Here is a 288,358-nt window from a genome sequence, read left to right on the forward strand (position 1 = left end):
GGAATAGGCCCAAATTCTGACTAACTATTGTGAGAAGCTTGTGGAAGGAGATCCCAAACATTTGGCCCAAGTCACTCAGTTTTAGGGCAATGGTACCAAATACTAATGAATAGAGTTGAGCGACTTTGGTCGGATCGGGTTTCATGAAACAAAATTTGTTTCAGATGAAACTGGTCCGACTAGGGCAAAAAAAGTCGGAGTTTCGTCCGAAACCCGACCCCAATGCAAGTCAATGGGAAATAAAAGTCGGCAATGAGTGGATATAGTATAATGAAAACCTGGCACTCAACTTAAATGCTTAAATGGAACAGTTTATTTGTAGTACCAAACAAAACCTTTCTGTCAGTGCAGACCGTCATCAGTTACGTGCTCAAAGATTGTCTGTACTTAGATTGGAGGGCGCTTTTTGTATGTCCCTGTAAAGCCAAATGTCAGTGTGCTGCTGGAGCGCAGTTAAGTCTTATCTGTGTTTCAGCATCCAGGAGGACCAGGCTTGCGCTTTCCCTGCCAGACAGATAAGACTTAACTGCGCTCCAGCAGCACACTGACATTTGGCTTTACAGGGACATACAAAAAGCGCCCTCCAATCTAAGTACAGACAATCTTTGAGCACATAACTGATAAAGGTCTGCACTGACCGAAACGTTTTGTTTGGTACTACAAATAAACTGTTCCATTTAAGCATTTAAGTTGAGTGCCAGGTTTTCATTATACTATATATGGTTTGGGAACCTACCTTGGCACCACCACAGTTGTGCACACGGTGCTTTTTCCTAGGCATTGAGCGGATGACATTCATCCACTCAATGCCGACTTTTAATCCCCATTGACTTGCATTGGGGTCGGGTTTCGGACGAAACTCCGACTTTTTTTTGCCCTAGTCGGACCAGTTTCATCTGAAACAAATTTTGTTTCATGAAACCCGATCCAACCAAAGTCACTCAACTCTACTAATGAAATATATGTAAACTTTTGACTTTGCAGTAAGTAATAATGCCTTAAAACATCTCTCTCTCATTATTCTGGCATTTGGCAAATATTAATCATTATGGAAATACTAATTAGCCTAAAACTGGAAAGGTTTATTCTAATTTCATGTCAGATATTGAGAAAAACATGCATATGTGTCTTTTTATATAGTGTATGTAAACTTCTGGTTTCAACTGTATTTCAGAGGCTGAACAATCCGCCCATTGCAGCAAACATTTCAAGCACTCTTGTGCATCAGAGTCTGTTCCACTTAGCTATTTAAATCCATCTCTGAAACCATTAAGTCATTAATTATAAGAAGTGGAATTTAGCTTTTGCTGTTAGATGTGCGGAAAAAGAGTCATCGATGTATAACTGTTATAAAGATCAGAGCTAAATGAGAGGAAGCATGAAGAGTGCCTTTTAACTTCATGCCTTCTGTAGTAAAATAACACTCTTTAGATCTAATTGTTTTAAACTTGAGCTTGCATCATCTAATAAAAGTACAGTTATGTACATGAAATAATAATGTGTCTAAGTGTCATGTCTTAGACAGGAAGTGTTAGAATTATGTTTTTTTTTATTCCACCTACAATATATAACACATTGGGGAACCTAACAGTTGAAAGATAAGCATAGCTCTCTTGTAAAATATGTTTAACCCTATACTAATATTAAAGGCTCCATATTCACTAGGGAAATCCATCAACATTCAGTATATGTTTTGAAGAAGGGGTCGGTCCCACTCTGAAATGCATTGTTGTACCTGTACTTAGAATCATAGAATCGTAGAGTTGGAAGGGACCTCCTGGGCCATCTGGTCCAACCCCCTGCTCAAAGCAGGATTTGCTAAATCATCCCAGTCAGATGTCTGTCCAGCCTCTGTTTGAAGACTTCCATTGAAGGAGAACTCACCACTTCTCGTGGCAGCCTGTTCCACTCATTGATCACTCTAACTGTCAAAAAGTTTTTTCTAATATCTAATCTGTGTCTCCTCCCATTCAGTTTCATCCCATTGCTTCTAGTCTTTCCTTGTGCAAATGAGAATAAAGTTGAGCCTTCTACAATGTGACAGCCCTTTAGATATTTGTAGACAGCAATTAAGTCTCCTCTCAGTCTTCTCTTTTGCAAACTAAACATTCCCAAATCCTGCAACCTTTCCTCATAAGACAGGGTTTGCAGACCGGTCACCATTCTGGTCGCTCTTTTCTGAACTTGCTCCAGTTTGTTGATGTCTTTTTTAAAATGTGGTGCCCAAAACTGGACACAATATTCCAGATGAGGTCTGACCAAAGAGGAGTAGAGGGAAATAATGACTTCACGTGATCTAGACTGTATGCTTCTGTTAATACATCCTAGAACTGCATTTGCCTTTTTTGCTGCTGCATCACACTGTTGACTCATATTCATACTTCTATACTTCATACTTCATACTTCTATAGTAATACTAAAAAGCTGTCTGACAAAAAAAAGGTTATGTACTCCTTCGTGTTTGATGAATACAGTGTTATACTGTACATGCAGCCATGTGACAAAAAGTACTCTTAAACATTTACTGTAAATGCGAAACGGATACTTTTTCGATATGTATATATATATATATATATATATATATATAATGTGTTGCAAGAGCTCTGTGACTGCGCATGGTAACCTGGCAGTTCACAAAAGGGCCTTCACAACAGGTTAATGGTCAGAGGAACAGGCTGAAAAGGGATGGTCAGGAAGCTTTGTTAATGCATAGAGGTCATGTACAGGTACAGAACTGTAAGGCTGAAGGCTTGTTAAAATACTGGCTGGAGTCAAATAATGGAAATCAAACAGGCTTAGGAAGATGAAAAACTGGGACTGAACTGGGACTGAACCAAAGAATAAACTGTGACTGGCAACTCCCAGCAGTAAGCTGGATATTTTAATATGTTGTGTTGCTGTCCCATTGGCCAGACCAGGAAACTAATAACTCCTGCTGTGGAGCACAAACCCTCATAAAAACCAAACTAGATTGCAGTATAGATCGCACCTTGTAACTGGATAGAGCTTGTGCTGACCAGAGCTTCTGATCCTGACATTTCCATCACCAGTGCTTACCACAGAGGATATAAGGTGGTGGCTGATCTCAGGAGCAGGTCCATGACCATGTGACATTCCCTGGTGAAAACCTCTTCATGACCTCATGCCACCTCTCATAGGCTATCATTGGGCAGAGCAAGATGGCAATGGAGGCTTTAATAGAGGTCTGTCCTCCCTCAGTGGTGAGTCCCACTTTTGTTTTTGATGCAATGATAGCTGGCGAGTGGTCTGGAGACCGAGTAAACAACACCAGGAAGAGGCCTTCACAAGGGAATGTCATTCCAATCCTACTCTCAGGATTGTGTTTAGCATAATGCTTGGTAGCTGGACCTCTTTAGTTTTTATTCAAGGTACACTAACAGCTCGCATTATATTGACTTGGTGGTGGAATCAGTGGTATGGCCCTATCTTCAAAGTATTTTTCAACAAAACAATGCTATGCTGTTGTTCGTGCTATTCTAAGCAGCCTGTGTAGCCTAAACATGCTCCTATGGCCTGCATTATTTCCCATTAAGCACTTGACACTCATTGAGCACCTCTGGGACATCATTGTTCAGCAATTGCAAAGGGAGCTGCCATCAGCAGATCTTGATGATTTACATGCCGAAGTGCATTCAGCATGGCATAACATTCCTTAGGCATTCATAACCTCAGTGACAGCATGTGTAAGTGCAAGTATTTAAGTGTGAAGCTCCTACTCAATATTGAATAGAGTAACATTTTTCATAATTTGCATATGATTAACATATCTATCGATCCTGTGATTTCCATAATTTCACAACTGTTCTTTTTTGATGTTGAAATTTCAATGTTGAGGAATTTACCGTAGTTAATGAAAAAAATGATTTTATAAAAGGTCTAAATATATCCAAAGACTGGCAGGTATGTTGTTAGCAATTTTCTTTCCATGGTGTTTACCAAATTGTCCAAGTGTACAATGCTTATTTATATATATTTATATAAAAAAGAAAAAAATATATATATACTGCTCAAAGAAATAAAGGGAACACAAACAGCCTGTTGCAAATGGAAGTGTTCCCTTTATTTTTTTGAGCATTATATCTATCTATATACAGTGCCCTGCGAAAGTATTCAGCCCCCTGGAACTTTTCAACCTTTTCCCACATATCATGCTTCAAACCATAAAGATAACAAATGTAAATTTTTGGTGAAGAATCAACAAGTGGGACACAATTGTAAAGTTGAACGAAATTTATTGGTTATTTTTAATTTTTGTTGAAATTCTAAAACTGAAAAGTGGGGCGTGCAATATTATTTGGCCCCTTTAACTTAATACTTTGTTGCGCCACCTTCTGCTGCGATTACAGCTGCAAGGCGCTTGGGGTATGTCTCTATCAGTTTTGTACATCAAGAGACTGAAATTCTTGCCCATTCCTCATTGGCAAACAGCTCGAGCTCAGTGAGGTTTGATGGAGATCGTTTGTGAACAGCAGTTTTCAGCTCTTTCCACAGATTCTCGATTGGATTCAGGTCTTGACTTTGACTTGGCCATTCTAACACCTGGATACGTTTATTTGTGAACTATTTCATTATAAATTTTGCTTTATGTTTGGGATCATTGTCTTGTTGGAAGACAAATCTCCGTCCCAGTCTCAGGTCTTTTGCAGACTCCAACAGGTTTTCCTCAAGAATGGTCCTGTATTTGGCTCCATCCATCTTCCCATCAATTTTAACCATCTTCTCTGTCCCTGCTGAAGAAAAGCATGCCCAAACCATAATGTTGCCACCACGTTTGACAGTGGGGATGGTGTGTTCAGGGTGATGAGCTGTGTTGCCTTTACCACAAACATATCATTTGGCATTGTTGCCAAAACATTCGATTTTGGCTTAATCTGACCAGAGCACCTTCTTCCACATGCTTGGTGTGTCTCCCAGGTGGCTTGTTGCAAACTTTAAATGACAGTTTTTATGGATATCTTTGAGAAATAGCTTTCTTCTTGCCACTCTTCCATAAAGGCCAGATTTGTGCAGTGTACAACTGATTGTTGTCCTATGGACAGACTGTCCCACCTCAGCTGTAGATCTCTGCAGTTCATCTAGATTGATCATGGGCCTCTTGGCTGCATTTCTGATCAGTCTTCTTGTTTGAGATGAAAGTTTAGAGGGACGGCTGGGTCTTGGTAGATTTGCAGTGGTATGATACTCCTTCCATTTCAATATGATCGCTTGCACAGTGCTCCTTGGGATGTTTAAAGTTTTGGAAATCATTTTATATCCAAATCCGGCTTTAAACTTCTCCACAACAGTATCACGGACCTGCCTGTTGTGTTCCTTGGTCTTCATGATGCTCTGTGCATCAAACAGAACCCTGAGACTATCACAGAGCAGGTGCATTTATACGGAAACTTGATTACACACATGTGGATTATATTTATCATCATTAGTCATTTAGGACATTGGATCATTCAGAAATCCACAATGAACTTCTGGAGTGAGTTTGTTGCACTGAAAATAAAGGGTAAGAATAATATTGCACGTCCCACTTTTCAGTTTTTGCATTTCCACAAAAATTTAAAATAACCAATAAATTTTGTTCAGCTTTATAATTGTATTCCACTTGTTGATTCTTCACCAAAAATTTACATTCGGTATCTTTATGTTTGAAGCATGATATGTGGGAAAAGGTTGAAAAGTTCCAGAGGGCCGAATATGCAAAATATATATATATATATATATATATATATATATATGTATATAAAGTGTCTGAAACCTTGGTCAAAGTTACCTGAGCACACAAATCTCCAAAGGTGTCCAAACTTTTGGATCAACCTATTTTCTTTTTAAAATGTAAAGAATGAAAAAAAAAAATATATATATAATGCCTAAATTGCAAAAAAAAATGTCCTCTTTAACTTTAGATGAAGACAATGTGAAGGAGGTGCCACTCATGCACTGCCAATGATTTATCCACAGTATATCCAATGGGAAATATTGGATGATTTATTGAATAGGTTTGCAGAGTCGATGTGTTTCAAGGCAATGCAGGACCTCTTCATCAGGAAAGAAAGCTAAGATTACTTTTGTAGGATGCCTGTAGTAAAATCTTTCCAACACTGTTTTGACTGACATGTAAAATAGGTATACCAAGGCCCACTCTTCTTCCAGGAGCATGTAAAATTCTAAGTTTAGTCCTTTAAAGGTGTTGTTTGGGATTAATTTATATTTCTGCATAGGCTTGCAGAAGTACAAAATAACAAACTAAACTAAGCTTAGCCTCCCATGGATCCCTTCTGCCCCGGCCTTTGTTAACGTTTGCATCAATGATGTATCAAGTACAGCACACATGACTGTTACAGTCACTGGGCTCATAGGTGATCCTGATGCAGATCATGCTAAAACATCTATGTTTTACTCTGAAACCTTTCAGAGAAAAACATAGTGTAAGGCTATGTGCACACGTCCGGAATTTCCACAGAAATTTCCGTGGCAATTCTGCTGCGGGAAATACGCAAGAAATCCGCATGCGCAATTCCCGCAAAAAACAGCGTTTTGCAAGCGTAATTAGCTTGCAGAATACTAGCGTTTTCCAAGAGATCTGTAGCATCGCTTGGAAAACTGATAGACAGGTTAGTCACACTTGTCAAAGTGTTTGACTAGTGTGACCCACTTTTTACTATTGAGGCTGCCTATGCGGCATCAGTAGTAAAAGATATAAAGTTAAAAATAAAAAATCGTGATATTCTCACCTTCCAGCGTCCCACGCAGCGTCCCCAGGCCTCAGCGATGCTCCCGGCAAGTCCCGTTCCCAGCGATGCCTTGCGACAATGACCTTTGATGATGTAGTGGTTTCGCAAGACCGCTATGTCATCACAGGTCATTGTCGCAAGGCATCGCTGGGATGGTAGTTGGCGGGAAAATCGCTGAGGCCTGGGGACGCTGCGTGGGATGCCGGAAGGTGAGAATATCACGATTTTTTATTTTCTTTTTTTTACAGGGATATGTCTCCAGTGCCTGGAGGACAGTCTCCTCTCCTCCAGATCCTGGGTACCATCCGCACATTTTCCGCTTACTTTGCGCATGGTGGGCATAGCCACATGCGGAAAGTAAGCGGAACAATGCATTCCTATGTGTGCGGAATTCCCATGATTCCGCAAAAATGAGCCTTCTGCGTATTTTTCCGCGGTGCGATTCCGCCATGGAAAAATACGCATTAGCACAGCATGTGTGGAATGCCATTGACTACAATGGGTTGCTTATTATATGCATTTTTGCAGCGTTTTCACAGTGAAAAAACGCAGCAAAACGCATAAAATCCGCAGGAATTCCGGACGTGTGCACAAAGCCTAAAGCCCACCCTTGGGTGACGTGACTAGTCCAAGGGACAGATCCCTGCCAATTTCTTCCTGCCTGCTTAGCTAGACTGAGAGGTAAGTGATAAAGTAGATAGATCTCTACAAATTATCTTTTAGACGGTGTTGAGTTTTAAAGTGAACCTTTTGTTTCAGGTGACATGCTGTCATGTATTTTAAAATGAGGAAAACAATATCTGGCCATTATATGGCTTGTATTCTGCATTAGTATCCTGTTTCTAACATAGTGGGTGGGACTAGCTGTTGCAATATTTACCATACACAGCAATGAGAGACACAAAGGATTCCTGCCCTCTGTTATCTGCAGTTCATGTTTAAAGGGAATCCATCAGCAGGTTTTTGCTACCTCATCTGAGAACAGCCTGATGTAGGCAAAGAGGATTTGAAGCCAACAATATATCACTTAGATTACTGAGTGGAGCCCTTCAGACACAATGAGAGCTTTTAGATTTAGACTGCAGCAGAGCTGAAAAAGTTAGCCCCACCCACATCAGGCTCTCCATGTACAAAGTCCATAGACAGTAAAGTGCTTATCACAGGAGGTGGCTGCTAGACTAGTCCGGCAATGTTAATCTCTTAGTTACAAATCCTTCACACTTTGTAAGCAACAGCATGCACTTTGTCGAGTGACACATCACCAAATTCTGTATTTTAGCCTCTATCTGCTGCTGTCGGCAGATTACATAGCAAAAACCCTTTAAGGGCCGCAGCAGCAAGACAGATATTGTACAGAAGTATACAGAGAGCTGGTGCTTTTTTTCGTGAGATAGAATTTATCATTTTTTCAAAGTGAATGATTAATTTTAGAGGATGGGGGAAAAGAAGTCAAGAAAGAAGCATATTTCTCTGATATATTTAGAAATGATCAAATCTCCCTAAATTTATTTTGAACCGATTCGAAAGGCAGTTTCTTTTCAGCCTAAATAAAATCGTGCACATCAAAAATACCCAAATTGCTGTGAAAAGACGTTTATTATGCTAAGGTCTTTCCAAACCACAAAGCATAGTAAACGGAGTGGAAGGCTTAAAAATAAAACACATTTGTGTGTCACCTGTCCTTATGCTGCCTGAGGCTTCCGCAAACTGGACGTCCAGTGATCGAGGGATGCTACACGCTTTGAACAGGCAGGGGTTTATGCGTCTGTTGACTTGTCCAAGGCAGATCTCTGGTGACTCCACCTTGTTCCCAATAACTGACAGGTTCCTCCCTACGTGTATTAGGTTTCACATGGCGGAGATGCACTTCATTGATGTCATTGACATGTGTGACCCCCGTGTGACCAATAACAGGCCTTATAGTCAGAACAAAGATCTGTTTGGAGGAACATAGAGCTCTGTTGGAAGGACACAAGAGCACTTAGGACAGGTGAGCATAAAGTATTTTATTATTTTAACCTTTTCCTGGTCCTCATAAAAAATACGACCATAAAAATGGAAGACCACCTTTTTGCTGACATTTTTTGGGTGCTGGGAAGAGAAAAACATACATGGCTGCAGTAACACAGTAAGCTTCTGATTCATGCTGGCTATGATGAATCAGATGACAGGTTCCCTTTAAGCACATTTTAAAGGTATGTAAAAATACCCTCTATAAAAGTCCTCTCTATAATGTAAAGTGCTGCGGAATATGTTGGCGTAATAGAAATAAAATTGTTATTTATTATTTAATAAAGCTATGCGATAAAGTGCAAATACTGAATCAAATAGTATGCAGCAAGACCGACCTGAAGATGTATAGCCAACCGATCCCGCTCCACTCCTTGGGTATATCTCTATATTGAGGGATCTCCTTGGATTCGCTACCAGTGGATTGTTCCCTTTTGTCTTTAATTAAATCCAAAGGGGCAAGCTCACAGAGTCCCGTTACAGAATAACTTCAGGTAGGGGAAGGTTCTAAGACTGGAAGTCAGTGGATAGCCGTAGTGTTCACTACACTATGCTTGATGAAGATTTAAAGCTCAACCAGTCAGGCTGAATTAAGCTTACAAAAAACAACGCCCTATGCTGTAGTGACGTCTCCAGTTACGGATTCCTAGACTGGTAAAAAATAAGTGTCTATAATCCTATGCTTTTCGGAGGATAACGTCCTCCTTCCTCAGAATTCCTGACAAACTGGCACACTGATTAATCATACCAACATGGATTTCAGCTTTAAATCTTCATCAAGCATAGTGTGATGAAAACTACAGCTATCCACTGTCTTCCAATCTAAGGACGTTCCCCTATCTGGAGTCATCATACTCTCAGACTGTAGCAGGAGTCTGTGAACTTGCACCTTCGCATTTAATCACAGACAAATGGGAACGATTCATTGGTAGCGTATCCAAGGACGTCTCTCAGTATGGAGAGGGACCGGTTGGCTATACATCTCCAGGTCGGTCTTGCTGCTCACTATTTGATTCTGTATTGGCACTTTAGCGCATAGCTGTATTTTTACATACTTCATTTTTATGTGGGCAGGTTGTGTTTCTAGCATATGCTGCTTTTGTCCACCAATCAGTTTTATGTATCCAAGTCGGAGCGCTGGTGTTTATTCATATTTTACCTTTTAAAGGTACATTTCAAATAGGGGTATTGGAATTTGCAGAAATAGTAAAAGATGAGGCACTCTAGACCACAGAGACTTAAGGGAAAGTTTAAAACATTTCATATTTACACATTTTTTAAAGTTGAATAGTGCAAATATCAAACTCTGGTTGTCATCTCCATACAGGAAAAATGTAAACAAGAAAAACTCCTGCACCAAAATAATTTATTAAACTTTGCAATATTTTACATCCCCATACAAAGAGAAGACCTTGAAGTAGGACAGTGCAGATGCAAAATGTCGTCTTTTCTTCTTATCTTGTAGCCACCTCATAATGAAGCATCTGTCAAAGGGGATTTTGGTGCTGGTCTTGGTTTCATGTTATATAAAATAGAAATTCATTGTCTTCAACATTCCTTATGCATTTTGTCCTTAAGAGGTTCTGCAGTGGGGTGAATGACTTAAAGAGCATCCGTGCTATATATATATAAAGTTTGAGGTGAATCGACAAGAGATAGTAAAAGGAACCTATTGCTTAGAAATGTAATATATTCATATATCTTATTGACTCGATTATAATCCGATGACAGTTGGTTTCTATGCTATGAAATACTTAAAGAGGGTGTATAAGATTCGGAAAAACATGGAAGCCCTTGCCAAGAAGTGGTGGCGTTCTTGTCCACAGCTGTCCCTTTTATAGCCACACACGGCCCATGAACACGTTTTATAGATGAATGTATAACAACCATGTTTTTCCAATCTCATTCAATCCCTTGAAGAAAGTATGTGGTCACTGTGCAAAAAGTGAGTGGTCATTTTTTTTCAGGACAACTTCACCTCCGTCTTGCTAATATTTACAAAAATATTGTGGCAGACAGAATTGGATTTCTATACGCTATGGCACAATTTTGATGCATTTTCCTGTACAGCTCTTTAAGGGAATATACAGTTTGTAGTCTAATGCAAAGAACATTATCTATAACAACCATTGAATGTTTTTTTAAAAAAAGCTCCAGATACAGTGGGAAAAAAGTATTTAGTCAGCCACCAATTGTGCAAGTTCTTTCACTTAAAAAGATGAGAGAGGCCTGTAATTGACATCATAGGTAGACCACAACTATGAGAGTCAAACTGAGAAAACAAATCCAGAATATCACCTTGTCTGATTTGGCAAGATTTATTTTTCAAATTATGGTGGAGAATAAGTATTTGGTCACCTAAAACATGTAAGATTTCTGACTCTCACAGACCTGTAATTTCTTCTTTAAGAGGCTCCTCTGTCCTCCACTCATTACCTGTAGTAATGGCATCTGTTTGAATTTGTTATCAGTATAAAAGACACCTGTCCACAACCTCAAACAGTCACACTCCAAACTTCACTATGGTGAAGACCAAAGAGCTGTCGAAGGACACCAGAAACAGAATTGTAGCCCTGCATCAGGCTGGGAACACTCAATCTGCAATAGGCAAGCAGCTTGGTGTGACAAAATCAACTGTGTGAGCAATAATAACAAAATGGAAGACATACAAGACCACTGATAATTTCCCTCGATCTGGGGCTCCATGCAAGATCTCACCCTGTGGGGTCAAAATGATCACTAGAACGGTGAGCAAAAACCCCAGAACCACACGAGGGGACCTAGTGAATGACCTGCATAGAACTGGGAGCACTGTAACAAAGGCTACGATCAGTAACACACTACACCGCCAGGGACTCAGATCATGCAGTGCCAGAAGTGTCCCCCTGCTTAAGCCAGTACATGTCCCTGCCCATCTGGTTTGCTAGAGAGCATTTTGATTATCCAGAAAAGTATTGGGAGAATGTCATATGGTCTGATGAAACCAAAGTAGAACTGTTTGGTAGAAACAAAACTCATTGTGTTTTATAGGAGACAGAATGCTGAGTTGCATCCAAAGAACACCATACCTACTGTGAAGCATGGGGGTGGCAACATCATGCATTGGGGCTGTTTCTCTACAAAGGGACCAGGACGACTGATCCGTGTACATGAAAGAATGAATGGGGCCATGTATCGTGAGATTTTGATTGCAAACGTCCTTTCATCAGCAAAGGCATTGAAGATGAAATGTGGATGGGTCTTTCAGCATGATAATGATCCCAAGCACACTACCTGGGCAACGAAGGAGTGGCTTTGTAAAAAGCATATGAAGGTCCTGGAGTGGCCTAGCCAGTCTCCAGATCTCAACCCCATAGAAAACTTTTGGAGGGATTTAAAAATCTATGATGCCCAGCGACAGGCCCAAAACATCATTGCTCTAGAGGAGATCTTAATGGCGGAATGGGCCAACATACCACCAACAGTGTGTGGCAATCTTTTGAAGACTTACAGAAAATGTTTGCCAACGTCTGTCATTGCCAACAATGGATATATAACAAAATATTGAGATGAACTTTTGTTAATGACCACATATTTATTTTCCACCATAATTTGAAAAATTTTGCCAAATCAGACAAGGGGATTTTCTAGATTTGTTTTCTCATTTTGACTCTCATAGTTGTGGTCTACCTATGATGTCAATTACAGGCCTCTCTCATTTTTTTAAGTGGGAGAACTTGCACAATTGGTGGCTGACTAAATACTTTTTCCCCACTGTATCTGCTGACTACAATCTGATCAGAAAAAATAAATGTGCTGATTTTCTTTGCATTAGTTTTTTTATATATTCAACGGAACCACATTATTTGTCCTATAATTTATAAGGACTGTTCACACTCAAATTGTTTCACCTTTACATTTTTAAGTGCATTTTTGAATAAGTTTTGCCAATCTGAACAAGACTGAAACAAATCGAAACTGTCTCTCTCAAAAACATGGGATTTTCCTTGAATTGGAAGTGCATGGAGTGTGGTTTGGACAACAATACATACTCTGAAAAGATGCTAGTGTGAACTCGCCCTATTGATGCGGTCCATAGGGCTTGCTGTACCTTTAACAGAAGCATTACATACTTTATGCTTTGTTTAAGAGGCTACTTTAATTTGAGGACATTACAAAAACAAAAATACAAAAAAACACAAATATGTCATCCAAAAGTAAATTTTCTTTAAAAAACAATAAAATATAGGTATAAGTAAAAATTTAATGACAGGCCTGCCATTTGCATCCTTACAATTTAAGACCCCACTTGGAGAGAACAGATATGCTATATAAGGATGAGTATGGCGCTGTAACCTACAAGTGTTGGTGAAGAAAATATTTTGCGTGAAAAATGTACATTCTTGATATGACTGCAGTTAATATTTCGGTAGAACTTGTTATGTTTAAAGCAATTTCCATTATTAGCAAACTGATTTTTCTACAAACTATATTTGTCACTGCAGGGGTATTTGGATTGGAACATATTGGTCTAGCATATATCAGAAGTGGTACTTTCTGTATTTTATATAAATGCAGCAGGCTATATTTGGTTAAATGGCTGAAACGACAAAATAAAGACCATGGCTGGTCATGGATCCAGAAACTAATAATAATAATATCAGTATAGGTTAGAGCATAAACTTGTCTAGGTCGCCTTCGTCTTTGAAGACTCGGTAATATAAGCAATATTAAAATACTCTCTTTTAAGTGGATTTTGATGTAGTTCTGCTGAGTAATCAGACCTGCTTCTATGATATAAGAGCAGAAATCAAACATTGTACATTTATTAAAAAATAAAATAAAAATAAAGGCAAGAGTCTTTTCCTGATTACCGATTATAGAATTACAGCGCCTTCTTTCTTAGAAAAGGCTGCCCACATTAAAAATAGCTTACATTCAACTCTTGAAATTCTCTTAAAATACTGCAATCACTAATATTGTCTTTTTTTACAAGAGAGAAAAAAATAACATATTTCTAACACTTAAGTTTACTATTCATGTATAACAGCTGTTCTGTTTTCATATCCATAATTCAGCAACAACATACTTTGTGTGACAAATGTGCAACACAGAAACATGAAGTATTTGGTACAATAGTGCTTGAAATAAACTTTAACTAAATTACATATTAACTGTACAGACTTTACCATGTAGCTCAACAGCCTACCGTAAAAGTAAACATCAAAAATCTGTTTTTTACTTTTTTCCATAGTTTTTTTTTCCCCCGTCTTCAATATTTCTCTTATATGCAACAACTCTTCATAGCTCTTCAGACATAAAATATGCTTTAAACACAATTTTCTTTAATTCTTGTGCTGTAATCCGGTTACAACTCTCTAAATCCAATCAGAAAAATGTATAACACTATAGATAGACCCTGCAGTCAATCTTTTCTTTCCTAGGAATTTTCCCCACTGCCTGCTGTAGTCGGATGATGCAGCGTTGGAAGGCCTGTAATGCATTGCTCTGCAGTGTTTGGCAGGCCTCTCGAGTACTGAACAGGGTCGAAATAAAACTCTTACTACATTTCCAAAAATGGAATATGTTCTATAGATTAGAGTCACCTTTATGTTGTGACTGACTGATATATCTATTTATATATATTTATATATATACTTTTGTACATTCGATTATCTAAGAAAACTCCTCCTCCGATGCCTCGTCAATCTGTAATAACCTGGTACCCAACCTGCTATATTCCTTAACCTTGCACTTGTTGGTAACAGGGAGGTTGGCAGCCGTCGTATACCGTACTTTTTGCGTTTGTTGTACTGTGGTGAAATTTAGGCACTTCTGCAAAGTCTTGGTTAAAAAAAATAAACGCTATATGATCACAACTGAAATAAAGGTGTTCAAGACTTTCTTGTGTATGACAGTCATACTGTGCAAATGATCACTTTTTTGTCCTTTTTGTTTTGAATTCACATCTATCCCAACACAAAAGTGTTTTAGCTTCTCTATCGTACACTGGGTGTGAGGCCGGTTTATATGCTTTGACTTTGTGCTTTAAGATAAGCCTTAGTTTCCACATTTGAGAGAGTGCTTTATCTTCTTGGTCTTCTCTACAAAGGGGAAGTAGTTCCTCAAATCCTATAGTAATGGCTAAAATATTCTCTAATCGATCACTCATATTCACAATCTAATATTATAGTTTAGCCACCGGGACACAAAAATATTGGTAATTTTTTAAATTTTTCGCAGAATTTACAATATACAATAGGACGGGGGTGGGCTAAACCCTTGGGTTTGGATGTGATACAGGATAAGACGGGATTATCAAGTGGGAGCCAGGTATACAAAATATTAAAAAGTAAACTTTACCCACTAACATCACAGCTGGTATCAGGTAGTTAACTATTTATGTTGGAATATATTACGCATACCATATATATTATCAATTTAGAATATAGCAGCACTAGCTTTCTAAGAGTTTGTAGTTTGTCCATAAAGAGAACAAGATCCTTTTGTTTAGCATGCAGTTTGTGGCAACTCTATAGAGGAGGAGACTGGATAGTATGTACAATATGAATGCTTTGCTATCTTCTGGAAATCGTCTTGATGCTCTACCCCGCTCTTGGTTATTATTTCAGTATGATCTGGTAAAAGGAAGATACGTTATAAGTTAGTTCTTAAATTTTGGTTAAAGAAAAAACAAAAAAGTACAATTTGTCTAATCAAGAACCTGTAAGTTTGCAGAAATTAATTGTCTTTGAATTATTCCACGTTGACGTAGAACAATAATTGAAGATACACTTAAGACAAAGTCACAGGTCATGGAAACCTCAGAATTGTTACTGTACAACTAGCCTTCAAGACAGTGACAACAAAAACATGAGGATACTACTGACTAACAGGTCTCAGAGATTCCTCAGATGTATCGCTGATGAATGGATGAGCTGAATTCAATTTATTTAGTTTTGGCTAATAAAACGGTAGCTGAGGATTCTCATAATGCAAGTTCTTTAGGAAATACTATGAAACCCATAAATGGAAAGCATATGAAGATTTCCAATGACGGATTGAAGTTACAGTAGATTGACAGTTTGTCATGAGAATGAACACAAATTAGTATAACTTGATAACATCAATGTAATACAATACTCATATTATAACAATTTACTAGCATACTTCAAAAATCATTTTCAAACGAAGGCTAACTTAAGTAAAATTCTAGACATGTCAGTGTAACCCTCATAAGAATATCAATAAAGGAATCTTTTAAGGGGGCTTTTTAACAGAATGTAAGGACCCAACATGAAAAGGGTCTACAAGAGTGTTTGTAAAATGCTGATTTGTAATAAATTGATCTAAAATGTACAGAAGTTTAGTAGCTCTAACATACGCTTTACGTTGGCCATGCATATTAGAAAATAGTCTGTCCACCCAACATATTTATGGTTCGATTGTCCGATTGTGTCTCTCTACAGCTCATAGCAAATGTCGGGGAAATAAGGATTGGGCGTTTTGGATTTAGAAATGCCTATTCTAATGTTCTCACTGGAGATAAGAACCCTTTGGCAGTTGCGTTTCATTGAAAACAAAAATGCATGTTCAGCCGTGTGTACGGAGCAGTGAGGAACAGCTGTTGGATGAACAAGTGATCTGCAACTATCCTGAGTTTATGAATAATTTTAGATAGTTACCAGTATTTGCTCCTACTTTGTTCCCACTGCTTCCCTTAATATTCCGCTTTGTTTCTTTTTTATTTTTTTTTTAATCACATTGTTCCAGAGATATGTCTTTCCCAAGGGGGTGATGCTCACAGGATTCCCTGGGGGCATTTCTTTAGCCTGCTCTGTATTTTTACCCTGTGAGCCACGCTCCCTTGGTGAAGACTAAAAAAAAGCACTAAATAAAGAGATCCATATCTCTGGAACAGTATGGCAAATTAAAAACAAACAAAAAAGAATTAGAAAATGGATCAAGCAGGAGAGCAGCGGGAATAAAATACGAGCAAAACTGGGTCACTTTTGACTTCGTGACAGGTCCTCTTTAGAAAGGTATACAAATGTCTGATGTTCAGCTCATTACAAAGCCATTGCTCTAGCGGCTTTAGACAGCACGTTCAGTATACAAGTGCCGTAACTCATATACACATGGGGTAGCAGTGAGGTACATGGCAGGGCTAATAAGTGGAGAGGACTTTTCTCATGTAATCCTAGATAATCAAGACGGCAGTCATGACAATGCTATTATTCGTACACCACGAAGTACAATACTAGGAGGCTATAGTGTCTTACAATGTAAAGCAACCATAGACTGAGTATGGGAATCATATTTACATCCTATCTTCGGTCGACCCATAGGAAACAATACATAATAAGATTATTCATACACGATACTTCTCTAATGAGATCTTTCTCACCCAGTAGAGAATGCAAGCACAGAAATTAAACAGCAGAATGCCTTGAAGACAAAGGGGGTTGAAAGCACATATAAAGCAGAGGCTTGTTAGCAAGTATTGAAAATGATTTATGTTTTCATTGAGATGTGTGTGTGTGACATTTATGTGAGGCATGAAGAAAAGTTGTAGTCTTTGTGGCTCGTCATGGACCTAAGTATAGGTTGACAGGTCCCCTTACTGTCTACAACCACTAATATAGCGGTATGCAGGAATTTCTTTAATCTGATGAGGATTTTCAGGGGTATGATTGGCAGCCTGCACACAACACTCATTGTGATAGCATCATTATGCAAGATGTCAATCATACCTAGGGAGGAGGCATGATTAGAAGCTCTGATGAAGGATTAGTCCAGGGGAAGGAGACTAGCCCTGTCTCATTAGCATATAGGACACTACAGGATCAAAGTTCATTTTTTTCAAACGTTGCAGGGTTACTAAGACCCATGAAATACTATCAAATAATAGAAATCCACAAGCATATCTTGGCTGTTGGAAACAGTATGCACACCTGACAGGTTCCCATTAACATCTGAGTCACTGAGTTATACATCACCTCGTGCCATTTTTGCCTGATAATTGTAAATCCAAGTTCGGCTGACTCCCTGTTACATCTCAGACTGAACGTCCATCTTCCTGCAGCCCTGGTTGTGTATATAGAGCATTTTCTGCTATAGTGCACCATGGAAGATGTACTTTACACCAGTTACTAACAGTATTTTAGGAATATTACTTTTTTTATATTGCACTAAAACAAAAGGATTTGAACATAATATTTTAACTAAGTTGTTAGCAAGATCCAGACAATATAATCATGGATTCCAAGAGGGAAACAATGAAATTCCTACTGCCTTGAATGCGACTGTTAAAGAGGGTGCACTATAAAAATCAGCCACGAAATGGAAAGCACAATATTTTATTTAGATTTCACCTAAGAGATGGGTGTTGCAATAAAGGATGAATTCTCAAAGTTTAAATGTAATACAACCTCTCATTTAAAGGCAACCGGTCATGAATATTGAAAAGAACCAGAGCAGAATGATATGTAGATATGTGGGAAAAGATTCAGCATAACTCCAGTGGCATTCCTGATACTTGTATATATACGAGTCCAGTGAGCGGGTCTACTAGTGATTGACAGCTGTCTCTGCATGCACAGTCGTACAAACAAGACAAGCAATCTCTCAATAGGACTATCTATTGGGTTCCTGTACACACAAGCGCCAGAGATTTCAATGAATAAAGTAGAAGCTTTACTGATAATTTTCCCCCAAACATATACGAGTGTGAGAGCTCCTCCTGCTCCAGAACATCCTGCTTGCAGGTCAGATACCATTCTCAACATGATAGACAGGTTCTCCTTAAGTTCTTGCACATGTTGGTAGAATTACAAAAACTATGAGAATGTTATAATTCGATAACTCCAAGTCTCAGACTATGGCCACGTTCAGACGTCTAGCATTTGGTCAGTATTTTACATCAGCATGGTGGGGAAAAATGTTGATTGTGAAAGTCCGTTTTCGGACTATGGATCGCGTTGTTCTACGTTAGATAAGCCACCAGCTGAAGTGTCAGAGAACACGGGAGTGCTTGACCGAAAAAGTCGGCTGAGATGGCTGTTGGATGAATGATCAGCTGAAGCATCGTTTGGCCGACAGCCATCTAGTCTGTATGGTCAGCTTTACTTAGAATAATAAGTCTGCACTATAGAAGCAGTTACTTCTGTTGAAACTTTTGATTCTCCGTGTTGTACAAAACTCAAGCTGTGCCTCTTCTAACTCTATATACAATTAGAGTGTTCCATAATTAACAACTGCTAACCTTAATAGCAGGCCTGTCTAAGGGTCCCGTCACATTTAGCGATGCACCAGCGATCCCGACAATGATACGACCCGGTCAGGATCGCTGGTGCATCGCTAAATGGTCGGTAGCGAGCTGCCAAACAGGCAGATCTCACCAGCGATCGGCGGTCGTTACTTACCTGTCAGACGCGGCGATGAAGACGTCCTCGCGTCGCACGTCGGCGCCAGCAGGAAGCTACCGACGAGAAATGGCCCAGGACGTTCTCGCGCGATCAGCGATAGCCAGCGGGGGGGGGCGGTCAGAGGTAAGTGTCACACATAGCGATATCGCTAGCAATATTGCTGCTGCGTCATAAAATCGGTGACGCTTTAGCGATATTGCTAGCGATATCGCTATGTGTGACGCCCCCTTTAAGGAGAGTACCATCCAGAAGCAACGTGGCAGATTTATAGCTGGTATGGGTGTGAACAGAATTGCTGTCTTCTAAAGGAGGATCAACTAACTGACCATGTCCTGTAGATAAGCTCTGCTTGAGTTTATATAACTCCCTTCTAGTGGTTATCTGCAAGACCATTTAGGTTTTTCAAGTTGCTCCTAAGCAAAAGACTGTCACATTATTAGTAGCTTTTCAAGCTACCGTATATTCAAGTGGCTGTCAGCAAACTAAACTATTAATAATACTCGCTTTGTAAAGTAGACCTCATAGCAAGCTGACTAAGAAAATAATCTCAAGATATTACACCCTAAGATAGACTACATAGACTACTGGCTATTGTGAGGATTTCCAATTATCTTCACCTTTGTAGAGATGTTATTTAGTAAATCTCATAATGCTGTTATCTTATCTGATCATAGTTGTAAATTATTGGAGAAAGTTGACTATAGTAGTGCTACAGGGATCTGTGAAAGTGAAACGCAACATCACAGTAGGCTTCTAATACGGAGTCAGTGCAGAAGTATTAGGCAGGTATGTAAAAATGCCGCAAAGCAATAATGTTTTCAAAATAGAAGAGTTAATAGCTTATTATATTTAAGAATTAAAATGCAAAGTGAGTGAAAAAAAGATAAATCTAATTAAAATCAACATTTGGTGCAACCAGTTTTTGGATTAACTACAGATCTTCTGTGGATGTGTCTTGTGCAAATCCTTCTGTCCCTTCATGTCATCTTATACAGACACGATGATACTGCTATCAGGTCTCTGTGGAGGTCATACTATCACTTCCAGGACTCTTTGTTCTTTACACTGAAGATATTTCTTAATGACATTGGCAGTATGTTTGGGATCGTTGTCCTGCTGCTGAAGAGACAATCAAATGCCTCCTTGATGGTATTGCATGACGGATAAGTACCGTATTTTTCGCTTTATAAGACGCTCCGGATTATAAGACGCACCACAATTTTTGAGGAGAAAAATAAGAAAAAAATATTTTTTAATAAAATGGTGGTGCCTCTTATAATCCTTGCATCTTATTGCTTACCGGGGTTGGTGGCTGCGGTGTAGAGGGGTCCCAGGCTCGCTGCTGGAGGAGGCAGGCGTGGAGTGATGCTGCAGGCCGCATTCAGGGATGAGGGGGGGCTCCGATGTGTGCTGTTGCTGCTGCAGAGTCTTGTGCTGGTGTCAGGTTTCTCCACTTGTCCGGCGGTTGGAAGCCGGTGCTGCGGGTGCTCCGGTGCGGCGTTGTGTGCCCATCGATGCCCGGGGCTCTGCCGACATTGTTCGACAGACCAGAGCCCCAGCATTTCCTCGGTTCCCTGTATATGTGCGCTGAAGTGCCGGTAAAAAAAAAATGGCCGCCGGCGCATGCGCAGATGGGATCTCGGGACCAGTTCTCGAGAGATGAGATCTGAAATCTCATCTCTCGAGAGCTGGATCCCGAGATCCCATCTGCGCACGCGCGGCGGCCATTTTTTTGCAGGCACCACCGCGCGCACACAGGGAACCCAGGGAAAATGGCCGCCGGCGCGTGCGCAGATGGGATCTCGGGACCCACCTCTCGAGAGATGAGATTTCAAATCTCATCTCTCGAGAACTGGGTCCCGAGATCCCATCTGCGCACGCGCCGGCGGCCATCTTTTTACCGGCACACAGGGAACTGAGGAAATGCCGGGGCTCTGGCCTGTCGCTCAATGTTGGCAGAGCCCCGGGCATCGACGGGCACACAACGCAGCACCGGACACACCCGCAGCAGCGGCCAGCAACCGCCGGACGCCCCCGATCACAGCCTAGGTAAGGCATGTCCGCTTTGTAAGACGCACCCCTGTTTTCGCCCAAAATTTTGGGGGAAAAAAAGTGCGTCTTACAAAGCGGAAAATACGGTATCTTTCTGTATTTCTTAGCACTGACACAAAAAAATGGGCAGCATTGAGGACCGTAGATGCAGTGATCAGCCAAGGAAACTTAGGTTATGTGCACATGTAGAGTAAAATTTCTGCATCTCTTGGTAGGAAAAAAGCAGCTGCACAAAAGCGTGTTTTTGGCCTGCTTTTTTTGACTGATTTGAGTTAAGTCAATGGTGAAAAACGCATGGCAAAAACTCACAGAGAATTGACATTCAGCAGATTATTTTCTGCACCAAATCTGCAAGTCAAAAATAAGCAACGTGTGCATGACACTTCAAGATTCTCATTTACTTTGCTGGTATCCGGATTGCTTCAGGTTTTTCTAGAAAACCTGCATGGCAAAAACACACCAAAAACGCATCAAATCTGCAACGTTTGCACAAGCCTTTACTGCAACAGATGAAAGATACATCATACTTACTCTCCTTAAAAATCGGAAGAAATCCAGCAGTGCCATCAGCTCAGAATTGTTAGCAACCAATTGCACCTAGCTGCACCCATATACTGTTTGGAGAAGGGTGTCTAAGGGTATGTTCACATGTTGCAGATTTGCCTGCAGAATTTTCTGCACGGAATCTGCATCTCTTGGTAGAAAACGTATGTAAAAATCCGTGCTTTTTTTTGTGGATTTTGTGCATTTTTTGTGTGGATTCTTTGCGGATTGGCATGCGTTTTTAGCCCTGTGGATTTCATGAATGGAATGGGTGTAAGAACGCATGCGGTTCCGCAAAAAGAATTGACATGCTGCGGAAAATAAACCGCTGCGGATTCCATGGGGAATTTTCCGCAGCATGTGCATAGCATTTTTTTTTCCCCATTGAATTCCTATTGAATTACATTGATTGGTCACACACTTGCGGATCTGCAGCGAATCAGCACGGAAAATCCGCTGCGGATCTGCAGCAAAACTGCAACGTGTGCATATACCCTAAAAGTGATCTTCATGGAAGAGTTGTGGCCAAAAACCATACCTTCGACATGGAAACAAGGCAACATGACTCAACTAGCATTGATAACATATGAACGGGGGAACAGAAAAAAAATGGCACAGCAGGTGTCCTGGGTAGATGAGTCACAATGTGAAATGTTTGGCTGTAACACAAGGCAATTTGTTTTCCTGAAGGGCAGGAGAAAGGTACAATAATCAGTGTCTCCAGGCATGTCCTCAATGCTTAGAAATACAGATTGGCTCCAAATTTATTCTGCAATAGGAAAGTTAGCCCAAACATACAGACATTAAGAACAATCTTCATCGTAAAGGACAAGGAGTCCAGGAAGTGATGATATGGCCTCCACAGAGTCCTGATCTCAACATCATCGAGTGTCTGGGATTAAATGAAGAGACAAGAGGATTTGTGCAGGTGTACATGCACAGAAGATCAGTGGTTAGCTCTCCAGGATGTTTGCAACAACCTACATGCTGCGTTTCTTCAAAAATTGTTTGCAAGTGCATCTAGAAGAATTGTTGCTTTAACTGCTGTTTCAGAATGGTCATACCAAATATTTATTTAACTCAATTTGCATTCTTTTAATTGATAAAACTGCTAAACTATTAAAAAGCATTCTTACTTTTCAGTATTTTTCCACACCTGTTCAAAACCTTTGCACAGTACTGTATGCCCACTATTTCTTAACCCTTTTATCACCATGGGTTTTTCCATTTGAGTTTTTGTTTTTTGTTCCCCTTCTTCCCAGAGCCATAACCTTCTTATTTTTCCATCAATATTGCCATATGAGGGCTTGTTTTTTTGCGGGACGAGTTGTAGTTTTGAATGGCACCATTAGTTTTATCATATAGTGTACTTGAAAACAGGAAAAAAATTCAAAGTGAGGTGAAATTGCAAAAAAAAGTGCAATTCCACAATTGCGTTTTTTTTTTTTTACCATGTTCACTAAATGCTAAAACTGACCTGCCACTATGATTCTCCAGGTCATTACGAGTTCGTAGATACCAAACATGTACAGGTTCTTTTTTTTTTATGTGGTGAAAAAAAAAGACACAAAGTTTGTAAAAAACAAAACAAAAAACAGCGGCATTTGACATGTTAACAGCTGCGGGTGGATCGCAATTCCACTTTTGGCTGTTAGGTCACATGTGAACTAATGAAACCATCTGACATGTACTGAAAATATTGCGGACTCATCGCTGGAGCCCGCATCAGACAGCGGGAGGTGACCTATGACTTCAAAATGGGGGAGGTGACCTAGGACATATCTATACGTCATAGGCAGTAAAGGGGCTAAAGAGAACCTGTCAGCACAATCTGTAATACAAAGTAAAGACCTGGCTGTAATGGTGCTGTAATACTGATTACATGGATACATTTGATGAATAAATCTGCTTGTTCTTTAATCAGCATTTGAAATTTTGCGCTAATTAGATTTTGGTGACTGTGGACTGGATCTCCTCCTCTCTGTCTGTGATACCCGGGCCAACTGGACTGTGATTTATAGATCACTGTTGAGATTTTACACAGAGGAGGCAGGGTATTAACAGACTGGAGGCAGGCAGGGGGGCGGGAATCACAGACAGGGAGGAGAAGACCCCCCTGAACAGTCCAGCCCCTGTGCAGAAAAATACAATTGGCAGAAAACTTCAAATGGTGATTAAAGAACCACAAAGTGGATTTCTTTACAGCCAGGCCTTTAATTTACATGACAAATTTTGCTGACATCTTCTCGTCATGTAAGAAGAGTGAAACAAAAAGTGTCAGCTGCCGTCCACAACACTATATTCAACCCACTGTTTTACTTTGGGTTACAGCTGTGGCTACACCTGTGTCTGGAGCTCATATAAGAAAATACAATCTGTACACAGCAATGCAGAATTTGGTAGGCATAAATAATCTAATGCATCTATGTAAAACATAAAATCCTGGATCATTTGAAATAATTTTTTCATACGAAAAAATGACATGAGTGAGTGGTGGCGTGACATGACTGTTGCCAAGTGGCTTTTCCCCCCACTATGCTTTCAATCCAGCTTTCACATGAATGTCAAAGTCATCAGTTTAAGGCAGAATTGCAAGTAAACTGATGGCAGAGTAGGTGTTAGTTGGCTTAGCAAGAATATTCTTTTTCCCTATCTCTTACTGCCATAATTACAATATGTATCAGAGAAAAATGAAAGTTTTACCATGTCTGTAGATCCTGACTAAAATGTCCAGTAATCACCTGCTACAATGGTTACAGCAGCAATTCGTTGACAAAAAAAAAGTTGTGTAGACACCTGTCTGCTTGCAAAAAAACGGATTTTAAATTTATCCGTTTTTTTTTAGCACTGAAGCCAATGGAAAACAGATCCGTTAAGCAGCCATCCGTTTTCTTCCCATGTGAAAAGGATCCAGTTTTTGCTAACTGGAGGTGGCAAAATAAGTAAGCAAAAAGGGTAATATGAAATGAAGCCTATAGCACTTGTTTTCAATATACGAATGGCTAACCTGTTTTTATGTGAATTAGGGAAAAAGATCATGCCATTATTTAAGCCGTGGCCTTATAGGCGGATAAATGAGCTAAAAGTTTTAGAAGACAAATATTTGCATTTAGGCTGGGGTCACACTTGCAAGTGCAATACGAGAAACTCGCCTCAGTACCCGGCACTGTCGGCGGCGGTTTGGACCGGAGCGTTCAGCTGCATAGAAATACATGCAGCCGCACACTCCGGTCCCGAGTACCGCCGGCAGTGGTGGGTATTGAGGCGCAAGTTTCTCGCATTGTACTTGCAAGTGTGACCCCGGCCTTAAAATGTAACTAGTTAAAGGGAAATAGATGTACACTATCATAAAACTTATAGATACAGGTCAATGCTCAAAGGCAGTCGGGAACCTACGCACCCTGCTTTAGTGAAAATCCATATGAAAGTTACGCATGCTGTATGCATATGTAGGATACTCTTACTAGTATTGCAACATTTATTCTGCCGTAGACTGAAGACTGGAGTAAAGGAATATAAATATGTGACCTATATAATGTATAATCTGAGATGATGCTGGGATCAGAAAATGCTCTTTAAAGACTCCCATACACAACAGATTAGTCAGCCCAATCCGCCGATTTTGGCAGGACTGTCCGACCATCGGATGTGTATGGTAGCCTCCTGACCAAACCGCTGATGTCATGTGAGAGAAAGATAGGGTTGTTAGAATCTTGATGCCTGATCCTTTTGTTTTCACAGAGGTATCAGGCAGCACCTTTCTCCTCTAATCCTTTTGAAAACATGGCTGAGCCACGTGTACGTGGAAGACGGGAGATATCCCATGGAAATGTATGGACAGCTTTAGTGGCACTTACATAGAAGAAAAAAAAAAAAACAACTGGAGCACAAGGTAGCAAAACTTTCGATATGCTGGCCATTTGGCTTTGGAGGTGTTTTTCCGGCTCACCCAATGTCACTGAAACACACTAATGTAGGAAATCCTGGAGCAGGCTCTGTCACTCCGTTGTCTGATCCTAACCCTTAGCATGGTAAGCTTTGTGTTCCTGAGTATTAGGAGTATGTTCATGTGTAAAATGGTATGATATTGTAATGTAGACTTCTCTTTAGTTAATGTACAGAGAGTGTAGCTAGAGAAGGATTAGAATGCCCCTTAAGTAAGTCAATCATTGCAAAACATTCAAGGAAACATAAAACAGAGAGACCAATACTTGCAAAAATGTTAACTCTGAATAAGTGCAAACTGCTCATGAACACATCTGTAAAAAATAAAATATTTAACAAAATAAAAATTTGATGGGTAGACATTTATAAAAAAAATTCTTTTAGAGAATTTTTTTTAACATATTAGCACTCATTTAGAGTTTGGGATTTGTGAAAGAAAGCTTTAAAAGGAGCAAACCTGATTGGCTGTGGCTGTTGCGGCGAAGGGGACACTTGTTGCAGGAGTTGTTGCTGCAGAGACAGTGGCGGACGTAGCGCTGTGCATCATGGGTACTTTCAGGAGGGGAACCATGGAAGCAATGAACAGGAGGGTGTAGCATTATGGTAATAGAAGTGGTTTGGCATGGTGAATATCACATAGCAGCAAGCCATCATGGGTTAAACCAGCAGATGGCATGCAATCACAATGCAAAGCAAGGAAGCGTGGGAGAGAAATAAAAAAGGGAAAATAAGCTTATTACAGGTACAATTAAAGGAAGTTTGTAATAAATATATTATCAGGGATTCCCAGAAAATGAGGAGTAAAGCCGTAGGTAGCCTAGCATTCTTTCTGCTTGTCTAGATTTGAAATGAAAGTCTCGGACAGACACAATCTATATTTTGTGTGTTCTTGTTCTTTCGCTAGCACGTTCGCATTACATAAAAGCTTTAGGTGCATGTACTGACCTCCAATAACAATTACTGTTCTTTCGCTTTAATCCTTGCTAGAAAAACACTGCGGCAATACAGAAGGCCGAACCTATGTGACATGGTAGTGCACCAACGGGGTCGGGACTGTTACCAAAGATGCACAATATCCTCATTCAATTATTACGAGAACGTGTTGCCAGCTTAGATTGAATAGGTCACCCCTCTCCCTCTATTGTGACTCTGCACCCTGCTAGAAGTATGTGAACCCTTTTTATAATATTAGCTATGACGCACAGGTTTCTGGGAAACTCTGATGAAATATTCTACACGTAGCAAAAAGGAGAAAAAAAGCACAACACTATGACACGTTAAGACACAGGTGATACTACTTACACTTCAATTTTCAATAAACAAACATCATAAAATGAAATAAAAAAAAGCACATTTTTTTTTTGTTCTCAATACAATATGCCAGAGGTAAAATTATAAAGCCACAGAGCAATAGACTTATGACATACGGTGATTATCAGACTGAATATTCTAGGCACTGAGTACACATAATATCGGCATATACTCTATAATAGTTTCAAAAACATTGAGAACCACAGAAGGGAAACTTGAGTAGCAAAAAAGTAGATAGAAACCTACCAATACTGGTAGCTGGTGTCATGCACAAAACTGACCCTGCACGGCATGCAACAAGAGGTGGGAAAATGAATAAAGGGAAGAAACAGGTTAGGAACAGAGTTAACATTTGGAGTGAAATTCAGGCATAGCTTCAGATCAGTAGCAGTTAGTGCAAACATCATCGACCGAGGCCATTCATGGTTTCACACCTTGCAGCATGTCAATCTGACTGCAAGAGGGAATTACCATGACCATCCAGTCCGACAGTTTCTACAATGCTTCTACAGCTCGAAACATATTGCTTTACCTTAGGTTGCAGTTCTCATGGGTTTTTTTTCCCTTAAATTTCAACCAAGCTGTCAGCTACATGAAAGCTGTATTTTACGTTCCGTATACTTTTTTTTAGAGAGGCCCACTATAGTCTCCACAATGCATGCAGCTACTGTATACTCATATATATCCATACGGCCTTAAGGCTTTGTTCACACTGCTGTTTTTATCTAAGGTATCTGCTTTAGTGTTTTTACATTTTTTACAGAAACCTTTTTGTGCCGAACAATTTCTATGGCATTCAGTTAGCCATCACTTAGTTGTATGTTCACTGAAGCAACAGATCCTAATAGCTGGGTTTTCGTGTTATTACTTTGCTCTTTAATTAGTATACTAGTTGTAAAAGTAAATAAATGTTTAAATGTGAAGTGAATGATTCTTTTCTAAGGGCAGAGACAGACTGCCGTATTTCTCGTGCGAGAATCGCATGGTAAACCTCTCCGGACCTGAGCTTGACAGCTGCATAGTAATCCATCATGCTGTCATGCTCAGGTCAGGAGAGGTGCCAGCCAGTCCGTGCAGTGCGATACCATTCTCGAACGAGTTATACGGCCGTCTGACTCTGCCCTAATACTAATTTCTGTCTAATATCGGGAGGCTAGGGTTTTTTTTGTGCGTTTTTAAGTAGGACACAGCCTACAGCTCTTTCTTCTGCCTCCCAATAAACATTCCCACTTTGCGTCACCCATGGAAATAAAGGATGGGACATGTTGAAGGCCAACATGCTCAATCAATCCTTCCCCAAAGGATTGGGCAAGAGTCATTAGATAGTCAGCTAATACCACCAAAAACTGTAAGAGTTTGGCTGGCAGTTATCTAATATGTATGGTGGCGTGTTCTGTCATGTACAGCTGTTTAGTGTCCATATGGAACCTTTAAAAAAATCAGAAGTCATGATGCCAATATGAACAGGGTCATAGAAGAAAATCTTGTTTACACATGGCTGAAGTTGTCAAAAAGATTTCAGAATATTTTGACTTACTATGGCAGCATTTATTATTAATTCAGCTGTACTAAGTCTGAAATGACTGTGCTTGCAAGCCACAAACGATTAAGCAAAATCTTCCGGTAGAGATCCCCTTTTATTTTTGCATTTTTAGAAGTAGTTCATACTATATTAATGATGTGTTTTCTAATTATTCACAACTTAAAAATAAACTGTTCTTTACTCACCTTCCCCAGGTCCAACACTGAGTCTCTGATGCTGCTTACAGTTTCTGTTAATGCCGGCAGCACGGACATCATGTTGACAGCGCTGCAGCCAATCAGAGAGCTCAGCGGCTTTGCCTGAGTGGACAGCATGAGCTGCTGAGCTCACTGATTGGCTGCAGCGCTGTTGATGTGACATTAGCACTGCATATAATACCAAACACTTGGACAGGTGGTGGAGACTCATTACTGGACCCCGGGAGGGCGAGTAAAGTAAAGCTTGTTAGTTTTCAAAACAAACAGTGCCTGGGTACAGAGGATTTCGAAAATGGGAACACCCTTTTTACAGCTTAGGCTATCTCCATGTATAAGTATTGTGATATGAAGGAGAGAGTCTGAACATGAACCACATGTCTACCAGTCTAACGTGCATGGCCAAGGCCCTATAGGAACTTTTAGGATAACAGTAGGGTTCAAGTTGTGGAAGAAACTGATGAATGGCCTCACAGTGAAGGGCAGCACACAGAAAATACTGTACACCGTCTTCACACTCTTATATAAACAGCTGCATGGGGAGTAAATTCCAGCACGCTAACACCCCACGGCAGAGCAAATCATCCCCGAATTATGAAGAGATGAAGGGAAGCCCATGTCTACATTTCTATATCCCATGGAGAGAAGAACTGAGGTGTCGGGTTTATTGGTTTGGAAAGATGCAGCCAACTTGATAAAGTAGAAATAATCATCTAGGAAGCCATGAATAAAGCATTTGCCAACCAGAGAGTTGACATCGTTCAGCCTCTACATGATGAAGGCCATTCCAAACCAAATAAAGGGTCCAGACGGCAGTCGGAATTAGTGATATTTTTCTTTTTCACCCATCTGCATTATGAAATCTGTACTAATCTATGTACGGATTCATGCACCAGTTATGTCACATAGATGAGGTCTGGACAGAGGTGGGCACTGTGTGCTGACATATGGTGCCTAGTGAACGCTAGGAACAACACAGTCCTACACAATATGGCTGTCTATAGAACGTGCCGCTGGTTTGGTATATACAGCCATAAGTAGGCTTCTCGGAGGCCACAGAGTTATAGCATAGGCCCTTAGACGTGTATGGTTGTCATATTACAACACAGACCTGTGATACGTCCATGTGCATGAGCACTAAGGAGAGGGCTACATAGCAGGCTTCCATCTCATCTAGTCCATGCAACAAGAATCATTACATGCGACATGCAAAATGTCATATAGGACTCCACTGTTGTGTCTCAGCTTCCACTAAAGCTAAATATGGAAAACAGGTGAACACTCTGCCAAATAGCGTCACCCAACGAAAACCCCATTTGAGAAGCCCGACTTCAACACATTTTGTTGGTACAATATTATACAATGCAGATGGGATAGTTGCTCACTAATTAAAACCTACAATGGTAATTTAATGTGTACGGATATAATGTACCTGAGTGCACTTTTCATCTAGAGTACTGTGGCTATGGTGCTCCATGTAAAATGCATCTGCCATGCAGCGGGCCATACACGTGAGATAACGATTGGCTATGCGTTCATGCGTGTTTGTCCGAGAGTTCATGTGTTTTCAACGAGAAGAAAGAAAAGGAAACTTAGCTCCCCTGAAAACAAGGCTTGGATGGTTAAAGGGAATCTGTCAGTAGAATTAACCCTCCCTAAGCCGTCTATATGGGCATGTAGGTAGGAAGCAGAATAAAATGATACCTTGATATCTGTGATCCGATGTCTTATTCCAGAAATAGCCACTTTTTTCTTTTATGCAAATGAGCTGTTAAAATCTCTGGGCCGGACACTGATCTTCCTGAGAATCTGCCTCCAGAGCTTACCAGTGTGAGTCATGTAATGGCTGACAGTCTGCTCTCCTGATCTACATGTCTCATACTGGTAATTCCCCCTTTCACTTAAAATAATCTCTTGGAGGCAGATTTTCAAGGGGGAGATCAGTGTCCGGCTCAGAGATCTTAACAGCTTATTGACATATTCATAAAAACATGGATTTCTCTGGAATAAGACATTGGATCTCAGATATAAAAGTATCACTTTATTCATCTTCCTATGACCTACATGCCCATATAGACGGCTTAGGAGGGTTATTATTATTGACCTTACTGACAGATTCCCTTTAAATTCCAACTGCCTGACATTTCTCTCGTCCCTAAATATTATCTGTTAGGCAGAGCCAGGAGGCCTATACACACCACAGGGTCATATGGCTCAGTCAAAATCACTTTTCACTTTAAAATATAAACAGGGGCATCACAAGAATATAAAAAAAATGATCGGTTGCAGTGTCCCTGCAATAACACTGAGTACAAGGCTCTAGAATAAGGTAAAAAGGGCTCTAGAATAATGCTGTAATTTTTTGGAAAATTGAGACTGTGTTATTTTAACGCAGTTTACATTTCCTTAGTATGACCTAAATTTGTATGTATTCCGCCACACTAATAATAATAACAACGCAGCAGTGTAATTATAAGAGGCTGCTATAACAAGCAAATGGTAATGTGTACTGGACTTTACTATCCAGACATTAATTCTCCTTTAACAACTATCCATTTAGCTGTAACGGGTTGGCCAGCTACACACGTGAGAAGATTCAGTGTAACAAGTAAATGTGTGCTAGTTTAAGCTATTTTAATATCTTCTAGATTTCAGCCATACATGCGGTAGTGAGAAGTGTAAGCGGTATATATTGTTACATTGGGTGCATGCAAGCAAAATCTTCATGCGTGAAATCCAAAGGATATCCCGGGGCATTCGTCCATTTTATACAACGCCCGGCGATTCTAATACACCAGTTGGTTTTCCTTTAGTGTCTAAAAAGTCATTTCAGTTTAAAGGTGCTTACCACTTTAAGACAAATGGTCCCCCGGAATTGTGATTCTAGTAAACAATGGAAAAACAAATGCAGAAAGTGTTCACCCACGCTGGGTCTGCCACTGCGCTGCTTCCATCTCTATTTTTTTGCCTGCAGTGGTAACATCATGTCGACGGCTTACATTACCGCTGCAACCAATCATTTAGCTCAGTGGTTCTTCAGATGTAGGCAGCACATGCCGCTGAGTACTGTGATTAACTGTAGCGGTGATGAATGCTATTGATGTGATGTCAATGCTGCACCCAGAGATGGGAGCAGCAGTGCTGGACCTGGTGAGGGTGAATACTATTTTTTTTTTTTTACAAGGATCAGATCATCTGGGGACCACTTTTAAAAAGTGGAAAACACCTTTCTTTAACTTCTTTATAAACAATACCCTAAATGTGCTATGGCATGTGTGAGACCTTGTTCAGCCAAGCATACAAGTATAGCCCATGTACCTGTGCCTATACACTGCGTACACTTGCCATTGACTTCTACACTTGAACATTTCTTTCCAAAGTCATAATATAGCAGCGGAGCTTTGACGTTCTATTTCAGAGCAGTAAAACTTTACATAGTCCTAGGGTTAAAAGGATTTTACAAATTCAGTAAAAATGTGGCTTTTATTATTTTATTAGTTTATCCCATTTCCCGTACCTGCCAGCTTTTTGGCAGAACTTTGAAAACCCTTTTTTGGCCATGTTCCCAAGTAGCTTAAATCCTTTTTTTCCACTACATTTTTTGGTACAGAAAATCTACTGCACTTAGAATGGTTGTCTGGGACGTTAACAATGATGGTGCAGCCTTAGAATGGGTCACCGATGTCTGATCAGTGGGGCAGCGACATCCGGCACCCTCGCCGATCAGCTGTTCCCGGTGGCAGTCAGAACTGCTTAGTTGTGGAACTGTACAGCACATGTCCGTAACTATAGGCACATCTGTCCCCTATTCGAATACATAGGATAGGCCATCATTGTTAATGTCCCGCACAACCCCTTCAACAGGTCACAGTGGGTGTGATTTCATGAAAACTTAGGCTTTCTGCATATTTCAAAATCTGTTGAACTTTACGCTTTTTTATATAGATGTCTTTTTGGGAAAAAACGCATGTAAAAGCGCAATGGTCTTTTTGGGCTTGTGCACACGGCCGATTTTCTTCCACGAGTGTGGTTTTTACGGATAGCACTTGTATCTACGATATTCTATGGTTCTGTTCACATATCCGATTTTTTCCTCAGTGATCCGTGGAACAAATTGCAGACATGTCCGATTTTGAACCAAGCAACCGACCAAAATCTATTAGTCCATGAAAAAAGTTAAGACTGCACTCTGAATGCGGCTTGATTATCATGGACTGACAGAATGGAGAAGGTGGAGAAACTACTCTGGTTTTTCTCTTCAGATTCGAGGTAAACTGATGCCAAGCTGATCAAAGTCTGAGCACAATAATCAGAGCCTTTTTCTCGGATGTGGAGAAATCGGCTTTGTGTGAACCTACTCTTAATGTGTGGAATCACTACATCAAATCTGCAGCAAAAAAGAAAAAACACAAAAAAGCAGCAAAAATGCAATAAACGGAGCACATTGTAATTGCATATTTTAGCGTGGACACCTGAGGAAAAAACACAACATTTCAGAACATGGCAACATGGCCTTAGGTGACAAAATTCAGTCTACCTCCCGTCACCACTAGGGGGAGCTTCAGAGCTTACTGAATACTGCTTATTCTGCTAACTCAAATATGGTGTATGCTTCCAAACTAGCCATAGTAGGGAGCGGAGGCAGACAGAATAGTATTTTATTTCTATCCATTAGAAAAATGGAGTTCTGAAAAGATCTATTACAAACTTAGTGTATAACCAGGCAAGTGTAAGCTAAAATGTAGCCTTCCAGATGTATAAACATAGTGTGAACAGAGCCTAAGACATACATATTAACTGAAAGATTTGTATAGCTATTTTATATCTTACAAATTTAGATAATCAATAAATAGTTGATTGATAGATATGATTAGATAGACAGACAGATGATAGATAACAGATACATATATAGATAGATATGGGATACATATAGATGATAAGATAGATAATAGATAGATATGAGATAGATACAGGATAGATAGAGGATAGATAGCTGATAGATAATAGATAGATATGGGATAGATAGATAGATAGATAGATATGGAATAGATAGATATGGGATAGATAGATAGATAGACAGATAGATAGATATGGGATAGATAGATAGACAGATAGATAGATATGGGATCGATAGATAGATAGATAGATAGATAGATAGATAGATAGATAGATAGATAGATTAGAATATTCTACTCACTAAAAACCTGTAAAATGACTTAGGCCAGATAAATAAGAGCCTTATTTCTATAGGGCACATATACTTTGCCTACATGTCAGTGATATAATAGAGTAGCATATACAGTTGCACTTTTACTTAGGATTCATATACATATAGCAAAAAAAAAAAAAGACAAATATTCATTCAGTATTTTCAGTATTAGAAAGGCCATGACACATACCTGCTGGAAAAAATGCCGCAGGCTGCTGCAACTGTGCATTTGCAAGGGCCTGTTGGTAGTGCAAGACACTAGGATTAAAAAGTGCGCTGGCACCATTGCTTTTTTCTAGAGCTGGTCTCTTTGGTAAAGGGTGAAGAACGCCATGTGGAAAAGCCTGTTAATAAAGAATTAGATGACACTTGTAGAGGTCAGAACGTCTGCGCAAACCTGGAAACACACATCAACAACAAATTACGGATTGTGATAAAATTTGAAGTAAAGAAAAAAATTGAACTAAAATAAAGATGCCTTGCCATGCACCTTAACCCAAACTGAGGCAATGCAGAATGAGTGAGATTTGGTTATTGGTAGCAAAAGCATGGTACCAGAAGATTAGGCCTGTAGTCACCAGACTACAGAGGTGACATCATTTACATGAGCATTATCGCATCTGATCACAGTCTAGTCTGGATTTTTACATAGAGTAATAGAGACTAAAATATTGCTACGTTCCATAGAAATTTGTAATTTGGCCAAACGTCTCCACTATTGTAATAAATGGCATAGAGCATAGGTTCAGCTTTATCTTGTATACAAGTACTTCAAAATGAAGCCATGTCAGCAGTGTAACAGCAATCTTTATTTGTAACTTATGAAAAATAAAAAAATGAAGATGGCTAATTACAACTTTGATCATTTCCATACATTAGCTATATGCATTGGTTGTCTCAGATGATGTTAAAAAAGCAATAAAAAAATATTAGTCGCTTCATTGTAAAACAACAACAAAAAAAAGCTACATGCAAAGCAAAAGGTGAAAGGTCAAAGTACCAGATCTACAGTTGCTTCGAGAGGTCGCTTCATTGCTTTGGCAGTCGACTGCGTCTTTTAATAACAGGCAGCGAGCACATGATGGCAGTGGGCCAATGGGATTCAAGCGAATTAACATACAGGTAAACAGCAAGCAGAGGTGCATCATGGGAACGGCATTGCATTGTGGATAGGTGAGAAGGAAAAAAATATTCTGAATGCAATATACAACATATAAAACACTAGGCATGCACAACAACAAAAATGTCTCTTTAAAGAAATGAATATTACACCTTGAATTAGTACTAAAGCAAAATGCATCTACTGTACCTTAGTTAAAGCAGATAAGAGAGTAAAATACAAATGTTTCAGGTAAATCAAATTAATATAGCATCTCTCAAACTCCATTAAGCATTTGCAAATTAAAAGATCAATTCACAGCAAAATTAAATAGCTTCCACCATGGCAGATGAGGAGTTAGTTGCTTTTTTTTTTTTAAATGCGCTGCCACCTGAACAAGTCACTGGCATTGTATTTTACTACTCTTAAAAGTATATTGATGTCTAGTAAATTCAAAGCAAATGAAATCATAGATTATTTTTGTGATCATTTTAAGTTCTTGTATTGCAAGATGGGTTTAACCATTGTCTATTTCACAGCTAATATATCATGTCACACATGTACAGAAATCAGCTACCTTCATGGCTCCCTTATCAAAGTCTTCAGGCTGAACATTAATAATGGGAATATTCACCTAACTATGGGGTGGCGCTGACCGTACATTAAAATAAACTAAATGTATCATAATGCTGGGGAACCTCTGAACTAGAAATGTTTGGGTTGTCGGGGGTCTCTACTCATGCGAATAGAGAGGGGTCCCTAATAGGCCATATGGGATAACCCCTTTACAGTCGGTGGAGAATAATAATTGCCACAAACATGCCACAACTAGCTGTAATTTTATGAGAATAAGGCATGCTCCATAAGTGGCACAAATTTAAAGGGCAACTGTCAGGTCCTTTGTGGCAGCCAGGGCAGTCTTCACGTCTGTGCCCAGGATCACTGGTCCGGTATCCTGGGCATATCTTGCTCTTGACAGTCATGACGTCACAGAGTCTATAAGGCACCAAGAGGCACTCAGGATGGCAAGCGGAGAAGTGAAAACTGCTCTGAACTGGCTGCCACAGAGGACAGAATTGGACACAGGGCCAGGGTATTGTGAATCTCTTTGCTCAACTCACCAGGTTTATGCTGCCCTTCCTGAGGACATCATAAGCAGTGACAGTGACCATGCTTCCCGTGATGTGCAACTTACTTGTCAATATGGTGAAGACAAACTTTGTGAGCTCAGGAGTCGTTAGTATTCATGAGCTGTCAGCCATTATCGCCCACCCACTCTGACCGACAGCTATTATTGCGCATAGAAAGAAAGCCATCGATCAGTAGTGGGTGGGGTGCAGCTCATGAATATGGAGGACTCCTCAGGTCATGTGCACCAGTGACAGGACTCTTGAACAGCAGTCAGCTCTTCCTGCAGTTTGACAAACTGATTGCTAAAAAAAGTCACCATATTGACAAGTAAGTGATAGAATGCTGAAGGGTCACTATTTTATGCTGCTCACAGGTAGAGCAGCACAAACCTGCTCAGAGTAGTTTATGGAAATTGAAGAAGTATGGTCTAAAACTCAAGTAGGGCATCTAATTTAGTAACTACACTCTAGTGGAGTGATGTGGGGTGAACAGTAACTCCTTAGAATTGCTAATAGAATGATAGCCCAGAGACTTTTATAAGTAGCAACTAAACACTGCTAGTTAGGATACAGAAACATTGTAGCAACAGTGAGGCACACAACAGCAGATCTGCTCTAAGAGTATGTGCACACGCTGCGGATTGGGGTGCGGATTTGGCTGCGCGGATTTTGTAAAATCCACAGGTCAAAAGACCTGCGGTTTTACCTGCGGATTACCCCTGCGGTTTTTCATCTCCACAATGGAGGAGATGGCAAACCGCAGCGGAATCCACAGAAAGAATTGACATGTTTTTAATATCCATAGGATATTATTGTACTGTACACGGCAGCAAAAACTGCTGCGGATCCGCAGCAGAATCCGCAGCATGTACACACAGCCTTAGGGGTAAGCAAAAAAGTTACCAAAGTACAGCAGTCGCTGGTCACACACAAAGCTAAATTGCATTCCCATATATTCTCCTCTGAAGAGAACTATTTACAATGGTGATATTGTAAAACGGGTCTTTTGCGTAAAGACATTTAATTTACTTAAAGAATTTTTGACATTGATGGAAAAGTTGTAAAGATATCAGTGGCCAACATCTAACAAAGGAAACATTGCTCTTGTAATGGGAAGATACTGTATGTTATAAAAATAGTACCATGTGTGTCGCTAATTTAGGCATGGAGTTAACATCTATACTAAGGTAACATTATGTTGCCAAAAAACATAAACATGGTACAACAATAAGCAATTTAACAGGTGTACAGCTGCTATAGCACTCCCTTTATATTAGAATCATATTAGTATATTATGATGGAATTTAACAGCTGTACAATTATGGCACTCTCTGTTAGGATAGGATTTAGCAGATGTAAAGTTACTGCACCAGCTCTCTGTTAGGGTGGGATTTAGCATATTTACAGTTATGGCTCTCCCTCTATATTAGGGTGGGACTTAGCAGAAGTACTGCTATGGCACTCCCTCTCTAATAGGATGGCATTTAGAAGATGTACAGTTATGGTACTCCCTTTATATTAGGGTGGGATTTAGCAGATGTACAGTTATGGCACTCCCTCGCTATTAGGGTGGGATTTAGCAAATGTACAGTTATGGCACTCCCTCTCTATTAGGGTGCGATTTAACAAATGTACAGTTATGGCTCTCCCTCTCTATTAGGGTGTGATTTAGGAGATGTACAGTTATGGCACTCCCTCTGTATTAGAGTGGGATTTAGCAGATGTACAGATATGGCACTCCCTCTATATTAGGATGGGATTTAGTAGATATACAGTTATGGCACTCCCTCTCTGTTAGGGTGGGATTTAGCATATTTACAGCTATGGCTTTCCCTCTATATTAGGGTGGGATTTAGCAGAAGTACTGCTATGGCACTCCCTCTATAATAGGATGGCATTTAGAACATGTACAGTTATGGTACTCCCTTTAATTTAGTGTGGGATTTAGCAGATAGACAGTTATGGCACTCCCTCTCTGTTAGGGTGGGATTTAGCATATTTACAGCTATGGCTTTCCCTCTATATTAGGGTGGGATTTAGCAGAAGTACTGCTATGGCACTCCCTCTCTAATAGGATGGCATTTAGAAGATGTACAGTTATGGTACTCCCTTTAAATTAGGGTGGGATTTAGCAGATGAACAATTATGGCAATCCCTCTATATTAGGATGGGATTTAGCAGATGCACCCGTATGGCTCTCCCTCTATATTAGGGTGGGATTTAGAAGATATACAGTTATGGCACTCCCTCTCTATTAGGGTGGGATTTAGCAGATGTACAATTATGGCAATCCCTATTAGGGTGGGATTAGTAGATGAATAATTATGGCACTCCCTCTTTATTAGGGTGGGATTTAGCAGATGTACAGTAATGGAACTTCCTCTGTATTAGGGTGGGATTTAGCAGATGCACAGGTATAGCTCTCCCTCTCTATTAGGGTGGGATTTAGCAGATGCACAGGTATGGATCCCCTTCTATATTAGGGTGGGATTTAACAAATATACAGTTATGGCACTCCCTCTCTATTAGGGTGGGATTTAGCAGATGTACAGTAATGGAACTTCCTCTGTATTAAGGTGGGATTTAGCAGATGCACAAGTATGGCTCTCCCTCTATATTAGGGTGGGATTTAGCAGATGCACAGGTATAGCTCTCCCTCTCTATTAGGGTGGGATTTAGCAGATGCACAGGTATGGATCTCCTTCTACATTAGGGTGGGATTTAGCAGATGCACAAGTATGGCTCTCCCTCTCTATTAGGGTGGGATTTAGCAGATGCACAGGTATGGATCTCCTGCTACATTAGGGTGGGATTTAGCAGATGCACAGGTATGGATCTCCCTCTATATTAGGGTGGGATTTAGCAGATGTACAGTAATGGAACCCCCTCTGTATTAGGGTGGGATTTAGCAGATGTACATTAATGGAACTCCCTCAGTATTGGGGTGGGATTTAGCAGATATACAGTTATGGCACTCCCTCACTATTAAGGTGGGATTTAGCAAATGTACAGTTATGGCACTCCCTCTCTATTAGGGTGGGATTTAGCAAATGTACAGTTATGGCTCTCCCTCTCTATTAGGGTGGGATTTAGCAAATGTACAGTTATGGCTCTCCCTCTGTATTAGGGTGGGATTTACCAGATGTACAGTAATAGGACTCCCACTGTATTAGGGTGGGATTTAGCAAACGCACAGGTATTGCTCTCCCTCTATATTAGGGTGGGATTTAGCAGATGTACAATCATAACTCTCCCTGTTTGGATGGGGAATCTCACTGTCTGCAAGCGTCACTGTTGCTTTAGCATTTACATTCAAGTTTTACACAAACAATAAAGAGATGAGATTCAGAACTAACCAATACATAGAGAGACAATAGATAACATAGAAAAACTAAATTCATATCCTAGATTTTCATGTTACACAACAAATGGCCGTACATTGGGAGATCTTTTAATCCTTTAAATGCCAACTTAAACTAATGTGTTTGAATGAATGTATTTACCTTAGAACTTAAAATCAAAGAAACTAAACTATGTTGTAACGTCTGACCAACACATGTCCATGTATATAATATGCAGCCTCCTGAATATAGTGCAGGTGTTTCTATTATAGCTAGCTTAACATATGCTGTGTGATCATTTCAATACTAACAGACCATCTGCTCAGCAGAACAGGTACCTTCAGCAAAGTTACAGTCCTACATCTATAATATCACCAGTTGTAAAGTAAGAAGCATTTTAATATTTATAATCCATGGCTTCCATGTCTCCCTAATGTATTCTTTGCTCTCCTGGCGTCCTGCTTACAGGGGGTGGTGTGCTGTAGAATGATTGACAGTTCGCACCAGCAGAAACGTCGTGGTGCAAACCCTTAATGGTGTGCTAACCCTTAATGGTGTGCTAACCAATGTCCAATATGAGGCAGGTTGGCCTTTGCAGCAGCGGAAGAACACAACTGTACTAGGCTGGCCGGATTGGGAGCTAACAGTGAGCACCAGCGATCCCACCAGCTTCACAGCAACACTCACAAGCTCTATTAGAAAGAGCTTGTACTCACTGAGCCTGTTCAGCAGTCACTCCTAGGTGGAGGAGAGGTGACCAGTAACCTAGGCCACTTGCTATAAACAATAGAATTAAAAATCCCTAAGTTCTTCAGAAAGGACATCATTTTTAGTAACAAGTAGGTTACAAAGATGCTTGTTTTTAAAAGCACTTTGCAATTTTTCCAATTTAATATAATGAGAGTAACCCTTTGATATTGGAGCGGGTCGGGTTTTTTTGTGGTATCCATCATTTAGATGGGAAGAATAGCACTCTATGCATCACTATTCTTGCCATCAAATCTCACCGAATTTGTGACGGGCCATTAAAAATCCTTACAGATACATAAAAAGGCATAAAGTTGGTAAACAGCTGCAAGAAATTACGGTATATGTCTTATGTGAATAGGGACTTGTTTTGGTAAACTGTACCCACATACCATTTCAATAATCCTCTGGACCGTAAGGCATGTTCCTTTTTAGGATTTGGAGTTCTCCTGCTGTATTTTTTTAATTCTTGTGGGCTTAAAATGTTCCATGTTATCCAGAAAACAAATGTTTTCTTTAGCATGACTCAGAAACTGGCAGTCGCAGCGGTGGAACAGCTTACTCCTTCGTTTGCTATAAGGACATGTGGTGTACTTTAGAGAGCAAATCCTTTTCAAGTGTAGGAAAAGAATAATATGGATGTGCGAGAAAGCAAGAATATACCACTGACTGACTGCACACCTACAGAAAGCTGCATTCAATAGAGAGAAATTATCCCATCGGGGTGCAGGAATATGGAGCACTGCTCTTACCATATTAGGCACAATTAGGGATTGTCAGTTAATTCCACACTATCATAATTGTAATGACATAAGGATCTTAGATTTGTGCACTTTTCAATGAAAATCGACAACCTTTTTACTGTTTATACTTAAAGGTGGTGCCAACTACTGGACAATACCTTTTTATTGACTTCAGTGCACCATGTAAAATACAAACGATTAAAGGAGTTGTCGACTACTCAGACAACCCCTGCTCAATCACTATGTTCCCCTCCCCCACCGTAAAATAATAGTAGCTAACCTCACCTCTGGTGTGGGTGCTGTTCCAGCGGCATTGGCACTGGCTCTCACAGGGCTCGTCTGACATTGTAATGTCATGAGATCCTTGCAGCCAATCAGCGGCCGCTTTACTGTCCCCTACTACAGATGTAATTGGCATTCGAAAGGCAGTGAGGGAGCAGCAGCGACTTCCTCTTGTTGTCAGTTACGTCCAAAGGTGGAGAGAACGAAGCAGATGCTGATTGGCTGCAGAGATTGCATGACATAATGTCATGCAAGAGTCGGGACAGCCAGTGCCATTACCGCTGGAACGGCGCCGGCATCGAAGTTGAATATAGCTGCTATTATTTAACTTTGGGGAAGCATAATGACTGAGAAGGGGTTTCTGAGTAGTGGGCAACCCCTTTAATACTTCCAGCAGTCGCAGGGTTCCTGCAATGTTGATGTTGCTATGTTCAGCGGATCATATAGCATTGTTGTGGATCAGCGGCAGTCCTTCAGTACTTTGTAAGTGTGAAATTTTGCTCTGACGTAATAATAAAGACATTGCAGGAATGGTGTCGGAAGATGAGTATCAATTGTTTTAATTCTATATGGGGCATTAAAATGATTAACGCGGGGTTCTCCTGTAGTGGACAACCCCTTTAAGCAACAAAGGCAATACAATCTAGGCACTAGTTATATAGAAGTTTCTGGATGTAGCTTATTCCCTTGACCAGGGGCCTTCTCATGGGCTTCTACTTAGTGTAGGCCCCTACTTAGTGTGGTGCATATTAAATAATCTCTCATAACTATTGAGACGATCACAAACGAGTATATTACACTGCTATAGAACAGTGGTATAAAAAAGGTAAAGTTGGCACATTTGTAAAATGGATTGTGATACTAGGAAAAACCTTGCGCTTGCACTTCCCTACATTCGGACTGGTGACAATCCAGAAAAACCTCCAAATAGAAGAAAGCACGCTGAAAGAAGAAATGCAGTGCGACTTTTGTTGATATCAGTAACATAAGAGTTAAACTTTGCACTAACTGAGATGACAATGGACTGCATTCATCGGCTGATCACAATATGTGTGAGTATGAGTGGCAGCTTTGTGCTTACTTACCCTGGGGAGAATGCTGCTATTATTCAGATATGACACGTCACACATATATGTAAAACGTGTCATTAGCCATTGTCTGCCACGCTAAGATAGACAACGGCCTTTGTATACTAACAAAAGGCTATCAGAAAGAACAGTACAATGGATTCATTGAAATGTACAATCCTGATGGAGGGGAGAGCCTGGACTAACATGTCCAACCTTGGTAAAGATTATTCTTACAGTTATAAATATGGAAACTCTGGCTGATGATGTGCACTGACAAACAAGAGACCTGCTTACAAGACTGGGTGCCATGGACAGAGGCGGATGATCCCTATGATAGGAGTGCACGCCATATTCACACGGATGCATAAAATAATCAAGATCCAAATGGGGGATCTATTGAGAAATATGTACAGTAGATAACATTTCAGTGCTCATTAGTACTGACTACACATTTAGCTTGTATGAATTGCTACATACTAGTGATATTTTTCCAGAACTAGAGCTGGTCCAGCAGTCCTGGAGCCCTGCAAATTGACTACGTGATGGCTTAGAATAGCGTCATCGCTGCAGCGTGATGTACGTGTAGGCCTGCTAATTAAAAGAGCCACGGATGCTAGCAAGTAGGAGACGGTTCTTACAGCTCCCATTCGGGGCCATAGATTACTGATTTAGCCACTGGTCCTGCAAATTAATTAGCATCATGTATTGCAGCACAGCTTGGCTGCTTTTTTCTATTAGACATCTCTTTTTGAAAGAGCGCTGTAGACTGTGCTATTCCTTATAGAGGGTGTAGAGATTTAGCTCGTTGGCAGCGTCCACACAGGGAGATTTATTTACTCCATAAACTCCCAGCAGAAAGTAATAACAAAGCAAAGAGTCCATGCAGACGTAGGAGAAACAGAGCAGTTCAGCTGCTTCATTTTTAAAGTCCAATACTCGGCCTCTTGCAGAGTCTAAGCAACATGCAGGGTCCTCCACCTACATACCCAGACCCAAATACCAGAAGTGTTTGCACCTCTGCTTCCAGACAAGGAATGAACAGCTCCGCTGCACCTCCAGCATTGGAGGGTGGGAATGACTAGTTCCGTCCATCTCATCTAATCATTCCCAACAAACCTGGACCCATACATTGGTCCTATTAACCCTCTCAGGGCCTCCTATCCAGGATTCTGCCAGCTGCTTGTCTACAAGCTATAATAACATAGTATGGTAAGGTCCAAAAGGACACTCCCTTTAACTCCACTGTAAATGAGCATGGGGATAACTGTAGACAAAGATAACAAATGAGCTGGGAACTTTCCTAGAGCCTATGGCAAGTGGACACCACAAAACACAGTGTGAAAACAACCATAGCTTGTATTTTGTGATCTCCCCCCTGAAGTTTGTGCAACAAGTAAACTTAAAATATTTGAAAATATATTGCAAATAAATGAGTTCTTCCCATGATACGTTTACCTTGTCCATACTGTTAAGTGCTACTAGATATGTTGGCTGTATAGAGAAAAAAATATTGTAATACTATGTAAAGGGAAAAGGTATCTTTCATTCTGAAGTAAGTATACTTATCTGTAGTCTTTGGTTTGGTTCTAACACCTACAGACTTAAGGGGGTTTTACACATAGCGATATCGCTAGCAATATCGCTAAAGCATCACCGATTTGGTGACGCAGCAGCGATATCGCTAGCAATATCGCTATGTGTGATACTTACCTCTGACCGGCTCCCCCGTTGTCTGTCGCTGATCGCGCGAGATCGCGCAGCTCCATTTCTCGTCGAGCGCTTTCTGCTGGGCTTCCTGCTGGCGCCGACGAGCGACGCGTGGACGCGGGAGGACGTCAGGATCGCCTCGTCTGAAAGGTAAGTAACGACCGCTGTATCGCTGCTGCATCGCTGTGAGATCTGCCTTCCTTAAGCTGGGTCAATCATCTACCTATAATATTCTGTTATTCGTAACCTTCTATACTGTTACTCACAAGAAAAGCATCCATTCCTTTCTTAAATTCATTCAGTGAGTTGGCCATCACCACTTCCTCAGGAAGAGAATTCCAGAGCCTCACTGCTCTTACCGTGAATAACCCTCTTCTATGCTGGTGCAGAAATTGTCTTTCCTCCAAACAAAGAGAATGCCCCCTTGTTCTTGTCACAGTCCTTGGTACAAACAGTTCATTGGAGAGATCTCTGTATTGCCCTCTGATATACTTGTACATATACACTCACTGGCCACTTTATTAGGTACACCATGCTAGTAACGGGTTGGACCCCCTTTTGCCTTCAGAACTGCCTCAATTCTTCGTGGCAGAGATTCAACAAGGTGCTGGAAGCATTCCTCAGAGATTTTGGACCATATTGACATGATGGCATCACACAGTTGGCGCAGATTTGTCGGCTGCACATCCCTGATGCGAATCTCCCGTTCCACCACATCCCAAAGATGCTCTATTGGATTGAGATCTGGTGACTGAGGAGGCCATTTGAGTACAGTAAACTCATTGTCATGGTCAAGAAACCAATCTGAGATGAATCGAGCTTTATGACATGGAGCATTATCCTGCTGAAAGTAGCCATCAGATGCCTGTTCTTAGCTGAGAGGAGTGGTACCCAGTGTGGTCTTCTGCTGCTGTAGCCCATCTGCCTCAAAGTTCGACGCACTGTGCGTTCAGAGATGCTCTTCTGCCTACCTTGGTTGTAACGGGTGGCAATTTGAGTCACTGTTGCCTTTCTATCAGCTCGAACCAGTCTGCCCATTCTCCTCTGACCTCTGGCATCAACAAGGCATTTCCGGCCACAGAACTGCCGCTCACTGGATTTTTTTTCTTTTTCGGACCATTCTCTGTAAACCCTAGAGATGGTTGTGCGTGAAAATCCCAGTAGATCAGCAGTTTCTGAAATACTCAGACCAGCCCTTCTGGCACCAACAATCATGCCACGTTCAAAGGCACTCAAATCACCTTTCTTCCCCATACTGATGCTCGGTTTGAACTGCAGGAGATTGTCTTGACCATGTCTACATGCCTAAATGCACTGAGTTGCCGCCATGTGATTGGCTGATTAGAAATTAAGTCTTAACACACAGTTGGACAGGTGTACCTAATAAAGTGGCCAGTGAGTGTATATTAGGTCTCCCCTAAGTCTTCTCTTTTCTAGAGTAAATAGACCTAATTTTGATAACCTTTCTTGGTATTGTAGTGAACCAACTCCATTTATCATTTTAGTAGCCCGCCTTTGAACCCTTTCAAGTTCAGTAATGTCTTTCTTGATCACCGGCGTCCAAAATTGCACATAATACTCCAAGTGTGGTCTGACGAGTGATTTGTATAGAGGGAGAATTATGTTTTCATCTCGTGTCCCCAGACCTCTTCTAATGCATTCCATGACCCTATTTGCTTTGGTGGCAGCTGCCTGACACTGGGCACTCCAATTTAGCTTCTTATTGACTAAGATGCCTAAGTCTTTTTCCATGTCTGATTTCCCCAGCAGTTTCCCATTTAGTAAGTAATTGTAGCATCTGTTTCTCCTTCCCATGTGCATAACCTTACACTTATCTGTGTTAAACCTCATTTGCCATTTTTCAGCCCAATTCTCCAATTTACTCAAATCTGTCTGTAGTTGCAAACTGTCCTCCTTTGTGTTAACTACCTTACATAGTTTTGTATCATCTGCAAATACTGATATTTTACTGTGTAAGCCATCCACTAGATCAGTAATAAATATATTAAATAGTAGGGGGCCCAATACACAACCCTGTGGTACCCCACTAGTAACCCTGGCCCAATCTGAGTATGCACCATTAATAACCACTCTTTGTTTTCTATCACTAAGCCAGCTTCCTACCCATCTACACACATTTTCCCCTAGCCCAAGCTTTCTCATCTTACTTACCAATCTTTTATGTGGGACAGTGTCAAATGCTTTAGAGAAGTCGAGATAAATGACATCCAATGATTCTCCTTGGTCCATTTGAGAGCTTACATTCTCATAGAAGCTGATCAGGTTAGTTTGACAGGAGCGATCCTTCATAAATCCATGTTGATATGGAGTTAAACATTTATTAACATTGAGATATTCCATAATGGTATCCCTCAGAAACCCTTCAAAAATTTTTCCCACAACAGATGTTAAGCTTACCGGCCTATAGTTTCCAGGTTCCCTTTTACACCCCTTTTTGAATATTGGTACCACATTTGCTTGCCGCCAATCAAAAGGAACAGACCTTGTTTCTATAGAGTCTTTAAATATAAGGAATAGAGGCCTGTCTATCACATTACTTAACTCCCTTAATACCCGAGGGTGAATGCCATCAGGGCCTGGTGATTTGTCAATTTTAATCTTACTAAGGCGGTTCTGCAGGTCTTCCTGGGTTAGGCAGGTAATACTTAATGGGGAGTTTACATTATCACTCTGCATTTCCCCTGGCAAATCCTTTTCCTGTGTGAACACTGTTGAGAAAAAAGTATTTAAAACATTTGCTTTTCCCACATCGCTCTCCATGATTTCACCCTCATTGTTCTTTAAAGGGCCAACACCATAAATTTTAACCATTTTACTGTTTATATAATTAAAGAATAGTTTGGGGTTTGTTTTACTTTTCTTAGCAATGAGTCTCTCAGTTTCCACTTTTGCTAAATGTATTTGTTTTTTACACATTTTATTTTTTTCTCTATAACTTTTTAATGCTTCTTCATTGCCTTCTTGTTTTAGCTTCTTAAATGCCTTGTTCTTGTTATTTATTGCCCTTTTTACATCCTTATTTAGCCACATTGGTGTTCTGTTCCTAGCCCTTTTATTTCTGTACGGTATGGCTAGCTCGCAGTGGGTGTGTAAAACTGATTTAAATATTTCCCACTTATTTTCTGTGCTCCTATTTTTGAGGACGTTGTCCCAATCAATTCGGCGAAGGTCCTCTCTAAGCTGATCAAACTTTGCTTTCCTGAAATTCAGCGTTTTCGTAACCCCCTTCCAGGGCACCTTACTGAAGGACAAGTGGAATTGTATTATATTGTGGTCACTGTTCCCTAGGTGCCCATCGACTCGTACTTCTGTTATTCTATCTGGCCTGTTGCTTAAAATTAAGTCCAGAAGGGCTGTCCCTCTAGTTGGTCCCTGCACAAGTTGTGACAGATAATTATCCTTGGTCATTGACAGAAATTGGTTTCCTTTCTGGGATACGCAGGTTTCAGTTTCCCAGTCTATGTCGGGGTAGTTGAAGTCCCCCATAATAATCACCTCATTGTGATTTGCTGCTTTGTCTATTTGCTTCAATAATAGATTTTCAGTGGTTTCTGTTATATTTGGTGGCTTATAACAAACCCCTATGAGGATTTTATTACTTTTCCCTCCTTGTATCTCCACCCATAGAGACTCCACCTCTTCATTTCCCTCTTATATATATTCTCTTAGAGTGGGCTTTAAAGTGGACTTTATATATAGACAGACTCCACGTAGTATATACAGTCGTACATATGTACAGTTGTGGCCAAAAGTATTGACACCCCTGCAATTCTGTCAGATAATGCTCAGTTTCTTCCTGAAAATGATAGCAAACACAAATTCTTTGGTATTATTATCTTCATTTAATTTGTCTTAAATGAAAAAACACAAAAAATTGTCCTAAAGCCAAATTGGATATAATTCCACCCCAAACATAAAAAATAGGGTGGACAAAAGTATTGGCACTGTTCGAAAAATCATGTGATGCTTCTCTAATTTGTGTAATTAACAGCACCTGTAACTTAAATGGGGCACCTAACAGGTGTTGGCAATAACTAAATCACACTTGAAGCCAGTTGACATGGATTAAAGTTGACTCAACCTCTGTCCTGTGTCCTTGTGTGTACCACATTGAGCATGGAGAAAGGAAAGAAGACCAAAGAACTGTCTGAGGACTTGAGAAACCAAATTGTGAGGAAGCATGAGCAATCTCAAGGCTACAAGTCCATCTCCAAAGACCTGAATGTTCCTGTGTCTACCGTGCGCAGTGTCATCAAGAAGTTTAAAGCCCATGGCACTGTGGCTAACCTCCCTAGATGTAGACGGAAAAGAAAAATTGACAAGAGATTTCAACGCAAGATTGTGCGGATGTTAGATAAAGAACCTCGACTAACATCCAAACAAGTTGAAGCTGCCCTGCAGTCCGAGGGTACAACAGTGTCACCCCGTACTATCCGTCGGCGTCTGAATGAAAAGGGACTGTATGGTAGGAGACCCAGGAAGACCCCAGTTCTTACCCCGAGACATAAAAAAGCCATGCTGGAGTTTGCCAAAACTTACCTGAAAAAGCCTAAAACGTTTTGGAAGAATGTTCTCTGGTCAGATGAGACAAAAGTGGAGCTTTTTGGGCAAAGGCATCAACATAGAGTTTACAGGAGAAAAAAAGAGGCATTCAAAGAAAAGAACACGGTCCCTACAGTCAAACATGGCGGAGGTTCCCTGATGTTTTGGGGTTGCTTTGCTGCCTCTGGCACTGGACTGATTGACCGTGTGCATGGCGTTATGAAGTCTGAAGACTACCAACAAATTTTGCAGCATAATGCAGGGCCCAGTGTGAGAAAGCTGGGTCTCCCTCAGAGGTCATGGGTCTTCCAGCAGGACAATGACCCAAAACACACTTCAAAAAGCACTAGAAAATGGTTTGAGAGAAAGCACTAGAGACTTCTAAGGTGGCCAGCAATGAGTCCAGACCTGAATCCCATATAACACCTGTGGAGAGATATAAAAATGGCAGTTTGGAGAAGGCACCCTTCAAATATCAGGGACTTGGAGCAGTTTGCCAAAGAAGAATGGTCTAAAATTCCAGCAGAGCATTGTAAGAAACTCATTGATGGTTACCGGAAGCGGTTGGTCGCAGTTATTTTGGCTAAAGGTTGTGCAACCAAGTATTAGGCTGAGGGTGCCAATACTTTTGTCTGGCCCATTTTTGGAGTTTTGTGTGAAATGATCAATGTTTTGCTTTTTGCTTCATTCTCTTTTGCGTTTTTTCATTTAAGACAAATTAAATGAAGATAATAATACCAAAGAATTTGTGTTTGCAATCATTTTCAGGAAGAAACTGAGTATTATCTGACAGAATTGCAGGGATGTCAATACTTTTGGCCACAACTGTATATACTGTACACACTAATAGTAACGGACAAATAGTGTCATTATTAATATCTCAACAACGAATAAACTAAAATAAATTATTAAAAAAAAAATGTTTTTCCACTCTGCAGCCACTATTATATTGTGTGGCAAGTTCAACATGAAAAATTTGGTGAGATGTCCTCTTTAAAGGGGTATTCTCAACATTATCAATGGTTAAAATTACTATGTAATTTATTTCTTTGATCTAAAAATGGAGGTATTTTTACATTAATGCCTACTGCTCCTTACCTAGGCTACCAGCCACTGTTGCAGTCTATCAGATTTGGATGGTTGCAAGGAGTGCAGTGCTTACAATCTCTTTGCTATGGAGCTTGTAGTTACTGCTCTGAAGCTGGCAGGATTGCTAGATCCATCCCACATTAGTAAGCCTGCACTCCTTCAATGCTACAGCGACAAAGCTGCCTCTGCTTGCAGCATTGAAGAGCAAGCAGTCTGAGCCAGGGTGCAACCATGCCAATGGTCCTAGCTGTTAATCAGATAAGTGCTCACTACTCCATGACAAACAGGAAGCTGGGAGGTTGGAGAGCAGTGTACCTCTGAAGTTAGAAGATGATACAACCCCTATAAGACAAGGCGCCCCCTGTTATGCCACCCACTCAAAAACCAAACCGCTATCCCCGACTCTCGCATATGCCTATTCGCTTGGCATATGACCCCCCTCACAGATTGGTTACCCAAATCCCCTAAAACAGGTAGGTTCAGAAAGAAGGTGGATTTAAGATAAAAAAAAGAGTTAAAAGTTGGTGACATTTTCTGTATATAACAGTAAGAGCTGTAGTGAGCTTATAGTACCTGTTCTGCTGAGTGTTGTACAGTACCTACTTCCCACCCTACAAAAACAGATGTTTGGGTGTATGATGCAATTCCTACATGTGAAATAAACTGAGCTGGCTTGCTTCATACATGTCCATGCTGAAGGCGGGTACGTACTTTACTAGCACTTACCATTACGGTTGCAGCTGCAGCAGCTGCTTGTGCTGCTACTGCAGCCTGGTTGGCTTGATGTTGTGCAGCTTTGATTTTGGCCTGCAAATGTGCAGGAGGGTGAAAATATTTGCATTTCTCCCTCATGCAGCGACCCTTAATGTAATCCATACAAACGGTTACAGTGTTATCATTTGTATCAATCATCGTGCTGTCTGCTGGGTGCGCAAAGCGGCAATCAGTCTCTCCCCGTGCACAGTTTCCTCTCTGAAACTCCCTGCATACCTATATAAGACATACAAGGATACATGAATGCACATTTTATACAGCTGCGGTAATGCATACAATGCTAGTACAACACTGAAATTCATGGTTCATAAGAGTGGTGAAGAAAGCAATATACATTGTTGTAAGCAGTGTATTTATCATATGTGCCCATGGACCCCAAATGTAACCCCAGGATCATCAAGACCTCCCCTAGTCTACAAGCATGGAACAGCTAGAAAGCAAGCAAGCAGTACTTAGAAGGGAAGATGGATTGGAGAAGTCAAAAATACACTAAAATGCATTTTTTTTATTTACAGTGCTCTTAACTAATTTTGGGTGGAAGATCTATGGAAGTAACATGAATGCTCAAAAATATTTCAGGATTATGATATAAACTGTACCTCCAATTTATCTGTCCTGAGAAGTTTCTGAGTAGCAGTAGAACCGGCGACGGATACAGGTGGACTTCCAGGAACAATGACAGGTGTAGGGGGCAGTATTTCAGTTGGGACTAATCCAACACCTTGCGTCATCGGAGTAAGATATGGAGCAAAACTAATAGCTGTATTAGTTCCTAATGCTGGAGCTACAGGAAATGTAGGCTGGAAAAGAAATACATTAGTAAGTGCAAGAGAAAAACATACATTTAGAGAATTATGACATTAAAAGTATGAGTAAGATCCAATAGTCCAAGAAGATGAAATACAGATTTCTGTTATATAGTCATCATTTGAGCCAAAAACTTGTTTCTCTGCAAAGGGACCAGGATGACTGATCCGTGTATATGAAAGTATGAATGGGGCCATGTATCATGAGATTTTGAGTGCAGATGTCCTTCCATCAGCAAGGGCATTGAAGATGAAACGTGGATGGCTCTTTCAGCATGATAATGATCCCAAGCACACTGCCAGGGCAATGAAGGAGTGGAATCGTAAGAAGCATATGAAGGTCCTGGAGTGGCCTAGCCAATCTCCACATCTCAACCCCATAGAAAACCTCTGGAGCGATTTGAAAGTCCATGATGCCCAGCGACAGGACCAAAACATCACTGCTCTAGAGGAGATCTGCATGGAGGAATGGGCCAACATACCACCAACAGTGTGTGCCAACCTTGTGAAGACTTACAGAAAACGTTTGACCTCTGTCATTGCCAACAAAGGATATATGACAAAATATTGAGATGAACTTTTGTTAAAGGGAACCTATCACCTCTTTTTGCCGCTATAAGATGCGGCCACTGCTATAATGCTGTAGATAAGCCCTTGGTCCGACCTGCAAGATAGGAAAAATAAGTTTTATTATATTTACCCGGGGGGCGGTCCGATCCAATGGGTGTCGCAGGTCCGGGTCAGGCTCCTCCCATCTTCATGCAATGTCGTCCTCCTGCTTGCTTCGTGTCACGCTCCTGCGCAGGCGTACTGATCTGCCCTGTTGAGGGCGGAGCAAAGTACTGCAGTGCGCCGGCGCCGAGAAAGGTCAGAGAGGCCCAGCGCCTGCGCACTGCAGGAGCGCGACATGAAGCAAGCAGGAGGACGACAACGCATGAAGGTGGGAGGCGCCGGACCTGGACCTGAAACACTCATTGGACCGGACCACATTGGACCGCCACCCCCGGGTGAGTATAATAAAACTTATTTTTCTTATCTTGCAGGTCGGATCAGGAGCTTATCTACAGCATTATAGAATGCTGTAGATAAGCCTTGAAAGGCAGTGGCCACATCTTAAAGTGTCAAAAAGAGGTGACAGGTTCCCTTTTCACCTTGTCTGATTTGGCAAGATTTATTTTGCAAATTATAGTGGAAAATAAGTATTTGTTCATTAACAAATACTTATTTTCCACTATAATTTGCAAAATAAATCTTGCCAAATCAGACAAGGTGATTTTCTGGATTTGTTTTCTCATTTTGACTCTCATAGTTGTGGTCTACCTATGATATCGATTACAGGCCTCTCTCATCTTTTTAAGTGGGAGAACTTGCACAATTGGTGGCTGACTAATTACTTTTTTTCTCACTGTATTCTGACTGATAAGAGAAGCTTTGCTAATCTTCTTGTAACCTTCACCTTTTTTGTTTCTTTCTCAGGTCTTGTGACATTTCTCTTGCATGTGGTGCCATTGCTGACAGCTTTAAATGAGAAGTTTTCTTTGTTAAGTAATACCCTTTCATAGTCCACTGTTAGCTGGACACCTGTTTAATGAATAATTACACTAATCTGTGGTTGAATTCTTGCTAATTATAATCTTATAATCTAAACTTTTAGCTTTGCTCCTAACCTAAAACTTTGATTGGGATGTACTCATTTTTGCAACATGATCTTGGATTAATTTGTTAATAAAATTACTTTTTTGGGTGTGCAAAATAACAAATCTTGTTTGCAATCAATGGCCCACATTTGTCTGAGTATTTTGTAGTATGGTTACCAACAGAAAATGTTGATTCTGAAAGGACACTAAAAGGTTATCTGACATATCTGTTGGGGTGTACTTATTTGTGCTGAACACTGCATATGTGTAGTGATATACTGTATACTACTCATAAAAATAAAGGTAACACTAAAATACCACATCCTAGATATCACTGAATAAAATATTCTAGTTGCCAATCTTTATTCATTACATAGTGGAATGACTTGAGAACAATAAAACATAAAAATGATCAATGTATATCAAAATTAATATCCAATGGAGGTCTGGATTTGGAAGGATACTCAAAATGGATAATCAAATTACAGGCTAATCCAGCTTCAGTGGAAATGCCTCAAGACGAGGAAATGATGCTCAGTAGTGTGTGTGGCCTCCATGTGCCTGTTTGACATCTCTACAATGCCTGGGTATGATTCTGATGAGGCAGTGCATATTCTACTAAGTAATCTCCTCCCAGACCTGCATTAAAGCATCAATCAACTCCTGGACAGTCTATGGGGCAACAAGGTATTGGTGGATGGAAGGAAACTTGATGTCCCAGATGTGCTCAGTTGGATTCAGGTCTGGGGAATGGGCAGGCCAGTCCATATCATCATTGCCTTCTTCATGCAGGAACTGCTGGCACACCTCAGCCACATGAGGCCTAGCATTGTCATGCATCAGAAGGAACCCAGGGCCCAGTGCACCTGCGTATGGTCTCACAATGTGTCTGAGGATCTCATCCCGGTACCTAATGGCAGTCAGGCTACCTCTGGCTAGTAGATGGAGGACTGTGCGGCCTCCAAAGAAATTCCTACCCACAACATTACTGACCCACTGCCAAACCGGTCATGCTGAAGGAAGTTGCTGGCAGCAGAACGTTCTCCACGGCGCTTCAGACTCTGTCACATGTGCTCAGTATGAACCTGCTCTCATCTGTGAAGAGCACAGGGTGCCATGTTGAATTTGCCACTCTTGGTGTTCTCTGGTAAATGCCAATCTCTCTGCAGGTTGTTGGGATGTAAGCACAACACCCACTGTTTTTGACAGTTTTAGCAGACACTTGAATGTTAGTGGCCTGCTGGAGGTCATTTTGAAGGGCTCTGGCCCTGGCCCTCCCTGCAAAAAGAAGGTAGCGGTCCTGCTGCTGGGTTGTTGCCCTCCTACGGCCCCCTCCATGTATGCAAAAGTGACCAAAACAACAGCCAAAAAGGATGAGAACAGCGAAATGGTCTGTGGTCACATTTATAGAACCACTCGTTTATAGGGGTTGTCTTGCTAATTGCCTATCATTTCTACCTGTTTTCTGTTCCATATGCACAACAGCAGGAGAAATTGATTCACAATCACTGTTGCTTCATAACTGGACAGGTTGATTTCACAGAACTGTGATTGACTTGGAGTTACATTGTGTTGTTTAAGTGTTCCCTTTATTTTTTTTTGAGCAGTGTACTCGTATATTCCCATTATAGTCATAGGGTGCAAAAATACAATGGACTGTGTAAAAAAAATAAGAAAAAGGGATTGATAACAGACTAGTAACTTGGTTGTAAACATGTAAGAGGCCAAGATGGTTCAAGACATGTGTCACTTGATCTGTCTTACCTTATGACTAGAGGCACGGGTCAGTTTTACAAAATTTTCTATCTTTTACATACAAATTGTTTCATGTCTAAAGCATTAAGCTAAAACACCCACTTTGCTAGCATGTGTGATTCATTTACTGTAGTACAATTTTATTTTTTTCCCACACAAACTTACAGCAATAAAGTCATCCATGATTTTTCCCTTGAATTTTACTCTTCAAATGATACAAAGGACTGTTTGGACATTATGATCCACTTTTGTATCTAATGATTTGGCCATATACAGTATGTCTACCCATCTGCCAGCTGTTTTTGTCTCATGTCTTTGACCAGTGTAAATGTGTTCCAGGAATAAACACAGATAGTGTACCCTAAGGTTAGGCCATCAGTGAGTGATCAGTGGGGTCGAACTCTGTGACCTTACTAAGCATCAGAATGAGAATCTCTACATGTGACCCTCTACCCTGGGGCTGAATAATAACTAGATATTTCTTATGTATAGTTAATCTACCTGGTGGCCTCCATTTTCCTCCCGTGGCCTCCATCACTTGGATTGGCATTCCATTCCTCTTACTTCCATTATGATTACCACAGTGGCGCAAAGAGTACAGTATTAAATCTAAACCTTCCATATCTTTCCTAACCCAGAACAGAAAAGGCAAAGGTAGCATGGTTTCGGCTTATCATTGAACATAGTGGCACGGCTATAGCGACCAGCTTGGAAGCAAAAGGAATGGAATGCTGATCTAAGCAAAGCAGGCAATCGGAGGCAAACTGATGGCACAAGATAGGGGAACAAACATGAGAAAAATATAGTTATTTTCTGTGCCATATTGTAGGGTCTCTAAGTTATCCTTTATCCATAGGATAGGGGATAAGGTGCTGGTGGCTAGGAATACCAGCAATACGGAGATCGGGGCACTTGAGTCTGTGGACTAATCTCTCTAGAGCTCCATCTTGAACACAGCAGAGATATGGATACTTGACGTCTGTTCCATTCATTGTCTAGGCAAAATCCCAGCTATTTCAGGCAGGATATAGAGAATGAAGAAAGCAGACGTCGAGCATGTGCACATCCACTCCATTAAAGATGGGGCTCTACAGAGACCAATTCCTGTGATCAAGAGCCTGATCTCATAATAACAGAGAGTCCCAGCAGTCAGACCCACAGTGCGAAGATAGCTGTTGCCTATCCTGTAGATGGGAGTATATTAAAGAGAACCTGTCATGTCCAAAAACTTTATTTACTTGCAGATATCTGGTTTATCTGTAGGTTAATAGTGTTGAAATCCTTACTGGACCAGCAGCTACAGGGAGAAAATTAACTTTCATTCTGCTCGCGTCCAGTCCACCACTCACTACACAATGAGCGTGGCTGTAATCACTCCCTGTCACCTTGACTGACAGCCACACATGCTGCAAAGCAGGCTGTCAATCAAAGTGATGGGGAGTGATTACAGTTGTGCTCAATGTATAGTATAGTTGAATATCAATATTTAATTTATTAATATTAATATTTTGGGAATAAAACTTTAAAAACAAACCATTTTGAAAGAAAGATATGATTTTGATATACAGGATTTATTGCTATAAAAAAGATAATGTTATTAAAGAAGTCTTACTGCTTCAAAGGACACAGAATTCTCACAAGGCCCATACATCAGGTCCATTAGGCGTCTAGAGAACTGAAACTTATTAAAATACCAAGGGAAACACAACGAGAATACACTTACTAATTGAGGTTCATGAAACACAATGCTGGCACCCACCTCTGCCCCTGAAGTGATGGTGACGTTGCATCCACGTGCAGTGTTGTGTACGTCACAAGGCGATGCAAGAGCACAATTGTTATTAACATCAATTTCATTGTGTGCTGTATCATGTAAATCACACATCTATTGTCAGAATATTTGTTAACTTTGTTGATTTAAAAGATCACATTTGACCAAACGTAATCAACAACAGTACAATAAAGCCAGAAATTCTGACCATTCTGTACACAGAATTATTACAAAGAATCATTTTCGTCACTCTTCATATTAGAATATCGGTAACCTCTCGTTAGATGGCCAGTCATCATGTTGTCTCTGTAGAGGACAAAGCTGGGCAGATGTTCCCATATATGTGCAGAATGGAAATGTACTTACCATTGGCTGCAGCTGTGTACCCGGGAACATGAACTGCATTTGCTGGGCAAGCATGGCTGCTGCTGTTTTCTGTTGGATGAGATTGTTCCTGCCATTAATTTCTAGCTGGGTTTTTAGGTGTGTTGGCGGATGAAGATATTTGCAGTTCTCCCTTGAGCAACGTCCCTGAAAAGTGGGGAAATATTATATTTTCAAGCCATATAATGGAAAATAAGAATTTCTAAGCTCTATACGTCAGTTAATCAACTATGTGGAGTTTGTGTAGAATTGCACAATTAGGCCCATGTTAACATGCTATACTGAGATACCATTTTGCTTAGAAAAGAACAGATTAGAAACGGCATACTATAATGTATTTATTATATAAATATATATATCTAATATACAGTATAAAGGTCAATGTGGGTGTGTATGTATGTATGTATGTATGTCCGGGATTGGCATCCGCACCGTCGCAGCTACAGCCACAAAATTTTGCACAGTCACACGTCTGGACCCCTAGAGCGTCATAGGCTATGTTGTGAGGTGAAATTTTAACCCCGCACGTTCCAATTCACCAAACAATTTTGCCCCTATCTACATAATGGGGAAAAAGTGAAAGGAAAAGTGTTGGAGGCAAATTGACAGCTGCCAGATGTGAACAAGGGGGACTTAAAGAATGAGAGCGATGGCGCCAAAGAGTATATACCGTACAGTTGCTAAGGTGGGGCCCTGACATGGGATACTCACCACACACGGGGATATGAACACACACAAAATGCGCCACACACTACCACGTGCTTCAACACATATACCACCCTCAGCACACATTTCACCACACATACACCAACCTTGCCACATAAAAGTCGAAACACAAAAGTCGCCACTCAAAACTCGCCACGCTGTCCCAGAGCTGTTTAAAAGATGAAAAATGAGCTATGATTGGTTGCTATCAGCAACAGTTTTCTTTGTAGACAGTTGTGGTAACTGAGGCTTATTATTCTTATCATTTCTATGGTGTTATCGTCCTTCTGTAAAGCTGGAAATAACACAATTTATTACCGTGCCAACACAGACCACCCTCTGACACAGACTGCAGGGGGAGCCCAGTATCACACAGGATAGGATTAGATACATGGCTCAGCAGTCAGTATCACACAGGATAGGATTAGATACACAGCTCAGCAGTCAGTATCACACAGGATAGGATTAGATACATGGCTCAGCAGTCAGTATCACACAGGATAGGATTAGGTACACGACTGAGCAGTCAGTATCACACAGGATAGGATTAGATACACAGCTCAGCAGTCAGTATCACACAGGATAGGATTAGATACACAGCTCAGCAGTCAGTATCACACAGGATAGGGTTAGATACACAGCTCAGCACACAGTATCACACAGAATAGTATTAGATACACGGCTCAGTAGACAGTATCACACAGAATAGGAATAGATACACGGCTCAGCAGTCAGTATCACACAGGATAGGATTAGATGCACGGTTTTTATGTGCAATATAATCATTATAATTTGTTATAATTAACCACAGTTGGTTACTATGCCCAGGCAACTCCGGGCTCTTCAGCTAGTGTGTGTATATATATATATATATATATATATATATATATATATATATATAGTGAGAGAGCGTTCACTGAATGTATTGGGGACACTCATTTGGCAGCGGGATTAAGACACACAAGAATGGTTTTCCACGTTAAACAGTCTATTCGGTTTATTTAGACAGCATAAATCACATGAAGCATAGTCCATTTCTTTACATCAACGGAACCTATTATGACCACAAGACTGTTCCAATAGCAGATACACCTGTCTGCCTTTCATACAACCCCCTTGTCCGAGGTTACCTTCCAGGAGCTCCGCTCTACACTCTGACTTCTTGTCAGTCCTGGCTTCCAAGTAAGCTGCCTACTGGGATCACTGTCTTGTATAATGACTTGCTCGACAAGCTCAAACCTGACAATTCCAGACCCTCAGAAGGACGGTAGCTTCCCCAACGTAGTAGCCGTCACAGATTCTGCAGATACATGATCTCCACCATATGCTTTTCAGGAAACCTGTCCTCTTTCAGGACCTTCCAACACAGAGACCATGTGACCAAACAACAGTCTCATTATATCCTATGAGGCACACTCATTGATGGGAGGTGTGTGGTTAGCCAGAACTGCCCAGCTCTCCAGTTAACCCTGCAAACCCAGTCCCTTATAAACTAAACAAGGCTCATGGAAGTAAAGGCCCCAGAGAAACATTCCAGGCTTACAGCACAGCGGACCTCCACCTCTGCGACATATACTGACCATTCACAATAATGCCGTTCACTGTCTCACTATATATATATATATATATATATATATATATATATATATATATAGTCATCAGATGTTGTTTCTCATGGTACAAAAACCTCACCTGATCCAATGCTATACATGTAAAATCAAGAAGAAGCTCCTGGGCCCAAGTCAAGATCTATACACATTAGAAACACCAATATTATAAATGGCATATGGTAGCTACAGGGGCTTTTGAGCCAATCAGACACCAGGGTCTGGGTGCAAAGGCTACTTCTGTGCCCACTATAGTTACACATCTACCCAACAAAATAATCAGTAATTTGTGAAACTCTTTTGATTATTCTGAGTGCAGAGTCCACCTGAATGCTGTCTTTGAATGAAGCTCAATGATATGCATTATGGCATAAATGTGGTACTGCTGGACTTCCTGGATCTAAGATAAGAGTCCATTTCCAAAGTGTTGATATAGAAGTAGGAAGCCAAGACCAGTGAGGACCAAGTAAACACTAGAATCAGACACGCAGGGGATCGAGGAAGACGAGTATCACTTCTTTCGTTATTTTACAGCAGTATGAGGTATTTAACAAAAATAAATCCCTGGAAAATCTCTTAAGACACTTCTTCTTAGATCTAGGGATAAATATACAATGCCGTTAAAGGTCTGGAGTGCCAGACGTCTGTAGTGTTAAATTTCCAGTTCCTTCCATTGTACATCATAATGTTTTCTCCATTTTGTTCAGGGTAACATTAGACATGAAGTCACAGACTGGATATGATACCATTAAAGCATTAGCGGTTATCATGTTGGGATAAGAGAATCATTTGATATGAATATGTTTGGTGTGTTTGATTTTCCTTTGTGGAAAGAATAGTAAATGGGGAAACGTACACAAGAACTGTTAATGCTGGTGCCATCCCAGGCATCTTTTTCATGGCAGGTTCTCCAATACTTTTCCATATTGCTGTTGGATGAAAGGCCCTGTCTATATGCCAAAACTAGGTGCTGAACAACACAACATCCTGACAGATGGCAGCCTCGGCTTTATTTCAGTATATTAACAGATCTTCATGTATCAGATAGCTAAGCTTCTCATGGACAGTCTGGTCTACTTTATCCTTCTGAGCAAATATCTTCTGAGTCAGCTTTGTGTCTGATCTGGCTGTAAGGAAGACATCTCATATTTCTCCAAAAGAAAATATATTCATTTCAAGAAAGAAAAAATTAATCTGGATTTGAAACAAATATAATGCAAATGCACTTGCCTATGTTGCCTAACCAGAAATTGTAAAACTCTTGTCATACTTTTTTTTGCAACTCTATTTATAGATTGAACTAGAGAAGAGCCCAAAGAAAGGGTTGGTAAGGACTCTTTCCACAAGCATCCTTGAAGGGTGCTCACAACTCTTCAGTGCTGTTTGTTGTCCTAAGTAAAATACGAGAAACCTGGACAGTTACGCACAGAAATCTGGTCTGTCACGTGAGGATATGGTGGTGATTGAGAGGAACCCTTCGATTAGTCAACTACTGCAAAGAGGACTGCTGAGGTCAGTGCATGGACATCCACTGATTTCATTGCTCCACTTTGCCAGCAGCTTTGGTGCAGTGGAGCTGAAACTCAAACTCAATTTGGTAAGAGACTGCTCGACAAAAATGAGGTTGTTCAAAGTGGGACCACCTCAATAATTTTAATGATGGTTAAATCTCTTCAGATATATAAAAACGTACAATTGTTGTGCTTTATAAATATAATTCACATTTTCCAATCTCCCGACAGTTTCTAATACAGACATCAAGTACACAGATGATCGAGCGATTAAGAAATGACCTTAGATATGTGAAATCTATTTCTGTGCCAGCCAGTCGTTGAAATCATTACATTCCAGAAGGACTGACCTCGGGGTTATTTAAATCTATGACTCACATATACTCAATGTTCACAGTGTAAGGCAAGAATTTGGCAGAATCCCAGAACTAACTGTGAAAAATGTTGGGAAAAAATCACAATATTACTTTGATGTATATTATGTATTTATTAAAAAAAGCAGTAAGATGATGTATTTCAAATAATACAGAGGCTTTATCAGTCATGTGAGATGAAACATCAGTAGACCCACATGGAAGCATAGTTTTGTTTTTTAATTACTGAGGAAATTGCACTAGTTATCGTGAGATTTGGCAGTTAAAAATAAAAGGGCAATATTATATTTAAATTGTTATGCTATAATTTCAGTTTAATAGCACTCTTTAATTCACTGCTGCCCTTTTTACATTTTACTATTTTTTCATTTTATGTTACTTTTAGGGATTTACTTTTTTGTGAGGACTCACTACATTTTATTTTAAAAAAAACATTATAATCCCCTCACTATAGGCCCATTGGGTACCTGGCTTTTAGGATTTGTCCAGCTTTGCTTTGAGCGCAGGCATATAATGGCAAAATAAATGCAATGTTAGCCAAAGTCAGGCCTACATTATGGGCAAGGCACTTGGTGAACATGCTCCTGAACCTCTGCCACCTTGAGGCTATATGATGCACCCAATTTGTAACAGGGGCATAATTATAGCAAGACCAAGGGTTGGTGTCACACCAGGGCCTTGGGAGTCTAAGGCTATATTTACACGTTGCGTTTTTGTTGCGCTTTTTTTTCTTTTTTGCAAAAATCTCACGCACACACCTTGTTTTTTTCTCTGACTAGATTGGAAAACTGCTGCGTTTTTGAAAACTGCAGCATGCCACTTCCAGCGTTTTTTTTCACCCCTAGAAAGCAATGAGTACCGTAAGTGCAAAATATGCAGCAAAAATGCAAATATCAAGTTTTAAGTGAAAAAGCAGGAAAAGCAGGATGTGAAACCCATTTATTTTTGTGATTTTGCCAAGTTTAAACCATAATGTCTTGACCAACTCAAGGGCCGACTAAAGTGTGAAAGTAAACAGTGTCCCACAAACTCAAAGCTCTGCCAATGTCTTAGGTAAACTATTCCTGACCAATTCAACTCCCCTTGCTGTTACATTTGTCGTGTATTTTTCATGAACTAATGTTAACTTTTTTGTTCCAAACAGTCACTATTTTTTCAGACATAGAAAATCTTTTTCCATTAAATAATTTGATCAAATTGCCCTTTTTTTCTAAAAAATGGTTTTATGGTTTTACATATGTCTTGCATTGGTGACCTCTGTTCAAAGCTGAACTTTGGAATCTTCAAAAACGCAGCAAAACCTGCATTTTGTAAATAACTTCTTTACTGCCAAGAGAGAATCTTTTGCCTGCAGAAAAAAGCGCAGCAAACACGCAACGTGTGAACGTAACCTAAGGGGCCAAATTGGTCCCTTTGGCCCATCTGAGAAGACCAAATCTATTACAAACCTGTGACAGTTGGAGGCCCTGCTGAACGTTATGCATTTAGGCACAGGAGTTTAAAGTTTCGACATTGCCTTCTACCCTGCATACTTAGACCTGCTTTTCTAGATCAGTTGTTCAAATTATAACTAAACTGGAAGAAACAATGATCGATCTGGCTAGTGGTAAGGAACCTATACTGGTCACACTATTTAACTTGTAGATGTAGGTTAATTTTAGGAAGAAACATGATCACCAACCCTAATCGGTAGCTGAATTAGAACCACAACAGTAACCATGGTCCTGCCTGCAGCTAAGGAACCTCTCACATACAAGATGTCACTTCCCGCAATAAACTCGTTTTGTGATTTTAAGTCCACTGCATCCTAATCCTAATCAGGGCTGCGAAGTCGGTAAGCAAAACCTCCGACTCCTCAATTTCCAAGACTCACGACTCCACAGCCCTGCCTCACTACTGAGCATGTGCATAAATTGCAGAACAGATTCATCTCATCTAAAAGCCGAGATCCTTCGATAAGGAGCAGAACAGACATGTACAGTGGGGAAAAAAAGTATTTAGTCAGTCAGCAATAGTGCAAGTTCCACCACTTAAAAAGATGAGAGGCGTCTGTAATTTACATCATAGGTAGACCTCAACTATGGGAGACAAACTGAGGAAAAAAAATCCAGAAAATCACATTGTCTGTTTTTTTTTCATTTTATTTGCATATTATGGTGGAAAATAAGTATTTGGTCAGAAACAAGCAATCAAGATTTCTGGCTCTCACAGACCTGTAACTTCTTCTTTAAGAGTCTCCTCTTTCCTCCACTCATTACCTGTAGTAATGGCACCTGTTTAAACTTGTTATCAGTATAAAAAGACACCTGTGCACACCCTCAAACAGTCTGACTCCAAACTCCCCTAATGTGAAGACCAAAGAGCTGTCAAAGGACACCAGAAACAAAATTGTAGCCCTGCACCAGGCTGGGAAGACTGAATCTGCAATAGCCAACCAGCTTGGAGTGAAGAAATCAACTGTGGGAGCAATAATTAGAAAATGGAAGACATATAAGACCACTGATAATCTCCCTCGATCTGGTGCTCCACGCAAAATCCCACCCCGTGGGGTCAGAATGATCACAAGAATGGTGAGCAAAAATCCCAGAACCACGCGGGGGGACCTAGTGAATGAACTGCAGAGAGCTGGGACCAATGTAACAAGGCCTACCATAAGTAACACACTACGCCACCATGGACTCAGATCCTGCAGTGCCAGACGTGTCCCACTGCTTAAGCCTGTACATGTCCGGGCCCGTCTGAAGTTTGCTAGAGAGCATTTGGATGATCCAGAGGAGTTTTGGGAGAATGTCCTATGGTCTGATGAAACCAAACTGGAACTGTTTGGTAGAAACACAACTTGTCGTGTTTGGAGGAAAAAGAATACTGAGTTGCATCCATCAAACACCATACCTACTGTAAAGCATGGTGGTGGAAACATCATGCTTTGGGGCTGTTTCTCTGCAAAGGGGCCAGGACGACTGATCCGGGTACATGAAAGAATGAATGGGGCCATGTATCGTGAGATTTTGAGTGCAAACCTCCTTCCATCAGCAAGGGCATTGAAGATGAAACGTGGCTGGGTCTTTCAACATGACAATGATCCAAAGCACACCGCCAGGGCAACGAAGGAGTGGCTTCGTAAGAAGCATTTCAAGGTCCTGGAGTGGCCTAGCCAGTCTCCAGATCTCAACCCTATCGAAAACCTTTGGAGGGAGTTGAAAGTCCGTGTTGCCAAGCGAAAAGCCAAAAACATCACTGCTCTAGAGGAGATCTGCATGGAGGAATGGGCCAACATACCAACAACAGTGTGTGGCAACCATGTGAAGACTTACAGAAAACGTTTGACCTCTGTCATTGCCAACAAAGGATATATCACAAAGTATTGAGATGAAATTTTGTTTCTGACCAAATACTTATTTTCCACCATAATATGCAAATAAAATGAAAAAAAAAAAAACAGACAATGTGATTTTCTGGATTTTTTTTTCTCAGTTTGTCTCCCATAGTTGAGGTCTACCTATGATGTAAATTACAGACGCCTCTCATCTTTTTAAGTGGTGGAACTTGCACTATTGCTGACTGACTAAATACTTTTTTTCCCCACTGTATAGGACACTTCATAACTTTCCCAAATTATTATGGAAACCTTTACCAAATTATTATGGAAACCTTTACATAACATTCTGCACTGAACTACTGTACCCATTTTATTATATATTTTAGGAGTAGGTCCATTTTATACCGACTCCACCAAAATGGACACCGACTCCATAGCCCTGAACCTAATATTACATTATATCACTTTGCTGTTTTCAACCTCTTTAATATAATTCCAAATCAGTATGTGAAAATAACCGTGAAAAAAAAATGCATATCAAGGAGTATATAAATTATTTTATTATAATTTCATTAAAAAAAAACCACAAAGCGCAAGATGCAAGTAAATTGCCCCCAGAAGCAAACCGTGAAACGCGTTGGGGCCTGCCTTTTCCACATCTTGCAGCAGGTTGGTCACTGGGTTGCCAGCTATTTGCATTTTGCCTTATTGGTTTCCCTAAAAACTATAGGGATCCACATTGGGACTCTCCCTCTATTAGCTGTCATTACTTTATTAATCATGTATTTATACATTTTTTCTACATTTGGAGATAATTAATCATTATTAGGTCTTTTTTTTACCACATTTCATTGGTTGTTATTTACGTACATCTAGCTGTATTTTATATGTATATTTTCTGTGGTTGGCATTTTCCGTTTCTTGGCACTTTACCTTGAATGCTAAATTTACTAGTTCTTTCCTCATTGCACAGGTCTACTTTATATTGCCGCACTGACTCTATGCTTATATACATGTTTATACGTGCCTTCTTTGTATGCTGAATATCTTTTTATGACAGCTTCCCTTTTGTGTGACAAATATATATTTCTGCCCTGTGTTTTTTTCCCCTATTGTTATCTACAGGGTGGCTCATTTATATGGAATGGTTGGTGATATCAACTTCCTGTTTGTGGCACATTAGTATATGGGAGGGGTAAACGTTTTAAGTTGGGTGGTGACCATGACGGCCATTTTGAAGTCGGCCATTTTGGATCCAACTTTATTTTTTTCAATGGGAAGCGGGTCATGTGACACATCAAACTCATTGAGAATTTCACAAGAAAAACAATGGTGTGCTTGATTTTAACGTACCATTATTCTTTCATGAGTTATTTACAAGTTTCTCTTCCATGTTGCAGAGGTTAACACGTGAGGAGCAGATAGAAATTGTGTTGATGTCTGGTGAACGCAGTACCTGGGTCATTGCAGCAGATTTCAATGCAAGACACCCTACGCAACAAAACTGTCACCATTCCCATTTTATTTAGATGTATCCATACAAATGGCCCACCCAAAAAAGTTTGCCTCATCACTGAACATAATGTTCTGTGTAAACTGAGGGTCCTGTTCCAATTTTTGTTTTACCCTTTCTGCAAATTCAGTGCGCCGATCGATCTGAGTCACCAACCATTCCCATTTTATTTAAGTGTATCCATATAAATGGCCCACCCTGTATATACTTACATATCCCATACAAGTGTGACTGCTCGGACGTGGCACTATGGTGTTGCTGCCCTTTTCATTACCAGTCTTTTACTTGCATCCTACTCTTTTTGTGCTTTTTTAATGAAATTATAATAACAAAATCATTAATATATTCCTTGATATACTTTTGTGTCCATTTCTTCTATTTGGTTATTTTACCTATTATGGATGAGCGTTTTTTGTTGATCAGGCCTTTCTATTTGGATTTCAAATCCTTATGTGGTCTCATTTTTCTGTATACAGTATAAAGAATTAATCATGTGTGCCCACACAAATATTTTTAAATCTGCATTGGGCTATGGGGCCCGTATGCCAAGGGGGTACAGTGCCAGCCATGATGCCTCCGCCGGTCCATCATCGCATGTTCGACTATCGACAAACTGGATGCCGATACAGTTGAAACTAATTATGAAAATAGGGAGCTTCATCTGACGCTATCCCCTCCATCATTCTTTCTCGGCGTGCAGCGGGCTTGATGACGTCACTACATGGCACCCGTTGCGCTGGGATGTGTGGCGCTTCAGAGCGCTCGCGGCATAGACCGGAATAGCTGGGGAATGAGGAAATGAAGTGAGTATTGCATTTTTTTAAAAATTGTGATGGTCATAAAACTGTATGGTGGACTATGGGGAGTGCATTATACTATTTGGAGGACTATGGGGAGTGCATTACTCGATGGAGAAATATGGGGAGAGCATTATTCTATATCAAGGACTATGGGATGTACAATAAACTGTATGGAAAACTGTGGGGAGTGCATTATAGTGAAAGGAGGATTATGACGAGTGCATTATATTGTATGGAGGACTATGGGGCGTGCATTAAACTGTATGGAGGACTATGGGGAGTGCATTATAGTGAACGGAGGATCATGGGGAGTGTATTATACTATATCGAGAACTAATGGGTGCATTATACTATATGAAGGACTATGGAGTGCATTATACTATATGGAGGACTATGAGGGTGCATTATACTGTATAGTGGACTATGGGGAGAGCATTATTCTATATGGAGGACTATGGAGTGTGCATTATACTATAGGAGGACTATGGGGAGTGCACTATAGTGAATGAAGGATTATGAGGAGTACATTATACTTTATGGAGGACTATGGGGTGTGCATTATACTGTATGGAGGACTATGGGGAGTGCATTATAGTGAACAGAGGATCATGGGGAGTGTATTATACTATATTCAGAACTAATTGGTGCATTATACTATATGGAGGACTATGGAGTGCATTATACTATATGGAGGACTATGAAGGTGCATTATACTGTATGGAAGACTATGGAAAGTGCATTATAATATATGGAGGACTATGGGGAGCATTATACTATATGGAGGACTATGGGGAGTGCATTATATTATATGGAGAACAAATGGGTGCATTACGACATACAGAGGACTATGTGAAGTGCATTATACTATATGGCGTACTACAGGGAGTTCATTGTACTATATGAAGTGCATTGTACTATATGGAGGACTATGGGGGTGCATTATACTATATGGAGGACTATGGGGAGTGCATTATACTAAATGGAAGACTAGAGGGAGTGCATTATACTATATGGAGGATTATGGGGGTGTATTATACTATATGGAAGACTAAGGGGATTGCATTATACTATATTGAGGATTATGGGGTGAAGTATACTATATGGAAGACTATGAAGCTCATTATACTATATGGAGGGCTTTGTGAGGACTATTATAATATATATAAAGGTATATGTGGCAGCCATTATATTATTTAGAGGGCTATGTTAGGGGCATTATAATATTTGCAGGGCTAAAGGGGGCCAATATAGTGTGGTGACATGTGGGGCCATTATACTGTATGTAGGCCCTTTATACTGCATGGAGGGCCGTGTGGGAGCCATTATACTCTTTGAAGGGCTAATAGTGGCCATTACACAGTGTGGTGATATGTGGGGCCAGTATACTTCATGGAGGGCTGTGTGGGGGAAAGTTGGGAAATCTTACTCTTTTGGGGTGATCATACTTTGCCTTGGAAGTTGAGGTGGGGTACAGTAGGGTCATCACACTGTGTGTGTGTGTGTGTGTGTGGAGGAATTCACTGTGGGGGTATCATGCAGTGCTTGTGTTCCATCATACTTAATGGGTACAATGAAAGGGGAATCTAATGCTTCACTAGGAGGAAAATTACTTTGTAAAGGCCACAAAGTTGTGGGATATGCTCTTCTGTGACCCTGCCGATTATACATAATTTTTGTTGGGGGGGTGGGCAATTAAAACTTTTACTATGATTTCTATGTATGCCCCTGATCACCATCTAATGATGACACCAACAAGGGCTTTCTTTACCATCTTTTGTAATTGGATCCATCCTCCAGTAGTTTTTATGCTGTTAGTTGAGCATGCTCAGATGCACCTAAAGACCCTAATAAAACAATTGACAGCCAGATTGTGATAGAGTTCAGCTATGCGGTGATGAATATCTCACTGACACCAGCCATATTTGCACCTAATGACCCTGACTAATTCATGGAAAATAGATTCCCTTATGACCTCTTCCAATAGAACATCTCCAACACTCTCTCACTGAGAGCCATGTTGAAGCACAGCTCAGCTTTGTGTGTAGGTGAGACCATGATCATGCTCTTAAGCCACCAATGAAATGTGGTGTTTGTAAACAGTATTGCATATTGGTAAAACAGTAGTTCACAGTCACAAGACTCAGAACTATCAATTGTCACCTCATGATTATAAATAAAAATTGCCCATATAGAGACATATCGATCTCTATCGGGATGCACATATGAGAGTAGAGGGAAGGACCTGCAGCACTAAGAAGGAGCAATGTGCTGCTGGGAAATGTAAGTGTAAGAATAGGACCGCCCATGTGAAACTGGATGCAGAGAGGCGCAGAAGAGATGAAAAAGAGTAAAGGTAAAATAACTTTGTTTGGCTTGTACTGTAAATTAACAATAACCATGGAGATGATGTGCTTTGTAAATAATATTGGCATTGTAGGAATAACCTTTTAAATCGTGTAGGGTTATCACAAATGCCAAAGGCAGATGGTGTTTCTGGAAGCGTGAATGTTATTGTGTGCGCATATTCGCTGTAAATGTTGCTTCGTACACAAGTTAATCATCAGTTTATTTCAGCTAGATGCATTTAAATCCATGTATGAATGTACTGTACAGTGCAGTAATACTCTCAGCATTAGCTCATTTTTTAAGCAATTACACCATTGCTTGAGATTATTTTTGATATCATGTCGTACTTCAGTAAAAAAGAAATGCAGTGGAACAAACATGGTTTTTATTATATCACTGAATGTACTGTCATATAGAAAGAGGTCAAGATTTAGCTCAGCTTTAAGAGGGATTGATGACCTTGACATGACTTTGATACTAAAGTTCAGCCACAGTGCACCAAGGAAAACTGTCACATCTGTAGTCAAATATAATATTCACAGCCATATCTGTAAAGAAAATGTGTTTCCAGTGATACAGAGCTGTCATATCTGTGGCTTAGTACAAATTCTGACGCCAAATATACAAGGAGATATGGAAGGTCTCAAATGATAGCAGCAGATAAATATATCACTATACACACCTTCATATGTTTGACCTGAACCATACAATATTTGTTGACAGATGATGACATTCTTCACACGACTGGCAGCTATTATGGCATGTCTCGTCTGTTTTATTCTCTGGAGTATCTATATAAGGCTACAGTTGTGCTCAAAAGTTTACATACCCCGTCAGAATTTTTGCTTTCTTTGCCTTTTTTTCAGAGAATATGAATGATAGCACAAAAATTTTTTCTCCACTCATGGTTAGTGGCTGGGTGAAGCCATTTATTGTCAAACTACTGTGTTTTCTCTTTTTAAATCATAATGACAACCCAAAACATTCAAATGACCATGATCAAAAGTTCACATACCCTTGTGATTTTGGCCTGATAATATGCACAGAAGTTGACACAAATGGATTTGAATGGCTACTAAAGGTAACATTCTCACCTGTGACCTGTTTTCTTGTAATCAGTGTGTGTGCATACAAGTGAGTTTCTGGGATCCAGACAGACTCTTGCATCTTTCATTATTTCATCCAGCCACTGATGTTTCTGGATTGTGAGTCATGGGGAAAGCAAAAGAATTGTTAATCGATCTACGGGAAAAGGTAGTTGAACTGTATAAAACAGGAAAGGGATACAAAAAGATATCCAAGGAATCGATAATGCCAGTCAGCAGCGTTCAAACTGTGATTAACAAATGGAAAATCAAAGGCTATGTATAAAAAAAACCACGGTCAGGTAGACCAACAAAAATGTAATCCACAACAGCCAGGAAAATTGTCCAGGATGCAAACAAACACCCAACACCCACCAAAGCATTAACTGAAATACTGGACTCTCTAAAACCTGGTGGTGTGGCTCTTTCAAGATGCACAATAAGGAGGCACTTGAAAAAAAATGGGCTGCTTGGTTGAGCCGCTAGAAGAAAGCCATTACTACACAAATGCCACAAAGTATCTTGCCTACAATACACAAAACAGCACAGAGACAAGCCTCAAAACTTCTGGAACAAGGTAATTTGGAGTGATGAGACCAAAATTGAACTTTTTGGCCACAACCATAAACGTTACATTTGGAGAGAAATCAACAAGGCCTATGATGAAAGGAACACCATTCCTACTGTAAAGCACAGAGGTGGATCGCTGATGTTTTGGGGATGTGTGAGCTACAAAGAAACAGAAAAATTGGTCAAAGATGAAGGAAAGATGAATGCAGCACGTTATCAGCAAAAACTTGAGGCAAATTTGAAATCATCAGCCCGGAAGCTGCGCATGGGGCGTACTTGGACATTCCAACATGACAACGATCCAAAACACATGGCCAAGTCGATCTGTCATTGAGTACAGTAGAACAAAGTGAAGGTTCTGGAGTGGCCATCTCAGTCTCCTGACCTCAATATCATTGAGCCACTCTGGGGAGATCTCAAGCATGCAGGTCAAGCTATACAGCCCAGGAATTTACAGGAAGTGGAGGCTTTTTGCCAAGAAGAGTGGGCATCTTTGCCATCTGAGAAAACAAAAGAACCTCATCCACAACTAACACAAAAGACTTCAAGACATCATTGATCTTAGAGGGGGCAATACACGGTATTAAGAAATGGGGTATGTGAACTTTTGATCGGGGTCATTTGGATGTTTTAGGTTGTCATTATGATTTAAAAAGAGAAAACACAGTAGTTTGACAATAAATGACTTCACCCAACCACTAACTATGAGTGGAGAAAAAGGTTTAGTGTTATCATTCATATTCTCTGAAAAAAAGGCCAAGGAAGCAAAAATTCTGACGGGGTATGTAAACGTTTGAGCACAACTGTATGTGCCCATGATCAGGAATAGCAGCGTATTTTCGCTGCCTCCAAAACGCTGCGTTCTAATCATGCAGGTAAGTCTTCATGTTCTTAGTGAACCATGCGAATTTAACGCATCTAATGAATGGAGATAGGTGAAATTCTGTGGAAATAGGCAGTCTGCAGCTCATAAACCCGCACCGTGAAGGAGTGTACACAGTGGTAAATGGAGGCACACTAGGGACGGGATTTCCATAAATCCCATCCACTGTGCTTCTAATGTGGAATGCAGCGTTTTGGATGCAGCGCAAATCTTGAACGTGGGCATGCATCCTGTAACACTGTCATTCCTCCTGGTAATGTGTCAATATATAACATGGCACTATTAGCACTATCAGCATTGATAAATTGTGTTGCTCATTGCAATTAAAGTGATCCCAGCTGCAAAATACAGTTATATGTTAAAGTTTGGGCACCCCTATTAATGTTAACCTTTTTTCTTTATAACAATTTTGGTTTTTGCAACAGCTATTTCAGTTTCATATATCTAATAACTGATGGACTCAGTTATATTTCTGGATTCAAATGAGGTTTATTGTACTAACAGAAAATGTGCAATCTGCATTTAAACAAAATTTGACCGGTGCAAAAGTATGGGCACCTCAACATAAAAGTGACATTAATATTTCGTAGATCCTCCTTTTGCAAAAATAACATCCTCTAGTTGCTTCCTGTAGCTATTAATGAGCTCCTGGATGAAGGTATTTGTGACCATTCCTGTTTACAAAACAATTCCAGTTCAGTTAAGTTTGATGGTCGCCGAGCATGGACAGCCCGCTTCAAATCATCCCACAGATGTTCAATGATATTCAGGTCTGGGCACTGGGATGGCCATTCCAGAACATTGTAATTGTTCCTCTGCATGAATGCCTGAGTAGGTTTGGAGCGGTGTTTTGGATCATTGTCTTGCTGAAATATCCATCCCCTGCGTAACTTCAACTTCGTCACTGATTCTTGCACATTATTGTCAAGAATCTGCTGATACTGAGTTGAATCCATGCAACCCTCAACTTTAACAAGATTCCCGGTGCCGGCATTGGCCACACAGCCCCAAAGCATGATGGAACCTCCACCAAATTTTACTGTGGGTAGCAAGTGTTTTTCTTGGAATGGTGTGTTTTTTAGCCTCCATGCATAACGCCTTTTTGTATGACCAAACAACTCAATCTTTGTTTCATCAGTCCACAGGACCTTCTTTCAAAATGTAACTGGCTTGTCCAAATGTGCTTTCGCATACCTCAGGCGACTCTGTTTGTGGCGTGCTTGCAGAAACGGCTTCTTTCGCATCACTCTCCCATACAGCTTCTCCTTGTGCAAAGTGCGCTGTATTGTTGACCGATGCACAGTGACACCATCTGCAGCAAGATGATGCTGCAGGTCTTTGGAGGTGGTCTGTGGATTGTCCTTGACTGTTCTCACCATTCTACTTCTCTGCCTTTCTGATATTTTTCTTGGCCTGCCACTTCTGGGCTTAACAAGAACTGTACCTGTGTTCTTCCATTTCCTTACTATGTTCCTCACAGTGGAAACTGACAGGTCAAATCTCTGAGACAACTTTTTGTATCCTTCCCCTGAAAAGCTATGTTGAATAATCTTTGTTTTCAGATCATTTGAGAGTTGTTTTGAGGAGCCCATGATGCCACTCTTCGTAGGAGAATCAAATAGGAGAACTACTTGCAAGTGGCCACCTTAAATACCTTTTCTCATGATTTGATACATCTGGCTATGAAGTTCAAAGCTCAATGAGGTTACAAAACCAATTTAGTGCTTCAGGAAGTCAGTAAAAAGTAGTTAGGAGTGTTCAAATCAAGAAAATGATAAGGGTGCCCATACTTTTGCACCGGTCAAATTTTGATTAAATGCAGATTGCACATTTTCTGTTAGTACAATAAACCTCATTTAAATCCAGAAATATAACTGAGTCCATCAGTTATTAGATATATGAAACTGAATTAGCTGTTGCAAAAACCAAAATTGTTATAAAGAATAAAGGTTAACATTAATAGGGGTGCCCAAACTTTAACATATGACTGTAATCTTTTGCACCGGCCAGCGTCATTATGGCCATTTTAAAATGTCATGGGTAAATTCAATGGCCATCGGTATCTGGATCACACACATCATTGAGGACCTGTAATTTCTAGTATGTCTGGAATCTGTAAATGGGGCAACCTTTGTGGGTCGAGCTGTGTATGCACCTCTGGGTCGTATTGGGTCTGTCAGGGTCTAATGTTGTGCTGCCACTTTGACAGGTAGAATAGTGCAGCTTTCTATGCTATTGTTCCTGCCATATCTCACAGAATTTCTTATAGGCTCTGGATGGAGTTTCTCCTGGCAGTTTTCACATTTATAATCGCTTCCTTAGGGGGATACGTCGTTTAAACTTTTTGGAATTAGCGGGTACTAGGGTTGAAAAGGTTGAGGAACTAGCATTATTCCTTTCATTCCTCTAGTCCACCAGGGATGCAGACATTTAGATTTTCACTGCCAAAGGAAACATTTTGTCTTGTCAGAGGGAAAAGGAAATAAAAATATGACAAACATTGACATTTGGACACTAAGACAATTTGGGAGAAAAATGTCAGACATGAAGTTAAAGGCGCAGTGCAACATAAGACCGAGCTCGCTGGCACCAGCAGAACCTGATAACACAACCATTTTTCCAATACATTCAGATCTGTGGATGGAAAAATAAATGACATATTACAATAGGAAAATATAAAATACAAGAAGCAGAATAGCAAAGTCTGATCTCCCCAAATATGACGACAATGTGCCATACACCTGTACAGAAAAGGATTAGCAAGTAAAAATGGCTAAGATGACACAGACTGAACTGTGTCCCTTTGTGCTTCCTGGACTTAAAGGTTAATAACTAATTAGAGAGCACGGTCTCATTCTCCAAACCTATTAATAAACTCCTCAGCTTATTAAACCCATTCTGCATGCACTCTCGGCTGGCATGCTTAAAAATAGGATAAACCAACTAACTTATTAAGAAACTTATCCCGCTAGAGGAGACAATAGGAAAGCTATTACTGTGACTCAAAACCTTCCGCTCCAATGCAGATTTTTTGCAAACACGTTGAATGGATGTGAAAGATGGACATGTACGGGGGCGTGGCTATGCCGTGAGCAGGAGAGGACGCTGGCTAGGAGAGCTCCTCCACAACCTGCTGGATCCTGAATTCTAGACCCCTTCCTGGTGGCTCACCTGGTGCTGTCTGGACCCCCCTAGACGTTGGGACCCCCCGGGTACCCCGCAGCAAGTCGTGAGAGACCTTTTGAGAGCGGGGAGGTTGGGAGCGGGCGGCTGATCCCCCACGAGGTGGCGGCCATCTTGGACGCGCCGCTCTGCCACTGAGAGCTGCGGCGACGCCACACATCGCTGCACCGCTGCCGGGCAGTGAAGACACCGGCTGCCAATCTTGAGGGAGCGCACGGTGAGTGCCCTGAAAAAGTGGGCCCTGTGTGCTATCCCTCCTTCATTATCTGCTCACTGCTCCGGCTGGCGCCATTGCTAGGGGAGGTTCTGTGCATCCTCCCCCACTGCAGCTGCCTGTGTGGGGCCCCCTCTCCCTCCCCTGGCCACAAGGAACTGTGCTGAAAAATATTGGTGACTTTCCTCATAATCCCTGTGGCATCCCTCTGTGGCCTGAATTATAGTTAACTATTACTAACCCTGCTGTGATCCCCATCTGCGGTGGGAGATATCCGGACCACAAGTTTTCAGCTGTTTTATTGAACCGCACTGCAGATAGCCATGAGTCGACTTAAAGGGTCGGGAGCGGCGGAAAAACTGAAAGACCTGACCCCGCTGAAAATATACGACATAATAGAAACACTTCCTCTCAAGTTCAACGCAAAAATCGCCCTTCTGGGGGTGACGTTGAGACGGAACAGGAGGAATTGACCCTTAAACAGGCGTCTGAGCAATTGATGCAGGCTATCTCTTTGACCAGAACATCCCTAACGGAGAAAATTGAGGATGTTTATACGGAGGTGGGGAGACTTTGTCAGGATATGCAGGCCAAGAAGGGACGCATTACGGAGGTGGAAACGAGGGTGTCCAGAGTAGAAGATACCATTACACCTATGGAGGCTAAATTAATGAAGGTGGCGGGCTCCATGAATGCTGGGAAGCAGAAGGCGGATGACTTTGAGAACAGAATGCGCCAGAATAATATCCGCATTGTTGGTCTGCCTGAGCGCTCGGAAGGTCAGCATCCTGAGCAGTTTCTGGAGGATTGGCTTAAGACCTCCCTGGGAAATGAATTCTCCTCAATGTTCGCTATTGAAAGAGCGCACAGGGTCCCTACAAAACCCCAGCCTCCGGGGCCCCGCCTCGGCCTTTCTTGGCACGCTTGCTCATTTGCAAGGACGGAGATACCATTCTGCGCTTTGCACGACTAAAAAGTCCGATTAAGTTCAACAATTCTGTCATCTCCATCTTTCCAGACTTTTCCATGGAACTGCAGAAACAGCGGGCACAATTCATCGAGGTCAAGAAACAGCTCAGGGACAGGAACATTGTATACTCGATGATATATCCGACTCGACTTTGGGTTGTTTATGAAGGTTCCTCCGTATTTTTCACGGACCCGGCGGAGGCGACTGAATGGCTGCAGTCCCGTAAGGGATCCCCTGCGAAGGAATCCTAATGAGGCAGCAGTTATTTCGGATCCTGTCAGCCAAAGGTCTAATTGGAGCTCTCTCGGCGAGTACCCAGATATAAACAATACCTGACGCTGTGTTCAGTGATGGTATCCCCTTGTTTATTTTTTGATGGGGGCATGAGACTGTGCTCCTAGTTACTAGGTTCCTGTTTTTTCTTTTTCAAAAGTTATAGTTTTTATAGTTACTTAGGCAAATGCCGCAGCCGACGCCAATTTTGCTATCTGGGTGGGATCTCTGCACTTGGATCGGGCACCATTATGCAACATAACCAGATGGGTGGGTATGGGTTCTGAGTTGATTTGTATGACTTGGAATGTAAGAGGTATAAAAACCCCTCGAAAGAAAATTAAGGTGTTCTCACAAATTAGACATTATCGCCCTCACATTGTGGCTCTGGTTGAGACGCACCTGACAAGGGATACGGTTCAGTGGGGACAGAAACCATGGGTGCAATGGTTTATACATGCTTTCCACACTAGCTATTCAAGGGGAGTTTCACTGTTAATTCATAAAGATGTGCGGTGGGAAACCAGGGAGGCCCGGAAAGACCCTGAGGGACGATTTGTGTTTGTACATGCGCTGATTAATTCTCAGAAATATGTTATTCTGTGTATTTATAATCCCCTCCGACCAATCTGTCAATTATCCAAAAGGCATTGAGCTTCGCTTTGAATTATCCAGATGCACACGTTATTTGTATGGGAGATTGTAATTTGGTCATGAACAGTCATCTTGATAAGTTGAGATTAGATGATGGAGTACAAAGTGGGGCCCCCCTCCCCGGTTACGTCCCAACTGTCACAATTCATGGCGGGTAGTGGGTGGTTGGATCTTTGGAGAATGCGCCATCCTGAAACGAGGGAGTATAATTGCCATTCCTCCACTAAACGCTCTCTGTCTCGCATAGACTACATGTTTAGATCCAGCAGTCTGGCGGCGTGGGTGGATGATGTTAAACATGGAAGTAGGGGGATATCGGATCATAGCCCAGTTGTTCTTAAACTTAAATACGGGCAATCGACCAGTAGGATAACATGGAAGTTGAACCCTTTTTGGCTGAAGTTGATAACATCGCCTGATAGAACGATAAATCAGTTACGTTGCTTCATCTCGTCTCACCCTGAACCCCGAAATATTAATGTATTTTGGGATGCTCTTAAAGCCTATTTAAGGGGTTGTTTATCCTCTACGATCTCTTACATTAAACGAGAAACATCGGAGGAGGATGGCGAGATGGAGCGACGTCTGAAAGATGCGGAAGCAGCCTATATACAGTCATGGCCAAAAGTATTGACACCCCTGCAATTCTGTCAGATAATATTCAGTTTCTTCCTGAAAATGATTGCAAACACAAATTCTTTGGTATTATTATCTTCATTTAATTTGTCTTAAATGAAAAAACACAAAAGAGAATGAAGCAAAAAGCAAAACATTGATCATTTCACACAAAACTCCAAAAATGGGCCGGACAAAAGTATTGGCACCCTCAGCCTAATACTTGGTTGCACAACCTTTAGCCAAAATAACTGCGACCAACCGCTTCCGGTAACCATCAATGAGTTTCTTACAATGCTCTGCTGGAATTTTAGACCATTCTTCTTTGGCAAACTACTCCAGGTCCCTGATATATGAAGGGTGCCTTCTCCAAACTGCCATTTTTAGATCTCTCCACAGGTGTTCTATGGGATTCAGGTCTGGACTCATTGCTGGCCACCTTAGAAGTCTCCAGTGCTTTCTCTCAAACCATTTTCTAGTGCTTTTTGAAGTGTGTTTTGGGTTATTGTCCTGCTGGAAGACCCATGACCTCTGAGGTAGACCCAGCTTTCTCACACTGGGCCCTTAATTATGCTGCAAAATTTGTTGGTAGTCTTCTGACTTCATAATGCCATGCACACGGTCAAGCAGTCCAGTGCCAGAGGCAGCAAAGCAACCCCAAAACATCAGGGAACCTCCGCCATGTTTGACTGTAGGGACCGTGTACTTTTCTTTGAATGCCTCTTTTTTCTCCTGTAAACTCTATGTTGATGCTTTTGCCCTAAAAGCTCTACTTTTGTCTCATCTGACCAGAGAACATTCTTCCAAAATGTTTTAGGCTTTTTCAGGTAAGTTTTGGCAAACTCCAGCCTGGCTTTTTTATGTCTCGGGGTAAGAAGTGGAGTCTTCCTGGGTCTCCTACCATACAGTCCCTTTTCATTCAGATGCCGACGGATAGTACGGGTTGACACCGTTGTACCCTTGGACTGCAGGACAGCTTTAACTTGTTTGGATGTTAGTGGAGGTTCTTTATCCAACATCCGCACAATCTTGCGTTGAAATCTCTTGTCAATTTTTCTTTTCCGGCCACATCTAGGGAGGTTAGCCACAGTGCCATGGGCTTTAAACTTCTTGATGACACTGCACACGGTAGACACAGGAACATTCAGATCTTTGGAGATGGACTTGTAGCCTTGAGATTGCTCATGCTTCCTCACAATTTGGTTTCTCAAGTCCTCACACAGTTCTTTGGTCTTCTTTCTTTTCTCCGTGCTCAATGTGGTACACACAAGGACACAGGACAGAGGTTGAGTCAACTTTAATCCATGTCAACTGGCTGCAAGTGTGATTTAGTTATTGCCAACACCTGTTAGGTGCCACAGGTAAGTTATAGGTGCTGTTAATTACACAAATTAGAGAAGCATCACATGATTTTTCAAACAGTGCCAATACTTTTGTCCACCCTCTTTGTTATGTTTGGTGTGGAATTATATCCAATTTGGCTTTAGGACAATTCTTTTTGTGTTTTTTCATTTAAGACAAATTAAATGAAGATAATAATACCAAAGAATTTGTGTTTGCAATCATTTTCAGGAAGAAACTGAGCATTATCTGACAGAATTGCAGGGGTGTCAATACTTTTGGCCATGACTGTACTTGATCAAACTAACAGTAATAGGGTGGAATGGCTGACTGCTCAAAGGTTTATATGCTCAATATACTGACACCAAGACGAAACGTAAATTATTTTTTGCCCGGCAATCTTATTTTGAGATGGGGAATCAGGCAAGAAAATTTTTGACTTAGTACGACAGCATAATGCAACTAACACAATTCTACAGATTCGTGATTCGGATGGTACCTTGGTTTCATCAACTGAGGAGATACTGAAGTGCTTTTCTGACTATTATGGTTCATTATACAATTCTAAGACTGATGTGGATGGCCCGGGGTGTCTAAATTATTTGTCAGATGTGGAGTTTCCTACGCTGAGTCCTTCCCAACAGGCCTTTATGGATGCTGAGTTTACTCTGGAGGAGGTAGAGGATGCCATAAAAGATATGGCCTCAGGGAAAGCCCCTGGGCCGGATGGATTTCCTGTTGAATTATATAGGAAATACCGAGAGATACTGGCGCCCCTTTTGTTGATGGTGTTTCGTGGGATTTGAGAGGGGGGATGCATGCCGGAATCCTTTTGAAGCCAATATAATAGTTTTAAAAAAAGAGGGGAAGGACCCTTTAGTCTGTGGATCTTATAGATCCATATCACTAGTAAATGTGGATTATAAGATTTTTACAAAAATTTTGGCCAAGAGGGTGAACTCAGTCATATTAGATCTCATACACTCTGACTAAACTGGCTTTATGCCTGTAAGAGCACAATCTATTAATATCAGACGAATCCAGTCAGTGGTCCAATATAGCTCTCTGGTACCAGATAATGAATGGGCATTGGCATCGCTGGATGCGGCCAAGGCCTTTGACTCTCTTGAATGGCCTTTTCTTCGTGCATGCTTGCAGAGGTATGGATTTGGTGATAAGATTCCAAAAATGGGTCAGTGTTAATAACTCCATATTTGAGTCATTTTCACTGCATAGCGGAACTCGCCAGGGGTGTCCCCTTTCCCCGACCCTTTTTGCTCTTGCTATTGAGGCACTGGCAATTCGTATAAGATCTTCCCCTATTATTGTTGGTATAGAAATAGCAGGTCGGACAGACACCATTGGCTTGTATACTGATGATATGGTGATATTTATGGACAAAGCGGAGGAGACTCTGACAGGAGTCATCACTACCATAAATAACCGGATTACTTACCGGTAATACTCTTTTGTAGAGTCCACGACAGCACCCACTGAGAGAGGGGATCCGCCCCCGGAACAGGAAACCTACAGAGAGATAAATGGGGCGGCCCCCTCGCTCCCTCAGTTTGTGTTACCGAGAACAACGGAGGAACCGCCATACATGTTCTAGTCAATTTGTTTGGGCGATTCATCTATCTTACGCCTACATCGTTTAAATTTGCTAAGTTTAACCACGTATAAAATCTTAATTACAATCTCCGCCACCAAGGAAACCCATGTGAAAAAAGTTTTACAGGAGGGAAGTGAGCGGGTGCTGTCGTGGACTCTACAAAAGAGTATTACCGGTAAGTAATCCGGTTTTTCCTCTTCGCCACGACAGCACCCACTGAGAGATTTCCAGAGATAATCACTTGGGAGGGCACACCGTGTTAAGGACTGATCTACCGAAAGACAGATCCTCGGTAGAGGATAAATCTAGTCTATAGTGACTATAAAAGGTAGATGGAGAAGACCAGGTTGCCGCCTTACATATTTGTTCAATTGGGACGTTTGACCTCTCGGCCCAGGAGGATGATATGGCTCTAGTAGAGTGCGCCTTAATCCCCAGCGGAGGTTCTTCTCCTCTAGCCAAATATGCCATTATGATCGCATCTCTGATCCACCTGGATAATGTGCCTGTTGTAACTCCAGACCCCTTTCTGTTGCCCTGGAAGGAGACAAAAAGAGACCTACTCTGCCTCCAGGGACTGGTCCTATCAAGGTAGGCTAGTACAACTCTCCTCACTTCTAAGGTGCGATATTTCACCTCGTCCTGGTTTGACGGGTTTTCGTAGAAGGAAGGTAGGTATATCTCCTGAGACCTATGGAATTTAGTTACCCGTTTGGGAAGGTAGGACGGATCTGTCTTCAAAATCAGTCTGTCTCGTGTTATTGACAAGAACGGAGGGTCTATTGATAGAGCATGAAGATCACCTACTCTTCTAGCTGATACTAAAGCCACTAGTGTAGCCGTTTTCAATGAGAGGCACTTCACTGATGCTGAATCTATGGGTTCAAACGGGGCCTGAGTAAAGGCATCCAAGACCAGAGTAAGGTCCCATGCCGGAAGCCGAGGAATATGCACCGGTTCTGATCGTTGACAGGCTGAAACAAAACGGGTCACCCATCTATTTGCTGCCACGTTATAGTTAAATAGGGCTCCTAGGGCCGATATATGGACTTTAAGAGTATTTACTTAGAGGCCCAATTCTCTGCCTCTTTGAAGAAACTCTAAGATGGCCGTAATGGGTGGTTCACCGGCTAGCGCTGCTGGGTGAAAGGTCAGGAATTTCCTCCACACCTTGGCGTATATCTTTGTTGTAGATTCTTTTCTACTTTGTAGCAGGGTATTAATTAGGTTTTTCGAAAAGCCTTTCTGCTTTAATAGTTCCCTTTCAAATTCCAGGCCGCTAGGTGTAGTGCTTTGACCTGTGTATGGTAGCAGGGTCCCTGCGAGAGAAGATCCTGGTGCAGCGGCAGGATCCACGGGTCGGTTATCGACATGGCTCTCAGCCAGGAAAACCACGGCCTCTTGGGCCAAAACGGGGCTATCAACATGACCCTCGCCCTCTCTTGTCTTATTTTCCTGACTACTGTTGGCAGCAGAACCATTGGAGGGAAGGCATAGGCTAGCTGGAATATCCAGGGTGCTTGGAGGGCATCTAGAATGTCTGGGTTGTCTGACCTGTAGAGCGAAGCAAACCTTTTTACACGTCTGTTGGCTCTGGTCGCGAACAGGTCTATCTCTGGTCTGCCCCATTCTGACACTATCGTCTCGAAGACGTGCCAGCTGAGGATCCACTCGCCCTGATATAGGACCTGTCGACTGAGATAGTCTGCTTGAGAGTTGTCCACTCCTCTTATGTGGAGTGCCGACAAGGAGTGAAGATGTACCTCGGCCACCTCTAGGATCTTTTCCGCGATAGACATCAACGGTCCCGATCGCGTACCTCCTTGTCGGTTTATATAGGCCACTGCGGTGGTATTGTCTGTCTGGACCCTCACGTGGGTTCCTCTTAACTGCGGGAGAAATTGAGACATCGCATAGTAAATTGCTTTTAGCTCCTTTACATTAGAGGAGGTTTCTATTTCATGTTTACGCCACCGGCCTTGTATCATGTGCTCCTCCAGGTGGGCCCCCCAACCTAAGGGGCTAGCATCCGTGGTGAGCACCTTGGAGGGAGTTACCCACCATTGCACTCCCTTTGACAAATTGGTAGGATTCAACCACCACTCTAGGGAATTAACCACTTCCAGCGATAGGGACATCTTCCCTTCCAACCGTCCCTGCAGTCTGTTTCCTGCAGAATAGCCCATTGTAGCTTTCTGGAGTGGAATTGAGCCCATTGCACCGCCGGGATGCACGATATCAGGGATCCCAGCAAGGACATACCCTGTCTCAATGATATTACGGGTCTTCCTATAGTATCTTGTATCTTATTGATTATAGCCACTGCTTTAGCGTCTGGTAAAAAGCATTTTTGGCTTACGGAGTCTACTTGCAGGCCTAGGAACCTCTGACAGGTCACTGGTTCTAGCCTGGACTTCTCCCAGTTAATTAGCCAGCCCAGTGTTTGTAAGGATGAGATAATCTGAGCCATTCTTGTCTCACACTGAGAAACAGAATTCCCCACTACTAGTAGGTCGTCCAAGTAAGGGATCACTAGGGTGTCATTCAGTCTTACATACGACATCACCTCCAGCATCAATTTGGTAAATACCCGAGGAGCCATGGATAGCCCGAATGGCATTGCCGCAAACTGGAAATGCTGAATCCGACCCTTGAACCAGACCGCTACCCGCAGGAACTTCTGGTGCTCTCGGAATATGGGGAGATGGTAATAGGCATCCTTTAGATCCAAGACTGCCATATAACACCTGGGAAACAAAAGTTTTATTGCAGAATTTATTGACTCCATCTTAAACGGCCTCAGCCTCAAGAAGGTATTAAGCTTCTTTAAATTTATTATAGTCCTGAAAGAGCCATCTGGTTTTGGGATTAAAAATAGAGGAGAATAAAAACCCATTCCTCTTTCGTCCCTTGGGACCTCTATCAGGACCTGTTTAGTTAGCAGTACTGCAATCTCCATCTCTAGTGCTTCCTGCTGTATCTGGGATTTCATGGAAGTCAATAGGAAGAGGTTCGGTGGGTGCCGAACGAATTCTAGTTTTAGGCCCGATGAGACGATATCAATGGCCCATGGGTTTGATGTTACCTTCCCCCATTGGTGGCTGAATTTCAGTAGTCTGCCACCTACCGGTGTACTGGTATTAGAGGAACCTGTCTCCTCTGAAGGGAAGTTTTCCGAACAGATTGCCCCTTTGTTTGGGGTCCTTATTTCCCCAGCGATCCTGGGGTTTAAAGTCTTTCTTTTTGCCAAACGGCGGTTTTCTGTAGGCCCTCCTATTAAAGGGAATATACGGGTTAGGAAAACCTTTCTTTCTCTCCCCCGCTTTTGTTAAGATCTCGTCCAGTTCCATACCAAATAAGTACTTACCCTGGCAGGGTATAGCACACAGTCTAGTTTTTGTTTGTGTGTCTCCTTTCCACCCCTTCAACCATAAGGCCCGCCGGCCTGCATTGGTTAGTCCTGCTGCTCTAGCGGATAAACGGAGAGAGTCCGCTGAGGAATCGGAGAGGAAGGCAGCTGCTCCCTTAATGAGGGGCATAGAGGACAGGAGTTTACTCCTGGCCACTCCATTCTTAATATTGTCCTCTAGGTCATTCAGCCACACCAACATTGACCTTGTCGTGCACGTGGCTGCTATTACGGGCTTAAAAGCTGCCGTACATGCTTCCCAGGATCGTTTAAGGAGTGTATCGGTCTTACGATCTGTTGAGTCAGCCAACGTTCCTGAATCCTCTACCGGCAGGGAGGATCTAAGAGAGGTAGAGGCCACCGCCGCATCCACTTTGGGGGCTCTCGATCAAGCTGTCAATTCCTCATCGTCAAACGGATATTTACGCTTTGACGTTAAGGGGAGGAAGGTTCTCTGCCCTTGTTTCTCCCACTCCCTTTTTACTAGCTCTTTTATAGCTGGGACCACTGGGAATGCTCGGACCTTTTTACGGGAAATGCCTGCAAACATTATGTTTTGCGGAGTCTTGGGGTCCCTACTTTCTGGTAGCCCCCTGGTATTCCGGACCGACTTAACCAAGTTGCTGACGCTGTCTGTAGGGAAACACGTCTGCTCCTCATCCTCTGAGGAAGGGTATTCCTGGGATCTATCAGAGTCTAGATCCCCGGTTTCTGACGGTGACTTTGACGCCGGCGAAGCTCCTCCTCTCGGTGAACCTATTTCTCTCATGGAGGAGTGATCCCCAGACTACTGGAGCTGCCTAAGGCCCGTAGCTCTTCTCTAATTATCGCTCGGATATCCTCCTTCTTCCGCTAGGATTCGTTCTGTAAGGTCTCCTCAATACACGACTGACATAATCTTTTAGGGTGGCTGTCTGGGAGGGGCTGAGAACATAAGGCACACTCTCTATTTTTTGCCTTCTCCGTTCTTTTGGCCTAAAAAAGGGGGGTGCGGACCAGAAAGAAGCGAACATCAGTCATTTATTCTGACTAAAAACACTCACCCGTGAGATTCGTCAGTAACTACCGGCTGCGGGGTCCGCGACTCAGGCTTAGGCGAGGCGCGGGACGGTTTCTTCTCTTTACGTTTTTTCTCTAAGGGCTCGTCTTGTCTGGAAGGTCCGCTAGGTTTCTTCCTGGAGCTGCCACTTCTTCTGGTGCTACTACTTCTCCTTGTAGTACCGCTTTGTCTGCTGCCATGTGGGGATTCCACTGGCTGATTTAACGGGAGCGAAGCTGGGTCATCTATGGATGACATGACTGCACATTGGCACTATGCTCGTGGCTTCTTTTTATAGGTTTTTTCTTACTGATGCTCCACCATTTTTTTTTTTTTTTTTTCTGCCCCATCTGCGCATGCGCGGGCGTTTCCCCGCGATCGACGCCTCCTGTGTTGACCTCGGAAGTTGTCCTACCACTTCCGGGTCGCCTCTGCCTGGGAGCGCCGCTGGAAGCGGTTATGCAGCGGCCGTCGGACAGTGACCCCTACGCGCCCGGCCGCACCCCTTGCCACAGATATGATCTCCCGTAGTGCTGCCTGGCACAGCGCTCAGGCCCTCTGCTTTCTCCCGGGGGGGGCGCACGGCCACCATCCCTGATATGGCCTCATGGCATATGTAATGCGCTTCTCGCCACCTCCTTGGGGGGGGGGGTATGTGCCCCATCCCCTCAGTGAGCCTTGGCACTTTTCTTACCTCCGGCCTCACCTGCATTACCAGCTCTGGGGGGGGGGGGAAATCGCCTCTCCGCCCGACGCTGCCTCCAGTCCTGGGGCCCCTGCTGCTCATATTATGCACGCAGGTGGCTACCAGACCAGGTATCCTCTTCTGCGGGTTCCTTTCCAGGAACAGGAAACCAAAACTGAGGGAGCGAGGGGGACCGCCCCATTTATCTCTCTGTAGGTTTCCTGTTCCGGGGGCGGATCCCCTCTCTCAGTGGGTGCTGTCGTGGCGAAGAGGAAAAAATTCAGTAAATATTCTGGCCTATATATAAATTGGGAAAAGTCTGCTTTGATGCCTCTTTCCCACGCTCCAATGCCAAGACTTGAGACTCTCTCCTTACTGCCCATTGTAAACAAATTTTAAATATCTGCGGGTCTATATTTCTCAAGACAGTAAATTTGATCTGCAGCTTAATATACAACCATTGCTGGAGACGGTCAAGGGTAAATTCACGATATGGGGTAAACTTCCACTGTCTGTAGCCGGCCATATTAATTTAATTAAAATGATATTTCTCCCCAAGCTTAGTTACTCCCTTCAACATAGTGCAGTAGTGGTGCCCAAATCCTTTTTCGCTAATCTGAATTCCCAGATCACATCCTTTATATGGGGGAAAACTAGGCCTAAACTTAAGCTAACCACTTTACAGAGACCCAAGAGGGGAGGGGGGCAGCGTTACCTGATTTCTTCCTGTATTATTTGGCTGGACAGGCCAAAGCCATAAGTACATGGATGCCTGGAGGTCATCTCCCTAATTCTGAAAGTCATCTACTTCATGCTGCACAGAATAGTTGCCCACTGGGATTTTTGGAAATGAGGAAAATAAATGTCTCAAGACTGTTACCCCTGCTTCGTCTGGCACAATCAATATGGAGACAGATTAAAAGGGTTGTAGGATTTGGGGATATTATAGCTGAAATGCCCCTATTGAATAATGGCTACCTCCCGGTACTACTTGAACATCCATCCACCGAGTTTTGGGTTCAGTATAGTGTCTCTACGATAGGTGATCTATATGACCATGGAACTTTGATGTCCTTTGAACAATTACAACTTAATCGTAGTGTCCCGAGATCTCAGTTCTTTCGCTATTTACAATTAAGGTCAGCTCTTCAATCGCACATAAGATGTATAGGTATAAATAATGCCATTTCGTCTCTACCCTTGATTGGGATCCTTAAATCACAGGGTCCTCAAGGTCTCATCTCCTCTTTGTATACATATATGTTGTCAGTAAGGACAGAATGTACTTTAGATTCCATTAAGAAGAAATGGGAAAGGCTCATCCCAGATACACAGGGAGAGGAGTGGGAAGAAATCCTGGAGTCACCAATCTGGGTATCTCCGTCTGCCAATAACAGGATGATACAGTTATATATTATTAATCAATCATATTTGACTCCAACTCGACTCTTTAAGATGGGCCGATACCAGTCCTCGGAAAGTTTGAGATGTCACTCAATAGATGCAGACTTTATCCATATGATCTGGTGCTGTCCTGTTGTGGCACAATATTGGAGGGAGGTGACATGATTATTGACATCTTTGGTGCAAACTCCTGTCCCCCTTGAGCCACTGATCTGTCTATTTGGAGTATGGGATGAGGAGACATTGGGTCACTATGTTGGGATTTTTCTACGGGAGACGCTGTTTATGGCACGAAAGGTACTAGCATTACGGTGGATGTTAAATTCACCTCCTTCTCTTGGGTCCTGGATCACTTTGGTAAATTCAATTATCCCATATGAACGTACGCTGTATCAAAACAGAGGGTGCCCGGGTAAATTCGAAAAGATTTGGGAGAGGTGGAACTCCTCTCACCTTACTTTGTAGAGTAGAGATGTCGTATAGTAAACAGCTCATTATATGGAAGTAGGCTGCGGTATAGTTTATGTTCTTTGTAGACGTAGGTACGATTTAGAAGTTAGGCAGGTATCATCATTGGAATAATAACACGAAGCTATTGTGATTTAATTGGTATTATGTTTTGCTTTAAACAACTGACGCACATATTATGCTTCACATTTTCATGTCATCTGAGCATATGTATGTTTTTGTATCAAGCTTAACATCATATACTAAATGTGTGTATTGAATAACTGCTTACGGTTTAATAAACAAATTAAAAAAAAAAAAAAAAAAAGATGGACATGTACGAGACCAGTTCTCAGCAACAGCGTCCTAAGCCAAATAACCCCAAAAATACACATCCTCTGGATTAAGATCCTATTTACTAGACATAAAAAGGAGGGCTGTGGAGTCGGAGTCGGAGTCGGTGCTCATTTTGGTGGAGTCGGAGTCGGAGTTGGAGTCGGTATAAAATGGACCGACTCCGACTCCTAAAATATATAATAAATTGGTACAGTAATTCAATGCAGGATGTGCTGAATATTTTTTCATAGGAGTTTGGGAAAGTTATGAAATGTCCTATAAATGGCTGTTCTATTCCTGATCTAAGGCTACATTCACACACAGCGTTTTTCCTGTGTTTTTTGCGGATACGCTTTTCAGCTGCAAAAGTTGATCATCTTTTTAAAAAACTGCATCACCTGAAAGGTTTTTGAGCTCATAGATAACGTTACTCTATAGCAAAAGCAGATTAGAAATCTGCTCTATCTATCCATTTATCCATATCTGTCTATCCATATCGTATCTGTACCAAAAAGAATGAAAACCGGGTAGTACACCAATATATATTCTGTTCTATCTAAATATCTTGATTATTGGATCATAAAAATGATTAAATGTCTGAGGTTCACATTGTACTACAATAAATTTTTCACTTAAATATAAGCAATATGTGTGGGAGTCGGAGTCGTGGAGTCGGAGTCGGAGTCGGTGTAAGGGAAATTGAGGAGTCGGAGTCGCAGGTTTGGCTTACCGACTCCACAGCCCTGATAAAAAGGATCACAAGTGAATTCTTAAATTAAATATCCCTCTTTGAGCAGCATTTAAGCTTTCAGGTCCAAAGTTCTGAACTAATCAATGTGATAATATCTCGTTTCAGGGTTTGGAGCTTCTGCGACAAAATAACCAATGAGTATTTGACAGACGGAGTCATTAGTACCTGGCATTAAGAAGTTATTAGGAGAGTTATTAGGAGATACGAGCATTCTTATTTGGGAAATGTCCTAGTTTTGAAAGTTTGAGATATTGAGTCCCTGCAAGGGGAGATCAAATATTTCTAGCACATTTATAAATAGAAGATTTAGGGTATGCTCACACATCACGGATGCACTGGAGATCTTATATCTGGATTGTCGGGAAGTGACGATTTCATGTCAATTTATGCTGCATGTTTTCATTATGGATTTTACCGTTTGCAATGCATTAGGTGCATATATGGCAAATCTATACCAGCATATGTTGTGGATTAATGGTAAGTCTCATGTGGGGTTATCAAAATATTTTTATGTTTTAATATGAGGCCAGAACGTTATGAATGCTGTCGATGCGTTGTGTTCCGTACTACTGGCATCATGGCTCCTATTTCGGATGAAGAGGGCTCATGCCAGTGGTACGTTACATGACTTCTGCAGTCACTAATAGTTGGCAGCATGTATACAAAGACCAGGAGCACCGCTGCAGAGAAGACTAGCTTTGTACCCTTTCCTTTCTTTTTTTTTTTTAATTTGAGATGCTGGTGTCACGAGTGTGTCACATCCTCCTGGGAGATCTGGCATTAATCGATCACTACATATTGTGAATTGCAGGGCTTCCATTTAGCCTGTGTTTTGTTCCTCATACTAAATGGACTTTGTTTTCTTTAGCGCTGAAGAGATTAACTTTGTATGCTGGTTTGACACATGCAACTCCATCTCACAGCTGCTCCTGACCTGCTCATTTTCTCTCTCCATAAAACCTGGCCAGACCTTCTCATCCCTGCCTGTGAAATTTTTCTTCCTAGCTTGCTGGAGTTGGTGTGCTGAAGATGGAGTTCATAGTTGCTGCTGGAGATTGTTGTTTGCTGTTTTTGGGTACATGCTTTCTACATTAACCTATTCCCATTTGGTTTGTACATTATTCTCCTTCCCTTTATTCCTCCCTACCCTTTAAGTGTGTTTTTATACGCTAGATGCTTTTTGCTATCCCTGTTTGTCTTATGTGTTTATACACTAACATCTGTTCCAGGCCTCCTGGTGGAGGGGGACAATTTAGGACAGTAACATGAGCATAGAGGTCTGAGACTTGGGCCTCTCTTGCTAAAAAAGTACCCCCGGGATTGGGATAGTTAGGGTCTCAGTTCCAGGGACAGTTTAAGGCCCCCCTTCCTTACAGAAGACAGCTGGATAACCCGTTCAGTGGCTTACTTCGGGGCTTACGCCTGAAAGCACCCCCCTCCGTGCAAAACAGGATTCGGACTTATGCGTTGACGTGGCCACAGACTAAAATGGTGCTGATAGAGCAAACGTACACTATGCCGTGCATCACTTTCAAGTGCATCCACCTACTGGAGACAGACACTCAGACGTAGTAGACTGCAACACAATTTGTTGCATTTGGCTAAGTTGTTTCTCTTGTAAAAATATTTAGAAATAACCTCAGTAATTTACGATTGTCTTAGGGCTTGATCCAATAAAACATGTCAACATTTTTTTTTTAGAATATTTTCTATAGTCAAATAAAAAAAACAATGTTCGATCTGGTGTTGATATGCAGATCTATGCTGTGTAATTTGTCTTTCAATTAAAATGCAAAATGTAATTTTCATCTACTCTGGTTGTACCTGAGGTGATAATCTTGAAACTCTGACCTCTCCATCTGCTGAAGAGGAAATGAGGAAACTGTACCACACAGAGTACCAGGATTACCAGCGTGAGGGCGAAGCACAAATGACAACTTCAATTGAAAAAGTTCATTTTGTCACCAATGTTACGATAAAATCAGTTGAATCGGTACAAGGGGAAAATATAAAAATGGACAAAATTACAGTAAATATACATTTATCCACTGGTAGAAACACAATTTATAGTGAATATAGATAAGTAGATAATTGGGTAATAAGCGTTTTTTAAAAACACTCATTCCCAATTGTCCACCAATGTAAATCAAAAATGATTCTTATTGAAAGCACAAAACCTTGTGTAAATTGGGGAAGTGCTGCCGGTAACATGATAATATATGGGGAGAGAATGTATTAGCGATCGTTCAATCCTCATCATTGGCTCTTTGGTCTTGTTACATAGTCGATCAGCTCGCGGTAATGATGGGCTGAAATTATCAAGTCAGAATGCACTATTAGGCTCTCTATACATTTGACAAACTGTCTTAATCGGCATCTGACAGTCCCAACTGCCATATAATAGAGTCTATCAAATTCTGCCAAGTTTTCACTAGAAAAAAGTTGTGTTTTTTTTCCCTGTAAAACATGACAAATCTGCTACAGAGGTCTTGTGAGCAGAACTTGAATCTCTTTTTCCAGACAAAATCTGGAAAATATTTTGATTGCAAACCTACATTTACCAACATTCACTTCCATTTTGGCTTTCAAACTGGCCACAAGTTGTATATATTGTCATAGAGTGCAGGTATAATACTGCCACAGAGAACCTAAATAAAACCTAAGTAGATTTTACTCTATTGGGAAAAGCCACAGACAAAACAATCTCTGCTGGAGGGGTGTTGGATCACTGGTGGAGACCCACATAATGAGAAAGTAACGCAGCTCCTTCTTGTCATGGGACACATCTACATTATGCCTTACCAGGGCACCCGGCTTCCTACAGTGACTCGGAACATGGATCTCTTCACTTTTTCCTCACGGCATGTAATAGATGGTTGGAAATAACAAATGTTTCATGTTCACATACCACGCAGTCTACTCCATTATTAAATGAAGCGCCCCGCTGTGACCGACTCTTTAAGAACGATAGATTTGAAAGTTGATAAACTCTTTAAATGAAGTGAAGAGCATTTTCAATGTGTAAAATGCAGAGCAGTCAATTACAGGTTAATTATTCTATGAACTGCAGCTATTTTAGAAGGTTGTAAGAATGTCATTGTACTAATTATTTCATTTTGCACTTAACAGGAATTACATGCTCCTAATTAAAATCCAGATGCACACTTCGTCCATTTTTTCATTGTAAGCTCGATGTCGTATTCCGCTTCTTCACAGCTTTTTGACTATGGCATAACGTTTACCTCTAGATGTAATGGCAACCCTAAAATTGTAGGCACTCTGTTATCTGATATGTAAGGAAAAAAAGTCACATGGGACAAGTAGTATGGAGTTTGGTTTAAAAAACCATTTCTTTGGTACTGGAAATGAGTAATCCGTAACTGCACATATTATTGTAATGACACTGATGGTGTCAATGGAGCAGCCTAGGGGGTGATATCAGGGGGCACGAGAAACGAGCGCAGAGAGTGGAGAAACAAGGCACACAGTGCGCAAGGACCTGAGACTAAGCAGTAAGCACAGGACCTGGAAATAAGCAGTCATGTGATAAGAGGGGGGCGGAGTCATCGCACGTGAGGACAGGGAAGGCAGCTGAGAGCACGGAGTACAGGGCACAGAACGTAAATGCAGTCAAAGGAGAGCTGATGGTCAAAAGCCAGACAAGAGCGTGGTACCTACGGAGAAGACAGAGTAAACCGAGACGAGCCAAGGGGTAAGATAACCAGGAAGGACAGGGCAGTATAACGCAGGAAACAGAGGCAAAAGTCAGGGGACAAACCGGGTCATACACAGCAAAGCTCACACGCACAGAGGCACAACGATTACAGACGAGCAACCTGGGTCAGCAACCACAAACCAAGTATATGGAAGTATCACCCACACAAAACCCAGGAACTACCAGCAATAAATAGTTGCCCCAGAACCAAAGAGAGGTGAACTAGAATTAACCCTGACCTGACCAGGACTTAGGCGGAACCAACCTGTCCAGAGTCATGACAATTATTATGTGGCATATAACAACATTAGCTAGTCATTCTGCAATAAGGTGCACAAAAAGAAGGTGCAGAATATACAGAAAACTAACTTAACAGCCTGTAGGAGACTGAGACAGGTCTCGTTCTCACCAGAGAATTCGATGTGGACTCATGAACTTGTTAATGTGAGCTAACATAGCCGTTCTGACAAATACGTGTCACTTATGAGAAATACCCTATTCTTGGCGTGTGTTCTGTGTTCTCACCACTGAAGTATCAGGAGACTGAAAATAGATCACAGTTTTATTCTGATTCTTGTGCATCTCTGTGACATACATTTCTGTGGGCCTTTAAAGCATAAAGCCAGATGTCATGTCAGAGGTTCTCTTTGGTGGGGATTACAGTGCATGGACACCATGGTGGCTAAAAAAGTGTTTATTAATTATGCCCGCTTATATTCTACAGTGCTGTACAGCCATCATTATCACTGTCCCCACTAGGAGTTTCAATCCAAATTCCCTATCAGTGTGTCTTTAGGGTATAGGAGGAAACCCACGCAAACATTGGGAGACCATACAAACTCTGTTGTCCTTGATGAGATAATGAACCCTGGACCTCAGCGCTGCAGTGCTACAGTGCTAACCACTGAGTCAGCCACCAAATACAGGAGTAAAGAGTAGGTGAAGGATATAACACTCTAGTTTCTCTTGGGTAGATTCTGGAAAGATTAATTTAGCCAGTCTGTGGCCTGTATTCAACTTCCTTGAAGCCAAGAGAGCCGAAAAGTCTTGGTGCTCTTTGTAAGTCCACTCACTGCGACTTCATCCGAGCCATTGGTGTAATTTTCATTAGTATGGGTTCAACTATCGAACTGAGTTGACCATTGATGTTTTCTTAAAACCATATTCAAGTCACATTACGGTACTTTTCTTTCTAATATTTTTTTCTTTTGCAGAGACAACCCCTGTTCCTGCTGTGCCCTAAATGGTCCCACACCTGCAGGAAATATTGAATACTGTGTCTTATAAAGTACATGTTTGGAAAAAAGCAGCAAAGGGGTCTGGGCTCAAACATGTAATTGGCCAGAACGCTCTTCTTCACAATACACAGAAATTAGTCTAATGACTATATTTATCCCATCTAAGCTGCAGTACACACTGGCATCAAGGCTGCCCGTCTTCCCTTAGAGCACAAAACTGACAAATGCATCGCCAGAATACAGTAAAAGACTTTATCGGCCCTGACTCCACATCTAGCCAAGGTGAGGATATATGAACCTTGTAGAATTATTATTATTGCTATTGTAATTTAATCTGACGTGAAATTGGCCCTTTATTCATAGAACAGAGAAAATTCAGATAAATGGAATTTGATGAACCCAACATCCCACATCGGTTTTTTTCTTTACATTTTCTGTGCCTTCTTGAATGTAATGACCCGGGAAATGTCTTTGTTGGAACAAGTGAAAGCTATTATTATCATGTAAAAGAAAATTGTCATTTAGATGTTTCAATAATGAAATGGTGTAGAACTGCGCCTGTGTCCAATTTAGCATTGATAATGTGCCAGAACGACATAGTCCTTACTAGCATGTGCTATATTATTACTGAACTAACATGTCAAAATGATGCACACAAAGCCAGTAATGGAGAGGCGCTTCAGGGGTATAGAGAAAAGTGGCTTGTGCTACGAGCGAGGATGAAGCTGGCCCTAGAGAGACGTAAACCGAAAGACCACCCAATAAAAAGAACGGTTTGATATCTGGCAGAATGCTCATCTGAATTCTCAATGTTAGAAGAGCTGGATCATCAGGTTAATAACCTTTGTAAACGAGCTAACAATGAAAAGAAAATCTGTTGTATAGGCAACAAAAATTGCCATTGTAGTCAAAACTTTAAAACCAAAACAAAGTAATAGTGGGCTGACTTTCCCAAGGCGCTACCCTTACAAGTCAACTTAATATATTCTTCTACAGCTGACCAATTTTACAGAATACCTGACAATCTGCCGCACATGTGATTCAGAGGATTTTTCAGCCAACAACTGATGGTATTTCTGTGATTTTTTTTATATCAGTGACTATTGGAGTAGTGGAATATAAGGAGTTACATGACTACAATTATAGTATTATATTTTGATTCCAAATGGAAGACATCTTTTGATCCCCAAAGACACCCTAAAATTGGGTTTACACAAACAGATTTCTAACCAATCACACCAGTTTTACAGATGATGATAATTGGGTTTAGTGCATGTAGATGAGAAGACAATCAGGGAACGAGCTTTAATAGTTTTCGAGAGCCGACGATCAGTAAATGAAGCTGCAACTCTGCTCTGTGTCGTCAGAGGTGATGTTCCAACATTCAGCTACAAAAGAAATGTGGTTGTAATGAACAGAAGACTATAAAATGTGGAAAAGAGCTTCAGAGCCGAAATCATGTGGAGGAAGCGGTGGAGCCACAGTCAATTGGAAATGTGAGAGTAATTGACGTTAGCTAAATACAGTATAAGGTGTATTGAGGGCTGGAAGTTGATTTGGGGTCTTGTAAAAATCCTGTAACATAACAAGTTTATGTTCTACGCTTCATTTGTAAACTTTTCGCAATGATTAAGGACACATTTCCAAAATGCGTTTGCCCTGTATTTGAACTTATTTTAAGTGGTGGTGGTTGGTTGCGTTTTTCATGGAAGTCATTTTTCTTAATAAAATTTGCATTTTTTACGGAAGACCCTACTGTTGAATTTTTCTTCTTCCTTATTCCTGAGGCACTGCAGTTTCCGAGCATTGGATCTCCATTTTGGTAAGCTGACTTTAGAGGTTTCTTCTTCTTCCAATATTTTAGAACAAGTTTATGTTATGTACTTCAGTTGTAAACTTTACGTGGGAGTAAATTTTACTTAACGGGATCTATATTACATGAAACAATAAGTGAAAACAAGGGAATGGAGTTATGGCTTTCTCCTTGCGTTCAATAGAAATCAGTGTACATGGTCAGTGTCTCTGGACTGTGACACAAGAGGTTTATGGTTTTCTTCTGCAGCGAGACTAAAAAACACCATTATGATGTGTACAGGAGGCAGAAACTTGACAATGAGCATCAAGTAGATGACTTATATCTATAGAGCTACATCCTGTGAATATTGCCAGGATTCCCTTTCTTCAGGACCACTACTGATGAATGAAGTAGAGGTCTAATATTATTATTGTCTATGGGGCTGCTAGTCACAGCCAAGTACAGCATTCAGCAAACTAGGGCATTCCCAAAGACAAGGAATGGAGTGGTAATTATACATGTGATTGACCGCCACTCCAATCAGGTGAGGCACTGCAGAGCCCATTCTTAAGATCGGTGGGACCCCTTGTAGTTAACAAGGATGGATAGGTGGTAACTTTATATCTTGGCAGAATAGTTTAAATCCTGTAATAACCAGGTATTTATTTTACTATTACTTCTGATAAGCAATTCCAGTAAGTATAATGCACATCAGTGATCGTGTAGCACATTATTATTTCGCTGTGGGTGCAGTTTCAATCACATTCCATCTTCTCTACTAAGCCACAGATTACATTTCCTATAGCTACATGTCTGTCAAATAAATCCATCGGGCATTGTGCCAGAACGAGCTATGAGCTGATATGGTGCCATTTGCCTAACGCTGATTGAGTGATGTCATCTGGTGAAAGAAGCCGCTACATCCAGTAAATGCTGTGGGTGCTTTCTGAATGGGAGTTGGGCTGGTGATGTATATACTGTATATCTATATATACTGTACATTCACAAACACCCAGACATTGCATCCAATACAAGATTGAGAATCAGGTACCATCTGGCTGGTGCCCTGGTGAACCCAACCTTCCTTTTTTTTAATAGCTGGCAATGTCATGGCATGTAAATCCACAAGTCCGTATACAGTGGGGAAAAAAAGTATTTAGTCAGTCAGCAATAATGCAAGTTCCACCACTTAAAAAGATGAGAGGCGTCTGTAATTTACATCATAGGTAGACCTCAACTATGGGAGACAAACTGAGAAAAAAAAATCCAGAAAATCACATTGTCTGTTTTTTTTTCATTTTATTTGCATATTATGGTGGAAAATAAGTATTTGGTCAGAAACAAAATTTCATCTCAATACTTTGTGATATATCCTTTGTTGGCAATGACAGAGGTCAAACGTTTTCTGTAAGTCTTCACAAGGTTGCCACACACTGTTGTTGGTATGTTGGCCCATTCCTCCATGCAGATCTCCTCTAGAGCAGTGATGTTTTTGGCTTTTCGCTTGGCAACACGGACTTTCAACTCCCTCCAAAGGTTTTCTATAGGGTTGAGATCTGGAGACTGGCTAGGCCACTCCAGGACCTTGAAATGCTTCTTACGAAGCCACTCCTTCGCTGCCCTGGCGGTGTGCTTTGGATCATTGTCATGTTGAAAGACCCAGCCACGTTTCTTCTTCAATGCCCTTGCTGATGGAAGGAGGTTTGCACTCAAAATCTCACGATACATGGCCCCATTCATTCTTTCATGTACCCGGATCAGTTGTCCTGGCCCCTTTGCAGAGAAACAGCCCCAAAGCATGATGTTTCCACCACCATGCTTTACAGTAGGTATGGTGTTTGATGGATGCAACTCAGTATTCTTTTTCCTCCAAACACGACAAGTTGTGTTTCTACCAAACAGTTCCAGTTTGGTTTCATCAGACCATAGGACATTCTCCCAAAACTCCTCTGGATCATCCAAATGCTCTCTAGCAAACTTCAGACGGGCCCGGACATGTACAGGCTTAAGCAGTGGGACACGTCTGGCACTGCAGGATCTGAGTCCATGGTGGCGTAGTGTGTTACTTATGGTAGGCCTTGTTACATTGGTCCCAGCTCTCTGCAGTTCATTCACTAGGTCCCCCCGCGTGGTTCTGGGATTTTTGCTCACCGTTCTTGTGATCATTCTGACCCCACAGGGTGGGATTTTGCGTGGAGCACCAGATCGAGGGAGATTATCAGTGGTCTTGTATGTCTTCCATTTTCTAATTATTGCTCCCACAGTTGATTTCTTCACTCCAAGCTGGTTGGCTATTGCAGATTCAGTCTTCCCAGCCTGGTGCAGGGCTACAATTTTGTTTCTGGTGTCCTTTGACAGCTCTTTGGTCTTCACCATAGTGGAGTTTGGAGTCAGACTGTTTGAGGGTGTGCACAGGTGTCTTTTTATACTGATAACAAGTTTAAACAGGTGCCATTACTACAGGTAATGAGTGGAGGAAAGAGGAGACTCTTAAAGAAGAAGTTACAGGTCTGTGAGAGCCAGAAATCTTGATTGCTTGTTTCTGACCAAATACTTATTTTCCACCATAATATGCAAATAAAATGAAAAAAAAACAGACAATGTGATTTTCTGGATTTTTTTTTCTCAGTTTGTCTCCCATAGTTGAGGTCTACCTATGATGTAAATTACAGACGCCTCTTATCTTTTTAAGTGGTGGAACTTGCACTATTGCTGACTGACTAAATACTTTTTTTCCCCACTGTACATGATCACACCATCTCATGTTACCAGGAATGGTCAGACAGCCCTTTGCTTTGCCTAACAGCTTCTTCTCTTCTCCCAGGATAAGAGGTACTATATGCCAAGGGAGATGCCAATGACAACTGCCCAACAATGTAAAGAGTCAAAGAAAAGAGTCCCTAGATATGTCACATATAGAAGGTATTTCTAGGTCAATTTCATTAGTTCTAGATGCTTAAATGATTTTGTGTAGACAGAGATGAATACATCTGATAAATTACTTGTCTTCACTGGCAGGAAATCGCCGGGCACGATTCTGTAGAAATATGGGCTTGTCTAGGCACATTAGTGAGTGGTACGGCCTAATAATATGTTCACCATTAATATGGCTATACTGGAAATACACACCCATGCATATTAATAAGCCAGAGAAAAGTTATCAGAAGCACCCTGGGAGCAATCAGTAGCACGGTCTATAAGGTGCTTTATAAAGCCCAAATGTTGAATTTCAACATTACTGTATATCATGTATTAATGTATCACACGCATGGAATGTGCATTCTGCCTCTGTGCACTCTGCAGAACCTAAGATAAGAGATCTTGAGTAATACAGTATGCCCTCTTTTGAATACTATTTTAAGTTTTCCTAAAATCTGCATAAAATAAGCCCTACTTACTACTTAGGTTCCGTTCACATTTAGTTTATGCTTACATTTGGTGTATACATCGGGAAAAGCTCCGGACGTATACATCAATCGGGGATCGTGAAAGATTGTGCCTGTCGTTGTTATCCATCGCTCAAAGGTCGCAAGTCATCAAAGTGTTTACATCAGAAATCTAGAGTAAAAACAGTTTGGAAAGTCGCAAAAATTGATGCGATGCACACAAAAAACTGCAACTTTTGGTGTTTTCACACCACTTTCAACCAGCTCTGGCAAAGTGGGTGAAGTTGAGATGCAATGCCTACCCAAAAAATTCATTAAAGTGGCAACTTTTCTTAAGACAAAAATCTAAGATTTATGGCGCACAGCACTAATAGGATGCACCGAATTAATTCAACAAAGAAATTGAGCTTTGGTTTCAGCTGGAATACAAGCAGCACATAAACACATGTTCATATTCGCCATTAAATAGACAAAACCTATAAGAAAAAAATGATCATAAACCCTGCTGTAACTAAATACAGTGGGTTTGGAAAGTATTCAGACACCTTTAAAATTTTCACTCGTTTCATCGCAGCCATTTTGTAAATTCAAAAAAGTTCATTTCAGGCACACACCTGTCTATATAAGACCTCACAGCTCACAGTGCATGTCAAACCAAATGAGAATCATGAGGTCAAAGGAACTGGCCAAGGAGCTCAGACAGAATTGTGGCAAGGCACAGATCTGGTCAAGGTTACAAAAGAATTTCTGCAGTACTCAAGGTTCCTAAGAGCACAGTGGCCTCCATAATCCTTAAATGGAAGAGGTTTGGGACCAGCAGAAGTCTTCCTTGACCTGGCCATCCAGCCAAACTGAGCAATCATGGGAGAAGAGCCTTGGTAAGAGAGGTAAAGAAGAACGCCGAGATCACTGTGGCTGAGCTCCACAGATGCAATAGGGAGATGGGAGAAAGTTCCACAAAGTCAACTATCACTGCAGCCCTCCACCAGTCGGGCCTTTATGGCAGAGCGACCTGACGGAAGCCTCTTCTCAGTGCAAGACATAAGAAAGCCCACATAGAGTTTGCTAAAAAACACATGAAGGACTCCCAGACTATGAGAAATACGATTCTCTGGTCTCCTAAGTCGAAGATAGAACTTTGTGGTGATAATTCTAAGCCGTATGTGTGGAGAAAACCAGGCACTGCTCATTACCAGCCCAATACAATCCCAACAGTAAAACATGGTGGTGGCAGCATCATGCTATGGGGGTGGTTTTCAGCTGCAGTGACAGGACGACTGGCTGAATGAAACATGAATGCAGCCAAGTACAGAGATATCCTGGATGAAAACCTCTTCCAGAGTGCTCTGGACCTCAGACTTGGCCAAAGGTTCACCTTGCAACCAGACAATGACCCTAAACACACAGCTAAAATAACAAAGGAGAGGCTTCAGAACAATTCTGTGACCATTCTTGACTGACCCAGCCAGAGCCCTGACCTAAACCCAATTGAGTATCTCTGGAGAGACCTGAAAATGGCTGTCCACCAACGTTCACCATCCAACCTGACGGAACCGAAGAGGATCTGCAAGAAAGAATGGCAGAGGATCCCCAAATCCAGGTGTGAAATACTTGGCACATCATTTCCAAGAAGACTCAGGGCTGTACTAGCTCAAAAGGGTGCTTCTACTCAATACTGAGCAAAGGGGCTGAATACTTATGACCATGTGATATTTCAGTTTTTCTCTTTTAATAAATTTGCAAAAATTTCTACATTTCTGTTTTTTTTCAGTCAAGATGGGGTGCAAAGTGTACACTAATGAGAAAAAAATGAAATTTTTTGAATTTTTTGAATTTATCAAATGGCTGCAATGAAACAAAGAGTTAAAAATTTAAAGGGGTCTGAATACTTTCCATACCCACTGTAAGTAAAAAACAAAAGTGCATTTAAACAACATAGGGTTCTTTGTGACAGTTTTTGTAAAAAAAAGAAAAAATAATGAATTTGGTGCATTTTATTCCTACGTGCTATTTACGAAACACCAGTCTGAATGAATCGGGCACACAGACTTTAATGGAATTTATTTAACCAATATGTCATAAGATTTTCATGAGGTATATGTAAAACAGATGCCATTATTGGCTGTAAACTATGGATGCCTGTGATTGATGCATCAATTAAGCATAGGCTAAGTCGACACCCAAATAATAGATTAGTCATGAGCTTTTCAACAGGTTTTGATGATGTCTCCATTAAATGGATGCCACTGTACCACAAGGCTGACAGATGCCACTGTTAGGTATCAGTCTGAGGCATATACAGTACGTCACATATAGGCAATAATGGCATCCATTTAATAGATATGTCATCAAGAGCTCATGATAAATCCATTGAAGAGTTGCCTGCAGCGGATACAACACATCCATCATTTATAGTCAGGTTAAAAAACCATATTATGCAGTGTTGACTGGCCACTGCAGGGGGGAATACTGTAACATACTATGACATACTATTCCTCTTTTTCCAGTATGGTGGCGCCCCCAAGCAATGAGACATTTATATTGATAGATAATACAAATATCTGATTGGTAGACTTCCCACTGCCAGGAGCCCCAACGATCACTATTAGGCTGAGTTCACACGTGGCGTTTTTTTCGCGTTTCCGCGGCGGTTTTAACCGCGCGATTTTGCCGCGAAAACGCGAAAAATAAGCATCCCATGCATTCCTATGGGATTCCGCAATGCTGTGCTAATGCTGCGGTTTTTACCGCGGCGGAATCGCTTCGCGGTAAAAAACGCAGCATGCTCATTAATTTGCGGAATCGCGGCGATCCCGCACCCATAGGAATGCATTGTTCCGCTTACTTCCCGCATGTGGCTGTGCACACCATGTGGAAAGTAAGCAGAACAATTGCGGATGGTACCCACGGTCCGGAGGAGAGGAGACTGTCCTCCGGGCTTTGGGTACCATATCCCTGTAAAAAATAGAATTTAAAATAAAAAATATTGTTATTCTTACCTTCTGGCGTCCCGCGCAGCATTCCCGCCTCTCTCCACGCTCCCGGGCCCAGTAAGCCTTTGCGAAAATGCCCGCGATGACGTCCAGTCTCGCGGGATCGCGAAGTCTCGCGGTCATTCGCGTGACGTCATCGCGAATGACCGCGAGACATCGCGATCCCGCGAGAACGGACGTCATCGCGGGCATTTTCACAAAGGATTACTGGGAACGGCTGCGCGGGACGCCGGAAGGTGAGAATAACACTATTTTTTATTTTTTTTTACATTTTATCTTTTACTACTAATGCTGCATAGGCGGCCTCAGTAGTAAAAAGTTGGTCACACTTGTCAAACACTATGTTTGACGAGTGTGAGCAACCTGTCAATCAGTTCTCCAAGGGATGCTACAGATCGCTTGGAAAATGCTAGCATTCTACAAGCTAAATACGCTTGCAAAATGCAAGTTTTTCCGCGGGAAAATCGCGGGAATTTAAAATGCGATTTTCCCGCGGAATGGAATTCCGGAATTCTCGCGGTAATTTCCGCGAGAGTTCCGGTACGTGTGCACTTAGCCTTATGGTTATTCCAATCACTTGCTTGTTCCAACTTTCTTCTGACAATGAATGGAATGATGGCATTATCAAGAATGCACGATATTGCTCCATTTATTTTCACCGTGTAAATGTATAGACAATTGTAGGAGGCTAAGCCTCTTTAATCTAGAAGGGATTCTGAAAAATGTCAAAAGCCTTGATAATTGTGACTGAAGCTCTGGACTGTAATACAAGTTATAACTAATGATCAGTAGAAGACAGTGAAAGTGTCTCATCTGCAAAGTTACTCCACTTTTTTGTAGTTGGAGTTTCATGTCACCTGTAAACGTACTGTGCTCTTTTACTTACAGTACATGTATATCACTGTATTAATGCATGCCAGTGCCCTAAATAATTATATGGGCTCAATTTCAGGCTTGCTATGTTCAATACAATTTCTGTTTTTTGGCTGAGGGATCTTTAAAATAATCTGTAGAACAAATGTTCTCCCGAGCGATTATTATCACGGCGATATTACTATTTCTCTATGCACAGAGTAATTAGTGAAAGAATGGAACACACCCTTACCTTTAGGGAATCAAAGCAGGCAATAACACGTCCATTTTCGACCTGACAACTTTTAGGCGGGTGTGCGAATTTGCATTCCTCATCGGATCTTGAACAAGTCCCCCTCTGGAACTGCCTGCACACTTCGAGGGTCAGCCATTTAGTGTCTCTCACCGGAGCTACATTCAAAGCCATGCTGGAGAAGTGAAGTCTGCCGGGTAACTTTCAAGCTTAAGTCAGCTGGATCCTGTAACCTCAGCCTCAGCAAGCGTCAGTAAAATACAAATGCAATTGCTTTAGATGGACTGAACTGTGGAACGGAGTCCAAAACGCGCAAAACTGCATGAGAAAAGTGAATAAATCAGCATTCAGTCGGTCATCAATCAGATTGCACTACTTAAGCAAATTTGGCTGAGAAGACAACATACTCTGAGACCGCTTTAGGTGGAAATATCAGGGTGGGATTAGTGCCTAGCTGGTAGCTAGCTGGTAGCTGCTTTCCATCAAGTACTAATGGCGGTCCTGTACGGAATACGGTCCTCTCGTGGTTACTCTTCAGTATATTGATGGCCTTTTTGGGTATCCGCAGTTTTCACTGGAGGCAGCCTATGTCCTTGTAGGCTGCAGATAATCAGTCCACTTCTCGATAAGTCATTGGCAACAAGACAGAAGTCATACAAGCTATCTTCAGATAGACTTCAGGGCAGGCTTTTGGGTGTTTGGCATGTAATATAAGTCCGCTGTTGCACTTATTGGCAGAAGTGGCTTTGGAAAAAGGCACTTTCCAAATAAGCAGTAAGCCTAAAAGAAAAAAAACAAAAAACAACATATAGACAAGTTTAGTAATAACAAAAAGGCGGGCTAATACCAAAACTCAGATCAAAGACTAACCCCACCTATCCTACGAGGAAGTGTCACATAAACCACACGCATAATACAAGCCTCTGTTCTGATCATGATAAACCGTCAGCCTTCCCGGAGAAGACCTGAACAACACAGAAGAACCAATTGGAGGACACATCGCTGTAATATTCTAGGCATCTGTCCAGCACATGGGAGTGACTCAGGAATGGATGAATGCTGCAGACACAATAATTAGACAAGCCACTTCCAAAACAATTCAGTCTAATGTGCTTAGCCTCCGAACCAATTTATTAAGACTCCCATTTCCAATTAATAGCAGATTTTAGCCCGAGAGATTTTATTTTCTGTACATAAGAATGGCTTGAGTTCCCAATATTCCTTGATATATGTTAACCACCATAACGTTGTCAAGGAAGAGACGATCTGGACTGTAAGCATGTAAGAAGCCTGAAAACTAGACAGGGATAGAAAACCATGCTATATTCCCATTTAACTATCCCACAATAACACTCACAAGCAGATATGTTTAAGAAGGCTCTTAATGGAGGAAGTTATATCAGCACCCCCCAGACTTCCTACATAATACTCCTATGGAAAGAGACAGCCTCTTCCAACCATATAATTAACACTTAAGTTAATCAAATGGCAAAAAAAGAAATAGAGGCATATAACGCTATAGAAACGCTTATTTAAACGTGTAGGAATCCCAGAATCATATACCTTGTTTACCTTGTTAGGGCTTTTTGAGTTGAAACATCCTCACTATTATGCTATGCTTATATAGCACTATTAATTCCCCAGCGCTTTACAGTCATCATCACCACTGTCCTCATTGGGGCTCACAATCTAAATTCCCTAGCAGTATGTCTTTGGAGTGTGGGAGGAAACCAGAGGACCCACGTTCTGAAGACATGCTGATAGGGAATTTAGATTGTGAGCCCCAATGGGGACAGTGACGATGAAGGCTGTAAAACGCTATGGAATTAATCGCATTATATACCGTAAGTAAAATAAATAAACAAATATTCTCTCTACACCCTGGCCAAGAGATCAGGATCCTAATGTAGATTTCCTTTATTATCCTATCCTGCATCAAACAGGTAACGTTTAGGTGAAATGTCATTGTGCAATACAACTTTTCCCCTGCTGGGGCACTACAGGGAAACAACACTTACTGCCAGGTTTCTGCACAGTTTACAGCTGATTGCTGGAGGTCTCTGCGGGAAGGCACTTTTTGAGCTTGGAATTGTCAAGAAACCCCTTTAAGTATATACAGTTATAGCTTCTATTGCCCTTTACTTTTTAACAGAAAAAACTGACGATATTCGACAGGAAATTATCTCCCAATCTCCTCATACCATGCACTGTCCTCCCTTCCCCACTGCATCTAGCTCACTCTGATTTTGAACTAGTCACATAAGAAGTAAGTAGGCACCTTGCGTCTTCTCGCCCTAACACTTGCACCAGTGACCTCATTCCGTCAAATCTCCTCCAGTTCCTTTCCCCCGCTGTCACCTCTCACCTAACAAAAATATTCAACCTCTCTCTCTCTTCCGGTATCATTACTTCCTCATTTAAGCATGCCATCATACATCCATTACTTAAAAAAAATCCCTCAACCAAAACTGTGCCTCTAAGGGTACCGTTACACATAACAATGTCCCAGCAATCCCACCAACGATCTGACGTGGATGGGATCGCTGGGACATTGTTAGCTGATCGCTGGTGAGCTGTCACATAGACAGCCCCTCCAGCGATCAGCACCAGCGAGCACACTGGTTACCAACGTAAACATCGGGTTTCTAAGGGCCACTGCAGGCAGGGCGGGAGGTGGAGGCAGAGCGGCGCAGACAGACCGGCGTAGCTCTGCTATCTGCTACTCCAGTCTGACAGACTGGAGTAGCAGGTAGCAGAGCTACTCCGGTCTGTGCGTCGCTCTGCCTCCACCTTCCGCCCTGCCTGCAGTGCACGCTGGTATCTAGGGTAAACATCGGGTTTCTAAGGGCCCCGCGGCCCTCAGAAACCCGATGTTTACGTTGGTAACCAGCGTGCGTCGCTCATCGCTGGCTCCCGCTGCCTCACACAGCGATGCGCGCTGGCCAGTGGGAGACCAGCGATGAAAAAACGGGCCAGTACGATCCAGCACGATCAGCAGGGGGGCCGATCGCTGCTGGATGTCACACACAGCGATATCGCTGGAGAGATCGCTGATGTGTCACAAAACCAGCGACCTCGCCAGCGAGATCGCTGTGTGTAAAGGGCCCTTAACTATAGACCTGTCTCTAATCTTCCCTTCATCTCTAAACTCCTGGAACGTCTGGTCCACACCCATCTTGTCCGCTATCTCTCAGATAACTCTCTTCTCGACCCTCTTCAATCCGGTTTCTGCTCTTTACACTCTACTGAAACTGCCCTCACTAAAGTCTCTAATGATCTACTAACTGCTAAATCTAATGGTCATTACTCCATGCTAATGCTCCTGGATCTCTCTGCAGCATTCAACACTGTGGATCATCTGCTCCTCCTCACTATGCTTCACTTCATCGGCCTCAAGGACACTGTTCTCTCCTGGTTCTCCTCCTATCTCTCTGACCGTTCTTTCACTATATCTTTTGCTGGCTCCTCCTCCTCTCATCTTCCCCTTACTGTTGGGGTTCCTCAAGGATCAGTCCTAGGCCCCCTCGTCTTCTCTTTGTATACTGCCCCTATTGGAGAAAAAATCAGCAGATTTGGTTTCCAGTACCATCTCTATGCTGATGACACACAATTATACACTTCTTCTCCCGATATCACGCCTGCCTTTTTAGAAAACACCAGTGATTGTCTTACCGCTGTCTCTAACATCATGTCCTCCCTCTATCTGAAACTGAACCTGTCAAAAACTGAACTCCTCGTGTTTCCTCCCTCTACTAACCTACCTATGCCTGACATTGCCATCTCCCTGTATGGTTACACCAGTATTCCCCAGCAACATGCCCGCTGTCTTGGGGTCATACGTGATTCCGAGCTTTCATTCACCCCCCCCACATCCGATCACTGGCTCGCTCTTGTTATCTGCACCTCAAAAACATTTCTAGAATCCGACCTTTTCTTACTTTCGACTCTGCAAAAACTCTTACTGTTTCTCTTATTCATTCTCGTCTGGACTATTGCAACTCTCTACTAATCTGCCTCCCTTTTACTAAAATCTCCACTCTCCAATTTGTCTTGAAAGCTGCAGCCAGGATCATGTTCCTCACCAATCGTTATACCGATGCCTCTACTTTGCACCAGTCATTACACTGGTTACCCATCCACTTCAGAATCCAGTACAAACTTATTACCCTCACCCACAAAGCTCTCCATGGCTCAGCACCACCCTACATCTCCTCCCTTGTCTCAGCCTACCACCCTACCCATGCCCCCCGTTCTCCTAATGACCTGAGGTTAACATCCTCAATAATCAAAACCTCCCACTCCCATCTAAAAGACTTTTCACGTGCTGCACCAATTCTTTGGAATGCACTACCCAGGTTGATACGATAAATCCACATTCCCCACAGTTTTAAGCATGCCCTAAAAATGCATTTGTTCAGACTGGCCTACCGCCTCAACTTATTAACCTAATTATCCCTGTGTGGCTCATTCAAAAATATTTTTTACCATATTCAGGTTCTTTGCATCATGTTCTCACATGCTTTATGCATTTAATAGACCTCTGTGTCTGTGCTGTTATGTACTTAGGCTGTTAACTGGTTCATGCAGCATTACAGGAACACACGATTCGTACACTATATCTGGTCCGAACAATGAAAGCAATTGATACCATCTACCTTTCGTGTCTCCCCTTTTTCCTTATAGATTGTAAGCTTGCTAGCAGGGCCCTCATTCCACTTGGTATCTGTTTTGATCTGTGTTTATTGTTATGCTGTAATATCTATTGTCTGTACAAGTCCCCTCTATAATGTAAAGTGCTGCGGAATATGTTGGCGCTATAGAAATAAAATTATTATTATAATATGCAGATATTTTTAGACTGATATTCCCTTTTCTGTCTTTCATGGGAGACATAGGAATAACTGTTTCTAGGTCCTGGTCACCAGAGGAGTGGCTATGCCACGCTGTGCTGTTGGCATAACTCCCATAGAAATTAATGTTTCTAGGCTAGGCTGTTTTTATAGCCTCTCCTCTGGTGGCCAGGCTCTAGATGCATAGATGCATGTGCATATCACTTGAACATTACAGTAGAAGCTATCCGTTGATCAGATACTTAAAAGGTTATTCCGAAAATAGTTATTTAACCTCTATATAGTAATTTGGGAAAAGAGTTTTGGAACCTAAAGATTTGGCCAGGCAAAGCCCCATGTGGAATCGGGCAATGCTTCTTTCATGGTCTAGGGGAGGAACAGAAATAGCCAAGCATTGTGCTTGGATATATCTGGAAGTCTCATAGAAAATGTAAATGTCGAGCATGTGCACGCCGTTCCATTCAAGACCCAGTTCTAAAGAACCCGGTTTCGAGAGACTGGGCTTGAGTTCATTGGGGGTCCCTTCAGTCGGACAGCCAGCGATCAGTAAATTATCTATTCCCTATGCTACGGTAGGGAATGCCTTACTATTTTGGGAATAACCCTTTCATACATGTTTACTCTTAAATCCCCAGTGGGGCTAGGTGTAACAATTGAAGGTGGCTCCAGATTTACAAAAGAGTGGGAACCTCTGCCACAGACACTAAAATACACTGGTGACCTAATCACAGTATATATAAGCTGATATTTACGTAATGATTTTTGGGATTACTTGCACTTTCTTTCAATAAGCAGTGTACTGAAGGTACGTTGCTTTATTCAGGCATTTTTCTTTGTAGGCTATAGAGATGAGCGAATATGTTTGGAGAACGATAGCCGAATCAGAATTTGCCATATGTGCCCACGTAGCGTTTTTTAAACGCTCAGGAAACGGGTTCTCCTTCCCAGAAAACGCGCGTTTTTTTGCGCAAAAAACGCTAGTTTTTTATGTGTTTTTTTCCGCGCGTCTTTTAGACTATAGGAAATAGCCAAAAACGCAGACCTAAGCGGAAGTTAATGAACATGCTGCGTTTTTTACCGCTAAGTGTTTCCTTAGCGGTAAAAAACGCATCCATTGGCACAAAAAGGCCAAAATGCATTTAAATGAATGGGATGCTTCTTTTAAGCGTTTTTTATGCTATTTGACCCCGAAAAACGCATCAAAAACGCTTAAAAAAAGCTACGTGGGCACACAGCCTCATACCGTATTTGTGCCGAATTTATGTTTGAAATAAAATAAAACGGTTTAAATAATAGTTTTAAAAAGTAATGTAAACAGATGGAAACTGTTTGATTCTATAACCCACCAACATCCCCCCATTATGAATATTTGATGACAATAAACACACAGTTGGATGGGATAACACATATTCATTGCAAATTTTCAGACAAACAGTAGTAAAGTGTTTGATGTAAATGTGGGTTTACGATTATTATATTATTAGCTCGATGAGAAAATTATAATGGCTAGCCCTCGCAGTCCACATAGACACTCTAGCTCTTTTTTTTAATTCAAAGAAATATTTTTTAGCCTAGAAACACTGTAATGAGACTTAGAATTAACAGTAAGAGCTGACGGAAGAGAGGAAACGGTGGGCAATAGTTGTGATCTGTGCTCATGAAGTGTGAGACAGTGGTTTATGCCAGCTATCTATGACTACCATGAGTTATTGCCTGCCTGCCGCGGAGGAATCTCGCCATAAATGGACAACTATTTAGCGGAGTCCAAGTAAACAAGTAAAAGCCTAAAACAGACACCAAGTTCGACAACCACATACTGTATGTTGTGTGTGCAAACAGCATTTATAGAAAAATACACCCCAGGGAGATCTTCAAGTAGAAAGTATTCTTAATGACTTACTTTTCCCTGGCTTTCTGTACTTGATTTCAGAGGCTTAGAGTTTGCAGTGGTGGTACTCCTACATCCTCATGACAACACTTCTGGCCTCTATAGCTTTCTAGCATGCCAGGAAAAGATGTCTCACTTGTTGCTTAGCGACGATTACTGCCACTTCTGTACTTTGACTTACAAAGTAGCACGCTATTCTCTATCTAGAACATTATTTTAAAGAGGAACTGTCTCTAGGCCAAAAATGGCCATTTTTTTTTTTTTTAACGAATCCACCAAACGGCCACCATACGGCTCCAGAGATGCTTTTATTCAGTGCTATGTATTATTTTCTTCACCAAAGAGGTGGTGCTCACAGGAATGTCCTCAGGCGGATCTGCGTTACTATCCTATGAGCCTCACTCCCTTGATAAAGGTCATAAAAATTACCGTAGCACTAAAAAGGCCTAAATTTATGGAACGGTATGGTGGGTTTAAAAAAGTAAAACAAATTGGCTACTCAGAGAAGCAACGGGAGTAAAATAAGACCAGAAACTGGCCATTGTTGGCCTACTGACAAGTCATCTTTAAATCTTTACCTTCAAACTGTAAGTAAACTGTGAGTAAAATGTAAATTGCTCTTTTATTCTATAAACTACTGACAACATGTCTTCAAATTTCCAAGCACTAAATTTTGTATTTATTTTCAGAAAATGAGAAATGGTCAAAATAACAAAACAATTCAGTGCTTGCAGACCTCAAAGAATGCTAAGAAAACAAGTTCATAATTACTTAGAAACAACAGTACTAATGTTTTAACTCAAGAATAATAACCATGTTTTTTAATCACAGCTGTCATGCGTCTTGGCATGGTTTCCACCAGTCTTTCACACGAAATGTAACGTAATGAGCTAAAACATTAGTATTGTTGTTTCTAAATGACTATGAACTTATTTGCGTTATTTGAGGTCTGAAAGCACTGTTTTTTTATTTTGACCATTTCTACTTTTCAGAAAAACAAGAAAACAAAATATATTGCTTGGAAATTCAGAGACATGTTGTCAGAAGTCTATAGACTCAAACAGCAATTTACATTTTACTCTAAAATATACTTATAAAGAGAAAAATCAGACAAACTGAACATTTGGAAGTGGCCTCTTAGTTTTTGCCAGAGCTGAATATATATACAGTTCTGGCAAAAATTAAGAGACCACTGCAAACTTACAAAAAATGCAGTGCTTGCAGACCTCAAATAATGCCATGAAAACAAGTTCATAATCATTTAGAAACAACAATACTAATGTTTTAACTCAGGAAGAGTTCAGAAATCAATATTCTGTGGAATAACCATGATTTTTAATCACAGCTTTCATACATCTTGGCATGCATTCCATCAGTTTTTCACACTGCTTTTGGGTGACCTTATGCCACTCCTGGTACAAAAATTTAAGCAGTTCTTTGTTTGACGGCTTGTGACTAACCATCTTCATCTTGATTACATTCCAGAGGTTTTCAATGGGGTTCAGGTCTGAAGACACTGTGGCTTGTATGCCTCTCCAGGTCTCCGTCTAGCCATTAGATGACCAGGTGTTGCGCAAAACTGAGAATTTGACTCATCAGGGAAGATTACTTATGTTCTTTGGCAAATTTCAGCCTGGCTCTCCTTTGCTTCTCATTGATGAAAGGCTTTTTTCTAGCTTTACATGACTTGAGCCCTGCCTCTAGGAGCCTGTTACGAACTGTTCTTGCTGTGCACTTCACCCCAGCTGCCATTTGACATTCCATCTGTAGGTCACTTGATGTCATCCTGCGGTTGTAGTGACATTCGAATAAGATGATGGTCATCCCGGTCAGTGGAGAGTCGTTTTCATCCTCTGCCAGTCTGTAGCTTTGCTGTCCCCAATGTCTGCTGCTTGTCCTTGTTGTAATGGACTGCCGTCTTAGACATTTTAAGCATGGAGGCAACATGACGCTCACTGTATCCCTCTCCTAGTAAAGCCAGAATTGAGCCCTTCTTTTTCTCACTCAAGATTTTGATTTTTCTTTTCAACTCCTTTGGCATGGTTAAAAGTTATTTTTTCATTCCTATTACTTTTGGGATATTATTAGCACTTGTTTTGCCATCCAGATTGTCCTATTGCAAGAGGATTGTGAACACCACATCAGGGTTTTTTATACTATCCTTCATTAAATAAGATTTGGTTCAGGTGATCACCTAATCAGAAGCATATTAAGCAGAATGAAATGTCCTCTGGTTGGAATTCAGCTGACACTGGAATGGAATGGCTCAGACATGTAGAGAAGCTGATTTTTATAAAACTGTGCAGTGGTCTCTTGATTTTTGCCAGAACTCTATTATGTATTAAATGGCGGGTACCTTGTCAGTTAGTTCCGCACTAGCATGCATATTGATATTAAAGGTGCTTCAGATGGGATCTATCACTGGCGATCATAAAAACACGCTGGTCTAACAAAAGTGACAGTCTTTAAAGCTTTTTCCTGCTATAACTGTATGTTCCTACACTTCGAAAATTAGGTGGATTTTCTACTACATATTAACCTGCTGAAAATCCATTGTGTTTTACGCATAGTACATGAGATTTTAAAGGGGTTGTCAAGTTTTAAACTGCAAGTCTGCAGTCACTCTATGTGTCTGCAAACTTGAGAATGTTCACATCACGCGGACTGCGCCATATGGGGTTTCTCCAGTGCTGGCGTCAGAAGTGGGCAGTCTTGTGACTGCTAGTATGCGATTTGCATATTGATGGTCCCAGTCCGACTAGACTGTGTACAACCTCGCTCAGTTCACTTGCATTGAGCAAGGCCGCGACCTTCTAGTCAGCATGCGACAGTATGCATGCAAATTGCATACTTGCAGTCACAAACCCACCACCGGCACCAGAGATTCCCCACACCACGCAGTACGTGCGAAGTGAAGACTCACAAGTCTAGAGTCACAATGAGTGACTGCAGACTTGTAGCTTAAGGCTGGACACCTCTTTAACATAACTCATACACACACTATGGAAAATAGCAGCGTAAATTGACAAGAGCTGTGGCTAAGGGAGAAAATATTTCCATCCACCCGCGCCTTCTTCACAATGAAGGTCAGCAATAACTATCCTCCATAGGAAAGTACTCTTAAAATGAAGAAAAAACAAGTTGAAAAGCACATAAGGAAAAAAAACTGGCACTGTGTTACAATGGTTTTTAAGGAGGAAAGTATGAATATGCAGACGTAGGGCGTGACTCCTGTTATCATTTAGCTGAGTGTATTTGGCATAAACACGCACTTCCTAAGAAATTAGATCCAACTAGGAAAAATACCAATTTAGGTCATATGATTCTTGTTATTGCTTTCTGCAGGATTTGTAGCCACTGTTCAGACTCACGAAAAAAAAGAGTAAATGTTCTTAATATTAATATTATTGTTTTATAAATCATATAAAAACCAACCACAGCACAACTGAATGATGACAGTATAAGCAACACGTAAAATAGTAGTTTACCTGCAATAATTGATACAAATGGCAATGGGCAATAAGGAAGGGGAGAATGTCAGTTTTTTGTAGAGAAGAAATACTGTTAAGAGTAATAACTGTCCCTAAAATCCAAACGATGACTGGGTGGTTCCCTTTAATTAATACAAACTTGGCATCAACATGACATATTAGAGAAGCATTATATGCCTCTAGCAGTACACACCCAGAGCTGTTCCCACAAAGCACCTCATTGAGGCATCATGCACAAGTCCATGCGAATGGAGCCTGTATGGTGGCACATGGAGTCCTCCTTGTAAGAATATATTATGGAGGAAAGGGCGCTTCAAGGGTGCTATGTGTTCTCTGAGGAACCCTACTCTCACTTGGAAGAGATATTTCTAGACTAAAATATAAAATCTGATTAAATATAGAAAAAATTCTATATAAATCTGAGAAAAAAAATCTTGTCATGCCTCTATGAAAATAGATACATACAAAGGTACAGTATGTGCCCATAAAAGTCTATTATGACCCATACACCAGGGATGTGTAATAAAGCCGTACTTGTGTATACCAACTTATACTCCAGCTCACTGACAATCCGATAGCTGCTACTGCACAGGCACTGGCGGAGCCATTTTGCTAGAGTAAAAAACTTTCCTCTTCCAAGATGGCGCCGCCGGCGCGTGTGCAGTAGCAGCTATTGGTGACCATATAACCTTGAACCTAACTAGCTTATTTAGATCAGCCCACAGCTGTCTGCGTTGCCTTTGCTAGTTATCAAAAAAATGATCAGGGTCCCTCCAATTCTTGATAACCAGCCAAGGCAATGCAGACAGCAGTGAGCTGATAATAGGCTGGGAAGGTCCAAGGTTATCTGACCCTTTGCAGTCTGATAATATAAGCTCGAAGCTGTCTGCTTTCCCTTAAGCCCCCGTTACACACTGCGATATCGCTAGCAATATCGCTGTAAAGTCACCGATTTTGTGACGTTGCAGCGATATTGCTAGCGATATCGCTGCATGTGATACTTACCTCCGACCGGCTCCCCCGCTGGTTATCGCTGATCGCGCAAAAAGATCCTAGACCGTTCCTCGTCGGCCACTTCCTGCTGCGCTTCTTGTGGCGCCGACGAGCGACGCGTGGAGCCGGGCGGGAGGACGCAGGATCGCCGCATCTGACAGGTAAGTAGCGACCCCCCTCCCCAGCGATGTCGCTAGTGAGATCTGCCTGTGTGGCAGCTCACTAGCGGCCATCTAGCGATGCACCAGCGATCCTGACCGCGTCATATCGCTGGTGCATTGCTAGGTGTAACGGTACCCTTAGCTGGTTATGTAAAATAGGGAAGACCCCATGTCATTATTTTTAAATTATTTATTTATTTAATAGGATGAAAAAAGGCTAAACATCCTTTAGTGCCACATGAAAGACACTAAAGGATGTTAGTTTACTATATGTAGGGGATTTGTGACATTAAACTGCAACATTACATCTATAGAACAAAGAAAAGAACCAGCAAAATACATTTTCATTATTCATGCTGTGCAAGTGCACAAAACTGCCCCAAATAAAGGTAGAGACGTAAAGTCATAATAGGTTAGAACATACCCATCATTATAACCACCAACAGCACCGCTGACCAGGAGAACCCCAACGCACATTTCGCGGTACAACCGCTTCCTCGGGGGGCATCACGAAACGTGCGTTGGGGTTCTCCTGGTCAGCGGTGCTGTTGGTGGTTATAATGATTGGTATGATCTAACCTATTATGACTTTATTGGGCTAAGTGCAATACAATTGACATTGTTCCCTTCACCCCACCTTATTACTTATGAGGATTATATCCCCATGTCATGGTTGTCTAATGGGGGTTTGGATGGTTTTTATGTCTTTTTATACAAATTTTGCCTGTCCATTATGAGGGAACTTATCTTTTTTACTCTTATCTACCACTAACCCCACTGCTCAGGGTGCTTTTTGTGTACAATGACAGTGTTTTTTCATCTGACTTATTAATGCCTTTATTTGTCTTGCTCCTTTTTTGTCTTTTATAATAAAAGTTGTTATTTGAATCTAGCTTTGGACTCAGTTCCTCCTTTTTTTCAACATTACATCTATCTATTCTATCTCTCTATTCTGACGGTTTGGGCAGTGAATTTACTGTATTTGGCTGATGAAATGATGGGTTTTCCTTTGAGATCTGCGCATAAAAATCAGACAGCAAACGTGTAGACCATGTGCCGTTACGATTTCTTTTTCTCGCACCCATTGACTTGCATTGGCGAGTGAGATCCGACTCTCACAGACAATTGCAGCACGTTGCAAAGTTTCCTCAGCCCGATCTGAGCTGAGAAAAAGCTCGCAGATGAGTACTGACTCATTTAATAACATTGGTCAGAGTGCAAAGCGATGTTTTCTAGCATTGCACTCCTCTGTATCATAACGCCAGTGTGAGCAAGCCCTAACAGAATAAGTGACTTTCTGCTATATAAAGGTGCATTCAAGGTTGAAGAACATTTTTTAGTTTGTGCACAATTCCCTTAGGCACATAGGGCATTTTGAAGAATTTGACACAAATAAATGTCAATGAATACTACAAGACGGAATAAGAAAAGTAATTTCCAGAACCCGCAAATTATAAATTGGGCCCCTACTTTATGAAGGTTTCAATACCATGGAGATGCTCATCAGCAGGACTGTGATCCTTCTTCATTGAGTACTTACACTTTAAAATGATTTGTCTATGTAGTCCAAGGGTATCTTCAGACAGAGGTTTTTTATGTGAATTATGACGTGGATCCACTCTGAAATCCACATCAAAGAGTGTTTGAAGAGGTATTTGATCTGGATTTTGAAGCAGATCCACTTAAAAATCCAAGAAAAAACTTCCACCCACATGAACATACTGTAATGGAATATATATTCCTTAACACATTAATCATAGAATAGCTTGGGACATGAGTTCAGTAGATTGAAATAAGATGATCACTTCACTGCTGAAGAAGCAAATCTGGCATGGTGTTAAATGTTACCTAGTGCATAAGTCTGTGTACTCTTCCAGCAGGTGTCTCCCATATTAGATAGGATGCAAGATCTGTGAGTGCCTACATGTACCTACAGATACTGTCTACCTATATTTAATACATTTATCACATGCTGTTCGCAAAGCATCAAATAAAATGATAAAATGACAATGTGTCAAGACATGATTAAAATCGAGGCATAACACTTAACAGAATGATGGATCAATCATACCAGTCATCCACCATCATTCTACACTGAAACAGTTCTTGCCCGCTGGGTAAGACATACCACCACAATACAGGGAGAGTAAACCCACCACATGTGCTAGGATGTATTCCAGCCTCGTGGATACAATCCTCTACTTTCTATGGGGGGATCTTCATGTGGTGCTCTGAATAGCTATTCACCGGTATGGCTTCTGACAGGTCACTGATCCCTCACTGACCTGCCCCCTAGTTTACATAATGAAATACATTATATACAGTGGGGCAAAAAAGTATTTAGTCAGTCAGCAATAGTGCAAGTTCCACCACTTAAAAAGATGAGAGGCGTCTGTAATTTACATCATAGGTAGACCTCAACTATGGGAGACAAACTGAGAAAAAAAAATCCAGAAAATCACATTGTCTGTTTTTTTTTCATTTTATTTGCATATTATGGTGGAAAACAAGTATTTGGTCAGAAACAAGCAATCAAGATTTCTGGCTCTCACAGACCTGTAACTTCTTCTTTAAGAGTCTCCTCTTTCCTCCACTCATTACCTGTAGTAATGGCACCTGTTTAAACTTGTTATCAGTATAAAAAGACACGTGTGCACACCCTCAAACAGTCTGACTCCAAACTCCACTATGGTGAAGACCAAAGAGCTGTCAAAGGACACCAGAAACAAAATTGTAGCCCTGCACCAGGCTGGGAAGACTGAATCTGCAATAGCCAACCAGCTTGGAGTGAAGAAATCAACTGTGGGAGCAATAATTAGAAAATGGAAGACATACAAGACCACTGATAATCTCCCTCGATCTGGTGCTCCACGCAAAATCCCACCCCGTGGGGTCAGAATGATCACAAGAACGGTGAGCAAAAATCCCAGAACCACGCGGGGGGACCTAGTGAATGAACTGCAGAGAGCTGGGACCAATGTAACAAGGCCTACCATAAGTAACACACTACGCCACCATGGACTCAGATCCTGCAGTGCCAGACGTGTCCCACTGCTTAAGCCTGTACATGTCCGGGCCCGTCTGAAGTTTGCTAGAGAGCATTTGGATGATCCAGAGGAGTTTTGGGAGAATGTCCTATGGTCTGATGAAACCAAACTGGAACTGTTTGGTAGAAGCACAACTTGTCGTGTTTGGAGGAAAAAGAATACTGAGTTGCATCCATCAAACACCATACCTACTGTAAAGCATGGTGGTGGAAACATCATGCTTTGGGGCTGTTTCTCTGCAAAGGGGCCAGGACGACTGATCCGGGTACATGAAAGAATGAATGGGGCCATGTATCATGAGATTTTGAGTGCAAATCTCCTTCCATCAGCAAGGGCATTGAAGATGAAACGTGGCTGGGTCTTTCAACATGACAATGATCCAAAGCACACCGCCAGGGCAACGAAGGAGTGGCTTCGTAAGAAGCATTTCAAGGTCCTGGAGTGGCCTAGCCAGTCTCCAGATCTCAACCCTATAGAAAACCTTTGGAAGGAGTTGAAAGTCCGTGTTGCCAAGCGAAAAGCCAAAAACATCACTGCTCTAGAGGAGATCTGCATGGAGGAATGGGCCAACATACCAACAACAGTGTGTGGCAACCTTGTGAAGACTTACAGAAAACGTTTGACCTCTGTCATTGCCAACAAAGGATATATCACAAAGTATTGAGATGAAATTTTGTTTCTGACCAAATACTTATTTTCCACCATAATATGCAAATAAAATGGAAAAAAAAACAGACAATGTGATTTTCTGGATTTTTTTTTCTCAGTTTGTCTCCCATAGTTGAGGTCTACCTATGATGTAAATTACAGACGCCTCTCATCTTTTTAAGTGGTGGAACTTGCACTATTGCCACTCCTTCGTTGCCCTGGCGGTGTGCTTTGGATCATTGTCATGTTGAAAGACCCAGCCACGTTTCATCTTCAATGCCCTTGCTGATGGAAGGAGATTTGCACTCAAAATCTCACGATACATGGCCCCATTCATTCTTTCATGTACCCGGATCAGTTGTCCTGGCCCCTTTGCAGAGAAACAGCCCCAAAGCATGATGTTTCCACCACCATGCTTTACAGTAGGTATGGTGTTTGATGGATGCAACTCAGTATTCTTTTTCCTCCAAACACGACAAGTTGTGTTTCTACCAAACAGTTCCAGTTTGGTTTCATCAGACCATAGGACATTCTCCCAAAACTCCTCTGGATCATCCAAATGCTCTCTAGCAAACTTCAGACGGGCCCGGACATGTACAGGCTTAAGCAGTGGGACACGTCTGGCACTGCAGGATCTGAGTCCATGGTGGCGTAGTGTGTTACTTATGGTAGGCCTTGTTACATTGGTCCCAGCTCTCTGCAGTTCATTCACTAGGTCCCCCCGCGTGGTTCTGGGATTTTTGCTCACCGTTCTTGTGATCATTCTGACCCCACGGGGTGGGATTTTGCATGGAGCACCAGATCGAGGGAGATTATCAGTGGTCTTGTATGTCTTCCATTTTCTAATTATTGCTCCCACAGTTGATTTCTTCACTCCAAGCTGGTTGGCTATTGCAGATTCAGTCTTCCCAGCCTGGTGCAGGGCTACAATTTTGTTTCTGGTGTCCTTTGACAGCTCTTTGGTCTTCACCATAGTGGAGTTTGGAGTCAGACTGTTTGAGGGTGTGCACAGGTGTCTTTTTATACTGATAACAAGTTTAAACAGGTGCCATTACTACAGGTAATGAGTGGAGGAAAGAGGAGACTCTTAAAGAAGAAGTTACAGGTCTGTGAGAGCCAGAAATCTTGATTGCTTGTTTCTGACCAAATACTTATTTTCCACCATAATATGCAAATAAAATGAAAAAAAAACAGACAATGTGATTTTCTGGATTTTTTTTTCTCAGTTTGTCTCCCATAGTTGAGGTCTACCTATGATGTAAATTACAGACGCCTCTCATCTTTTTAAGTGGTGGAACTTGCACTATTGCTGACTGACTAAATACTTTTTTGCCCCACTGTATATCAACATTTGATGTTCAACGCCTTGTCTACCATGGTTTTCACACATTGCGACCATCACACATATTTTTGCAGCTATTTTTTGAAAACATGATAGCCTCATAGATCTGCAGGGTGGTAGTGTGCCAGGCTTGCACCGAGTTTATTGCAGCCAGTAGAGCTGAGGCATATGGTAGCATGTAGTTCTACCATGCGGTTCAAAGCTAAGCGGCACACAACCGCCCCTTGTCTGCGCCAGCCTCAGGGAGACTAGCAAACCTTAGCCTTTAGTTACTAGAAGCATTTCACATTAGCTATCACTTAATTAATACTAATGATCAGCATTAGTGAAGAGCGATCGTGCTGGGATAAGGTGTTATCTGAGCATGCTCGAGTGCTAACCGAGAGTCTTCAGCGTGCTCGAATAAGGCCTCTTTCACACTTCCGTTTTTGACCATCAGTCAAAATCTGCCAGGTTTTGAAAAAAACGGAGCCGCCATTTTTTTTTTTGCGGATCCTTTTTTTCCCCCATTGAGTTGCATTACTGGCGGATCTTGACGGATGGCCATCCTTTGGATCCGTTTTTTTGCGGATGCGCCATACTTTTTGCGTCCGCCGGCATGCCTGGACGGACCTTGCAACTTTTTTTGGTTGTTGGATCCGCATTTTCCAGTACGCATGCCCGGAGAAAGGAAGTCAGGGAGAAAATTAACCCTGAAATCCTTTCTGACGGACGATAAAAATTCTCTCTCTCTCTCTCTCCTTCCCGCCAGCGGTTCCCTGAAAATTCTTCATTCTGCGGATCCGTCAAAAAACGGATCCTGTGGCATCCGTTCACATCAGTTAGGAACGGATCCGCTTTTCCGCCTTTTTGGCGGATTTTAGCTGACACTAAAAACTAAAGTGTGAGAGAGGCCTAATATGTTCGAGGCTTCGCGGCTGCATGTTTCGCGGTTATTAGACATCCGCTACACATGGATAGATCGCTTGTTTGTTAGACAATCCCTCCATGTGTTGCAGCTGTCTAACAGTCACGAGACATGCAGCCGCGGGGACTTGAACATATTTTTCGATCACGCCAAAGTTATTTGGTTAGCTCAGGAGCATGCTCAGATAACACCTTATCCCAACACGTTCGCTCATCACTAGTCAGCATCACAATGAGGCATGCTTCCAAAACGCCAACTCAGATCAAATTTCGCCTTCCTAATACATTCCTCTTGATGTTGAGAGAGCTTCACACCATATTTCCTTCTTATCCAGAATTGGGATTAAGATCTATTTTAAGATTTTTCCCCACCTCATATTTGTGACTCACTGGATATTGACTGTATGTAACCACATATAAAAAAAATAATGTTATAGGGGTACAAATTCATTGCTAATATTTCAGCATCGTAATACAAGAAGGGTGCTATAAAAGGAGCAAAACACAGGCCTGAAAGGAATAGTTCCTCATGCTGAAGTGCATTCAAGCTTTCTGGTAGTTTCCCCCCTCTCATTATCCAATAATAATCCTGTTAGGTAATATGGAAAGCCAAGGTGATACCCCTGATGATATGGAGCTTTCTGGAAAGAGTTTACACACTGGCCTCACCTTATTTTCTAGTGGATTATTAGACCCTGCATAAACCCTTCTTATCTACAGACACTGCAATGTAAGCCAACACGAGTAGGGGGGGATCAACCCAAATATCATCTATATATAAACGCCTTATCGTGTCTGTCTGTAACAGAAATCGCGGGCCGCTGAGTGGTCGCGGCCACCAGGCCCCCGCCAGGCCGCAACCAATCAGCGACAGGCGCAGCTGTTTGTAACGGTAAGCTGCGCCTGCCGCTGATTGGTCGCGGCCGCCAGGCCCCCGCCAGGCCGCAACCAATCAGCGGCAGGCGCAGGCCTTAATCTGAAAAAAAGAGAATTAAAATAAAAAAAAGTTATTCTCACCTTCCGACGGCCTCCTGTCTTCTTTCCACGCGCCCGGCCTCGCGTTCCCAGTAATGCTTGGCGGCTTAGACCGCTGATGACGTCACTCTCGCGAGAGCGAGAAAGAAGACCGCAAAGCATTACTGGGAACGCAAGGCCGGGCGTGTGGAAAGAAGACAGGAGGCCGTCGGAAGGTGAGAATAACTTTTTAATATTATTTTTGTACAGGGCCGCGGCAGTGATTGGTCGCGGCTACAGGGCCGCGTTGCACATTGGTTGCGGACAGAGGGCCGCGACACTGGTTGGTCGCGGCTACACGGAAAGGGGGGTGAGGGGACCATGCATACCAGGATTGAGGGGTGAGTGGACCATGCATACCAGGATAGGGGGTTGAGGGGACCATGCATGCCAGGATTGGGGGGTGAGGGGACCATGCATACCAAGAAAGGAGGGTGAGGGGACCATGCATACCAAGAAAGGAGGGTGAGGGGACCATGCATACCAGGATAGGGGGGTGAGGGGACCATGCATACCATGAAAGGGGGGTGAGGGGACCATGCATACCAGGAAAGGGGGGTGAGGAGACCATGCATATCAGGATTGGGGGTGAGGGGACATGCACACCAGGATTGGGGGGTGAGAGGACCATGCATACCAGGACTGGGGGGTGAGGGGACCATGCATACCCCAAAAGGGGGGTAAGAGGACCATGCATACCAGGATTGGGGGGTGAGGGGACCATGCATATCAGGAAAGGGGGGTGAGGGGACCATGCATACCAGGAAAGGGGGGTGAGAGGACCATACATACCAGGAAAGGGGGGTGACGGTGAGCATACATACCAGGATTGGGGTGTGAGAGGACCATGCATACCAAGAAAGGGGGTGAGGGGACTATGCATACCCCGAAAGGGGGGTAAGAGAGGACCATGCATACCAGGAAAGAGGGGAGAGAGGACCATGCATACCAGGACTGGGGGGTGAGAGGACCATGCATTCCAGGATTGGGGGGTGAGGGGACCATGCATATCCCAAAAGGGGAGTAAGAAGGCCATGCATACCAGGAAAGAGAGGTGAGAGGACCATGCATACCAGGATTGGAGGGTCAGGGGACCATGCATACCAGGATAGGGGGTTGAGGTGTAGCATGCATATCAGGATTGGGGGTGAGAGAACCATACATATCAGGATTGGGGGTGAGAGAACCATACATATCAGGATTGGGGGGTGCATTATTGCATTATTATTAAATCTTCAAAAATAAACTGCATATATATATTCTAGAATACCCGATGCGTTAGAATCGGGCCACAATCTAGTTGAAATAGAATTTGGAACAACCAAAGGATCACTGGTTCGCAGAGTGGAGTAGACCAGGAAACAGCCTGGTCTACTCATCTGACAGCTGTCTGCTGAACAGTCATTCAGATGACACTTCTGTCTCCTGACTCGCCCATTGGCCAAGCGTTCCTGCGTTCTCTATGAGGGAACCACTGCCAGACTCCTCTGCTGGCAGCTTATCTCCATACTGAACGAAAGAATAAGCTGCTGAAATTTCAACGGCCCGATCCTTCTCTCTGCTGACATCATGTATCAGGGAAGAATCGGGAGGCCACTGCGCTCGTTAGGTCAGCAGATCCCACTGACATCGACAGGCTTGGCCGACTATAATGTGTGAGGAGGTGCTAAGCAGTAAGCAACCATGGCTTACGGTCACTGCGGAGTTGTGGGCCACGCCTGTACGTTAAATGTCCAGCTCAGTGGCTTATCACGTACAGACACAAATTCCACAGCCACCATAAAGAGAAGACAGGACACCTGTGTGGCTTTTTGTGTTTCTCTAGCCCAAATATTTAATTTCTTATTTATAATGTCTTCCTCTATAAATTTCAAATAGAATATCGTGTTCCCTCCATTTTACATGTTATGACAGATGAGTCTGTAGCTAAAAGAAAAAGATGGATGAAATGGCAGTTGTGGTCAAAGGGAATCTTTCACTGGGTTTTTGCTCTCTAATCTCAGAGCAGGATAATGTAGAGACCGAGACCCTGCTTCCAGCAATGTGTCACTTTACAGGACAGTCATTTTGATAAAATCACTGTTTTATCCGCAAGAAAGTATCACTAAAGGACTAGTAACCCTGAAGCCATGTAGTCCTCCATATTCATGAGTTTTGTATAACCCCGCCCAAATCACCGATTGACAGCTTTTTGCCTATGCACAGTGTACTCAGAAAGCTGCCAATCAGTAGTGTGGGCGGGGTTATACAGAGCTCAACATTCAGAGAAATGGCAGATCTGCAGCAGCTAAAAGAGTGATTTTATCAAAACTACAGCAAGCAGCCCAGTAAGTGATACGTCACTGGAATCAAGGTATCTGCCCCTACATCATGCTGCTTTCAAAAACCTGGTGTCAGATTCTCTTTTGGCGATATGCGTGGGGTTCTCGTTCCCATATAATGATTTTTCCATGCGTGGCATGGGTGGCCATGCAAATGTCACTCTAATGCACATAGTTATTGCTTAGTTTCTTTTATATATTTTCATACTGCATTCTTTCCTGTCTGCAGATGTGTGTTGCACCGTTCTTTACTGAACATTACTTGACATAACTTTAAGGGTATTGTCCATTCATACTTCTCTTGGATATACATCACATGTACATGGCTCTATTGCTTATCATGTGGTCATATGGCTTGTTATCTCAGCGCCAACAGTGGCATAGGAAACAGGTTCTGCAGCAACAGGCGCAGATAGGATTTTTGGATTCAGGGGTAAAGATAGGATACTGCAAACATTAAACAGCATCTAAAACCATGAATTTGGGGTCCACAGTGGATTTCAGGCCTGTATCAAAAATAGGAAAAATGGCCCATGCTACCCTTAGCATCACATATTCAGCTTTCATTCTATGCTATTTATCATCATGCATAGATAATTAAGGGGGTCATTCGTAGCCTCCTATTCTGACAGCCCTCCAGCAAACACAGGTTATAATGAATTGACATGTATAGTCACAATAATCCAAAACGTGAAACATTAGAAATAATCCTTTATGTAAAATAATCAACTCCAGCAGAAGAGATACAGCAGAGAAATGATATTTATACGACTCTCTCAATACTATTATTCCCCATTTTTATGGTAAAATGATCTCAATTAGAAGCCTATCAAGAGGTCTCATACCGTTTGGACAACCCCTTTACTAAACATGGACTGCAGTAGTGATCAGCTGATTTTGGCAAAGTCTGACACTGAAGATCAGGTGAACACAGCGTGCATGCTCCCTGCAGTGGCCGCTGCAGGACAAAAGTGGAATTACAAGGCATGTTTTCCAACAGAGTCTCCATCAGTTAAAGCAAGACCTACCTGCTCTGATGGAGTGCACACAAAAGTATAGAAAAAAAAGTGTCTGATTTTCATCCAAAAAAACTGGATAATTTCTGTATTGTCATCTGTTTGGTATCCGTTTTTATACATCAGCAGTTAATAAAATTTACAGTTTCCTACGTTACAGAATTGCAATCAGCTGCAAAAAGGATAATGCATAGGGGACACAATTTTTTTTATGCACCCATGGACTTGAATAGGTGAGACTCTGCTGTGAAGTTATTCACGCCAACATTTGGTCCATGTGAAAATACTTTCATCTGAACAGCCCAAATGGATGACATAGGTTCCAATGCTGTCTGTGTGAGGTCGATGTTTTTCACAGAAAGCACTCGGACTCAAAATACTGTTGAGTTAAAGTAGCCAAATCGAGGGAATACTTTACCACTCCAGAGTTTTTTTATTGCATTGCTGGAGTGGTGCTTTATGGCTGGAGTCACACTAGCGTGTGGCATCCGATGTGATATGCTAATTAGCGTAAGGCATTGGGTGCGATATGCTAATTAGCGTAAGGCATCAGGTGCGATATGCTAATGACTCGGCTCCCGCTCGGCTGCGAGCATGAGCCGAGTGTCTGTTTTCTGTGCTCAGATCCTCTCACATCTCCTGCATCCATCCTCCTCCATAATTCCTCCACGGCCTGATTCGGCGTATATCTGACTGCACTGGGATAACATCCGAGAGCTACCCGATGTTTCACAGGCACCTATAGACTTGTAGGGATGCGTGTGAGCCGAGTCTCTCTGCCAATTACAGCATGCTATGATTGTTCTCTCATGCTTAATCGGCCTAAGAAAATAATCAGAGATCTGCACTGACCCATAGAATAACACTGGACCGACTGCTATCCAAGAAAACATTGGATAGCACTCGGCCATGTTATAAGCTCGTGTGAGCGAGGCCTAAATGTAATTCTCCTGTCCGTCTCATACTCACCTGCCGCCGTCTTCATTGTTTTCCAACGTCACTCCTGTCGGTCTACGGCGAAAAGTGACCTGCCGGCAGTGTCAGTATTTTATCCAATACTTAAAAAACCATCCCTCAACCATAACTGCACTGCTAACTACAGACCTGTCTCTAATCTTCGCTTCATCTCTAAACTGGAACGTTTGGTCCACTCCCGTCTAATCCGCTATCTCTCATATCACTCTGGTTTCCGCTCTTTACACTCGACTGAACCTGCCCTTACTAAATAATGATCTACTAACAGCTAAATCTAATGGTCACAATTCCCTGCCGATTCGCCTGGATCTCTCTGCAGCATTCGACAATGTGGATCATCAGCTCCTCCTTACTATGCTCTGCCCTAACGAGCTCAAAGACACTTCCATCCTGACTCTCCTATCTCTCTGACAGCTCCTTCACTGTATCTTTTGCTGGCTCCTCTTCCCCTTACTGTTGGGGTGCGATTTCCATGTGTTGTCCCACCATTACTGCCCAGCAACCTGCCTTCTGTCTTGGTGTCATATTTGATTCAGATCTTTCCTTCACTCCCCACATCCGATCACTCGTTCCCGTCACCTGCACCTCAAAAACATCTCTAGAATGTGACCTTTTCTTACCTTTGACTTTAGAAAAACTCTTACTATAGCTCTTATTCATTCTTGCCTGGACTATTGCAACTCTCTACCAATTGGTCTCCCTCTTACTAAACTCGTCCCTCTCCAATCCGTCCTGAATGCAGAAGTCAGGATCATATTTCTTTCCAACAGCTATTCCCATACTTCTACCTGTACCAGTCATTGCGCTGGTTGCCCAGCCACTCCAGAGTTCAATATAAAGTTATCACTCTCACCCCCAACCGTTCCACAGTTCAGCACCACCCTACATCTTCTCCTTCGTCTCAGTCTACCACCCTACCCATGCCCTCCATTCTGCTAATGACTTATAACTTAAATCCTCAATAATCCGAACCTCCCATTCCCGTAACCAAGACTTCTTGTTTTTGAGTGCTGCGCCAATTCCTTGTATGCACTACCCAGGACAATTCGATGAATTCTCAATACCCATAGTATTAAGCATGGCATACAAACAAATTTCTTTAGACTGGCCTATTGGCCCACCTCAGTTAACTAACTATCCCCGTTTTGATTATACAGAATTTTCTTCAAAATCATGACCCTCGTAATATCTGTGTACACACCCTACATGCACTTAATAGCCCTCTGTGTCTGTTCTTGTACACCTACATTCTGGTGACCAGTTCTTGCAGAATTATGTGAATTCTCTATTTATTATTTTGATTTCTGGACCGTACAATATAAGAACATTTTACCATTTACCTTTGTGTCTTCCCTAACACCTCATTGATTGTAAGCTTGTAACCAGGGCCCTCACCTCTTGGTATCTGACTTATGTGTCATTCTGTAATGTCTTTTATTAGCTGTGCAAGTCTCCTCTAAAATTGTAAAGTGCTGCGAAATATGTTGGCGCTATTATTATTTCATGGAGCAGCGCGGAGGTCACTTTTCAATAAGTCTATCATGAGAGCCTTGTTCTGGCTCTTATAGACTTGCATTAAAGGGGTTGTCCACTACTAGGGCACCTTTTCTTGATCTAAATGTTTGGCCCCAATAAAATGAAAAAGATTATACTCACCTCCCATGCCGTCACCATTCGGGTGGTGACGGCACTCGCGGTCTCGGGGCTGTGTTGCGGTATTGGGACGCATAATCTCGGCACCCAATCAGCACTGGCGTCACTGTCCCTGGAATTCTGTCGAAATGAACATCAAGAGGAAGTCCGGTCCGCGGCTCATCTCTGACTGCCTCTTCATGTTCAATTCGTAAGAAGGCTGGGACAGTGACGCCAGCTACAACCATGCCACTGTGGAAAAAGACTCCGACACCAGCTGAAGTTAAGCTTCCCTGAGTGATCTATCTGTGGCTAACAAAGGCCTAAATATAGATAAAAGCAAATAAATAATAATAATCCTTGCAGAACAGTATCTTTGTGTTAGTGAATCCAGTTTATGCCACCGCAAGCACAGAGACAAGTAAAGCTAAAGTATGATCTTCAGCCCCACATACTGCATCTCCGCTACCGAGACCAGGCTTTAGTGCAGAACGTGAAGATTTGCACAGCAACAAGCAGGTATAGATATATGTCTGCAACAGGGTTTATAAACCTCACAGTGTATGGGAAACAGAATATAGATACCGCAACAAAAAACATATGGTTCTCAGTGAAGATGACGAGAATTTAAAAATAACGTAAAACGAATATGCAATATTTTATTGGGAATAGGTTATCGTAAAAAACCATTAAATGTAACGTACTCCAAAAATAAACAATATCTACCATTCTCATTAATATTTTTGAGCCCTATAGGTCTATGGTGCATCCCAAAAGCACATTTAGTGGCATTGCATACTTCTTCCCTAAACTTCAGGCACACCAATGAGGTATACACACTGCAGGGGAGCTGCGGTCATTGGCTTCCATTACTAAAAAGGGCTCTTCAGACTGGCTGCAGGAAAGGGAATATGTATATAGACACACATTGTGAATGGAGTATATATACCTCTTCTACATATAATATATATACATACGCCCACATACGTAATGGAAGAATGATTATCCATTTTCATAAACTGCAGTATAAAACCACACCCCCCCCATAAAAACACCACATCTCATGCTCTTTTTCAGCTTTGCAGTATAAATGTCTCACCTTCTAAGGCTTTATTCACACATCAGTATTTTTTGTATGCCAACACCAGGAGTGTCCCCAAGACACAGAACAGCAGAACAGGTGTCAATCATTCAATTAGAGTTTTTCTCTGTCCCACTCCTGGTTTTGGCACACAAACACTAATGGAAAATACTGACCAAATCCCGAGGTGTGAACAAGCCCTTACAAAGTGACTTAGCTTTTCCAGAGGTGGTGTCGGCTCTGTCCGGTGCCAGCCATGGCTGCACTTGAGGCCTAGCCTGCCTGGCAGGGCACCACTTGCTGATGGCGCCCACTATGCCCTTTGCTACAGACACGCCAATTTCAAACAAATATTTCTTATCTTATTATAAGGCTGGAGGGAAAGCTAGAGAGTAGACGAGAAGCTAAAGAGCGAAAGCAAGGTTTTTCTGGGAAAGGAAGAAAATCTGATGTTGTTAATTGATTCTGCTGGCTGTGTGGTCTCATTAATATTGCATGAACGTGGCATAATTGAAGTAGGCGTTATTATCATAGCAAACCCAACATACACTTACAACCTATAGAGAGCAAATACCCCAAATCAATGCCGCTAGGTTATGCAACCACTCCACTGTGATCAGGAGCAGGGGATGATGATGGGGGCTCTGGAGCGGACAGCAGTGAGGCGACATCTGCAGGATGGCAGGTGCCATCAGATGGGGGGCTAGCCAGGGTCCTCACTTGTATGCAGCAGACTGCAGCAAACTCTTCTTCCCTTCGGAGGCACTGAGCAATCTCTTACCTTCCCCAGCACTTGTTATTCCTCTGCTCTCTGACAAGCAGCAGCATCCTCCTCCTCCTCACCCCAGCAGGGATGATCTGCAGCAGACCCTTGCTGGCACCCTCACAGATGCTTTGCCCTTCCAGGGGTTTCCCATCAGATGATGAAGCAGAGAGAGATGGCTTGTACAGTGTCACTGGCAATCTGCAGCCCTTCCTTTCTATCCCTCCCCAGTCTCCAGGAACCAATGAGAGGCAGGTCCCTCATCCCTGGCTTCTCTGCACTGGCTCCAGGATCCTGATTGACACTGCAATACAGCAGAACTAGTGTGCAAAAACAACAGCCATACTGATGGAAATGGAATTTCCTTTCCAGAATGTCCCCGTCACCCACCCCAGAATGTGATCAGGGCATCTGCATCATCCTACTGCAGGGCCCAGCACCCCTGAAATACAACTCCCAGCAAGCTCAGCGGCTGAAGGTGACAGGAGCTGGGCTCAGCAACAGCTGCAGAGGAAGGAAAGCTTCCCTGTCCTGCTGAGCACACAGCAACCAGCAGCAGCCACATTCCCCTCTCCTGCTGCAGTGACACTGCAGTCTGTGCTGCATGCAGGATGCTGAGTGCAGATCACTGGTGCATCATGGAGGCCACAATCCAGACACTACCTGGTTAACAGAGGCATCACCATAATGCAGTACATCAGGCCAGTATGCTCTGCCTATAGTATAGTCTATGCTGTGCTGGAATCACAGGAGCAGGGCTTCATTCTCCCAGCACTGTGAAAGTGGCATCCACACTACAGATAGATTTAGCAGTAAGTTGCTGCCTAATAGACCAGACAAAGCAGGGAAATGTGTTGTATAAAGGTTACGGCTTATTATCCAGCTCATGAAAGACAGAAGTGTCTTCCCATATGCAGGGTGAGAACAGAGCCCTATTTACTGGCTGTACAGACAATCCCATACACTCTGCTTCCAATGCTTAAAGGGAACCTGACATGATGGAAGTGCTATCGCATGTTATAGAGCAGGAGGAGCTGATCAGGATCATCTACATTTTTGTGGGTAAAGTTTTACTAATTATTATATTTCCTTCACTGAAATCCCTAGTATTTGGACGGTCCCACTTATGACTGACAGTCTTCCCTGTATGACTGTATGTAGAGACAGCTGTCAATCACTAGTGGGACCACTAGTGGGACCACTAGTGGGACCACTAGCGGTCCGCCCACTGGACTCCTACATACAAACACCAGGGATTTCACAAAAGAAAATGCTAAATATACTGAATCTTTTCCCACAAATCTATATATCATTCTGCTCAGCTTCTCTAAAAGATGTTATTGAGCCAAGATCTCGATCTGCTTATGCACCGCTCTGATGTATTTCTAGTTAAGACCAGCCGGGAAATAAAACAGTCCGGCACCTGTGCACGAAAATCTCATCACCAAAAAACTTCAAATGGTGATTAAAAGAAAAACCACAGAGCGGATTTCTTCACCAACTGTATCAATGAAATCTGCATATCACCCCCATAATGACCATGCATTCACTTTAACTTGCAAAATTGTTTCTATAATGGTCACCAGCAGTCGTTCAAAACGCGTCCAGTTTCACCTCCTTGCATCCCTTATCCCTAATCATGCCTAGGCATATTGTAGTGTCGCCATATCTATTTTTATCATGAAATAAAGGACTTCATTTTATGGATTGAAGCTGGATTCTCTCATTTCGTCTGCAGCCAGTCCGGTCTCTTACCCAGGCCAGCACAGGAAGATTCCTCCAGACCCAGCAATTAATACGGCAAATGGCATAGAAAAATATTGGGCCCAATTAGTGAACCTAACTCATTAGTCTCCTTATGAATTAGACGCATCTCACAACTGCTGTGCGCCTCTGACAAAAATATTAATCTTCAGAGGATTTAAATGAGTTTGCCGATGGGGCTCCATCATGGCCTGTGTAAGGAGCGCAGGGCGGTAGTCATGGCCGAGGGGCTGCGTTGCCACATCCTTGCACCCCATAGATAAATTGTGTCCCAGCGTGCCATCGCATTTCACCCAATTGCTGGCCGTAGGCCTCCGCTGTCTTCAGTCCTCCATACCCAGAAACAGCCGGACACAACTTAGGGGACGCCCGGTTTGTTTCAACATTTAACAGTTTGCTTGACAGTTGACGTACTGTACATAAGATCACGCAGTATCGGGCACGGCACCCTCGGTTTCTTGTTTCAGTAACACAGTACATTGCCGGCTTTACTTTCTCTCCGCCTGAACTATCCCTGCTGTAATATTTCCTGTCAGCATCAGAGATTTTCTGTCCGGCTCCGCAGTATTGCCGAGATCCATACTTTTCCTCACGTCGTGTCACTTTCAACTTCCTCTGTACGAAAGGAGTGTTGGTGCTCTCCATAGCTACCGACTCGAGCCTTGAGCTATGGACGTTGCAGGAATATCCACAGGGAGTTCGGTTAGGCCTCATACAGCCCAGCACAACTCGTACTTGTTTCTGCTAGCAGTTCACTGCCCTTTTAACTCGACCTAGCAACAGTCACCACTGAACTCATTCACTAACTGACTAAAACCAGGACGTGATTGCCTTTAACTGGCCACAACCCCTTCCACTTTGGGCTGGACCAATCATTGACTGGCTCCTTCCTCTCTATGCCCCAGCAATTGGTTGCTGGGCAAACTTAACCTGTGCACTATAATTACTATATCTTGTATGCCCACAACTGAATCTTTTCACTTTCTAACTTAAATCCCTAAGTTCTATGCTGTGCCTTATACTTTAAACCTAACCCTAGGCTTTCCCTATATATTGTACTATAGATAGTTCACATTATATATTAATCAACATGCATTACAGTAACTGTATCACTTAGTGTCTACAGAACACTATGCAAATTCACAAATCACATTAGGCACAAAATACAAAACCATGTCACAACACATAATTAAATACATTCCTTGAAGACGCTGTCTTTAGGGGGAGAGACATATGACATTTCCTGTCACACCCTTACACCCAAAAAGTGGTTTGGTACCGTGTTAGCCAGTGGAAAAAAATATATATAAAGTGCTCTCAGCACTTTATATATACCCTTACACCCCGCACACATTGGGGTAGCTGCATGGACTGGTTTAAAAACAGTAAAAAAAAATTTGAGCAACTTTAACAAAATGTTGGTGGCTTTTTAAGGTATTTTATGCCAGAAAATTGTGAGGTCTAATTTTGCTTTGAAAAGAATACAGCTGGAGTATTCCAAAGAGCGAGTCCCTGCCTCAGCGGCTGTCAATTGACCTAAAATCTGTTACGTATATTGAGAATTATTCTTATTTGTTGAGCTCAAATTTATAATTTTTAAATTCAGCAAAACCAAAACATAAAAATCATAAAACAATGCAGAAAGCAGTGATAGAAGAATTAGGCTACGCTCACATGTAGCAGTACTCTCGCGGAAGTTACCGCGAGAATTCCGGATTCCATTCCGCGGGAAAATCGCATTTTAAATTCCCACGATTTTCCCGCGGAAAAACTAGCGAATTGCTAGTGTAATTAGCTTGCAAAATGCTAGCGTTTTCCAAGTGATCTGGAGCATTGCTTGGAGAACTGATTGACAGGTTGGTCACACTCGTCAAACATAGTGTTTGACAAGTGTGACCAACTTTTTACTATTGAGGCCGCCTATGCAGCATCAGTAGTAAAAGATAAAATGTAAAAAATAATAAAAAAATAAAAAATATTGTTATTCTCACCTTCCGGCGTCCCACGCAGTCTTCCCGCCTCTCTCCACGCTCCCGGTCCCAGTAAACCTTTGCGCGAATGACCGCGAGACGTCGCACACCCGCGACGTCATCGCGAATAACCGCAAGACGTCGTGCTCCCGCGAGATCTCGACGTCATCGCGGTCATTCTCGCAAAGGATTACTGGGACCGGGAGCGTGGAGAGAGGCGGGAAGGCTGCGCAGGACGTCGGAAGGTGAGAATAACAATATTTTTTATTTTAATTCTGTTTTTTACAGGGATATGGTACCCACAGCCGAGGACAGTCTCCTCTCCTCTGGACCGTGGGTACCATCTGCAAATGTTCTGTTTACTTTTCGCATGGTGGGCACAGCCACATGCGGGAAGTATGCGAAACAATGCAATCCTATGAATCCTATAAATTAATGAGCATGCTGCGTTTTTTACCGCAAAGCGATTCCGCCGCGGAAAAAAACGCAGCATTAGCACAGAATTGCGGAATCCCATGGATTGCATGGGATGCTTATTTTTCGCGTTTTCGCGGCAAAATCGTGCATTTACAACCACCGCGAAAACGCGAAAAAACCACCACGTGTGAACTCAGCCTTATAATACCTAATCGGAAGCACCAGGAACACAACGGAGTATGTCCTATGCAATACAGCACGACTGTAAAGTCTTCTTCCCAAGCACTGGTAACAGGCGCATATTTTCTGCCTTGTGCGGCCCTACAATGTTGACAGCTCATTAAATCGGCTGTACAGCAGAATGAACCACTTTAGACGATGTGCAAAATGTCCCTGGCTGTTCCTTCTGTACACTTCGATTAAGGGCACTCTAATGCCAAGTCACTGATCCACTTCTTCCAAAACACAGGAGAAACATAGACTAGAAACACAATGTAGAACTAGCCAAACAAAACCACTAAGTCCATATACCGTAGTTTGCTGTTTTGTATCTTTGTGTTTAATTCAATATTTTTCTAAGGATTGACTCACCGTACTTCAAATCCCAGGAATACTCCACAGGGTTCTCCACAAACACCTTGGTCCACTTTTATAACCTATCAGCTCTTTTACCCTGTACTCAAAGAACATGAGTTTTTCCTTCCCCATACACTCGCATGGTGGGTTTCGGATAAAGCCACACATGTAATATTTCGCTGTTTCCTTATTAAAGTGAATGTTACTCAAGATTCCTCCCTTTTCTAGTTTTAGATTGTGCCCCTCACTTTTAAGTTTTGGGAAGTCTAAATCTTTTTAAACCCCTAAACCCTAACGTCCATAATACGTAACTTCCTATATAGTGCCGTGATGAACTGCAAGCGTGGAATGCAAGCAGTCATACGTAAAGCATTACCGGAAGTTAGACGGGGTCAGGAAAGGAGTGTATGCGCTCCGCCACAAAGCATGAATCGCTGACACACTAAGCGTTAGCTGAAGATGCGCAAAGAGGTCAAGAGAAGAACACGGGTAGGTTAGATAGAACATCCCATATAATGTGTAAGAGAAACAATGTGAAAGTGTCGGAATGAAAATAATTTTTTATTAAGTACGATCAATGACAGGATGTTCATCGCGGCAGTATCCAGGAAGCTATGTATTATATGGGACATGCGCCGTAGCGCCTTATGAGTCATCGGGTCTTCTCTCTTCACGTCCATTGGCTAAAGACACATTTAAATAGACCGCCGCCCCTCACTTAACTACCCCCCCGGAAGAAGTCAGCGGTGAAACGCGCGTCGGCGTGTGGGGATGTCACTCTACCACTTCTGAGGTAAACTCCAGTGTTTATTGATGCCTTGAGGATTGTATAAGTTTTCTCCCCTCTCTGGTGGGCATCAACCTTTTGGCTGTGGAGACACATCCCAACATATATTGGCAGTAGCATATAGTATTTATATTTCATTGGGAGTCTTACTTATCTTTATTATACTGGACAATTGGACTAATCGCATTTTACATTGCAAAATTCCTATTATTACTATCTTAGGATATTTGGCTATACCATGTTTTTGCTTCCCAACTTATTTATCTTATACCCCCTCATTTTCTTGCCGATGTTGCACATTTCTACCTCATTTGGCAGCATTTCACTTTATTAACTGTTTATCACATATTCTATTGTCTGTGGTGTTTCCTCTGTGAGGCACTCTGCTTTTTTATTAATTTTTTTGTATCTACTGTTTTAAATATTGTTAATAAAGCTATATCGTTTTAATACTATGGATCTCTTCATATTTCCTGGTGTTATTGGGTACCAGGATGCTCTGATGTAATATGATGATGGCAATATAGTAAGAGGATAAAAACTTTGATGGGAGTGTTTCTTTAAGACTGTAGTTTCTAGTCTTAATGCTGGGTGTGCAGGTGTAAGATGCGCCAATTCACTAAGCGGCACATGCTACGTAATGAATTAGGTGCACTTCATTACCGACGTGCTCTTCCGTACACCTTGGCAGAACTGTTTGTCAAGCGACTAGAGTACTTTCTGGCATCTGCTAATGTTGTAACTTTTGAAGAATTTGTTGGTTGGGCTTCTCCACTCCCATCCCACCCCTGAAAACATATTTTGTGCAATTTTTAGTTGTGCAAAAAATGTTGTAACTTTTCTGTTTTACGACAGAAATCTGGTGAAAATCACTAATTCGGGGTCAAAGTGAAAGTCTCGGACTATAGGGCAAACGGCAAGAATCACAAGGACGAGTTGCAAGGCTATAATGCAACCTTTGTCACAGCAGGTTGACCACTTCATCTGTTGGATTCTTAGTTTTCACCGAAAGACCAATGTTATGGATATCATGATAGAAGAAACTTTAAGGTAATGAAGCATAATTCCTAGGGGTATGGTCACACGGCGTCCTTAGACCATGACCTACCAGTATGCTTTAGTTGTAGGAAGACGCTTTGATGCTTTTTGCAGTAGTTTCGCAGCTAGCATGTTTTTTTTAACACTCTATATATAAAATAGTGGCAACTTCCAAGCCGGAACCTCCTAAAGAATGGAACGGTCAATGCTTTGCGTCTTTTGACGCCTGAAGCTGTTAAAAGATATTACAAAAAACAGACGCTATGCACAGCAATGTTGTTTTAACTTTGCGGATCATATGTTCATTGATTGTTCATGGCTTTTTAGCACATTTTCAGGCAAGTTCAAGGCAGGTTTTTTTTATCTGAAAAAGATGTTCACATTCATTTTCAGACCATCTCTAAAAGATACTGTCACCAACAGCCAAATAATTTTTCCTGCCATGTAGCTGCAGCCTTGGGCCAATTCTTCAAAGAGGTTTACATGATTCCATAAGGGTATGTTTCCATGAATCGCATTCCTTGCGCTTTGGACCGAGCGGAAAGCCCGCTCCGCTCAAAGCCCCGCCCCCTGTTGAACGCGCGGTGATTCCGGATGTGCTCATTGAAGACATCCGGAATCGTCGCATCGTATACATAGAGTAGGCTATTTATCTTGCGGAGACTGAGCGTCTCCGCAAGGTAAACCGACTTGCTGCGGTCTATAAAGACACAACGCATGTCCAGTTTCGTGGGTGTGTCACCCGCGTATTAGGACGCATTTCCTAAAATTTCCTCCACTATGCTGTAACATGTGGCTGCTGCGGATTAAACGCTGCGGCTGTACGAAGCGTTCAATCCACAGCAAATCCGGATGTAGTCCTGAACGTGGAAACATACCCTTAGAGCTCCAAGATCTGATCTCCTACATTCTTTCCCAACCAAATTTTCAGGGTTCTACTGCATCTAAGGTCGTTCAGTATTCGGTCAGTATTTGTAAGCCAAAACAAGGAGTGGGTGATAAATACAGAAGTGGTGACGTGTTTCTATTATACTTTTCCTCTGAATGTTTCACTCCTGGTTTTGACTTACAAATACTGAGGTAAAATACTGTTCAAATACTGAACGTGTGAACATGGCCTTAAAAGGAAGTGTACATCGTGTTTCCTATAACTTTGTATCCATGGCTTCCATACGGACCTAAGTTGACATAGTAACAGACAGCAAACACACCCTATGTAGCCATACTGCTTTCCATGAGTCATTCAGTTCTTTTTAATGCCTCATTCAGATGCCCATAGTACACGTACGTGAAAAATCTGTGGTTTTCCTGGACAGAACACGTACCCATTATAATATTTGGAACTGTTCACATTCTCCTGTTCTTTTTGCAGACTATGTTTAGGCAAAAATATCATCGAGACATGTTTGTTTTTGATCTGCGTGACAGACCAATGAAAGTCTATGGGTCTGTGAAAATCATAGACAGCACATGGATGGCATCAGTGTGCAGTCCATGATTAACAATGTAATGTACAAGACAGGGCTGTGGAGTCGGAGTCGTGGAGTCGGAGTTAGTTTTGGTTGGAGTCGGAGTCGGTAGAAATGTACCGACTCCGACTCCAGCGTTAAAAAAAATGTATTAATATTTCATAATTGAACTTTCATATGAATTTTATAAATTTTACTCAAATATATATGTTCTATCAAACTATGAACAACAGTGATAAGCAGTTCTGCTGGAGATAGAGACATTTCTTACTTCTTGTGTGTCACTGTTCTCCATTGCCCTTATCTAATCTTATACTTGGTTAACCTCATGCTGCCCCAACCCCCCTACTTACAATGTATGAAACTGAAAGTGAAAATGTGTTGCAAATTCTTAGTAGTAAAGCTCCTCCTCTAGACTAGATCATACTAGGCGTGCGTCTTCCAAGCATCTCACAGCTGCCTACTACTCAGAAGAGGATGACTGTAAGAAGTATTATCCTTTCAACAAACTTTGCATCAGTTAACTGTGAGTACATGAGGAATAATAACAGTATTACTGACCACTATATCAGTTGTACGACCTGGCAATAATTTTGTACAATTGTTTTTAGGAAAAACAATTGTCATTTGGATTGTGAATGCAGAATTAAAAACCTGAGAATGTCGAAGAAGCATCAAATTAAATCAGCTGTATTTGAACATTTCACCATCACTCAAGATAGAAAAAATTATGTCTGTCAGTGTATGACAAATGATCCAGACGAAAACAAATGCTGTGAAGCCAAGATGAGTGCATATTCAGGCAAAGATAAAAATGCTCCTACCAGAGCTTCTAATCTAAAGAGACATTTACAGGGCTTTCATCCAGAAGTACTGAAAGCAGTGGATGAGAAAGACTGCATCCAAACCAATGAACCAGTGCCCAGCTCTTCCAGCCAAACAAAGGAGCAGAGAACTTTGCAGCCATCAGTTGCAAGATATTTTGTCAGTGACAAAGTTACTGTGACAATGACAGTAGATACATTTAAAAAACAGATCATAGAGCTTGTTGTAAAGGATAGTGTGCCTATTTCATTATTTTCACGACCAGCTTTTATGTGTCTGAATGGGGAAATGGCCCGCAAGCTTGGTGTTTCTCTGGAGAGAGAGAGTATTAGAAAATTAGTAATCGAAGAAGCTTTTAAACAAAAGGAAGAACTTAAAAAAACTCTCAAGGGACGCTTTCTGTTTCTTAAAATGGATGCCTGCACACGTCACAGAGTGAACTATTTTGCCATCAATGTCCGATTTGTTTGTGACAAAAATGAAATAGTTACCAGGAAATTGGCAGTAAAAGACACCAAAGCTCATCACACCAGTGAGTTTCTCCAGGTCTTGGTGGAAAAGGTTCTGCAAGACTATGAACTTAAAAAAGAGCAAGTTCTTTCTGTCGTAACTGACAATGCTTCAAATATGATAAGTACTATTAAGCTAATGAATGAGAGTAATGATGGTGACCAGCAGCTAGAAGAACATTCTGGGTCCACAGACACAGAATTGTTTGAAATAGAGGAACACAGTATTGTAACTGAGGAGCAAACTGAAGTTGCTTCAGATGAACAGCAACATGATAGTTTAGATGATCTTGTTGAAACTGTGTCAATATGTTCTTTCATTCATCACATGCGCTGTGTTGTGCATACGCTACAGCTGGCTATAAGAGACAGTCTGCAAGAAGGACATGCTGCTGCACTGATTGGCAAGGTGAGAAAATTGGCTACTGTTGCCAGAACCCCTAAAGTTGACTCAATTTTGAAGAGACGTGCTGGAAAAGGGGCAATTATTGATCAAGCCACACGATGGGGCAGTACTTACGTAATGATTCAGCGCTTGGTTGAACTGAAAACCTTTCTTGTAGACATGGCTAACCCTCAAGTGACGCTAAATGAAAGTCAGTGGAATCAGGTGACTGAGCTGGAAAAATTGCTAGAGCACCCATTTACAGTGACTAAAAAATTACAAGCAGAGGACTTAACTCCAGGTATTTTCTTAAAGGAGTGGAAGAACCTGATGTTTCGCCTGTCCCAAAGAGGAGGGTTAATTGCAAGTGGCATTGCTACATCAATGAAACGGAGAGAGGAGCTACTATTACAAAATAACATTCTTTTGGCAGCTGTTTATGTAGACCCAATGCATCGGATTCTTCTAGATGATCAACAGCTAAGTAAAGGAAAAGAAGCTCTGTTTGAAATAGCAGTAAGGATGAAATGGTTGCAGAACAGTCAGGAGGAACAAGAAGAATTTGGTCGTCCTGCCACATCTTCACCCTCATCATCAACTGATGAAGAATTTAATTTCTAAAAATATTTGGATCACAAGGACCGTGCAAAGCGTTCCCGCATAGAAGAAGAGTCATCCCCATCAAGGAACACAGCCAGTACATTTCAGCAGAATTTTTCATGTGCACTAAAAGAAATTGAGAAATTTGACCGTTCATCAAAAATAACAGTGCAACAAGCGATTCCTCTGTATCCTGACATTGTCATAGATGTTGCCCGAGTGGTTACTGCTTTGCCACCAACACAAGTTAGTGTAGAGAGGTTGTTCTCTGCTCTCAAAATAATTAGATCAGATTTGAGGGCATCCATGAAGGAGGATCTGACAGAGGCAATATTTTTTCTGAGGACAAATTTATAGATTTCTTCTTATTAACTGCATAAAAGTGTTTATTGCATATTTACTTACAGTTTAGAAAAGTTTATAAAAGTTATTTGCTATATTCTAATTGTATTCTAATAAATGTAGTTTTTGCTCTAAGTGGTCTGATTACTTATATGATGGTGAGAAACTGAATAAGCACGATGTTTAATATTTTACAACAGTAAATTTGTTGTTATGAATTGGCCATTTATGAAGGAGTCGGAGTCGGAGCCGGAGTCGGAGTCGGAGCCTGATAAAATCCAGGAGTCGGGAGTCGCAACTGTGGCTTACCGACTCCACAGCCCTGGTACAAGAGACGATTTATATATGTTTCCACACGTGAAAGTCACTGATGATAAAACTGACACATGGAGCACACACTGATGACAATCGGATGAAAAACACCAAAGTCACCGAGACGTGAAAAATCCTGGACGTCTGAATGAGGCCTTATATATATCTGCTAGTGTAAGAAAGAAGTATCACTGCAGGATCAGGCTAGTGTTCGCTTGTTGCTCTTGAGAATATCTCTTAGGGCACAGTCAGACGGCCATATAAATCGTACCGAGATGGGAACGCAGTGCAAGGACTGGCTGGCGGCTCTCCCTACCCAAACGTGGCAGCTGTGTAGAAATATACCCTCAGGAGAGCTGCCAGCCAGTCTTGTTCACTGCGGTCCGATTTATACGGCAGTCTGACTGCGCCCTAAGTAGTAGACTTAGAAGTAACCAGTGATTTTTATTCTCCGCGTGGTCCATGTGGTAAACCCTACACACTATTTCCATCATTTTGCACCCCATGGATAGTTTAGGAAAAGAGCAGAGAACACGTCAGGCCACGCTGCTGACATTTTTAATCATAAATCATGCCTTCTCTACATCGTTAGTGCGTTTGTATAAACGGTTGGCTCCTGGACAAGCAGTAAGTAGCACGGCTGTGAATACCGAGCTTTGCTGCGTGTACGGTATGTCACTTCAAATGTGTCATTCCTTCCTATAAAGGAACACCTGCTGAACATCTATAAAATATACAAGTGTCCAGCGGAGAGTCTGGGAGGACATGACATCACCGTCAGATGTCATTCTAGTTATATCAGACAACTCTACACTCGTTGGCTCTAAACTCCTAGAGAGCTGCTGATGTCTGCCCCTGAAATGAGCTGGATTGCTCAAGGGTCTCATCTGGAAAACATCTCCTGGGGAAGATGGGAACAACGTGAAAGCATTACAGGTGGCCCTAACAATCCCATCAAGTAAAATCCATCATCCATCTGCCCTTTTTACGGAGTTCTGATGACATGTCTCCTACATTAGCCCCAGCACCTAATAGCACTTCCCAAGTGGCTGCGCATCGCTCTAATTTGCTGATGCCGCCCTTAATGCACTAAGACAAATAATGCCCTTCAGGATAAGAAGCAGAGGCTGATCTGGAGTGTAGCACAGATGCAGAAAGCAAAATTGCTGCTTTTTTCCTGCAAACACGAGCATAGACACAATAACCTTCCTTAGAGTGAACACACACACGCATCAGTACAAGATGCCACAGAGCTCTCATAGCATAAAACATGACAAGGGTGCCGCTCTTCTCTGATTGGCAGAGGAGTCGGAGACACTCCCGTCTTGTCATTACCCTGGGGCGGCAATAAGCTGATGACAACGCCTACTCCTAGGGCCTACGGTTATGAGGGACGCCTCTTAAGCATCGGGGCCCCAAAGCGACTGGTTGGCTCCATTTCCACCTGTACATGGCATTATTTTTTGCTTCTCTTATGTTGTGCACCACCGTGAATGTAATGGAATGATATATACTTTGTAGACTTTACAGTAAATGCAAACCTGCCACACTGTCTACAGAATTATCTATTCCTCTTATGTTTTTATGGCATTATCATCTGCTGTTACTTGTTTTATATCGTTACAACAGACGCGGCTGCCGCTTGAGGAGGCATAAACATTACAATAATAAGACAGAGTTTGATATTATTGGATGGCTATAAAGGTACCTGATTGAGGCACATTACAAGTAATAAGAACAATTTCCACTGATACATGTCACTGTATAGAAATAGACAAATGCATTTTTCCACGGACACAAAGAATATGAACCGGAGTACATACGTCCAAAAGTATGAAAATATCAAAATAATTTTATTAAAAATATATATCCACATAAAACACAAAATATAGTAGTATACAGACTCAGACAAACAAAGCGTACTTCAAAAAGCTCATGAATGAAGGACACAAAAAATGAGTGTAGCAGCCTGGGCATAAACAAACAAAACCCACTAGGAATTTGCATGAAAAAGGACCCAATAGCAAATGAATCCCAAAAAGTGCATAGTGCATGTAAAGTGCAAATAGGGGAATTAGCAGTGAAATGCTAAGAAGCCATTAAATCAATAGCGCTTTCATATAAATCATAGTGATAAAGGTCTTAGTGAGGATAGATAAGTCTTAGGGTACCGTTACACTTAGCGATGCACCAGAGATCCCGACAACGATATGGATCGCTGGTGCATCGCTAAGTGGCCGCTAGTGAGCTGCCACACAGGCAGATCTCACCAGCGACATAGCAGGGGTCGAGGGTCGCTACTTACCTGTCAGAAGCGGCGATCCTGACGTCCTCCCGCCCGCGTCCACGCGTCGCTCGTCGGCGCCACAGGAAGCCCAGCAGGAAGCGCCCGACAAGAAATGGTCTAGGACGTTCTCGCGCGACCAGCGATAATCAGCGGGGGAGCCGGTCGGAGGTAAGTATCACATGTAGCGATATCGCTAGCGATATCGCTATGTGTAACGGGGGCTTTACCCATAATTAGCTGTCAATTTCTGTGTCCAATAGGGGCTGCAATAGGACACAGAAATTGACAGCTAATTATGGGTAAGACTTATCTATCCTCACTAAAGGTGCTGTCACACTTAGCAATGCACCAGCGATCCCGACCAGCGATATGACGCGGTCAGGATCGCTGGTGCATCGCTAAGGCTGTGTGCACACGTTGCGGATTCTGCTGCGTTTCCGCAGCGGTTTTGGCCCTGCGGAAACGCAGCAGTTCCGCTGACCATGTACAGTACAATGAAACCCTATGGGGTTTCAAAAACGCTGTGCTGACGGTGCGGATTTTTCCGCAGACCAAACCGCAGGAAAACCGCAGGTCACTTGACCGGCGGTTTTACCTGCGTTTCCGCGCAGAAAAATCCGCAGCGGAATCCGCAACGTGTGCACATAGCCTAAGTGGTCGCTAGTGAGCTGCCACACAGGCAGATCTCACCAGCGACATAGCAGGGGTCGGGGGTTGCTACTTACCTGTCAGACGAGGCAATCCTGACGCCCTCCCGCCCGCGTCCACGCGTCGCTCACTGGCGCCACAGGAAGCCCAGCAGGAAGCGCCCGACGAGAAACGGTCCAGGACATTCTCGCACGATCAGCGATAACCAGCGGGGAGCCGGTCGGAGGTAAGTAACAGACATAGCAATATCGCTAGCAATATCGCTGCTACGTCACAAAAAACAGTGACGTTACAGCGATATTGCTAGCGATATCGCTTAGGCCTGTTTCACACATCCGTCTGTTACCATCAGTCAAAATCCGCCGTTTTGCAAAAAAAAACGGATCCGCCATTTTGCTTGGCGGATCCGTTTTTTTCCCCCATTGAGTTGCATTACCGGCGGATCTTGACGGATGGACATCCGTTGGATCCGTTTTTTTGCGGATCCGCCAAAATTTTGACGTCCGCCGACATGCCTGGACGGACAATGCAACGTTTTTCGGACGGCCGGATCCGCATTTTACATTGCGCATGCCCGGAGGACTTGCCTCAGCCGCAAATTTAACCCTAAATTCTGTTCTGGCGGCTGAAAAATATTCTCTCTCTCTTTCTCCTCCCCAGACACCGGTTCCTTTAAATTTCCTCCTTCTCCGGATCCGTCACAAAAACGGTCCGGTGGCACACGTTGATATCCGTACGTGGGCGGATCCGTTTTCCGCCATTTTGGCGGATTACAACTGACAGAAATAACTGATGTGTGAAACAGGCCTTAGTGTGACAGGCCCTTAAGACCTTTATCACTATGATTTATATGAAAGCGCTATTGATTTAATGGCTTCTTAGCATTTCACTGCTAATTCCCCTATTTGCACTTTACATGCACTATGCACTTTTTGGGATTCATTTGCTATTGGGTTCTTTTTCATGCAAATTCCTAGTGGGTTTTGTTTGTTTATGCCCAGGCTGCTACACTCATTTTTTGTGTCCTTCATTCATGAGCCTTTTGAAGTACGCTTTGCTTGTCTGAGTCTGTATACTACTATATTTTGTGTTTTATGTGGATATATATTTTTAATAAAATTATTTTGATATTTTCATACTTTTGGACTTATGTACTCCGTTTGTTGAGTGTAGGATCTACATTACAAGTAATGGATCAGATAGAGATCTACCAGCAGATTCCATACACTGTAGGTTCCCATAAATGTACGTAATAACCACATCACAGTAATATTGTATATCTGACTACGACAGTCACTTACGCTCAGTTTCCTATGTCATAGAACATGTTACAGTTGGTCACACATCACCAACTTATTTATTAGGGGAACATTAAAGGGCGTGTCCAGGAAGAATATGACTGGTTTCTTCCAAAAAAACAGTGCCACAGTGAGGTTTTGGTAAGTTTTTGAACACTGCGCAATTTCGCTATGTAAAAAAAGCATCATCTTCCAATGACAGCAATGTGAATGGGATTTCAAGCACTCCCATGCCCGCTACGCTCCGTAAACTGACACAACATGTCAACTTCTCCTGCAGGTTTGCTGAGATTTATGTGCAGATTTTCCCCATAGGATTGCATTTGATGAGGAAAATCCGCAGGTTAAAAAAAAACAAAAAATGCATGTGCATTTTTAGACCAGAAACGCATGTAATGCTTATGACTGCTTCAATAAATGCCAAAAACAAAGCAGCTATATATAATATGACATAGCACACAAAAACACAATAAAAACGCATGTAGAAAAACACAATGAAAAAAACACAAGTAACTTAATTTAGCGGAAGTGCTATAGGAAATCTGCAACATCAAAACCTCAGCAAATACTCATTGTGGGAACATAGTCTTAACCTTCAATTGGCAGCAATTATATCGAGTAACTTATTTGATAGTTTTCTTGATTTGGGGGCACACTGCCCATTTTGTACGTGATCTGAGATAGAAGTAATTTGGACGTGCAGGCATAATATGTCACTGTGGATGCAAAAATATTGACTTTTTTTCATTCCACCATACTATTATCTGTAAGTATAGGGCGGCACGGTGGCTCAGTGGTTAGCACTGCAGCCTTGCAGCATTGGGAGTCCTGGATTCAAATCTCACCAAGGACAACATCTGCAAGGACTGGAGTGTGTATGTTCTCCCCGTGTTTGAGTGGGTCTCCTCCAGGTTCTCCAGTTTCCTCCCACACTCCAAAGACATACTGATAGGGGATCTAGATTGTGAGCCCCAATGGGGACAGTGGTGATAATGTCTGTAAAGCACTGTGAAATATGATGACGCTACATAACTGAGTAAAATAAAAAATAAATAAAGGATTACACTTGATACACATCACATAACTGAGTAAGAATAGGGGAAGCCTCACTGCTTTTAGGGGAAACAAACATCAGCACGTTGGATGGCAACGCCAACAAATTTGTTGTGCCCTCCAGCGTCTGACGCCGAGGAAATGTTTGGCTACCGAGGCTATCACAGTGATGACAACATCCAGTGCCCGATTTGTTGACGCAACTCAAAGTTGTGCAAAAATGTAGAGACTTTTCGCCTCTTTGGGTCAGACCCAGCCAAAGTGATTGAAGCTGGGGAGTGATTGAGTGTGACCTGGCCAACTAATTCATCAAAAATGGTGCCACTTTTGTAGTGTAAATGTCACTATAAATGTGCCTTATTGGGGGACTGGCGAATATCTCTTGCATCTTGCACAGCGGTGTACATAATTCATTGAGAGGCGTACAACACATAATAAATTACAATGGCGTGTGCCCCAGCCAGGAATATTCTCAAGTCCACGACTAAAGTACTGTACATTTCTAGTGACATTTACTGTACAAAAGTGGCACAATTTTTGGCCGGGTCACACCCAATCTCTCCCCAGCTTCACTCAATTTGGCCGGGTCTCACATAAAAAGGGAAAAGTCTCTACATTTTTTGCACAACTTTGAGTTCTGCCAACAAATTGGCGATATTTTAAGGGGTTTTACACCAGAAAACTGGGTCCTTAGTCTCCACCATGTGAATCCGCAGGCAGTGTATGGGCTCAGTGGTCACTTCCCATACCAACTGTCTGGGATTGGCTACACGATCATATAACAGAGACACTAGCTGGAGTAAAAAGGAGACGGGACCAGGAACATTTTATAACACAAGCATATGCTGTTTTATTTAAGATCACACAATACCTAATAAGTCTAATATGAGCCGCATATGAAAAAAGTCGATGTGAATACAACATGAAACATTTGGATTGTTGGGTGCTCAGAAATAAGGCCCCCTAAGAAAATGGCCAAGGGTTGCATGGCTGCCCATTTGAATGCCAGACTTGTAATTCCCTATATATGCTCTGTCTTGAAGAAAAATACATGAAGGATCCCATACAGATAAGCTGATCACAGCATATTCCTTAATATATTGTGACCCAAGCAATAAGATAAAATCTATGGGGGCACTTGTCATTACCTGTTCAATTGCCTTGCAGTCCCGAAGGGGGAGAAATCACGCCTCACACACTTCCCATTAAGATCAATAGACTGAGCAATGCATGGACGTGGCTCCTTGTTGTTGCTGTCTACAACTCCTAAGACATAAGAATTCTGAATGGAGGACCCTCTGTTATTTCTGTTCGGAAAAGCTTCAGTCCCAGCTGCAGTATGTTATAAAAAACAAACCATACATTACTCACCCTTCCTGGGTCCAGCAATGAATTTCTGGTGTTTATCCTGTTGGCAGATCTTGGCTGCACCACTGACGTCACGTCAACAGCATGGCAGCCAATCAGTCAGCTCAACACGTCTGAAGGCGGCATTCTGTTTACACGGACAGAGCCACGGAGCTTACTGATTGGCTCCTGCGCTGTACGCGTGATGTCAGTGCCGCAGACTTACTGGAGGCCAGGAGCCGCTCCGGAGACTCAAAGCTGGATCGCGAAGGGTGAGTAAAGAACTTTATTTTATTTTATAACAAACTGCAGCTGATGACAAAGGTTTTCTGAAAGGAGACAAAGCCTGTAAGTCAAAATATCCAATAAGAGAATAAAAGGATTTACTAAAGAGGACAGTCCCTTTTAAGGTTTTTTTTTCACTACTTAAATTTTGGAAACCTAGATAAGTCATTAATATTAGGTCACTGGGGTCTGACAACCAGCACCTTCACCAATCAGCTGCTGACAACTTTGGTGGCATCCGGATGTAAAAAAAGGAGCTGGAACGGCACAGTTCTGTACACTGCGCAGTGGCTGCTCGGTTCCTACTGAAGGAATGAGAGCTGAGATGCAGTACCTGAGAATGGCCTCTATGCAGCGTACGGAGCTGGGCTTTCCGGCTCTATATATTCTTTACATCTGGCGGCTTCTGGAGCTGGCAACAGCGGAACATTAGGGGTGATGAGTGTCAGACCCTCACTGATCTGATATTAATGAACTATCCTAAGTATCTGTCATCAATATACTGTATAAGAAGTAGACAAATGAATAGACTTTTTTTTGGGGGGGGTAAAAACTCATATATCATTCTCCTTCCAACAGAAGACAGACACTAATTTACCATTATGGCTTTTTAACATTCTCTTGTCATTCTTTCCATCAAACCCTCCATCCTTTTGCATGTGAAAATGTAAGTGGGTATAAGGGGCTTTGAGAAATGTCGTAAACAGCTTTGGCTGTAATTTCACTTGGAATATTGCACTTGAGAATGTTCCACCGAGAATCCCGCAATTTAAAGTGTTCGCAGCCAAGTTTCCACGGCCAAATTGTATAAAAGAACTTAGCATTTGGGGCCTGTCACTGGGAATAATGTCCCATGTACGGATAATTGATCTACTGGATAATGAGTAGAAGGACTTTTCTTTTATCATTCTTCATTTGGTAGAAAACTGGTTAATGTTATGCAAACTACATCCTTGAAGGAATTTTAAGGTGTTGTTTAGATTTCCAAAATTAGAAAAAGGGGTCTACTTTTTTCCCATTAAATGTACCACGTGTCCATGGTTTGTGTTTGGCACTGTTTTGGGTATGTGCCCGCAGTGTCCTCTGTCTGGAAAACCGTAAATGTGCCCGATAAAATGAACTTAACGCACATCAATGAGCACATGTAACGCCTTATGTCACTTGCATTAACCACTTCAGTGCTCGAAAGCCAGAAGAGGTTAATAGCAGTGACCTGCTCATTGGTCGAGAACCTTCCATTGAGAACGTACCGACTCACGGTAGAGAGCAACTGCAGTCTGCCGTCAGCGGTAGAGCCGCAGTAAGATCAACGACAGGAAAACGACCGCCGCTGTCCTCCAGAAGTGGCTTTGCCTGAGAAAGCTTGGCGTCTAGGTGGCACTATGTGCACACTGCCTTTTCCAGAAAGGCAAACCTTTCCATAGGCACAATGTTTCTGACACAGAAAGTGGAATGGAGTGTATAAAATTGCCACGATGTGGCCTGGAATATCTAAGGGTAGGTAGAAATAGTCCTAGTGTTGGATCTATAAGCACAGTACCCCAGACAGAGACAGAAAGTGCCCTCATAAATAACGAGCCCTCCTCACTGAGGGGTACATACATCAGATGAAGGGAAGAGGCGCGATAAGGCCAAATATCTTATCCTATCATTGTCACTACAAATTCTAGCGGAAATGACAATATCAGGCGACGCGAACAAGAGAAGACTGCAGATTAATGTCGTGGTCACAAGGAGATGACATGTTTGATTAATAAGGGACACGTATTACTGCTGTGAAAATCATACAGTCATGAAAACATCATGAAAAGGCTAAAGCAAAGTGAAACACTGCACATGATGGATCAGCAGAGGCTGCGGAGCCTGGAGGAGATGATTTGTGGCTTCTCCTGACACAGGAGATATCATGGTGACTACAACATGCCTCACAGAGATGGAATGGACAGCCATTCACTCTCCTACTTATAACAAGCTGGGGGAATGTCATTAATATGGGGGCACAGTCTGCGTGCTGTGACAGGCTATCCCCCTGTGCAGCGTGTGCCAGTTTCATCAATAGGTTAAAAATCCGGGATAATGTGCGATTGTCCTTTTAGGCTATGTTCACACAAAGTATTTTTGCTGCATTTTTTTCTGCTGCATTTTTTTCTGCAGCCAAAACCTGCTTTCTTGGCAGTAAAAAGGCTGCAATCAAAACGCCTGTTTTGCCGCACTTTAGTGGCGTTTTTTAGCTGCCGAGCTGCAGACGTTGGCTCAGTTATTGCAGCTGGGCATGTTTTACTCTGAAACGCAGCAAAGTGTCATAGAAGACATACTTAGAGCAATGACTAGTTACACAGATGTACTTGCTGGCTTCTCCCCGCCCCGCTTACCTAGATTGACAGGTCTCTCCCTAAGTATTGTCAGAGTGAAATACACCCAGCTGCAATGACTGAGTGTCTAATTCATGCTGCCCATTAGCAGCATTATTCAGCTGACAAATAAACACTTAGACTACTTCAAAGATACAGCGGAAGGGCACCTGGGGGTTTACATTTTTAAAAATCCTCTATAGTCGGTACTACAGCGACTGCGGTCAGGCTTAGACTATTTTCCTCCACACCAAAGTACGTGCCCCCACCCGCAGCATTCAGCTGCTCTGCTGCAGCTGGCGGGAAAACAAGCACAGTCAGCAATCACTTTCACCATGCTGCCTGCCTGGCTGTCACCGCTCTAAGATCCATGTACTGCTACCACCTTGATGAAGTCAAAGAATCCCACAGCATCCAATTACTTGTGATGGTTGTCATAGGAGAGACATTTAACATGTCCAATCTGTGCAGGTGCACAGTGGCCAAGCAAGTAAGGGGTCTCTGTCCCACCATAAAAGTGGCAAGCATCCAAAGCGTTTATTAGATTACATACGGTACATTGGATTGATAGTTCCAAGGTGAAGGTAGATTTTTGGGGACATATAAGAGGGATATTCTATATCTATAACAATACTCAATTATTAGAGAGGGGGTCTGTTCACTGCTCTTACATATGGGTTTGACACTGTGTTCATCTGTAAAGATGGTGAAACTATGTACATACAGTGGGGAAAAAAGTATTTAGTCAGCCACCAATTGTGCAAGCTTTCCCACTTAAAAATATGAGATTGGCCTGTAATTGACATCATAGGTAGACCACAACTATGAGAGTCAAAATGAGAAAACAAATCCAGAAAATCACCTTGTCTGATTTGGCAAGATTTATTTTGCAAATAATGGTGGAAAATAAGTATTTGGTCACTTAAAAACATGCAAGATTTCTGTCTCTCACAGACCTGAAACTTCTTTAAGAGGCTCCTCTGTCCTTCACACATTACCTGCAGTAATGGCACCTGTTTGAACTTGTTATCAGTATAAAAGACACCTGTCCACAACCTCAAACAGTCACACTCCAAACTCCACTATGGTGAAGACCAAAGAGCTGTCGAAGGACACCAGAAACAAAATTGCAGCCCTGCACCAGGCTGGGAAGACTGAATCTGCAATAGGCAAGCAGCTTGGTGTGATGAAATCAACTGTGGGAGCAAAAATAAGAAAATGGAAGATATACAAGACCACTGATAATCTCCCTCGATCTGGGGCTCCATGCAAGATCTCAAATGATCACAAGAAAGGTCTGATGAAACCAAAGTAGAACTGTTTGGTATAAACAAAACTCGTGTTTGGAGCAGACAGAATGCTGAGTTGCATCCACAGAACACCATACCTACTGAGAAGCATGGAGGTGGCAACACAATGCTATGGGGCTGTTTCTCTGCAAAGGGACCAGGACGACTGATCCTTGTACATGAAAGTATGAATGGGGCCATGTATCGTGAGATTTTGAGTACAAACCTCCTTCCATCAGCAAGGGCATTGAAGATGAAATGTGGATGAGTCTTTCAGCATGAGAATGATCCCAAGCACACCACTAGGGCAACAAAGGAGTGAGTTCGTAGGAAGCATACGAAGGTCCTGGAGTGGCATAGCCAGTCTCCAGATCTCAACCCCATAGAAAACCTTTGGATGGATTTGAAAGTCTGTGTTGCCCAGCAACAGGCCCAAAACATCACTGCTCTAGAGGAGATCTGCATGGATGAATGGGCTAACATACCAACGACAGTGTGTGCCAACCTTGTGAAGATTTACAGAAAACGTTTAACCTCTGTCATTGCCTACAAAGGATATATAACAAAATATTGAGATGAACTTTTGTTAATGACCAAATATTTATTTTCCACAATAATTTGCAAAATGAATCTTGCCAAATCAGACAAGGTGATTTTCTGGATTTGTTTTCTCATTTTGACTCTCATAGTTGTGGTCTACCTATGATGTCGATTACAGGCCTCTCTCATCTTTTTAAGTGGGAGAACTTGCACAATTGGTGGCTGACTAAATACCTTTTTCCCCACTGTATAGTGGAAACAGGTTTCTGATCCTAGTGGCAGCAGGTCAGATTTCCTACTCCGTGACCGTGTGACCATAAACATAGTTGTACATACAGACCAATATTAAAGGACCCCTGCCTGTCCCTAATGATTACTCTTCCATGTAAGTCAGAGAACAGGAAGATCACATGTCCAGGAATTCCAGGACAATATCCTAGGAGGGAAATAAAGTCCTTAGGTTGGAATCACAGATGCAGTTTGTCATGGAAAATTTTTTCTTTTTAGATCCATTTCAATAACTGGTTAAAAATAACATGCTCCGCTTGGCATGCCCCATCCTTTTCCCGCACATAACGGAAAAGTAAGGACACCTCTATACACATTAGGTTAGGTTCTCACTACTCCAGTGGTTTCTGCTGAGGACTACATCGGGGTTTCTGTGAGGGCTTGTTTATTGCGTTGCGAACTGATGGTTTTATTAATAGTCATTTCGGGTATATACATTTTTAACTGTTTTGTTGCACGTTTTTAGGAAGTTGTAGTGGTGACCAAAAACACAAAAAAAGCCATAATTTTTTATGCAATTTTTTTTTTATTGTTACAGTATTTTCTAATCAGGTCAATAAATTTTATATTTTAATAGACAGGACTTTTACAGATATACTAAATATGTTTGATATTTTACATTTGTTTAATTTTAATTGATGGAAAGGAGAGTGAATATAATCGTCATTTTTTTTCAAGTTTTATTTTTAAGTCTCAGTCTCCTATGAACCATCTCAGACTGTGGTGGAGCTTGTGGTGGAGCTACATAGGAGTACCGGGATGGTAGCGACGGAGGCCTTCAGCAGGTCTCTGGCTGCCGTAATAACCCATTGTTGCCCCCCAATCATGTGATGGGAAGTTGATTGGTGCCAATGCGTGTGAACATGGGTGTGCGTTCGAATTGAACGCTGCTGTCAGAGGTCAGAGCTTAGCTCCATCTGCTGCTGTTAGATACAGATGCCAGCTATGTAATATACGCTCCATCTATCACGCAAGGAGAGAGTTAGGCTCCTGAGCCCTCTCCACAAGAAGCAACCCTGGCAATCACAATGAAGAGGATGCAGGGCTCGTTTTGTGCTGTGTCCCCCTTCAAATGCAGCGTTCCTAGTCATCTGGCTGTGCAGGGAATAGCAGTTGGTCGCATTCTTTTCATTACAACCTCATTCAGTCTGTGATTTTTCTTGTACGTAAAATCACGAACCGTTGCTCATCAGTGTTTTGGACCTGAATTTTATTGTTTAGTCCGTGTGTCAGCTTTTATCATTAGTGATTCTCACATATGAAAAAGTATAGAACCAAAAGACAAAGCTTCTCCTATCCCATACAATGTTAATCATGAGCCGCACAAGGATAGTACTGTAGTCATCATCAGTGTACTGCCTGTGATTTTCCCGGACCCATAGACTTATATCCCGATGTAGATCAAAAATGGACTTTTCTCCACGATTTTTTGGAAGCGACAAGAATAACACACACATGTGAACAGCTCCATAGATCATAATGAGTAAATGTTATTTTAAATTGTCAATGGAAAACAAGGATAAAACACTGAATAAGGCCTTAGGCTGCACAGCAGTTCACCCCAATTTAGTACTCCGCTCCCTCTACTGCTCCATGCACACTGCCCTTTTGGGGGTTTCCGGAGGCACCTTCTACCAAGATGGGGAAACCCAGTTAATTATGATTCATTATGATATTGACATGATTAATTTGGGATCATTTCTGCCACTAGTCTTCCCATAACAAACATTCTTGCCAATTACCCTAAGAGACCTCACACTTGATCATGTAGCTCTCTATTTTAAGATGCTGCCATCAAAGGCCACACATTCAGCCTTTCTGCCGTGGCCCTTCTTGTGTAATTCCAGAAATCACATGTGCATATATCCTCTGTTAATTATTGCTTAGTCTTTTACAATGTAGAATTGGGTAAGTATATGTGCAGCATACAGAACGTGTTCCCATGGAAACAAGACACATACTTCCTCTATATCTGTCACAATGAATATTCAAAAATCAATAGTCCAAAGCCAGAGAGATAACTAGAACCAGTGACACAGTCTGCCTTAGGTCTCCTTCACACGGCTGTGTTTCCGGTACGTGTGGCGTCCATTTTCACACGTACCGGAGACACTTACACTAGCACACGCATTCGGAACAATCAGAGGAAAAGTATAATAGAAACATGTCACCACTTCTACATTTTTCAGCCACTCCGGGATTTGGTTACAAATACTGATGTAAAATACTGAACGTGTGAATGTGGCCTTATAATCTATGGGGCTGCACATATGTTTGTGAATCACAAGGAGATATGTCTGTTTTTACCAGCAGCACGGATCACATGAACCCATACAAGTCTTTGGGCCCGTGTAAAACACGTACCACACATCCCATGTGACATCCGTGTGCCATCCACGTGACACATACCGGAATATAATGCATTTGAGAAATTACTGATTTTTAAAGGGTACCTGTCAACAGAAAAGAAATGTTATTAAACTGCAGATATGGGGTTAATAGCATCATTAACCTGCCCGGTGTGGGCAATTACCTCAATGCTGCGGGGAGAAAATGTAATTTCTTCCCACGCCGGCAGCATTCGGGTTTCAGTCACATGGGCTAAAACCCAAACGCTGCCGGGAGCCGGAATGAAGAGCTGTAATGTTACTGATATTACCGCTCTTCACAGTCACCGAGTAACGCAGAGCACAGCGTGAGACTCGGAGTGTCTGAAGAGCTGTAATTTTACTGGCACATCACCGCTCTTGAAAGTCGCTGGGTAACGCAGAGCACAGAGACCCGGAATGTCCGAAGAGCTGGATGTTACTGACAACACAGCTCTTCAAAGTCGCAGGGTAATGCAGAGCACAGCGCGAGACCCGGAATGTCTGAAGAGCTGTAATGTTACTGACATCACCGCTCTTCACAGTCGCCGGGTAATGCAGAGCACAGCGCGAGACCCAGAAAGTCTGAGGAGCTGTAATGTTACTGACATCACCGCTCTTCACAGTCGTCAGGTAACACAGAGTACAGCACGAGACCCGTAATGTCTGAAGAGCTGTAATGTTACTGACATCACTGCTCTTCACAGTCGCTGGCCAACGCAGAGCACAGCTAGAGACCCGGAATGTCTGAGGAGCTGTAATGTTACTAACATCACCGCACTTCACAGTCGTCAGGTAACGCAGAGCACAGCGCGAGACCTGGAATGTCTGAGGAGCTGTAATGTTACTGATATTATGGCTTTTCACAGTCGCCAGGTAACGCAGATCACAACGCGAGACCCGGAGTGTCTGGGGAGCTGTAATGCTACTGACATCACCGCACTTCACAGTCACTGGGTCAGGCAGAGCACAGCGCAAGACCTGGAATGTCTGAGGAGCTGTAATGTTACTGACATCACCGCTCATCACAGTGGCTGGGTAACGCAGAGCACAGAACGAGACACAGAATGTCTGAAGAGCTGTAATGTTACTGACATCACTGCTCTTCACAGTCACCAGGTAATGCAGAGCACAGCGCTAAACCCGGAATGCCTGAAGAGCTGTAATGTTACTGACATCACTGCTCTTCACAGTCGTCAGGTAACGCAGAGCACAGCGCAAGACCCGGAAAGTCTGAGGAGCTGTAATGTTACTGACATCACCGCTCTTCAGTTGTCAGGTAACGTAGAGAACAGAACGAGACACAGAATGTCTGAAGAGCTGTAATGTTACTGACATCACTGCTCTTCACAGTCGCCAGGTAATGCAGAGCACAGCGCGAGACCCGGAGTGTCTGGGGAGCTGTAATGTTACTACCATCACCGCTCTTTACAGTCGCCAGGTAACGCAGAGCATAGCGCAAGACCCGGAAAGTCTAAGGAGCTGTAATGTTACTAACATCACCGCTCTTCACAGTCACCTGGTAACGTACAGCACAGCGTGAGACCAGAGTGTCTGGGGAGCAGGAATGTTACTGACATCACTGCGGTTCACAGTCGCCGGGTCAGGCAGAGCATAGCACGAGACCCGGAACGTCTGAGGAGCTGTAATGTTACTGACATCACTGCTCTTCACAGTCGCCAGGTCAAGCAGAGCACAACGCGAGACCCAGAATGTCTGAGGAGCTGTAATGTTACTGACATCACAGCTCTTTACAGTCGCGGTGTCACACAGAGCATAGCGCGAGCCCCGGAATGTCTGAAGAGCTGTAATGTTACTGACATCACCACTCTTCACAGTTGCCGTGTCACGCAGAGCACAGCGTGAGAACTGGAATGTCTGAGGAGCTGTAATGTTACTGACATCACTGCTCTTCACAGTCGCCGTGTCACGCAGATCATAGCGTGAGAACTGGAATGTCTGAGGAGCTGTAATGTTACTGACATCACTGCTCTTCACAGTCGCCGTGTCACTCAGAGCACAGCGCGAGCCCCGGAATGACTGAGGAGCTGTACTGTTACTGACATCATCGCTGTTTACAGTCGCTGACCTTGCGCCGCACAGCAGTACCCGAAAGTGGCTGTAGGCAAAGGATATGGAACATCAGAACCAAACTCTATAGCCTTTGTTTGTCATAATCGCTGGACTACGTTCAATTCAGTGGACTACAGCAGACATGCATGGGATTTCTTTTTCTTTTGAATAAAGTAGTTAAAGAGAGAATGTGTCTGGGAGTTTTTATTTCATTAAAGTATTTTTTGTGTTTTTTTTGATTACCAGGTTAGTCTGATAGACACCTATCCATTATTAACATCTAGGCTTGATGCCAGCTGTTTGTGGACACCATACAGTTGACATCAACATCAAAAACCACATCCCAATTGCCAAAGAACCAGAGCAATCTGGAAGAGCCGAGGCAAAGCGCCAGAATTGATGCATCTCATGTGATGCTCCACTTCAGGGGTGGCTGCAGGCTGGTATTTGTAGGTTGGGAAGACCCCACATTATTTTTTTTTCATTTACGGTAATTATTTATTTATTTGGCTTAATAGAAAGCACTACAAGCTATCTAACTATCATTATATATTATCTACAGTCATATGTAAAAGTTTGGGCACCCCTATTAATGTTAACCTTTTTTCTTTATAACAATTTTGGTTTTTGCAACAGCTATTTCAGTTTCATATATCTAATAACTGATGGACTCAGTTATATTTCTGGATTCAAATGAGGTTTATTGTACTAACAGAAAATGTGCAATCTGCATTTAAACAAAATTTGACCGGTGCAAACTTATGGGCACCCTTATCATTTTCTTGATTTGAACACTCCTAACTACTTTTTACTGACTTCCTGAAGCACTAAATTGGTTTTGTAACCTCATTGAGCTTTGAACTTCATAGTCAGGTGTATCAAATCATGAGAAAAGGTATTTAAGGTGGCCACTTGCAAGTAGTTCTCCTATTTGATTCTCCTATGAAGAGTGGCATCATGGGCTCCTCAAAACAACTCTCAAATGATCTGAAAACAAAGATTATTCAACATAGCTTTTCAGGGGAAGGATACAAAAAGTTGTCTCAGAGATTTAACCTGTCAGTTTCCACTGTGAGGAACATAGTAAGGAAATGGAAGAACACAGGTACAGTTCTTGTTAAGCCCAGAAGTGGCAGGCCAAGAAAAATATCAGAAAGGCAGAGAAGAAGAATGGTGAGAACAGTCAAGGACAATCCACAGACCACCTCCAAAGACCTGCAGCAGCATCTTGCTGCAGATGGTGTCACTGTGCATCAGTCAACAATACAGCGCACTTTGCACAAGGAGAAGCTGTATGGGAGAGTGATGCGAAAGAAGCCGTTTCTGCAAGCACGCCACAAACAGAGTCGCCTGAGGTATGCAAAAGCACATTTGGACAAGCCAGTTACATTTTGGAAGAAGGTCCTGTGGACTGATGAAACAAAGATTGAGCTGTTTGGTCATACAAAAAGGCGTTATGCATGGAGGCTAAAAAGCACAGCATTCTAAGAAAAACACTTGCTACCCACAGTAAAATTTGGTGGAGGTTCCATCATGCTTTGGGGCTGTGTGGCCAATGCCGGCACCGGGAATCTTGTTAAAGTTGAGGGTCACATGGATTCAACTCAGTATCAGCAGATTCTTGACAATAATGTGCAAGAATCAGTGACGAAGTTGAAGTTACGCAGAGGATGGATATTTCAGCAAGATAATGATCCAAAACACCGCTCCAAATCTACTCAAGCATTCATGCAGAGGAACAATTACAATGTTCTGGAATGGCCATCCCAGTCCCCAGACCTGAATATCATTGAACATCTGTGGGATGATTTGAAGCGGGCTGTCCATGCTCGGCGACCATCAAACTTAACTGAACTGGAATTGTTTTGTAAACAGGAATGGTCACAAATACCTTCATCCAGGATCCAGGAACTCATTAATAGCTACAGGAAGCGACTAGAGGCCGTTATTTTTGCAAAAGGAGGATCTACGAAATATTAATGTCACTTTTATGTTGAGGTGCCCATACTTTTGCACCGGTCAAATTTTGTTAAAATGCAGATTGCACATTTTCTGTTAGTACAATAACCTCATTTGAATCCAGAAATATAACTGAGTCCATCAGTTATTAGATATATGAAACTGAAATAGCTGTTGCAAAAACCAAAACTGTTATAAAGAAAAAAGGTTAACATTAATAGGGGTGCCCAAACTTTAACATATGACTATATCTAGTATCTATCTCATATCTATTTATCTATTAGGTTTGCACATGTTTAAGACGTAAAAATCAGTCATTTCTTGAGTGCATTATATTCTGATGCGTGTCACACAGATGGCACAAGGATGTTGAAAAAAAGCACATGGCTGGTCACAATGGAACGTTCCACACGGACATGTTTTTATGCGCATGTGTGAAGGGAGCCTTATGTGGAGAGTATCATCAATATGTCCAGTTTTGGGCGCCACATTTTTAAAAAGATATCGACAAACTGGAGCAAGTTCAGAAAAGAGCGACCAGAATGGTGACCGGTCCGCAAACCCTGTCTTATGAGGAAAAGTTGAAGGATTTGGGAATGTTTAGCTTGCAGAAGAGAAGACTGAGAGGAGACTTAATAGCTGTCTTCAAATATCTCAAGGGCTGTCACATTGTAGAAGGATCATCTTTATTCTCATTTGCACAAGGAAAGACTAGAAGCGAAACTGAATCGGAGGAGACATAGATTAGATATTAGAAAAAACTTTTTGACAGAGTGATCAATGAGTGGAACAGGCTTCCACAAGAGGTGGTGAGTGCTCCTTCAATAGAAGTCTTCAAACAGAGGCTGGACAGACATCTTGTCTGGGATGATTTAGCGAATCCTGCTTTGAGCAGGGGGTTTGACTAGAAGGCCCAGGAGGTCCCTTTCAACTCTACGTTTCTATGATTCTATGAAATCTAAGGGTAAAACACATCTGTAAAAAGAGAAAAAAATCATACTTGCTTATCACATATGAACACTGCAGCACCAGAAAGGATACTGAACCTGTATACATATAGGGCTGAAACCACACATCTCTAAACCACAGTCCAAACATGGGTTGTGATGCATGGATCCGCTGGGGGCTCCTGACCCAAAGTCAGCAATTTCAAATACGCCTATGATGCTGCTGACGTAAAGAAAATCTGCCAGCAGGATTTCATCCCCAACACTATTTCTATCTATCTGAAGCTCTTTCAAGACAAGTCCAGCAATATCTTTGATATGTAAAGGAGGCTGGAGATATGATGCCTCTGTCACACCAGCTCTATTCCCTGCTGGCTGTCAGTCAAACAGGAGGAGCACTGGGCGCAGAATAGAGCCGGATTTACAGAGGCTTCGGATCTACCATGGTCCTTCAGAATTATTTGCATATCAATTCAATTGTTGATTTCTCAGTAACGGAGGAATGGACCAGCCATATAAAGACATTGCTGGACTTGTCTTTGAAAGAGCTACAGTATGTACATATAATTAGTTTGGGGGGTGAAATCCTGCTAACTGATTTCCTGTAAGGTCAAGAGACCAGCGGTCAGTGCGTGCATCATGGTCCTTGCTCGAATGTGTGAATTCAGCCGAAAGCATCAGATGTGCTCCATAAATATCCTATCCAATTTGGAGCTGATCACCGGTGACAGCTGCTGAAGACAAGTGTCTGTTTATTCAATGCGTTCCAAGAGACCAAATCTTAAAGTGCCCATACACCATGAATAACTGTCAGCCAATAGATTGGTTGGACAAAAGCTACCTACCTACAAAAGCTTGGCTAAGGATTCATGTGTTCTCTATGTCGAGAGTAGAAATGAGTTGTCTGGGTAACAAGTGAAGAAGAGAAAAAACGTTGTTCAACCATTTTCTCGTTGATATCATCTATTGAGGGAGAGATGGGAGGCCCTCATTCCACCAAAATCAATGTGTCCAGCCAACCTTAAAGGGGTTCACCACTACTTTTATAATGATAACCTATCTATTAGATAAATCATCAATATACGATCAGTGGGTGGAACTGCTGGATAGAATAGGAGCTGATCTGCAGTACCCAGGAGCTGCGACTAAACAGTGTGCAGAACTCAACTTTGTTCACTGTTTACGCCAAGCTCCTGCTGGAGGTCTTAAATGGCTCATCTTTGGGGGTGCTGGGTATCAGACCACCACCAATCTGATATTGATCTATCCTAAGTAGTGGTCATCGATATACCGTAAATGTAGTGGAAGAATGAAAAAGGCTGGCAATGTTTTCAATGAACTGTGGTTACTGCTAGGTGCTATTAAATGGCAGTGTAATAATATTCTATCATAGTCCTACAGAAACATGTGTTTCTTTGTTAAGATCCTTATAAAATATTATTCATTTAGTATTTATTTATCTGAAAACATATTGGCTCTTCAGTCGAAATATGTGAGTAAGATATGGAAATGCATTGAAAACATTTATTATCAGGATATCCAACCCTATGGGGGCAGCTGAGTGCACCGGGCATTTACACTGCAGTCACTTGAGCTGTTTCACCACATTGTATATGTTTCATCTACTCTCCCAGGAGTTGATTCAGCAGGATTATTCTGGGACCTGAAGTGGATAAGTAGCCAAGGACAACAGACGTCCCATTCCTGGACTGTCACACACAGACTGGGATATACTTGTATATCTTCATCTTCCTGTTTGGACTATAATCTTAAGTGGGATAAGTACCACAAATTGTAAATGCAATGTATACACTTATACTTAAGATTTGGTATGGACTAGAATCTAAAATACATAAATAAACACACATAAAATACATAAATAAACACACATACAGTGAGCTCCAGAAATATTTGGACAGTGACACACGTTTTGGCATTTTAGCTGTTTACCAAAAAGTATTCATAGTTATATAATCAATATGGGCTTAAAGTGCAGACGCTTAGCTTTAATTGGAGGGTATTTATATCCTAATTGGACTAAGGGTTTAGAAATTACAACTCTTTAACCCCTTCACGACCTTTGATGTAAGTTTACGTCATGTTCAGGAAGGAGTTCACAAGCTATGACGTAAACTTACGTCATGGCGATCGTGCGGTACTCCAGAATATGTACAGGACTGTGCCTGTGTAATCAGCAAGGCAGCAGTGATGCCTTTAACGGCTGTAATATGCCTGTACAATAAGCAATGCGGCTGTGTTGCCACGACGACTAAGCAACTGTCGCTGATTGGTCGCGGTCTAACTGCCGCGACCAATCAGCGAGGTGGGATTTCCATGACAGACAGACAGAATTAGACAATTATATAGTAGATTAGTATCTGTAAGCCAAAACCAGGAGTGAGTGATGATACAGAAGTGGGGTCGTGTTTCTATTATACTTTTCCTCTGAATGTTCCACTCCTGGTTTTCGCTTACAGATACCTATGTAAAATACTGACCAAATACTGAACGTGTGAATGTGGCCTTATTATTGTACTAGGACCTCTACTTTCAGCAGTACTCTCAGTACTGGCTGTATGCTAGCCAACTGTCCATAGTGAAATGTACGCCCTGTTAAAGGAACCTGACTACTGCCCTGGCCCCCAAACCGCCACCATGTCTTTTTGAATCTTGTATTTATTTTCTATCAAGACCCCTAGCGTGACTTAGTGATTGTTAAAATTTAAAACTGTGCTTGCAGACTACTGGATGACTAGTCAGGGGGTCTTTGATTTCCCCACGCTAATCCTTCCTCTCATCTTGATATCACGCTCATGTAGGAATGAGTGACATGATTTGCAATGTCACCACCGGCGTTTTTCAAATCTCGTGCACAGCATAATGTTCTACCTCCATGGGAATTTACAGTGAAGTTGGGTGTATGCTCCCAGGCTTCATCGGTGTACTGCATATGCCCAGGGACGCGACAGTGATGCCATCCGCAGGGGGTCTCCACAGTCACCAGCCAAAGACATAAGGGCGGTCTTACAGACCCCTGTATTACCACAGGTATCAATGGGCTTTAAGACCGGCCTAAACAGAACATCAGGCGTTACAACCCCTCGACCTCCCCTTTATCGCATACTGTAATCCAAGCATTTCATTTACTTACACCAGCACCCTGTCCTCATTATGTCCGCCTTAGATATACCTACAGGACGCATGTGGAAGCAAATCTAAATGAAGGCTTCCATTACACTATACAGGAGACTTTTTATTGACACACATTACAGCCATTATTATTTTACAGGAGGGTAAGGACACAGTGCTGTGGGTTACAGAATATAATCCTACTGCAGGAGATTGTTCTGATAGTACTCAGAAGGAGGCAGATGCTGACCCATTCACTGCCATCATTTGTACTCCAAATAAGTAGGTTTTGATATCAATGCAGCAAAACACAGGCAAAAATAGGAGTTTGAAAGAAATACAATTTTTTTTACAGGAAAGAAGACAAATTCACTAATCCCTACATTGATTGGCAAATTTTCATATCTTTCCATGCTGGATATAATTATAATTAAAAAAATGAACCTATATTTACTCTTAAAGGGAATCTAGCAGCAGTTTTTGCTATCTCTTTTGAGAGCAGTCTGATGTAAACAAAGAGACCCTGAATCCAACGATGTATCACTTAGTTTACTGGGTTCAGCCGTTCTGACACAATCAGAGCTTTTAAATTTACAATGAAGCAGAGTTGAGAAAGCTAACCCAGCCCACAGCAGGCTGGACTGTATGTACATAGTCTATAGACTCTGAGCTGCTTATCATGGGGGACAGTGTTGGACTTGCAAGTAGGTGCCAATTAGTCACAGCAATGATAGTCACAGGGAAGAAACTTTCAGTTAAAGTAAACAGCAGCACACAGCATGAGAAGTGACAAATCATTGAAATCTGTGTTTTAACCCTTACATCATGCTGTCCTCAGATTACATAGCAAAAATCTGCTAACAGATTCCATTTAAAAAAAATGTCACCAAGAATAACCATAAAACTGCTTAACTGCTTGTGTGTTTCCAACCATTCATCTGAATAACCACAATGTAGGGGAAATGAACAGCCGGCTGCATCAAAAGCTTGACCATTAGGGTGGCTCTCAGATTAAAGGGGTTGTCTGCAGTGATATAATCAATATAGAAAAGATTTTCAACCACTTTGGTATGGATATGCTTAGGCTGGGTTATCAATTAGACTACAACAGACAGACACTGCAGATCTCCCGTTCAAATGAAAGGAGCTGATCTGCAGTACTCCGCAGCCACCACTTAGCAGTGATAGCGCGGCTATGTACACTATTTACATCCGGTTTCTTCCAGGAGTGATAATGGCTGATCATGATGGTGCCGGGTGCCCAGAGTAGGTGGTGGAAAACACACCTACTCTCACCTCCGATGCCGACACCCTTCCAATTGTGTCAGCACTGACTCTCATCGGGTTCGGGGCAACAACAACGTCCCTGCAGATATCAGTGGCCATTTCACTATACCCACCTTTGGGCATAATTAGAACTCAATGAGAATTGCAATCATCATGGACGGTGTATCATGATGACAGCACAACTAAATAATAAATAATGCATCCTTTCCATCGTGATAACCAGACTGATAACAACATCAGCGACATTAACACAGATTATCGGCAGCACTCCCCAAATGCAGTTATATAAAGTCACGATACCAAGTGCATCACCCGTGGCATTTACCTAGAGGTATTTAAAGCTGTATTATCATCAGATTGTGCTCAGTCCTCACATGCATCGTGTTAGCGGTTACTATGACAACCCCAATCACTGCCGATTCTCCCAGCAAGATAAGCACAGGTTGGCACAAATATTCTGCATAATGGCCTTGAAAGCAAGATTCATCTTATTTGGAGCATGTTAACTGTCTTTTAGTCTTCCATAATGGGAAACAGCTGGGGTCTGTGGCATAAAATGCTCGGGTTCTGCTTCTTGACAACACGGAATTTATCAGCTGGGTCTGGTCACCGCGATGACAGCTAAAGGCTGAGGTTTTAGCTGCTATATATAGGGAATACACATAAGAGAGAGAGCCAGGGCCTCCATATCATGTTTTCCACAGTCAAAATAATATGATTTTCTTCCACCCTGTCCTGCATCATTACCTGGTGAGATTGATCTTGGCATCTCAGTCCCTTTCCTAACACACAACCAGGCCAACAATTGCTGTGGAGAGAAGGCTTGTGAATAAATCAGTGCAGAATAAGCCTCAGCTCAAGAGAAACATTACAGGTGTATTGTGGCACGCTAGTCCTGCCATTTACTACTATTGATGTAATCTGCGGTGTTTCACCTTCCCGCAATCTACAGGAAGGCCCACGCGGGGCCGGCATGTGGCAGGCGCAGCAGCTTTCAGCTGTTATTAGAAAGTCATTCATTTGGGGAAAATTAACAATAAGGAAACCATCTGTATTGAATTTTTAATAATACAGCTGAAAGCTGATGTGACTTTCATTAAGCAGCTGAATTGCAGCCACACCTCAGCCGCTCGCTAGTCATGGCCCAACCTCTACTTGGGAACCTATCCTAAAGACGATGTCTCACTCCAACACCCTTCTATGACCAGATTATTCGGTATGGCTTGTCTAACCCCCTGCAGTCAGCGGCTATAGCCATGTCTGGCAACTCATTTTCCCTGCAGAGGTAAAAGATTTTTAATAAATAAAAATATATTTTGCAAGTTTTTAGCCCCCAAAGTCAGACCTACTTTTTATGTTGTTATCCAGTTGAAACATACCTGTGTCACCATGGTGTATGGTGGTGGTTCTTTATTGCCTCATTTTTCTTTTTTAGTAGGAAACGTAGCATGGCATAGCAGTGACTACTCAGGTCAGAACAAGCCAATTACATGGGCAGATTTCCATTAATAATTGAGTGCAGATCAACTGTGCAAATCGGACCTCACACAGATGGCACCCATGCGGTCCAACTTTTTTCATGGACCCATACACTTGATCTAACCCTTGAATCAAAATCGGACATGTCTCCATTTTTTAACAGACCACTCTGTTCAAGAAAAAAAACAGACATGTCCCATAGACTATGAGAGGTATGAGTGCTGTCCGTAAAAAAAACATGGGTAGCACTCATACGAGAAAAACTGAGGTCTGAATGAGCCCAAAAGGTGATTTTTGTGATGGCATAAACCATCCAATCATGACAAACAAAATTTTTCGACTAATTAGCAGAATGTGTACATAGGTCAAATAAAGAGCGCTCTTATGACCGATTCATTATTGACCCATGTAAATGGACCTTTATCTTGTGACGGTGTGCTTATATGCTGCAATCTCAGAACAAGTTGGGATGCCATCCGAGTATTACTTGCTGTAATCACAGGCCGATCTTTCTGATAATGAGAACCAGAAAAGACTCCTGTTTCCAAGCAGGAATCGACACAATTTGTCTTCTCTGCTCACTCTAATTTTAATAGATTGCTTTCAATTACAATGGCGCCGATTCTCATCAATGAAAAGATTTGTACTACCAATGTCCTAACATGAGAGGTAAAATCCCGGTCCTGATTCACTGAATAATTGCTTCATTGATAAATAACCAATTACTGAAACGTCTGCTAAACTCTACTCAATCTCCCATTTACAGTATTTTACAATTGTTTTAATCATGATCCGATAAATTTGTAACAAACAAAGGTGAAGACATTTGTCACGCTCGCTGCCCTGAAAGGGCGATGTTACATTTTGCTGTGGACATATTGTCACCTCTCGAAATTAGGTCACCCATGTATTCAACAAGAAATTAATGAGCTTTGATAAATCATCTTAGTAAAAGCCTGCTGTCCTTTACCTATTACTCTGCACCAAAGAAAGCAGATGTCATCAGACTAGAACAGGCACATTTGCAGCATAAACCTAAAATATAATGGCCTCTCTCCATTTACTGCTATGTCAGGGTAGTGCTTTACAGCAGCTGGTGGCCTTGGCTGCTCTAGTGGGATTTATCAACTATGTGCACCTACATTACTTATCTAAAACCTCAGAAAGCCCTAAATTGAGTGCACATGACGGAGCCGCACATACTAAGGAGACATGGGACCGTTCTGGTGCCTCCATATGGATTACAATGATATTTTCTCCTAGAAACAATACTTCCATAGCATGACATCTAACAAAATATTATGGATCCATAAAATTCTGAGCTGTAATACAGTGCGTGGTCCAAAGGGTCAATTCTTTATCCATATTATTATTGTATTCATTTATTATATATTTTATTAATAATAATAATCTTTATTTATATAGCGCCAACATATTCCGCAGCGCTTTACCGTTTAACAGTTTCAAAACACAAGTCATAAGTAACAACGTTAACAATACAAAAATTAAAGCAAGATAAGACGACCCTGCTCGTGAGAGCTTACAATCTACAATGAGGTGAGGGAGATAAAAAGTACATGTGTGTATTTACAATGATGGTCCAGCCATCTTGAGGGAGTGAGGGATGGATGGAGATAGTGAATGGGCTACTCATGCACACTTACACTTAGAATGATTTTGATTAGTGAACGTAATAGGCCGCTCTGAACAAATGTGTTTTGAGGGAGTGCCTGAAACTATGCACATTGTGGATAGTCCTAATTTCTTGGGGTAGAGCATTCCAGAGGATTGGCGCAGCGCGGGAGAAGTCTTGGAGTTGGGAGTGGGAGGTACGGATTAGTGCAGAGGTTAGTCGAAAGTCGTTTGCAGAGCGCAGCGGTCGGTTAGGCCGATAGACAGAAATGAGGGAGGAGATGTAGGGGGGTGCTGCACTGTGGAGAGCTTTGTGGGTGAGAACAAGTACTTTGAATTGGATCCTATAATGAATGGGCAGCCAATGTAATCACTGGCGAAGAGTGGATGCGTCAGAGTACCGATTAGCCAGATAGATAACCCTGGCTGCTGCATTAAGTATGGACTGGAGAGGGGATAGTTGTGTATTTTAATGCAATATATAATATAAAATTTAAATCTATAGGAAGTAGCTCAAAACCACCAACAGGCATAGGTGCCACAGATTTCATTTATCCCTACTTAGTATTTATGTTTAGTCTACATTTGAACATCTTTTAGTAATCGGACTGTATAATGGTCATTTCCACTTTAAATTACATCTGTCACCAGATTTCACAGTTCAGACCTAATCAATTGTTATTTAGATTCTAATACAGATATGTGAGACCTGATAAGGCTGTTGTACTTACTTTGAAAATCCATGGCAGAATGGATGTATAATCCTGATATTAAAGGGAACCTGTCAGCAATAAAAAAGGTATTTACCTGAAGCCGTAGTGGTAATCTGGTAAATACCATTTTACATACTATATATGTGACATTATAATTAGAAGTGCGGCTTCACTTTTAGTTTGAAAACCGCATATATTAAAAATGTACAGTACCTGCTGGACAGCACTCTGGCTGCAAGTAAATACAATATTTTCCTGCCAGGTTCCCTTCAAATGACCAGTTATTGTACATAAGGTATTTATCTGCAACATTTTTGCAATTCAGAATACTGCTGATGCCCGATTTAATGTCAAGAATGAATACTTTAAAAAAAATTATACAGTCATTGTGACTTGGATTTTCAAAGTGACATAAACAGCCTCATCAAGTCTAGAAGATCTTTTTACAGGGATTCTATCACCAGGATTTTGTTACCCCATATCAGAGCAGCATAATGTAGGGGCAGAGACCCTAGCAATATGTCGCTTACTGGGTTGATAAAATCCCTATTATATCTGCTGTAGATCTACCAGCTTTATACATACTGAGCTCTGTGCCGCCAACACCACTAACTGGCAGCAGCACTGTGCATAGGCAAAAAACTGACAATTAGTCAAATGAGCAGAATTATAAAGATCTGGGGATAGGTCTGCTTTTGGTTGAACCTGTTGAGTCACAAAATGCTATCAACCAGTAGATCTGCTGGATAGGCCGGGATCACACGAGAAACACGGCCGAGTCTCGCCTGTTAACACCCGGCACTGCCGCCGGCACTCAGATCGGAGCGTGCAGCCGCACAGCAATAAATGAAGCCGCACGCTCCACTCCTGAGTGCCGGCGGCAGCATTTCCTCCCGACAGCTGAGCTTTCACTGCCGCAGACGCACCGCTTTAGAATGCTATTAACCTGCATACTGACCCAATATCTGCTGGTTAATGGTGTTTTTTTATGATCTGTTACCATTAAATCACAAAATCATGCAATCTCATCAACTTTGAACTTTCCTTTAATAGAAGACACGCACAGTTAAATTTTGTGGCTACAGGGAACAAATACAGCACCAGAGTACTGTATATTAAAATGTAATCTACAATAAATATACATTTTTAGAATAATATAGATGGGGGACACTTTAACACAAGCCTGATAGAGTTCTCATCCTTATTCCTGTAATAAGCTCTTGTTGAGAACAGTAGCAAGTCTCCTGCATTATACATTCGATAAGCTATTAGCACAGTACTGGAAGTAGCTTCACAATGCTGGAGGTATTGATTCTGTGGACATAAAACTCTGCATCCATAGCTCTCCTCTTTTTGTCATTTATCTTTATTAAATGTCTGAACAGGACTTTCAATTCTTTCTTGTTCGTGCTTTGGTGGATTGTTTGTAGAGCAGAAAATTGGCGATTTTGAGGCCAGAGCTCTAGTCTTTCATTACTATGACACATAGGTCTGACATCATCTCATCTCAAAATGTTGTTTTTTTTTATAGCTTCATTTTTGGAACCACAAAAATGATGCACTGAAGTTTTTATATAAAGCCTAGGCACGGAACTGCGTAGGTCACACATACTCGCATGTGGCCCACTCTGCCGTCGTCAGTGTTCTACAGCAATGGGGGCTGCATAGTCCGTCAGTTCCATATTGATAACCATGAATTGATTTATTTTTTTGTTTTGGGGGGGTGAAATTACCAAAAACTTACCATACACTTGGGGCTGTTGGATTTAAGCCTGTGCTGGCAAAATGTATAACAATGGAAAATCCTGTTGGCATACATTCGGCCATTAAAGGCTATTGGCGTACAAATCTGGGCAGTTTTGCACCGTATTTGAAACATTATATATTTATACTTTTGGGCTAAATTAGATGGCCATAATGTGGCCATTATTTTAGCATCTGCGGTCAGTGTGAGAATTGCACCTGTGATAGGGTCACTATCCTGTAGCCATCCTATACTGAGCATCCACACTGCTATTTCTGGGGGTTTACAATTGCTTGGACAATTTCGGAAACCTGTCCACCCTTATAACATGTGGTCACATAGTGAAATATGCCGGGACTGCGCTGTACGGTATAAATCTATGCCCCACACGGTACTAAGAGCTACTGGATGCTTTCCTATGACAGGTGCAGGGTGAGCTGCGGCAGGCGGGCTGAGGCCGACAGCTGCAAGATTTCAGCATGGATATTGGGCTTACAATTGCAGGAATATTAGGGATGTGTCTCTCTTATAGGAAACGTGTAACTAAAATGGTATGCTTGGCTAATAAAGCAATTCTGGAAGAATGCCAATATGCCTCTGGGTATTCTGAGGTTAAAGTGTATATTACAGTTTACCAAGGCGTAAACAGATGCATCATCTTGATTCTGTCCCCTGGTAATGACTGTGTGCCACAGAGCACTCAGAAGGATCATAACAACACAACACACTTGATAGCAGACAGGTTTTTAATTGCATGAAGTATGAATGTCTATCATCAGGAATCGGGGGACTTGTCGGCTCCGTACATGCCTCTTGTAATGCCTGGAACAACAGCTCTTTGCGGCTTCTTTGAGAAGTAAACAAGGAACTTGTCAAACTGATGTGATGCACTTAGGCTGGTGTCATATTTTGTTACTATCTGCTCCCTTTTCTGCCACTACGTGTATGGTGATTATGTGGCCATTTTGTATTTAACGAGAAATGACCGGATTGCATTATGAATAATAAACAGATAAAAGGGTTGCTCCTGCTACGTTCACGTCTGCATCTAAGGGTAGGTGCACACAATCAGTAAACGCTGAGTGTTGGACGATACATACTTGCACAGCGTCCAATCCACAGCGTCCAGATGTTACAGCAGAGTGGATGGGATTTCAAGAAAGCCTGTGCCCACTCTGCGTCCAGAGAGGCCCGTGGCTCACCCGCGGAGACGGACATGCGTCGGGTCTTTCCAGACTCTTAGTCTAAGCATAAGTTCCGTTGTTGCTCCACTTCATCTACTCTACTGGATAACCTTACTTGTACCTATTTTGCAAGAAAATAGCTAAAATACCTTTACAGATCTCATGTAGGATTTGCTAATGCTGTCCTCCATATTATCTAATTTCTTAGTCAATTAGACACTGCCATCCCATCAATTCTGCAATAATGTAACAGTATTTTTCTAATGTCATATCCTAACGTTAGAGTCTAACTGGCTGGAGATAAAAAATATTGGTGTGTGATAATGATGAAATTAAGATTTCTTGTAAGTGTGCGTATGACTCACATGTAATCACTTTTATTCCACTTGATCGCTAGTGACAATTTATTTTTACCCTTCCACATTCTCTGTACCTGCATTCTGCAGAGATGTCAGTGTATTTTCTATGAGTCAGCTGGCAGGATCGAAATAAAAGACATCTGATTTATTACTTCTATTTTTATCTTTCATCCAATCCTTTAAGCCACGTGGTCTCTTTTTCTTGAGCACCAATTTTATATTTATTATTATTATTTATCATATATATATAGTAACACATAGAGCAAACAATACACATGACATAGGATTGAGGCCCAAAAGTAAGAAAACCTAATCAAAGCGCTGAATGTTAGATTATTCATGTATGTGCCATATGGATCCAAACTGACAAATGCTCAAGAGATCTGCACGGACCGATGTGTCAATGACTACAGATGTATCCAAGCTTATGACAAACAGCCATATGCCATCTTAACTGCATTCACATGCCCCTAAGAGTCTTCAAGAGATGATGGCTAAATGACCACAAGCCGACAAAGCCACCACGCCAAACCTACACCACTGCACCCTTGTCACTGCACCCTGATCTTTTATCTTTATTTAGGTGAAAACATTTATGTAAGAATTAACACAAACTCCATAAAATCTTAGGAAGCAAAGTAGGCGTTTTTTCTGTTTAATTTCATGCTGTCTCTCCCATACACCAGTTCATGGGTAAAGGTTATCTTTTTCTACCGTTCCAGATACTTCATAGTCTAGACTAAGATATTAAAGAGAACCTTGCATCAGCATCTGGGCATAAAGGCGCTATGCTGCTGATTTAATAGGTACCTTCACTGTTGAAATCCTGGATATTCTTTAATCACCATTATTAGTTTTGGTACAATTGAGGAGGGTCAGTAGGTAGGGTCTTCGTCTCTGACATGGACCCTCAGTTGCCTCTAGTGTGAGTATTTTCATACTTTTTAAAATTCTGTGCCAGCACTGTCTTAGCCATAGGCGTCGCTTGCGTAGATCAATCTGGTTGCAGGCTTTAGTAAATTGGAGCCATGTTGGCGCATGCGCATATTAACCTGCCAGCAGGCTACAGGAAAATGGCGCCAGTGGTGGCGGATGCACAGATTGAGATCTCGGTTCAATGACGAACATCAGGACCGCCCCAATGCATGAGCAGCTTATTGCATTAAAGAATATCCATGCTGCGGATGTCTACAGTGAAGTTACCTATTAAATCAGCAGCACAGCGCCTTTATGCACATACCTTTCGTTTATAATGTCAGATCCTGATGGTAGGTTCTCTTTAAAGATGACAAGAACATGTATTGAGATATGGGACTATTCCCTCCTGCATGGTTCCCTGATGAGCTCATTCCTTACCCACAATAGGTCACCATGCAAATCTGCCAGAATCAGCACATGCAGTAAATGCACAGTAATAAGATACATTTCTTCTCTCTTTCCACTGTGACATGGTGCTGCAATATATTATCCTCAAACATTATATTATACTATATATATTATCTCACTTGAATGGGAGAAAAACTGTAGTACTCAGAAGCGGCTGAAAGCAATATACACTGCTTGCATCAGGCCACTGCTGGAGTAGATGTCAGCTGATTGGTGGAGGTGCAAGGTGTCAGACCCCCGACAATCTCAAATTCATAACCTATTCTACAGACAGGTCATCAATATTTGAGTCCTGGACAACCCCTTTAAGAAGTCGTTCACCACTTGGACAACTTCTTCTCGCATCCCCCGCTTGGCCCCCATAAAATAATAAAGATTATACTCACCTCCCATTTCAGCGCCGTTCCGCTGTGTCAGCACTCCGTCTCCCGCCCCGGGGCCCCTGTGCTGTTGTGACACATGACACCAATGCCCAATCAGTGCTAGCATCACTGTCCCCACCACCTGTCGAATTAGAAGAGAAAGTCCGAGATCCTCTGCAGCCTGGACTTTTTTTCATGTTCAAAGGTGGGGACAATGATCGGGCGCTTGCGTCATGTGTCACAACAACCGCCCGCAAGCCCCGGGACAGCGAGTGCCGACACAGCGGAGGCACGGGAGGAGAGTATAAGCTTTATTATTTTATGGGGGCCAAATATTTTGATCAAGAAGGGGCTGTCCTAGAATTGGAACAACCCCTTTAATATAGTGTTCATAGCCTCCTATGGGAAAATACAGCATCATTCAGTGGCACCAACTTGGCACAAAACGTATGGTTCTATATTATACGATAATCTGTCCATACTCTATATGTTGCTAAACAGTGTCTATGCACATCATAGCCCTTGTGTACATGCACATTGTAGTCCTTGTGTACATACACATTGTAGTCCTTGTGTACATACACATTGTAGTCCTTGTGTACATACACATTGTAGTCCTTGTGTACATGCACATTGTAGTCCTTGTGTACATGCACGTCATAGTCCTTGTGTACATGCACACTGTAGTCTTTGTGTACATGCACATCATAGTCCTTTTGTACATGCACATTGTAGTCCTTGAGTACGTGCACACTGTAGTTCTTGTGTACATGCACATTGTAGTCCTTGTGTACATGCACATTGTAGTCCTTGAGTACATGCACACTGTAGTTCTCGTGTTCATGCACATTGTAGTCCTTGTGTACATGCACATTGTAGTCCTTGTGTATATGCACATTGTAGTCATTGTGCACATACACATTGTAGTCCTTGTGTACATACACATTGTAGTCCTTGTGTACGTGCACATTGTAGTCCTTGTGTACATGCACATTGTAGTCGTTGTGTACATACACATTGTAGTCCTTGTGTACATGCACACTGTAGTACTTTTGTACATTCACATTGGAGTCCTTGAGTACATGCACATTGTAGTCCTTGTGTACATGCACATTGTAGTCCTTGTGTACATGCACATCATAGTCCTTGTGTACATGCACATTGTAGTCCTTGTGTACTTGCATTGTAGTCCTTGTGTACATGCACATCATAGTCCTTGTGTACATGCACATTGTAGTCCTTGTGTACATGCACATTGTAGTCCTTGTGTACATGCACATTGTAGTACTTTTGTACATGCACACTGTAGTCCTTGTGTACATGCACATTGTAGTCCTTGTGTACATGCACATCATAGTCGTTGTGTACATGCACATTGTAGTCCTTTTGTACATGCACATTGTAGTCCTTGAGTACATGCACACTGTAGTTCTTGTGTACATGCACATTGTAGTCCTTGTGTACATACACATTGTAGTCCTTGTGTACATGCATTGTAGTCCTTGTGTACATGCACATTATAGTCATTGTGTACATGCACATTGTAGTCCTTGTGTACATGCACACTGTAGTCCTTGTGTACATGCACATTGTAGTCCTTGTGTACATGCACATTGTAGTCCTTGTGTACATGCACATCGTAGTCCTTTTGTACATGCACATTGTAGTCCTTGAGTACATGCACACTGTAGTTCTTGTGTACATGCACATTGTAGTCCTTGTGTACATACACATTGTAGTCCTTGTGTACATGCATTGTAGTCCTTGTGTACATGCACATTATAGTCATTGTGTACATGCACATTGTAGTCCTTGTGTACATGCACACTGTAGTCATTGTGTACATGCACATTGTAGTCCTTGTGTACATACACATTGTAGTCCTTGTGTACATGCATTGTAGTCCTTGTGTACATGCACATTGTAGTCCTTGTGTACATGCACATTGTAGTCCTTGTGTACATGCACATTGTAGTCATTGTGTACATGCACATTGTAGTCCTTGTGTACATGCACATTGTAGCCCTTGTGTACATGCACATTGTAGTCCTTGTGTACATGAACATTGTAGTCATTGTGTACATGCATATTGTAGTCCTTGTGTACATACACATTGTAGTCCTTGTGTACATGAACATTGTAGTCATTGTGTACATGCATATTGTAGTCCTTGTGTACATGCACATTGTAGTCATTGTGTACATGCACATTGTAGTCATTGTGTACATGCACATTGTAGTCATTGTGTACATGCACATTGTAGTCCTAGAATCATAGAATCATAGAATGGTAGAGTTGGAAGGGACCTCCTGGGCCATCTGGTCCAACCCCCTGCTCAAAGCAGGATTCGCTAAATCATCCCAGTCAGATGTCTGTTTGTTTATTTTTCATGCTGTTCACCGCATGGCAAAAGTGATAAAACAACCTTATTCTTCGGGTCAGTACGATTACAGCGATTCCACATTTATATAATTTTTGTATGTTTGGCTATTACAAAATAATAACTATTTCATAGAAAAAAAGAATTGTTTTTTGCATAGCTATGTCTGCTGATGGAGTTGTATGTTTTGCGGGACAAGACGCTTTCAGTGATACCATTTTAATTTCCTTTTGACTGTTTTAAAGTTTTACTCTTATTTTTGTTCAGAGGTATGAAGAAAATGCATAGTTTTTGTCATATTTTTTAGTTCATTTTTTTACGCTGTTCACTAAAGGGGTTAACTAGTGTGACAGTTTTTTTAGGTCGTGTCAATGCGGACATGGGGATACCAAATACGAGGGGCTGCTGATAATTCTTTGGCTCTGTGATCTTTCTTTGTCTCTATGGTAACAATTATTACATCACATGAAAGCCTTATGTTTCTAAGGCTAGGTTCACGTTAGCGTTTGAGTCCGCAGGGTATCTTCTGTAATCGCATGCAAAAACGCATGCAAACGCAGCACTTTTTATCTGCATCATCTTACGCATGACGCAAAAAAAGCTGCGTTTGCATTCGTTTGTGTTGTTTATGCGCATGCGTACAATATGACATCAGACAAAAATGGGCATGTCTCATGGGATTTCTATTTACATTTTGAAGAACGCATGCGTTCCCATACAGTAATGCGTTTTTTTGACACACTCATCCGCATGCGCATGACTGCGCATATTTGACGGATTTTTGACGCTTCCAAAAATGCAACTTGTTGTGTCCGCCGGACCCCGCCGTACACCAAAAAACAATGCATGCGTACGCTGATGCATGCGAACTAAAGCAAATGCACGCCCCTGCGCACACCATGTTAAAGATATGTACACATAACACATTCGGATTGCTGCGGATGAAACACTGCGCACACAGACGCAAATGTGAAATCAGCCTAACATGTTTTCAAAATTTTGTGTTTTTAGCTTATGGCAACAGTGTTCAATGCACATGGGAAAACAAAATGGCGGAGTCTAATGCGATATTCACAGCGAATGAGAGCAGAAGAGTGATAAAATTCTGCAAGGAAAGTCCGCGAATGATATTCACGGTGATATGTTGCTGACATTGGGGGATCAATGCCCTTCATATTCTACAGTTAAGAACTGGGTTGCCAAATTTAAAACGAGCCACTTCAGCACCAACGATGATAAACGTCCTGGACAACCGAGAGTGGCTGTTGTCCGCAGATCATCGATGCTGTGCGCAACCTCATACTGGAGAATCGGCAAATTTCAGCTAAAGCAATAGCAGACATCATGGGGATTTCCCGTGAATGTGTTTGTGTAATTATCCATGAACATTTGGACATGAAGCAGCTATCTGCAAAGTGGGTCCCCAAATGTTTGACATCAGATCAGAAAAGCATGCAAATGAAAACTTCCCGGTCCATTTGTAAGCATTTCCAGACTGGTAAGGATGGTTTCACATTTGCGTTTTTTAGCGCTGGAAAAAAACGCATACGTGCGCATGCGATTTTTCCCCTATATTTAACATGGGTGCGCATACATGCGCGCTTGTAAGCGCATGTATGCGATTTTCATGCGCTGCGTTTTTTTGGGGTGTGCGTTGGTATTTTCCAGACGCTGCATGTTGCATTTTTTGGCCCTGGAAAAAAGCGCATGCGCACGTATGCGCACGTTTTGCGCTAAAAATGGCCATTATAGCCTATGGATGCGCATACGTGCGCACTGGCATGCGCAGGTATGCGATTTTTTAGCGCTGCGTTTTTTGGGTGGTGTCCACTTTTTATCCTAGTTAGAATCTTCTAAAGTCAAAAAAAAAAAGTCTATATAAAGGAGGTGCCTGCCAAAACTCTGCCACTACTACACTGAGAGATTGAAGAGCAGACAGTCAACCAAGAACCCATTATATCAGCGAAGAATGTGAGTATATTACATTATATGCCTGTCCTTTTAAATTATGTATGTACTAATGATTTTTATTATTTTTACATGCAGTATGTCTTCAGAATCCGAGTATTCCCCATCGCGGCAGGAATTGGCGCAAGCAGACCGTGAGGTGATTATTTTCGTGCATCTGGTAAGTATATCTGCTGCTTCTCCAAATCTCTTACGTTTTTTTCAACTTTCTTAAGACATCGTCATCATCATCTGCGGACGGCACTAGTGAGGGCGAAGAGCAGGAGCAGCGAAGCCAAGTCCCGGTGGTGATACGGAATGTAAGTATCAAATGATTTGTAATGTTCTTTATTTTTTATCTTCTATTTTTACTCATTTTTTTGTTTCTTTTTTTGTAACTTTTTATTCAATTTAAATTTGATTATTCTAATGAATGTGTTTTGTCTAGGTTCCACAACGGGATGAAGACGTCTACCTGGATAATGAGCAGCTCATCAGCCTGGTCCAGGAGCGTTCGCCGTTGTGGGACAGCCGTGACCGGCTGTACAAGGACAATGTGGTGACCCGGCGGCTATGGAATGAGGTGGCCGCAGCGTTGATGGATGGCTGGGACAGCGCCACAGCATCCTCCAAAAAGGCGTTTAGTGAGTATTTCCCTGCTCTGTATTGTGCCGCAGTGACTGTTGTCCTTGACGGCACTGTTGGGTTTCGTGCTAGGCGTATTCTAGCAGGAAACCCAACAGTGTCATCGGGGTCTACAGTGACTGCTTTGAGTATTGTATTGCTACATTGTGCCGCAGTGACTGTTGTCCTTGACGGCACTGTTGGGTTTCGTGCTAGGCGTATTCTAGCAGGAAACCCAACAGTGTCATCGGTGTCTACAGTGACTGCTTTGAGTATTGTATTGCTACATTGTGCCGCAGTGACTGTTGTCCTTGACGGCACTGTTGGGTTTCGTGCTAGGCGTATTCTAGCAGGAAACCCAACAGTTTCATCGGGGTCTACAGTGACTGCTTTGAGTATTGTATTGCTACATTGTGCCGCAGTGACTGTTGTCCTTGACGGCACTGTTGGGTTTCGTGCTAGGCGTATTCTAGCAGGAAACCCAACATTTTCATCGGGGTCTACAGTGACTGCTTTGAGTATTGTATTGCTACATTGTGCCGCAGTGACTGTTGTCCTTGACGGCACTGTTGGGTTTCGTGCTAGGCGTATTCTAGCAGGAAACCCAACAGTGTCATCGGTGTCTACAGTGACTGCTTTGAGTATTGTATTGCTACATTGTGCCGCAGTGACTGTTGTCCTTGACGGCACTGTTGGGTTTCGTGCTAGGCGTATTCTAGCAGGAAACCCAACATTTTCATCGGGGTCTACAGTGACTGCTTTGAGTATTGTATTGCTACATTGTGCCGCAGTGACTGTTGTCCTTGACGGCACTGTTGGGTTTCGTGCTAGGCGTATTCTAGCAGGAAACCCAACATTTTCATCGGGGTCTACAGTGACTGCTTTGAGTATTGTATTGCTACATTGTGCCGCAGTGACTGTTGTCCTTGACGGCACTGTTGGGTTTCGTGCTAGGCATATTCTAGCAGGAAACCCAACAGTGTCATCGGTGTCTACAGTGACTGCTTTGAGTATTGTATTGCTACATTGTGCCGCAGTGACTGTTGTCCTTGACGGCACTGTTGGGTTTCGTGCTAGGCGTATTCTAGCAGGAAACCCAACAGTTTCATCGGGGTCTACAGTGACTGCTTTGAGTATTGTATTGCTACATTGTGCCGCAGTGACTGTTGTCCTTGACGGCACTGTTGGGTTTCGTGCTAGGCGTATTCTAGCAGGAAACCCAACATTTTCATCGGGGTCTACAGTGACTGCTTTGAGTATTGTATTGCTACATTGTGCCGCAGTGACTCTTGTCCTTGACGGCACTGTTTTTTTTTATCAACAGTGGACAAAGTCCGAACACGTTGGCGTTCGAATAAAGGACCGCTTCAACAGTGATGTTCGTGCTGAGGGCCAGGTTCGCAGTGGATCTGCGTCAAGGACCAGAACTAGATACCGTCACTATCATGCGTTGCAGTTCCTAAGACCGGTCCTTGCCACAAGATCGTAAGTATTATACATTTTGGGTTTTTATTTTTATTAATCTGTGTTTTTCTAATCCACAGCTGATGCTTCTTGTAAAGGCATGGTAGTAATGATTTTCCTTTCTTCCACAGCACCTGGAGCAGCACCCTGCAACCTGGCCCTGGAGCGGTCCTTCCTCGGACGTCCTCTGACCCGTCCCAGCCATCCGACAGCCAGGAAGCACCTTGCAGGTCAACCACACACACAGCTGGTGACCAGGAAGCTGGGCCATCAGGTGTTCCCCTGTCCCAGGTCTCTGCCACTGGTTATGCGGGCACTACCCGCCAGCGGCAGAGGGCCTTGGACAGGAATGTCTTGCCCGAGTTTATGCATTTGAGCGAGACATTTAATTCCAGCCTCAAGTCACTGTCCGACAGAGTTGAAAGCGGTTTTGCCCTCATGGAACGTGGTTTTAACCACTTTGAACACCGCTTCAATTCTGTAGAACAGCGCCTTGACCGTCTGGAGGCCGACCTCAACAGACCAGCACACCATTTTTTTAGTAAGATTGAAAAGGGCATGGCGGAACACCTTAGTCCTGATCAACAGCTGAATGTGCTGCAGGCCTGCAACAATGCTTTCTTGCAGGCTATGCAGCATAATCGGTACGGTCAGCAGTCAGTGGTGTCCTTTCCACCTGTGCCACCATTGACTCGCTTCACCTCACTACCGACTTGTGCTGCATACCACTGCACGGACACCTCTATTCAAAGCCAGGACACCCACCGTTACACCACCACAAGTCTGAGTGCAGCTGGTCACTTCACCGACACCACCATGGCAAGCGCTGCTCCTGTCTGGAGCACCACCGCCAATCCCATGCATGCGTGGAGCTCAGCCACCACTAGGCAAACATGGAACAGCCCTGCCGCTACAACAACATGTAGTAGCCCTGCCACCACCACTCTGCAAACCTGGGCCATCACTGCCGCCACCAGTCCTCCTGCAAGGACGAGCACTGACAACGAAGAGCAGCAGCAGCCACCTCAGCAGCATCAGCCACCTCAGCAGCAGCAGCCACCTCAGCATCAGCCGCCACCTCAGCAGCAGCAGCCACCTCAGCAGCAGCCGCCACCTCAGCAGCAGCAGCAACCACCTCAGCAGCAGCAGCCACCTCAGCAGCAGCCGCCACCTCAGCAGCAGCCGCCACCTCAGCAGCAGCCGCCACCTCTGCAGCAGCAGCCGCCACCTCAGCAGCAGCAGCCATACCAGCAGACGGGGGACCTACATTCCATATTTGCCCCTACTTCAAGGCGAAATCAATCAAGGCGGGCATTGGGCCAAAGTCGGTCCAGGCACACAAGCCTACGGCGACATGCCTTTACAACTAATGTAACTGAACAGATTTCCTCTCCTACAAGTGTTCCAAGTTTAATTCCCTTAACTGGACTACCTTCCCCCACAAGTTTTGTTGCCCCTTCCCCTCAAACACCGTCTTCAACTGCAAGTGTTGCATATTCCCTGCACACCCCCAAATTGAAACCATCTGCCCCCAAACGCCGTAAAAAATAATTTTTAGTTTTTTTTTTGTGATAAAAAATAAATTTACATTTGTGGTTCATCATTAATAAGTTTCATTAATGTTGTTTGCGCCGCTCACACACACTGATGGGTAAATACATGTTAAAAACCAACCCAAGGGCTAGTATAGTCATATGTGAAATAACATGGACTAGTATAGTCATTCCAAGGCCTAGTGTAATAACTCTAGTTTTACCAAATAGAATCTGGTTTCATGAAAAACAAACTGTTGAAACTTGTCTAAAAAATAAGTTTCTTTCTAGTTTCACCAGTTTGTTTTTTGTGAAACAAGATGCTAGTTGTTAAAAATCGAGTTATTACAGTAGGCCTTGGTATGACTATACTAGGCCGTGGTATTTCACATATTACTATACTACTAGCCCCAAGGCCTACTATACTCATATTTGAAATACCACGGCCTAGTATAGTCATTCCAAGGCCTAGTGTAATAACTCTAGTTTTACCAAATAGAATCTGGTTTCATGAAAAACAAACTGTTGAAACTTGTCTAAAAAATAAGTTTCTTTCTAGTTTCACCAGTTTGTTTTTTGTGAAACAAGATGCTAGTTGTTAAAAATCGAGTTATTACAGTAGGCCTTGGTATGACTATACTAGGCCGTGGTATTTCACATATTACTATACTACTAGCCCCAAGGCCTACTATACTCATATTTGAAATACCACGGCCTAGTATAGTCATTCCAAGGCCTAGTGTAATAACTCTAGTTTTAACAAATAGAATCTGGTTTCATGAAAAACAAATTGTTGAAACTTGTCTAAAAAATAAGTTTCTTTCTAGTTTCACCACTTTGTTTTTTGTGAAACAAGATGCTAGTTGTTAAAAATCTAGTTATTACAGTAGGCCTTGGTATGACTATACTAGGCCGTGGTATTTCACATATTACTATACTACTAGCCCCAAGGCCTACTGTACTCATATTTGAAATACCACGGCCTAGTATAGTCATTCCAAGGCCTAGTGTAATAACTCTAGTTTTACCAACTAGAATCTATTTTCAAACTGTTGAAACTTGTCAAGTTTCACAAAAAGATACTAGTTGGCCAAAATCGAGTAGGCCTTGTTATGACTATACTAGGCCGTGGTATTTCACATATTACTATACTACTAGCCCCAAGGCCTACTATACTCATATTTGAAATACCACGGCCTAGTATAGTCATTCCAAGGCCTAGTGTAATAACTTGTAATGGAGCAGATTACATGAGCAGATTACATTCATCCACTCAATGCTGACTTGTATTCCCCATGGACTTTCATTGGGGTTGGGTTTTGAGGGTTGTGTTTTGAGAAAATCACATACTTTGTTTTAAACTAGTTGCACAATTTTCTCTTGAAAAAAAATGGTTTCCTGATTCATGGCCTGCAGCTTTGCTCATTCCAATATATTTCACGCAGACTAGCAATGCTGCATTTTAACTCGTATGTGTATTTACCTGCCCAGGTGTGTGAACATAACAAAATTCAGTTATACATGGGAAGTTTTTTAATTAATTGGAGTTTAAAAAATATAGTGCACTCAGTAATGGTATCAAATAAGGATTTTTATTACCATAAACAACAACATTACACCATTTCATCTTGCCAGTGCACCCGTCCTACATCAGAAATAAAGTAGGCCGCAAATTTGTCCCTCATTTGGCCAACTTCAACGGATGACCTGAGAGTGTGCTGAGTGAATTCAGGCAATGGGTTAGGAGCATCATCGTCCAGTTCAAAGGTCGGGTGCTCTTTAGCCATCACAAAGTTATGTAGAACCACACAGGCCTTCACCACCTCATCGACTGTTTCAAGTTTAAGATTAATGGCCGTGCCCAGAATTCGCCATCTGGAAACAAGAATCCCAAAAGCACACTCGACAGTTCTTCTGGCCCTGGTCAGCCTGTAATTAAAAATTTTTTTGGTGTGGTCCAAGTCCCGGCTGGAGTAGGGTTTCAGTAAGTTTCCGCACATTTGAAAAGCCTCATCGCCAACCATTACAAAGGGCAGTGGCGGAGCTTCGGTGTGAGGAAGAGGCCGTGGCATAGGGAAATTAAATTGGTTGCCATACAACCTCCGGCCCATGTCTGAGTTTTTAAAAGCCTGCGAGTCATTACCACGGCCAAATGCTCCAATGTCCACTGCTACAAACATACATCCGGCATCCGCAATTGCAATGAGTACTATTGAAAAGTACTTTTTGTAATTATAGTACTCAGATCCCGTTCTTTGGGGTTTGATGATCCGTATGTGTTTCCCATCAACAGCTCCCAAACAGTTGGGAAAATTGCATACTGTCCAGAATTTGTCAGCAATTTCCATCCACTTTTCAGCGGTGGGCAGGGGCATAAATTCTGGGCAAAGAACATTCCAGAGAGCCCGGCAGGTGTCAGCAACAATTCCAGACAAGGTAGAGATTCCAATACGGTACTGGAAGTGTAGTGAGGATAGGGTTTCTCCAGTCGCCAGGAATCTGTGAACAGACAAAGAAGTAAAATTAATATTTATGTATATTATTTTTAAAAACTATAAAAAAAAATATTAGTACATTCACGAAAACTAATTACCCAAGGTTTTGAATACTAAATTTACAAAAAAAAACATCAGACCACACCCCTTTGTTTTTAAAACATACCGTAATGTCACCAGTAGCCGTTCCTCAGGAGGAATCGCACGACGGAGCTGTGTGTCCTGTCTCCGGATGGATTGTTGGACACGAGCAAGCAAATCCATGAAACTTTCGTGGGACATCCGGATATAATCAGTAAATTTCTCCGGGTTTGCACGTAGCTCGCTGTAGAGGGTGTGGTATGCCCCACGGCTCTCCCGGAGTTCAACAATCGGATGTATCCACATACGCCGCCGTCTTCGCTGCCTCTCTCTCTTCCTTTGTTCATGGCAAGCAACTGCATACGCCTGAGCCATCGCGATGTCCAAATCCAAGTTGAAGTGAAAACTCTTCCAGCGCAGATCCATGGTCATGAGAAGAATCAAGCAAATGTGAAGAATACTGTAGACAGGGTCTATATATATTAACATACCACACCCACAATGAAGTCCCATTGGTCTTGTGTGTTGTTGAATGGTTGTTTTTTCTTTTTTGTGGGGTTTTTCAAAAATCTGTAAAAAAACGCAAACGCACAAAAAACGCATACAAACGCGCAAAAACGCTGCGTTTTTTTCCTGCATGCGCATTAAAATGCTGGAAAAAAACGCAGCGTTTGTATGCATTTGTATGCGTTTTTTTAATGCGTTTTTTTGCGGGAAAAACGCGCTGCAAAAAAAAGCAAGTGTGAAACTAGCCTAAGAACTTCCTGGATCGACTGGTCACTATGGGCGAGACCTGGATTTATTTGTATGACCCTGAAAGGTATTACATTGAACTTTTGGACCAATTGAAGGCAGCTCTGAAGACACAGCAAGCTGTCCAAAGGAATCCTGCAAGAAAACGCCTCCGCTCACACTGCACAAGCGACCAAGGCAAAACTGGGGCGGAGCAGGGCTTCCAGCTGGTTGACCACCCACCTTATTCATCAGATCTAACTTCCTCCGACTATCATCTGTTTCCAAACCTGAAGAAACACCTCAGGGTACCAAATTTCACACCATTTCTGATGCCATGGCTGTTACGGATGCCTTGTTTGAGGCACAATGGAAATCCTTCTTTATGCAAGGCTTACAGAACTTGGAATACTGATGTAAGAAGTGTGTTGACATCAGTGGAGAGTATGTGGAATAATTGTAAAGTTTCATCTTCCTATCTCATTTCTTTCTGGGTAAAGCCAAAGACTTATCAGCAGCCCCTCATATGTGTACTTTTTTTTATTCTTTTTTACATAAATTTGTGTATTGCTTGGTTTAATATTTTTTCATTTTTTTGTTCTTCATTTTGTAATATATATTTTTTTAAAGCTCCTGGTGATGATCGTGCAGGCACAGCTCCTGTGCCCCGCATAATCGCCATGAGGTACTAACACGTCAAAGGTCGGGAACCCCTTCCCAACTATGACATACGGGTAAGTCAAAGTGGTTAATCTAATGGCTTATTTTTCAAACAAATGGCTTTTAGGGCAATTTGAGACAACATCAGTCAGAATAGTTAGTGTCTTGATGGTGAATTATGCATTTGAACTCTAATCTGTACAAAATCCAAGGACATTACACTATTTCCCAACCTCTTTGGGTCTCATCTTAAATTTAATATCCTAATTTAAGATCAGACATTTGCTACTCTCATCCATTGTATCTAACTCATCTTTGTTGAGATATCCAGCAAAATGGTCTTGGGTAAAATTCAATAGATTGTGTATGATTCTCTTCAAATGGTTGTTACGGTTCCCCCAAAAAATATGGGAACTCGCATAGCTGTAGGAATATATAATTACTGGGAAAAATTATAGCACAGTCCTAATGTTGTGGGTACAATACTTCCACAAACAGCCAGCCAAAAGCATCCAAATGTAGAAAGAAATTAATCTCTCTCCTCTCCTCTACTGTTCTCTCTCTCCTCTTGTGATCTAGGGGAGAAGTCTTTCAATATAGATCTTAGGCTGGAGTCACACACAACGAATAAAAAATTGGTCCGATTTTAACGATACGAAATCGCACAAAGAATTCTTGTCCAGGGATCCGTCTGTCATCCCATTTTCCGGCGAGGAACCGATTATATTCGCATCTAAGCATCAAATTGACATCCAATGCCAATGCCTGATGCTCTTTCCTGTGACCAGAAGTCTTGCGATTTAATCGCAAGTCACATGTGTGGTGCGCTTTCAATGCGATTTTTAATCGCATCCATAGACTTGCATTGGCGAATCCGATCCGAAAATCGGTGACAATCGCAGCATGCTGCGATTGTCTCGGTCCGAGGAACGGATCCGATAAAAAAACGCATTATGGGAGCTGCCCCATAGAACATTGGGACGAATGCAATGCGATTTTTTATCGCATTGCATTCGTCCGATTTAATCGCTAGTGTGACTCCAGCCTTAGACAGAATATTGGATCACCATTTAATGTTGGAGTAGTTGAAGTATCCTTACAGTCACCAGTTATAGCGACCCCAGAATAAATTCACAATTTTAGCAGAAGGGCAGTTTACGACCAGACATAACACCATTATGCAGTATCTTTAATGTATAGAATGACAAGATCAAAGCTGCTATAAATGGATGGAAAGCAGAGAACAATTTGCAGTGACACTTTCAGATGAGGCTAGACAGCAGTGATTATTGACTGGACTCCGCTTGTCATACCACGTGAAGGTTTACTTTTGCACATAATCCATACATCCTAGTCTTTAGCTGTCAGTAGAGTTGAAATTAATCAATTTATGCAAAACACTCAGTGAGCTGTGAAAATAATATCGAAGTGGATTATTATTATTATACATTTATATAGCGCCATTTATTCCATGGCGCTTTACATGTGAAAAGGAGAAATATGGACAGGTACAATAAACATGTGCAAGACAAGGGACACACAAGTACAGAAGGTGAGAGGGGACCCTGCTCGCGAGGGCTCACAGTCTACAGGGATGGGTGAGGATACAGTAGGAGAGGGTAGAGCAGGTCGTGCGGTGGAAGTGGATGATAGAATGTAACACGTAAGGAAATCAAATATTTGACACGTCAGAAACACTATGCAACCCTGGAAAGATTAGGCAAAGTTACAACAGCCTGAAAATAGCAAATATTAAAGTCTGTTCACATCACGTCTATGTATAAATTATATCATTCCCATAGACTTCTACTAAGAGTGATCAGTATATCTTTGCTGCCTTCAACTATATTGATTTCTCCTTTGTTACAGCAGAAAAGGTAGGAACTGTACTTCATCTACACAGAAAGTCAGTCTTATTAAGAAAATGTTTATCCATATTTATATGTCCAAGAGTATTTTTTACAAAGATTTTGGAGCACACCTACTTGAAAATCCATATCAAAGAGTATTCCAAGAGTATCAGAAGCAAGTAATCATGTGGATTTTTAAAGTGGATCCACAGCAAAACCCATTTAAAAAATTTTGAGATCATATCCTTAGAGGGTATTCACAACATATTAAACGGTAAAAATGTTAAATCTATTATTTAATAGATTTAACATTTTACAATTTTAACCATTTAAAAATCCTACAAAAATCTTTCTTATATATCAAGGTATACTATAGATAGCTAAATCCCTGAAGTATAGAACAAGGACGATATATTGTGTAAAAAGTTCTTCAATATATCAGATGTTGCAAACTATACATTCAATTGATTTAATACATATATATATATCTACTATATAATCGTCTAATTCTGTTAGTCTGTCTCTCTCTTTGTAACGGAAATCCCGCGTCGCTGATTGGTAGCGGCCGGCCGGGTGCGACCAATCAGCGACAGGCGCAGTCCGGCCGCGAATTGACGCGGAATTCAAACAACGCATGCCACCCCTACCGTCGGGAGTTCTGCGGCGCTAGCCGCTGATCTCCCGACGGTTGCCGCGAGTCATCTCCTGCCGCACGGAGGTCAGCGGCGATGCAGCTGGGAGATGACCGGCACTAGGCTGATTGGTCACGGCCAGCCGGACGCGACCAATCAGCGACAGGTGCAGTCCGCCCGCGAATTGCTGCGGGATTTGAACCACGCTTTTCTGATTGGTTGCGCCCGGCGACTTTACCTGGAAAATCCTGTGTATTCATTGCATTATTCTTAAATCTTCATAAATAAACTACATATATATTCTAGAATACCCGATGCGTTAGAATTGGGCCACCATCTAGTATATATATATACTAGATGGTGGCCCCATATATATATATATATATATATATATATATATATATATATATATATATATACACACATATACAGTTGTGGCCAAAAGTATTGACACCCCTGCAATTCTGTCAGATAATACTCAGTTTCTTCCTGAAAATGATTGCAAACACAAATTCTTTGGTATTATTATCTTCATTTAATTTGTCTTAAATGAAAAAACACAAAAAGAATTGTCCTAAAGCCAAATTGGATATAATTCCACACCAAACATAAAAAAGAGGGTGGACAAAAGTATTGGCACTGGTCGAAAAATCACGTGATGCTTCTCTAATTTGTGTAATTAACAGCACCTGTAACTTACCTGTGGCACCTAACAGGTGTTGGCAATAACTAAATCAGCCAGTTAGTTGACATGGATTAAAGTTGACTCAACCTCTGTCCTGTGTCCTTGTGTGTACCACATTGAGCATGGAGAAAAGAAAGAAGACCAAAGAACTGTCTGAGGACTTGAGAAACCAAACTGTGAGGAAGCATGAGCAATCTCAAGGCTACAAGTCCATCTCCAAAGACTTGAATGTTCCTGTGTCTACCGTGCGCAGTGTCATCAAGAAGTTTAAAGCCCATGGCACTGTGGCTAACCTCCCTAGATGTAGACGGAAAAGAAAAATTGACAAGAGATTTCAACGCAAGATTGTGCGGATGTTGGATAATGAACCTCGACTAACATCCAAACAAGTTCAAGCTGCCCTGCAGTCCGAGGGTACAACAGTGTCAACCCGTACTATCCGTCGGCGTCTGAATGAAAAGGGACTGTATGGTAGGAGACCCAGGAAGACCCCACTTCTTACCCTGAGACATAAAAAAGCCAGGCTGGAGTTTGCCAAAACTTACCTGAAAAAGCCTAAAACGTTTTGGAAGAATGTTCTCTGGTCAGATGAGACAAAAGTAGAGCTTTTTGGGCAAAGGCATCAACATAGAGTTTACAAGAGAAAAAAAGAGGCATTCAAAGAAAAGAACACGGTCCCTACCGTCAAACATGGCGGAGGTTCCCTGATGTTTTGGGGTTGCTTTGCTGCCTCTGGCACTGGACTGCTTGACCGTGTGCATGGCATTATGAAGTCTGAAGACTACAACAAATTTTGCAGCATAATGTAGGGCCCAGTGTGAGAAAGCTGGGTCTCCCTCAGAGGTCATGGGTCTTCCAGCAGGACAATGACCCAAAACACACTTCAAAAAGCACTAGAAAATGGTTTGAGAGAAAGCACTGGAGACTTCTGAGGTGGCCAGCAATGAGTCCAGACCTGAATCCCATAGAACACCTGTGGAGAGATCTAAAAATGGCAGTTTGGAGAAGGCAGCCTTCAAATATCAGGGACCTGGAGCAGTTTTCCTAAGAAGAATGGTCTAAAATTCCAGCAGAGCATTGTAAGAAACTCATTGATGGTTACCGGAAGCTGTTGGTCACAGTTATTTTGGCTAAAGGTTGTGCAACCAAGTATTAGGCTGAGGGTGCCAATACTTTTGTCTGGCTCATTTTTGGAGTTTTGTGTGAAATGATCAATGTTTTGCTTTTTGCTTCATTCTCTTTTGTGTTTTTTCATTTAAGACAAATTAAATGAAGATAATAATACCAAAGAATTTGTGTTTGCAATCATTTTCAGGAATAAACTGAGTATTATATGACAGAATTGCAGGGGTGTCAATACTTTTGGCCACAACTGTATAATGTTCGGGCACCTCTGGTCAATATTACTGCAAGTTGAAGATGAAATAATCTCTAAAAGACTTAAAGTTAATGATAACACATTAACATATTTCTTTTGTATTTTAGGCAAAACATTATGTGTAGTACTTTTTTCATTTGAAAAATAACAAAAAAAATTAAATTACAAAAAAAAAGATTGGCCACCCCTGGAGATTTGTGTGTTCAGATAACTTTGACCAAGGTTTCAGACTTTTACTAGCCTGTTAGGACTATGGCTTGTTCACTATTATCGTTAGGAAAGGCTAGATGATGCAAATTTCCCAGCTTTATATAAAGTCAGCCTTTTCTAAACTTATGGCAAAAAACAGCAGCCATGGGTTCTTCTAATCAGCTGATTAGCACACTGAAAATGAAAAGGGTGGAGTCCCGTAAAGCAGAAGGTTATAAGTAGATAGCAAAGCGGTTTCAAGTTGCCCATTGCTCAGTTCAAAATGTACTTAAGAAATGTCAGTTAACCAGAACCATGAAGGTCAAGTTAAGGTCTGGAAGACGAAGGAAAAATTCAGTGACAGCAGCTTATAGGATTGCTAGAGAAGCAAATCAGAATCCCCGCTTGACTACAATATATCTTCAGAAAGATTTAACAGACTCTGAAGTTGTGGTACATTGTTCTACTGTTCATAGACATCTGCAAAAATATGACCTGCACGGAAGTCATTAGAAGGAAACCTCTTCTGCTTTCTCACCATAAAATTCAGCGTCAGAAGTATGCAAAAATACATCTAAACAAGTCTGATTCATTTTGAAAACAAGTCCTGTGGACCGATGAGGTTAAAACTAGAACTCTTTGGCCACAATGATCAAATGTATGTGTGGAGAAAAAAGAGCACAGAATTTCAGGAAAAGAAAATCTCGCCAACCATTAAGCATTGCAGTGGATCAATCATGCTTGTGGTTGTGTTGCAGCCAATGGCACGCGGAATATTTCACGGATAGAGGGAAGAATGGATTAAGTGAAACTTCAAATTCTTGGTGTAAACGTAACACCATCTGTAAAAAAGCTGAACTTGAAAAGAGGATGGCTTCTACAAACGGATAATGATCTGTTGGGTTTACTTTGCATTGTTGGCGGAGCCCCCGCACGCTGCACCAGCCAAGACCTTAATCTGCACATGCGTCGCCTCCGGTGGCCATTTTCACCGGAGACCACCGCATTGCAGCAATGGATATGTGGAGGTTCCGGGCTTTCATGAAATGTCAGCGGAGCCCCCGCACCACCGAACCAGCCTGGGATGGGAGTCAGATCATCACCCTGCAGCGTCACCACCAAACACCCTCACTTCCCAGCCCAGGGCCATCAGAATCGCCTGACTCCAGCTGCCGCCACACTCCAGGTAAGTATACTCAGACTATAAGACGCACACCCATTTTCCCCAAAAAAATTTGGGGAAAAAAGTGCGTCTTATAATCTGAACAATATGGTACATCAAAATATACAATACACTACTTCAACAGGTAAAAGCTGAAGGTTATACAATGGCTCTTACAGTCCCCTGATCTGAATATCATTGAAAATCTGTGGCTAGACCTCAAAATAGCAATGCATTCAAGACGACCCAGGAATCTCACATAACTAGAAGCATTTTCCAAGGAAGAATGGATGAAAATTGACAGACCCTTAGCTGGCTACAGAAAGCGTTTATAAGCGGAGAATAGTTGCATAAGAGGGTGCTATTGGGTATTAAGCATTGCAGGGTGCCAAAACTTTTGTATTGGCTCATTTTCCTATTTGTCGTTTTTAAAATGTAAAATATCAAAATATATATTTTTGTTGCCTAAAATACAAAGTAAATGTGTCATCTTCAGCTTTTGGTCTTTTAGACATCATTTCATCTACTTGCTTAAGGCTAAGTGCACACGTAGCGGAACTCTCGCGGAAATTACCGCGAGAATTCCGGAATTCCAGTCCGCGGGAAAATCGCATTTTAAATTCCCACGATTTTCCCGCGGAAAAACTAGCATTTTGCAAGCATATTTAGCTTGCAAAATGCTAGCGTTTTCCAAGCGATCTGTAGCATCGCTTGGAGAACTGATTGACAGGTTGGTCACACTCGTCAAACATAGTGTTTGACGAGTGTGACCAACTTTTTACTACTGAGGCCGCCTATGCAGCATCAGTAGTAAAAGATAGAATGTAAAAAAAAATAAAAAATGGTGATATTCTCACCTTCCAAGGTCCCGCGCATCCGTTCCCAGTAATCCTTTGCGAAAATGCCCGCGATGACGTCCGTTCTCGCGGGATCGCGATGTCTCGCGGTAATTCGCGATGACGTCGCGCGAATGACCGCGAGACTTCGCGATCCCGCGAGAACGGACGCCATCGCAGGCATTTTCGCAAAGGACTACTGGGAACGAGAGCGTGAAGAGAAGCGGGAAGACTGCGCGGGACGTCGGAGGGTGAGAATAACAATATTTTTTATTTTTAAATTCTATTTTTTACAGGGATATGGTACCCAAAGCCCGGAGGACAGTCTCCTCTCCTCCGGACCGTGGGTACCATCCGCAAATGTTCTGCTTACTTTCCGCATGGTGTGCACAGCCACATGCGGGAAGTAAGCGGAACAATGCATTCCTATGGGTGCGGGATCGCCGCGATTCCGCAAATTAATGAGCATGCTGCGGTTTTTACCGCAAAGCGATTCCGCCGCGGTAAAAACCGCAGCATTAGCACAGCATTGCGGAATCCCATAGGAATGCATGGGATGCTTATTTTTCGCGTTTTTGCGGCAAAATAGCGCGGTTAAAACCGCCGCGGAAACGCGAAAAAAACGCCACGTGTGAACTCAGCCTTACTGTTCACTATTACAGTCATTTTGACCAGGGGTGCCCAAACTTTTACATGCCACTGTAAAATATGGATGTATATAAATATGGGTCTAAGAGAGTTGTATATATTTACACAAGTTGGCCTAATATAACTAGTGATGGCATATAAACTAGTAAGAATATATTGACTAATAATGGATGCATTGAGAGCACAAAGAGATGATGATTAACAAGGAATAGCACCACAACAAAAGAGAACATTTTTAAATTAAAGAGGTTTTCCACTACTTTTACACTGATGACCTGTCCTAAGGATCAATGTCTAATCGGCTGGGGTCCGACACTCGGCAACTCCGCTGATCAGCCATCCTCGGTGGCGGCCGCCGACAACGATAACAGCTGATTGGATGGGGGGGGGGGCAGGTGTTGGACCTCAGCTGATCAGACACTGATAACGTGTCCCAAGTAGTGAACAATCTCTTTAAATACTGACCTACAGTGGCGATCAAAAGTTTTGGTTTTTTTAACCCCTTCCTGACCGAAGCTTTTTTCGATTTTTCGTTTTTCGCTTCCCTTCTTTCCAGAGCCATAACTTTTTTGTTTTTCCGTCAATATGGCCATGTGAGGACTTATTTTTTGTGGGACGAGTTTTACTTTTGAACATCATTGGTTTTAGCATGTCGTGTACTCAAAAACGGGAAAAAAATTCCAAGTGCGGTGAAATTGCAAAAAAACGTGCAATTCCACACTTGTTTTTTGCTTGGCTTTTTTACTAGGTACACTAAATGCTAAAACTGACCTGCCATTATGATTCTCCAGGTCACTACGAGTTCATAGACACCAAACATGTCTATGTTCTCTTTTATCAAGTGGTGATAAGTGGTGAAAAAAAAATTCCAAAATTTGCTAAAAAAAAAAAAAAAAAAAAATGCGCAATTTTCCGAGACCTGTAGCATCTCCATTTTTTGTGATCTGGGGTCGGGTGAGGGCTTATTTTTTGCGGGCCGAGGTGATGTTTTTAATGATACTTTTTGTTGAAATGCGTTCGCCCGTTATGTTTCGGCAACCAAAAAAACGCAATTCTGGCGTTTCGATTTTTTTCTTGCTACGCCGTTTAGCGATCAGGTTAATGCTTTTTTTTATTGATAGATTGGGCAATTCTAAACGCGGCGATACCAAATATGTGTATGTGTGATTTTTTTTTTTATTGTTTTATTTTGATTGGGATGAAAGGGGGCTGATTTGAACTTTTAGGATTTTTTCATTTTTTTAATATTTTTAAAAAACATTTTTCTTTAACTTTTGGCATGCTTCAATAATCTCCAAGGGAGGCTAGAAGCTGCCATAGCTGGATCGGCTCTGCTACATAGAGGCGATGATCAGATCCCGCCTCTATGTAGTAGGATTACTGCATTGCTATGAGTGATGACCACAGGGAGACCTCTGGTTGTTATGCCGACGAACCGATGACCCCCAATCAGGTGTCAGCGGTGCACGTATTTCCGGCCCGATGGTGGGAAGCGAGCGTTAAATGCCGCTGAGTTTGACAGCGGCATTTATCTAGTTAATAGGAGCGGGTGGATCTCGATATCACCCGCGTCTAGCATCTATTGCAGGCACATGTCAGCTGTCCAAAACAGCTGACGTGTCCTGGCCTTGATACGGGCTCACTGCCTGAGCCCACATGAAAGCTGGAAATACCGCCATCGGACGTACTATACCGTCCGATGGCAGTAAGGGGTTAAGAGAAGGTTCTAATTGAATGATTTATGTAACATAGACACACATTTTTTGCAAAGAAAGCACTATTCATAGATGGTGATATGACACTAAAATGCTGATTGTAGTAAACGCAGCTTATGGAAGCATAATCAAATCCTCGGAGACGGAAAAATGGGATACATCATCTTCCTTGTGAAAACCAAACATTTTGAAAACAAAAAACATCATTAGGGTGTGTGCACACGCTGCAGATTTTGACCTGCAGATTTACCTGCGGATTTTACAAAATCCGCGCGGCCAAATCCGCACCCCAATCCGCAGCGTGTGCACATACCCTTAGGATGAGTGAACACAGCGAGGGGGAATTTATCACACTATGTTTGTACAGAAATTGTGAATTTTTGTGATTTTATAACGCCACTGGTCAAATGTGGATGGGAAGTCTGCATGGTTAGCAATGCAAATAGATCTTAGGGTTCATACTCACATGCAAGAAACTTGGAGTATGGTATTTGTAAGATAAAACCAGGAGAGGAGCCTACACAGAGAAAACATGCAGGAAACACTTGCACCTGTTCTGTGCTTTGGATTACAGACAGTCACAAAACCTCAGTATGTTATGTAAGGCGGGATACACACAAAGCGCTTTACTGCATTCAGTTATTGATTTTATTTTTGGGGGCATCTATGAACACTGAGACGGATGATGCTTCAAAGTCTGTAGTGAAGTATTAAAAAGCATTTCTTAAAAAATCATAATGCTTTGGGTACAGCTTTTTTTTCTGGTGCTTTTAAAACAAAATAAAAAATGCCTAAAAATAATTCTAGAAAAAACACATGCAAATTCATGATTTCAACAAGTGTCTAAAATCTCAGAAAAAGAGTTTGGGCAGAAGTCTTACATTTACAGGACTGTATGGGAATTTGCACTTAAAGGGAATCTGTCACCCCCAACCTGAGACATACAGCTCTGGCAAAAATTAAGAGACTACTGCAAAATTTTCAGTTTGTCTGATTTTTCTCTTTATAGGTATATTTTTGAGTAAAATGTAAATTGCCCTTTTATTCTATAAACTACTGATGACGTCTTCGAATTTCCAAGCACTAAATTTTGTATTTATTTTCAGAAAAGGAGAAATGGTCAAAATAACAAAAAATGCAGTGCTTGCAAAGCTCAAATAATGCTAAGAAAACAAGTTCATAATCATTTAGAAACAATACTAATGTTTTAACTCAGGAAGAGTTCAGAAATCAATATTTCGTGCAATAACCATTATTTTTAATCATGGCTTTCATGCGTCTTGGCATGCTTTCCACCAGTTTTTCCCACTGCTTTTGGGTGACCTTATGCCATTCCTGCTACAAAAATTAAGCAGTTCTTCTTTGTGACTAACCATCTTCATCTTGATTACATTCCAGAGGTTTTCCATGGGGCTCAGATCTGGAGATTGTGCTGGCCATGACAGGGATTTGATGTGGTGGTCCTTCATCCACACGATGATTGACCTAGCTGTGTGGCATGGCACATTGTCCTGCTGGAAAAACCAGTCCTCAGAGTTGGGGAAGATTGCCTGAGAAGAATAATCTTTATTTTTTTTATATAGCGCTAACATATTCCGCAGCGCTTTACAATTTGCACATATTATCATCACTGTCCCCGATGGGGCTCACAATCTAAATTCCCTATCAGTAAGTCTTTAGAATGTGGGAGGAAACCGGAGTGCCCGGAGGAAACCCACGCAAACACGGGGAGAACATACAAACTCCTTGCAGATGTTGTCCTTGGTGGGATTCGAACCCAGGACCACTGGGTGGCCACTGAGCCACCGTGCCGCCCAGAAGAAGAAGGAATCAACTGTTTTTCCAGGATAACCTCTTATGCGGCTTGATTCATATGTCCTTCACAAAGATTAACCTGTCAAATTCCAGCCTTGCTGAAGCATCCCTAGATCATCACCGATCCTCCACCAAATTTCACAGTGGGTGCAAGACACTGTGTATTATACGCCTCTCCAGGTCTCTAACCATTATATGGTCACTATATAACCAGGTGTTGGGCAAAGCTGAAAATTAGACTCATCAGAGAAGATTACCTTACTCCAGTCCTCTATAGAAGCTCTCCTTTGCATCTCATTTATGAAAGGCTTTTTTCTAGCTTTACATGACTTGAACTGTTCTTGCCGTGCACTTCACCCCAGCTACCATTTGCCATTCCTTTTATAGGTCACTTAATATCATTCTGTGGACGCTGAGTGACATTCGAATAAGATGACAGTCATCCTAGTCAGTGGAGAGTCGTTTTTGCACTCTGCCGGTCTGTAGCTTTGTTGTCCCAATTATCTGCTGCTTGACCTTGTTGTAATGGACTGCCGTCTTAGAAATTTTAAGGATGGAGGCAACATGACGCTCACTGTATCCCTCAGCTGGTAAAACCATAATTGAGCCCTCTTTTCCTCACACAAGACTTTTCTTTTCAACTCCTTTGGCATGGTTAAAAGTTATTTTTTTCATTCCTATTACTTTTGGGATATTACTAGCACTTGTTTTGCCATCCAGCTTGTCCTATTGCAAGAGGATTGTGAACACCACAGCAGGGTTTTGTATACTTTCCTTCGTTAAATAAGATTTGGTTCAGGTGATCACCTAATCAGTAACACATTAAGTAGAATGAGGTGTCCTCTGGTTCGAATTCAACTGACACTGGAATGGAATGGCTGTCAGACATGTAGAGAAGCTGGTTTTTATAAAACTGTGCAGTGGTCTCTTAATTTTTGCCAGAGCTGTATATGACCTATTAATATGGGCATACAGGTAATAGAAACGTTACATTAGTCCTCACTGTATGCCTCATATTAATGGTCTTGTTGTTGAGAAATGTTATATACTGCTTTAGGGAACACTAAAGCATTTGGAATGATGTTTACGCATTCCCCTTATTTTTTGAGCAGTATATTCTTTTTGTATGCTAATGTTTTCTTCCAGGCCCCGGGGCGTTTGGTGCCTGAAAGAAATCCGTGCCCCGTCTTCATTGTAATACTACGCCCCTCCCATGCATGTCAGTTCTGACACTGGAATCCCACGCCTGCGCCCTGCAGTCCCTCCACAATACGTATGTTTTCCTCTCTTCTATTGACGCTGCATTCAGGGATCTTTTGCGCAGGTGCCGAGTTCCTTTCCAGCGACCTCCGAGGTGCATGCCAATAAGGTGCTCTGCCCACTTCCTCCATGCATAGTCAGCACTATGTACATATGGTTCCTAGAGAGGACTGTACAGGGAGGGAGTGGGGACAGCACCTTATTGACGCGCACTCCGGAGGTCACAGTGACTCAACGACACCTGCACAGAAAATCTCTGAATGCAGTGCCCACAGAACGGAGGAAAAGATACATTTTGTGGAGGGATTGCCACATTTAAAATCATTAGCATACAGAAAGAATATAACATTTCTCAACAACAAGACCATTAATGAGGCATAAGGGTGACTAGTGTAACATTTCTATTACCTGTATGCCCATATTAAAAAGGCATATACGTCCCGGGGGTTACATATTACCTTTAACATAAAAACAAAAAATGGATAGTACAGGAACTCCATTTTATTTTCACTCTTATAGACTTGAATGAATCTGACCTGAAAAAATCTGCCAGAATAGCACATGCGGTGAGGTTTTCTAGGTTTGGATAAAACCCCCGTCACACACAGCGATCTCGCTAGCGAGATCGCTGCTGAGTCACTAGTTTTGTGATGCAACAGCGATCTCACCAGCGAAATCGTTGTTGAAATGTCTGGACATTTTTGGGATTGCTGGTCTCCCACTGGTCAGCACGCATCGCTGCGTGTGACAGGCGAGAGACCAGCGACCAGGAGCTGGTAACTAAGGTACACATTGGATTTCTAAGGGGGCGCGCTGCGCCTAGAAACCCGATGTGTACCTTAGTTACCAGCGCGCTAATGCAGGGAGCTGGTAACCAAGGTACATATCGGGTTTCTAAGTGCTGCGCACCCCTTAGAAACCCGATGTGTACCTTGGTTACCAGCTCCCTGCATCAGCGCGCTGGTAACTAAGATACACTGCGGGTAACTAAGCGACGTGCGTCGCTTGTTACCCGCGTGTCGCTGGTCCTGAACGCATAGTCATATCGTTGTCAGGATCGCTGGTGAGTCGCTATGTGTGATGGGGCCCTAAGCCTGGTCAGTGTAAACAACCAATTTGTGAATAGCCGCACTGACTTGAATGGGTTCTTGGGCTATCGGTCTTTTAATAGACAGCATGAAGATAAGAAAATCGTATGAGAATAAGCCTTTCTAGCCTGATCACATTTATGAAACACTTATTATATGAAGGTGACATGATCATGAAATCCTTCTCGGACTGCAGCGCTCATCCAACATCTATACGAAATATGCTGAGTTGTCAGAAACATAATTATCAGCCGACCGGAGGTAATCTGGGGGTGAGCAAAGTTCCCCACACTAAGCACTCCGGGTGACACAAAGGGAAGTTGAGCACCAAAACAATCCAGCTGCACTCCAACTTGAGAAAATACTCCAGCTCAGCACATCCAGAACATGAAAATCCAAACCCACACCAAATAAAGTCTCATTGCTTACAGCCAGACTACTAAACGCAAATGCATTGTGAAAAGTTTATATTACACCCACCTGTTTGGTGAAAGGAGTTACAGCGCAGCAACTGGATATGCCGGAGACTGACTGCCAGAAGTATTAAACGTCACATATTTGTTATAAAGCCAGCAGTGCTGGAAACGGAGAATTGGGAATTGGTCCCTGAGCATTCGCTTTTTCTCCAGAGCTAAAAAATAACCATATTTAGTCAATACAGAAAAATGAGAGGTCACATGAGATAGGAACGGAATAATACCATTGTATAAATCTTTATACATGTAAATCCGTATTTACCATACTGGTGCAGGCAGTGAGAGTGATTTCATGATTCTATTAACTCTGTATACATAGCTGATCGGGAAGGGGCACTGAAAGTGAAGGAAGAAATGATCCAGCGGGTATAAAGACTTTCTTTTAAAAATAAAACGTAGCATTTATTCAAGTATGAAATACTCCAAAAATACAGGCAATACAACGTAAAATACTGTTATCAGGACCTACTAGCTTCAACAATGTCTTACTCATGACAGGCGATCCCGGCATGTGTTGTGGCTGTCTACCGCGGCAAAATATGCAGCCGCGGGGACTCGAATATACGATCCGAGCACGTTCACTCATCACTCCTTAGGTTAAGTGCACACGTAGTTCTTTGGTGGTGCGGATTTTGTAGTAAAATCCGCAGGACAAAAGTCCTGTGGTTTATCTGAGGATTAGCCTGCGGTTTCACACCTCATAATGGATGAGGTGTGAAACTGCAGCGGTTCTGCACAAAAGAATTGACATGCTGCGGATTGTAAACCGCAGCAAATCCGCGCGGAAAAATCCGCAGCATGCGCACAGCGTTTTTCAGTTTACCATTGAAAACAATGGTGCTGTACAACGCACCTAAATCTGCTGCGGACCCGCAGGGCCAAAACCGCTATGGATCCGCAGCAGAATCCGCACCGTGTGCACATACCCTAGCAAGGTCTTTCCTTGTCACTGGAGAGCAGCTTTAGCTCCCGATCCCGGCCATCTATCACAGTCGATGCTGTCGATCCAAACTGTCAATAATGCAGGAGCGTCTTCCTCCACAGCAAGCCGAGAGGAAGGGGAACAGAGCACTCCGAAAGAAAACTGGTGAAAACAAACCTTTAAGAACAAGGTCTCAACTGGTACCATTTCATGACCGAATCCAATTGCTACAACTTATATCGATTCTACAACATCATGATATTAAAGGCAGTATGGTTTATCTTTAGTTGTTCGATGGAGTCTATGCCTATAGTATACGCAGAGCAGAAGATGTAGATTTGGTTCGCTGTGTGGGCTCATCAGACGAAAGTATGAAATGTCGTGTCCTGTCTGTATGCAAAGCGGCGAGCACAAGGCCCAATGTAAGTGGTAGTTCACATCAATGTTTTTACCGCTGCACCAGAGGTTTGCATGTAAAAAAATTGCAGCTTGCACTACTTTCATCCGTATTCTGGATCAGATCCGCCCATTAGAAGTCAATAGGTGCTCAAAAAAAAAGATCACATATGAGTTACCATTCAGATGAGATGCGATTTTCACAGAGGCATTACAATTATTAAGATAGGAAACTGTATTTGTACTTTATTATTTGTTAAACTGTTAAAGTAAAAAACGGATACAGCACGGATGTACAAACCTACAAACCAGCATACAGATTGCATATGGATAGAAAAACCAGACACGAGGGCGGCATATGGATGGATATGGATGCAGAATGATCATTATTTTCTGGACGTAAAACCAAGAATTTTGCACATGCTCCTGTGAAACCAGTGAAATGCTGCTTTTTGCAAAAGCTATGAGATTTCATAAATCTCACGCACACGAGAGAGAGAGAGAGAGAATTTTTTTTTCTCTGTCCGCCAGAAATGATTTCAGGGTTAAATTTCCTCCTGACTTCATTCCTCCGGGCATGCGCTCTATAAAAATGCGGATCCTGCAGTGCAAAAAACGTTACATGGTCCGTCCAGGCATCTCGGCGGACGCAAAAAAATTGACGGATCCACAAAAAAACGGATCCAACGGATGGCCATCCGTCAAGATCCGCCGGTAATGCAAGTCAATGGGGGAAAAAACGGATCCGCCAAAAAAAAATGGCGGATCCGTTTTTTTGCAAAAACAGCGGATTTTGACTGATGGTCAAAAACGGAAGTGTGAAACAGGCCTAAGAGAGCAGGTTTAGTCTGAAGTATGCTTCGATAAATGCATCATGCATATCTATAGACCCTTACTTACCTGAAAGAAAATTTGTCATTTTGCCCCATCTAGGTCAGTATACCTTTTTTTTAGCTGTATGGAACAGCTCAATAGGTCGGGTGTGCCATACAGGGGCATCAGGTAAAAGAAGTATACCCAAAGGGTATGTGCACACGGTCAGTAGTGGCTCAGTATGTGCTCAGGATTTGACGCAGGTGAAATCTGCACCGAATCTGCATCTGAGGTCACTGGCAGCTCACCTGCGTTTTTGGTGCGTTTTTTACATGCGTTTTTTCTTTGCATGTGTTTTTTTTGTCCCTTGAAATAAAGCGAATTGAAAGTTGGCTTCTGGGAAGTGAAAAAAAAAATGATTTCCTGTTTGCAGATAAATTGGGGAATGTTCCCACGGTCAGTAAACACTGCGGGTTGGACGCTGCGCACATCCGCAATGTCCAACCTGCAGCATCCAGCTGTTACAGTATAGTGGATGAGATTTCAAGAAATCCCATGCACATTATGCGTGCACTGATGTCCGCGGCTCACCCGCAGATTCGGCGCGTCTTTCCAGACCGCAGCATGTCAATTTATGTAGCTGCGCAAATTACCCATACACTATCATTAGATGCGGTAAAACCACATTATCTTCCTAGTCACATGAGTAATAAGTGCGAGAACGTAGCTTACTACATGTGTACTAATTTAAATAATGGTGACTCTTGTGACACAGTCAGAAGTACACGACACAGGAAGTGGAGGAAAGCACAGAGAGAGGTCCCCTCCTTTTTAATAAATAAATAATAATTTAAAAAAAATAGCATGGGGTCCCCCTATATTTGTTAACCAGCCAGAGTAAAGCAGAATACTGGGACTGGAATTTCAGGCTGGTAAGAATCCAATATCCTTGAACCTTACCAGCCTGATAACACCAGGCCACAGCAGTCTTCTTACCTTGGATGGTTATCAAAAATAGTGGGATACCCTCCCAAAAAAAAATAGTGTGGGGTCACCCTATTTTTATTATCCAGCCAAGGAAAAAGCAGACAGCTGCAGCCTGGTATTCTCAGGCTGGCGAGGCCCATGGATTTTGGCCCTCAACAACCTAAAAATAGCAGCCCGCAGCCGCCCCACAATTGGCACAACCAAAGATGCGCCAATTGTTCAACTTTACCCGGCTCTTCCCACTTGCCCTGTAGCGGTGGCAAGTGGGGCAATATTTGTGGGGTTGATGTTACCTTTGTATTGTCCAGTGACATCAAGCTCACGGCTTAGTAATGGAGAAGCGTCTATAAGACACCTATCCATTACTAATCCTATAGTTACATGGTAAATAAATACACAGCCAGAATAAAGTCTTTTAATTGAAATAATGACACAGACTCCTTTAACATATCTTAATTAAATCATACAGTCATATTTTAAAGTTTGGGCACCCCTATTAATGTTAACCTTTTTTCTTTATAACAATTTTGCAACAGCTATTTCAGTTTCATATATCTAATAACTGATGGACTCAGTTATATTACTGGATTCAAATGAGGTTTATTGTACTAACAGAAAATGTGCAATCTGCATTTAAATTAAATTTGACCGATGCAAAAGTATGGGCACCCTTATCATTTTCTTGATTTGAACACTTATAACTACTTTTTACTGACTTCCTGAAGCACTAAATTGGTTTTGTAACCTCATTGAGCTTTGAACTTCATAGCCAGGTGTATCAAATCATGAGAAAAGGTATTTAAGGTGGCCACTTGCAAGTAGTTCTCCTATTTGATTCTCCTATGAAGAGTGGCATCATGGGCTCCTCAAAACAACTCTCAAATGATCTGAAAACAAAGATTATTCAACATAGCTTTTCAGGGGAAGGATACAAAAAGTTGTCTCAGAGATTTAACCTGTCAGTTTCCACTGTAAGGAACATAGTAAGGAAATGGAAGAACACAGGTACAGTTCTTGTTAAGCCCAGAAGTGGCAGGCCAAGAAAAATATCAGAAAGGCAGAGAAGAAGAATGGTGAGAACAGTCAAGGACAATCCACAGACCACCTCCAAAGACCTGCAGCATCATCTTGCTGCAGATGGTGTCACTGTGCATCGGTCAACAATACAGCGCACTTTGCACAAGGAGAAGCTGTATGGGAGAGTGATGCGAAAGTAGCCGTTTCTGCAAGCACGCCATAAACAGAGTCGCCTGAGGTATGCAAAAGCACATTTGGACAAGCCAGTTACATTTTGGAAGAAGGTCCTGTGGACTGATGAAACAAAGACTGAGTTATTTGGTCATACAAAAAGGCGTTATGCATGGAGGCTAAAAAACACAGCATTCCAAGAAAAACACTTGCTACCCACAGTAAAATTTGGTGGAGGTTCCATCATGCTTTGGGGCTGTGTGGCCAATGCCGGCACCGGGAATCTTGTTAAAGTTGAGGGTCGCATGGATTCAACTCAGTATCAGCAGATTCTTGACAATAATGTGCAAGAATCAGTGACGAAGTTGAAGTTACACAGGGGACTGATATTTCAGCAAGACAATGATCCAAAACACCGCTCCAAATCTACTCAGGCATTCATGCAGAGGAACAATTACAATGTTCTGGAATGGCCATCCCAGTCCCCAGACCTGAATATCATTGAACATCTGTGGGATGATTTGAAGCGGGCTGTCCATGCTCGGCGACCATCAAACTTAACTGAACTGGAATTGTTTTGTAAACAGGAATGGTCACAAATACCTTCATCCAGGATCCAGGAACTCATTAATAGCTACAGGAAGCAACTAGAGGCTGTTATTTTTGCAAAAGGAGGATCTACGAAATATTAATGTCACTTTTATGTTGAGGTGCCCATACTTTTGCACCGGTCAAATTTTGTTAAAATGCAGATTGCACATTTTCTGTTAGTACAATAAACCTCATTTGAATCCAGAAATATAACTGAGTCCATCAGTTATTAGATATATGAAATAGCTGTTGCAAAAAACAAAATTGTTATAAAGAAAAAAGGTTAACATTAATAGGGGTGCCCAAACTTTAACATATGACTGTACTTACTGCATTGCCTATTCTACCGACGCCCTTGTTCTCCTGTAAGAGAAATAAAATAAAAAAGCAACAGTATACCATATCTGTCCGCCGAGAAGATATACATGCTTTCCCACGACGATTCCAGCTCCGCTACATCTGGAGGCCTTTGGCTGAATGGTGGCATTAGGGTACCGTATGTTTCCACGTAGCGTATGTTTTCAGGATTTGCTGCAAATTGAACGCTGCATACAGCCGCGGCGTTCATTCCGCAGCATCCAGGTGTTACAGCATAGTGGAGGGGATTTTACAAAATCCCGTCTCCACTATACATGCAGGGACGCTTTTAACACACCCGAAATTAAGGACATGCGGCGCGTCTTTCCAGACCGCAGCATGTCTATTTATCTTGCAGAATCTATAGATAGGATGCGGTGATTCCGCATGTGTTCAATGAAACATGCAGTATCACCGCGTGTACAACAGGGGGCGGCGCTTTGGGCTTAGCAGGGTTTCCGCTGAGTCCAAAGCGCTGCAAGTACGCAGCGTGGAAACATACCCTTATACTACATCCTGACATCCAGACACAGCAGAGCTGTCCCCGGCGGTCTAACTCTGTCCCCGGCGGTCACCTGCACTGCAGTTCTCGCGGTCAGCCGATTGTGAGAACTTGGCTAGTGACCGGTAATAACCCGGTCCTCGGTGGTCATGTGCACAGCAGTTCTCGCGGTCAGCCGATTGTGAGAACTTGGCTAGTGACCGGAGAAAACCCTGTCCTTAACGGTCACGTGATCAGCTCAGCTCATCGCAAGAACTGCAGTGTACACGAACTTCCGGCTGAAACAAGGTACAACATTATTTAAATTAGTACACATGCGTAGTAAGCTGTGTTTCAACACTTAATACGCATGTGACTAAGAAGATAATGCGGTTTTACCACATCTAATGATAGCGAATGGGTAATTTACGCAGCGGAGACAGACGTCTCGGCTGCATAAATTCATGCTGTGGTTTGGAAAGACGCGCCGCATGTGTGACTCCACAGGGAAGCGGGAGGCGTCATGAAATCCCATCCACTATGCTGTAACATCTGGACGCTGTGGGTTTGACGCTGCGGAGGTACGGAGCATCCAACCTGCAGTGATTATTGAAAGTGGTGACCCAAACAGTGGTGTGTGTAGGTATAAGTTGGAGGCATGCACTAGGAAATCCTCCCGACCTGTAAGTATGACAGACACTGCAAACAGCAGCATGAGTTACACAAAGTCCATGACATATTTCTTTAAAGATCTACGCTAGTCATTAGTGCTGAAGGAAAATTCACCAGAAGGGCCTGACATTCTTACACAGGAATGCAAACTGTGACCCTAGAAGCACCAGGGCAGAACATTCAAATGGCTTCAAGACAAGTTTTCCAAAACCAGGTCCCTGGCTGTCATTTTTAGCATACGGATGCTTTCTCACCAGTGTACATTTCATCCGTTCTTACATCTGTTTTCCTTCGTCTGTAAGGCTACATTCACACAAACATGCGGAGAACAAACAGCACATGGACCAATGTTAAGCAACGTGTTTGTTCATTTTTCCACATGGACAACAGACTGTGTGAATGAATAGCAGTATGTGCTGGCCTCTTCAGATGAAACTCCCCTATAAATAAGTAATGGGTGCGCAAAAAAAACAGACGGACATCCATGTGACATTCATATTAATGGATCCATTGCACTTATTAACAAAGGAAATTGTATTTGGCCATGAATAATTTTTTTAATTATTGCTGTATACACATGGATGTCAGAAGTGGACATAAGAACGACACACATATATACATGAAAATATGGTATATGGACAGAAATGGTCATTTTTTGCTTTTTTTCACGCTTGTGGCCCCCTTTACATGTCCGTATAATACCATTCCTCTCTAAAAACTGTAACGGTATCGGTGTCATCAGTGTTTTGGATCAGTGAGCCATCAGTGTGCCATCCGCTTTTTTCCGGTATGGCTTAAGAAAAATCAGTTCCATAGCTTCTCCTATAGATCGCAATGTTAAGTAGAGACACATGGATGACATATAGATGCAATCTGTGTGCTGTGTGTGTTTACACGGACCTACAGACTGGTATGGCCCTCGTCATCTGTACTGCTGGTAAAAAACGGACATGTTTCCACATGGTTGCACAGAGACACGGCCCTTGTAAACACACGGACATGGGTGCAGAACCATATGTTATAATGGGTGCGGGAATCAGTGACAAAAACAGACGACACACATACCTCAAATATAGACAAGTAAAGGGGCCATCGCAATCCGAAAACAGGTGGATGAAAGTGAAAGAGGCCATAATTAGGCTAAAAACAACAAAACAATCCAGAAAGACAGCAGGAACTTTGGACTCGCCCAAACGAGCGTACACATCGGACGAGCGCTATCTGATGTTTTAGCCCATGTTATTCTATGGGGCAGTGCTGATCAGTGTTTTTTTCTCATGCCGATTCATCAATGTTTGGTCCATGTGTCCATTTTCATCTTTAGGCCGGGGTCACACTTGCGAGTGTGATGCGAGTCTCTCGCCTCAATACCCGGCCCTGCGGCCAGCACTCGGGGCCAGAATGTGCGGCTGCATGTATTTCTATCTGCCGGGTATTGAGGCGAGAAACTCGAGCGAGTTTCTCTCATCACACTCTCAAGTGTGACCCCGGCCTTAGGCTGTGTGCCCACAATGGGTTTTTGACGCTGCATATTATTGCTGCATTGAAAACACTCGATGACAATCTCAGATCTCAAACTGCACATGCGCCAACAACCAGCGTCTTCTCCTGAAGCAAACGGTTAGGCCAGGGTCACACTGGCGAGGAATACGGCGGAGTGAGAGGCGCTAAAAGCACGCATTAGACACGGACCAATGATTCTCTATGGGGTCCCTCGCACCAGCCGTATATTTCTCATCTGTATTCTACGGTCCGTGCCAATCACAGCATGCTGCGATTGTCAGCGTACTACGGCCGTAGTACGCCAATGCAAGTCTATGGGTGCGCAAAAAATACGGATTACACACGGACCACACATGTGACTTGCGAGAAATACGCACCCGGTGTCTTTTAGCAAAGTCGGCAATTCAGTGCGCTATACAGTAAACTCACACTGACAGGGTTAATAAAGAAAGAAAGAATAGATATAGACACATAGAATACATATATATATATATATATATATATATATATATATATATATGCATTCTATGTGTCTATATCTATTCTTTGGTTTCTGTTAGAAACCCTGTCATAGGGCTCCATTATATGTCCATTTTGCAAGCCTGCGAGAAAATCTCACCATACGGATGCCATACGGATTACATACGGATGCTTACATGCGCAAAATACGCGACCACACCTTGATTACGGATAACATACGGAGCACTGTTTAGGGGTCATTCATCCGTATTACGCATGTAAAATACTGACCGTATTTTGCGTCGGTTAGTGTGACCCCGGCCTAAGGTCAATGTGCGCCGCCGGGACTCTGCTCCTGCCTCGCATCACTAGGACACCCACTCCTCCTAGCCCAGGGCTGAAGCATCTTCCTACTCCTGCTGTCAAATTACGTAATTGTGACCCTGCACCTGTCGCCCCACACCACCACTGCCAACCCCCTGTAAACTACATTCGGACTGTAAGACACACTGGCTGTAACCCCTGACATGCCTGATCCTGATCACAGGTTAAAAATGATTTTGTCCTATTTTCCGCCTCTAAACTTGGGGTGCATCTCATGGTACGTTGCGTCTTATAGTCAGAAAAATACGGTAAATGCCAGGAAATAAATTATTTTAAAAAGGCAATTTTATTTAAAACATTACATATCAAAAAGAGGAAAAAAACCGCACTATCAAAAACACAATAAAAATGCAAGTAGAAAAAACTATATTTTTAAACTGAGTCTTTGTTAGGAGTATTTGGGGAGATGATGTCAGAAAATATTTATTTCTGTGGAAATCCACTTTGCTGTTCATATGAAGAGTTATTTTTATGCATTTTTTTTTCCCTGCACAGTTTTTGAAAAATGCCCAATGGGAAAAGAAAGTGAATCATGAAGCAAATCCTGAGGGAATCAGCGCTAAACAAGACACTTTAGCGGAATACTCTTCTCAAAACCTCATCAGAAAAAGAAAACTCCCCTAAAATGGAGCGTTTCCTGAAGCATTTTCCTCTAGCAAAACTTAATTCCTCAAAAACTTCACGTGAACATATCTTTACAACCTGCTGTTGTGCGACTATTTTAGAGCTGTAAGTATGTTGTAAAAAAAAAATCCAAATCGCAGCTAAGACACTGTTCACATTACGTTTTACGTTCAGAGGCTCTGCTAGGGCTTACCGTACTTCCAAAACCCCGTAAAACGGAATTCGGGCATACGCACTAGTCATAATACAGAGTTACAGTGTGTTCTGTCTTACTCCATTTTCAGCTGTATATGCCAAGTTGAGGGGGCAGCAATATATCCAATTTTAGGCTGCCGATCCTTTTGTTCTCGATGATATAAGTCAGTGTCTCCGGTACGTGTAGTGACAGTTTTCTCACGTACCGGAGACACTGACACACGTAGACACATTCTCATGAATGTCTCTATGCAGAGGTTAGCGTGTTTTCACGGACCGTGTGTCCGTGTGCAAAACATGCTGACATGTCCGTTTTTGTGCAACAGCACGGATCGCACGGACCCATACAAGTCAATGGGTCCGTGTAAACACGTACCGCACACGGATGCTGTCCGTGTGCGATCCATGTGCGTTTTTAAAAGTCAATGGGTTAACATTAAAAATAATTTTTCAAAAACACGGACACACGGACAGCACACGGATGGTACACATGGACTCCGTATTCACACGGACACGGATAGCTCCGGTACCGGTTTTTCCTGCACCGGAATTATCTGGACGTGTGAAACTGCCCTAAAACGCAGGTCATTTTACCTTCAGATTTAGCAAAATCTGCGTGGAAAATTCCACAGCAGAATCCGCACCATGTGCACATAGCCTTATTCCGCACCAAATCTGCGTGGAAAAATCTGCAGCATGTGCACAGCGTTTTTTGTTTTACATAGCCTTAAATGGTACTGTACATCACGTGCAGTTCTGCTGCAGTACTGCACAGAATCTGCACCGTGTGCACAGGGCCTAACTGTGCAAATGTCACTTCTTAACTGACCGCATCGTTCTGCGCCACCAAAGAATCACTGTTTCGTCTGTATGTTTTACTTTTTCCCTTATATCTAACTGATTAACATAACATTAATATCGAAAATGGAAAAGAATCTAATAAACCAGGAAACACTAATACTCCTTTGTAACCAGAACATGGAACGTGCCTCAGCCCATGGGTTGATGGCCATAGCTACGTATCGTGTCTAGACCAAAGGGTTAAAAATACATTGCAGGAATATTCACGTTTTCAGACACGCACATCAGCTACAACTATCATTTTATGGAGGAAGATCAAATACGGAAGAGAATGAGTCATTGATGTCACAGCACCGTAGGACGTGGAGATGTAACAGTGTGGCCGCTTTACAGCCGTGGACGATCACAATGTTTACTTGTGCGACATTACTGCTGCCCTGAACATCTGCCTGACAGCGCGAGAAGGGGTCGCACAAAGACACATCTACTACTGTGTATACTCAGCAGTCTACATAACGCACTGTATATATACAGATTACATATTGGGGGATCAGAGGAGTATGGTCACATGGGACATGCACATTTGCGACAATTATAGGAATTTCACCACGACGGAAACTTTTACAATAGCTGTAGTTTTCTTCACAAAGAATATCAAAAAGTCAAAAGCATCTATGCTTTTCATTTGCAAGCGATCCAAAGTTAGACTTGTACCCTAGACTGCCCGTAGGTCTCCTGATCCGAGCTCACCAACCTCAGACGTGCCCTGGACCCCTCAATACTGGACGTGTGCCCTTCTCAGTCGCATAGTTCTCCTATGTAAATAGCAGCTGCAAATCTGCAAAGATTCTACATCCCTTGTACGTAAATGGCGCAAAAATAATATATTTACTCCCAATGGAAATTTCCATATAGATTTTTGGACTTGGAAGAAAATTCAGCAAGAATAAAAAATGTCAGACTAACTAAACAAACACATAATATCGCAACCATAAAACTGCGCCCCGGCGGCAAAAGTCCCAGTGTCAGGCTCAGGTTTCTGATACAGCCCCTGTGCTAAGTACCACATGGAATCCGACAGCCTGACATAACTGACATGGTGCACACACAATATTCCTGTACACCCTGCCTCAGACACATTACTGCGGGGAGAGGCCATAGAAGGGACGTCTCCTGTGTGACCTCTTCTATACAGAGCACACACCCTGACATCTTCCCTACACGCAGAGTGTCAGTGAGCGCCCTGTCCGCACGTCACACATGTACATGAGCAGCACCCAATATGGCACCCTATACCAGTATGAGGTGAGCACACCGGCTGCACAGGGCAGTGACACCACCATATACCGGCGCCCCCTCCTGTCCTGGCCTCTGCATACAAGACCCCATGATTGTACACCCTGTGACAGGATGGCCCCCTCCCCCAGCCCGAGGAAGCAATGACAGCCAGCAAGTCAGCAGCAGCCGGCAGAGTGCTGGGACAGGGAGAGGCTGACACATGGAAATCCCTGCTCCACGCACAAGTCCAGGCCTGGCACAGCACCACCCCACTCCTGAGCGCCACATCGCCTCAGAACCAGGGGCCCCTGAGGCCTCGGCCCCAACTTATCCTGGCTCTTACCTTCTGGTAGAAGTCCGCAGGGTGACAGCTACGAGGGGACAGGCAGAAGCCGAGGAGTGCAGCCTATGGATGTGCTGAGAGTGAGGAAGAAGGCGGATCCGGCTGTGGTGCTGGGTGTCACTGAGCCAGCACTGGGGGAGGAGAGCGGGAGGGACAGGGAAACTTGTCAACTTTCCTCCTCACTGCTGTCTGCTGGCCACAACTGCCCACTGTGACAGCTCCACACTGACCACTACTCACTGTGACAGCTCCACACCGACCACTACACACTGTGACAGCTCCACACCGACCACTACACACTGTGACAGCTCCACACCGACCACTACTCACTGTGACAGCTCCACACCGACCACTACTCACTGTGACAGCTCCACACCGACCACTACTCACTGTGACAGCTCCACACCGACCACTACACACTGTGACAGCTCCACACTGACCACTACACACTGTGACAGCTCCACACCGACCACTACTCACTGTGACAGCTCCACACCGACCACTACACACTGTGACAGCTCCACACCGACCACTACTCACTGTGACAGCTCCACACCGACCACTACTCACTGTGACAGCTCCACACCGACCACTACACACTGTGACAGCTCCACACCGACCACTACACACTGTGACAGCTCCACACCGACCACTACTCACTGTGACAGCTCCACACCGACCACTACACACTGTGACAGCTCCACACCGACCACTACACACTGTGACAGCTCCACACCGACCACTACTCACTGTGACAGCTCCACACCGACCACTACTCACTGTGACAGCTCCACACTGACCACTACCCACTGTGACAGCTCCACACCGACAACTGCACACTGTGACAGCTCCACACCGACCACTACCCACTGTGACAGCTCCACACCGACCACTACACACTGACAGCTCCACACCGACCACTACTCACTGTGACAGCTCCACACCGACCACTACACACTGTGACAGCTCCACACTGACCACTACTCACTGTGACAGCTCCACACTGACCACTACCCACTGTGACAGCTCCACACTGACCACTACCCACTGTGACAGCTCCACACCGACCACTACACACTGACAGCTCCACACCGACCACTACTCACTGTGACAGCTCCACACCGACCACTACTCACTGTGACAGCTCCACACAGACCACTACCCACTGTGACAGCTCCACACTGACCACTACCCACTGTGACAGCTCCACACTGACCACTACCCACTGTGACAGCTCCACACAGACCACTACCCACTGTGACAGCTCCACAGACAACTGCACACTGTGACAGCTCCACACAGACAACTGCCCACTGTGACAGCTCCACACCGACCACTACTCACTGTGACAGCTCCACACCGACCACTACTCACTGTGACAGCTCCACACCGACCACTACACACTGTGACAGCTCCACACTGACCACTACTCACTGTGACAGCTCCACACTGACCACTACTCACTGTGACAGCTCCACACCGACCACTACTCACTGTGACAGCTCCACACCGACCACTACACACTGACAGCTCCACACCGACCACTACTCACTGTGACAGCTCCACACCGACCACTACTCACTGTGACAGCTCCACACTGACCACTACCCACTGTGACAGCTCCACACAGACAACTGCACACTGTGACAGCTCCACACTGACCACTACCCACTGTGACAGCTCCACACTGACCACTACTCACTGTGACAGCTCCACACCGACCACTACTCACTGTGACAGCTCCACACTGACCACTCCCCACTGTGACAGCTCCACACTGACCACTACACACTGTGACAGCTCCACACTGACCACTACAAACTGTGACAACTCCACACTGACCACTACCCACTGTAACAGCTCCACACCGATAAGTACCCACTGTGACAGCTCCACACTGACAACTGCACACTGTGACAGCTCCACACTGACCACTACCCACTGTGACAGCTCCACACTGACCACTACCCACTGTGACAGCTCCACACTGACAACTGCACACTGACAACTCTACACTTGAGAACTGCACACTGTGACAACTCTACACTGACAACTGCACACTGACAACTCCACACTGAGAACTGCACCCTGTGACAACTGCACACTGTGACAACTCCACACAGAGAACTGTACAATGAGACAACATTACACTGAAAACTGCTCACTAACATCTCCACACAGTGACAACTCCACACTGAAAACTACACACTGACTACTCCCCATAGTGACAACTCCACAATGACAAGTGCATACAGTAAAGGGGGTTTTACACATAGCGATATCACTGATTTTGTGACGCAGCAGCGATATTGCTAGCCATATGGCTATGTGTGATACTTACCTCCGACCGGCTCCCCCGCTGTCTGTCGCTGATCGCGCGAGATCGGCCAGGTCCATTTCTCGTCGGCGCTTCCTGCTAGCGCCGACGAGCGACATGTGGACGCGGGCGGGAGGACGTCAGTATCGCTGTGTGTGAAAGGTAAGTAACGACCGCTGCTGCATCGCTACGTCGCTGGTGAGATCTGCCTGTTTGGCAGCTCACTAGCGACCATTTAGCGATACACCAGCGATCCTGACCGGGTCGTATCATGGTCGGATCGCTGGTGCATCGCTAAATGTAAAGGGGCCTTTAGCCTGGGTGCCAACGATCAGGAACTGCTGCGGGTTTGACGCTGTGTATTTATGCAGCGTCAAACCCACAGCAAACAGCTATGACAACATGGTGGATGTGATTTCTACAAATCCCTTGTCCACTATGCGCCCACAGACGCCAGCGGCTCACCCACGGACACTGACATGCGGTACGTCTTTCAAGATTGCAGCATGTCAATTTCTCTTGTAGAGAGGCGAGTCTCTGCAAGAGAAATTACACCAATAGAAATGTATTGAATACGGTAAATCCGCACGGTTCAGTGATCTCATGCGGATTCGCCTGTGTTCAGTAGACGGCAGCGCTTTGGATGAAGCGGACATACGCTGCTTCCAAAGCGCTCCTAGTTCCAGATCCTGGGCATCCGGTATAACAACACCAGACTGTGAAACTTCCAGACCAACAGATTCACAATGTGACAACTCCACGCTGACAACATCACTCAGACACACTAACATGTCTATAATGAAAGTTTGACACTGACATTACACCAACAGCTCCACAATGAGACAATTCAACATTGACAACTCCAAACAGATAATTCCACCCCGACAGTTCTGCCCTGACATCGTCACACCAATAGCTCCACCCTGTAACAACTCCACTCCATGATACCTCCACACTGACAACACACCAACAGCTCCATAGTGTGCCATCACCACCCCGACAACTCCACAATGTGACAACTCCACACACTCCAAGATAAACAGGCCAGTTTTTGAATTTCTGGTTTTTGCTCCCCTTCTTCCCAGAGCCATAACTTTTTTATTTTTCTTTCAATATGGCCATGTGAGGGCTTGTTTTTTGCGGGACAAGTTGTACTTTTGAACAACAACATTGGTTTTACCAAATACATGGTAACATAGTTTTGAAGGCTGAAGGAAGACCTTATGTCCGTCTAGTTCAGCCTATTTTTAGTGCAGCTGTTCTGCATTGTTGATCCTGGGGAAGGCAAAAAACCCACAGAATAGAAGCCAATTTTCTCCATAGGGAAAAAAATTCCTTCCCCTAAGCTGGGTCAATCATCTACCTATAATATTATGTTATTCATAACCTTCTATACTGTTACTCACAAGAAAAGCATCCATTCCTTTCTTAAATTCATTCAGTGAGTTGGCCATCACCACTTCCTCAGGAAGAGAATTCCAGAGCCTCACTGCTCTTACCGTGAAGAACCCTCTTCTATGCTGGTGCAGAAATTGTCTTTCCTCCAAATGAAGAGAATGCCCCCTTGTTCTTGTCACAGTCCTTGGTACAAACAGTTCATTGGAGAGATCTCTGTATTGCCCTCTGATATACTTGTACATATATATTAGGTCTCCCCTAAGTCTTCTCTTTTCTAGCGTAAATAGACCTAATTTTGATAACCTTTCTGGGTACTGTAGTGAACCAACTCCATTTATCATTTTAGTAGCCCGCCTTTGAACCCTTTCAAGTTCAGTAATGTCTTTCTTGAGCACCGGCGTCCAAAATTTGCACACAATACTCCAAGTGTGGTCTGACAAGTGATTTGTAAAGAGGGAGAATTATGTTTTCATCTTGTGTCCCCAGACCTCTTCTAATGCATTCCATGACCCTATTTGCTTTGGTGGCAGCTGCCTGACACTGGGCACTCCAATTTAGCTTCTTATTGACTAAGATGCCTAAGTCTTTTTCCATGTCTGATTTCCCCAGCAGTTTCCCATTTAGTAAGTAATTATAGCATCTGTTTCTCCTTCCCATGTGCATAACCTTACACTTATCTGTGTTAAACCTCATTTGCCATTTTTCAGCCCAATTCTCCAATTTACTGAAATCTGTCTGTAGTTGCAAACTGTCCTCCTTTGTGTTAACTACCTTACATAGTTTTGTATCATCTGCAAATACTGATATTTTACTGTGTAAGCCATCCACTAGATCATTAATAAATATATTAAACTAGCTGAAGAGCCCGGCGCTGCCCGGGCATAGTAACTAACTGTGGTTAGTTATAGAAAATTATAATTATCCTCCATCCCATAGTCCCGTGCCCATATACCCATCATACATATCCTCCATCCCATAGTCGAGTGCCCATATACCCATCACACATCCTCCATCCCATAGTCCCATGCCCATATACCCATCACACATCCTCCATCCCATAGTCCTGTGCCCATATACATATCCGTCATCCCATAGTCCCCCCGTGCCCATATACCCGTCATACATATCCTCTATCCCATAGTCGAGTGCCCATATACCCATCACACATCCTCCATCCCATAGTCCCGTGCCCATATACATATCCGCCATCCCATAGTCCCGTGCCCATATACTCATCACACATCCTCCATTCCATAGTAAACCATTATGACATCATAATGAGAGGCGGCAGGGCTTGCAACCTTTGATGACATCAGCGTCGCCATGGCAACCATTGTGACATCATAATGAGGGGTGGGGCTTGATACGCACACACTGCTTCCCCAGTATGCAAATAGGGGCATTGTGACATCACAATGAGGGGCGGGGCTTGACGCGCACACACTTTTTCCCCCAGTATGTAGATAGGGGCAAAATTGGTGAATTGGAACGCACGGGATTAAAATTTCGCCTCACAACATAGCTTAGGACGCTCTCGGGGTCCAGACGTGTGACTGTGCCAAATTTTGTGGCTGTAGCTGCGACGGTGCGGATGCCTATCCCGGACATACAAACATACACACACACATACACACATACATATACACACTTTGAGCTTTATATATTAGATAGTAGGGGGCCAAATACAGAACCCTGTTGTACCCCACTAGTAACCCTGGCCCAATCTGAGTATGCACCATTAATAACCACTCTTTGTTTTCTATCACTAAGCCAGCTACCTACCCATCTACACACATTTTCCCCTAGCCCAATCTTTCTCATCTTACTTACCAATCTTTTATGTGGGACAGTGTCAAATGCTTTAGAGAAGTCGAGATAAATGAAATCCAATGATTCTCCTTGGTCCATTTGAGAGCTTACATCCTCATAGAAGCTGATCAGGTTAGTTTGACAGGAGCGATCCTTCATAAATCCATGTTGATATGGAGTTAAACATTTATTAACATTGAGATATTCCATAATGGTATCCCTTAAAAACCCTTCAAAAATTTTACCCACAACAGATGTTAAGCTTACCGGCCTATAGTTTCCATGTTCCCTTTTACACCCCTTTTTGAATATTGGTACCACATTTGCTTGCCGCCAATCAAAAGGAACAGACCCTGTTTCTATAGAGTCTTTAAATATAAGGAATAGAGGCCTGTCTAGCACATTACTTAACTCCCTTAATACCCGAGGGTGAATGCCATCAGGACCTGGTGATTTGTCAATTTTAATCTTACTAAGGCGGTTCTGCACTTCTTCCTGGGTTAGGCAGGTAATACTTAATGGGGAGTTTATCACTCTGCATTTCCACTGGCAAATCCTTTTCCTGTGTGAACACTGTTGAGAAAAAAGTATTTAAAACATTTGCTTTTCCCACATCGCTCTCTATGATTTCACCCTCATTGTTCTTTAAAGGGCCGACACCATCAATTTTAATCTTTTTACTGTTTATATAATTAAAGAATAGTTTGGGGTTTGTTTTACTTTCCTTAGCAATGAGTCTCTCAGTTTCCACTTTTGCTAAATGTATTTACTGGAATACGGGAAAAAAATTCCAAGTGAAATTGCAAAAAAAAGTGCAATTCCACACTTGTTTTTTGCTTTTGTTTTTTGTTACCATGTTGACTAAATCCTAAAACTGACCTGCCATTATGATTGTCCAGGTCATTACGAGTTCAGAGACACCAAACATGTCTAGGTTCTTTATTATTTAAAGCGAACCTGTTGGCTATTTTGGCTGCTATAAGATGCGGCCACTACCTTTCAGGGCTTATCCACAGCATTCTATAGAGGGGGTTCGGGCCTTTCCCTTTGAGTGGTGAAAAACAAATCCAAAATGTGCTAAAAAAAAAAAAAAAAGGCCCATTTTCAGAGATCTGTAGCGCCTCCATTTTTTGTGATCTCGGACTGGGTGATGGCTTAATTTTTGCGTGCCGAGCTGATATTTTTAATGATACCACTTTTGTGCAGATACATTCTTTTGATCGCCCATTATTGTATTTTAATGCAATGTAGTGGCGACCAAAAAATAATAAATCTGCCGTTTTTAGGCTATGTGCCCACATGTGCAGAAAATTCCTGGCTAAAAACCGGACTCCTTCCCAGGAAAAACGCATTTTTTTGCGCGTCTTTTATGCGTTTTTTTCCGGAGCATCCACAGTCTCATAGAATATAGTTGGAAATGTGTTTTTTACCGCAAAATTAATGAACATGCTGCGGTTTTTACCGCGATGCGTTTTTTTTTTGCAGAAAAAAACGCATCATGTGCACAAAAATTGCAGAATGGGATGCTTAATGTGTGCGTTTTTAAAGCGTTTTTTCGTAGAAAAAACGCTTAAAAAAACGCGAAAAAAACTGCTTATGTGGGCACACAGCCTTAATTTTTTTCTCATTACAGCATTTAGCAATCAGGTTAATTCTTTTCTTATATTGATAGATCAGGTGAATCTGAACACGACGATGCCAAATATGTGTATGTTTGAATTTTTTTATTGTTTTAGTTTGAATGGGACCGCTATGTCATCAGAGGTCATTCGCGCAATGCATCCCTGGGAACGGAAGTTTCCGGCAGCGCCATGAGGGCCGTGAGGACTCCGGGGACCAACAGAGGGTAAGTGTATCCCTATTTTTTATTATTTTTAACATCCTATCTTTTACTATTGATGCTGCATATAGGCAGCATCAATAGTAAAAAGTTGGTCACACGTGTCAAGCACTATGCTTGACAAGTGTCACCCACCTGTCAATCAGTTCTCCAAGCGATGCGTAAAATCGCTTGGAAAAGCGCTAACATTCTGCAAGTTAAAAACACTTGTGTTTTGCGGGAAAACGCATGCGAATTCCGCATGCATTTTACCTGTGGCCGGGAGTTGCAGAAATGCTGCGGACAATTCCGCAGCATTTCTGCAACGTGGACACATAGCCTAAGGCTATATGCACACGCTGCGGATTCTGCTGCGGATACGCTGCGGATTTGGCCATGCGGATCCGCAGCAGTTTTGCAGGCAATGTACAGTACAATGTAAGTCTATGGGATTTACATTCTGCTGTTCACATGCTGTGGATCCGCTGCGGATTTGGCCCTGCAGACAGTGTACAGTACAATGTAAGTCTATGGGATTTACATTCTGCAGTGCACATGCTGCGGTTTTTCAACTGCGGAAAAGTTGCGGTTTTGAATCCGCAGAAAGAATTGACATGTCAATTCTTTCTGCGGATTCTGCTGCGGTTTGCCACCTATTCCACTGTTCAGGTGTCAAACCGCAGGGAAACCCGCTGGCCAATCCGCAGGTCATTTTAGCTGCGGTTTTACCTGCGGATCCGCAGATACAAATCCGCGGTTGAATCCGCAGCGTGTGCACATAGCCTAAAGCTGCAATACTCGGATCACCGCTGCTACATACAGGCGATGATCAGATTGTGTGTAGCAGACATTTACACTTGCTATGAGAGCTAGTTAACAGCTGTATAGATCTGCTGTCATGTGTCCGGAAAGGTGCGGGCTCCGGCGTTGGGGGGAGTCCGACATGGGCGTACTATTACGCCACATGTCGGAAAGGGGTTAAAAGTGCGCCGGCTGCAGAAATTTTGGTGTCAGGCTCAGGTTTCTGATACAGCCCCTGTGCTAAGTACCACATGGAATCCGACAGCCTGACATAACTGACATGGTGCACACACAATATTCCTGTACACCCTGCCTCAGACACATTACTGCGGGGAGAGGCCATAGAAGGGACGTCTCCTGTGTGACCTCTTCTATACAGAGCACACACCCTGACATCTTCCCTACACGCAGAGTGTCAGTGAGCGCCCTGTCCGCACGTCACACATGTACATGAGCAGCACCCAATATGGCACCCTATACCAGTATGAGGTGAGCACACCGGCTGCACAGGGCAGTGACACCACCATATACCGGCGCCCCCTCCTGTCCTGGCCTCTGCATACAAGACCCCATGATTGTACACCCTGTGACAGGATGGCCCCCTCCCCCAGCCCGAGGAAGCAATGACAGCCAGCAAGTCAGCAGCAGCCGGCAGAGTGCAGGGACAGGGAGAGGCTGACACATGGAAATCCCTGCTCCACGCACAAGTCCAGGCCTGGCACAGCACCACCCCACTCCTGAGCGCCACATCGCCTCAGAACCAGGGGCCCCTGAGGCCTCGGCCCCAACTTATCCTGGCTCTTACCTTCTGGTAGAAGTCCGCAGGGTGACAGCTACGAGGGGACAGGCAGAAGCCGAGGAGTGCAGCCTATGGATGTGCTGAGAGTGAGGAAGAAGGCGGATCCGGCTGTGGTGCTGGGTGTCACTGAGCCAGCACTGGGGGAGGAGAGCGGGAGGGACAGGGAAACTTGTCAACTTTCCTCCTCACTGCTGTCTGCTGGCCACAACTGCCCACTGTGACAGCTCCACACTGACCACTACTCACTGTGACAGCTCCACACCGACCACTACACACTGTGACAGCTCCACACCGACCTCTACTCACTGTGACAGCTCCACACCGACCACTACTCACTGTGACAGCTCCACACCGACCACTACTCACTGTGACAGCTCCACACCGACCACTACTCACTGTGACAGCTCCACACCGACCACTACTCACTGTGACAGCTCCACACCGACCACTACTCACTGTGACAGCTCCACACCGACCACTACTCACTGTGACAGCTCCACACTGACCACTACCCACTGTGACAGCTCCACACCGACCACTACTCACTGTGACAGCTCCACACCGACCACTACTCACTGTGACAGCTCCACACCGACCACTACTCACTGTGACAGCTCCACACTGACCACTACACACTGTGACAGCTCCACACAGACAACTGCCCACTGTGACAGCTCCACACAGACAACTGCCCACTGTGACAGCTCCACACTGACCACTACTCACTGTGACAGCTCCACACCGACCACTACTCACTGTGACAGCTCCACACCGACCACTACACACTGTGACAGCTCCACACTGACCACTACTCACTGTGACAGCTCCACACTGACCACTACTCACTGTGACAGCTCCACACCGACCACTACTCAGTGTGACAGCTCCACACCGACCACTACACACTGTGACAGCTCCACACCGACCACTACTCACTGTGACAGCTCCACACCGACCACTACTCACTGTGACAGCTCCACACTGACCACTACCCACTGTGACAGCTCCACACAGACAACTGCACACTGTGACAGCTCCACACAGACAACTGCCCACTGTGACAGCTCCACACTGACCACTACTCACTGTGACAGCTCCACACCGACCACTACTCACTGTGACAGCTCCACACCGACTACTACACACTGTGACAGCTCCACACTGACCACTACTCACTGTGACAGCTCCACACCGACCACTACACACTGTGACAGCTCCACACTGACCACTACTCACTGTCACAGCTCCACACTGACCATTACCCACTGTGACAGCTCCACACTGACAACTGCACACTGTGACAACTCCACACTGACCACTACCCACTGTCACAGCTCCACACTGACCACTACCCACTGTGACAGCTCCACACTGACAACTGCACACTGTGACAACTCCACACAGACAACTGCACACTGTGACAGCTCCACACTGACCACTACCCACTGTGACAGCTCCACACTGACAACTGCACACTGTGACAGCTCCACACTGACCACTACCCACTGTGACAGCTCCACACTGACAACTGCACACTGTGACAACTCCACACAGACAACTGCACACTGTGACAGCTCCACACTGACCACTACCCACTGTGACAGCTCCACACAGACAACTGTACACTGTGACAACTCCACACTGACCACTGTGACAACTCCACACTGAGAACTGCACACTGTGACAGCTCCACACTGACAACTGCACACTGTGACAGCTCCACACTGACCACTACCCACTGTGACAGCTCCACACTGACAACTGCACACTGTGACAACTCCACACTGACCACTACCCACTGTGACAGCTCCACACTGACCACTACCCACTGTGACAGCTCCACACTGACAACTGCACACTGTGACAGCTCCACACCGACCACTACTCACTGTGACAGCTCCACACCGACCACTACTCACTGTGACAGCTCCACACTGACCACTACCCACTGTGACAGCTCCACACAGACAACTGCACACTGTGACAGCTCCACACAGACAACTGCCCACTGTGACAGCTCCACACTGACCACTACTCACTGTGACAGCTCCACACCGACCACTACTCACTGTGACAGCTCCACACCGACCACTACACACTGTGACAGCTCCACACTGACCACTACTCACTGTGACAGCTCCACACCGACCACTACACACTGTGACAGCTCCACACTGACCACTACTCACTGTCACAGCTCCACACTGACCATTACCCACTGTGACAGCTCCACACTGACAACTGCACACTGTGACAACTCCACACTGACCACTACCCACTGTCACAGCTCCACACTGACCACTACCCACTGTGACAGCTCCACACTGACAACTGCACACTGTGACAACTCCACACAGACAACTGCACACTGTGACAGCTCCACACTGACCACTACCCACTGTGACAGCTCCACACTGACAACTGCACACTGTGACAGCTCCACACTGACCACTACCCACTGTGACAGCTCCACACTGACAACTGCACACTGTGACAACTCCACACAGACAACTGCACACTGTGACAGCTCCACACTGACCACTACCCACTGTGACAGCTCCACACAGACAACTGTACACTGTGACAACTCCACACTGACCACTGTGACAACTCCACACTGAGAACTGCACACTGTGACAGCTCCACACTGACAACTGCACACTGTGACAGCTCCACACTGACCACTACCCACTGTGACAGCTCCACACTGACAACTGCACACTGTGACAACTCCACACTGACCACTACCCACTGTGACAGCTCCACACTGACCACTACCCACTGTGACAGCTCCACACTGACAACTGCACACTGTGACAACTCCACACTGACCACTACCCACTGTGACATCTCCACACTGAGAACTGCACACTGTGACAACTCCACACTGAGAGCTGCACACGGTGACAACTCCACACTGACCACTACCCACTGTGACAGCTCCACACAGACAACTGCACACTGTGACAACTCCACACTGACCACTACCCACTGTGACAGCTCCAAACAGACAACTGCACACTGTGACAGCTCCACACTGACAACTGCCCACTGTGAGAACTTCACACTGCCCACTGTGACAACTCCACACTGACCACTACCCACTGTGACAGCTCCACACTGACAACTGCACCATGTGATAACTCCACACTGACAATTGCACACTGTGACAACTCCACACTGACCACTGCACACTGTGACAGCTCCACACTGACCACTACCCACTGTGACAACTCCACACTGAGAACTGCACATTGTGACAGCTCCACACAGACAACTGCCCTCTGTGAGAACTCCTCACTGAAAACTACACACTGTCAAAAATGGAGGTCAGCGAACTTGTTCGGAAAACGTTTGCAAATCACAAATTCAGCACTAATGTATCATATTCGGATTCGTGTTCACTTTCACAAGCATTTTTGCTCAAATTCGGCAAAATTTGGTCCCAGTTGGGTAAATCATTGCATTTCCTCTAATGCTTTTGTATGCTAGTGGTGCTGTATGATAAACGAAGTGGGCGGGGAGATGTGTTTGATAAGGGGAGGGGGTGTGGAGATGTTGGAGGAGTGGTGGACTGTTTTGTTGTTTTATTTTCTTAACTTAATGTTTGTACATTCCGGCAGCCAATCGGCGCAGAAACCTTTCACAATGTCATGGCGCAAGGTCTTCTGTAATTGGCAGCCAAAGTTACATGTTCCTGGCCATATAGAAAGCGGACATCTTGTTTTGCTGTCGCCATTTTCTCAGTGTCACAGTGCAGAGAAGCGTCCTGCTAGTGTTGCTGCTGCTGAAAGTGAACTTGTCAGCTTGCTAGATAGGATCCTCTTCTGTGTGAAATTGATCTTACAGTATCTAATTAGACTGTGTTAAAACTGTGTTGTAGTATCCGGAGGCCCTATTTGCTAATCCAAATAGTTTGGGATAAAACTGTGCTGCAGAATCAGAAGGACAGATTTCCTCTTTAAAATCATTAGGCCTAATATAGGGGTTCAGCCTGGAGACTCTGTTTGTTAATCCAAATTGCTTGTGCTAAAACTGTGTTGCAGTGAGAATTCAGTTGTTACAGCAGGTTAAGAGTATACACAACATGAAGTTGGAAAAAGCGAGGTCGTGGTGGAAGGGGGAATAGGCTTGGTGTTGGGACGTATACACGGGTTAGGCTAGTTTCACATTTGCGCTTTTGAGAGCAGCGACGGCCTGCGCACGGCCATTGCTAAGCCCCGCCCCCTGCCGCGCCTCCGCCTGTAACTCCGCATGACACTGCATGCGTCCTGCGTCCCCTATCTTTATCACTGGGGGCGCAGGCCGTGCGCAGTATGCGTTTGGCGGCGCATGCGTCCTTTTCACGGTGCGCCGAGCGCAACCAAACTGCAACCTGCTGCAGTTTGGTTGTGCTCGGCGCACCGTGAAAAGGACGCATGCGCCGCCAAACGCATACTGCGCACGGCCTGCGCCCCCAGTGATAAAGATAGGGGACGCAGGACGCATGCAGCGTCTTGCGGCGGTAGGCGGAGCTACCAGCGGAGGCGCGGCAAGGGGCGGGGCTTAGCGGCGGCCGTGCGCAGGCCGTCGCTGCGCTCAAAAGCGCAAATGTGAAACTAGCCTTAGGTGTAAATGTTAATTAACCCCTTAAGCCCCAAGGGTGGTTTGCACGTTAACTCCCGGGCCAATTTTTACAATTCTGACCACTGTCCCTTTATGAGGTAATAACTCTGGAACGCTTCCATGGATCCTGGTGATTCTGACAATGTTTTCTCATGACATATTGTACTTCATGATAGTCGTAAAATTTCATTCATATAACTTGCATTTATTTGTGAAAAAAAACGGAAATTTGGCGAAAATTTTGAAAATTTCGCAATTTTCCAAATTTGAATTTTTATGCCCTTAAATCACAGAGATACGGCACACAAAAAAAATTAATAAGTAACATTTCCCACATGTTTACTTTACATCAGCACAATTTTGGAACCAGCTTTTTTTTTGTTAGGAAGTTATAAGGGTTAAAATTTGACCAGCGATTTCTCATTTTTGCAACACCATTTTATTTTTACGGACCACATCACATTTGAAGCCACTTTGAGGGGTCTATATGATAGAAAATACCCAAAAGTGACACCATTCTAAAAACTGAACCCCTTAAGGTGCTCAAAACCACATTCAAGAAGTTTATTAACCCTTTAGGTGCGTCACAGGAATTTTTTGAATATTTAAATAAAAATGAACATTTAACTTTTTTCACAAAAAAAATACTTCAGGTTCAATTTTTTTTATTTTACCAAGGGTAACAGGAGAAATTGGACTGCAAATGTTATTGTGCAATTTGTCCTGAGTACTCTGATACTTGTTACGTGGGGGGAACCACTGTTTCGGCACATGGCAGACCTCAGAAGGGAAGGTGCGCCGTTTGACTTTTTCAATGCAAAATTGGCTGGAATTCAGATCAGACACCATGTTGCATTTGGAGAGCCCCTGATGTACCTAAACAGTGGAAACCCCCCACAAATGACCCCATTTTGGAAACTAGACCCCCCCAAGGAACTTATCTAGATATGTGGTGAGAACTTTGAACCCACTAGGGCTTCACAGAAGTTTATAACGTACAGCGGTACAACTAAAACATCATATTTTTTCCACAAAAATGATCTTTTCACCCCAAATTTTTATTTTTCCAAGGGTAACAGGACCCTAAAAGTTATTGTGCAATTTGTCCTGAGTACGCTGATACCCCATATGTGGGTGTAAATGACTATTTGGGCGCATGGCAGAGCTCGGAAGGGAAGCAGCGCCATTTGACGTTTTTGGCTGGAATTGAGATCGGACACCATGTCGCGATTGGAAAACCCCTGATGTACCAAAACAGTGGAAACTCCCCACAAATGACACCATTTTGGAAACTAGACCCCCCAAGGAACTTATCTAGATGTGTGGTGAGCACTTTGAACCCCCCAGTGCTTCACAGAAGTTTATAACGCCCGAGCGTGAAAATAAAAAAATCGTATTTTTTCCACAAACATGATCAATTAGTCACCATTTTTTTTATTTTCCCAAGCGTACAAGGAGAAATTGCACCCCAAAAGTTATTGTCCAATTTGTCCTGAGTTCGCTGATACCTCATATGCGGGAGAAAACTACTGTATGGGCTCACGTCGGGGCTCGGAAGGGTAGTAGTGACGTTTTGGAATGCAGACTTTGATGGAATGGTCTGCGGGTGTCATGTTGCTTTTGGAGAGCCCCTGATGTACCTAAACAGTGGAAACCCCCCACAAGTGACGCCATTTTGGAAACTAGACCCCCTAAGGAACTTATCTAGATGTGTGGTGAGCACTTTGAACCCCCCAGTGCTTCACAGAAGTTTATAACGAGCGGGCGTGAAAATAAAAATATTGTATTTTTTCAACAAACATCATCTTTTAGTCCCCATTTTTTTTATTTTCCCAAGGGTAACAGGAGAAATTGGACCGCAAAAGTTGTTGTCCAATTTATCCTGTGTACGCTGACACCCCATATGTGGGAGAAAACTACTGTATGGAGACACGTCGGGGCTCAGAAGGGAAGTAGTGACGTTTTGGAATGCAGACTTTGATGGATTGGTCTGCGGGTGTCATGTGCGTTTGGAGAGCCCCTGATGTACCTAAACTATTGAAACTCCCCACAAGTGACCCCATTTTGCAAACTAGACCCCCTCCCGGAACTTATCTAGATGTGTGGTGACTTTGAACCCCCAAGTGCTTCACAGAAATTTATAACGCCTGGGCGTGAAAATAAAAAAATCATTTTTTTCCACAAAAATGATATTTTTGCCCCCAATTTTTTATTTTCCTAAGGGTAACAGGAGAAATTGGACCCCAAAAGTTGTTTTGCAATTTGTCCTGAGTATGCTGATACCCTATATGTGGGGGTAAAACACTGGGTGCATGGCAGAGCTTTGAAGGGAAGGAGCACCATTTGACTTTTTCAACGCAGAATTGGCTGGAATTGAGATCAGACGCCATGTTGCATTTGGAGAGCACCTGATGTGCCCAAACAGTGGAAATGCCCCAATTATAACTCCAACCCTAGCCCCAACACACCCCTAACCCTAATCTCAGCCCTAACCCTAGCCCTAGCCCTAACCCTAATGGGAAAATGGAAATAAATACATTTTTTTTATTTTATTATTTTTCCCCAACTAAGGGGGTGATAACGGGGGGTTTGATTTACTATTTATGGCGGTTTTTATGTTTGGCAGCTGTCGCACGCTAAAAGACGCTTTTTATTGTAAAAATAGTTTTTGCATCACCACATATTGAGAGCTATAATTTTTACGTATTTTGACCCACCGAGTCATGTGAGGTCTTATTCTTTGCGGGACGAGTTGACGTTTTTATTGGTACCATTTTCGGGCACGTGACATTTTTTAATCGCTTTATATTCTGATTTTTGGGACTCAGAATGAACAAAAACCAGGGTTTCATGAATTTCTTTTGGGGGGGTGCGTTTACACCGTTCAAAGTGTGGTAAAATTGATAAAGCGGTTTTATTCTTCGGGTCAGTACGGTTACAGCGATACCTCATTTAGGTCTTTTTTTATGTTTTGGCGGTTTTATGCAATGAAAACTATTTTATATAAAAAAAAAATTATTTTTGCATCGCTTTATTCTGCGAGCTATAACTTTTTTATTTTTTTGCGAGGGGTTCGCTAAAGGGGTTAACTAATGGGACAGTTTTATAGGGCGGGTCGTTACGGACGCGGCGATACCAAATGTGCACTTTTTTTTCTTTTTTTCTTCAAAAAATGAATTTATTGGGGAATATTTTTTTTTTTACTAATTTATTTAGCGATTTTTTTTTAAATTATTTTTACTTTTTTTTTTTAACTTTATTACATTGTCCCAGGTGGGCCATCACTTTCCTGTGACAGATCGCTGATCTGTCACATCACAGATCACTGTGACAGATCAGCGATCTGTCACAGACACTGCTGCAGACTTCCTCATGCCTGCGCTTTGCAGGCAGTGAGGAAGTCAGCTCCCTACAGGCCCCCGAAGGTCCCCGTCGCCATCTTGGATCCGGGGGCCTGTAGGGAAAGAGCCCCCCGCAGCAGCGCTGCACATTGCGCTGCCGTGGGGGGCTCAGGGAAGCACAGAGGGAGCCCCCTCCCTGCCGATGCTTCCCTTTAACCCCCGGTACACCGCGATCGTGTTTGATTGCGGTGTACAAGGGGTTAACGTGTCGGGGGCAGTCCGTGACACATTGTGCCGGGTGTCAGCTGTGATAATCAACTGACACCTGGCCGCGATCAGCGGCGCTCACCACGTGGGCGCCGCTGATCTCTATGACGTACTATCCCGACCGTGGGAATTAAGTCCCAGGGCACATGGACGGGATAGTACGTATCATGGCAGATAGGGGTTAAAGCTAGACTGAACAAACACCATCTGTTCCTATCCAAAGACCACTGACAACATCTGCTACTGGATGGGTTATTCCACTTCTTTTCTTTGTCAATTGCACTGCAGTATGCCTTGTAGATGAGAGCCAGAAAGAGCATGTGCTCCAGCGGATGCCAAGCGCTGCATCAAATTGCCTCTCCTCCTCTTCATCCACCTTAACATCACATACTGTACAATCCTCAGAGGTTGCACCCCAATCACCCTTGTTTCCCACCCATGTCACAAATTTCCAAAAGCCCAACTGACAGTGGGGAACCACAGATGGGCCATTCTGCAGAGTTGTTCACACATTCTATTCCATGGCCATCAGAGGTCTGCAGCAAAGATTCACAGACTCCAGAGGAGGAGGAAAGCATCTGCACCGATGCACAACAATTTTTCATGTTGGATCCAGGGCCGGACGAAGTAGGGTCTGAGCAGAATCCAGACCATCGTCACTTGATGCTATCCCCCCGGGGATGGAGGTGATCCTGATAAGACTCAGATATCAGAGGCGCACGCGGACTGTACTGTGGTGTTAGTGTAGGGTTCTGGAGGTTCTCAGGATGCAGTGACGAGACACTAGACGAATGGTGGTTGGTGAAATAACTTTTTATCAAACTAGCTGCTGGGGCTTAACTGAACAAACAAGATATACTGGGACAAACAGTCCAGGCAGGGACTCAACAATCTTAACAACACTATTGCGGTACTTAGCCTTCCAGGGGCTGACAGGTTCGTGAACGTGGCCGCGTAGAGGTCACTGAGGCGGCTGTCCTGATGCCTCGTTACTCCTGGGAGGAATGGGGCTCAACAGGCCCTGAAGAAAGTGATGACGGTGGGGCGCAACAGGCCCTGAAGAAAGCAATACCGTTGGGGCGCAACAGGCCCTGAAGAAAACGAGGCCGTTGGGGCGCAACAGGCCCTGAAGAAAACGCTGCTGCTGGGGCGCAACAGGCCCTGAAGGAAGCGCTGCCGCTGGGGCGCAACAGGCCCTGAAGAAAACGCTGTGGCTGGGGCGCAACAGGCCCTGAAGGAAACGCTGCCGCTGGGGCGCAACAGGCCCTGAAGAAAACGCTGCCGCTGGGGCGCAACAGACCCTGAAGAAAGCGCTGCCGCTGGGGCGCAACAGGCCCTGAAGAAAGCGATGCCGTTGGGGCGCAACAGGCCCTGAAGAAAGTAATGCCGTTGGGGCGCAACAGGCCCTGAAGAAAATGATGGAAGTGGCGCGCGGTGATGACGCAGTTCCCCAGATGTCCTGTAACCGTCTCTCCCAAAGCCAGGGTAGCGAGCCTTTTATCTCGCCTGTGATGAGGTGGCGTACCTTCAGGCCGGTGACGGCCGGGTCGGCGTGATGGGGGAAGGCGGGGGGAAGTGCCCAGGCCTCTGTGGCCTGGTTACGGGTACTCACGGCCACAACCTGAGGTAAAGTTCCTCTCTCGCCAAGGCAGGGGACAGCGGGGACGATTCTCTGAGAACGGGGGTGGGTAGCAGTCTCTGGGAACAGTCTCTCACGTCGATAAATGCGCAGCTTTCTCCTCACAGGCTCTTGTCGGAGCCCCTGCAAGTCACTCTCCTTCCTGCCTTCACTCTGGCTCCTCTCCAACTGCCACTTCAGCGCGTCCCCTGCTCCTTTTACCCTAGCCCCGCCCCCTGTTGCCCTGACAACCTCAGTCGCATGTCTCCCTTTGTAATCCTCCTGATGTGATTCCTTCAATAACTCTGATGGCGGTCTCCTTTGTTCCGGCCCAATCACTATATGGGGGTCCTCCTCCCCACATTCCCCCACCCTGTAAGCTCGCCAGTCCTCGGTTAGTCTATTGAGATTGGCCTGTAAAGGTGTCAATATTCGTTGTCATACGAACTGATCTTGTTCATACCGTTCGGGGGGTTTGCCGGCTGTTGACCGCTCGGAGCGTCTAAGTTCGACTGGGGTGGAATCTTCTGGGGTGGTGGACGTCGGTGGGCTGCAAGATGCCGGTGGGTTAATTGCGTCAACTGGCTCATTATTGGGTGGAGGGCCCTTGGGAACTGGAGGGAAATCCTCGTCGTCCGAGTCCCAGCATATGGACTCCGGTTCGGATATCTTCGGGACGGGTTCCAGTTGCTTCGGGTCGGTGGAAATACACGGGCGTAACATATTACGATGCACAATGCGGGTGGGCAGTGTTTCATCCTGCTCGGGCCGTATTTCGTACACAGGTCCTTCTGGATGGATACGGCGTAGTACCCGATAAGGACTCTCTTCCCAACGTGACTCCAGTTTATTCTGGGGGCGTTGATCTAGTACAAGCACACGGTCCCCGCTTTGGAGATGGGGAGGGGAGGTTGTATTCTTCCCTGGGTGTTCCCAGTCTTGAAGTTTGGTATGTACAATTCGGTGAAGAGTTTGCAACCTGTGGCGATGATTTCGGACCCAAGACGACACTCCGGTCCAGGGCCGAGGCTCTTCGGGTTCCAACTCTACCTCTGTGATCCCTTTACCCTCTCGTCCGAACAGCCGGAAATAAGGAGTATAGCCTGTTACTCGATGTACCCGATTATTATAAACCCATGCTAATTCAGAAACATATTCAGGCCAACGAGCTTTCTTGTCACTCTCCAGAGTGCGTAGCATTTGAATCAATGTCCAATTAAATCGCTCACAAGCCCCATTCCCTTGCGGGTGATATGGTGTGGTCCGGGATTTATCAATCCCATAAAGATGATGTAGTTCCTCCATAACTTTCCCCAAAAAACATGCTCCCTGGTCGGAATGTATACGTTGAGGACAGCCGTACACTTGTATAAAGTTTCTACAAATTGCGGAGGCGGCTGACTCCGCGGTCTGGTCTCCAGTAGGGGTGACCACAGCGAACTTGGTGAAATGATCCACCATGACGAGGCAGTGTTCGTATCCCTGGAATGCGGGACCAATGTGCAGATAATCCACCGTCAGGCGCTCAAAGGGTGCTGAAGTCACAATCGTCTGTATTGCGGCCCTCTGAGCAGGCGGTTTGGCCAATTCACATAAGCGGCAGGTACGGCAAACTTCGTCCACAACAGCCGACAAGCATGGGTGATAAACTTTCTGTTGTAACCATTGCAAAATCTTTTTGACTCCAAAGTGGGCCCCTTTTTCGTGAGCCTCTCGAGCCAGTTCGTGTAGTTGAGCTCCGGGCGTAACCACCTTCCAGTCATTGAGGTTGTTTGCGAAGTGATTTTACGGTACAGTAGTCCCTTTCGGATAATCAGCCTCTCCCATTGTCGCAGCATCAGCGACAGGTCTTGGGTCAAAGCTTGTCGTTGAGTATCAGTGGGTAATTGACCAGCGGCGACCCATGTCCGGAGAAGTCCAATTTCTTCATCTTCTTGTTGCTGTTGTATCCACTTATCCAGAGATTGTTCCAGGATGCCCCTGTGGGCCTCTGGGGAAGATACTTTTGCATCAACATTGGTGAGCACGGCAGCGGTAAGAGCGAACGATATTTCCTCTCCTTCTAATTCTTCGTCTCGATTCTGTCCGGGAGTTGTATGTCGAATCCTAGAGAGAGCATCTGCATGAACATTCTCGGCCCCTCTTTTGTAAATAATCTTGTAATTGTACTTCGCCATTCGGGCCACCCATCGCTGCTCCAAAGCCCCCAACTTGGCGTTTTCCAAATGAGCCAGTGGGTTGTTGTCAGTTCGCACTACCACCTCGGAGCCCGCTAGGTACTCTGCGAATCTTTCCGTCATAGCCCACACCACTGCGAGGAGCTCGAGCTTAAAAGAGCTGTAATTGTCAGGGTTACGCTCGGAGTCATGGAGTGAACGGCTTCCATATGCGATCACCTTCTCCCGGCCATCCTGAACCTGTGACAACACAGCCCCAACCCGTGAAGACTCCCGTCAGTGTGCAGGATGAACGGCTGAGAGAAATCCGCATAAGCCAACACTGGGGCATCCGAGAGTGCAGCCTTGAGATCTCTGAAGGCCTCTTCCTGAGGGTGTTGCCACTGGATTTTTCGCCCATTGGCCCCAGCGGGAGCCCCCTTCAGCAGGTCATGCAGGGCTCGAGCTCGACATGCAAAATTCTTTACGAAACGACGGTAATATCCAGCTAACCCCAGAAAAGCCCGCACGTCTTTCACCGTCTCGGGGGTAGGCCATTCCTGGATAGCAGCAATCTTCTCTCGGGATGGCCTCACACCCTCTGCCGAAACGACATGACCCAGATACTCAATCTGAGAGCGAAATGGGTGGCATTTCTGAGGCTTCACCTTCAACCCGTACTTTTGCAGCCGGCTGAGTACCTGTCCCAACCGCTCCAGGTGGTCCTCGAAGGAGGCGGCATAGACAATGATGTCGTCCAGGTAGAGCAACGTGGCCTCAAAATTGAGATCCCCTAGACATCGCTCCATCAATCGCTGAAATGTCCCGGGGGCGTTGGCCAGCCCGAATGGCATTCGATTAATCTCAAACAGTCCCATGGGCATTATGAACGCCGTCTTAACTCTGTCCTCTTCTGACATGGGCACCTGCCAGTACCCACTGGCCAAGTCCGGGGTCAAAAATATGTTGCTTTGCCCAATGCAGACAGAGATTCTTCTATGCGGGGCAGTGGGTATGAGTCTTTAATAGTGCAAGCATTCAATTTACGATAATCCACACAGAATCGTAGTGTACCATCTTTCTTCCGGACCAACACGATGGGGGCCGCCCAAGGGCTTTGACTTTCTCGTATCACCCCTTTTTGTAGCATCTGAGCTAGCAAAGTTTTCACCTCTTGATAGAGTTGTGGCGGAATCTGTCGATATCGTTCTCGGATAGGGGCCGCTCCTGCTGTGGGGATCTCATGAGTAATGGCGGTGGTACACCCAAAGTCGTCCTCATGACTAGCAAATACTTCATGGTACTGTCCCAGCAATGCTTTTACTTGTGAAAGTTGGGCCGCAGTTAGTCCAGAAAGCTCGGCCCGCATCTGCTCCAAAATATTTCGGCCCTTCTCTTGTGTCGAGACTTCGTGGGCATGTAAGGTTGGTATTGTTACCTCCCAAGGATCCTCGGGGTGTACTCGTAATTGAACCGCAGGAGCGGGCAGCACTTCTTCTAAAGGCTTTACTAGTTTGGCCAGTACAGTCCTGAGGTAAAGTTCCTCTCTCGCCAAGGCAGGGGACAGCGGGGACGATTCTCTGAGAACGGGGGTGGGTAGCAGTCTCTGGGAACAGTCTCTCACGTCGATAAATGCGCAGCTTTCTCCTCACAGGCTCTTGTCGGTGCCCCTGCAAGTCACTCTCCTTCCTGCCTTCACTCTGGCTCCTCTCCAACTGCCACTTCAGCGCGTCCCCTGCTCCTTTTACCCTAGCCCCGCCCCCTGTTGCCCTGACAACCTCAGTCGCATGTCTCCCTTTGTAATCCTCCTGATGTGATTCCTTCAATAACTCTGATGGCGGTCCCCTTGGTTCCGGCCCAATCACTATATGGGGGTCCTCCTCCCCACATTATTGCAGGAAGAGGAGGAGGGTGACGCTCAGGGTGAGGAATGTGAAAGCAAAGAGGATGACGATGAGGTTGTGAATCCCACAGGTATGTAGCTGAGTAGCCCAGTGGAGGAGGAGAAGACGAGGAGGTTATGTTGCAGATTGCAGCACAAACAAGGGGTAATGCAACCAGGACAAGCACTGCATCCTCAGCCACAACTGTGGCTTTGGCGAGCATCGTTTGCAGGGACGGCAAGGGTTGCCTAACTTGGGCCTTTTTTGAGACTGCACAGGATGACACAACTAACGTTATCCACCAAATTTGCAAAAAAAGGATTCACTAGAGGCAAAAATTACAATAATTTGACTACTACATGCATGAGCCGGAACATGCGCCATCACCATGCCTGAGTCTGGGAGTCTCACTGTGCTAAAATTCCGAGTCTCATTCTTATGGTTAGAAATAGTGCTGACTACTGGGTTGCCATTCTGTTAGATCCACGGTACAAGAGTAAATTTTGCCAGATTCCCCCCCCGAAAAGGGACGGGCGCATGCTGGAGTATTGAAACACGGTTATAGACGATCTTAAGAGTGGTTTTCCCCAAGACAGCAGTGAGGCACACAGTGTGCATCGCAGGTCTAGACTTCCAACCACGGGAACGTCAAGTCGTCATCGAAAAACATTAGCAGCAGCAGTGTAAGTAGCACAAGCAATTTCTGTGAGTCATTTCACAAATTTTTTTGACCAGCCCATGCAACAGCAGTACAGAGTAGGTTGGTGCAGGAGTATCTTGAGCACAATCTAAATACCATCAGGGTAAACTTGGACCCTTTTGCATTTTGGTCTTCAAAAATGGAAGAGTGGCCTGAGCTCACCTGTGACGTCTTGGAGGTTGTGTCATGCCCGGCAGCCAGTGATCTCTCAGAACGTGTCTTCAGCGCTGCTGGTGGTGTCCTGACAGCTAAGCGCATCCAGCTGTCCCCTGAATGTGTAAACCGCCTAACTTTCATCAAGATGAACAAATTATGGATCTCCAATAACTTTTGCACCCTAGTCAGAGACTGGGCGATGTTGTAGTTTTTAGTGGGCTCAATTGATCGTGCATTATTGCAGTCGGTGACATCTTTGTCGTGGCATCTGTGGCTGCTCTTGCCACTGCTGCTCTTAAGGCCCCGTTACACATAGCGACACACCAGCGATCACAACAACGACACGACCTGGCAAAGATCGTTTGTGCGTCGCTACATGGTCGCTAGTTAGCTGCCAAACAGACAGATCTCAACGACGCAGCAGCGATCAGCGATCTGTATAACGACCTCGGCGGTCGCTGGGACCTTGTCACACAGCATCTATTGTAATGATTCAGACCTCGATAGGCGTGATTGAGCGTTACCTTTTCCACGCCCCTCTGCACAGATTGGTGGTCACTGCTAAGCTCTCACATTTTGATTGGGCGACCTCGTCATAAAAGACGACATATTAGCGCTCCCATCCATTGTTCTCGAGCGCTGTGGTTATATCATACGGCATTCCTGCAGCGTTCCAGTGCGAGTCCATATTGCGTTCTACGAGCCTTCTGCTTTCCTGCTCCTGCGATCCAGTCTGAGTCGCTATTGCGTTTTTCTTGGATCTATTCCTTCTGGATTTTTATACTCTCTTGCAAGGTAGGCATTATATGTAATGTTGAATGATCTTTGTGGCATTTCACTTTTCATAACTGTATTCAACATTTCTATATGCTTTTACATACAGCAGCCATTGTACTTTTCCAGCCGCAACCGCCACCATCGTACGCTCTCTATTGTATTTCCATTTATAGAACAGCTATCATTTATATGTAATTATAACTATGTTCTACAGTTATTTTATGCTTTCACATAGGCATTTTATGCTTTTACATAGGCATGTTTAGCCATTTCAGTTTCCCTGCCGCGCCCACCCCGCCGTAACTGTATTGTCCATTTAGGTTATGCTACCACAAGCTAATGGAGGGCCGCTTTGGCATTGGCAGCCATTTTTATTTTCCTGCCGCCCCCACCACCGCCATTTTAGGATCCTAGCTGCGTTAACATTTGTAGGTCATCTATGTATTATATTTAATCGTAGTTATAAATTAAACATTTTTTACGTGTATTGGGCCGTTCTCACTGTTTTTTTTTTATTTTAGATGGCCGATAAGCAAGAATTTTTGCGTGATTTCATTGAATTACAGCAACAAGATTAAAAAGAAGGAGGGGTATCAGAAGCTGGTTGAACTGTCCAAAAACACCAATCCCAATGAGGCGGTGGATGAGGCAGTGGCGAAAAAAAAGATACAAGGTCTCCGCACTGTTTTTAAAAAAGAACTCAACAAGGTGAAGAAATCGAGCAAGTCTGGTGCCGGAACGGAAGACGTGTATGTGCCCAAATTGTGGTACTTCGATCTTCTGGCGTTCACAAGGGACCAAGAAGTACCCAGAAAAATGACATCAATGTTGGCACCAGACCCAGAGATCCAGCCGGACTCCCCTGTCGGAGATGTAAGTACCCTATTGTCTTGTCATTAACATTGTAATGTACATGCCATAGTTGACTAGAAAATTTCAATTTTAAATGATCTAGCACATTGCAAAACTTATCCCTTCATGTACAGATAAGTATACAACTTAACCTGTTTAGGCCTAACCCATTTCATACCGTTGAATGACAGTTAATATCCATTAATACTAGTCCCGTCCTCACATTATTTTCCAGTTAACATGAACGCTTGTGACTGATGATCGTGATATCCTATGCAAACGCTTTGCTGTATTTGGGTGTTGTATTGTGATGAAAAATAAGTTTTGGTTTGTGATTTAACATGCATTTTCTGTTCACGCAGGAGCCCGAAGAGGCTGTCTCAACACCTCCGTCACTCACACATGACGATGACAGCATGGCAACGTTACAAGAGGAGGAAACTATAGAGCCACCATCTACATCTGTGCCGCGGCGACTAACATATTCTGGTCGCAAAAGGAAGGCCCCCACCTCGGCTACACCTGAATTTTTAGAACTGGCAAAAAAAGTCCAAACAACGCCTCAGACCCAACCACAGATTAGCGGCTTTGCTCACTATGTGGATGAAAAGCTACTAACATTAGAGGCAACACAACGTGTTCATGCTGAACGGGTAATGCTTGAGGCGTTGAGTCAAGCAGCCACAGAAAACTTAGTGACACGTCTGGTGTCGTGGACAGACATAATTATCCGCTGTACTCATGGGCACACAATCAAGAGCCTCTAGAAACAACTATGAGGAGGGGGATAGACCCTCAGCAGAACACAAACCTTTCTCCCCCACCCTTTTTTTATACTCCACCAAGGCAAAGTGGTAATGACAATGAAACATATTATCAACAGTTGTAGTGGTAGAAATATTTTTTTAAGTTTTCTGTTGTGTATATTTTTTTAAATATTTTTTGATTGTAATAAAAATGTTATTTTTCTACTAAATTGTGGTCTGCTTCGTCAATAATGGTTACACTTATATGCTGCCCAAGTAAGCCATTATTATGAAATAACATGACAATGCTGCGTTTATAAACTTTAAATATATATATTTTTTTAATTAAATATATAATATATTTCTATGAACATTTTTAACTTTTTTATTTTTAAACAAAAGAGTTCAAACAAAATCCTAATTTGGCCTGCCACCCTGTTGTAGGGCTGCCACGAATCTCTCCAGCAGCACTCCGTGTTGGTCCATCGCTGTCAAAGTCGCAGCCATCGCTGCCCTCATCCGCCGGTGAGATGCCAGCAGGTCCTGTGCGGATTTCTGTAGATGACAAGGTTAAAGTAAACCTGTCAATTCTGTAGAAACATCAAAATAAGGTATATGGTTGCTTTTTTTTAGCACTTACGGTTTTGTGGCGGCTCTGTTCCCTCCGATGATGAGCTCATATCCAGATCCCGTGGCATCACCGGCTAGGGGAAACAAATATAAATGATCATTTTCACGCCATTCTCCAAGCACCACGTCACCATTACTTCGGCTGTCCGAGTCCATGAAGCCAGGCGGACTGTAAGCAATAGCATCGCATTGCCGAAGAAAATTGTGCAGCACGCAACAGGCAAACACCACAAAGTCTATAGATTCCAGCTTCAGGATAATTGGTGTGTGGAAAACTCTGAAGCAGCTGGCCATGATGCCAAAGGCATTTTTAACAACCTGTCGTGCCCTTGACAGCCTGTAATTAAAAATGTGTCTTTCCTCCGTCAGACTTTTTTGGGAGTACGGTTTCAAAAGAGTCGCATGAAGGGGGAAGTCTTCATCGCACACAAAAACAAAATTAAGGTTTCCGGTTGTGTCCATCTTGGTTGGCAAGTGCAGTTCACAGTTATTCCATCGTTCCCCAAAAATAGTGTGCTCCAAAACTCCACCATCCGAAACTCTGTCGTTCATGCCAACATCAACGTTAATAAATTCATAATTGGCGTTAACAAGAGCAATCAGGATGACGCTGAAATAGCCCTTATAGCTGTAGTAATACGATCCGCTGTTAGGTGGTTGCGTGATCCGCACGTGTTTGCCGTCCAAAGCCCCACCACAGTTAGGGAACTGCCAAATATGCTCAATATCAGATGCAATTTTTTGCCATTCCGCCTCCGTTTTGAGAAAAGGCATGTAGCTCCGTACAGCGTCGGACTGGAACACCTTGGGCCCACCAGAGAAAATCATTCTTGGCGCCCACTATGTAGCTACATAGAAATAAATACAAGACCACCAATTGTGGTAAAACACACTAATATCAGAGTATAATATAAGGTAGTACACATCTTAATTATGTAGCAGGAGTTGGGGTAGCCTCCCTCATAGAATATAAAGCAGCCCCCTCATATAGTATAATGCAGCCTCCTCATAGAATATAATGTAGCCCCCTCATAGAATATAAAGAAGCCCCCTCATATAGTATAATGCAGCCTCCTAATAGAATATAATGTAGCCCCCTCATAGAATATAATGTAGCCCCCTCATAGAATATAAAGCAGCCCCCTCATATAGTATAATGCAGCCTCCTCATAGAATATAATGTAGCCCCCTCATAGAATATAATGCAGCCATCTCATAGAATATAGCCCTCTCATAGGGTATAATGCACCCCCTCATAGGGTATAATGCTATATAGATATAGAGTTAGATAGATATAGATAGAAAGATAGATGTAGAAATAGATAGATATAGAGATGGATAGTAGATAATGGATAGATAGATAGATAGATACAGTAGATAGGAAGATAGAATAGATAGAGCTAATAGAGATTGATAGAGATAGATATAAAGATAGATATAGATAGAAGTATAGATATAGAGATAGATCGATAGATAGATATAGAGATAGACAGAAAATAGATAATGGATATATAGATAGATATAGATAGCTATAGATAGAAAGATATAGAGCTAGATATATAGATAGAGATAGATAATAGATAGACATAGATAATAGAGATATAGAGATATAGTAATAATAATAATAATAATAATATAGAGATATATATATATAAATATAGAGATATATAGATAGATATAGAGATAGATAGCTACAGAGATATAGAGATAGATATAGATATATATAGATAAAAATAGATATAGAGATCGATAAAGAGAGATAGATATAGAGATAATAGATATAGAGATAGATAGATAGATAGATAGATATAGATAGATAGATATAGAGATATAGAGTTAGATAGATATAGATAGAAAGATAGATATAGAGATAGAGCGATAGATAGATAGATAGTGTAACGGGGTCTACCAAGCTGCAGTACCTCTTTCAGTACCACCCCGTGTTTTCGGAGGTCTGCTCTGCGTTGTCTGGAGTCTGAATGAATGACGCTGGCTGGAATTCCTTGGTTACATGGGCACATATAAAAGATCACTGCTTCTCCACGTATTTCCAGTCTGACAACACTTTACTCACAGGACACAGAATATATCACACAGATACAGAGGGCCGGCCAATAGAAAAGCGGCAGGCCAGACATGCATTACAAAAGCCGCAGGTGGCCAGAGCCTGCCGATGTTTACTGTGGGAATTACAAAGGTGGGGGGAGGGCGGACAAAAGGAGAATATCGTGTCCCCTCTGCCCAGGGATGCAGCCTGTGGGCTGATGCATTAGGGACATGCATCTCACATAGAACCTATTATACATACATATAACTGCACAACATATTCTGGGTGCAGAGTGGTTCTGTAACACGTAACACGGCTCCCCTTTTCAGCTACGCGATCAGCATACACAGTCTGATCCTCAACGGATCGGTTTGGGGATGACCGAAGTTTATGGGGTTGATACAAGTTCCGTTTGTCGACTTAGTCCATCGGCGTTACCGTTTTGTTTACCGGGTCTGTGGTGGATGGTGAAGTCCAGAGGTTGTAGGGCTAAACTCCACAGCAGCAATCTGGCGTTGTCTCCGGAGACCCGATTAAGCCAGACTAGGGGATTATGGTCCGTTAGGAGGGAAAACTGTCGTCCAAACAAATATGGTTGCAACTTCTTGAGTGCCCATACTACCGCCAGGCACTCCTTCTCGATGACCGCATAGCTTATTTCACGGGGCAGTAGTTTCCGACTCAGGTAAGCTACCCGGTGTTCTTGGCCGTCCGACCCGACTTGGCTCAGTACTGCCCCCAATCCAAACATAGAAGCGTCTGTGTGAACCAGGAAACGTTTAGTTGGATCGGGTGCGGCCAATACAGGGGTATTGGTGAGGGTGTCCTTTAGTTGGCGGAAGGCTTCCTCACACTCTGAGGTCCAGGTTACCTGGCGGGGTTGGTTCTTACGGGTCAGATCAGTGAGGGGCTTGGCTACGCTGCTGTAATTGGGAACGAATTTCCTGTAATAACCCGCTGTCCCTAGAAACGCCATGACCTGGGTTTTAGTGCATGGAATGGGCCATTTGGCTATGGCCTCAATCTTGGCTGGTTCTGGTCATTGTTTCCCACTTCCCACCCAATGCCCTAAATACTGAACCTCAGCTTTGCCCACGTGACACTTGTTTGGGTTCAGGGTGATTCCGGCCTGGTGGATCCTATCCAATACTGCCTCTAGGTGATTTAGATGCTCTTCCCATGTCGCACTGTAGATGGCGATGTCGTCCAGGTAGGTACAAGCATAGTCCTGGAGACCATCCAGAAGCCGATCAGCCAGCCTTTGGAAGGTCGCCGGGGCATTCTTCATCCCGAATGGCATAACTCGAAACTGGAATAAGCCGAACGGGGTGACAAATGCCGACTTGGGAATAGCGTCAGGACTAAGGGGAATCTGCCAGTAGCCTTTGCATTGATCGATGGTGGTCAAATACTTTGCCCCCGCCAGCCGGTCTAACAACTCATCCACACGCGGCATGGGGTATGCATCCGTCACTGTTTTCTCATTGAGCTTTCGATAGTCTACACAAAACCGTGTAGTCCCATCCTTCTTGGGCACTAACACTACGGGAGATGCCCAGGGACTGACTCTTCAATGACCCCTAAACGCAGCATCTCTTGTATCTCTTGTCACATCCCTTCTCGTACAGACTCAGGGACGCGGAAGGGGTTTTGTCGTAGGGGAGTCTGATCCTGGGTCTCAACCTTGTGTTGTGCCAGGCGAGTGTACCCCGGTCTCTCTGAAAACATCCTCTGTTGCAGCCTCAACAACGCCTCCGCCTGCTGTCTCTCCCGGGGGCCTAGGTCTTCACCCAAGTGTACCTGGTCCCATGTTTTAAACTGAGTCCTTTTCCCTAAGACATCCGGCAAGGGAAGTCTGGCTAAATCCTCTGCTTCAGGTGCACAGATGGCCACTACCTCTTCAGGGCGCTCCCGGTAGGGCTTCAGCTTATTCACGTGGAACATGCGGATAACCCTGGGGTCGTCACAATCGGCGACATTATAGGTTGTGTCGGCTATTTTCCCCCACTACCTGGTAGGGCCCCTGCCATGCAGCTTGAAACTTATTCTGCTTAGTGGGCTCTAACACCAGGACCTTCTGTACTATTTCCAAAGTGCGCTCTCTGGCCCTCCGATCGTACCATACGCGCTGGCGCCGCTGGGTCGCCTGCAGGTTCTCACGTACTACCTGGGTCAGCTCCTGTAGGCGGTCCCGGAATTCCAGCACATACGGTACAATAGGTATCACTTCTATGAGGCCCTCCCCCTCCCAGTGTTCCAGCACTAAGTCTAGGGGTCCCCTTACCCGTCTCCCGTATACCAGCTCGAACGGGGAGAACCCCGTGGATTCTTGGGGCACCTCCCGATAGGCAAACAGGAGATGTGGCAAGAATTTCTCCCAGTCCCTGTAGGTCCTGGAAAAAGTCCCAATGAGCTGTTTTAATGTCCCGTTAAAGCGTTCATGCAACCCATTGGTTTGCGGGTGGTACGGGGCGCTTCTAATGGACTTTACGCCACACAGCTTCCACAGTTGGTTGGTCACCTCTGCTGTAAACTGGGTACCCCGGTCCGAGATAATCTCCCGGGGAAATCCAACCCGTGAGAAAACCTGGAGCAGGGCGGCCGCCACTGTCTCTGCCAGTATGTTAGGTAACGCAACCGCCTCTGGATACCATGTGGCATAATCTACCACTGTCAATATATACAGAGAGAGAGAGAGTTTGATAGATATAGATAGAAAGATAGATAGATACGTTGCCTTGATATGTGGGCTAAATAAAACTCACCTACCACTTTGAAAAAAGTTACTATGGAGTGCTGCCTTTTTTTTGGAATGAATAGATAGAGAGAGAGATAGAGAGAGATAGAGAGAGATAGAGAGAGATAGATAGATAGAGATATAGAGTTTGATAGATATAGATAGAAAGATAGATATAGAGATAGAGTGATAGATAGATAGATAGATAGATATAGAGATAGAAAGATAGATAGATAGATACGTTGCCTTGATATGTGGGCTAAATAAAACTCACCTACCACTTTGAAAAAAGTTACTATGGAGTGCTGCCTTTTTTTGGAATGAATAGATAGATAGATAGATAGATAGATACACAGAGAGATATAGAGATATAGAGATAGATACACAGAGAGATATAGAGATATAGAGATAGATACACAGAGAGATATAGAGATATAGAGATAGATACACAGAGAGATATAGAGATATAGAGATAGATACACAGAGAGATATAGAGATATAGAGATAGATACACAGAGACAGAGACAGATATAGATATAGAGAGAGATAGATAGCTATAGAGATAGATATAGAGATAATAGATAGATAGATATAATAGCTAGATATAGAGCTAGATATAGAGATAGATAGATAGATATAGAGATAGATAGATATAGATAGAAAGATAGATATAGAGATAGATAGATATAGATAGATATAGATAGATATAGAGATAGATATAGATAGAAAGATAGATATAGAGATAGAGCGATAGATAGAGAGAGTTAGATATAGAGATAGATAGATAGATAGATAGATAGATAGATAGATAGATAGATATAAGGAAACGCAGCAAAGAGCCTAAAATGGCGGGGGGTGGGCGCTGCAGGCAAAATAAAATTGCTGGCTATTCCTATGTTAAATGCCTCAAAAATGCCTAAAGGATTTGTAGAATAAATTTAGGATCAAATATAACAAAAAGATTACCTATAAATGTTAACACAACAAAGATCCAAAAATTGCGGGGGGTGCGCGCGGCAAAAAAAAAAGGCTGTTGAAGCCAAGCAGCCTTAAAACCATAACAAAAAAAAAGGAGTTAAGAAACGCAAAAAAAAGATCCTAATGAAACATCACAAACAATGCCTACCTTGCAAGATAGATAAAAAATCCAGAAGGTAAAAAATCCAAGAAAAAGAGCAGTAGCGACTCAGACAGGATTGCAGAAGCAATAAAGTATCCTCGTACAACGCACTACTGACTCGCACCGGAACGCTGCAGGAATAATGTATACACAGAGCGCTCAGGAACAATGGATGGAGTGCAGTTACATTGCCTTTTATGACGAGGTGGTAGTAGTGGCCACCAATCGGAGCTGAGGGTCGTTTCAAAAGAAAACCTAAGTCCCGCCTGCGCCGCAGAGATATGAGTCGCCAACGAGGTCGCTCGTTGTTTATAAAGGGCTTCAAACACAGCGATTCAGGCAGACCAGCGGGACGCCAACCAACAAAAAACGGCCCAGGACGTTCGAGCACGATCAGTGACATCGCAGGGGGGCCCCATCGCCGCTGCATGTCACACATAGCGACATCGCTGACGACGTCGCTGTTGCGTCACCAAATCGGTGATGCTTAGGCGATCTCGCTAGCGATCTCGCTATGTGTGAAGGGGCCTTTACTAGCAAGTGCCTTGGTGATGCAACAATCAGAAGGTGCATCCACTACTGTTACTTTACAATTTGCCTTTGATAGGAACTGAAGGAGTTAAATTGAGTTCTGTCCATGTTGCATTTTCTTGTTTTTGCTTTATCTTTTCTGAGATGTCTCAGACATCTCCCTTGTGAACCAAGGTCAAATTCTTCTACTTTATGGCCTACGTGACTTTCTTTGTAGAAAACAAGTTGTGAAACCATTTATACTGCGCATGTCTGTAAATGTTTAAATTCTTTGCTACAGTCATGGCCAAAAGTATTGACACCCCTGCAATTCTGTCAGATAATACTCAGTTTCTTCCTGAAAATGATTGCAAACACAAATTCTTTGGTATTATTATCTTCATTTAATTTGTCTTAAATGAAAAAACACAAAAAGAATTGTCCTAAAGCCAAATTGGATATAATTCCACACCAAACATAGCAAAGAGGGTGGACAAAAGTATTGGCACTGTTCGAAAAATCATGTGATGCTTCTCTAATTTGTGTAATTAACAGCACCTATAACTTACCTGTGGCACCTAACAGGTGTTGGCAATAACTAAATCACACTTGCAGCCAGTTGACATGGATTAAAGTTGACTCAACCTCTGTCTTGTGTCCTTGTGTGTACCACATTGAGCATGGAGAAAAGAAAGAAGACCAAAGAACTGTCTGAGGACTTGAGAAACCAAATTGTGAGGAAGCATGAGCAATCTCAAGGCTACAAGTCCATCTCCAAAGACCTGAATGTTCCTGTGTCTACCGTGCGCAATGTCATCAAGAAGTTTAAAGCCCATGGCACTGTGGCTAACCTCCCTAGATGTGGCCGGAAAAGAAAAATTGACAAGAGATTTCAACGCAAGATTGTGCGGATGTTGGATAAAGAACCTCCACTAACATCCAAACAAGTTCAAGCTGCCCTGCAGTCCGAGGGTACAACGGTGTCAACCCGTACTATCCGTCGGCATCTGAATGAAAAGGGACTGTATGGTAGGAGACCCAGGAAGACTCCACTTCTTACCCCGAGACATAAAAAAGCCAGGCTGGAGTTTGCCAAAACTTACCTGAAAAAGCCTAAAACATTTTGGAAGAATGTTCTTTGGTCAGATGAGACAAAAGTAGAGCTTTTTGGGCAAAGGCATCAACATAGAGTTTACAAGAGAAAAAAAGAGGCATTCAAAGAAAAGAACACGGTCCCTACAATCAAACATGGCGGAGGTTCCCTGATGTTTTGGGGTTGCTTTGCTGCCTCTGGCACTGGACTGCTTGACCGTGTGCATGGCATTATGAAGTCTGAAGACTACAACAAATTTTGCAGCATAATGTAGGGCCCAGTGTGAGAAAGCTGGGACTACCTCAGAGGTCATGGGTCTTCCAGCAGGACAATAACCCAAAACACACTTCAAAAAGCACTAGAAAATGGTTTGAGAGAAAGCACTGGAGACTTCTAAGGTGGCCAGCAATGAGTCCAGACCTGAATCCCATAGAACACCTGTAGAGAGATCTAAAAATGGCAGTTTGGAGAAGGCACCCTTCAAATGTCAGGGACCTGGAGTAGTTTGCCAAAGAAGAATGGTCTAAAATTCCAGCAGAGCATTGTAAGAAACTCATTGATGGTTACCGGAAGCGGTCGGTCGCAGTTATTTTGGCTTAAGGTTCTGCAACCAAGTATTAGGCTGAGGGTGCCAATACTTTTGTCCGGCCCATTTTTGGAGTTTTGTGTGAAATGATCAATGTTTTGCTTTTTGCTTCATTCTCTTTTGTGTTTTTTCATTTAAGACAAATTAAATGAAGATAATAATACCAAAGAATTTGTGTTTGCAATCATTTTCAGGAAGAAACTGAATATTATCTGACAGAATTGCAGGGGTGTCAATACTTTTGGCCATGACTGTATAAAAGATGGAAGCCTAACTGATAATCCAGAGGCGCTCAGCAGGCATCCCGAGTTGTATCATACAGCCCGTGTCTGTGTCATTCTTCTCGACGGAGCAATCAATTAGAGACATGTGGTGCTTCACACCTAAGAACATCGGTCCTTCAGATGAAAGAGTAATCTGAGGGATCCCGACAGTTTCCTGGCGCCTGAAACAGGGACCTGAAATAGGCACCTCTCCAAGACTACCCGATCTGCGGACCACTCCCGTTACTGATGAAATTGTGAACAGCAGACCTAAACACCTGGCCAGGTAAGAGATCAATTTTTCTCTTCTCTGCTCTTCATAATCTATCATTATAACTGAGGTCCGTGTAAAGGGGAATCTAGTAGAGGAGGGGGCCGTAAAATCAGGTCCGTATAAGAACTCTGAGGAAATCGGGTGTGACACACATATGTAATTCCTGTATCCCTGTCCGAATGAGAGGCTATTGCAGATTCTGCCTGTGTACTGCTATTTTTAGGAGAAGAACTGATGCAAATCATAACGGGTATGGTGATTGGACATTTGCAGGGACAACCCCAGACACAAACATAAAAAAGTTTCACCACTTCAAGAAGGGAGAACAGTGGTGGGTATTGTTAGCATTGAATACACATGTCCCATTGAGTGACACGTTAAGAGGTCTGACATTACGGAATATAAGGCTGGGTGAACAGTTCATACTGCGCAGCCCGGACGGACAAGTTTTTCACAATAGACGATTCCGCACTAGGAATAGAGGAGGTTGTTGAGTGACTGCCTTGATTTGGAGGACTGTGGAAAGTAGACAAATAAGCTGCACAGTAGGTATTCGTTCAAAGAGTGGTGATATTGCCTAACTGGGCCATGTGACAGCGTCCTTTCGGGGAGGTCACCGCCTAAGCTTAAATCAACACCCTTTACGGATAAACCTTGTGACAGATAAGAGTGTGATTGAATGAGCACAGGACCGTGAAATGAGCCTGTGACAAGATATGACTGAAAAACCCCAATAGATGGATACTTTGTTTACAATCCTGTGTGTTGTGGGAGTGTTTCTGTTCGGATGCTACATAGCATATAAGTACACGAGACACGTAGTACACCGAGGAACAGACACTCCATTTAGCCTGTTAGCACCTTAGGAAGAAGGTAACGAGGTATAGTAGAGCCTAGTCTTGAGCTTACCCAATACACCACCTAAGGCAGGGGATTAACAGGAAGAAACAAGAGAAACAGGATAGAAAGATGGGGAACAGTCAGGGAAAGACACCTGAAGAAGGAAATTGGTTATGTGATATAATTGAGGATAGATATGGAAGACGTGCAGCAAGAGACCTAGAGAAGGTATTAAAAAAATTCAAGGCAGAGGGACAAGAGGCTTTGAATGAGGATAAATGGAAAGAAATAAAAGACACGAAGTCAGGAAAAATTACAGATGCAGGATGGGGAGAACAGGTTGAAGCATGTTTAAAGTGTTCACAGGTTGCCAAAAGGGAAAAGTGGGCATATAACGAGATGACAGGGAAATGGATACGTCCAAAGAAGGTCAGAATGACAGATGCCCCAGAGGAGGAAATGCGTGAGCCTCCACCTTATCCAACCCCTTTGTCAGTGCCATCACCAGTACCTATGGCTCCTGCCACAACTCCCAGTTCACCCCCGCCACCGTCCACTGGACTGTACCCTGATGTACAATCACCATCACCTGATAATGGCAATCCAGGATGGATTTGTAGTAATTGTGGTCAACAAAATCCAGACTGGAGAAATACTTGCCTAGCCTGTGGAGCACCCCGTTACCACCACCCTAGCAGGTTAGCCCCTGTTAGGACTCAAAACACCCCTTTTAGGGAACCTGATGAACATGGCGGTACCCGCACCAGACAGATTCAAACCAATCATTATACTCCATGGTCTGCCCCAGAATGTATGGCATTATTGTCCAATGCTCCAGATCCAACTACCTTTCCTATGGGGTTCGCCCGATAGATAAGACAAGTACTGACTGTACACAGAGGGACTTGGTTGGATGGGGAAGACTTATGTAGACTAAAGTTACCTATAACTACCCAAGGGGAGTTCTCACAGACAATTGGACCAAATAGACCTGTTGATAATGAGCAAGAGGGTAATCCTCGAACTCAGGCTTCGAGAGAGCCCTTCTTAACCGCCCTTGATAATTTCATGCAGACAAAACAAAGACAGAGAGGTAACATGACAGCCATACCACAGAAACCGGGACAATCAGTAACCGATTTCTTCCGGATATTGGAAACGGCTTTCCAAGATGAGGGTCTTGATACCAATAATGAGGGAGTATCAAGACTATTGGCAAAAGCCTTCATGGAAGGTTTACTCAAAGAAATACGAGATCCCCTGAAAATAAGCACCCCCGATTGGAGGTCAGTACCTGATGCCCATGGATTAAGACAAAAAGCTATGGGAATTGAGCTAGATGTACAGGAAAGGAAGAATGCACCGCCAGCAAAAACAAGAGTAGCGGTAACTCAATTTGAAAATCAGGGAAATCCAATAAGTGGGGCTAGGAGGAGAACTTTTACATGTCACTATTGTAAGAAGCCAGGTCATTTCCAAAGAGACTGCCGTAAGAGGAAGGCGGATAGAGAAGCTCAGCCTAGAAGGGAGGAATCTACTGACTGACTAAATGCAATTAGAATGACACTCGATTCTAGGGAGCCTGTAATTAAAATTCAGGTGAATGGTAAAAAGGTACCCTTTCTATTAGATACCGGAGCAACCTCTTCGGTGGTCAATGACAAAGTAATAACTCCAGACCTCCTTTCAGAGTATTCAACTTTTGTCTCAGGATTCAGTGGACAATCTAGACTAATTCCTTTTAGCAAACCTTTACCAGTTAAGATAGGACCTAAAATGTTCCTGAATAAATTTTTGTTTGTCAAAAGAGCACCAATTTGCCTATTGGGAGTAGATGTACTAAAGAAGCTGCAGGCAGATATCAAATTTGCTGAAGATGGTACAGTACATCTTACTATCCCAGATGGGGACGAGGACACTCTTGAGGCTTGCATGATAATTCAAGCTCTCGAGTCACAAAATCCTGATGACACCACATCACAACCATGGGACCCAGCCCTAGACAAATTACCTGAAACCTTATGGGCAAAAGGGAATGCGGATATTGGCTTACTTCCCGTATCCCCAGTTGTGGTGGAGGTGCCCGCAGACACAAGGTTGTCACAGCTGCGGCAGTACCCTATCAGTGCCCAACAGGAGGCTGCTATTGAGGCACAAGTCACTGATCTTGTAAACAATGGAGCATTGGTGTCAATTAAATCACAAGCTAATACGCCATTGTTTCCTGTCAAAAAGAAGGGAGGACCAGGTGATGCCCCGAAATATCGCATGGTACATGATCTAAGAGAGATAAATAAGGTCCTTGTTCCTTTGACGCCAGTAGTACCTAACCCACACACGCTATTGGCGAAAATCCCTAGTCAATCGAAATGTTTTTCAGTGATTGATTTGTCAAACGCATTTTTCTCAGTGCCTCTCCACAAAAGCTGTTGGCATCTGTTCGCTTTTACATTTAAGGAAAAACAATATGCTTGGACCAGACTACCGCAGGGCATGCAGCATTCACCCACATTGTACACGCAAGCATTGCAGTCTGTGTTGGCCGGCTGGCCACATCCACCTGATATTGTGCTCTTACAATATGTGGATGACCTGTTGCTTTGTGCACCAGATGAGGCTAATTGTAGAATCCATACACTTTCACTACTGATGTTTTTATCAGACAATGGTTGTAAGGTCAACAGAGAAAAATTATAGTTTTGCCAACCAAAAGTCATATTCTTAGGACATTGTCTATCACATGGTACCCGACACTTAACCAATGACAGAATCACAATTGTACAACAAATGAAGGAACCAACAACCCATAAGCAGTTGAGAGCATTTTTGGGTTTAGTTTCGTCTTGCCGCCAATGGGTCATACATGCTAGTGAACACATGCAGCCACTGTATGATTGCATCAACACAATACCTTTCCAACTGACTGACATTGCACGAGACTCATTTCAGTATCTGAAGAAGGCCATAGTGTCAGCCCCAGCATTAGGTATACCTAACTATGATATACCCTTTCAACTGATGGCCGCTGAAATTAGAGGGCATGCTACTGGCATTTTGACACAGAAACATGACAAAAAGAATAGACCCCTTGCATACTATTCTGCCAAATTAGACTCTGTAGCACAGGGAACACCATCCTGTGTCAGAGCAGTCTCTGCAATCGCATTGCTACTTGACAAAGTCTCTGATATTGTACTGGATAACCCACTAACTGTCTGTACCACACATGATATATACGGTATCCTGAATCAGGTTTCTTCTAAACATATTTCTATGGCAAGACAACTCAGATTGCAATGTGCCTTGCTTATGCCTCCTAATGTTACGTTTACCAAAACTCAGAATCTGAATCTGGCTACATTGTTGCCAATTGCAGATTCTAAAGGGGGGGATATAGATGAGAACACATTATCGCTTTCTTTTGAGTCCCCACACGAGGTTGAACATGATTGCATAGAACTGATGCAGCAAGAAGTTATTGTCTTGCCCAATGTCACAGTCACACCATTGTCAAACCCAGACCTTGTACTTTTTGTGGATGGCAGTAGATATGCCGATGAAAGTGGAAAATTCCTCACAGGATATGCGGTAGTGTCACCACATGAGACTATTGTAGCAAAGGCACTTCCACCCCACATGTCCGCACAAGAGGCTGAGCTGACAGCTCTGAATGAGGCATTAAAACTTTCCAAAGGAAAAACAGCAAATATCTACACTGACTCGAGATATGCCTTTGGAATAGTACATGATTTTGGCGTTTTGTGGCGCACAAGGGGTTTCATGACAGCAGCAGGAACACCCATAAAACATGCCACACTGATCAGAGAAATCCTCGAGAATGTGGCCCAGACACAGGGGGTGGCCGTTATGAGGGTGCCAGCACACACCAGAAAAGACAACATGGAAGCAAAAGGCAACGAAAAAGCAGACCAGGCGGCGAAGCAAGCTGCCTTGGGGACTCCAGAAAAAGTAAACATAGTGCACAAGGATGCATCAGAATTGTTTACAGACTTACAAAAGTTCCAAGAAGACTCCGCTCAGACGGACAAGGAGACTTGGGAAAAGATGGGAGCTGAGAAGACGAACGGAATGTGGAAGAAAGATCAGAGGTACTGCTTGCCTAGGGTTTTATATCCGAGGATGGCCGAAGCAGTTCATCTTCCAACTCACATGTCCGCCAATGGAATGACACGCCTAGTCACGAAGGTTTGGATTGCTCCTGGGTTTGGGAAGGTGGCGCAGCTACACTGTACCTCCTGTCCCATATGCCTAGCACACAATCCCGGACAGGTAGTGAAAACTCCACAGAAACACAGTCCTAGGCCGCTATATCCCTTCCAGAGACTACAGATCGACTACATTCAACTCCCCAGGAGTGGACCATATGAATATGTTCTGGTGTGTGTTGACATGTTCTCTGGATGGCCAGAGGCCTACCCGGTGAAAACAGCTACAGCTCGAGCTACTGCAAAGAAACTGGTGATGGAACTAATACCACGATTTGGTGTCCCTGAAACAATTGAATCAGACAGAGGTACACATTTCACTGCTGAGGTAATGCAAAATGTCATGCAAATGATAGGTGTAGAACAAGCATTTCATACACCCTACCACCCACAGAGCTCAGGGAAGGTAGAGAGAATGAACGGGACACAAAAATTGAAAATACAGAAAACCATGGAGCAGACCCATAGACCATGGCCAGAGTGTCTCCCATTAGCATTATTCTCAGTAAGGTACACACCTACGGGAAAAACTAAACTGTCACCCTTCGAGATACTGTTTGGAAGACCACCAAACACAGGGTTGTACTACCCACAGGTCTTAACACTCAATGTGGATAATTTGACAAGTTATGTAATCCAGTTGCAAAAGCATTTAACTCAAATGCATTCTCTAGTTTTCTCTTCCACTCCAGATCCAGATAGTGTGGAAGGAACTCACTGTCTACAACCTGGTGATTACGTATATGTCAAGAAACACTCCAGAAAGACCCTTGAACCCCGATATCAAGGACCTTACCAAGTACTCCTGACAACGCCTACTTCTGTTAAGTTGGAAGGACGATCAACCTGGATCCACGCATCACATTGCAAACTAGCCACAGGAATTAACAAAGCATAAGAGTGCATAATGTTTTGGTTTGGTTTTGTTGCATTTTCTGTAATAATGGTAGCTGCGTGGGATAGTTTGAATTCTCCAATGTCCTTGAATAATAAGTTCATACAACATCATGAAAAAATACTGAATGATTGGTCAAAAGACACTCAATCTCCAGCAGATTGCTGGATCTGCACACATTCACCAGTATCGGCCACTAGTATTCCGTTCCTTGTTATTCCTGTGCCACCCGAGGAATTATTTGCCTGGACCAGTTGTTCTGATACACTTGCTAATAATGCCACAAATAATGTGAAGTTATGGAACACAACTGTCGGTATACCTATTGTGGGATGGGTAGGATACCCTTGGTGGCAGGGTAATCTTTCAGGAAGTAATACACACCTTCAATATCTGGCATACAAAGGGGGGCTTGGGTACCCAGGAGTAGAACTCGGTTAACCCACTTGGGACAAATTCCAATGTATGGGCTACAAGTTAGCTTTGATGTAACTTCTCACTCTACTGATGCCTTTAAGCCAGTACTGCTAGAAAGGAGATTGCATAACACGTCCTGGGAGTCTTCCAATTTATTTCCCCAGGGCACTAATGAAACTTGTTTTAATATTTCAGGTAATATACCTTGCAACGAGTCATCTGGATATAAGAAAGGAACTCCCACCTGTAGAAATCCCGATGTAGGGTATTGTAGCCCTCTAGGACAACTTCCAAACTGGAGTATGCTTCAGAATGTATCCGCGTTCATAGATTTAGTTCATAGACTGGTATTACAACATTCAGCCCTATGGGACCTACCTAGTGACATGTACTGGATATGTGGAGACAATGCATACAAATGGTTACCAGTAGGGGTAAGAGGTACTTGTACTCTGGGACGTTTGACTCCGGCTACCTTTATCATTCCACACCAGCAATTAGATATGTAGGCAGTACCCAAACATACATTATACAAAAGAGCTGCTGATAATACACCTCGCCTCTCTGGGAGACCACATGTAGTGCAAATGAGTGTGGCTAATAAAATTGTCAGCTCTATTTTTATTTATCCTATGATTACTCAAATGTGGGATAAATTAGACAGGGCTACAGATTACCTAGATGACCAAATATGGGATATATTGGAGATATTGAACACCACCGTTGCTGTCCAAAATCAGCTCATTATAGTCCCTAATCAGCATACCATAGTACTAGATTATTTAACTGCAGCGCAAGGAGGTATGTGTCAAGTCATTGGACCAGCTTGCTGTCATTATATAGATCCCAACAGCATTATAAGGTTAAAATTGAAAATAGAGGATGTTCAAAAACTTAGAGATCAGTACGATAAAGACAATGATCGTACTAAGGATAGTTGGTGGTCAGACACTTTCTCCTTTCTTAATCCAGCTAATTGGTTTAAGGGTATTGGAGGCTGGATAGCTGGGATTATACTAAGTTTATTGCGTATTGCCGTTTGTCTCCTTATAATATATGTGCTACTGAAACTTGTTTTTTGGTGTTTTTCTGTATGTAAGAAAAAGTATAGACGCAGATGAAATAGATAAGTCAATGACAGAACATATGCCAAAATTGATAATTGTTTTCTCTAGGTTTCAGGTTGACATCTCATTTCTGACATGAAGGAGCGTACTCTTGTGATGACAGACGTGGCCTTAGTAACCAGGGGATGGAGAGGGTAAAAGAAGATGCCTGTCTCCCTCGGGCAACCCGTCGGCCTGGGATAGTACCTGGTGAATAGGGCACTAACAGCTGTCGTTGCAGGACCCAGTGTTCCAGATTGTGGAAAAATGAAGATGTCAAAGGGGGGAATGATAGGAACTGAAGGAGTTAAATTGAGTTCTGTCCATGTTGCATTTTCTTGTTTTTGCTTTATCTTTTCTTCGAGGAGATGTCTCAGACATCTCCCTTGTGAACCAAGGTCAAATTCTTCTACTTTATGGCCTACGTGACTTTCTTTGTAGAAAACAAGTTGTGAAACCATTTATACTGCGCATGTCTGTAAATGTTTAAATTCTTTGCTATAAAAGATGGAAGCCTAACTGATAAGCCAGAGGCGCTCAGCAGGCATCCCGAGTTGTATCATACAGCCCGTGTCTGTGTCATTCTTCTCGACGGAGCAATCAATTAGAGACATGTGGTGCTTCACACCTAAGAACATCGGTCCTTCAGATGAAAGAGTAATCTGAGGGATCCCGACACCTTTTTTTCTAAAGCACCTAATATGGTGTCATGGATTTCCAATGATGGCGATGATGTCGTTTTTAGTGTCATGCATTGATCTCACATAATTCCAGTCTGTGCCACCTTTGTCATGGCTTCTGTGCCTGCTGTTGCTACTGCTGCTGATGTTACAAACAATTTTTTGAAATGTGGAGACTCCAAGTTGGGTGTCCATCTGGTGGGTTGTCGGCAGTGGAAAGTGTGTCAGAGGCCTATTATACTGTTTCTACTCTGTGGAAATTGATTCCACTGTGACAATAATTTTTTGAAATGTGGAGAATCCAATTTGGGTCTCCATCGGATGGGTTGCCTAGGTAAGCAGAGCTCCCAGAAAGGCTGGGAAAAAATATAGAAACTGTAGTAAAGAAGGCTTACGCCGCTCCCTTAACCACCAGATCTTTATTGAAACTTCAAAGCTGTAACTGCTGGCCCAGACCTTGATACATGCATCGTTTTGACGCTGTGCCGAGCTACATATTGCATTTTGTTGCGGTCGGCGCAGCATCAAAACGACGCATGCGCAGGTATCCGCATACATTCGCATGGCCTGCGTACCCAATGTTAAAAATAGGTATGCAGGACGCATGCCGACGTAGGTGTAGCTTAACAGAGGAAGAAAGGAGGAAATACGCAGCCCTCCGCAGCTCTGCCGAACGCTAGTGTGAAACTAGCCTTAGTTTGGCTGGGAAAAAAAAATGGAACTGTTTCGTGAGGTATCAGGGCTCCCAGCGAAGAAGGATTACATCACTTTCTTCATCATCTCACCACCAGGATTTCATTGAAACTTCAGTTCAAAGCAGTAAATGCTGGCCCAGACCATGATACCTCATGCATGCTCCAAGGCTGACTGCTGCTGTGCCATTAGCTAATTTCTACTGTGGGTCAATTGATATCACTTTTCATGGTTTCTGCTCCTAATTTTATCTGTTTGGGAAGCTTTTTGTCACCCCTTAAGGTGTTGTGTATACATTTTGGTTTGAATCTAATGGGGTTCGTATACGTTTGATGAACCATTTGATGAACATTGGGATGTTTGGAGAACCGAACCTTGAAAGGTTCACTCATCTCTAGTTACTACCCCACTCTGAAAACTGCTCACTGCCATCTTCACACTGTGACAACTCCAAACTGAAAACTTAGTCTTCGTCAGCAACTACAGTCCCATTTATACTGCACCACTAGCACTGTTGCTGTTGTTCCCGCTGGTGTAATCCTGTCCAAGAACACTATATGGCTGAGTTTTTTCCTTTGGCAACGTTACGTGACATGATGTTGTCCAGGGCTAGTTAGCCCAATTGAGCTGCATGGGCACCCTGGCCCCAACTGACTTCTATAAAGAAGTCCTTCTACCTTATCCACTGTGCCCCTCCTATATTAACTATTTACACTACATTCCATACCACTAAAATGTACACCCATCTTGTGACCAAACCTGGGTTCTACACTCACCCTACCAGAACAATGACATTAATGACCATATTACATAAATATACAGGATATATACACATACAAGAGAAATATATACAACTGGGACATAACTTTAAGGGGTTAATGAGACTTTACAACCCCTCACACATGCACCTAGGGAGTTGTTCAAGATACAGCAGAGTCACAGATGAGAAAATAACTAATTTCCACACAGTCCACTGTCAGTAACTATTTTACTTAGGAATAAAGATATTCCTACTTGGTTTTGATAACTGCGCAAAGAAATCACATCAAACAGTTTGCCACAAGGCTACATCCACTGTGCTGGACAGCACGGCACCCAAGAGAACTGTTTCTGCTATTTACTCTATGTGAATTTACCTGTTGGCGTGCCCATATGCACCGGTCGCCGTTACCTTATTACACCCTGAGAGAAAACTGGTATAATTAAGTGAGTGCAAAGCACGGGCTCGCCTGCGGTCAACACAGTGGTTCACAATCTTAAAACGTATATATATTATATATATATATATATATACATACACACTAGCTATGAACCCATTCTATGACCAGGTGGCAAGCATTTTTATTGGTATATGGTCTCCCATCCTGGTATGTGCTGCCACCCTCCTATCCTGGTATGCATGGCACCCCTCATTCCTATCCTGGTATGCATGGTTCCCTCACCCCCCCAATCCTGGTATGCATGGCACCCCATTCTTCATCCTGGTATGCATGGTCCCATCACCCCCCAATCCTGGTATGCATGGTACTCCCTCATCCCTATCCTGGTATGCATGGTAGCCCCCCTTATCCCTATCCTGTATGTATGGTCCCCTCACTCCCTATCCTGCTATGCATGGTACCCCTCATCCCCCAATCCTGGTATGCATGGTACCCCTCATCCCCCAATCCTTGTATGCATGGCCCCCTCACCCCCCCTATTCTGGTATGCATGGTCCTCTCACCCCCCCTATCCTGGTATGCATGGTCCTCTCATCCCCCAATCTTGGTATGCATGGTCCTCTCACCTCCCCTACCTTGGTATGCATGGTCCTCTCACCCCCCTATTCTGGTATGCATGCTACCCCTCACCCCCTATCCTGATATGCATGGTCCCCTCACCCCCATTCTTGGTATGCATGGTCCTCTCACCTCACTTTTCCTGGTATGCATGGTCCTCTCATCCCCCAATCCTGCTATGCATGGTCCTCTCACCCCCCCATCCTGGTATGCATGGTCCTCTCACCCCCCTATCCTGGTATGCATGGTCCCCTCACCCCCCAATCCTGGTATGCATGATCCCCTCACCCCCCATTCCTGGTATACATGGTCCTCTCACCCCCCAATCATGGTTTGCATGGTCCCCTCACCCCCTATCCTGGTATGCATGGTGCTCTCACCCCCCTATCCTGGTATACATGCTACCCCTCACCCCCCCAATCCTGGTATACATGGTCCCCCTCACCCCTCTTTCCTGGTATGCATGGTCCCCTCACCCCCTTTCCTGGAATGCATGGTCCCCTCACCCACCTATCATGGTATGCATGGTCCCATTAACCCCCCTATCCTGGTGTGCATGGTCCCCTCACCCCCCCAATGCTGGTATGCATGGTCCCCTCACCCCCTTTTTGTGGTATGCATGGTCCCCTCACCCCCCTATCCTGGTATGCATGGACCCCTCACCCCCCTTTCGTGGTTTGCATGATCCCTTCACCCCCCAATCCTGATATGCATGATCTCCTCACCCCCCTTTTGTGGTATGCATGGTCCTCTCGCCCCCCTTTCCTGGTATGCATGGTCCCCTCACCCACCTTTCGTGACATGCATGGTCGTCTCACCCCCCTATCCTCGTATGCATGGTCCTCTCACCCCCTATCCTGGTATGCATAGTCCCCTCACCCCCCTTTTCGTGGTATGCATGGTCCCCTCACCCTCCTTTCTTGGTATGCATGGTCCCCTCACCCCCTTTTCGTGGTATGCATGGTTCCCTCACCCCTATTAAACCACACACATACAAAAAAAAATTTATATTCACCCTTCTTTCCTGTGCTCCAGCGCTGTCACGTTCTGCTGGATAAACCCAAAAAGAAAAGGTCTAGGTAAATCGCCCTTCCTAAATAACATATGAACCCAAACAAACATGAAGAATTAGGCGAACATCAATCAAGATAAATGCATCTTGATTGATGTTCGCCTAATTCTTCCCGTTTGTTTGGGTTCAAACGTTCTGCTGGAGGCCGGGGGAGGAGTGTGGCGCCGGAGTACACGCTTGCCCATAGCACTGTTCACCGCCATATTGCTGAAGACACACTGCAAATGTGTCTTCAGTAAAATGGCACCGGATTGCGCTATGCGCATGCGCGATTCCGGACGCACTCCTGCCCCTGTCTCCGGCCGAAGAGAAGCGCCGCTGCAACACTCCTCCCGGCATTTGGCCGTGGGAATCACTCCCAGGCTTTTAAGACCTCGGACATGGGCAGGAGGTTGTATGGCAGCAACTTCAATTTCCCCATGCCACGGCCTCTTCCCAACACCGAAGGTCCACCACAGCCATTTGTAATGGTTGGTGATGACGCGTTCCAGATGTGCCAAAACCTGCTGAAACCCTACTCCAGCCGGGACTTGGACCACAACAAAAGAATTTTCAATTACAGGCTCACCAGGGCCAGGAGAACAGTAGAGTGTGCATTTGGTATCCTTGTATCTAGATGGCGCATTCTTGGCACAGCTATTAATCTGAAACTGGAAACCGTGGATGAGGTGGTCAAGGCCTGTGTTGTTCTACATAACTTTGTACTTTCTCGAGAGCACCCAAACTTTGATCTTGATGATGTTGATCCTAATCCATTGCCTGAATTTACACAGCACCCTCTCAGGTCATCCGTTGAAGTTGGCCAAATGAGGGACCAATTTTTGGCATACTTCAACTCAGATGTAGGACGGGTGGAATGGCAAGACCAAATGGTTTAAAAAATTTTTATTGCATGTTCTTTGTATGTTAATAAAAAAAAATGTTTTGATACCTGTACGGAGTGCATTCTCTGTTTTTACACTCCCAATACCATTAGCAAGTAGCCAGGTGTATCCGTGAATTTATGATGCTGTGTTTTGTGCATCATTTTTTCACTAATACTCCAGAGTAGGTGACTATATAGATTATGTAGTTATTTACAAGGTATATCTATAGTTCCTTGCCTTTTTGTCTAATAGTTAAATTAGAACAATAGATATGCCTTGCACTCAACACCATCCTCTATAGCCATGGTTTTCAAAATGTAGTCCTAAATGTCAACCAAAATATCATGTTTACTTTTTTTTTTTTTTTTACTCAAATTTAATTACTAAAAACATGCTATGTTGGTTTGCTTTGAATACTGCAGTTGGGAAACCCTGCTCAATTCAGTGTGTGCAATACACCAGATATCTCGATTACTGACGTTTCTTGTGTCAGTCTTGGAGATATGTTTTGTCAACGAAACCAATCTACATGACTTGTCTTTTTCACAGCAGTGTCGACATTCTAGTAATATTGCACAGACTGGATCCAGCAGGGTTCCCCAACTCCACTCCACAAGGTCCACCACCAGATCATGTTGTAATGAAATCAATAGCTCCGTTGATAACTGTTTCACAAGAGCCCAAAAAAAGAGGCTTCCATACAACATGATCTTTTGGTGGACCTTGAGGACTGGAGTTGGGGAACCCTGCTGGATCGAGTATGTGCAATATTACTAGAATGTAGAGACTGTTCTTGAAAAGGCAAGTCATGTAGATTTGGTTTGTTGACATCACACATATCTCCAAGACTGACACAAGAAACATGTCTCACACAAGAAACAGTAATGGAGATATATGTTGTTGCAAAAACGCTAAGTGTACGGCACAGTGTGTGTACAGCGCAGTGTGTGTAGTTGGCGATAGACACAGTAACCATTCCAAATTTTTTGAAAGCACAAGTGCACATTTATTTTGTAACAAAAAAGAACCAAAAATTTTTTTATTAGGAATGACGTTTGGGGGAATATTGGGAGACTTTGGGTGTGTAGAGAGACGAGGAACGACTGGAGGTAGAGGAAGGGGTTCTAGGAGAAGGGGCGACAAAAGTACTGGGGGAAGGGAGCTCTGGACTGGACATTGAGCCAGCTTGAGACACATTAGGAGGAGACTGCGGATGGACAAAGTTTTTTTTTCTTCTTCTTTGGCGCAGGAATATCCTGCCCGGACCGACTTGCAGCCTGTGACCGCCTTACTTTTGTTGACCGCCTGGTGATGGTGGACTGTGGCGTTGCCCTGTAAAATAGGGAATGCGGATCACTCCTTTGCTGCTCTGTGGTGGCGGTGGCGGTGCTGCTAGAAGCGGCGGTGCTCCTAGGAGAGAAATTTGGGTTGGTGCTCTGAGCAGGAGGCTGCCTTTCTGGGATCTCATCCAAAGTTCTTTGGGGACTCAGAGGAGGAGAATTGGTGGCGGTTATGTTGACATGAGGAGTGGTGGTGGTGCTCCTTTGCTGCGGAGTGCTAACGGTGCTCCTTTGCTGCGGAGTGCTGGCGGTGCTCCTTTGCTGATGAGTGGTGGTGGTGCTCCTTTGCTGCGGAGTGCTGGCGGTGCTCCTTTGCTGAGGAGTGCTGGTGGTGCTCTGTTGCTGCGGAGTGCTGGCGGTGCTCTGTTGCTGCGGAGTGCTGCGTGCTCTGTTGCTGAGTAGTGCTGGCGATGCTCTGTTGCTGCGGAGTGCTGGCAGTGCTCCTTTGGTGTTGACTGGTGGTGTCGGTGGCCCAAGCAGGTTCTGTGGTGGCTTGGCTCCAACCTGGTGGTGCTGTGGCGGTGGTGGTGCTCCATACAGGAGCAGCGCTTGCTATAGTGGTGGTGGCGGAGGAGTGTCCAGCAGCACTCAGACAAGAGGTGGTGTAGTGATGTCCGGCTTCGCTGGGAATGCAGGTGGCAGTGCAGTGGTATGCAGCAGAAGTCGGTAGTGTGGTAAAGCGAGTCAGCGGTGGAACTGTTGGAAATGACACCACTGACTGCTGAAGATACCGATTCTGCTGCATAGCCTGCAAGTAAGCAGTGTTGCAGGCCTGTAACACACTCAGCTGTTGCTCAGGACTAAGGTGCTCCGCCATGCCCTGTTCATTTTTACTGAAAAAATGGTGCGCTGGTCTGTTGAGGTCGGCCTCCAGATGGTCAAGGCGCTGGTCAACAGAATGGAAGCGGTGTTCCATGTGGTTAAAACCACGTTCCATTAGGGAAAAACCGCTTTCCATTCTGGCGGCCAGCGCCTTGAGGCTGGCCTTAAAGGCCTCGCTCAAGGGCATGAACTCGGGCATGACATTCCTGTCCAAGGCCCTCTGCCGCTGGCGGGTAGTGCCCGCATAACCAGTGACAGAGACCTGGGACAGGGGAACACCTGATGGACCAGCTTCCTGGTCACCAGCTGTCTGTGTTGCTGACCTGCAAGATGCTTCCTGGCTGTCGGATGGATTACAGCGTGGGACAGTATGGATTATCTTCTCATCGGACAGGTGAGGAAAATGGTTGTTTAGCATTTTTGATTTTTTACAGGGGACATGGACTTCGATGGATTATAGGCGTAAAGGTGAGAATAAATTTGTTTTTCTTTCAATAAATGTGTAAAAGAGGGTGTTGAGTTTTATTTCAAATAAAGGATTTTATTCTTGCTGTGTGTTTATTTCAAAACTTACTATAGGGTTAGTAATGGGGGCATCCTATTCACGCTTCTCCATTACTAACCCATTGACTTGATGTCAGCTGATAATACAAAGTTGACATCAGCCCCAACCCTGTTACCCCTCTTGCCATGTCCACAGGGCAAGTGGGATAAGCGAGGCTTAGCTCCAGTTTTGGCGCATCTTATGGATGTGCTATTTCTGGGGCGGCTGAGGGCTTGTGTTGGTAGCCTGGGAGGGGGGCAATATCCCTACTCCTTTCCCACACTGTTAATATCAACCCACAGCTGTCTGTTTAGCCTTGGCTGGTTTGAATTTATAGGGAGACCATACATAATTTTTTCATGGGGTCTCCCGTAAATTAACCAGTAAAGGCTAGGTAAACAGCTGTGAGCTGTCTTTAATTGCCTGGAAACCTTTTGTGATATTGTTCCTTTTTTCCTAGATTATTACCATCAGCCCCCAGTAGTGGGTTTTTCCCTCTGTTGGATATGAAAAGTACGCTGGAGCCCTTACCATTTTTTAAATTTAATTCTTAATTTTACACAGGAGCTACACGGTGGGTGCTGAATACAGCTCCCATCATTGTCACCTGTTCGCGCTAATCTCACGGAGACCAGGCGACAATGATGTGAGCTGTCTTCAGCAGCCGGTGCATGGGAACAGCTAACTGTACTACTTTTACAAGGTGCCGTTACGTGTCGCACGGATGGCACACACATGCAACATGGATGTGACACATGGACACTCAGACAGCAAACGGATGCACTGATGTCACATATGTACATACCTGTGGCCCGCAGACACGGACCACCGATCTCAGCAGTACTGTTTTTTCCTGTACAGGAATCACAATGATGTGTGAAGGAGGCCTTAAGTTGCTACACTCGCACTACTTTTGCGAACCCAAAGAAATGGAGTGCTATACAATGTGTAAAATATATAAAAATCTTTATTATATATTTTAAATACAATTTGTAAGAACACTAATTAAATGATAACAACAAGGACAGAACACTAGTAAAAAGCATAGACCCTGGGTATATACAACAATCTATATGTAGTCACGATGGATAATACCTAAAGATGGTCCAAGCTAATCCTGATCAAAAATAACCATACACAAGTGCTTCTAACAAAATTAGAATATTCCTCAAAAAGTTAATTTATTTCAGTTCTTCAATACAAAAAATGAAACTCATATATTGTATAGCGTCATTACAAATGGAGTGATCTATTTCAAGTGTTTATTTCTGTTAATATTGATGATTATGACTTACAGCCAATGAAAACCTAAAAGTCATTATCTCAGTTAATATGAAAAATTAACAAAAAACACCTGCAAAGGCTTCCTTAGCGTTTAAAAAGGTCCCTTGGTCTGTTTCAGTAGGCTCCACAATCATGAGGAAGACTGCTGACTTGACAGGTGTCCAGAAGGCAGTCATTGACACACGAGACGTTTACATGTACCATGTCATATAAACATAAAATCAGCTGTTTAGTTTCAAGACTGTCAGATATCACACGAGTCCTTTTATTATGTTTTGAGATCTATTCATTAGGAGTACTCTATCTAATTAATATCCATTCTATAATCAGGTGTTGTGGTGCCATTCTGGGAGTACTTACCAACCATCCCAGATCTTTTCACATTCTTGTATCTAATGTAATGTTTTGTGTGGATAAAATCTAGTACCTCCTGACAATAGCCATCAAGATTTGGGACACTGTCAAATCTTATTAATTATGTCAGGGGAGTGGATTTTACAACAAAGATGTAATGTTGAAGCCCAAACCACAATTTTGTTTAGGGTCTCTGGAGTCCTTCAACATGTACAGTATATCTGTGGCAACCTATGTGCTTCACTTAATCATATTTTTGCAAGTTGCCAAACAAGGAGAAAATAGAGTCAAAATATGCCCAAACTATACAACATTAACAATCAACAAAATCAAAAATACATGGGTAAAATTAATACAGATGAAATATGATTTAATCTGTGTGTGAAAAAAGAGAGGACGGAGTGTGGGTCAGGACTTACCGTAATAGTAAAGTGCAGAAAAGCAAAAAATCTTATCCCATGTTAGAAGTTCATAAGAGACATTTATGTTAACTGGTACTCCTATATTCAATTGTCACTCTATAAAGATTGGTAGCAAGAAGATCCTCAATACGGGAATAGTAATCCAGTGTCTGTTACAAAATATCTATGGGTTCTTTTGTAGTACATTGTACATGTCCTTTTGAAAGGGTGGTCACGCTAAGTATTAATTTGATTTAGATGTCTCCTTTATTTATTAACTTGGCATTTTGTTATTTGATAAAAATACACCATTAATATTATAATTTTGAAAGTATTCTCGCTTTGCAGTATTTTTTCCAAACCCACCTAAGCCTTTTGCAAAAGAATCACAAAACCACCACGAAAAAAAACAAAGCAAACAAAAAGTGATCACAACGTTAGTATTAAATTAATATGCAAGTGCACAAATACAGATTTGCCAATACAGAAATGGATCGCCCGCCAAGGCAGTGGGGATATTTTGGTACCGAGCCGCTTCTTAAAGGGGAAGTGTCACAGCAGCATTGACCCGGTCCGTGGCCCTGGGCGTCCAATAAAAGGGATAGTGAAAAAGGGGATAAAAAAGTTTGTAATAAAGTGTTCGTGACGCCACCTGTTGTATTCGGTCAGGGGACCGACGCTGCAATGCAGATCCTCTGGGGTCATGATAGGACAGCAAAGATGGCTAAGTTCTCCACGGGAAGAGCTTGTCCCAGGGCAGTTAGGTTGATAAAGGTGATGTTGGTGGTGAGTGTAGTGCAGGGCAGGTGACGCAGGAAAGATTCAGAAGACACAGCAGGGTGCAGTTTCCTTTACCTTTTGCTGAACAGTGCAGGTACAGTCCGGGGCTCAGGTTACAGATGGTTCTGGAGCCGATGAGCCTGAAAGCAATTTGGGAATTTCCGTAGTCAGGTGGGTTGTGAGGCCTCCTTTCTAGTGCTATTCTCTGAGGTACTTGCTGCTGTAAACTCTATTCAAGTCACTCTTTCTGTCTGATGCTTAGTTAGAACTCCAGTCGCACGACAGGCAGCTGTAGCCTGCTTCAGGGGTCTCTCCTGTCTGGTGTCTCCAGCTCACATGTGCTGCTGTGTCGTCGAGTATCAGTAGGGGACAGAGGATCTGCGGTCTTCTGCCCTCCAGATTCTGCTGCCGGGGCTTTAGTACCCACACAGCCTTGGGTTCTGGTGCCCGGTCACTGGTGCTCAAGCCTGGGGTGAGCTCAGATGGAGCTCCTATCCCCAGCTCCTCTCCACACGTCCCCTCTCAACTTTGTTCAGGCTCTAACTCTCTCCACTAACTTCCTCCTCCTGACCAGAGAGAGCAGCTGCCCTGAAGTAGGGTTTAGATCTCTCCCCTGCTGGCCTGGAGCAGGAACTGTGTTGTATGCTGGAACTACCTGGTAAGAGGATTCCTTCTTTGCTTCCAGGCATGACATCACTCCCCCTGGAGGGAGGCAAGGCCATTGTGGCAACTGAGCTCCTGGGGTGCCACACAAACATATATACCCAAGGATAAGCCGACCCGAGATTAAGCCGAGGCACCTAATTTCACCACAAAAATCTGGGAAAACTTATTGACTCAAGTATAAGCCAGGTATGCATTACCCCCTCATCCCCATCCTGGTATGCTCGGCCTCCTCATCACCATCATGGTATGCATTGCCCCCTCATCCCTATCCTGGTATGCACCGTCTCCTCATCCCCATGCTGGTATGCATGGCTCCTCATCCCCATCCTGGTATGCTCGGCCTCCTCATCACCATCATGGTATGCATTGCCCCCTCATCCCTATCCTGGTATGCACCGTCTCCTCATCCCCATGCTGGTATGCATGGCTCCTCATCCCCATGCTGGTATGCATGGCTCCTCATCTCTAGCCTTGTATGCATGTCTCCTCATCTCTATCCTTGTATGCCTGACCCTCATCAGAAAAACATTAAAAAAAACCCATTATACTTACCATCCTTGCACTCCCTCGCAGTGTCTTGTTCCGATGCCAGCAGCTGCAGGGCGATCACCTGTGCCCACTACTCATGGGAATAAATATTCACTGCCCTCAGTGCCTATGGGGATGGAGGGCAGTGAATATTCATTCCCTTAAGCAGCGGGCACACGTGATTGCCCCACCGCTGCGGGAAGCCGGCGGTTGTGACTGTTGTGCCTGCTATTAAATAGAAATTAATATTCACTGCCAGCGCGGAGAATATTACTTTCTCTTTATCAGCGAGCACAGGCTTTAGCCGCAGTAGCTGGCTCGTGTCTCCTGTGACCCGCTGTTCCACCGCTGCCACTCCTCCTCCATCTTCTGGTCCCCTCACTCGAGTATAAGCTGAGGGGGGCTTTTTCAGCACAAAAAAATGTGCTGAAAAACTTGGCTTATACTTTAGTATATATCGTACATACACTATGTGTCAGCACACTGTGAAGAATAAATACATGAATTCCACTATACACATAAAAGGTAAAGTACTTACTTAACATTTTTTTTTATCTAAAATAGTAACAACCATCCAAACATGAGAAGGTGTACCTCACATGGATGGTCCCTTACTGTAGTGAACCATGAGCCCAGCCAGGTGTAAAATGAAATGGGGAAGCAATAGGAACCAGGCTTATAGCTTGTAATAAACTTTTCTGGGAAAGATGGGTGGATAACAGTGTAAAGCCCGTGAAGGGGGCTTACACCCAAAGGAAACTACCAAAAAACACAAAACAATAAATGACCCATTCAGGGTCGGACTGGGGTATCTGGGGCCCACCAGGGGAATGGACTCTAGGGGCCCACCCTACAGTTATATGCAAATATCTGTCATTTGTTATCCCCATTATAGCGGAGCATTGGCTGTAAAACACAGGGGGCTCCTGCACATCTACTGTGCGCCCCCATAACTGGGATGTATAATTACAGTAGCTTACATTAAGGCTATGTGCACACGGTGCGGATTCTGCTGCGATTCCGCAGCGTTTCCGCACCTGCGGGTCCGCAGCAGATTCTGCAGTGTTGTACAGTACCTTTATTTCCTATTGAAATAAAAAAAAGCTGTGCACATGCTGCGGATATTTCCGCGCGGTTTTGCTGCGGTTTACAATCCGCAGCATTTCAATTGTTTGGTGCAGAAATGCTGCAGTTTTACACCTCATCCATTATGAGGTGTAAAACCGCAGGCAAAGCCGCAGATAAACCGCAGGACTTTTGTCCTGCGGATTTACCTGCAGTTTTCTCTACAAAATCCGCACACCCAAAAAACTACGTGTGCACATAGCCTAATGGGGTTCTTTGGTTAAAACAAGTTATCACCGATCCATGGGCTCCACAAGATAGGTGATCACTTAGGTCCGACTATTAGCAACTGCACCGATTGGAAGAATGAGGAAGTTTTATCCCTGATAGGACACATCCCCATTTTAAAATGGAGCGGCAGATGGGATATCTGACTGAAGCTCCATTCATTTTCTTTGGGGCTTCTATAAAAAAACAAGTGCAGCCACAGAGGGAATGAATGAATCAGTGATCAAGTCAGACATGCCACTCCAGTCTAATGGGGATAAAAGCTCCACATTCTGCCAATTGGGACCACATAGTCCGCCATACAATATTATGGCCAACCACATAGTCCGCCATACAGTATTATGGGAAACCACATAGTCCGCCATACAGTGTTATGGGAAACCACATAGTCCGCCATACAGTATTATGGGAAACCACATAGTCTGCCATACAGTGTTATGGGCACCTCATAGTCCACCATACAGTATTATGGGCACCTCATAGTCCGCCATACAGTATTATGGGCAACCACATAGTAAGCCATACAGTATTATGAGCACCAACATAGTCTGCCTTACAGTATTATGGGAAACCACATAGTCCACCATACAGTATTATGAGCATCCACATAGTCCACCATACAGTATTATGGGCACCTCATAGTCCGCCATACAGTATTATGAGCACCACATAGTCCTCCATACAGTATTATGGGCACCACATAGTCTGCCAAACAGTATTATGGGCATCACATAGTCCGCCATACAGTATTATGGGCACCACATAGTCCGCCATACAGTATTATGGGCACCACATAGTCCACCATACAGTATTATGGGCACCACATAGTCCGCCATACAGTATTATGGGCACCACATAGTCCGCCATTTAGTATTATGGGCAACCACATAGTCCACCATACAGTATTATGGGCAATCACATAGTCCGCCATACAGTATTATGGGAAACCACATAGTCCGCCATACAGTATTATGGGAAACCACATAGTCCGCCATACAGTATTATGAGCACCAACATAGTCCGCCATACAGTATTATGGGAAACCACATAGTCCGCCATACAGTATTATGAGCACCCACATAGTCCGCCATACAGTATTATGGATGGGAAACCACAGTTTCCATACAGCATTATGAGCACCCACATAGTCCACCATACAGGATTATGGGCATCTCAGTACGCCATACAGTATTATGGGCACCTCATAGTCCACCATACAGTATTATGGGCAACCACATAGTCCGCCATAGAGTATTTTGGGCCCCAAAAAATGCTCCTCCATACAGTATTATGGGCACCTCATAGTCCACCATACAATATTATGGGCAACCACATAGTCCGCCATACAATATTATGGGCAACCACATAGCCCGCCATACAGTATTATGGGCAACCACATAGTCCGCCATACAGTATTATGGGCACCACATAGTCCACCATATAGTATTATGGGCACCACATAGTCTGCCATACAGTATTATGGGCACCACATAGTCCGCCATACAGTATTATGAGCAACCACATAGTCCGCCATACAGTATTATGGGCAACCTCATTGTCCACCATACAGTATTATGGGAAACCACATAGTCCGCCATACAGTATTATGGGCAACCACATAGTCCGCCATATAGTATTATGAGCACCAACATAGTCCGCCATACAGTATTATGGGAAACCACATAGTCCGCCATACAGTATTATGAGCACCCACATAGTCTACTATACAGTATTATGGATGGGAAACCACATAGTCTTCCATACAGTATTATGAGCACCCACATAGTAATATAATAATAATACTGTATGGCGGACTATGTGGTGCCCATAATACAGTATGGCGGACTATGTGGTGCCCATAATACTGTATGGCGGACTGTGTGGTGCCCATAATACTGTATGGCGGACTATGTGGTGCCCATAATACTGTACAGTATTATGGGCATCTCAGTCCGCCATACAGTATTATGGGTACCTCATAGTCCGCCATACAGTATTATGGGCAACCACATAGTCCGCCATAGAGTATTTTGGGCCCCATAAAATGCTCCTCCATACAGTATTATGGGGCACCTGCTCCTTCATACCTTATTATGGGCCCCCTGCTCCTCCATGCAGCACATTATGGTCCCCTGGCCCCCCTGCTCCTCCATGCAACATACTATGGCCCCCCTGCTCCTCCATGCAGCACATTATGGGCCACTCTGCTCCTCCACATTATGGGCCCCCGCCCCCCCTGCAGCATTATGGGCCCCCGACTCCGCCTGCTCCTCCATGCAGCATACTATGGCCTCCCCTGCTCCTCCATGCAGCACATTATGGTCTCCCTTGCTCCTCCACGCAGCACATTATGGCCCCCCTGCTCCTCCATGCAGCATACTATGGCCTCCTCTGCTCCTCCATGCAGCACATTATGAGCCCCCAGCCCCCCTGCTCCTCCATGCAGCACATTATGGGCCCTCAGCCCCCCTGCTCCTCCATGCAGCACATTATGGGTCCTCGGCCCCCTGCTCCTCCATGCAGCACATTATGGTCTCCCCTGCTCCTCCATGCAGCATATTATGGCCTCCCCTGCTCCTCCATGCAGCACATTATGGCCTCCCCTGCTCCTCCATGCAGCACATTATGGCCTCCCCTGCTCCTCCATGCAGCACATTATGGCCTCCCCTGCTCCTCCATGCAGCACATTTTGGGCCCCCACCCCCCCTGCAGCATACTATGGCCCCCCCTGCTCCTCCATGCAGCACATTATGGGCCCCCGGCCCCCTTGCTCCTCCATGCAGCATACTATGGCCTCCCCTGCTCCTCCATGCAGCACATTATGGCCTCCCCTGCTCCTCCATGTAGCACCTTATGGCCCCCTGCTCTTCCGTGCTGCATGCTGTGATTGTCAGTGTACTACGCCCGTAGTACGCCAATGCAAGTCTATGGGTGCGCAAAAAATATGGATTACACACGGACCACATGTGTGACTTGCGAGAAATACGCAGGTCTTTTGGCAGGTGACAGAAAATGGGCCAATCCATCATCAGGAAGCTTAGACATGCTAATTAGCTCAAAAAACGCTCCAGACATCCAGGAAGTACGCCTCCACGGAGTCCTGCAGCATAATGGCGCCATATTTCCTCAATGTGGAGATGCTGATTGTATTAGTGCAGGAGCGGCCGGAAATCTGGGACCAACATGATGCCCATTATGCCAACCGGGCAAGAAAGGAGGCGTCATGGAGGCGCATATGTCGCCAGATGTTCCACGATTTTGGTGATCGGCCATGTGAGGAGCAGCTGCAAATGAGTAAGTACAACCCAAAAACTGTTTAAAATGACCTCACATCAAAAAAGGCATTTAGAATCAGGCCCCCCCTTCCTGTGCTTGGACTTTTTGCCTCATGAGGCGGGTAGATTTTTATGTGACCCATGGTTATACACTGACATAATTTGGCCCAGGCCATAAGCTCCTCATCCTCCTAGCCAACCAAGTTATTAAGTGTAGTTACTTGATACCTGAACTATTGTGACCCTGTGTATCTGGCCTGGATGACCCAATTATATATGCCACCCTGGGTAGAAAGCACACCCTAGAAGGCCACATGCCTAGACTACTTGTAGCAAATTTGACCTAGCAAGTATGTGAAATTGAGAATATTTCCTGTCACATTGCAGTGGAAGATGTGATGAGACGCTGGCACAGGCAATACTGGCGGGAACGTCAGCAGCGTGCCAGGAGTGGTGATGTGGGCCACATAAAGCGGAAATATATATATTATGACCACCTCTCCTTCCTCGCTCCAATTCTGGATCTGAGACCGTAAGTAGATACCTCACACCACATTACACAGATACTTTACAGGGCCAAAAAAATTGATTTATTTTTGGCTCTGTTCTATTTCATAACAGCACTCAGTCCAACCTTACGGAGAGAGAAACTCTCTCAGATACAGAGCCCATCATAGATCCTGGGTCTGTAGGGGAAGAGGTGGCTGGCCCATCTTCTCCCCCTCCAAGAAGCATGGGTGAAGATTCCTCTCAGGAAAACCCAGTGCCTGCACCACAAACCCCACCACCAGGACCACATCCACAAGCAGGACCATCTGCTGCTGCACCATCAGCCATACAGGAGGAGCAGGGCAACATCAGCATCAGCCCAACTGCCCAGATCCAGGGCTCCCCACAGCCTGCTGGACCATCCCAGCGAGGAAGAAAAAGGCGCCAGATCCGTGCCCAAGATACCCGTACCAATGTTGACACAAGGGTACTGAACTATCTGGCTAGAGTAAATAATGATGATGGTGAGGAGGCGTACTCACGCAGCCTGGCCCGTTATCTTCGGGACCTTTCCCGTGAAATGGGGCTACGTATTCAAGGATGTTTTCAGATCCTGCTTGATGCAAGCACACACCCCAATACCCCATATGAGTTATTTGAATATCTGGAGAGTTGGCAGCTTTCCCCCAGGAATCTGATGCACCTTAGACACCCCACACACATGCTTGCTCAAGCAGGCTCTGAGGATCATCAAATACGTGGGCCTACACTTCACCCCCTTCCTCCCCCTACCCAACCTTTCCAACACCAGCCACATATGTCTGGCTCTAGCCAACCTCACCAATATGGTCACTTGTTCCCACCCAGTGTTGGAGGCTGGTCCCAACCTGGTTGGGGACGACATGGCTATTTTGGTGGGTATGAGCCACGGGCCTACCAGCCCCAACAAGAGGCCCCTCTCCAGTATCAGTCTGCCCAGTACCAACCACAATCACAGGAGGCAGTACACTACCCACATCACGGGCAACAGTATGCCCCCACACAGGGCGATGGCCAGGTTGGGCAAAGTAGCCAGCAGCAAACACAGGCTGGTCTTCCACCTTCTCCTCCCCCGACCTACCAACATTTATAATGTTGCCATTTTGGTATTGCCTAATGGTTTTGTGGTTGTTTTGTTTGTCAGAAAATGTTTTTTGTTCCCAATTTTCGCATCTGCACAAAGGCCAATTTGGCCCATTGCCACATTTATCATGTGGCTATAATATGTTTTTCCAAAAAAAAAAAAAAAAAAAAGGCAAAAGTAAACATTTGTCTACTACATTTTACGTCTCTGTCTCAATTATAAAAAAAGGTGTCAGCATACCAACATACGCTTACCAATGCAATTAAACAGTCATAGAATCATAAGGGCTTTAAATATATATATTTAGACAGACATAAACCAAAAAATTATAACATAGACACAGCATGCTCTTGCCAAGAAGTTTCCCCCTCAGGTGACATAAAGTAATTTGTGAAAATATCACACACTTTGAGCCCAGAGAGCGGTCTACATTGAGGGTTGATAGGTGGTCTCATCCTACGTACATTGTCTGACCCACGCACAACACCAGCAGAGGAGGAACAATCATGTATCCTGGTGAAGTTATGAAGAACGACACATGCTTTAATTACTTCATTTACATTTTGTTCACTCAGCTGAATGGCAGACTGTAGGACCCGCCATTTGGCACAAAGAATGCCAAAGGAACACTCCACAAGTCGCCGAGCACGTGATAGGCGCGAGTTAAAAATTCTGCGCCGGTGGTCCAGGTTGCGCGTTAACTGAAATGCCTCATCTGCCACAAGGACATAAGGGACTGATTCTTGAGTGGAGCCTGGTAGCTGGCGTGGTGGTGGTAGATCCAAGTGGTTGGTGCGTAGCCGCCGACCCATAATGGAAGTATTGAAGACTCTAGAGTCTCCCGTCCTTCCATAGGCCCCAATGTCAACAATTATAAACTTGTATTGACGGTTGGCCAGAGCCAACAATACAACAGAAAAGTATTGTTTATAATTGAAGAATTGGGAGCCAGAGTTCGGCAGCTTACACACCCGGATATGTTTGCCATCAAGGGCTCCAATACAATTAGGAAACAGGCATTCCTCCTCAAAGTGCCTTGATATCCTCAACCAGTCTTCCATCCTGGGCTCGGGCATGACGAGTTGATGTAGTCTTGACCATATTTGACTACATGTCGACCTGACTATGCCAGAAATGGTAGATCTTCCAAAGAGAAACTCATGGTGGAGGGCGGCATAAGACAGGCCAGTAGACAGGAAGCTGAAGAACAACAGAAATGGAACATTTTAGAATGCACAAATTAACAAAACACCAGGTACATACATACCAAACTTGTTAGTGATTCATATCTACTAGCATACATATATTTGGTCGCACAATCACTACGTGATATTCAGTACATATTACACATAACATTCTGGTCTATAAGTTTAAATATATCTGGAATAAGATGAGGGCATTAAACTTAGTACAAAAATAAGAATAAACATACTTTGGGCAACACATCATGAACATAGAGAATGTGGTTGTGTAGTACATACCGTAATGTGATTAGAAGTCGCTCATCTGCAGATATAGCTTTGCGCATCCTTGTGTCTTGAAAGGTTATCCCAGGGCGCACTGTCTCCAAGAGTAGATCAAATGTTGCAAGGCTCATGCGACAGTATTGGTAAAATTTTTCCGGATGATCCCGCAGAGAAGAATAGAGGCGGTGAAAATGACCTCTTGTGAGTCGTTGCCTTAAAAGTAGATGGACCCACATGCGTCTCCTCCTCCGCGGATCCACTATCACTGGGAATGGGTGACCAAAGCGGCATGACAAAAGCCAGTTGAAGAGAACCTGCTCAGTTGTGTTGAAACTCAGACTGTCTGCCATGTTGCACATACAACAGCAACACACCTAGTGAAGGCAAGGTCACAAATGGACAGAATAGAGGCAGCCACCTGTTCCTGAGCCAATAAATAGGGTGTAGGCTAATGATTTAAATAGTTTGCAGGCTTCAAAACCGTTAAATGTCCATTTTCAAGCCTGCGACAAAATCTCGCCATACAGATGCCATACGGATTACATACGGATTCTGACATGCTCAAAATACGCGACCACACATTGCTTAGGCTGGTTTCACATTTGCATTTTTTAGCGCTGGAAAAAAACGCATACCTGCGCATGCGTTTTTTCCCCTATACTTAACATGGGTGCGCATACCTGCGCGCTGGTAAGCGCATGTATGCGATTTTCATGCGCTGCGTTTTTTTGGGGTGTGCGTTGGTATTTTCCAGACGCAGCATGTTGCATTTTTTGGCCCTGCAAAAAAGCGCATGCGCACATATGCGCACGTTTTGCGCTAAAAATGGCCATTATAGCCTATGGATGCGCATATGTGCGCACTGGCATGCTCATGTATGCGTTTTTTTGCATATGCGTTTTTTTTTTTAACCATGGAATTTAGGGGTTTGGGTTAGAGTTAGGGTTAGTTAAGGGGGTTTAGGGTTAGGGTTAGGGTCAGGGTCAGGGTTAGGGTTGGGGTTTGGGTCAGGGTTAGGGTTAAGTATGGTTTGGTTAAGGGTTAGGGTCAGGGTTAGGGTCAGGATTAGGGTTAAGTATGGTTTTGTTAAGGGTTAGGGTCAGGGTTAGGGTTAGGGTTAGGGTTAGGGTCAGGGTTAGGGTTAGGGTTGGGGTCAGGGTTAGGGTTAGGGTCAGGGTTAGGGTTAAGTATGGTTTTGTTAAGGGTTAGGGTCAGGGTTAGGGTCAGGATTAGGGTTAAGTATGGTTTTGTTAAGGGTTAGGGTCAGGGTTAGGGTTAGGGTTAGGGTTAGGGTCAGGGTTAGGGTTAGGGTCAGGGTTAGGGTTAAGTATGGTTTTGTTAAGGATTAGGGTCAGGGTTAGGGTCAGGATTAGGGTTAAGTATGGTTTTGTTAAGGGTTAGGGTCAGGGTTAGGGTTAGGGTTAGGGTCAGGGTTAGGGTTAGGGTTAGGGTTAGGGTTAGGGTCAGGGTTAGGGTTAGGGTTAGGGTTAGGGTCAGGGTTAGGGTTAAGTATGGTTTTGTTAAGGGTTAGGGTCAGGGTTAGGGTTAGGGTTAGGGTCAGGGTTAGGGTTAGGGTTAGGGTTAGGGTCAGGGTTAGGGTTAGGGTTAGGGTCAGGGTTAGGGTTAGGGTTAGGGTTAGTTAGGGTTTAGGGTTTGGGTTAGGGTTAAGTATGATTTGGTTAAGGGTTAGGGTCAGGGTTAGGGTTAGGGTTAGGGTCAGGGTTAGGGTTAGGGTTAGGGTCAGGGTTAGGGTTAGTAAAGTCATGGTTTGGGTAGTGTGAGGGGCCACCTAAAAATGTTGGAAAAAAACGCAAACGCGGTAAAAACGCACTAAAAACGCATACAAACGCATAAAAACGCTGCATTTTTTTCATGCATGCTCATAAAAATGCTTGAAAAAAACGCAGCAGTTGTATGCTTATGTATGCGTTTTTTCAATGCGTTTTTTTGCGGGAAAAACGCGCTGCAAAAAAAAGCAAGTGTGAAACTAGCCTTACGGATGACATACGGAGCACTATTTAGGGATCATTCATCCGTATTACACATGTAAAATACGGACCGTATTTTGCGTCGGTTAGTGTGACTCCAGCCTAAGGGCAAAAGTATGGGCGCAACTACATATTACACCTGCAGGAGGTTTTCTAACATCCTATTCCAAATACATAGGCATTACATAGAGTTGGCCCCTTTTTATCATCTTCCAGTTTTCTGGTAAAATTTTCTACAAGAGTGCATCTGTTGGAATTTCTACCCATTCATCAAAAAGAAAATTTAGATACTCATGTTGGACAAAAAGTCCTGTCTGACAAACTCTGTTAAACTGTTGTTGGCAGCCTCATCTTTGGGATATCAACCCGTTGCCATATCCTTTGATCTCCTGATGAACCCAGCCATGGGGGAAAATGTGTTTAGATCACCATGTGTCACCTGACTGAGATCATTACTTTCTATCTGGCTAGGAACAGTATCATCTCAAAGCTAAGTGATACCATGACATTTCTCTGGTTTATCAAACAATTCTTTGCACTAGGTCGCCTGAGAGGGATCTTTCTACATATTGTTCCCTGATGTTATTGTGGGGAGGTTGACCTGACAGAGGCACTTAGAAGAAGAGAAAAGGGTGCCGTACTGAGAGTGACCATTAGAGGGCAGTGGGGAGCACAGAAGAGAGTGTTACATAACTGCCACAGGTCAAGGTCACTCTGATTGGTCAAAGGTGACTGTCAGGTGACAGTGGGCGTAGCTACCAGTACTGGTAGTATAAAGGTTGAGGGAACCTTCCAGAAGGTTCAGTCAGCCAGGGGAGTTCACTGAGAAAGGAAGGTCTGCTGTTCAGCGAAGGTCCCTCAGAGAGCACCAGACAGTAGAGACAGTCACGGGGGGTGACCCAGGAACACAGGAGCATCAGAAGGAGACGGTCTGGACAGAATAGGTACCGGTGTACTCTGAATGGGGAAACGCTGTGGTGGAAGTGCCTAGGGCAGCCACAGCGAGGAGAACCACATAGGACACCACTACAGTGTCACCGAGGCATCTAAGGTACCCGGGTCTGTGTGAAGAAGAAAAGGGAACGGTCTTGTCTTTACGTGTGAACATCGGCAACTTTGGTGAATAAAACCAGACCTGTTGAACTACAGTACTGTCTCAGCCTCCAGTCTGTTTGTGCCAAGAAGTGGGTCATCCCCCCCAGTTCTGTTGGACTAGCACACCTTCCCCGCCTATCAGCATCAAAATCACCGCATCATCGCTTCATCGCCCTCAGCTCTGCCCTCAGCCCCGACCCCTACACTTGGCGTAGTCGGCAGGATCGTTGCTGCCAATACAACATCTTCAGCGGCAAGCCTGCCACCAAGTAGCATAGGCCCCAAGTTATGTGGGGTGAAGAATTTTTTCATTGTTCCCTGTGGATTACAATTTAAAAACTGGACTGTGGATTGCTGGCTGCCAATAAAATGGCTGTGGTGATTTGGCGCCCAAAGAAAGAGAAACAGACATTGCTGATTGTACTACTGGATGATTCGGGGCTTTGTCAAATCCGCCTCTGGAGGGAGTGGTGTTTGCCTGAAGAGAACTGTTCCCTTATGTTGGACCCTGGAAGATGGGTGGAGAAGCCCACCGCCGCACCCCCCAAGAACGGGAGTTGACCGGGTGGAGAGATTTGCTGTGGCTGTTTGGCGCCATTCAGCTACTGGACCTCGGACGGCATGAGACACTGTAGCTGTTGGGGTATCGGACGCCAGGAATGGCGATGGCGCCAAGAATTGGAGACTCGTTGGGAGACCTGCTCAGGGAGCCTCCCCGCAGAGCTGTTGTGCCTGGAGGGAGGCCCTGTCGGACGGCGGGGTGAAAATCAACGGCTGACGAAGGAGAGGTGGGAGAGTCTGCTGGAAGCCGCGGCGGCTGGGCAGGTGAGCGTACCCCCGACCCCGCCGGCGACACCCCAGGCAAACCCCGTCCCCACGTGCGATGCAGCGGACAGACCACGGGGCCTTGACACCGGTCCTCGGCCTCCCCGCCCACCTCTATACACTGTGGTGCCTCCAGCCCTGAGCGACGGCGTAGCCCCCGTCAAGCTGACTTCCAACGTATCAGTCTCACTCCCGGGCACTACTGAAATCGGGCCATCAGCTGCAGTGTCTGACTTACCGGAAAGTGCGGCCGCTGCTTCATCTGTGGCCCTACCTGAGGTTGCTTTGTCGGAGCCCATGGAAGTCTTGGTAACAGCTGCGGCCTCCCATGCGGCCGCGCCTACGTCGCTGTCAAAGCCGGCTGCGGCCTACTCACATCGGAGCCTGCGGCCGCTTCTGTTCCGCCCTCAACCTTGACCACGACCCGCCCACCGGACTCTGCGGCCTATACCGGACCCTCTGCCTGGGTTGCGGAGGTCATTGAAGGCAAAAAGGCCAGAGAGCGGGAGATCTGGGGGCTGTTCCATGAAAAAGGAGAAGCAGGCATGGCGGCTCCACGTTCTATCGGGAGGCTGGTGCACGCAAACCGGGAGAAAGGGTATGGCTTTATCCGGGACCGTGCCACTGGAGAGAAAGTTTACCTAAATGTGGCGTCCATCTGGCACGGCCGGACCTCTGCAAGAAGGAGACTGGGTCTCTTACTATAATGAGTACTGCCCCTGAGGCTACTACGCTGTGGCTGTAATTGCTTGCCCTGAAGATTACGTGCCCCCGTAAAAGGATTCCCAGAAACACCCCAAGAGTCCCAGGACTTTAAGTCCCTTGCTGAGTTGGCAAAACATCGGCCTCAAGAGATGGCCCGGACTACCGGGAGTTTGATGCACGGTTGTGCAATTCATCGGACAGTTTCAGGTCCGCGTTTCTAGGTTTCTAGAAATGTTTTTGTTGTTGTTCATGTTTATCTCCTGACGCAGTGGGAACGCATAAGGGGGATGCTCAGGTCAAAGGAAGGGGGAGTATGTCAGTATGACAGTTTTTATGTTAAAAAAAAAGAAAAGAAAAAAAAAGAAGAAGCTCTGTTTTGATAAAAACGTATTGCAACAAATGTGGAAAGGTGACAGTGCCAGGTCCCTGATACCACTTTCACCCCAGGAAGAGATTGTCGAGGATGACAATGGTTAAAGGAAGGGAGAATGTAGCGAGGTTGACCTGACAGAGGCACTTAGAAGAAGAGAAAAGGGTGCCATACTGAGAGTGACCATTAGAGGGCAGTGGGGAGCACAGAAGAGAGTGTTACATAACTGCCACAGGTCAAGGTCACTCTGATTGGTCAAAGGTGACTGTCAGGTGACAGTGGGCGTAGCTACCAGTACTGGTAGTATAAAGGTTGAGTGAACCTTCCAGAAGGCTCAGTCAGCCAGGGGAGTTCACTAAGAAAGGAAGGTCTGCTGTTCAGCGAAGGTCCCTCAGAGAGCACCAGACAGTAGAGACCATCACGGGGGGTGACCCAGGAACACAGGAGCATTAGACGGAGACGGTCTGGACAGAATAGGTACCGGTGTACTCTGAACGGGGAAACACTGTGGTGGAAGTGCCTAGGGCAGCCACAGCGAGGAGAACGGCAGAGGACACCACTACAGTGTCACCGAGGCACCTAAGGTACCCGGGTTTGTGTGAAGAAGAAAATGGAACGGTCTTGTCTTTACGTGTGAACATCGGCAAAGTTGGTGAATAAAACCAAACCTGTTGAACTACAGTACTGTCTCAGTCTCCAGTCTGTTTGTGCCAAGAAGTGGGTCACCCCCCCAGTTCTTTTGGACTAGCACACCTTCCCCGCCTATCAGCATCAGCATCAAAATCACCGCATCATCGCCTCATCGCCCTCAGCTCTGCCCTCAGCCCCGACCCCTACACTATACTGCTTCTCTGTTATATATATACTCTGTATACCTGTATAGCCGTGTATATTCGTATAGACGGTATTTATCTGTATAGCCGTGTATATCCTTATTAGTTTCATCATGTATTCAAGGAATGTACCATGTATTTTTGTTCATACTTAGGGTTTTTGCCTGTTCGTCACCATAACACTCTGATCATTGCGTTGTTACTGAGGTATATGGTCATACTTGCTGAAGTGTGTATGTGACTTCTGATTGTATCTTTACCCACCTCCATACCATCACTCTTTATAGTGCAACACCGTGTGCTTATTGGTAGCCACGTTATGAGCTTAACATCTTACTGCTCCTGTTTCCTCTCCCTACATAAATATCTCGCTCCCTGTAGTATTCATCTTTGAAACCTACATCTATACTTATATTAGTTTTCTATTTTCCCTCTATGTGTCCTGACAGAGGGCATCCTTGAGGAGCTAAGGGGCAGCCGATGTACGAATGGGGGTGCCATCTCTCGTTTTCTTAGGGTGTCAACCTCCGCAAGTAGGTAGGTAGCCAGCAGGGAAAAATTGTAGGGACAAGGGCACCTCTTTTCCCACACTGTCTATGTATATGTGTGTGTTACACTTTAGACACAGTACCAGTACTGGCATTTATTCCCTTTGTGGGGGATTGTTACCTGTTTATATTATAAGTCTCACTATCATCCATTGTTTTTTTAGCCTTTCAGGACTATACCATTTCCCATTGGTCCTCTTGTATCTCCCTTGATATATAGACTTTCCTCATCTGAGTCATTTTTTAGGGCTAATATCGACTATTATTTTTGTCATATACGATAGCCATTATCCTATAATTAGGCTTAGTCGACATCTTAGCAGGGGTATTAACACATATCCGTTATATCAACCTCTGTATACAGAGGAATGCAGTTCTGGTGACTGCCCTGATTGTACCAGACTACCCCTTACCTATTTTTTGGCCCTATTTTTCCCTTGCACTTTAGCACTTTATTCACTTTTTGGGTATATTCTTTTAATTGTTACTTAATAAAAGTTATTTTTGTATAGGTCTCTTCCAGTAAGCCTCATGGTTTCAACTGTTTCTAGAGGTAGACTACATGATTAGGTGCCTAATTTTTTTATTTGATATATGGTAATAAAACTGAAATGCTAGAATTCAAGATTTAAGAGATGAGTTCCAATACTTTTGACCCAATAGTTTATTTTCATGTGGACTGAAATATTTTGCAGCAGGACGCAGTGGTTGCAACACTCCAAACGGTAGCCGGCATTCACATCTTCTTAAAATAATTGGTTTATTGATCTCATAGTATAAAAAGCACAAAAATGGTTGAGCACAACAGCACAAGAATTTAAAAGGCAGAAAAAAAAAACATGGTTTTAATCAAGTTAGCTGTGCATATCCCCTACTGCTCGTATGTGTTTAGTCAGGCTTCACAAAGGACCATGCAGGTCTGAAACAGGTTGCCCGTAAGTGCAGCAGATATTTCTTTTTTACCTTTTTAAATTTTTGTGCTCTTGTGTTCAACCATTTTTTGTGCCTTTTATACTACCGGATCAAAAATAAATTCTTATAGAAGAAATGAGTGCTGACTATTGTTTGGCCTGTTGCTATTACTGGAGTATTTTGCTGCACACCTGGACAGGTGAACTGATTGCTCTTTTTTCACATTAATGCACAGTGGTACCTTATTTTTCCTTCCTTGGCACATCACTGCATTTTCTCTGGTTGCTATTGTGCAAAACCAGCACAAGGGGGAGCAGCACCTGGTTTACGTGTTATAAGCTTTCAGTCTGTGTTGTGTGTTATGAGCTCATCTCCTCAAGTCGTTCTATTTTGTTTACCCAAAAGCTCTACACTATGGAGCACCAATTTATCATCTTTTTACTTCAGCTTCAAAAGGTTTATGGCACTGGCCAAGGTGTAAGGTCTCCACATGCCACTATTTCTCTAAGGCCGGTATCACACTTGCAATTGCGACACCGACCTTAGAGAAATGTCACACTTGCAAGTGTCACATTTACAAGAATATTCAGCACTTCCACCGGCACTCGGATCAGAGCATTCAGCTACATGTATTTCTATGCAGCTGAACGCACGTCAGTGCTGGGTATTGACGTGCGAGACTCGTCCGAGTTTCTCACATGTCTGACCCTGGCCTAATAAGGTTTCCCCTCACTCTTTTAAAACGCGTTGCAAGCAATAAAGGGTGGTCACTGTATTTCTTAATTTATGCCTAAGCGTGCCATCTATGACAACTGGAGAAGGAGCAATGCCTAGTAAAAGACTGTGAAAAATGTCTTTTACTAGGCATTGCTCCTACTAGCCAGTTTCCTACTCCACACTGATGAGGGGCAATACCCCGAAACAGCTGTCTGTGGATGGATACCATGTTTTGGCAAAGGTGGTTTCCTTCATCGGAGACTGCCCTTCCCGTGGTTGTTCCTTCCCGGAGAAAGACCTGGCTAGTCATTGGTTGCGTTGAGAAACATATGATGGTGTCTCCGCGGCTTGTGTTTTGCATGTTTTTGCATATTTCCCATAAGGGATGGGGGCATTGCTCCAGAATCACTGCGTTGAGAAACATGTGATGGTGTCTCCGCAGTGTTGCATGTTGATCTCCATGAGTTCATTCATCCTCATTTTTCACAGTCTTTTACTAGGCATTGCTCCTACTAGCCAGTTTCCTACTCCACACTGATGAGGGGCAATACCCCGAAACAGCTGTCTGTGGATGGATACCATGTTTTGGCATAGGTGGTTTCCTTCATTGGAGACTGCCCTTCCCGTGGTTGTTCCTTCCCGGTGAAAGACCTGGCTAGTCATTGGTTGCATTGAGAAACATGTGATGGTGTCTCCGCAGTGTTGCATGTTGATCTCCATGAGTTCATTCATCCTCATTTTTCACAGTCTTTTACTAGGCATTGCTCCTACTAGCCAGTTTCCTACTCCACACTGATGAGGGGCAATACCCCGAAACAGATGTCTGTGGATGGATACCATGTTTTGGCATAGGTGGTTTCCTTCATTGGAGACTGCCCTTCCCGTGGTTGTTCCTTCCCGGTGAAAGACCTGGTTAGTCATTGGTTGCGTTGAGAAACATGTGATGGTGTCTCCGCAGTGTTGCATGTTGATCTCCATGAGTTCATTCATCCTCATTTTTCACAGTCTTTTACTAGGCATTGCTCCTACTAGCCAGTTTCCTACTCCACACTGATGAGGGGCAATACCCCGAAACAGCTGTCTGTGGATGGATACCATGTTTTGGCATAGGTGGTTTCCTTAATTGGAGACTGCCCTTCCCGTGGTTGTTCCTTCCCGGGGAAAGACCTGGCTAGTCATTGGTTGCGTTGAGAAACATGTGATGGTGTCTCCGCGGCTTGTGTTTTGCATGGTTTTGCACATTTCCCATAAGGGATGGCGGCATTGCTCTAGAATCACTGCGTTGAGAAACATGTGATGGTGTCTCTGCAGTGTTGGATGTTGATCTCCATGAGTTCATTCATCTTCATTTTTTCACAGTGTTTTACTAGGCATTGCTCCTACTGGCCAGTTTCCTACTCCACACTGATAAGGGGCAATACCCCGAAACAGCTGTCTGTGGATGGATACCATGTTTTGGCATAGGTGGTTTCCTTCATTGGAGACTGCCCTTCCCGTGGTTGTTCCTTCCCGGTGAAAGACCTGGCTAGTCATTGCTTGCGTTGAGAAACGTGATGGTGACTCCGCGGCTTGTGTTTTGCATGTTTTAGCCTAGTTATTGACACCTGTTTGCTGCAAAAAAATACAGGACAGATATTTGAAAGTTGGGTATCAGCGTCACAGGCATCACATGTCAGTGTGCTCAAAATTGTGCCATTTCAGGCCTCCATTGAATTTTTTTTTAGCTGTGTTTTATCCTAGTTATTGACACCAGTTTGCTGGAAAAAAAATACAGGCCAGATATTATATAGTGGGGTATCTGCGTGACAAGCCTCACATATCACAGCGCTCAAAATTGTGCCATTCCAGGCCTTCATTGCAATTTTTTTTGCTGTGTTTTAGCCTAGTTATTGATAGCAGTCTGCTGGAAAAAAAACTACAGGCCAGATAGTTTAAAGTGGGGTGTCTGCGTCACAGGCCTCACATATCAGTGCACTTAAAATTGTGTAATTTCAGTCCTCCAATGCAATTTGTTTGCTGTGTCTTAGCCTAGTTATTAAAGATAGTGTAGGGACGGTCAAAAAGTGGAGCGCCAGCCGTGCGTATTTTAGGGGAATGCTGCTCCAGCCGGGCACCTCAAGAGAGGAGAAAATGGCAGTTCTGAGTACAAACCCGGTCAGAAGGGAACGCAAAAAATGGGATAAGGTAGTTAAAAGTCTTCTTTATTACATGTCCACAACGCATTTCAACAGAATAAACTGTCTTCCTCAGGTGGCAGTCAGCCTAGTTATTGTCACTAGTTTGCTGGAAAAAAAATCTACAGGCCAGATATTTTAAAGTGGGGTATCTCCGTTACAGGCATCACATAGCAGTGCACTCAGAATTGTGCCATTTCAGGCCCCCATTGCAATTTTTTTTGCTGTGTCTTAGCCTAGTTATTGACAACTGTTTTCTCCAAAAAATACAGGCCAGACATTTGAAAGTTAGGTATCTCCGTCACAGGCCTCACATATCAGTGCGCTCAAAATTGTGCCATTTCAGGCCTCCATTGCAATTTTTTTTCTGTGTCTTAGTCTAGTTATTGACACCAATTTGCTGCAAAAAAGAAATACAGGCCAGATATTTGAAAGTTGGATATCTCTGTCACAGGCCACACATATCAGTGTGCTCAGAATTGTGCCCTTTCAGGCCTCCATTACAATTTTTTTGCTGTGTCTAAGCCTAGTTATTGACACCAATTTGCTAGAAAAAACAAACAAACTACAGGCCAGATATTTTAAAGTGGGTATCTTTTACACAGACATCATATATCAGTGTGCTCAAAATTGTGCCATTTCAGGCCTCCATTGAATTTTTTTGCTGTGTTTTAGCCAAGTTATTGACACCAGTTTGCTGGAAAAAAAATACAGGCCAGATATTTTAAAGTGGGGTATCTGCGTCACAGGCATCACATATCAGTGTGCTAAAAATTGTGCTTTTTCAGGCCTCCATTAAATTTTTTTGCTGTGTCTTAGCCTAGTTATTGACATCAATTTGCTGAAAAACAAAACAAAACTACAGGCCAGATATTTTAAAGTGGGTATCTTTTTCACAGACATCATATATCAGTGTGCTCAAAATTGTGCCATTTCAGGCCTCCATTGATTTTTTTTTCTGTGTTTTAGCCAAGTTATGGACACCAGTTTGCTGGAAAAAAATACAGGCCAGATATTTGAAAGTTGGGTATCTCCGCCACAGGCCTCACATATTAGTGTGCTCAAAATTGTGCCATTTCAGGCCTCCATTGCATTTTTTTGCTGTGCCTTAACCTAATTATTGACACCAGTTTGCTGGAAAAAATCTATAGGCAAGATATTTGAAAGTTGAGTATCTCCGTTACAGGTCTCACATATCAGGGCACTCAAAATTGTGTCATTTCAGTCCTCCAATGCAATCTTTTGCTGTGTCTTAGCCAAGTTATTGACACCAGTTTGTTGGAAAATAAAATACAGGCCAGATATTTTAAAGTCGGGTATCTGGGTCACAAACATCACATATCATTGTGCTAAAAATTGTGCTATTTCAGGCCTTTAATGAATTTTTTTGCTGTGTCTTAGCCTAGTTATTGACACCACTTTGCTGGAAAAAAATACAGGCCATATATTTTAAAGCGGGGTGTCTGCGTCACAGGCATCACATATCAGTGTGCTCAAAATTATGCAATTTCAAGCCTCCATTGAATTTGTTTTGCTGTGTCTTAGCATAGTTATTGACACTAGTTTGCTGCACAAAAAAACTTGTTACTTACAGGCCAGATATTTTAAACTGTTATTTTCCCACACACGGATCACATATAAGTTCGCTCCAAATTCAGCCATTTGTAGTGAACATGGAAAATTTTGTACTCCATTTCAAATGGGCAATGCGCGTGGCAAGGGATGGGGAAGTGGACGTGACGGTGATGGTGCATCCAGAAGCTGAGGTCGTGGGCAAGCTGAAATTGTGCCACAACAAACACCCACATGTTCTCGCCCGACCTTCCTGTCCCAATTACTAGGTGACCACAGCAGCACACCACTATTGAATCCAGAGCAGTGTCAAAAGGTTGTTGGTTGGATAGCGGATAATGCTTCCAGTCACTTTGCCACCACCACCACCACCCTGTCTTCTACATGGTCAAGTCTGAGTAGCCATGAGTCTGTACTGCATATTCCTTACCCTGATCCTCCTTCCTCCCACCATGCCGAGTGCATGGAAACAACTGATCCCACATTTGGACACTCTGAAGAGCTGTTCACTTTTCCATTTATAGTTTCTGGCCTCTCGCCCGGTCCACTTGAAGCGGGGGAAGAGGAGATCGCAAGTAGTGATGCCCAAATATTTGAGCAGCCACAGTCACATGAAGGTGACGGTGGGAACGTGTCACAAGAGGTCGACAATGATGAAACACAATAGCCAGAAAGTCAGGAGGAGGACAAGGATGTGGATGTGGAGGATGAGGTGGTGGATGAGATAGTAACTGACCCAAGCTGGCAGGAGGACATGCAGAGTGAGGACAGCAGCACACAGGGTGAGGGAGGTGTAGCACCCCAACAGGCAGGAAGAAGCAGTGTGGTGGTCGCAGACAGAAAGCGGGCAACCGATCCCCTTAACACCAACACAATGGAAGTTGCCAGTCCAACTATTAGGTCTTCCCGAGTCTGGTTGTTTTTAAAGACTCTGCCGATAACTCCAAAAAGGCCATTTGCACCACCTACCATGCCAGCTTCAGTAGGTGTAGCAAAACTACCAGTCTCACCACCACCAGCATGATCAGGCACATGGCAGCAAAGCACCCAACTTTGTGAGCCAAACCCCAGGGTCCACGAGCAGTGTCTGCGGGTGACACCACTGCTTCTTCCGCAGTTGTACGTGCAAGCCAATCCCCTGTCCATGGTGCAGGCGAAGATGCCTCCTGCCCTGCACCTGTCGTTGCACACACTCAACTAGCATGTCCAAATCCTTGTCCCAGCGCAGCGTTCAGTTGTCCATACCCCATCCTTGGAACGCAAGTGCAAATACGCAGCCAACGTCCCACAGGCCACTTTACTAAATTCACACATTTCTTGTCTGCTTGCACTCGAAATGTTACCTTTCAGGCTTGTGGAGACGGAAGCTTTCCGCAACCTGATGGCGGCTACTGTCTCAGTCCCCAGCTACGGCTATTTCTCCCTGTGTGCCATCCCCGCATTGCACAAGCACGTATACCACAACACTAGCCATGTCCTCAACAATGCAGTTACTAGGAAAGTCCACCTAACCACGTACAAATAGATAAGTGCTTCTGGGCAGGGACGGTACATCTTGCTGACGGCACACTGGGTTAACATAGTGGAAGCCGGGACCCAGTCGGACATTGGGATGGAACACATCCTCCTGACGCCGAGGATTGCAGGCCCTATGTCAATCAGGGTTGCCCCCACAGTCTACAGCTTCTGCACCTCCTTCTCCTTTTTAGGCTCCATCTCTAAAATGACCACATCAGCCACAAGCTGGAAGCACTGCAGCACTGCCTCAGCCAAGCGACAACAGGCTGTGCTGAAGCTATTATGCTTAGGTGACAAACCGCACAATGCTGAAGAGTTGTGGACAGCTCTGAAAGAGCAGACAGATCTGTGGCTGACACCGCTGAACCTACAGCCAGGCATGGTTGTGTGTGACAATGGCCAGAGCCTGGTGGTGGCTCTGAGGCGAGGCGAGCTCACACACGTACCATGCCTGGCCCATGTGCTTAACCTCATTGTTCAACGGTTTCTAAAAAGCTACCCGGAGCTGCCGAATCTGCTTGTGAAAGTACGCTGCCTGTGTGCCCATTTAAGAAAGTCAGCTACAGCTTTCACCGCCCTTGCCAAGCTTCAGCAGAATTTGCAGCTTCCGGCTCACCAACTGTTGTGTGATGTGCCCACACATTGCAACTCTACACTGCAGATGTTGGAAAGGATTTGTGAGCAGAAGAGGGCAGCTGTTGACTACCAGCATCAACAAGGCCTTCGATATTCAGCTCAGACTCCACACATAAGACTTCAGGAGTGGACATGGATGTCAGACATATGTACCATCCTCCAAAACTTTGAAGACTTCACATAGATGGCGAGCGGCGATGACGCAATTATTTGCATCACCATCCCGCTTCTCTGTGTTCTGAAACGCTCTCTGCTCACAATGAAAGAGGATGCATTGCAGGCGGAGCATGGTGAGATGGAGCAAGGAACCATACAGGGTGATTACACACAGTCCAGCCTCATCTAATCCCAACATGGATTGGGTGACAATGAGGAAGAGGAGGAGGAGGAAGTACAGGAGCTAGTTTCATGCGCTTTAGACAGTACTACAAGCACAACTGTCATACCGTCTGTTCAGCATGGATGGCCTGAGGACAGGGAGGAGGAGGATGAGGAGAGCATGGTCAGTCATCCTCTTGGTGAAAACATGCAAGTTTTGCCTGTTAGCAGTCTGGCACCCATGGCTGAGTTTATGTTATGCTGCATTTCCCGTGATCCTCGCGTTCTCAAAATTTTGGGTGACAGTCATTACTGGCTGGTGACACTTCTAGACCCACGCTACAAGGAGAGCTTTGTATCTCTTATTCTAGAGGCAGACAGGTGTACTAAAATGGTGCAGTTCCAGAAGGCCCTTGTTGCAGAATTATTAAAGAAATTCCCTTCTGAAAATGGTGGCCGCAGAGGTCACAGTTCATTGGAATACCAAGGAGTACAGGTGAGAGATACACAACTCCAATCCAGCAGAGGCAGGGGAACACTGGCAAAGTTCTGGGAGAGTTTTCTCAAACCCTACCATCATACTGGCCCTGAGGAGTGAGGTACTCTCACAAGGAGTGCACAGTTTTGGAAGATACTGAAGGAGTACCTTGCTGACCGTACCAACGTCCTCCGTGATTCCTCTGTGCCCTATAATTATTGGGTATCCAAGCTGGACACGTGGCATGAACTGGCTCTCTAAGCCTTGGAGATCCTGACCTGCCCTGCACCTAGCGTTTTGTCAGAGTGGGTATTTAGTGCCGCTGGTGGAATTATAACTGATAAGTGCATCTGCCTGTCAGCTGACTCTTATAGAAACGAACAAGGGCTGGATTGGGCCCGCTCCTTTGTAATGGGAACAGATTTTTAGGAGGCACTTCTTCACGTCTCTTCCAAGGGGTTTTGGGGGCATAGTCAAACAGTATGGGAGACCCACGTCCTAATAATGTGAACTTTGTTGGTTGGTCAGCTTCAACACTGAAATTCTCCACTGCTGGTTCTTCATCCTCAACACTGCAATGCTCCACTGCTGGTTGTTTAGGCTCAATACTGCAATGCACCACTGTCGGTTCTTGAGCCTCAACATTACAATTGTCCACTGCATGTTCTTCAGCTTCAACACTGCAATTCCCCACTGCTGGTTCTTCACTGTCAACACTGCAATACTCCACTGCAAGTTCTTCAGCCTCAACACTGCAATTCTCCACTGCTGGTTCTTCATCCTCAACACTGCAATACTACACTGCCGGCTGTTCAGCCTCAACACTGCAATGCTCCACTGCTGGTTCTTTAGGCTCAATACTGCAATGCTCCACTGCCAGTTCTTCAGCCTCAACATTGCAATTGTCCACTGCAGGTTCTTTAGGCTCACCACTGCAATTCGTCAATGCAGGTTTTGCAGGTTCTTCAGCCTCAACACTGCAATTCTCCATTGCTGGTTCTTCAGGCTCAACACTGAAATGCTCCACTGGCGAGTCTTCATCCTCAACACTGAAATTCTCCACTGCTGGGTCTTCAGGCTCAACACTGAAATGCTCCACTGTCGGATGTTCAGCCTCAACACTGCAATGCTGCAATGCAGGTTCTTAGGGCCCAACACTGCAATGCTCCACTGCTGGGTGTTCAGTCTCAACACAGCAATGCTCCAGTGCTGGTTCTTTAGGCTCAACACTGCAATGCTCCACTGCTGGGTGTTCAGTCTCAACACTGATATGCTCCACTGCTGGTTCTTTAGGCTCAACACTGCAATGCTCCACTGATGTTTCTTCAGGCTCAACAATGCAATCCTTGTTGTGAGTTCATTTTTCCCTTCACCAGTGAGGTCTGATGACCTCCCTTTTCTGGCGAAGGAAGGTAGTGAGGCTGATTACCAAACAGCTGAGAAGGTAGATGATGACTGGGTCACAGGAACTGATGACTGGATATAAGGCAGCCGACGCCCTGCTGCCTTGCCAGTGATTTTCCTGCTGGATTCTTGGAGACCAGTCTGATTTCTGCTTCTCAAAGCTAAGTTTTGCTCTGCCTTTTGTACACTTTAGTTCTGGTTTTGTTTGCCTTGTTTTTTGGAGTTCAGCCATCCCCGGCCGGGGGTGAGCTGAATTCCATTTTTGTCTCTGATCTGTTGATCTCTGGCTCTGTCTTCAGAATATACCTGAGTGCTGATATAGTCTTTTTGAAGCCTAGCGACTTCAGGGCCTGTTTTTCCTATCAGTCTGTTGGTTCATTTTTGGATAGGTTTTTGTGGATTGCAGACAGCAGCTTTTCTATCCTGTCCTATTTAGTTAGCTTGGTCCCCATCATTT

At 43.4% G+C, this 288,358-nt stretch overlaps 2 protein-coding genes across 12 annotated transcripts; one reads left to right on the forward strand and one right to left on the reverse strand.

The window, feature by feature from the left end:
- Positions 1-10,105: 10,105 nt before the first annotated feature.
- MBNL2 (muscleblind like splicing regulator 2) lies at positions 10,106-209,727 on the reverse strand. Of its 11 annotated transcripts, XM_073569555.1 has the most exons (10): positions 209,507-209,714; positions 102,736-103,515; positions 56,840-57,004; positions 51,104-51,304; positions 50,457-50,720; positions 34,960-35,013; positions 34,150-34,303; positions 27,260-27,295; positions 26,160-26,254; positions 10,106-15,373 (listed from the first exon to the last, which is right to left on the reverse strand). In XM_073569555.1, the coding sequence occupies exons 2-10, from the start codon at positions 102,907-102,909 to the stop codon at positions 15,359-15,361; spliced, it is 1,158 nt and encodes a 385-aa protein (XP_073425656.1). In that variant the 5' UTR covers positions 102,910-103,515; positions 209,507-209,714; the 3' UTR covers positions 10,106-15,358. The 11 variants fall into 11 exon arrangements, with proteins under 11 accessions (XP_073425656.1, XP_073425658.1, XP_073425654.1 ...); XM_073569557.1 differs by lacking the exon at positions 27,260-27,295 and having other exon boundaries at positions 209,507-209,721; XM_073569553.1 differs by lacking the exon at positions 26,160-26,254 and having other exon boundaries at positions 209,507-209,718.
- On the forward strand, positions 175,385-180,065 carry LOC141084709 (uncharacterized). The gene is made up of 3 exons (XM_073569584.1): positions 175,385-175,530; positions 178,015-178,299; positions 178,410-180,065. Exons 1-3 carry the CDS (start codon positions 175,385-175,387, stop codon positions 179,827-179,829), a joined length of 1,851 nt encoding a protein of 616 aa, XP_073425685.1. The 3' UTR covers positions 179,830-180,065.
- Positions 209,728-288,358: the final 78,631 nt, after the last annotated feature.

The sequence above is a fragment of the Dendrobates tinctorius genome, unplaced genomic scaffold, assembly GCF_039654945.1.
Source record: "Dendrobates tinctorius isolate UK_male_01 unplaced genomic scaffold, ASM3965494v1 ptg000026l, whole genome shotgun sequence".
Taxonomy (NCBI): domain Eukaryota; kingdom Metazoa; phylum Chordata; class Amphibia; order Anura; family Dendrobatidae; genus Dendrobates; species Dendrobates tinctorius.

What these genes read in the sequence shown, in the direction of transcription:
- MBNL2 (XM_073569553.1), bottom strand. Translation starts at nt 102,909, where the DNA reads ATGGCTTTGAATGTAGCTCCGGTGAGAGACACTAAATGGCTGACCCTC. An exon ending in CCTGCTTTGATTCCCTAAAG is followed by an intron (nt 57,005 to 102,735) that starts GTAAGGGTGTGT and finishes CCCACTTTTCAG; the next exon opens with GGACGTTGCTCAAGGGAGAA. An exon ending in GACACCAGCTACCAGTATTG is followed by an intron (nt 15,374 to 27,259) that starts GTAGGTTTCTAT and finishes TCCTTTTACCAG; the next exon opens with ATCATACTGAAATAATAACC.
- LOC141084709 (XM_073569584.1), top strand. Translation starts at nt 175,385, where the DNA reads ATGTTGCTGACATTGGGGGATCAATGCCCTTCATATTCTACAGTTAAG. An exon ending in GTCCGCAGATCATCGATGCT is followed by an intron (nt 175,531 to 178,014) that starts GTGCGCAACCTC and finishes GTTTCGTGCTAG; the next exon opens with GCGTATTCTAGCAGGAAACC. An exon ending in CCGGTCCTTGCCACAAGATC is followed by an intron (nt 178,300 to 178,409) that starts GTAAGTATTATA and finishes TTTCTTCCACAG; the next exon opens with CACCTGGAGCAGCACCCTGC.